At 39.9% G+C, this 213,017-nt stretch overlaps 7 protein-coding genes and 3 non-coding genes across 17 annotated transcripts; 3 read left to right on the top strand and 7 right to left on the bottom strand.

Moving 5' to 3' along the window:
* Positions 1–1,524: 1,524 nt before the first annotated feature.
* On the top strand, positions 1,525–3,287 carry LOC136775471 (toll-interacting protein A-like). The gene is made up of 6 exons (XM_066730267.1): positions 1,525–1,729; positions 1,948–2,121; positions 2,202–2,335; positions 2,407–2,611; positions 2,700–2,873; positions 3,032–3,287. Exons 1-6 carry the CDS (start codon positions 1,682–1,684, stop codon positions 3,140–3,142), a joined length of 846 nt encoding a protein of 281 aa, XP_066586364.1. The 5' UTR covers positions 1,525–1,681; the 3' UTR covers positions 3,143–3,287.
* A 21-nt stretch (positions 3,288–3,308) lies between these two features.
* Positions 3,309–5,314, bottom strand: Pex16 (peroxin 16). 2 transcript variants are annotated; one of them, XM_066730266.1, is made up of 6 exons: positions 5,162–5,314; positions 4,735–5,012; positions 4,412–4,658; positions 4,051–4,330; positions 3,874–3,977; positions 3,309–3,809 (listed from the first exon to the last, which is right to left on the bottom strand). In XM_066730266.1, exons 2-6 carry the CDS (start codon positions 4,862–4,864, stop codon positions 3,554–3,556), a joined length of 1,017 nt encoding a protein of 338 aa, XP_066586363.1. In that variant the 5' UTR covers positions 4,865–5,012; positions 5,162–5,314; the 3' UTR covers positions 3,309–3,553. The 2 variants fall into 2 exon arrangements, with proteins under 2 accessions (XP_066586363.1, XP_066586362.1); XM_066730265.1 differs by having other exon boundaries at positions 4,735–5,310.
* Positions 5,315–5,432: 118 nt separating this feature from the next.
* LOC136775472 (sugar transporter SWEET1) lies at positions 5,433–7,539 on the top strand. 4 transcript variants are annotated; one of them, XM_066730272.1, is made up of 7 exons: positions 5,433–5,453; positions 6,182–6,248; positions 6,458–6,554; positions 6,631–6,754; positions 6,845–7,000; positions 7,084–7,203; positions 7,259–7,539. In XM_066730272.1, exons 1-7 carry the CDS (start codon positions 5,448–5,450, stop codon positions 7,364–7,366), a joined length of 678 nt encoding a protein of 225 aa, XP_066586369.1. In that variant the 5' UTR covers positions 5,433–5,447; the 3' UTR covers positions 7,367–7,539. The 4 variants fall into 4 exon arrangements, with proteins under 4 accessions (XP_066586369.1, XP_066586368.1, XP_066586366.1 ...); XM_066730271.1 differs by having other exon boundaries at positions 5,433–5,462; XM_066730269.1 differs by having other exon boundaries at positions 5,433–5,474.
* Positions 7,540–9,308: 1,769 nt separating this feature from the next.
* LOC136775469 (uncharacterized) lies at positions 9,309–12,246 on the bottom strand. Its single transcript, XM_066730264.1, has 2 exons — positions 10,975–12,246; positions 9,309–10,451 (listed from the first exon to the last, which is right to left on the bottom strand). Exons 1-2 carry the CDS (start codon positions 11,132–11,134, stop codon positions 9,589–9,591), a joined length of 1,023 nt encoding a protein of 340 aa, XP_066586361.1. The 5' UTR covers positions 11,135–12,246; the 3' UTR covers positions 9,309–9,588.
* Positions 12,247–12,396: 150 nt separating this feature from the next.
* LOC136775438 (xaa-Pro aminopeptidase 1) lies at positions 12,397–44,688 on the bottom strand. 2 transcript variants are annotated; one of them, XM_066730202.1, is made up of 12 exons: positions 35,680–35,813; positions 35,369–35,466; positions 19,187–19,413; positions 18,521–18,700; positions 16,898–17,021; positions 16,046–16,424; positions 15,838–15,958; positions 14,221–14,584; positions 13,851–14,084; positions 13,562–13,728; positions 13,356–13,451; positions 12,397–13,168 (listed from the first exon to the last, which is right to left on the bottom strand). In XM_066730202.1, exons 1-12 carry the CDS (start codon positions 35,754–35,756, stop codon positions 12,929–12,931), a joined length of 2,307 nt encoding a protein of 768 aa, XP_066586299.1. In that variant the 5' UTR covers positions 35,757–35,813; the 3' UTR covers positions 12,397–12,928. The 2 variants fall into 2 exon arrangements, with proteins under 2 accessions (XP_066586299.1, XP_066586300.1); XM_066730203.1 differs by lacking the exons at positions 35,369–35,466; positions 35,680–35,813 and adding an exon at positions 44,268–44,688 and having other exon boundaries at positions 12,399–13,168.
* Positions 17,704–17,918, bottom strand: LOC136776026 (small nucleolar RNA U3). The gene has a single exon (XR_010823016.1). It is a non-coding gene; the product is annotated as a small nucleolar RNA U3 (small nucleolar RNA).
* Positions 19,526–19,598, bottom strand: TRNAA-AGC (transfer RNA alanine (anticodon AGC)). Its single transcript has one exon. It is a non-coding gene; the product is annotated as a tRNA-Ala (tRNA).
* Positions 22,506–25,483, top strand: LOC136775511 (juvenile hormone esterase-like). Its single transcript, XM_066730353.1, has 9 exons — positions 22,506–22,755; positions 22,885–23,173; positions 23,341–23,526; positions 23,602–23,801; positions 23,912–24,080; positions 24,198–24,364; positions 24,461–24,605; positions 24,803–24,935; positions 25,214–25,483. The coding sequence occupies exons 1-9, from the start codon at positions 22,561–22,563 to the stop codon at positions 25,386–25,388; spliced, it is 1,659 nt and encodes a 552-aa protein (XP_066586450.1). The 5' UTR covers positions 22,506–22,560; the 3' UTR covers positions 25,389–25,483.
* On the bottom strand, positions 37,310–37,382 carry TRNAA-AGC (transfer RNA alanine (anticodon AGC)). Its single transcript has one exon. It is a non-coding gene; the product is annotated as a tRNA-Ala (tRNA).
* A 1,932-nt stretch (positions 44,689–46,620) lies between the features above and the next one.
* On the bottom strand, positions 46,621–126,726 carry LOC136775486 (mannosyl-oligosaccharide 1,2-alpha-mannosidase IA-like). Of its 3 annotated transcripts, XM_066730302.1 has the most exons (11): positions 125,534–126,725; positions 123,973–124,557; positions 90,699–90,954; positions 88,925–89,368; positions 80,120–80,335; positions 57,070–57,249; positions 53,677–53,890; positions 51,759–51,983; positions 51,443–51,648; positions 51,131–51,325; positions 46,621–50,177 (listed from the first exon to the last, which is right to left on the bottom strand). In XM_066730302.1, exons 4-11 carry the CDS (start codon positions 89,294–89,296, stop codon positions 50,055–50,057), a joined length of 1,731 nt encoding a protein of 576 aa, XP_066586399.1. In that variant the 5' UTR covers positions 89,297–89,368; positions 90,699–90,954; positions 123,973–124,557; positions 125,534–126,725; the 3' UTR covers positions 46,621–50,054. The 3 variants fall into 3 exon arrangements, with proteins under 3 accessions (XP_066586399.1, XP_066586400.1, XP_066586398.1); XM_066730303.1 differs by having other exon boundaries at positions 88,925–89,356; positions 123,973–126,726; XM_066730301.1 differs by having other exon boundaries at positions 123,973–126,725.
* Between the last annotated feature and the right edge of the window lie 86,291 nt (positions 126,727–213,017).

The raw sequence follows: 213,017 nt of genomic DNA, 5'->3' as shown, positions 1-213,017 counted from the left end.
ATGTAGTGTTTTATTTTCATCAAATACGTGCTATTTTATTATTATGTTAATAAAATTTTACCGCTCTTTAATAAATCTATGTAAATTTAATTAAAATAAATTATTTTGTTACAGTTTAATTAATTTTAAGTAAATTTTCATTCATTATTATTGATTTTATATAATACAATAATTTAATGGAATACTGTATGTGATGAAAATAAAAGCTTTCATTTGTAAAAGAAGTGTAATAATTAGAAAACTCGTAAAAATTGTCAGTGTGCAGCACACGCGTGTGCGTGTTTAGTGCTTGCACGATTAAAAGTAGAAGACTCAAGGACTCTCTTAACCCATAATTCTCATCATTTTATTTTGAAGTTAAATGAACTATAAAATGAACTCACTACAGTTTAATAAAATAATATTTGTTATACATTAGACGATCTTATTCTAAAATGAATGCGCGTTTAAAAATTCCACGCCGTGTAGTGACATTTAAAAAATTCGTGTCGCGTAGTGCCGTTTAAAAATAATTCTTTTGTAAGTGAATATCGTCATTATATATGCTGTTTTGCAATTAATTTACAATAAAAAATGTAGTTAATAAATATTTTAAAACATCTGCATGTTATAATAAATGATGTTCTGTTAAACAAATGTCTGCATTTATACTATTTATAGTTCCCGCTTACATCTGACGTGTATAACGAAATTTACCGAGCTCAGACGAAGTTTTTTATAAGTTTTTTTAATAGTGTATAGACACTGTGAAAAATTGATCGCCGTCTTTGAAATTCGTAGAGAAAGTACGAAGTGAAGTTAACTGAAAGTTCGCCGAATCAATTTCCCATGGTGTATGTAGTGCACAGTGGGAAATCAGTGGAAAATTGAATCGTGTGTAGTTCAGCTAGCTTCACTCTGTAATTTAACATGGAAAATGATTACTATACACTATAGCTGAAAGCACACACGATTCAATCTATAGTGTAGTATATACATACGAACGAAGCAAGCGAGTGAGTTAGGTGCGCGAAGTAAAAGCGCTGGTCTTTTTAATGCGATTCCTAAAAGCATCGAAAAATTATGGGAAAGCCATACCTGGCGATTACTGTACAATGACCAGTATAATGGCGTCCCCTGATGCATTTGGGAACCACGTTATAAAGTCCCTCACCATCGGCAACTCAAGACGGAAAGCGCGAGTTTGCATACAATTTAGATTAAAAAATCTTTGAACAATAAAATTTAAAGTTTTTTTAATCTAAAATGTATGCTAGCTCGAGCTTTACGTTTTGAGTTATCGATGGTGAGGGGCTTCATAACGCGGTTCCTAAATGCATCAAGGGACGTCATATAGCCTGTCAGTTGTCACGAGTCACGACGCTTACTACAATACCATAGGTCACTTTTCAGCAGAAAGGTAACAAGTTTGTTAATTATGACCGCCGCCATTTGCGGCTCTTCTATTATCCTGAATAGCTGATTGGTCGTACGTAAGTTAAGTGCTGCGTCAATCAAACGCGATTGCTTGTGAGATCGCTCGCTAATAGAGCAGATGATGTGCTTCTAGAATAGTCCGCGGGTAATGTGACAGGATCAACAAGCAAGACGGGTACAGCTTCGAAGGTTAAAAAAGAGATTGTTTATAAATTTAGAAGATCATATTACAATTATTTTGTCTGTACCATTTCATACATTTGTAATGGAAACCGAAAAGCATTTAGAGCTTCACGAAGATTGGAAAAAACGAGTAAGTTAAATCGTCAATTATAAAAATAATATCAAAATGAAGTATTTTCTCTTGTTCATGCAACCTGCAGTAGTTTGTAAAAATCTTTGTCTTGTGCGAGATCATTTTTAATTTTACATGACAAGAGCGCAGTCCTTTCTTCCTTTACTAATGATTATTAATTTGTTTTAATTAAAAATCAGTTTACATAAGGGTCTCAATTGATTTTATTTGAATAGGCATTCCTAGGCCCGCTTCCTGGTGGATTTTTAAGAATAGAAAATCAAAGTACACAGGAACAGCAGGAAGCAGCTGATCGACAGGCTGCACTTTCCCTTCATCAAATGCAAATGTTGAATATGCAGTCTGCTCATGAAACATTTATGGGTAGACTTAGCATTACCATATCTCAGGTTACAGAATGTTAATATTGTATATTCCCAAGAAACTTCTTTTAATCGAATGCATTTCAAAAACGATAAATGTTCTTTAGGCAAAACTTGTTCGTAATTATGGTTTGGCAAAGATGGATCCTTATGTTAGATTACGCGTTGGCCATGTAGTTTATGAGACTCATACAGCCTCGAATGGTGCGAAAAACCCACATTGGAATAAAGTTATTCAATGGTAGGCCTTCTTTACTTTTATCATCCGATGAAATGTTGCAATTTTTACTAAATACTATATCTTCTTCTCAGTCTTTTACCACCAGGAGTTACCAAGATTTACATAGAAATTTATGATGAACGTTCTTTTACAACAGATGAGCTTATTGCATGGGGTCATGTAGAAATTCCTCCTCAAGTTATACAAAGAGGAGAGACTCACGAAGATTGGTATACGCTTAGTGGAAAGCAAGGTGAAAATCTGGAAGGAATGATTAATTTAGTGTTTAGCTATACGGTATGCATTAAATATAGCTTCAAATTTTTGTTTTTTACTTAATCTAAAATAAACAGATTCATTCGAGTTCTTCAATTTGTTATTTTAGAATAAGTGTCATCCGTATATGGCTACAGCACCAATAGCAATGGTACCTTCTGCAACAATGTTCAATATGGTTCCATATGCCCCTGTTAATGTTTACACAGCACCTCCTACGCAATTTTCGGCTCCTCCTGCAAACCAGAATCCAAATGTCAATCCAGAAGTTGAATTAACACAGGTATTTAATCTTGGCTTGCAGTTCTCTGTAACTTACATTCAACTTGAAAATTAATGTTCAAAATTTGTCAGTGTTACAAGCATATCCAAACTTTATTTAGTTACAATAGTATTGATTATTCGTATAAATAAATTAATATATTTTCGAAATATTTCTAGATCAGTGAAATGTTCCCCAATGTGGACAAGGAGGTGATAAAATCCGTATATGAAGCAAATAATGGAAGAAAAGATGTCACGATTAACGCGCTGCTTCAAATGTGCGAATAAGAAGTTTTGACATACATTCTGTACAATAAGATATTTTATCGTACTTCCAAAGCCATACTTGTATTTTATGTTAATGTGTATTTCATGTAAAATGTAATATATTTGTAAATTCCATATTAAGGATTATAAAAGTTATATATATATAAAAAGTAATAACATTTGAATGTTTTATAGAAAACTTTGTTTATTTGTAGTTTCATATACTTTATAAAGTATAAAAGTGTATAAAGTGTTAAAGTTTTCAATCTTATATTACACCTTCAATATATTTTATTTCTAAAAACAAAAATCTTTAATAACTAAAACCAATGCATTTGAGTAATATATTTTTCAGACCTTGGAATGCTATTGCTACTTGAGTACGAATAATAACAAATTTTATCATCTAGATATAATTGAAATAAGAATAGATTAACAAGACCACATGTAAAAATAGATACTTTGCCAATGTGGCAAATATTTTGCCATTGGCTCAGCAAGGAACCTAGCAAGAGGTACATTTGCAGAGAAATATTCCAACAACTTGTTAATTCTAATACGGCTGTATCTATCATAAAATGGAGACCTTACTAAATATAACAACAATGATACTTTTCTATGAAAAATTTCTGCTTTTTCCTCTTTGCTGTACTGCGTATATTTTGCCTCTTTAGTAAATAGTTCCAAACTAGAAATATTGACATTATTATATTAAGAAATAATATTTTTATTATCTAGCTCAATATCTATACCTTATTATGTCTAAAGCGAAAGCTACTAGCCATGGCTGCCAATGTTTTTGACCTTTTGTCGATATGCAAGCGAGATGAACCAGAGGTTTTATTATGTATAATGTCTGAAAAAAATTTACAAAATGCTTGGTTAATGTATGCAGCTATCTAGAAAAGCTGAATTATGTGCACAATTACCTCAGCAAATATTAATTTTCGTTTTGATACTTTATTGATATTATTATTTGACTCATTGTTTTTATTTAATAAGGGAGCCCATGTCCGCACTTGTATTGAATCGGTAGCTTTTATACTTCTTATCATAGAACCTGAACGTTTAAGAACATATCCATCTATTGTATTCACAATGTTGTTGCAATTTTCAGAATTTAATTTTTCTCTATTTAGTGGTGTAATAGGAGGAGTTTTAGTTAAACGCTCTTCATAAACATGAACTAGAAACAATCTTAAAATAGTTCTGTGAAATAATGCATATATATATATATTAAAACATTATTACTCTAATTGTGTTATTTAAATATTATTAAAATGAGCAAACTTCATTATTTGTAGAATACATATTATGATCCATTTTCCATTGTCTCCCCACAGTTTTTTAGCTGATATTTCATATAAAGCTTCTGTATATTCCAGTACTGTCAGCCAAATTTTAATTTTGGACTCAAATTGAGGTAGCTTCAAATGAGCATACTTGCTACTATATAGCATGAGATCATTCAACAAGACCAATAAATTTGGCATTGAATAAATGAACTCGGAATAGAAGCTAGAGCTACTGAAACGACCTGAAACAAAAATAATTAATGAATAAATCTATCATAGAAATAATAATAATTAGTCCAATGAAAAATATTTTCCAACCAGCTGTCAAGTATGATAAACACCTCACGGTACTTTCAATATCAACCACCAATTGTGGATTAGTTGTTATCCACTTTTTGTATGAGTCGACAAATGTAGAAATAGTATTATTTACAGCATTCAATGCCATTTTAATAGTTAATCAGAGGTTATGTCAATAAGAAACAACTTGCGAGTAATTCGTATCACTTGTTAGAAACAATAAGTTGATAAAAAAACATTCTGCTATACACTGGTTTTATAAGTTTTATTAAAAAAATAGGATGTAGATTTATAACCTGTACAGTAATAATGCATCATTCAATGGATATCTTTAAAATTTTTCCATCAAATCTACTACGTAAATTGTAAAGACAAATAAAACTACAGTAATATGTAAATATAATATGAATTATTCCTCAAGAATTAAACAACTGGATAAAATTACAATTTTACGATTACAACGCATGAGTCTGATCTGATCCCTGTCACTTCTCAGATGATGATGATTCTCAGATCAGGTATATCTGGTCCAGGTCTGGTGATGCCTGATGATGTAGGTACTGTAGGTAGGCCGTAGTCAGCCGTAGTAGTCGTTGGACTCCAATGACAATGTCAGTCGGCTCCAGTTCAGTTACAGCAATGAGCCAGGCGCAGGCCCCAGCCACAGGCGCCACAGCGCCCAGTGGCCACAGCCAGTAGAGTACATACAGCGCCAGGGCCGCTAGGTGTCCATGCAGGTGTGTCAGGTCAGGTTACAGGTACTTTCCTTCATTCGTAGTTCGTGTTCATACTTCCGGTACTTCCATTTATGAAATTATGAGTAATGACTCATGAGTCATGACTGAGCTCAGTGAGCTCAGCTGAGCTGAAGCTCTCGGCCTCTCGGCTCAGCTCAGGCCCTCAGGCGGTCAAGAAAATACATCAGTGGGACAGAGAAAAGAAAAGATGAGATATATAAAAAGGGGAGAGTGGAGAATCGTGCAAATTGCAAATTGGTGCAATGAATAATGCAAAACGCAAAAGAGATAAGGACGAGTAGTTCTGCGCAATTAATGGGGGAAAATGCCAGTCGAGTTGGTTAATGACAGTTAACAAGACGAGGCGGACGAGGCGAGGTATGCGGTTACGATTATGAACCAAATGATTAGAATGATAGGAGAAGGGGTACATACGGCCGTGAGGTTTAATGCTACGCCATAATATATTATACTAACTAAACGAATGGCATATAATCTGACACTACTTTGCCACAGAAGTTGTCTCTTTAGTCAGTATACAGAGGTTAAATTCTTCGCGGTTGCTCGCTATCTGCTAAAAAATAATAGTCTGTTAACCCTGAGTTACGCAAGTTAATAGCAAGATATTGTTTATACTCAGCGAAGGAATGTTTATGAAGGAACTGCAATAATTAAGATATTTTATCAAAAATTTATAGAAACTTAACATTTCTATAAAATGACTTTAGACGATTACAAAGACGTGGTTGGGTCATGTGCGGGAATTTCGACCATGGTTCATATGTTGTCCGGAACGTAAGTTTAATGTTATATATGTGTTTATTATTTATAGATTTTTCATAATAATAGCTGAGTTACGCTTACATGTTTAAAGTTATCAATATATATTCCATTCTTTAATTCACATATTTGATTTAATTCTATTTGGCCTTTCGCTTAACCAAACAAAACTTAATTCATTTGAATGTAAACACTTGGAGCAGTTTTCTTTATAATTTAAATAGTATTCTGTCTATTTTATAGATTGTTGTGTAAAAATATTTATCAAAGAAAAACATCAGAGGGGACTGATCCTATGCCATTTGTCGGTGGTATAGGAATGTAAGTAGGATATCCTGTACTTAAAAAAAAAAAAATATTTATCTTTTAGTACTGTTGCTGAAATCTTATTTTAAAGGGGTATACTAATGCTGCGTTATGCATGGATTCTTCAGGATCAAGCCATGATCTCTGTAAATGTTTTTGGAATGTTAGTTAACATCTTATACTTGACAATTTATTATATATATTCCCCTAAAGAGGTATACATATCAGTTTTTTTTATATAACAATTATCACTATACAGGGTTTTTTTTTAATATTAATCATTTCTGTTATAATGAAAAATGTAGCATAAAACAAATGCTTTAGTAGGCAAAATGGCATCTGTTGTAGCAGCCATTCTTGCATATGTTGAAATTGAAAATCCTGACAATATTGAATACAGGTATGGAATGATAGTAACAGCTATATTCTTTCTTCTGATTGCATCTCCTTTAATACATCTGGTAAGTTTTTATATTCATACATAACAAAAGAATGATATAAAAAGTTTAATCCAAATTTTCTTCGGTATTGCTTGAATTTTTAGAGTGAAATAATTAAAACAAAAAATACAGACATTCTACCATTTCCACTAATTTTTATGGGAACCTTTGTATCCAGTCAATGGCTGTTATACGGGTTTATTATCCAGAATAATTTTATAATTGTAAGTAATTTCATTATATCAATCTATAATTGGTTTTCATAAAATTTTTAAACAGTTCCAGAATGCAGTTGGCTTAATGCTTTTACTTGGACAATTGAGTCTCTTCGTCATTTTTCCATCTAATAAAGCAGACAAGTTTGTTAAGGATTCTAAACATGAATAATGATAATTTTTCACCAATTAGATTTATATGCTTGAAAACATACCTATTCACGCAGTAATATAATTTTTAGAATATACTTGTCAAAGTTACTACAATTTTTGAAAAATACATATTTTTATCAATCAAATCAATTAATTCTCACATAACAGTAGATAATAAAAGGCTGACCTTCATTCGCAAAAATGCTAATCATTCACTTATTTTACCTAAAATTTATTTATTAATATCTTCTTTAAAGTAAAGATAAAGTGTAGACTGTATGAATTTTTTCAGCATCTATCTGCAATGATACGTTTAAATTCTAGAAGATCACTGACTTAAGGGGCTATTTACAGTACCATAGCTGAAAAAATAAGTTATATTTAATAATTGTTTATTTAAAAAGTATTGAATGTATAGGTACAACATTTTTTATATGAAAGATGCACATTAAAAGAAAAAAAAAAAAATTATTTTCTGGTCATTCCACATGTAAAAGAGTATTTACTTAATAATAATTCAAAAGTTAAGGCTATGGAAAGAAATTTGTTGTTGGCTTAGATGCACTGCATATAAATTTTAAGCGGAAAGAGGTATAGAGAAAAGAAATGTCTGAAAGGTAAGGTTACTGAAAGATAAAGTTAAAAGATAATGAGGGAAAGGTGATAAAAACATTGAGCGATAGTTGAAATAAATATTCGGTAGAGCCAATTAAAGTGTTGAATGTACTAAATATTATTTATTATGTGATTTTAATTGGTCGGATAATTTATTTCAGTTATATTTACATAAAAATCGTAAATGAATAATTACAGCAATAGTTGATCAAAAAGAGGTAGGCAGCTACATAATAATATACACATTTGGGTATTGCAATTGAAGAAGTAGCCTAAAAACCTCAAAATACTATTGGTATATATTCTAATCGATGCCACAATTATGATAAAGTGCAAATAATTAATTGAATTTTTCGTTTCAGATTTAATTTAGTTGCAGCATGTAAGATTTAATAAATGGAATGCAGAAGAACCTGTAAAGAATGATAACTCCTGATTTTACGCATTAAACTCTGCTGAAAGAACAGACACAAGGCTAAATAAATAATAAATTATTAGGGCAACCTTAAAGAGATTTTATAAAACTTAAAGATACCATCCTTTAACTAAAAATATTTAAATTCTTATTATGGTAATTGATTTTAAGGTTTGGCATTTTTGCTTAAAAGTATCTACCCACTTAATTAATTTTAATAAAATTTATTCTATCAACTCTTTTCAACAAGATGACTCTGTTATTTAAAAAAATATACATAAAGTGAAATTATAGGCAAAGGCCACATATTTTATATTTACAACTTTCCTTAATAATCATTCTTCTCTAATCGATTCACAAATTGCTGATATACTATTCAATTCATGTAGAAGACTTTATATAATACTTCTGCACAATTTATCAGATTAAATTAAAATCACAGGCATCTCCCATTAACGGATTCGGTTTGATTAACACTTTCGTTACTACGGGTGACTACAGTCACCCGCCATAAAACGCCGTATGGACACGACGGGTGACTATAGTCACCCACCAGAAAACGTCGCATCTTTTACAGAAATGGAATTAAAATCAAGGCAGATACTATCAACTCTAGTTGTTCAATTCGCAAACAATTGTAAGCGCTAGTAATGTTACAAAGTTGTTTTTGAGACAAGTCTTGGCTTCGAATGTTCAAGACTCAGTACGGTGCTGCGTTCCAAGCAAGGCACTCCGCGTCGAGGACCGCCGTAGCGAAAGGGTTAATTTAGTAAAGGGGATAAATTGAAGAATAAGTGGATATATGGTACCATGGCGAGTGCCAAACAAGAATTTAAAAAATCACATCCTACTAACATTTTACCAATATTTATTTTCCACATTCATAGTATCGATAAATAATATGTGAAATTGACATTAAGAACATTGTTAATCTTTTTTTAGCAGATGATTTTAATATGCCAATGATTTTACATATTTTATAGTACTATAAGTATAAATAATTTTATCCAGTCTTCTCATCTGATTCTATACTACTTGGTCTTAACTCATTTAAGATTAATAATTAAATCTACTTTAAGATTAGAAAATTTAACAAATTTTATATTACATGCAAAGAAATCTCACAAAATCTGACTGTAATTTATAAAAATTTTCTTGTAGCTTGCACAATGAACTTTGTGCATTGATAGTATGCCTATTAAAAAATTTAATTATTGTTCCTTTTCTATTTTCTCATTAATTTTGTAGCAGGCAAACTCTATAATTTTGTTCCTCCTTGTGATTTTGCGAAGCTGTAATTTACACTTGTACCTTAGCATTAGATTTTCCTTTTCCAAGTTTTCTACTTTTTTTTTTAATAAAATATTTTCATTTTGTAATCTTATATTTTCTAAAAGAGACGAATTGATTTTCGTACTCTCTGTTTTATCTGTTTCCAAACTCCGCTTCCTTTGGCTCGAAGAAAAGTTATATTTTACCATTTTTTCTTCACACATCGATTGTTCATTTGTATTATTATTATGAGTAAATGCACCATAGGTCACTGGCTTTCCTTTCTTCAACACAGTTAATTCGTACATCTCGTCATCCGAACCAATTTCCATAGGTTTTATAGACATGTGCTTTGCACACATCCATGAATCTTGTTTACTTGGATCGCGTAATCCTTGCTTCATTAGATTCTGATTGCGGGCCCTTGAATAAGTTTTAATAGGTATTGGCCTAGGTGATTCTGAGATTATCTCATGCTTAATGTTGAAGGGACTTGATAAGGCTGCCTCTGTCATACTGGTTCCTCTTAATGTTGTAATAGAATCTTTTATAGAAACGTTCGCAGACATTGTATTGTCAAAGTTTACGCTATTTGTCTTAAAGTTTTTTTTACAACAGCTTGGATAAGTCCTAATATGATTCGTTGAATTTGAGCTCTCTTCCTCGTAGGATATTGGTATTGCAGTCCTTTTTAACTTTGATTGACACGGCGTAGTAAATTCTGTACTTTTAAAATGCTTGGAGCATATGCCTGCCTGACGAATTGATGAAGTCTTATATTTATTCAATAAATCCATACAACCTATCAATAAAGAAAAAAAAAAATGATATATGCAAGCTTTCCATAGTTCAAATTATAAATCAATAGTCGATATTCATTTTTCCTACATTATTACAATGATGATTTAAGATAAAAAAACTCTAGGTATGAACTAAGTTAGAAAATTAAACGATATATTACAAGCTATTGGTATAGACAGGATTGGTTTTTTTGGCTGCACCGTTGCACTGGTGCGCTTGGTTGATATAAGATAACATATTTGAAGCATGTCTTCTCTCATTCTAATTTATTGAACTAGTGTACACTAATGCAGCCGTGCAATGAAAAAAAAAAGCATAGACCTACTGTTAGACTATGCCTGTTTATTAAGTGTGCGAGCTACTGGCAATAATAAACAAAAAAAAACACTGTCAGATGACACCCAAGAGCTTTACAATTACAAAATTATTGTATTTTACGAAACCATATATACGGAAGTTTTCAAAATTGCAGCTATAGCACCCAATCGTACCACACAATATGAAAATACACGCATAGAACTTACCACAATTTTTTAACCAAATAAGGAATCTTGGATCTTTTTCACCAGGAAAGCGAAACCAATAAGGCTCATCTCCGTCAACTTCGTCGCGTATATTCTCGCAATTGCGATACATACATTTCTTTTTAATGGATACTTTTCCCTTCGTTTGTACTAAAGCCATAAATTATATTCACAGTAAAGATACGTTCAGAGAGATCTTAGAGGAGCTTAGACAAGAAAAAAGTTTTCTCTATTGAGACTTTCTGTATACGGTCGCGTGTGGCGACACTTGCGCTACGCCAGCGCCACGCCGCCAGCTTCTTAGCCTATACACACATACAGTGACATACACTACCAAATGCTAACTTATATCAGGAGTACCAATCATTAGCGCGCGCGGCGCCACTATAGATCGGAGAGCAGTAGAGAAGAAAAGGATAGTTATAGACATAAAAAGGGAGTCACGTCAGGCTGGACCGGCTGGACTATGGATAGAGCCGATTCCCGTTCATTTTGGATTCAGTTTTCAACTTTAAAATATTCAGCGAAGGACAAACAGCGGCGATACAAATCATTTTAGTCGTTTAACGAACTCTGGGACATTGAATAAAGAGAATAGGAGCTCTTCCGTCCAATACGACTTGTTCATTTTCTGTCGATCTCTACATTGTGGAACGCTGCACGCACACGCAGCACGTGTGACAGTCCTAACAGACAGTGTATAGGCCTTTCGCCCTACGGCGCCCTACGCTACTGTCTGTTTATTTTCGACGCGTCTTCTGTTGACCATGGACTCAATAGTCTCATTTCTAGCCACACTACTCGTTAACTAACCACTACATAGCGCCACCGTAAGAGGAAGCGAGCAAGTTATTATAAAAAGGAGGAATTGAATGTAATAATATAATACTTGAAAAAGGTTTCTATGATTTAAGGATCCTGAGCCATATTCCCCGAAATAGAAGAACCAATACTGAAATAAGAAAAGCGCCTTATGCAATTTTTTTAATATATATTCACACAATATTTTTCGCGAGTGATGTAACAATTATTATTTTTAAGACCAAAAATTTTATGCATGTATAAATTTGTATGCGGCTTCGAAAATATTAATAATTTAAAAGAAGAGTTTTCCTTCCGGGCAGAATTAACCCTTCTGTTCAGGACTTTTTGCTTGACCCTCTGTTGAATCGGATTTTCTACTTTCGTCAGTGAATGCATTGATAACAATTATATCGTCACTTTAATATACTCTTTTCATATTGATTATATTTAAGTAAGCCCATGTTGTGCTGATATATGGTTTGTAATAAATGATTTGCTTGAGAGATTTTTACTGCTTATTTCCCTTTTTACACAACTCAATCAATTAGGTAATTTGGGCACAGTATGAATTAAAATTTAGATTACTATTAAACGCATTAAATAATATACTATAATTATGAAATATCATTTCTTACCCAAGATTTAAATGAATGTTAAAGAGCTTTGGCAAATTAAGGAGTTTATTTTTATGGAATAATTATTTACAGTAAATTTACCCTTTGTATATATATTTGGATACTAGTGAACAGCCGCATTTTCGCTCCGCGTGGATGGCAATACACAGTGACATTCAGTAGAGATTGTGTGTAGTAACGTATAATCATGCTCTCAGCGAGCATATCTATTGCCAACTTCGGTCATCATTTCGAGTGGACTGTTTTCGCATACGTAAAACGTATAAAGAATTTTACACGTTTTCACTTGATTATGTTTGTACTGGAATGCGCGGAACAAATAATATTATTTTATAATAAAAATACAATACTTGCACAGCAATAACAATAATACTTATCCGCTCTGATATATGTATAAAAAGAAAAGAAAAAAAAGGGAAAAAAATGCTTTATGAAAGCACATCTTTTTGATAAAATGACTTAAATAATTAACTTTTTTTTATCGATCTTGAAGTCTTTGGTCAATTATTATTATTCTATGTAATAAAAATTAAATGAAAAATAAGAGAAAGTATAGTTAGTAGAGGAAAATGTATAAAACCGGATGGCGCCGAATGAGAATGTCCAAGGAAAATATCTTCTTTTACAGAACCCCATTCCGGAATACTTCGAGTCTTTTCCATCATCCATATGAAGCCTTTCATCCGTAATTGTTTCTTTAGTTCCGCTCCAACTTCTTCCCTGACTCTTTGATTATAATTGTTCAACCAACGACGCTGCAATTCCAATAAATATTTCTAATAAAATTATTCATTAGCGCATTAACACTGAAACAGGCTAAACTGAACCTTATCTCTATCTCTCTCTCTATCTATCTCTCTCTCATCGTTAATTAGTTGGAACAAAAGAATAAGCCTTATGCATTAAAAATAAAAGGAAGAAAATGGAATGGAATATACATACGTGTAAGGGACTGAGCATATCAACGTCGATAAGCTTAGGTTCATACGGAACAAGCGTGACATCCCGGAATTTCAAAAACTTTTCATCGTCTCGGGACTGAAAGAAGATTCGCGCGTGCGCGTGTTATAAGAATATGAGAAACGATTTTTTCATGCCACATATGCTCATTCACGCGCAAGAATATATATTTCTACATATGCACATACAATTTTATCCGCTCGCACAACTTCCAGTACGTTTTCCAAACGTACGCCAAAATCATCTTCCTTGTAAAAACCAGGCTCATTGGAAAGGAAATAAGCAGGTTTCAGCTTAATCGAGTTACAGCCCAAATGGCCCAAGGTATCTTGAGTTAGCGACACGCTAATCGGTGCTAAAACACAAGAGAGAAATTAATTCAAAAAAATCTAGTTGATTTGATAAAATCTATATATATATATATATATATATATATGTAACAATTTAACGTGTACGAAAAACTATAAAAAGTCTTACATTCGTGGACCGAGGCAAAATGTCCAATTCCATGACCGGTTCCATGCGAATAATCCTGACCAACGGACCATAGAGTTTGCCGAGCCAAAACGTCTAGTTGATCCGTCCGTAAATCTTCCGGGAAAGTCAACGAAGACAATTGAATGGAACCAATGAGGACCCTCGTGTAAGCTTGTTTCTGTTCGCGCGTTGGTTCACCAAAATGAAGTGTCCTTGTTACATCCGTGGTACCATCTACGAGAAACGAGGATAATTCTCATCTGGAATGGCTACAATTGCACGATTAAACTGCATTTCCTTATATGTGTATTATTCGTATATATATATGTTTTAGATTAGAGAAGAAGAAGAAGAAGAAGGAGAAAGAAACCTAAATATTGTCCGCCGGAATCAATGAGAAGAGTGGACTCTTTTCCGATCGGTGCATTGGTGAGATTCGTAGGCTCGTAATGCGGCAAAGCAGCATGTTTTCCGTATCCAGCGATAGTTGGAAAGGAAGTGCCTCTGTTGAAGTGTTGTTCTAGGCGAAATTCGTTGGCTAAGCGGGCCACCTGTAACTCGTCCCAGCCATCGGATTTTAATCCTATCTGCTCCTCCATATACGCGAGAAACTCGCACATTGCTACGCCATCTCTCACATGCGCTTTTCGCATACCGTCCGCTTCTACCTCGTTCTTCTCCGCCCGTAAATTAATGACCGGTGATGGCTTTGCCAGTCTCTTCTCAGATGGTATCTGTATATAGGATACAAAATCTATCCCAATGAAATAATAATAGCATATCGATTTCTCGAATATTAATAATACACATGCTTTCTATCGAATCGCTCCTATCGTTGAAACGAAAGATTCTTCGGGGCAAAGCTCTAACCAATAATATCTCTCCGATATGTTCCTGCGCGACTGTGTGTATAGTAATAATGTCAATGCGTTATCGTTTTTATTTGAATTTGTCAATGGCTTCGCGGGGACGAACAGCGAGTCATCGCGAGAAGAATACTCTTTTGATATTTATCGAGGAGAAAGAGTTTCTGCCACAGCTGCACGCAGGTATATAGATGGAACGCGATGAGTAGTAAATCTTGAAATTTAGTCGATGCCGCGGGCGCCAAGGCGTCCCGTGTGCACGAGAATCATGAGAGCGAAGAGGTAAGCATTATTGAGGGCAGCCGTGCAGAAGGCTACTGCTGCGACTGAGGTCTGAAAGGCTACCTACCTATACCTACCCACCCAGCTAGACACCCAGAGCCAGAGGCTACACACACACACACACACACACCAGCTGGTGCTGGTGCAGCAGCAGCAGCAAGCGTGACCAGTGAGCAAAGTCCTGGCAGACTATGCGCATGCCCATCTACATATACATATACTCTCTCGCGTCTCGAACGTCTCGTCGCAGCAGCTGAATTCTCCGATTATTATTATTATTATTAACAAAAGAGCAGGGCGGCGTGGCGCGGGGGCGGGAGGCCGGAATCGGAATAATTCGTAGATAAAGCCAGCCTATATTCACGCTTAGTCCACGTCTATGCGATTGTGGCAGCTCGTGTCACGTGGAGATCAAGCTAAGCTCAACAAGCTCTTTTGGCACAGGGTAACATGCGCTCGAAGATCTGGCCTAAACTAGGATTATCCTGCCCAAATCTTTTGCCCACCTGGTACAACGCGATATCCATTCCTCTTTTCGTTCCTCTACTTTCTCCTTTCCACCATTATTGTTTATCAAATAATTATTACAGCACTGTACGAATAATGTGTAGAATAGAAAAGAGAAAAGAAGAATATAAAATGTAATTAGAGTAAAATATGTCACTCCCCTTTTTTTCACAACTGTAAACTATTCGTGAGCATATAAGAAGCTGGATCGTTCTAGAATTTCTTTTTTAGAGCGTTAATTTTTACACGTGACTAATATTATTTTTGCCTATGTCTGTGAGACGGATGAAAAACGAGGAAACGCGATTCAAAGAGTAATAGTGCCTACTTACGGAGGAATATATCTTTTTTGATGCACCTTGCGTATATCCACAGGGAGCGGGAAGCCAAATGGTGTTCCAGGCTTGCGACATGGTCATTAATTCCGCCCAAATGGATGTATAATTGTGCCATCTGTAAAGATTGATATTCATTTGTGAAACTATACAATATTTTAATTCGGTCTTGCGACAATATATATATGTATATATATATTCTAACTTGACGCAATCTGCGTGATAGCAAGCGTCCATTTTAAGGTGAGTATCCACGGATCGTAGAAGCTTTTGCTTTGGTGCATACAAGTGAATGGCGCCGTGCTCGATTACAGCATAAGCCCTGAGAACGGGCGTGTTGGGCAAGTCGTATCCTCGGATATTGAAGATCCAAGCTATTTCGTCTAATGCGGTTACGACCAATGCATCGGCTTCGGAAACCCTCATTTCTATTCGGATCTGCTGAATTTTATCCAACCATGGGCGACCAGCGAATTCATTCTCCAACGGATATGCATGATATGTATTATAATTTGGTCGATCCACTTGCCAGATCAAGTCCACTAGATTATTACTAACCGCTATCAATTTTATAGATGAATTCACTGCAGACAAAATCAGATTACATACATTATTAGTATATATATACACACACTTTTTATTATTTTAAGCTATCTCTATACGACACATTTATTTATGTCATTTTTATTTGACCGATTGAATTAACCGGTCGCGGTCACAGCATCTCGAGTTAGAAGTAGCATTATAATTTTCATTATAAATTTAGCAATTTCTATTAAAAATATCACGCTTTACAAGGACACAATAGATTAGAGTAAAGGGTAAATACGTAAAAGTCTCATTTCTTTCGTTATCAATTGTGTTTTAATTTAAACCGTAAATACCAAAATGAACGCATTCACTTTGAAATTCTGATTGAGAATCCACGAGTTTGGCTTAACGCTCGAACGCACGCACGCACGCACACGCGTTTTCATTGAGTATTCAGGAAAATGTTGCTTTTAAGGTAAAACTGCAGTTTCGCATAATAACCAGGAGGATCTTTTTTTTTTAATACCTAACTCATATGCCCACTTGTACCAGGTGAATGCAGGTACGAGTGATGGATCCGCACCTATTCGAACTTCCCCTTGATTACGAAACTCGTTCTTCAACCAATCTGTTATAGTTGGTACTGGCACCTAAACAAGTACATATGCATGACAAGTTATTCCATAAATCAGTACGCGAATGACAACATTTTTCTCTTCCATCGTTAAATCTTACAGTTGTATCTCTCGCAAATCTTTCTTCTGTGCACTATCCATTGCTACAGTTTTACTATACAGACAAATCTATTATCTTCGAGCGTTATTCTTCCACGAGCTTATCACATACAATAATTACTACATATTTTCGAAAATTTGCATATTAAAGCAAATTCTCTGCAAACATTACGTACACGCTTATCAATGCATCTTATTGGACTTACTTATCGAAAGGATATTGTGGCCTGCATTTTACGTTTAAAAGTAACCTAGTAATATCAAGTACTATAACTTGTGTGTGACTTTCGAGAGTTTTTAAAGAAAAACCACCTTCTCTTCCTCTCTTCCATCGGACTTAAAGAAAACATTAAATTTACCATTGGAGTCTTGTACTTTTATATGTAGATTTTCAATGGATCTTACCTACGTTTAAGATCGACTTAAGGCATAAGAGAGCTATCTCTTTTCCCATCGTCAATATCACTGGTAGAAGAAAAAAGGACAATCCAGACTCAAGAGCCAGACTTAAATTTAAGTAACATGGCTATGAATAATAGAAGGCTCGAAAAAAGCTTCTCTACATAAAAAGTATAATTATGTTTTTCTTATAACAGTGACCACTCAGAAAGCTCTGCATCCCATGTCACCTGCACAAAGTACCGGTGGTGAACGATCATAGATGACACAACAAATGAACAAGTCCAAATGCTGAGTCGTTCTCACGCTCAAGGAAGAGAGCTATCTCTCGTCATCGTGGCTAAAATCACTCCATTGTAGAATGGAAAGATTGTGAAGATATACTACAGAAATGATCCTGTGAAGTATGATCTTGCCTATACCTCGTTACACTGGGACGGATATACATATCCAATCGATATTTTGCTAGCGAGAATTACTTTGGTCTCTGTGGCCATCCAGCGGCGAGCTCGCGAAGCTTTGGTAAAGCGCCACGTGCCGCGTGCCGCGTGTCCTACCACCGCTCGGCGCTCGCTCGCGTGAAGCAACAACAGCCGATAACGTCATAGCGATCTATAAGTGGATTTTACAACTCTGAACGCATGCGTAGACGATCAATGTAAGAAAATAGATCTAGGCGACTGAGTAGGCATTTATTCTTCAAGTATACTCTTTGATATATCAGATACGGTGTAGCAGAGAAATGTTTGATTAGCAAGAGATCTTTTTTGCAGAGTTTCGTTCTAGAGTGTAGTTTCTGATAAAAATATATTACCGACATATATTATCTACTATAATTAATTATAATTTCTTTAAATTGTACATTATGTGTTGAAATATTATCATTGTTATTATGAAAGAGCAATTACTATTGAATTGTATTATGTCCAATGTAGAAGCTTGTTAACGTTGGCTATCATTAGTCCAACCATATTTTCAGTTTCCAACGATCTAATAGGAAATTACTGTTAACTTACACCATCTCTGCCCTCTTTCATTAGTAGCCAATTACAGTCAAGCTGTTGATCAGCTTGTAAATGATATCTTCCATCAGTCCAGAGAGCAGCTTTATCTAACGTAACAACAGCTGTACCGGCACTTCCATGAAATCCAGTTAAAAATTCACGTCGCATATCTCTTGGATCAACACTCTCGCTCTAAATTTTAAAGGCCACACATATTATGGATAATAATCTTACTTAAATTTAATGTCTAACTAAATGAAAATTTTTAAAAAAGGTAAAAACTCGACTAGTGCATGAATTGTTATTTAATAAAAATTATAAGCATATCAATGAGTATAGGTTAATTATAGATTGGAGGAAAAATTTTAAGTCATAAAAATCAAGATAATTTAGCAAATTATATAAAAGAAGCCAATGTGATTTATCATCGCCTTGTGTGTGTGTGTGTGTGTGTGTGCGTGAATATTGACAAAAGAGTGATAGCTCTAAAGGCCCTTCTCTCGGCCTTCTTTTACGAGGCTCGCACACAGTCTGCAGAAATATTTAAATATAAGCCTATGGGATAAACATGCTTTTTAATGATAGGGCCTGAGTAATAATATATTTCACACGAAGCATGTACATTGTACAATTTTTAATCGAAATGTTAAATGGCAATTTTAAGAAATGATTCTTTACCTGATGTTCATCGTCAGACGTAACAATGTAACCATCGAGAGAAGTGCCACCGACAGAGGTGACTCGGACCATTTCGTTCCTCAATTGTCTTAGCCTCAGTGACGAATCTTTCCTATCGACAGGTTGATTGCCATAATGCACGTTTAAAGGACAAAGGAACCTCTTCGAACCATCGTAATTCTTAGCCAATTTCGCTAGAGCATGTCCATCGCGCGCTCTCGTTATTCCTTAAAGAATAATTTTATAAATATACTTAAACTCTCTTAAAAATTAATTATGGAAAAGTGTTGTTGAAAATAATGAAATACAATGGAAAATGGAAAAATGGAAAAAAAGGCTTGGAGGCGCCGGGCATCGATCCCGGTACCTCTCGCATGCTAAGCGAGCGCTCTACCATCTGAGCTACGCCCCCCACCGAGATAACCTTCGCAATTATACATACTTTCCATTATATCTTTACAAGTAATATCTGAGTGTACAACATTTTTTCTATTGTTTACCATACATATCCTAACAATACATCAGCTCGTTGGGTTCATGTATAAATATTACTTTTAAAGAATTTATAATATTAATTTTTATCTATGACTCTCATTTTAGGAGATTAGTATATAGTATACAGTGAAACCTCTTGGATATTGAGCATTCAAATGTATGAGGCAGTTGAGTAAGAGATTCGAGCTCCTTATTATAAATGCAGCAAATTGAAACCATGCAGTAAATTGGTGAAACTACAATGCTTAAAATGTGTGGAATAATATTATAGAAATAACTTTTTCTTTCTTTCTTTTTTTTCCCCCTTAGGGTCATCGATATATTTTTGGTATACATAAATGGAAAATCCTATGTTTTATTATTCATGTGTTCTTGCCGCTTGGCTTAAGAGTTTTCCGTGCGCACGACTTCTCTCTGCACACATATCAAGGCGAATTCCCTCTCGTCTATATATACTTAGCATTTCAGCCCCAGTTAGCCTGCAAATGCCTTGTATATAAGTGGCATATTAATACAGGGTTTTGGATGGATTTTCAGACTAGTTGCAAGTACATGCGATAGAAAGTATAGGGTGTTGCGATTTCAAAAATATCAATATCTTGGAAAGCTTTATAAAAGGGTGTTCTTTGGAAAAAGATGAAGATGAAGAAGAAGAAGAAAGAATTCTATTTGTCATAGGTTTCTACATTTTAAAAGCACTATAATTATACATATATCCATCAATCTCCTTTAGCGTTGGAAATAAGCATTAAGATATTGCAAATGGTCTAAGCTAGTTCGATCAGGACAAAATCCTGTGATAGATATATGTAATTCGTGTCGCGCGTGTCACATTAACTGCACGATGCGCGGCGTTGTCACTCTTCCAAACATAAATAGACTTTGTGTTTCACCCCCGTATTGATTTGTCTTGGGAAAATTGACAACTTCTTACACGTTCATTACAATATTGCGTAACGCGAACTGTTTATGTCAATAACGTTGTTGATAATTGCATGGGTATTTTTCAATTTTCCGTTGTGAATAGAAATTTCTCTAATCCTTCCACACTGTGTATACCAAATTGCTATTTTATTATAAATTCAATATTCTTTATGATAGAATCGTGTTAGCACTTTTTTCTGTAACCTTTGCTTCATTGTTTTTTCAACGTGAATCTAAACGTCGTGCATGCACATGCAGTACGCGAATGACCCGCGTATACAGTTGAAAAAATATACAAACGAATCGAAAACAGATTAGGACACACGTTTTATTTCCTCAAGCCTCTTTTACTTTAATCGAATAAAACTGAATTGTTTCATTAACTCCCTCCGCAGCCTCCTACCGCGCTTGCTTAATGTATGGTTGTGCGTGATCCACGTTACCTTAACGATTTATTCAAATTTGTGTTATTTAACCTCTATTTGACGCATTCAGGTCGATTTTTTTGCGTGTTATCATGTTACTATATAATTATAAGAAAACATTGAGAAAAACAGATGGAAAGAGACAAATCTTAATGGTGTGTAAGAAATCTTGAGAAAGCAGGATTTTATAAAAAGAAAAAGAAAGAAAAATCTAAGGTTTTAAAGAGCGGGTTGAGAACATTTAAGAATTATAAATATTATTGTGTATGATTATACATATATATCATCTAGATAAGATAAAATAAAGATATATAGCGCGGACATACTTATTTCCATGCACGTTCTGTATTCTATACAAAATTGCTATTACTTTGTACCGATTGTGTCTTTTCATTAATAATAAATACTTGTATTATATCAAGTTTTATTACTATATGTATAGAGATGTGGGCAAGAGTAGTCCTGCGCTTAAAAGTATAATAGAAATTATAATTAAATATATACAAAAGGGGACTATCTTCATGCATGTATATAAAAATACATTTCTGTGTTAATCCCTTGAAATTGTAATTGTGTTCCATGATAAAATTGTTCTAAACGAATACATTAAAAGGATATTTTTCAAAAGAAAAGAAGGCGGCAGTTAAAAGACGGCAAGTAGCAATTTTGCGAAAGGTCAGTTTCGTTGAATTGTGCAACGAAAGCATTACGTAGCAATGGCATGCCATATATAATTACGTTTAGTCATTGCTGAGTAACAATTTCCCCTCCATTCTTCATCCGGTATCAACAATCTAAATCAAATTTTCCGCGTATATATTGTTCCATGAATACAATAAACATGAGCGCAAACTCATTGTTTGCTTCGAATTGATTGCGGTTCGACAGATTTATTTGAATAATCTTCTTGAACGAGAAAAAAAGAGAGAGGGGGGGGGGGGAGAGAGAGAGAGAGAGAGACGAAACAATCCCGTGTCGTCGTTGATCCTATTTATATGTCAATGCAATTTTGTGTGTGGTACAATTTAAAAATAATACATGCAAGATAACTCGAATCGCGCAGGTGAATGCTTTTTTTTTGGGTGTATTAAATCATAGATTGCGTATATATATATATATTAATTAAGATCGTTTGTGGAAAAATGAGAGCGTATACGATATAGAATTTTTCGGAAGGTTGAAATTGTGGAAATTTCTTTGAAAGGAACCGTGCGCGCGCGCGCGAACACTGGGTTCTGGCGAGAGATTAATACGGCGAGGAGAAGGAGGGGGAGGGGGAGGAGGGAAGAAAAGAGATGTTAGAAGTGGAAGAAAAATTGAACATATATATATATATATATATATACGTATATAGATGGATGTAACTGAGCAATAGAGTGAGTTGCGGTTGGGATAAATCTGCAGCGAATATAAGGCTGCAGGAGGATTGCGCAATACATCCTGCTCTGTAACGTTGAAATTGTCCCCGCAGACACGATAATAAAGGTATAAAGAGCATAACTTTGGGAGGTATGCTTAGACGAGTTTGAAATGCTGTGGTGTAAACTGCTATTAGTTGTCTCGGTTGGTGTCGCCTATACCAAGGCGGACGACATCGTGCAATTGTCCATCCCTCAAGGCGTGCTCGAGGGAAAGATCGCTGAGAGTGTTCTTTCGAAGAAGCAGTACTACAGCTTCAAAGGCATTCCTTATGCCAAGGCAAATGTTGGCGTAAATAAGTTTAACGTAAGTTTCGAAGGATCGCGCGAGATCGAAATTCTATATATATATATATATATATATATTAAGAATTTGCGGGATGGGGGATATGACATTTTATTCAGCTCTTATCGTTTGTTCGAACGAAATTAAAAGGCAGCCGAAGCAGCGGAAGCATGGAGCGGTGTCTTGGACGCTACCCAGCACCGTTCCCCCTGCCCATTCTTCTGCGTTATAAGAAAAGGCATGCAAGGCAACGAGGATTGCCTCTTCCTAAACGTTTACTCACCGGACATAAATAAGGATGCGCAAAAGGCTGTCATGGTTTGGTTTCACGGGGGTGCCTTCAACATGGGCAACGGGGACGACGATGTATACGGCCCTGACTTTCTCCTCGAAGAGGACGTCATTGTTGTAACGGTCAACTCTAGGCTGGGAGCTATCGGTTCGTCGATTAAGCGTCGCTGCACAAAGATGCATGCGATTATTATTAGCGCGTCCGAGTATATATACATATATGTATATATATATATATATATATATGTGTGTGTGTATGCGTGAATGTACATGCCAGGTAACGAAGAATACATGTGATATATATCGTCGTTACAGGGTTCTTGAGTACGGCCGATGAGAACGCACCTGGAAATGCTGGCTTGAAGGACCAAGTGATGGCCCTGAAATGGATCAAGGATAACATACAATTTTTCGGTGGCTCGCCGGAAAAAGTGACGCTCTTTGGTCAAAGTTCGGGAGCAGCCAGCGTTCACTATCATCTGCTCTCCCCTATGTCAGAGGGTATAGTACATTTATATATACATTGCTGCATATATATAAGAAAAGCGTCCCTCACGAAAGATGCTCCCATTTCAGGACTATTCAGTGCCGCTATCATGCAGAGTGGTTTAGCGGTAAATTCATTTGCCATTACTTACAATCCTAGAGAGATGGCTTTCAAGCTAGGGGAGTTGCTTGATATAAGTACAAGCGATTCTGCCGAATTGGTCAAGCAGCTAAGTATGCTCGATGCTAAATCTATAATTACTGCAACTCTAGAGATGGCTAAACAAGAAGTGAGTGCAAATATATAACGCAATGACGCGCGGCGCGACTAAAATCATATGTTTCGCACGATCGCACCATATCCTTTGGATTTGCGCACAATCATTTTCCACATTTATAGAATATTACCAATGGACATATCCAGCCATTTGTACCCTCGATAGAGCCTGACGTGGGGAAGGAAATCTTTCTGCCGGCTGACCCTTGGGACATTTTAACATCGGGAAAAGTTGCCAATGTGCCAATCATTTCTGGTTTAACCGCCGAAGAATCTGTTCTCTTTCTGCCATGTAAGAGCTAGAATCAATATACTCTGCCACTATATACATATTCTCAATTATGCATAGCGCAATTTAATTTCTCCCATTCGCAAATTTCCTCCTTCTCATCTCGATCTCCCTTTTCAGTTTTGTTGCCTCATTTGGAACAACTTGTTAATCATTTGGAGTCATTCGTACCGTATGACTTGAATGTTACTGACCCTGCTAAGCAGCACGAGATGGCTGCAGCAATTAAGAGCTTTTACTTCAACAATAAGGTGCTCTCTAAAGAGTCCATGCACGAGTTTGAAATGGTAATAAATCAGTCTTGCGCGTTCTTATTCATTGAAAAATCACTCTTTAAGCACTTGTCGTGTGAGTATCTCCTAATCGTATATTTTCAATTGCAGCTTTTGACCGATGTGATGTTTACAACAGGAATAGCGTTAGGCAACAAGGTTATGAGTACAAGAAATTTTTCACCAGTTTATGAGTATTTGTTTACCTACGAATCTCCATTCGGTCTCATGAAGAATGTGTTTAACGTGGAAAAAGGTATATATATATATATATAGTATATGTAAAATAGGAAATGTGTGTGGGAGGATAACATATTACATTTATCCATTTCTTTTCTTTTCCTTTTGCATCCATCCCAATTGCCCTTGTGTACACTGTTCGATCTAGAGATACAGTTTGAGAAATGGAAAGATGAGAATAAACTAAAACCTGTGAAATATTATAATTTTTAGGAGTTTCGCACGGTGATGAGCTGGGTTACATGTTCTATAGTAACATATTCATGAACTTGCCGGCTCCTGGATCACCAGCGGAATATTTGACTCGTATGTTTGTCAAAATGTGGGCCAATTTTGCTAAGACTGGGTACGTTTGATTATACGTATTATTCTCAGATATTTGTTCTTTATCCAGCACAATAAATTACCCGGAATGTATTTATTGAATAAGTTATAGATATATCACTATTCGGTATATAAAATAAATTATTATAGTGTCATATGGAGCTACTTATACTTTGCCTCTCATGCCGTAAGATGAGAAAATTGTTCCTTTATAAGTCGGAGGGTAGCTCTCGTGGATCAAAGTAATCGTATGTATGCATGTATCGCAGGTATAATAAAAATGTTACTTTCAATTTGCAGAAATCCAACGCCAACTCTTGATGACAAGTACGTGAAGGTAAATTGGGAGCCAAGGGGAAAAGAGGGCAATTACTTGGACATAAATATTAATTCAAAAATGGAAAAGAACTTATTGAAGGAAAGAGTAGATTTTTGGACTGGAATGTATAAAGACGTACTCGGTCATTATGCATAAAATAATCAAGCGTAACGTTCATTGCGTTTACAATGTAAAATAAAATATGTATATGTGTATATTAGATAATAATTAATGTACAGAGACAGCTAGGATCCTGCCAAAGATACCTTTTTCATCCCACACAATTTGAAAAGAAAACAAAAAGATTATACGTTAAGCGTAATAAAGACGAGTGAGTTTTCATCGTGTTCGAGCGTCTCGGCAAACATATGCCAACCATAAGGAGATATGTACCTATATAGATATATCACGGGACTGTGTTTATCTACGCAGAGAAAGGATCGACTGTATAATGGAAAATTGAGAAAATGCAGCTTTCTCATGTACCGTATCGACAGCGCGGTACATTAAATAGGATAGACATATAGTATATAGGATCTTTATGGCCCGGGGAGAGCCGGCCGAGAGCGAGAGACTATCATACAAGCTCTAAAGCGGCTGACGCGTCAGCCTGCATGATGGTTGCATGAGGCGGGGGACGGGGCGCCTGACCACAGCTCTGCCTGTACATGTACATGTATGCATACAGGCAGACTTGTATATATAGAGTATACGCGCGCGTATGTTTGTACATATACGCATACGTCGCACGAATAAGGAGAAATGCGAGGAAAGAATATGCGGCGATATGCTGATATGATGGCTGTCGGCTGTGCATGGTTGCATGGTTCTCTCTCTCTCTCTCTCTCTCTCTCTCTCTCTCGCGTTTGTTAGTTTCTGGTTGCCGCGTTGCGCCACTATCGACTTTCCATTTGTTCACCACTCAGTTTTCTGTTTCGATGGAATCCGGCGAACACGCGAATCGGGAGGTTTATTCCTACTCTCTGGCGTCTACCCCTTGTTTGCCTTCCCCCTCCTATCCCCACTTTACTTTCCACCAAACTGCTACACACTATATACGCTTTTCTCTGCGGCTATATATACTCCAATGAAATTCCAATGAATATACAGAGTATACTACGTATTATACATATTATATAGTTTATGGAAACATATCCGTTTCACACCTTCCTCGAACGTATAAAGTTCGTTCTATCCGTTATTAGAACGTTTTTATAAGACAGACGAAAATAGACAGTATATAGTACAACTAATTATTGGTGCATGTAAACAAACATAGAGCATTAATGTTAGTGCATCGTAACATTTTATTTTTTCACACATATGTATATGTATATAGAAATAATTGATTTCATGTACATTGCCATGCACGATGAGAACATTGCTCTTGGATTTTACTCAAGGAAGAAATTTTATTAACGAGTCCTATACGTATATAGAGAGAAATAAATTAGATGTGGCGAGTATTGTCAATTTGAAGGATGGCAGGCTACACGACTGGGTTACAAGTTGGCTCGATGTAGAAGGTTTTGTTTCTTTCAATAAAGTAACAATGTACATGTTCATACTAGAGCGGGCGCGGGTAAACGTCATTTCGAGGAATCGAAGTCTGTCTAGTAATAGTCGAGTGAGAGATGATCGAGATGCTGCGAGAGCGGACCGACTCGAGATGATCTTCAGCATCTGTGTAACAGGGTAACAGGACTGAGAGAGGGCGCCTCATAATTTCATCCCAAGTGGCTCTCTACCAGCCCTGCAGTTTGGCCGCTTGCTCCAATTCAATTACCATGCATGCATGCAGTTACCTGCACCTCTGCACCTGTATGCACCCGATGCTACAGTGTGTTGCTCCACACTTGTGCCCCTCCTTTCTACTCTTCCTTCCATTTGCTCATACGTATTCAAATTACTCTCGTCACACACACACACACACAATCCCACAAGTGTGTGGCTGGAAGGTACATATACTTACTCGCGCTCCCTCATTCACGAGAAGAATGATTTAGCTGTATCTATATCATATAGGAAATTCAACGACTATACTGGCGCTGCAGTTTTCCATGGCATTAGCATCATTCTCGGAAGCCAAAAAGAGTCGAGTAAGGAAGCTTAAGAATTAAAAATATAGGATAAATATATAGCCGAACGATTTATAAAAGCTGCTTGCGCCATTTTATTATTTTTCTTCCGTGTTTTCAATATTTCCAATGCATAAAATGGAACATTTTAAAGGAAAGAGCCTTTGCTCTCGATTAATCATAGAAATTAGGACGAAAGATTAAAAAGTTTTAGGTTTAATATTTATAGACGAATAATAAAGATTGATACGATTGTTCGTAAACTCTTGTAAATGCGAATGTGTATGAATAATTAATTAGTTGGAAATAGGGAAGGGGTAAAAGTGCGTATATATATATATACACACATTGGAGCGGGCGTGACGTTTATGTATACCGAGGCTGGCGAGGCTCTCGGGTTCGGTGAGAATCGGGCGACCCTGACGACCCTGGTCTGGGTGGTATTATCACTGCCAGATCGATTGTTTCCCATTGGTGGTGGACGCGTTGTTGGCGCGCGTGACGCGATGAAACAACCTCTGGAAGAAAAGGACAGTGGACGAGTAGAAGGAAGGAAGGGAAGAAAGGTGTATGCATATGGATAGATAGGGTTAAAGTGGGCGAGAGTGGCGAGAGGAGAAGCATGAAGTATGAAGCTCGAAACATAAAGCTCGAAGCATGAAGCATGTGCAGGCAAGGGAGAATGATGAATGGGAGGGGGAGGCGCCCGGACGCTGCTAGCCGGGGGCCGGGTGGTAGGTAAATGGTAAAGGCGCGATAACAGCGCAACCGCCTCGATCGCCATACGGCCCTGGCCGTAGTGAGATGATTGGCTGCTTAAGTGGGATCGCGCGGGCCTCCCGCCCGCGTCTAGGCCATTCTAGCTACGATTTGTTAAAAGTCCAGTCCGCGGAAAAAGATGTACTCGAGGTTTTTCCGGCTCCTTTCGAGGGTCGAAGCGTCGCGGGTGCCCGCCACCAAGCCAGGCCAACATAACTCGCAAGAGGTTATGTCGGGTCGGGTCGGGTCGGGCCAATATACCACGTTGCGTTGCGTTGCGTTGCGTCGCGTCGCGTAGCGTCGCGTCGCGTAGCGTCGCGTCGCGCATCCCACGAGATAACCGACCTCCCCCTTCCATACTTCAACCCACCTGCAGGGTTTTTCCCTGCACAACCATAAACATGCCACTTGCCAACACAGCTCCGATTCATACCCCTATACCGAGGCGAATATAGCTCGTATATACGTGTATATATATAGCTATACATTTATTTTCATTCGAATCGCACAACCTTGGCGCGAGCGACCCCTCTCTTCACTTTCCCCCACTCGAACAAATACACTCCCATCTCTTACCAACCCCTATCGACTTATTCTTTTCTTTTCTCTCCACATTACCTTTACTTTTGTGCATCATTTTAACGATGCTACGCAAATTACTCAAGATCGTGTATTGCGCAACTTACTGCTATCAGAGGTGCCGCGTTGCTTCGATCTGTATGCCAATAATATGCATGCGCAGTATATACTTGATTATAATTCCTGCTTGAATTAATTTCTAATGAACATAGCTATTTGTAAAATCTATGCTTTTACATTTTACAACATTTTTTCATAAAACTTGTTGTTAATGAGTTCTGCCCTCAACCATACATGTATAATTTGTCGGCAGCATTTTTTAAACTAATGTTAAATTTAAATGAATATTTTAAATAATTATTACAACTATAGATTTCTTATTCGATTCTAGTTTAATCTTTGGAACAATCAGTTATGAAATTTATCGTTGAGTAATAATTTAATAGATGGCAAAATGTGCCAAGTGCATGGATACATAGTCGCTTGAACGGAGCGAAGAAACATTGACCGAACATAAGTAAAATGTGGTATTAATTTGTCTTATAATAATAAGGATAAAACGGGTTGTGTAAAGTGTGCCACCCTAGTCGGATATCAGTCGATGATGTTTGATGAATGGACTCGCTGGGAATGGGGAGACACACATAAAAAAAGGCTTGTGTTTATAAAGAATTAAGGCCAGACTACGCAGGGTGAAATGTTATTAGAAAATAGTCTGACAAGGAGGTCTACCATTGGCTTACCTCTTGATTAGGGAAACAGAAGTACATTGAGATATCGCAGCTCTTGAAAGTAATTGATGACCGAATAAACTAGGCTAATCTCAATGAATGTGTCTTAATTAATTTACAATGTGTGTGTGTGTATGTGCTAACTTTTCATCGCTGCATGCATAGAGAATATGTGCTCCTCGCGCGGTAATTGCAAACCGCATGCAGACTTACAGAGGCGTTTGCACTGCAAACTTTCTCTCAATTCTTGAATTAAAGTTTATCGTTAAAAACCTTTTATTAATGCGGGCGTACGCGTATAGAAGTATGAAAACTTGAATTTCTCGCAGTAATAAATTATCGATCAATTTTTTTACAACGCTATAAAATATCAGCTTGTTCGATATAATTAGAAAGTCACTCCGATTTGAAACTATATCGTTATTCGACGCGATGATCGATATTATTATAAAGCTCTTGTTAGAAAATATTGATTGATCCGATATAGGATATATGTTAGGAATTGAGTGAATAAGAAGAAGAGAGCGAATTATATGAGGGTGGTACTAGGCACGCGCGCGCGGACGCGAGTCAAGTATATACATGCATATACACGAATGGAGGTTGCCCGAGATGGTCGATCATTAGGCACACACGTATCAGCAACTATATTATGTACCATACATGCAGCAACTAGTTTTCTTGGACGTGGAATATGGGATCGAGGATGTCGCGCTATATAGTATAGTCGCTTGCATCGGAATTGGAAGGTTTATCACGCATTTGCAGGTATATACCTATGTACCTATATATGTATATATAAGTATATATAGGTATCCGAGGTTCGGAGAGTCGACGAAGGAGGAGGAGGGAGATGGAGGGTGCGAGCTATCCGATAATCGGGAATAGGAATTCCCGATTGGTTTGCGGAATGGGATGGTATAGAAGGCTAGAGGTTAGTCGCAGGGCGTTACGCCGCGACGCCCGATAGACATACGTACCTATATATACGCCGCAGCCCGCATGGCCCGCATGCAGGTCCAATTGGAAGGCTGAGAAAATAAGCGGGAAGAGGATGACGTACGCTACGTGGGCGAAAATCGATAAATCGAACTTGGTCCGTGGCCTGTTGGAAACTCGACCGGAAATGGAGCAGGCGTCCATCTGGAGTAGTAGGTGCGGAGAGCGCGTGAAATTATATAATGGATGAGAGCTAGTGGCAAGGGCCAGGACGGGTGCTTAAACCCGTGCTACACGGGCTATACCTCGTGAAAAATTCTCCCTAATTCTCCCTATATCTCGGGGCTCGGCGGACGGCGCCCGCGCGAGCACCCTGTACCTACCAGTATCTCTATATACGTATAGTAGGTACTATACTGCATGTGCAATGTACCAGTACCCCGTCCGGCCGGCCAGCCTCCAAATGTTCTCATTCGACTTTCTCGAATCTCCGGTATGATTCCAGTTGGAGCATATAAAGCTTTTTGGGAAAAGGGACACTCACACTCTCTGCTGCTTCTTTTTTTTCCAAAGTCTTCCAACTGCGGGGTAAATGTTGATATGCAACGCTCTACGCTTTGTATTTATTGGAAAACAAGGGTCGTTCGGTATCAGGCTAACATGAGGGAATAGAGGGTGTTTTTCAACCCCCGCGTGCGCGAAGGGTAGCACGAACCCTCCTTTTGAATGAAACGCGTATACGCTATATAAACGCGTATTATAGTCATCGATCCGCTCTTTCCTCAGTCCTGAAACGTACATATCATGGCGCGTACGTCGATCGGCATGCAGAGATACCATCTGTTGCTTGCCACGTGTTTATATACATATAAATATATGGCCAGAATTTATGTAAACACGCGCCGCGCAGTAATGCATTTCCTTTTCAATCTCTCGAAAATTTTCACAATCCTAATCTGTACTCTATATACTATACATAATGACTGTGCGGTACGCTAGCTTCTTCTCTCAACTATTTTCGCACGTACATTTCTTTTATTATTATTCCAAGTGAAACATGCGCATGAGTATCTTTTGTGTCTCCTTCAAACATTAATATTTTTTCAGCTATGGACTTATTGTTATATTGGCTCGATGCGCGCAACGCCAAGAAAATTGTAGAGCTAATAATGTATTAAAAATTATATTATAGTATCGCACACACTAGGCGTGTAATTTCTTAGATATACTAGAAACTTGTGTGCATGAACGTATAGTGGGGCAGAATATTGTTTAGAGCCTACGAGAGAGAGAGAGAGAGAGAGAGAGAGAGAGAGAGACGAGTTGCTGCATGTATACTTATAATAGGCTCGTGCGCACAGACATGAAAATCTTTTTCTTTTTTACGACTGAGAGAAGATTAATCCAAGGGATGTTTAATGATTAAAAGGAGGTGATTTGCTCCGGTTGCTACGATATTAGAGAAGTATCAACATTATAGGAGTTGTATTCGATTCGGTCGAGTAGTTCTCTCGGTCAATGGCGCTGAAGATCACATACGACGTGTAATTGCATGGCTGGCGTAAGTTCTTTCGAGCTAGCAAAGGTCGGTCGGGTATAGGGAGGAAGCAATATGATGAGACAAGTAGTGGATCAGGATATAGCTTTGAAACTTTTTCGTATTATGAAGGTAGACATTTTTCGAGTTTCTCTCTCTCTCTCTCTCTCTCTCTCTCTCCCTCTCATTGTTGCAAGTAATAAATACTAGTTCCCTATAGCAGTTTGGTTATTGATATGATTGCTAGAAACTTTTCCTATCAATTTCCTCCAAAGAACTACAGTAAATGGATTATTATCGCGCATAATACTCTCTTCAATTAATATTCGTTATACTTGCATTCTTTGTTCTTAATTCCCAAATTTTTATCGATAAACATTTCTTCATAATTAGTCTAGGAAGGAAATATATATATATGTTACTGAAACTAAGATAAATATGACATATATATATATATATATATTGGGGCGAGTTGAAATTTTCAAGTGGATCTTTGAGCGTCATTCCAATGTAGCAGCTTTATGAGCAGTAAAAATCTGATTGAGCCATTTGGATGTTTTACGAGGTTTAAATGGTAGGGGAGGAAAAGTTTAGAGGCCCTAAACTGAAGCGGATAAATATCTCATTCATCTTACTGGAGAGTGTAGTGTAGCGACCGGTTTTTGTTTACAGATATTGGACAAGTGACAGCGGCTGGTATCAGGACCGTATGAAATCCAAGGGGAAAGTTGGAAAAGAACGAAGGGGCAATATGGCAACGTCAGAGTTGTGGCATTAATTAGGATGGAACAATAGAGAACGAGAATTTTTACCAGGGACGCATCCCGTACAAGAGGTTGAGGCGTGGGAGTAGTATTTCTCTGTCGAAGCTGGCATAATCGAATGAACGCTCGACAGTCTCTCCTTCTCCCCTTCTCTTTGCATTTCCTCTCCCCCCCCCCTTCCCTCTCCCTCTCAATATCTTCATTTCATTCTCTACTTCCTTATTTTAAGCTCCTAACGTTAAAAAAATTAAATTTTTTCATCTGTTCTTCAATATTATATATTCCGCAGAATATTCACTTTTGTTATTTACAGTTTCCATTGGAAAACTTGCGCACCGTTTAAGAAATTATGTTTAAGATCTTCAATGTAAGTGAGGCTCAATGAGAGAGAAGAGAGAGAAAGGAAACCATGAAAAGTTGTATTTATAAAAATGTATACCTACTAGATAAAAGCTAGCAGAGGACGTACGCGGGAAATGTAATTTGTTGCAATTTGTGCGTTGGATCCGTAAAAAAGTTTGATTAATCATATGGATAATGATGGTATAGGGAGACCGGGAAAGAGTGTTTTTAGTACATATTGGTAAATAAAAGGCCTTTAGAGGAATGCGTGGTGTTACCAAGGTATCAGCCCTCATAGGCAGTGTCTGAGGTGCTTGAGGATTTTCTGCGCATAGAGAGTGCAGAAGCGCACTCGTGCAGCATTCGACGCATTATACGCCACGCATGCTATGCTATATACATATACATATACATATGTGTATGCAACTTATGCGAGCAAGACGGTAAACGCGCTCTAACCCTTTTGTCGCTGCGGGGCCTATACGAACGACGTTGCACGGATTAATGTCGCGCAAACCAAAGAATATATATATATATATAAATATGTATACACGTACATGTGTAAAACAATATTAAAATTCTATAGATTATAGGTTAATAAATACAGACATATCAATAAACAAAATCCGACCCTTTATTCGGTTTACGCACCTATATTCATTTTTGTTTTCAGCGAAAGAGTTTTAACAATAAAATACGCACAAGTCTGAGTTCAGCTATAATCGCGTATACATTGTATATGTTTATATATTCCTCCGAGGTTGGAGAATAGTCGAAAGAAAGAGAGTTTGGCGCAATATTTATGTAAACCTTTTCTCGAGTAGTTTAAAGGAATTATTGCTTATTAAAAATAATTAATGAAAAATTATATGTATATGGAAATTATGTTGCGTTCGCGTAGAGTTGCAGATAAATTAAAAGATGTGTGCGTGTGTAAAAAGTTGATTGCGCCTGATGAATTGCACTCGTGGTGAAAATTGTGAGCACATGTATAAATATAAAATTGGATAGATTGAAAAGTTTGTGAGTGCAGTATTGGTTGTACAGAGGGTGCTGCATGTGTGTGTGTGTGTGTGTATGTATATCCTGCATCGCTATATGGTTGCATGTCCATCCGGGGGATTGGTTAGCTCACGCACTGCTGTGCTAACGCTTGATATCGGGGGAACATGATCCTACCCTGCTCCTTTGGCTCCTCCTTTGCTCCTTTTTAGGTAGAGGACGAAGCCTGACGATGGTCCAAGTGTGCACGGGACGCATAAACAACGAGCATCCTTGATTCGTCTCGCCAATTGGTCGCTGTGTTATGTGCAATATGCTGTATATTACAATAATTAATCAGGATATCTCTCGCGCGCGTTGGACACACACACACACACATATCTATATATATATATTAGGTATTCTCTAGATGACACGTACATTTGAAAGTATCGAAAGACCCGCTATCTATCTCCCCTGTAAATATAACATATTATTTACAAAGTCACATTTTATACGATAAATAAAGATTATCCAATTATTATATCTTGCGTGCGTATACTATATTTACTATACATATACCACATAAATTACAGTAACTATATAAGACGATAAATTAAATTAATTTTCTTCTTCTATATTTATTTAATCATTCAATATTCATCTAGCGTATATATAGAAAAATTAAGATGGTGTAATTGGATGTGTATAGAATGCGCTTGGAGTTTAATTACAGCGATACAATCAAGGGTAACATTAAATGATATACATATACGTATGGTATATAGCTTTTTCAGATAACGGAAAGAAGGTATACATATATACACACACATTGTTAATTATTTGATTATTTCCAAGTTTTACTCTTCTAATCAAACCGTCGTGATTACGGGTTGTTCCAGAATGTATCGTTGACGCGAATATGGTTCGCAGTCACGCATGCTACGCATATTACGTCACCTTGTCCACATACGTATTATTAGGGTTGCATGACGTACCACTACTTTTCCTCCATCGCACGCTCACGATACACGTACACGTCGGTACATACGAGATTCTAGTCGCGGAGAGGAACTTGTAGAGAGCCACACACACACATGCGAGACGCTTTCGAGCAGTTGTGTACGCGACACATATGCATTTGTGTCTCCTCCGTGCATGAAAAATAAACATATACATGAATGTGCAGTGTACAAATCGCGCGCGCGCACACACTCTGCTTTACCTATGAAGGAAATACATAGTCGAAAATCACTCTGTATGTGTATACATAGATATAGGTATAGGAGTATAGTGTGAAAATTGGCTCTCGAGCGTCCTTAATGGGTGCAGAGGTAAATTTTGAAAGAGTGAACAAAGAAAAAACATAGGAATAAGCAGGAGAACAGGCGAACGAGGGGGTTGCGCGTTTGTAATATCAACCTACGCGGGTCAAGGTTAACTTTTCTAGGGTTGTTGGTCGCAACGTGAGAAACTCCATTGACTCCTTTGACCTTCGCAGGTGCATGGTAATGCATCGTCGAGCTGAAATAATTTTCACGGTTTTTCGCGATTGAGATATAACAATAATTTGCAAAAACAACAAAGTTTAGGAAAGATTACAAACTATAATTTCAATGATTAAATACTTAAAAATATTCAACATTCCATAATGCATAATAGCGTATAGACATTTTCAAGATTGTTACGCTCCTTGAAAGTTGGTTCTGACGGAGCTCGTGAATCGGTAGGCCGCACCTAGACAATGGCGTTGAGAACACAGAGCAGGGTAGAAACCAGGGCTTCAGAAATTCAATGGGGTATGCTCGAAGCATTTCCAAGTCACAGATTGATTTAGCAAATTTCTCCTTGGTACAAAAATACTCCTCTTCGATCAACTTGTATCAATTTTCCTCACCAGGCAAAACTCCATCTATTAATAATATTTTTGCAGCACAATCAAGCAAAATGAGTAATTTCATTTGAAAAGTATCTTAAAACAATTAATTGTTTTAACAATGCGATAAAGGAATATAGTTTGTGTGCGTGTGTGTAGACCAGCAAAATCTAATTGAAAGTATATAATAACTTTTGTTTAAAACGTAATTATACGATTAAAGATATTCGCGCGCTCTCTGTATAAAACGACACGAACACAATATAGTAAGAATACTTGACTGCATATAGGTATAGGAACAAAATTGACTAAATATGACAAAGGTTATATACCAATAGATCATTTTGATACAATGTATTTAAAGATTTCAAAAAAGGAAATATTTGTCAGATCTTAAATTGGAATAATTAGGCAAAGGGGGGTTAACTAACTGAAAGAGGGATATAGATGAAAGAAGAGGCTTCTCTTCTCTCTCTCTCTCTCTCTCTATCTATCGAGAATAGCGTAAAGTTGTTATATATATATATATATATATAGAAACAGGCATGCAAGGAGATGAAGAATGACCGAGGAGAGTATGGGTCTAGAGAGAGAGAGGGAGATCCAGTTTATATTGCGAATCTGAGAGTGGATTTAGGCGGATTAGGACATGGATTAGAAAGGGTAGGCGAGCAAGCCCAGAGCCAACAGCAGCATCAGTTTATCCAGCAGTTGTTGGTAAATCGCAGTTTAGAATTGCCCGGGCAACAAGATCTATGAGGAGGTAGCTGAAAGAGCTAAGCGAGGTTAGGACAGCGCTTTGCAGAATGTCTAAATGTTATAGGTTACATCTATAGCTTTTCCTGTGTGCAGTGTGCACAATGACTGATTATTTCTTAGTGTAAGTTTCTTTAAACGTAACACACAGATCGACTATCTTCTTTGCCTAAATTTTTCTGAAAAAAAAAAAATCAATTATCATTCTACGCAAAATCATTATTTAAATAAATCCTCAATCGGTCAATTAAAACTGCATGGATGTTTCTCTTCGGAAAAAAACAAAACTAAAAAGGAAAATTTGTATGAATATTTTTAAAAATTTAAAATATGTAGGTACTTGAGATACGCGAGCAATAGTATCTATAATATTTAGGCGAAATGAGCATAATACTTATTTATTTCAGTTTAAATCTACATATAGAGCATGAAATATATAGATAATATGTCGAATTTAACGCGTATGAATATATAGATAAGCTATGTAAAGTTTTGTGACGCACGCGAGGAAGGTATATCTGTAAAAATCGCCTTTTTTCAGATTAGACGCGGCCTGCTGCATCTATCTGCCAAAGATTTAGCAGCAGCCGCGTATTGGCCTTGAAAGTATAAAAGTTAAATAATATTTATATATAAAGTGTTGTGTATATGAGTGAAATCGGATGAAAAGTGTGTGTTGGGGTTTTCTTGGAAAATTCTGACATTGTTGAATATACATATAGGAAGGAAAAAAGTTGGAGGCGCCGGGTATCGATCCCGGTACCTCTCGCATGCTAAGCGAGCGCTCTACCATCTGAGCTACGCCCCCTTTCCAACGTCATTCCTCTTTAAACACAAGAGACCACGAACGAAAACATACATGTTAATAATGAATCGCGAGAGCCTGTGTTTATACCGACTTTTACTACATAATTATTAAAATATTGAATAAAGGTATTTATATAAAAAATTTTTGATACTGTTTTTCAGAGTACTTTTATCGAATTTAAAAGATTTTGGGGTGGAGAAGATTTGCTCTAAAAGGTTAGGCAGTGTATCGACAGTTGTGTGTGGCGAACTGAGGTGGTTATTAAGGAAATAAGGTACTTATAGAAGGTATTTATAAAGCAGGTGCTCATTTCTTTCGTATGGTTTCTCACTTGATCACACGGCGCCACTTGGATGCCCGGCTCGCAGAAACGAAGAGGAAGTGGAACTGTTATGTATGTGATTGTGGCTGTGTGGAAGAGTTGGCTCGGGGGCTTGGCTCGGCTCGACTCGGTCTAGACTCTAGATTAACTATAGAGCACAGCCACAGACAGAGCACAGGTCGCATCATCGCGCGAGACGAGTGACGCGACGCCTGCGCGGTCTGCTGGCTGAGCTGATATGCGCGCTCGCCAAGTCAAGCCATGTGCGCGCGGCCAAGCAGGCGAGCAGCGACAAGGCGAGCGCGAGCGCCCTCCTTGCGCCCTGCGCCTCTCTGGCTTGGGGGATGCCTGTTGCTTGCCCCAATTGCGTTTCCTTCCTCCGATCCCCTCCCCCGGCTAAGCTGCTCTATACTTACAAATTGTGCCATGTTCCCCAAGAGTATATACATATACTATACCTGCGTGTATCCATACTTTATAATCATTGGCTCACGCAGGAATACTCGGAGATCCTATAATACATATAAATATAACGCGCTCGAAAATATTATACAGAATTGGATTATTTAAGTATGGACCGTTAAATGCTTCACTATATTGTACGTGTCATTTCATGCTCGATTAATATTGCAATTTAATTGCTTTAAAATTTCTCCTTCAGTTGCAATTTGATATAAAATTGAAACTATCGAATTGGAAAATAATCGCCGGATTATCCCAGTTGAAAGAATGGAGGGCGAGTATAGCGCGCGAGAATCATGCATATAAGCACGCGTAACGTACCGCCGTTGATAGTTTTACCGGAATGAATGAATTTTTATGTCGACGCGCGGCTTTGTAAGATTCTGGTATTTGGCTCTTATAATCAATAAAACATTCTTAACGGCGCAAATAATTTGAAGAAAAGCGCCAAGACCTTGCGGCGATGGCACACACGCCACGATGTTAAAGTGACTTGATCGGCATATATCATTCGGTGCAGAACCTTTCATCAATGTTCTGGGCATGCGGTATTTGTGCAATTGGGGGACACTGACAACTTTTACGTAAGATTCAAGTCCCAAGTATTCCATTCTGCAATTGTCTATAAAACTGCATGCTCATATCATTGGAGAAATCTATCAAAACTTTCATTGTATGTGCGATATGTATAAATAGTGACAATTTGCATATAGAGTATTGAAAGGAGAGCATTTTGGACCATCTCTCTCTCTCTCTCTCTCTCTATCGTAGATATACTATTTTAATGGAAAGTGTTGAACCAATCGAAGCTTGATGAGTCTCCCCGGAAGGGCGAGGCACTAGAATGAAAGTTACGAGAGGGTATTGAGCAGCTGTACGAGAAAAAGAATAAAAAGAGATAACAGATAGAGCGCGATGATAAGCGCAATGGTCGAATAAGTTGCGATGGCGTTAACTCCGTAAGAAAAGCTCTCGATGAAGGAAGAGTCGAGTAGCCGAAGAGGCCAAATCGATGACAGTGCTTCCAACGAAAAATTCAGTCGCTTTATCTTTTTGCAGGCGAGTTGAAGCATATGAGACGGGACGGGCCGGGCCGGGTCAGACGATTGTGCGATACGCGCGTACACGCGAGAAAAGTAAAAGGGCCAGGCGGTAGGGAGATCGGGGGCCCGGGCCGGGGTGGAGTGGTGAAAGGACTTCAGTCGTACATCAAAGCGAAAAACTATATACGTGAGATGGGATGGGGGGTGGGATGGGGTTAGAGAGAGAGAGAGAGAGAGAGAGGAGTCTGTGCTAACCTCCGTTGCTATATAGAAACCTGTTACGGCGGACCGCCTCTTTTCCGATAATTTGCTACTCATTAACATAAAACCCGCTCTTTCGCAGCCCGTTCTCTCTTCGGAGATTCGAAACGTTTTGGAATGGAATTCACGCGCTCTTTCCTCTATCCAATTCTTTTCGCGTACGTCCCATCTGCTCTGCTATACATATACATATACGAAAGGTCGATGGAAGGAAAGAAAAATAAGGTTAGGTTGGGTTAGGTTAGGGAGCTTTCGTATTTCTGTACTGGCGCGAGTGTGAATCGGAGTGGTGGAGGCTATCGGGTGCCGTGCCGGCACGCAGCGAGTAGCCACGATTGCGCGAATATTCCGATGAAAGGAAGTGTAGCATTGAGAGCAGCATCGCAGGGGCAGTATAGCGAGGAAACTATAAACTCTCTTCGAGAGAGATGTGCCGCTTGCGGGCGGGCTCTGGCTGGCTGGTAGGCAGGCAGGCAGAATCGTGGCAGAAGCTGCTGCACACGTTCCCGTGGCACATGTTTTATTTATAGATGGCGCGCGACACCCACGGCTCGACGAGACTGTGTGTGTGTGTGTGTGTGCGTTATTCCCTCTCCCGACTCCCGCGCGAGTACGTTAACCGGTCACCGCGCGTTTCTCGATCAACGTGTCAGATTCGGATTTCTTCTCTCCCTTGTAGACCAAATGGGGGGGGGGGGGAGGCGCTATTGCGTTATTTCGTGGAATTTATTTTTGACGATGTGAAATCATCGCGAACATCGGAACACCACTTTCCTCTCTCGCGCGCGCGGCTATTTTCAATCTTGCGTTCGCGCGTCATATAGGATAGTTGCGCCAACTCTCACTCGAGATACACTATATAGGTACGCAGGCGCGCGCACTGCGCCCAGCAATTCTACCATATAGACGTTGTAAATGCGAGCGAGCGAGCTCGACCGATTTGAATTGGCCAACATTCAGCTACTTTATTGGCCCTATCGTAACGTCTCTTCGCACCGTCACAAGTGCATGGGATTTGTGTTATAATAGAGCGAGAGAGCGCGAAATCTCGTTTTCGCAGGGATACACCAGGTATCCCTCTGCACGATTCATCAAATTCTTTCGATTCATAAACTTGCCAACTCTACCTCAACCACCTCGATCAATATCAAACTGATACACTTCTCATTTCATCCGCACTATTCAATATTTACAGTTGTCATTTTCCTTTTTTTCTTTTTATGCTATACTGCACATTTAGAAGGTCCAAAAATGCTTATTATTTTCTCCTTTTTTTCTATTCACAGAAAATAAACTATTATCTAGGCGCGCGCGAGGATTAGCCTTTATTTTCAATTGACGAATTTTCTGTTGTTTATTTGTAAAAATGTCTAATTTTTTGGTTGTGGAAATAATTTCATTTTACACATGCAAGAGCGGGAGAGAGAGAGAGAGAGAGAGAGAGAGAGAGAGAGAGAGAGAGTCAACTCCACAATACTACTTTTACACTACGCTATATTTAAAACCGAGGGCAAGTTTGTAACCACAAATGTTGACCGTATGCTACTTTTTACGATTGGTACTATTGATTTGCGAGTATGTTTACATTAGAGGTGGCAGCTACATAGATAATATGACGCGATAAAAGCGCTTGCAAAGACCGATTTTTTCAATCAAGATTTTAACGACGCGCTAACGACGCACTGGCAATCCCCTCTGGTTCTCTGTCAAGCACAATAAAAAAAAGAGAAAAAGAAAAATGTTTTGACAAAAGAAAATGGATATCCGTTGCAACTGTCTAACAATATCCAATGCTTACGTTACCAAAGCTCTTCCACTTCAATCCATCTTTTTCTTCTCCTATATAACTCCTTAAGCCTATAACAATATGGAATAGGACATTTTTACTACGCATAGTACATGCTAGTCAAAATGATATACAACTTTTTCTGTAAAAATGATTAAAGTCATCATTTAAGAAGATAATATATATTATATATGAGTTTACTTTATAGATAATTTGAGATAGATGTGTATATAATACGATTTGCAATATTTGCCACCCTACATACTTTCTCTCTCCCTCCCAGTTCTCTAGAATAATTTTTTTTTCAAGTCTTTTTTACCTATACGCCCGTTCCTTGTAATATTGCACACAATTGAGACATCATTTATAGAATTTTCCTTCCGGATAGTGTGCGCGTGTGTGTGTTTCTGGTTTCATTCAACATTCTCTTGGATTAGGAATTACGCAATTTTTCAGCAGCCATGAGCAAGTAAAAGAAAATAATACATTGAAAAGATGACGAGTCCATCCTGAAGCAGTGACGAGTTTGACAAATCTATGTCAAAATCATCTTTTATCGGGAATAGTAAAAATAACCTTGTGTGTAATAGAATACTTGGAAAAGCTAAATTGTAACTTCCAGAGTGAGAGAGAGAGAGAGAGAGAGAGAGAGAGCTGAAGGCTTGGAATAGAAAATATAAAAATACTAAAATGTAAGCCGAGCTAACCGAACAACATTGATGCATGGGAAGACATAAAATTTGCAAATTTTGCTGCAAGTATATACCAAAAATAATTGACATATACTGTTTTAGCGGCGCATTACGAAATGAATGTCAGGTAATAATATAAAATTTTTGGCATAGCTTGTAGCAATAAGAAGCATCTTACATGATGAAGCGGGTCAGTCACTCGCGCGTTACATTCTTGTAGATGCCTATTCAAGTTGAAGATGGCCACTTTCATCTCCCATTGAAATAAATTAAATTGAAGCGTGTGCTTCATCCCTCGACGGCTCAAGATGCACTTTTTGCTTGTCAAAAAGCTATGATACTTCCTTCATCGGAGGTACTCGCTCGTCATAAAGAATTTATCACGATGAAAGAACATTATTATTATAATATTCGATGCACAGTATAGTTTTATATAATTAATCAATCTTTCTACTCTCTTTGGTTTATAACACGGTAATAGCTGTTGTAAAATAGAGTACGCAGTGTCTCTCAATATACATATATAGTTCTTTGTCTAATACGTCTATGCTTAATTATTATCCGATAGCATAGTGTTGTTCGACAACTGCACAATTGAAGAAAATAAAATGCGCAGGTATAAAATTTAGGCTCGCGCGTATTATAGGTAATTGGTCTTATCTATATATATATATATATACATGCACACACACGTCGGGTCTCGTAGAGATGGAAATGCAGTAAAATCTAGAACGATTGCATATAATTTATTAGCTGTAACTACTTGCTAGAAGATATAAAAATAGATAGGACGGTGGGCATGAAGGAACTTTAATGCGAAAGATATCTATATAATATATGTATATAATATGATTTATGAGATAGTTTGTGTGTGCATGGGGTTATTTCGTCGAGGGGTCCAGGTGAATTTAAAGCTTGCGGGTTATGTGAGGTAATCCGAGTCCCTACTCCCTAGTCCACTCCAAAGGTTGTTAACGGTATATAGTGCGCGCGTGTGCGCGTGGGCGCTTATTATTAATGCAATTCTAACCAATCGCCACGAGGCTGATGCGGCCGGTGCGGCGGCAGCGGCCATTGACAAAAAAAAAAGGAAGCACCGCGAGCCACTGCGCGATTAAAATGGATGTGCTTTGCGCAAGAGATGTACCATTGAACTTAACTCGTTAATAATGTGCGAGGTTGGTCATTTCGGTGATAATAAACCCTACCCGCGCGCGCGAGATATCCTTCCTTTTTGCACGTTATTGCGGTCGCGCTGCAGGCCACACGCTCATACGCTTTCAACTTAATCTTAGCCCATTCAATTTAACCGTTTAATAATTACTCGGTGAAAGAGCTCCGCTCGTCCAATCTGGGGATAACTTGTGTTATAGATAGTACATTTTAGAGCGGTTCCTTATCTAGTGAATCATATATATATATATATTCAGTTGGTATATTTATAAAAGCTCCATTTCCACAAAACCATTCTCTTGAAAAAAATACTTTGGAATCGCGTCATTTGCAACAATGTATTATAGGTATATACCAGTGGTAATTTTTTCAAAGTTGTAGCCTGATTTTAAAAATAGAGTCAAAACTATATATCTATATCTATAATTGTTTAACGCAAAACACTAATTTGGAAGACAAGGTCGAAAGATTGACTGCGCGCGACGTAAAAATATTTCATCCTCTGTAGTTGTCCAACAATTTTTGTAGTAAGAAACATTTGTTCAACTTTCAAGTATGTCTATATCGCTATATAACGACAATGTATCCCTGATAGTAGTAATGCATGACAATCGATCAGCATAAAAGAAAAAAAAGATCCATTAAATACTGAACCAATTCCATGCCTGATAAAAATGAAACAATCAAAAGCTTGCGACTCGTGATAATTTATAGATTTCATTAAACTAAATATATATGATACCGCCATGCACGTACGCCGATTTAAACGACGCTGCTCTGTATTCATTGTAGATTTTGTCTAAATAAAACTGTAGGAATTGATTAAAATTTATCTGACAACACTCCCAGGCAATATCTAGCAACGAAGAAGCCACAATTATAAACTTTTTTCGATTAACTCGGAATTTCTGCAATGAAAAGAGGATAAAAGATGGAAGATAATTTTGACAAGTATATCGATAATCCCTCGATCGGTGCGTAGCATAAAAATGACTGCTTGACAATTATAACAAGATTATATTAAAGATGACTTATTATCAATTGATTATTTGCTAAGGAAGCGCGAGATGCATCGGCGCGTTTGTGTGTTTCTCTCGTTTTATCTTCAAAGAAAAGTATAAATGCATGCAGAGAGATAAAACTCACCAAGTAGGAAGATCAATGTCATGGAAAGCGTTCTTCTTCGCATCGTTGATGTCTGACTCTGCGACGTGCAAATTACGAATAGCTATTGCGTTACGTTGCTGCGTGGGCGCGCGTTTAAAGCACAGAGGGCCACGTGTATAGGGTGTACGGTGTACGCGGCGGCGGCGGCGGCGGTGGACCTCCGCACTTGGGATATATCGCAGCGCACACGCACACGCACAGGAACTATAACCAACCGAAGAGAATGACTGTCACTGTTTAAGCAGAGATTGGGACCGCGCGCGAAAAGGGGCAAAAAATTGAGGCAGTCGGGAAGGAAGCCGTACGCGCGGCTGGCTTATATACGGGCCACCTCCTCTCTCGCGGGGTCAAAAGTAAGAAATGCTGTGCGTTTATTGAATGTACAGTGATTAAACGCGAGCGCGCGCCCTTTCGCACAGGTATATAGTAACCGTGTCCCTGTGTACGTGTGTCACAACGAAAACTGGCTTTATTATGCAAATTAGCTTTCGACGACGACGAGGACGACGATGGGAATAACGGCGGGGTACCCTCTTCGATGGAACATAGCTATGTAATCGTCTCCGCAAGCATCGACCGCTTATATCTCAAGCAAATGAAACAGTGTTGCGCGGTGAACAGGCGGCAAAACAGCAAGATTTTTGCCTCGGGGTAGCTCTGCCCGACTCCATCCTTAATTACACTTTGAGAGTCTACTCGATATTTGCATGGCCATGAGTGCCGTACCCTGCGGTACAGCCTGCTGCGCACACATTCTCAGATCCTTTCTGCGCGCGCTGTCCAATTCCTCCAGTTTGATAAGCGTGTAATTGTGTGCGCGAGAGTCAGGCCAAAACGATTTTTCCTGGAGTATTGGGAAGAAATGGTGTGGAGAGGGGGGCGTGGGAACGATTGAATATAATAAATAGTCGGATATACATATATGTATATCGGTATTTGTTACTCCTGACGCGTGAGACAGCGTGCTGACGAGGAGGATGGAGACCGTAGCCCTGAGATGCGTCTACGGCGCGCGAGTGCGAGTTGCGACTAGAGACGGTACGACGGGTGTAGACGCGAGGCAAGACATATCTGGAAAAGCGCTCGTGACGGTGTCGGCGGTACCGGTGTTCGGTCGACGAAAAGTGTCTGGCACATATTCTCGAAACGGGGGTGGAGCGAACGTGTGTAAAGAGGACAACGGGATCCCCCCCCCCTCCTCCCTCTTTAACCGTTAGCTCCCCTTCGGGCAATCGTATTTCCCCTAGCTCGCATCGTCGAGTCCGCGGCGAATCTCCCCCCTCTCTCTCTCTCTCTCTCTCTCTCTCTCTCTCCTCGTTCACCCCATCTCGTTCCTCTGCTGCTTCTTCCTCCACCACCGAACAGCGGCGACGAAGCGACGCTCCGCGAGAGACGACATACTACGTCAACGTTGGGAATCCATTCCATGCTTGCTCGATGGTATTTTCGTCGTATGGAGCGTGATCCGAACTATACCTCCTGCATTCCGCAAGCATCGTTTCGTTTTTCAACATTCCTGCAATTACGAGTCTTCTTTTACTCTGTGCTGTGCTCCGTTACTGTGCATCCATAAATCTGCACAATGAGTTATACATAATATGGAAAAGATGTATACTACTATATAACTATATAAAATCTACCAATTGGCTTATCTGAATCTATTGTACAAGAGTACACTCAATGATAAAGAATTGAACGATTACCTGAGCATATTCGTTTATATCGCGCGATGACTTTCAATGAGGTTCGATTAGACAACAGTTGCATGCCTTTAATCGGACGGAGTTGGAATGCGATTGCAGTTGAAACGGAAATTGTGTGCAATATACTTTTTATGATGACTTTAACCATAGGCATACACTATACATTTATGAAGATTTGGTAGACGGATCTCGAAGGAATGACATCGAGTCGCAGACGTGTCCAACGTACATGCATACATGTACATGGCTACATACCACGCCTTGATTCGCGATGCCATAAAGTGGCAACTGTCTAATGGATTTGATGGCGTGGCGCGACGCGGCGCCCCACCTTTGTTAATAAGCGTAAACCACCATTATTAATAAGCGATTCGATCACGCGAATACCATATAGATATAAAAATAGTTGGTTGCAATGCTTGTAATAGTTAGGGCCGAATGATCGATAGAGCAAGGAAAGGCAAGATGAATTGGAAGAAGATTATAATTAATCTCTTTTATAGTGGATTTGAGTCAAGTTTGCATTACTGAAATCACGTCTTTCTCTTTCTTCGTACAAGTTCAAAGGTGTCTGCTCCGAAGGATTAACCAGCTGTTGGATCAGGTTGCAATGCACTAGACGCAAAACGTATAGTATCAATATTTATTTATTTCAATGATCATGACAAATAAATCACATAAAGCTGTCGAAAGAAAACCCCTTTTCTTATCACTAAACAGCATACAGTATTTACAATTATCCACTTTTTCACTTGACGAGAGTTCGCATTTAGCGGCTTGGCTTATTCTGATAAAGATTAGCGCGCGCACATACGCAAATACCGAAAGTGGTTTATCCGTCTATGTAGCTTACTGCGGGAGATACGCCAAGTAACCAAGTAACAGTAGCTTAATTTCTTTTTAAAAATAGTATGTGTAAGCTTTTATCGGGTATAGATAGTATTTTCACCATGGTATATATATATATATATAGTGATCGTGAGACGAGCGACCTTCTTAAGCACTTTCTACTATTATCACGAAGGATTATTTATTTACCTTTGTGTGTGTGTGTGTGTGCGCGCGCGCGTGCGAGGGTAGACGTATGTACTACGAGCAGCTTTGACTTTTGCTCGCAAATTAGAAAGAGCTCGATCGAATTGAAGCTGAGAATGCGTTTGCTCGGCAAAGCGCATGCTAAGCGCATAAATCGAATCTCGATGTGAAAAAGTATTACCATACCCAAAACCCCATTTAACAGAATTTTTTAAACAAAATACTCTAGGTTATAACAATAAATTATTAAATATCTATTCACAAATGTATATGTGTATGTATGTTTATACATATATATAAACATACACACACATGTACATATATATAATAGGCTATATATAGTTATTTCTATTATGATCATTATCTCTCACCGTTGATCATATCGATCATAGTGATTGTTAATTATATCGTAAACGATTTTCTTCCTTCATTTTCGTCGCATAGACACGGTCTACATTTAATGTTGCATCGTGCAGTGGTGTTGTCAGACGATTGTTCAACAATGTTGCACCAAAGAAAAGACAAATTCACGAACGAACGCAGCATTTACACGTTATAGAAATGAAAGGAATATGCTTGAAAATCCCAAAAATATGGTCCTCAATGAAATTTGTAGTATCTTGTTGCTTCCATGATTTATTCATTTTACGTATACTGTAATGACATAATCAAGCTCTTATATTACTCAATGATCAATTGAAAAAATATTTGTGTCTCAATTATGCCATATGGTATTTGTCTACGAAGAGGTGAAAAATCAGATTTATTGTTCTCATGTAGAAAACCGTAGCTTTGATAGAAAGAATAACGAATTACACACGTGTATTTAGCGTGCATAGGTATATTAAGTAACTTCCTGGCCATCCTGATTGCCACCCATCTCGGCGATACTTTATGCCTGTTAGTAGGTATTCTACAGATATTACAAACAATGGGTTTGATATTTGAAATTTACTGGTCATGCTTCTCTCGCTTTAAATGCATCGATATATCAATTGGTACTTGGTAAAATAGTCCCACAGTGCAACCAATTCCGAGAAAGTTTACACATCCTGGTACAGATACTACAACATAGTCTCCTAAGATTTTTCTAATTCGCTTAATGTATCTTATCGATTCTCGCGCGCGACTCTCTCATCCCCCACGCATTTGAAATAATTCATTTTATTAGTAGCGCGCACTACGAGATAATACTCGAAACTTGCAATATACCAAGCTGGTGCGATATCTCTCTTGGAAAAGAAAAGTAAGCCAATTTAAGATTACGCGTAGCGTTACATTAATTTCTCTTTAATCTCGATTGTGATATTTAATATAGATATATGTGTATGTATATATATATATATATATATATATAATAAATCATTGTGTGAAATAAGAGGCGCACTCAGCTTAAATGTCCTATTATATGCTTTGAGTATCAATTCCAGATATTGGGCTAAATATCCCCTTCTCTAATTTGGCACCACTGGTCGATCGCTCGTTGCGCGCGAATATCAATTAACTTATTGACGCAGTCCAGATTATATGTATATGCATATGTATACTTTTACCGGGCATCTCGGCCGTTAATAAATTAATGAAAAAATCAATAGGCTTAACATTCGTTGCAAGCACTATACAATTATATCATTTGAATAATCTCGCTAACTCCTCCTACGTACGTACCTCATAATAGAATATGACTTTCTTTAATTTTTATATACACTTATAACTTTAGTTACAGACTTTATCATTTAAATCGGTTGTTGCGTAGTTACAGCTATGACGCAATTGGCTTGTGGCGTTTTCGCGCCCTCTATCGCACACACGTCGTATCTCCTTAAGGGAGTAAGGTTTCTTGGATTGTACATTGGATTTACATTATATAGATCGTAGATTAGCTAGACAGTCATTTTTCTCCCGCAAGTGTGTGCAGCAATACATGCGCACATGGCACGTGGGAAGAGCAGTGGCTGAAGATTGTAGCAGCGACAGTCGCAAATATCGTAGAAAAAGCTAATTTAATGAATCGAAAGCATTAGAAAAATGTTCGAGAGGATCTCGCGGCGAGAGTACCTTACTTCCTTAAATGATTGATAATTATTCATTTGTATCTATTTATCATTATTATTATACTATTATTATTATTACTATTATATATATATCTTTGTTTATTTTTTTCACAAGGACATGTCTGCATAGAAAAATTAGCACACTCGCGCTGCAGTCGCATGATTTTGTTAGGATCCACGTATAGTTGCGGCTGTACACCGAGAACAATTTGGATAGGGGGGGGGGGATGTTTTCCTTCTTCTCATGCGGGCAATTTCAAGTCAGTCGTCTACTGGAACTCTTGCATCGCAGACGTGAAATAACTTGTTGACATAGTCTCTACTGCCACATATTTCAAGCTGATATTGTAATTGCGTTGTCGCGCCTCCTGTCGACGTTGACCACCCTTCTGCTCTCTCGCTGCGTACACACATGCAGAGTTTATCGTCGGTAGAAAATTTTTTCATAGTGTATCTTAATCGGGCAAGAATTTCGATGAGAGCGCGTCGACGATGTATCGACGGTATAAGTGTCGATAGAGAGTTTCGCTCAATAGCAGTAATAGGGTATTCGAATATTCGACCTACCGCGCAACGTTGGAAAAATGAGAATGGAAATGTGAGAGAGCAAAGCGCACGCACTCTTGCGAGAACATTAGTCTAAAAATGTCATTCGCTCATCTGTTTCTTGCACGCTAACTGGCGCGGGACCCGCGCCGTCTACACGAGCCTGGCTTCATCCGCGTCGCCCCTCTAACCCCCTCTTTTTCTTTCTCCTCTCTCTCTCTCTTAGCTAAAATAATCATTTAATCTCAGCAGTGTTAATAACCAGTTGCTATTTTGCGCGAGCCTCTCGAAGCGCGACGACGTTTGTTGAGGGCGCGTGATCGGCCGTGAGCTTGGCTACGACGACCCCGGCCTAGTTGAGGCCACTCGTGAAATATTCGCCGACGTCGATTTCGCGCGGCTGGCTTAGGCCCGCGCGATCGTCGGGCTTATAAGGTGGGGGCAGGCCGGTAAAGGGGGTTGCCCCTGATGGGAAGCACATGTGCCTCGGAATTGAACACCCATTCGTCCAAGCTGATCAAGTCGTCGTCGCTGAACAGCAGATAGAGGTACTGCAAAAGAAACAAACCAACGATTAAAACCATCATTAATCCCCACATGTATATATACCTGCTCTCATCTTATCTTCTCCCCTCAACTTTTTTTATGTGCCTAGGTATACGTACACTGGTCTCGAGCCTCTCGATCTCCATCTTGTATATAATTTCAAAAATAGCCTTTTCGGAAATCCTCTCGAATGGCCGTGGCGCGGCGGCGATAAGTTATAGGCGAATGGAGCGCGACCGGACATTATTTCATTGGTGATTAAATAAAGAGAAAACATTTCCCCTTATAAAGCAAATGTGCTTTTAATGTAATTCTAATGGCATCCGAAACAATTCAACACCGACCGAAGCCATTCGCGTACAGTGTTTCCGGGGCTACCCCCCTCGCCGCCGCGATAGTTTCTCGAGATAATAATGAAAATCGCCCAAGAGGAGAGAGAGAGAGGCACGGATATAACTAATGCTTTCAATCAAGGACATTTCGCGTAAAATCATGGGCAATCGATGACTATCCGGGGTCTTTCCAACCAATAGCTCTTACGACTGCATCCAATCGATATTTTTATTCCTTTACAATTAATTAATTTAATCAAATCTAGTGTTTATAGATTTGACGAAAGAAGCAGAGCGATCTATTAAATTAACGAGTGAAAAAGTTTCATTTTCCCGAGCGTAAGCGTAAAGAGCTCCGAGGTGTTATTCCCCTCGTAGCAAGCGACTTGGAAAGTAGGTATAAAAAAAGTAAAGAAAAAGAAACATGCGCAGAGCCATTTTAGTACTTTTACGTTTATCGCTTGTTTTTCTTTCTTTATTCGTTAAAAGTAAGATAGCGAGATTTTCTAATTTAAATTGAGAGACGTTCAATATGTGTACGTATATGAGAGATGACGCGCAAAATCACTGAGATATTATTGATCATAGGATTTGTTGAAAAAAAAAAAATTGGCTTTTTTACACACCTTTAGGGTCTCGGCGAAGAAGTAGCTTTGCTGAACGTCGTCCTTGGGCGAGTTTGATAGATAAACATTATGAAGTCCTGTAAATCCTCCGGGGACTCTGCAATGTTTCTCGAGCGCTTGGACGGCTTCCCAGCCCCACTCACGATATTTTGGATCCTTTGTTAGTCGCCACATGACAAAGTACGACTCAAACGTCTGGGAAAACATTTTAAGCCAGTTATTTTCTCTCGGACGAATGAATTTTCTCACTATACAGTATCGATAAGAGCCACCTTCCATTCAAACCTACTTTGAGAGTTGACAAAAGTTTACCTCGGGACGAAGAATGTAGTATTTCTCGCCATTCTTCAAGCTTCTCGCCTCGTTACCCTCGATAAAATGGAAAGCCTCCGGCCCAAGTTTGGTCGCGCTTCGATCGTACGACTCGTGGCATGTATTCGTTAATCCTTCTGCTATTTTCATATATTTTTCCGAATCTTCGTTCTCCAGAGTATGTGCTCCAAGAGCAAACATACCACCTTGAGAAGAGAGATGTTACATGCACGATGAAATATATGTCGGGGTGGGATAAAGTTATACATTAACCCGAGATAATATATCGAATTAATTGCAACGTTAAGAAACTCACCTGCGAAGCACGCAAGGTGGCCCATTTTGTGCTCGGGCTTATCGTACTTGAGATCCGACACGTAAATTAGATTTCCGGGTGATGTTTTAACCATGTGCTTGACAATGGCAGCAATGGCCTCATCGTACATTTCGCGCGCTTCGGTATCCTCTTTGCCCGATTGGATCCAGGCTTTCAACAGGTATTCGTAGAAGCTGTCACCGAGGGCTCCCAACGACATGTGATCTGAAAACAAGTATTCCATTCAATTCTAAAAATCCTACTTGTCGTCGTCCAAATGTTTCTGTGCAGAAACAGAGTGCAATAGTATAATATACATGTAGGTATATATATATATATATATACATATAGAAGTAACTGAATATAACGAAGGTACACACAGTTTTATTTTCTTTCTTTCTTTTCTTTTTACACGCAACGATTAGATCGATCGGATTATTGTAGCTTCTGCCGAATGTCTCGCGGCGAACAATGCTCGCTCGGCACTTTCTTTCTGCAGGAAAATCGTTCGAGTCGGGTGTACGAGCGAGGGGCCTCTCTTCTTAGCCGTAATACGCCTTCTAATTATCCAAAGGGTGATTATCTTAGTGGTATGCAGATGAGAGCCGGTGGGTTGGACGAGGGGGTAATGGAGGTCGGGCAAGTCAGGCCAAAGCAAGGAATATACCTTTGGGGCAGGGGCGTCAAGTCGGTCGCGGTAAAGTCGTGCAGGAAGTTTGCAGTCTGCGAGAGGTTCTCCCTCTTGGCGCGTATTTGCTGCGGTTGTTTCCCGCGTCGCGAGCTTTGCTCACTCCACTCTTTGCCTATGATCCAAATTTGCATTTATAGCAGGAGCGATAACATTAGGCTTTATAAGCCCTGCCAAGACTGAATGGCCACTCCTTTATATACATAGATACCTATAAGCTACTTGCGCAGCTTCACACTTTTCAATTCTCCCTCAGCCTTCTCACACCAGCATATTGCATGGATACGCTATTATCACCCTCTCCCCCCTCAAGACTACGCGGAATATGCTGCATTTATTTTTCTTATCAGCCGGCAAAATTGAATATTCTAACTCGTACCTTAATTGCTTTCCCGGCCCTTCGGCTTAATTAAAAGTCCAGATTTTATCTTTGAATCGGAATAACATAGTGTCCCTCTTATCTATTCCCCTTTGATCAATATGATTAATATTCGCACAAAGAAATTTTCTTATTATTCTATTCCTACTGCTCGTTCAACTCTTCCTTGGCTTTCGAGTGCAAAACTCGATGGGAAATAATGATTGTGAGAATAGCCTTGTTATTACGCGAGAAGGTATAAACAAAGGAGGAATGAAAGGGTGTAACGGGGGAGAGAGAGGGGTGGGGAGATGCGCTGCTTTAAAATGTGCAAAGTAAAGGGGCGGGGGGGGGGGGGGGGAGGTGCAGAGAGGGTATATTTATATACGCATATAGGAAGTCGTAAAAGAGCAGAATCTCAAAAGTATGTGTGTGACGGATGTCTCACCACCAAACCTTTCCTCCTTCGAAACTTGCTCCAACGACAGTATGGTATATCGGATTAAAATTCACCGAGAAGGTTTATCAAACATAAAATAATAGAGTTAGGATCGAGTGGCGCTTCTTTCTCCGTTCTACCAAATCGATCTTTTCACTGTACGCGTATAACTATGTACATATATATTATCTTCATTGAAAGTTTTCTCAATTTGTAATACCACAAGTGGTCTTTTCCTAGACCAAATCCATTTCTATATCCATCCAAGAAAAACCATTTGATTAATTGCCTTAAACTGACGTATACTCGCAGATTTAATTTGCAAATAATGCAATTTAAAGCACACAGCTGCTATTAAAAGATTTTCGATCCAGTTAAGTTTTGTTTTCACCGAAATAAAGTCCCGATGAATTGGATTTACTTATACACTTACGCTGTCCCCATTTCCCTGTCCGTGGATTAATGTAATTCGGATAGAGTCCATTGGGTTTTTCCAGTTTTTTCAAAACTTTACGGACATTCTCCACTTTATTCCTGAATTCAGGATTTCCAGTGATATCGCTCAAGTACGTGAACTCCATGTGCATTGTTCCAATTTCCGAAAGAATACTGCATCCGCTGCTGGCCCATCCGTAATTCTTACTAACCTGTAAAACAATTAACGATACAGATGGGATTCTTATCAACGAGATCGTGTCCTGCAATATATAGAATTAAAGAGAAACAATGGTCTATATATACATTAAAGCAATTTAAATAAAAATAGAATATCCTACTGCAGTAATTATACATGTTATTATTTATAAGAAAAAGTTGTATCTTACAACTTTCGTGTGTGTGTGTGTGTGTTTTCTTTTTGAAATGTCGCAACCACTTTGGCAATAAGTTTTATTAAATCAGTTTCGGTCGAACCGAGGATAATGCTTTGTAATTGTCGAAAATGAAAGGGGAGTGTGGCAAATTTAATAGAAGCTGCTGGGGTGTTGGAAAGGGTGGGGGAATGTTGGCTTTAATTACCAGGCTGTAGGCGGCAGGCGACATCTGTGCCTGATTCCTCCCACCCGTTTGATGACTACGTAATAATTCGTATTAACGCGATCTTATCGAGCAAAGCGCGCTTAATTGCCGAACATTATAACGTACTTATCTCTGCAAACTCTCATAATTTTCTATTAACGTTTGATACTTGGACAGCTCGAGCTTATACAGTGTTTCCTCGTCTGTATGTCAACACACTGCCTCGATATACTGGCGAATCTTTATTTTAAAACATTTTTTAATACGTTGCTCCGATTGCACGTGATGGAGAGAGAGAGAGAGAGAGAGAGAGAGAGAGGTAATAAAGAATGAAAAGAAATTACTGGATTACCCAAAAGAACGCATATATAATAATTGAAGATGTACGCCAAGAACCATCCCCCTTTGATTTCATCGCGTATTCTTCCATGTACAGCCGTTTTCGCAAATTTGTCAAAAGTTACCAACGACGTGGTATTAGAATAGGTAATATGTATGAATTAAGCCGATGAACGTTGGTGACGCGTCGCCGCGTGTTTATATATGGATATACCGAAACCCAATGTGCGCATGCATCGAGTTGAAAGAGAATGTAGCCGGGCGAATTAATTAAAGCGCGCTGCTCGATTATACCACTGTTGAGCTGTCGCTATAGAGCTGTTGCTATATTTTCGCGTATAAAAGATTGCATTGGACGATTAAAAAGCAATCGGTCAAGCTGCAAATCTTGAGAGTATTTGTAACCGTTATTGGTATCTCTGGCGCCGTAGGAGCGCGTCGAAATAACTGCAGGTCATTAGGGCAACAAAAGGCTGGCGGGCTGAGAACCGAGTGTCCGTGCACGCGCGCGCTCGCCGAAGAAAAATGGGAATTTCGGTTGAATAAAATTGCGATTCGGGCGACGCGGATAAATTTTTCATCCGTCTCTAAACGCATAGCGAACGCCTTTCCGATTTAATTTCCTTTTATCTGTTGAATATTGAGCGATTTCGAGGGTGGTCGGATAAATCGCGGGGAACTACGCCATTTCCATATTAGGCGATTCGTCTGTGCAGGTATAGGTTCGGCAAGATTACCACCTACCGAGACGACGGCTTAATTGATCGAATTAAATTATAAAACGATCCTGCTTATCCCTGTCCCACCTACACACACACACACACACACACGCAACGCCTTTCCTTAATTCCGGCTGGCAAATCGCACAGCCTTTCCTCCTTTTGGCCCGGATCGCGCAATTTTAACGGCTGCGGAGTACGCGCGAGGACATGTAACGCGTGTCCACTGTGCCATACCCTTATACTTTTTTCATTCCATATAACGCGACTGTCCTATATATATATATAATCGTAACGATTGGGCCAAGGCGCGCGCCCGTGTTATATACCCAAAAATTAACCCAGCGAGATACAAATTAAGGAGCTCTATTCGCCAGCGAATTTATATCCAAGGATATTTAGGTACTTGCGCTCATGGACGAAAATGTGTTGCAATGCGAGAGCGGTGAGATGGACGCTTTGCTCGTGTTAATTCGTGAAACTGCGCTTCTTTCGCACCTTTTCACGATTATTCAAAGTGTCGGTGAAAGTATTTTGTCCCCCCCTGTGATAACGTGTAGCGGCTCGGCTCGGCTCGGCTCGACTCGACTTCCATCGTACTCTCATTATCCTTCCAATTAAGAATTTGCATGTTAATCGGTCGCTCCTGCAGTATGTAGCGAGCGACTGCTGCTACTGTAGAGCTGCTTTGACAGGCGTGTAACCTGACAGAATTGTTTCAATTAAATATAACCTCCATGATGTTATTGTCGCGTGTTTCAATCGTCATGCACCGACTCCATCCCCCCGTATTGTCCTCTCACACATTTAGACGTGCTGTATAGGTACGGCACAGCTTCGCTCTTTTTAACCCCCTTATATATATATATATATATATATATATATATATGTGTGTAGATCCTTAGCCCAAACGCGCATATCGAATCATGTGAAAACTTTACAAATCCCCCTATCGATCGCTCATACGCACCTTCTTCGATGATTACTGAAAAATATTGCTATATATATATACACATATATACGATTGGTTAGTTGCAAATTGTATGATAACATATTTCACAACTTTGGTCATTAAAACTTTGCAATTATTTAGTCGATAGTTAAAAGCTCCGACAAACTCTAATGATTAATTACTGTTAACGATAATTACTGCTTTGTCAGGATATTCTTTTAGTCTAAAAATTGCCTTCCGAATTGAGAATTATTTTTGATTGACTGTGAAAAATGGTCTTTCGGATATCGGGGAGTAGAAATGAAATACAAGACATATTCTATATATGTATATGTACTCTGGTGACTTTTTTAATTGTTATTATATAAGTATTTAAAGGCGAATGAAGAAAAAAGGATGATAATTTAATTGAAACAAGCAGCATGCAGCTACAGATGATAATTTATACACTCGCAATCGGTAGGTAACACTACAGGTATATATACATGTAAGCTTGTTAAAACAGAATAGTTTTTAATTAATAAGCTTGGAAAATGGAAGGCATAATTACTCTAGAGTGAATGCGCGGCGTGCATGGATTAACGAATAAACGAGGTATAAAATGTTTTGTCAGTGTATTTTGAGGTGTGAGTAAAACGGATGATGCGAGAGATTATAAAACTTGGAAAAAGAGAAATATTTATACATATATAGTGGCACAAGTTAGCTCCTCCTCGCGCACGCCTAACCGTGTATGTATAAGGCTGCGAGAAGATTATAAGGATTGAAGCAAGTGTGTGCGGTGTGTGCGTGTACTTACCCCAGTGTGTAGATTGATGAGAGAATGAGGTATTCCAGTTTCTGTTTGGAAGGCGGGTAACATCCTTTCACCAAGTTGAGCCGCCTTGTCCCGGAACATCACATCCCCCGTAAGGGCGTAACAAGTCAAAAGGCTTCCCATAAAACGAATATTCGTCTCGAACAGCGATATTTCAGAATTCTGCAAAACAAGTACATTTATTCTCATTAATAAAATGTTTGCCCAGTAATTTTTTAACACACCTCTTTAACTTTGCTTATACATATATCGTATCAATAATCATCGAGACAAATTTAAATATATATACATATACATATAGTCTCACGCGCGCGATTTTCCTCTTTCATTTTATGTATATTTTTTAGTCTTTATATAATCAAATCAAGCTAATGGTAAAAAATATCAAGGAATTAAATAGGGAACACCGTTAATTAGTCTTTGGTTAACAAAATGACAAAAGTGCATGATTAACAGCTTAAAATGCTCAATCGCGTTATGGAGATGAGCTATACATATATGCGCCTACGTATAGTCCGCACGCACGCGCGCGCGCGGTCTCTGCCGGTGCCAAGATCAAGATTTTGGAATAACCATATAGCTATCGATAAAATACAAAATTGGTTGTTTCGCTCTACGTTGCCTCGTCAAATAGAAATTACTCCATGTTTACCAAATTAACCATTCATTAATTAAAATCAGACAAGAATCTCTTGCGCGCGAGATTCTCCGCCAAATTCTCTCGGTATACGAGCAACTATGCATAAACAAAGCACCACTCTCAAAGTTTTCCACGCAACCAATGCTAATCCCGCAAAAGCCACGCGCGTAAATAAATAATAGTGATTATTAACAACTCTCGGTATAAAAATGAAATATGGTAAAGAGAAGAAAAAAATACAAAGCAAAAAAACAAAAAAAGAACGGAGGAATTGCATAACAGAACTAAAATGGTCAACAATATTTTAAATCGAATTTCATTGGGTTTATATAGCTGGCAGAAATGGTAGTTGAGGCAAGTATAGGTATTGCATGCGGAGATTGCGCAGCATTTTTATCCGAATGTCTATTTTAATAAGATTACTATTGCATCGACGAAAATACGTATAGTATTATAGGTCTTAACGAGGTGCGGGGGGGGGGGGGGGCGTGCAGCGAGAGTGTAAGCACTCTTGTTCAAAAGAACCAACGCTTTTATTCGTGGCTGCGCAAGAAATTCCGGCATTAATATAGAGCATAGGAATCACGTGTGTTCCAATTGTGGAATTAGATTAAATTTTTGATAAAGTGGTTCTTTGCTGAAATTTATCTCGCGCCACGGGGTTTTTCCCCCTTCTCGATCCCTTATACCCTCCCTATTTCCCCATTCACTTTCCACTTTCGTCCTTCTCTTCCTCGCTATTGGCAGATGCAAATTATCGCCTAATAGAATAATGCAGTAGCGTTAAACTAATCAACATCAATTTTACATGTAAGATATATGTATATGTGCGTATACACACCGAAGCTCGAAGGAATTAGGGGCCATTGATCTATAACGCATTGACGTACTCGGAAAGAGGTACTCCTATATATTAGTCAAATTTCGGGCCAGTATTTACAACCCATCTGATAGAAATTTCAACATCCAAGTGAATTGCAATATCTTTTTTAACTCTTTCACTGGCCATTTACGAGACATAGCTAGGCGAACGCTGTCCGCGAGCTCCAATTTCGATTTTTACGTATAATAAGAGTACACATACGGCAGCTCGCCACTATGATTGGGTTATAAAAGCCGATATGTGGAATAAAGTTTTATGGTACAATCCAAATGGTGAAATATCTTCAATTTTTACGTGTTGCAATTAATTAATATTGAATTAATTTCATATTGGGAGCACTGAAAGGGGCTTGATGAATCTTTCAATCCTAATTACACATTTTTCCTTAAAGAGGAGAAAGACAACATTTAATTTTCGAATAAACAACTCGCAATAAACTCTCAGTTGCGTTGAACGGCGCGAGCATGTTAATGAAAAGCGCATCCTGAATAGTACTATATAGTAGAAGAGTTGATGAAATTTTAACAATTGTTTTTTTAAGAGGGAGAGGGAGAGAGAGAGATGAAGCATAAAATAATATATCATGTAACGCGCAAATACCTTAAAGGATTAATGTGTATTGTGTACGAATGTGTATTCCACATTTATGTTGTCTACGAAAAAGGAACGTTTGTTTCTGTTGACATTTTAGAGGTGAGGAACCCGGGGCCAGCAGCTAGCGCGGCAGCGCGCGAAGAATGAATGGCAGCAGCAGAGAGAAGCTGAGAGACTGTATATGTGTGCACCGTGCGGACTGCTTGCACAGTGCACTTTTTCCCTACTTTATTCTCACGTTACATTAACTGCATGCGCTTATAATGCGTTCCTATATATATATATATATACCTACCTACTCGGCCGGCGCGCGGCGGTGCATGGAAATGCTAGCGAAACGGACGCTAGCTCTCCTCGGAAATACGTACGTGAAGCCCTGTTTGCGGTAATGGAAATTACAAGCAGCGGAAATAATTGTAAAATAGCGAGGATTCTCCAACAAAAGTTTATTTATTTACAAGGCCGCGCGCGAGTCTTGTCTATCGAAAAGCTCCACTCTCTTCCAACTCTTTTTTTCTTCTCCCTGGCACATCCACTCGTTTTTTCCTCTCATCGCTGTCTCAGCTGTTAGACGTTTTTTCTTTTTCCTTTTTTTTTATCCTTTTATATCTCGCTAAGAGAAAGCAGCTTTAGGAACCGCTCGAGTCGACACGATTTCTTCTCTACCCCCTGAGCAATTATTTTATCTATATAGCCGTTTCTTATACACCACGGTCGGATACGTATATACTATGCTGTACATACGTCGCCCTTGAAATAGGAAATTATGCGCGCCCATTGCAATAGCAGTGACCTGCGTACATACGTGCAGGTTAAACTTAACGGGCCGTCTCTCTTATTTACTTTAAACTTTCTCTTCCATTCGCACGTATGTAAGCTCGCAAATACATATTTATTCCTTCTTATAATTTCTTCCTTTATTGTGTGTTATTGCCAATTGGAGAGTTTTTCATTCAACCGGTAGGATTTAAAAGTATACGAAAAGTCTCTCTTTAAAATTATCTGTCAGCCCAGTTACAGCTGAGCTTTCGTTAAATTCAATTTTGGTTTAGTCATCCGTTTTATACAATTCTTTTTATAAACTGTAAGAAAGAACGGGATTGATAGTGAGAGATATCAATTATTAGCAGTTTCATGTAAATACTTGCTGAAAGAATAACGTTAGTCGCAATACACATATTTCTCCCTTTAAATGACCAAATTGGCAGCTTGGGTTCTCGGACACCCTGTACATTTACGATTTACGTTGTTTATGAACAAGAAGAAAAATGTTGGTCTAGTAACGAGAAACGAGAAGAAAATATGGATAAATTTTCGAATGTATAGGATGCGCGAGCGCGAGCGCGAGCCCGTCCCCTCCCCCATCCCTTCCCATCTCATCCCTTTCAAGTCCAATGAAAATATCAAATTTGACGCGAATCTTCCAATTAAAACTTTTGCGGTGAATTTTCGATTTTCGATATATGTTTATATATACCTCGCTATAGTATGTATATAGCGTGCTTCTAGGAAATGGTCGGGGTAAAAATGCTCTACGATAAATTTTCATCGAGTTAATTGCTACAAAAAAAAAAAGACTCGCCTCTCAACTCTATGATTAAAAAGCTCCTCTATCATCTCTCCACATTTATAGCTACATACGTATTTCACTTAATATTATGAAGAAGAAAAAAAAAAGAAAGACAGTTGGACTACATAAACATATTATTATATAGGAGAATCGTTTAAAGAACAATGATACAAGAACGCGGGCGCGTGTAAGACTTTAAACTTAGGTACCAATATTGCTTTTATCTATTTTCTTCAAACAAAATAATTTTAACAATTATGAATTAAAGAAATGAAATCGAGAGAAGCGTTTTTAAGATGGAAATAAGGTTGTGTGGCGATTTGGGAGTGGGTGGGTAAAGGCAGATTTTCGCTATATATATACTTGGCACCTATATAAATTTCCTTAGTGGACGTTTCTGGGGATGGCCCATAGAATTTTCGCTTTGACCGTCCAATTTCTTGCCGAGATCTCGTTAATGGTTCCCTCCCACCCTCCGTTCTTCATGCATGTACCTTTCGAAATACGCCCGAATTTCCTCTGCCAAGACTGCCATGAATTACCGCCATTCGCGAGTCAAAAGAATCACAAGGGGTAAAGCTTGTACGTATGTATATACAAGCATATACCTACGGAGGAACATTAACACTTTTTCAATCTTACAGTTGTATATATGTATTTAGTCATGCAGTGACGCTCGCGGTTATATCTCAACGGAAATAAATTATAACTTTCAAAGTAACCGTAATTTTTCGACTCGTACTTTATTAATTACGTGAATAAAGTAGCTCGAGCATCCCGGGGAGAGGGGGGAAGTGAGGGGGAGGTAGCAAACGGAAAACAACAAATCTCCCTGCTTCCGGACTGACTATCTGGACGCCTGTTATTGGTCAGTTTTTAAAACTGTGCTTAAAAGATTAAAGCACATCCGCATTTGTATTATTCACCTTCCCACTGTTTTATTGTTGTTTGGCCTGTTGGGAGAAGATAACGAAGGATCAAAATGCCGCTTGGCAAAAATTGAAATTTTAAACATGGGAAATTGTTACAATTGATTTTACTCGTGATTATAACGTTTATAAACGAATAAAACTATAATATTTTTGGTAATTCCGTTAAAAAAAGAAAAACAAGAATGAAAAAGAGCTTACTTGCCCAGGAGTATTTATGAATGTTTAACCGTTCTTCTTTTTGTTAAAAAGTAATAGAATATATATAATACGCGTTATACATCGGGACTAAACGGGCGAGTGATGAGCAAATAATATAGCTACGGCTGGCTAGGAGACTTTCACACTGACAAGACGATATAGATTGAAGAATTTTAGGGATCCTTTTCTCCCGCGGCGAGCGCGACCTATATGTATATAAGAACGAACCTGACGCCGCGCGCCCTCCGCATCACCGTCAGTTTGCCAAGATAACCATTTCTCGCCGAGGAATCGGTACGCACGTTCTTTTTTAATATTCCTTTCTCGTATATAACAATCCATCCTGACGCATATACCTATATTATATGGATAATTTAAAAAAATGACTAATTCTTGTTTTTAGGACATTTTTCTCTTGTCCGCATTCTTCACCAACCTGCAGACGTCGCGTCGCACTTTAATTTTTATCAGTAACGTATGAGATTTGTTTCAGCTGATATATGCTGGTCTCTCATTATACTCATCGGTGCAATGATCCATCCAATAATATATAAACACACACACACATACATGCGTACATAGGTATATGATGTATCTATACCTATATACTCTTTGGTATTTTCTGAATTTCAGAATTTTTCGAAAAATTTGAAACACTTGTCAATATATATATGCGTTATTAAATATTTTTACCATAGAAATCACTCTGAGATGTTATTTTAGTCGTTGCAATTCGTTTGACGAGATTACGGAAATTGCTACGGCTTATTATATATTTGATGGCGTACATAATTAAGGCAGGTATCGCTAACTGGATTTTCTTCTAAGATTTGGTAATTCGCGTAGCAAAGTGGATAAATTTAACGTTCGTTGATTGGTTACAATGGAAAGGGAACTAACAAACTGCTTTTGCTAATCAGTGTAGGGAGTCTGCGGAAAAGCAATGATTTCAATCACGGAATTACTAATTAGAGAATATTTCCAGTGATATCGCTATCCGAGCTCGCGAGCGAAATAATGAGCTTTGCAGCGAAGAAATTGCTTTGCGTTGATTTTTCAAGCTTTACCACGTCGAGCGAGTTTCAGCAATATATAATGCATAATCGAAGCATATATATCTAATTGTACAGGATTAACTTAAAGGTGATTAGGGAAAAGGAGTTTTGAAATCAAGTAAATTTATTTTAACAAGTATTAAAACAATTTGTTAATAACAGGATAACAGAATTACATGCACATATGTACAGTTGAGGTGTGTTTATTTGTATAATGAATTTTTTGAACTGTAGAGAGATCTCTCTAAGTCCAGTTATTCAAATTTGGCGTGGTGAAGCTAAAACCAAGATAGCGCTGACGGCCGTGATATGGCGCAAATGGCCGTGAGTGTAATATGGCGGTTATGGCCGAAAGACTGATATGGCTAATGAAGCCGAGAAGCAATATGGCTACCGAAGCCGAAATGCAAGATGGCGCTTGTGGCCGTTTCAACCCCTGAAAAGCACTCTGCTTCGACCCAACCCTTAATTGTCAAAATGGCCAAGGTCCCCAAGATAAGGAGTACAGCATTGGAGACCCCCCTAGTTACCGTACGGAAGAGGTAGCAAATAAATTTGAGGTTTCCTCAAATTTTTGGGATAGGTGGGCCGAGAGAGATACCTCGCCTCGAGGAAGGATAGTAAGATATAGGATATACTTACCGAATTGACGAGCTTACAGTATAACTGTAGAGCTGACGCCAAGGAATTATAGTGATACACTATGTTCAAAAATTTCTGGACTGTGTTGAGAGTTGAACACTCAACTCTTTATAAGCATATGCAGTAGGTATTTCGGTTGCGAGAGGGCGCTCGAACCGGGTGGTCGCCAAGCGGCAAACTTGGAACTAACGTTCGCTAGTAGTAATGATCAATGTACTAGGCAGTCGAAATCTAGTAGTTATAGGGTCTTATTAATCAGCCCTTATTAATAAGTTTTAACAGTGCAATGCCGTAGCTTGTTAAAACAGTTTTTACTGCGTTAATCTCAAACACTAATATAGATATGTATATAAAACAACGCCAGCTTTGAAGAAATATCCCTTAGAATTCGAACATTAATTTATACCGACCCGCCGCAATCAACTTGACAGTTTTCATTAGGAAACAAAGAAAAAAAAACAGCAATCGTGTGATAAGGTTGAAAAATACAAGAATCAATTGTATGTGACGCCAATAATATTTTATCTATGGTTTTTGTCAGCACCCGCTAGTTTTCACTATATCGGACGTTTTTTCCGTAACTCGATGGGTTCTTTGCACATTTGCCATCCATACATGGATCAACTGTTTTGCCCTATTGTACGCAGACGAATCGTCGTCGCGTCACAGTTCAAGCATATAGGTATGTGTGCATACCTTTATACGGTTAAAATATTTATATTTACATGCAGTATACGTCGAATGATCGATCCAACTCGTACTTGTATCGATTTCCCAAAAACGCGCGGTGGGGCTAATCTGGAGATCCGATAGTGCAATAACATGTTAAAATTTAAGAGACTCGGATAATCATATATGATAGATCTCGACTAATGATTCTTATCTTACAATTTGCATGCCATCTCGCGCGCGCGCGCGCGCGCGACCTTGTTTAATTCTTATTAATTAACAGCTGCAGCTAGTCTAATAGTGATAGTAAAAGAGGGGCACGTCGATCGAGCTGTCAATCTTTCCTTAATATTATTATTAAATTATAGTTCCATCTCTGTGTCATCTTTTTGCTTTCCAGTTAGGTATATAAGCAACGATAAGAGCACTTTTTATAGTTTTCTCAGCAAATATATATTGATTGAATGGTCGTTATTTATACCATCCTCTAGGCTCTCTTTCAAAGTAATCTCCTTGTGATATTATAGATTTGTGCATGTGCCATCGTTGCTATTCCTGCGGCATGAGGAACACTGGTGCAGGGATGCTGCCAGCTTTGGTTGGGTATCACTTAGAGCCTGCTCTTTCTCTCTCTCTCTCTCTCTCTCTGCTATTTTACTTTTATTTCATCGATTGTTCTTTATCATTTTCCTTTGAATGTACATGTTCATCCGAGTTTAAGAAAGAGAATTAAGAGAGACTCGAGCTCCAAGTTTAGATATTAAAGCGGGATTGCAGGAGCAAACGATACTGCGTCTTTCGTCAAGAAACATTAAATAGGGAGTATAAAAGTTGCGTAAACAGTGTAAATAATTGAACGATAGATCACCTAGTGAAATTAATGAAGGAATACATAATTGCTTTAATTATTCGCATGCAAAACAATATACGAGTAAAATGTCCAAAAGACCTAACTGAAAATTGACACGTATATAATTATAGGTATACCTATATACTAATATAAGCACACGCCGCGTATATATAATTTCGCACGCTAAATTTATATAAGAGAAAAGCATAGTAAGGTAAACATTATGAGACACAGCTATAATATTGGTAGATTTAAAAAGATGTTTCTTGGTCATGCACTTGCGTGAACTTTATAAGAAAACGTATCTCGAGTACTAAAAGGATGTACCCCTTACGGTCGGCCGGTCGCTTAATTCAAGCCTATGCCTCAGTTATTCCGCAGAATGCTTGCGAATGGTAAAGATTTTTTTAGAGATTGATCTTTGAGGAATTTAGCGTGGTAATGATAATTTATGGCACTAGATGTGTGTGCCAATGAGAATGTTGTACGAAGGAGGAGGAGGAAGTGGAGGGTAAATAGTGTAGGAGCGCGCGCGTTGACGCGATTCGAGCGACGAGCATTCGATACTGAGTAATTTCTCGAGTTTCTCCTTCCGAAGAAGTATATAGCTATACCAGCCGCAATTTTCCACATCTTCGAGCCGATCCTCATCAATAACTGGCTACCGGGCCTCCCCTTTCTCTCCCCCGACAGCTCGGCCTATATACACCGGCCACTGGGGCGAAAGTGGCGGAAGCGGCGGAACTCCACCCTGGTCAGTCAGCCATTCAGCCAGCCAGTCTCGCTCCTCCACAGTCCACATGCACAACAACAGGCCACGGAGCTTAAAATACAGCCGAGAACGGATAAAGTGCATCGCTATATACGTATATAAGAGAGCCTGTGGCCCCGTGGCGTGTGCGCGTCACGCCATTTTCCACTAGCTCAGTCGCACGTCTGACAAGCCTCCTTCTATTCTCCTAATCTGACTTTTCTACCTCATCGCCCTCCTCTCGCCTCTCGCCTCTCTCACCTCGACCCCCGGACACGTTTTCGGCCAATGCGAGAGATCTCTTATCGTGCTTCCCGCATGTGAACGGTTACACGCGCGATATAGTTACTCTGCACTCCCCCGACAAAAATCTACTATTCATATACAGGTATACATTATCCATACCGCGGGCGTTCGTTAATGTAGCTAATATATAGACCTAAGTAGCTATTCTTTAAATAATATCCATCATAAAAATAAAGACAACTCGATCGTTACTATCTCGCTTCACCTCCAGCGCTTTTTCACCGATATGTGTCGTCGTCGTCGTCGTATATATATAAGCGAGTTATATTTTTTATAGTAAGAAATTTAAATCAATCTCTGCAAAAGGTAACGCATTATATATGTATTATGTTTATTCCAGATAAAATGACGATTTTTTTATGCTCGTTTTATTATTCAAAAAAGTCATGAAACCATTAAAAATGATTTCACATTTCTCGAACGCGTGCGGCATGGCTCTATACGGAGCAGATATAGAGTCACTTATTTTCGAGATAAATGTACTATTCGTTCATATCGATTGCTGTGTTTGTCTGCAGCACAATTACTCCCACGTATCATTGGAATAAACCATCGGGGGAGGGGGTAATCTGTTAAAATTGCACTCGATCACTTTTTCACTGCAAAGAGAGAGAGAGAGAGAGAGAGAGAGAGAGAGAGAGAGGCGTACACGCTACATGGTATTAGATTTATAATTTTTTTTTTCAGCCGGAAATGCAATAATATGATTATATCTGCGACGAGAAGAAAGTTTTATAAAATTTGTGCAATGTGTATATGTTTGGGTATTTTCGTGCAAAAGTTACGAGGACTTTGAAATGATTTGATAAAGAGAGAGATGAGGGAGGGAGGGAGGGAGGGAGGGAGGGGGCGGGTGGGCACTTGGATCGTGTTTGAATATAATGTGTCGGGTGATCACACCGGATGCGAGCATTAATTTATTAATATCTCTGCCCACGGAAGAGTTTCCCGTTTGGATCTCTCTGCGCGCTTTCCATGGATCCTATTCATTGCAGTCTTATTCGCCCTGGAGCTAGCTCTCCGACTTTTAACGCGGCTCTCGCAGTATCGTCTCTGGGATAATAAAAAGGAGTTATGATTATTATTATTATGTCCCCGTTTCGTTGCGTAGAATGGGTCGTGAGGTGAGGGGGTGAGGAGGGGGTGGAGGTGGTGGTTAAAAAGGGACCTGTGGAAGTAGGAGGTGGAAATGATGCTGCGCTATAGTGAGTCATAGACCCCGAGCAATAAAATCATGCAAGTTGGGTCGTTCGCTTTGCTTTTAAAAATGCTCGAGATTATACAGACGGGCTAAAAGATTGGATAAAAATTAGAGACCGACTGGCACAAGGCTGCTGATAATTTCAAGGTAGAGTTAACGATTGACCATGAGAGAATGAAACTGCAGCAAACCTCATCATCCCTGGCTAGGATATTTATTATGGTGATCTTGGTGAAAATGGGGCAGCAAACGGGACAGGAATGAATTTGAGGATTTAGTTTGAGAATTGAAGTAATGAGAAAATGATCGATCGCGATCGTGCGAGAGAGGATTGAAATTTGTTGTAGGAGGGGACGTTTTGAGGTGAAGGAGAGAAGGGGGATCAGAGGGACCTGTGGGTGCTGCAGGTGATGGGACAAGAGAGGTAGAGATCGGGTGAAATTACACGAGAGGAGGCAATAACGAGGGTGCAATAATAGTGCAGTACTGCAAAGGGAAAAAGGGTCCAAGCATTTCCGGCCAAGAGGTCGTGGAGATACGTTAAAGGGTAATAACCTGGAATTCGTTGGTTGCTATTGCTACTGTCGCCTTTTCCCAACTCGGTTGCTCAGGCCCCTAGCTAGCCAACGGAGCGGCGCACCCCTCCCCCGTATCCTTCTCACTCTCACACCAGTCTCCTAACCTTTCGGAGATGCTATCCACCTATATATGTATACGCTATCCTTAATATAGTTGTAGCAGTATCACTGCCAAGCTTCCAGATAGCCCGGCCAGCACGAAAATCTTATTTCTGCCTGCTAAAAGTCTAAGCTCACTCACGTAGTAACGGACGCGGTACAACTTCCAATGCCAGCTTCGCTCATGTATTTCCCAAATCGAATTTCCGCTAAACTCGAAATTATGGTCTGCCGGACGTACATATATATATATATATATATCCGAGATTAACCGATCGTCAAATTAGCAATTTTCTTCTCAATCATTTACAAAAATCACAATATATCTATAGATGTGTATAGCATTGGTCCTCCAGTGGAGAAATTTTTCCAAAAATCCAATAGAAAAAATTCTTTCGCTGTCAAACCGACTCTAAAGTCAATTTAATAGTTTGTTGGCGGGGCACGCATGTACAAGAATGAATTTATATCATCTCTAATATCATATATATATATTATCTAGCGACGCAAAGATAAAAGACTTTTGCGCGTTTCATTCTTCGATAGCAATTAATTTACTTGGGATGTAAAACGATTAGAGACATTGGGAGTTGAAAAATTCAAGGAGAATAGGATATTTATCGAGGCGAAGGCCGAAGGGTTCTTCTGGTTCAAGATGAGGATCCAGAGTGGGGGTTGGAATCGCGCGAGGGTTAACGCAAGTCGTTATACGGTTTACCAGTTGCAACGGTTGCAAGTCTAGCAAACCGGGCAGGCTATTCCTCACTCAAGCAGCGTGCAGGGGCATGCAGCACTGCAGCCTGCAGCTTCGCCGATCCGGAGACCGGAGCCGGAGAATGAAGTACGACGCAGGCAACGCCGCACATTCGTTACAACCTAGATAGAAGAGGGTATATAGTCGTAGTATAGGAACGAGAGAGAGAGAGAGAGAGAGAGAGAGAGAGAGCGCCTGCGTATTTCACACATAAGCATGTCCTATATATGTATATGTACCTAAGTTGCACGGTGCTCTCGGGAACGGTCAGCGGAAAAGAGAGAGGATCAGCAATCGGGAAAAGAATCTAGCCCCTGCGGTTACGGTGAAACGAATGAAGAAAAGAAAAGCGAGGAAAGGGATGGGATGGGGAATAATAGGCAAACTGTTTGGCCCTTGTCTTTTCTTAGTCTCGATGGGGCAGAAGAAAAATCAAGACGGTAGAAACTTATTGTCATGATGGATGGGCATTCTCTAGTTTGCAGACACGTGTGCTGTCTGCCATCCGAAAAGATCTCCCGAAGCTTACCGCTATTAGCCACCAGTTGGCTCGTAAAGGCTCTTACCCTAATCTTCTGCAACCGCCGCCGCACACAGCCACCCCTTTTCCATACTTTTCTAATATAACTGTCCCACTCCCCCTCGCTCCCTCGCTCAACACACACACTGTATCAAGAAAGAAGAAGAAAGAAAACTCTTGAATCGTTTCGTCAAAACGAATCCTTCTCATGTATAGATATGATCCTTTTAACATTCTTCAGAATCTAGATATAATATATATCGTAGTAAGAACTTGTATATCTTTCGGTTGGGGGGACTCCTAACGAGTACTAATTTCTGCTGCTAATCATGGTCTTATCAGCTAGTATTACGTGCAATGCAAAAAGTTCTCAAGTGTAAAGCCTCCTAGTAATTTTTTCAACAATTATATCTCGAAAAAACGACACTTTTGGCCTTTGAAAATGAGCTTCTGGCAGAAGCCAAGAGATTTTCACAACAGCATGTTTCCACATAAGTTTGATAATTGTAATGATCGAAGCCAGTCAAGTTTGTGCAGATTCGGTTGTAACGATGAAAGAGAAGAAAAATATTGTAGGAAATGGACTTGAATCATCATTCTCTTTATCCCCGATGCATATAGTCTCACATAGTATCATATATATATATATATAATAGATGGGTGGGAATTTAAGGCTTATATTGGCTATGGTCTATGCTCTTGCATGCAAAAGTGGATATCTATCTTGGTTGACGCGTTGACAGAACGATGGCATATACTATATGTGTGCAGTCTCAGCAATGGTGTTCTCCGGTTTAATTTGACCGAGCGTACGGATTACGCGCGCAGAGCGCGTGTTTAAGGGACAGAGTGATAGAGAGAGAGAGAGAGAGAGAGAGAAAAGTTTATAGCGCTGGGTATATGTACATATGCGTGTATAGCCAGTTGGCTGGTTTCGTATTATCGTTGCTGCGATGACTGCGGGATAAGGAGGATGTAAGCGCGAGCTGGGGGAGGAAGAGCGTTCCAGCACACATATATGTATATAGGTATATATTACAGAGAGCCGCGCTCTTTAGATAAGAGCCATTCGCGATAGCTGGCTGTGACGAAACGAGTGCTAGACAGCGAGGAACGAGCCGCAGAATATGAACGCGAGTGTTCGAGTTGACATTGGATAAGATTCAACCGTGTGTCAAGAGCGGGCTGTCCTCGCATGGCATCGATATAGGTACATCAGCATAGTCAGATATTATAATAGATTATGCTTCCGTTCAACTAATTATCGCTAGGATCGCATCTGCATGGTCCAGAGGGCCATGTTGCGAGAAACCGGTTCTCCCACCAGTCCCACCATGCAGCTCGATCTCACTTTATATTGTAATTCGATCGCTACAATAATACCTCGATCCTACCTTTCGTCTGCGTAATATCGACTCTTAAATACCTTTCAATGCTGCTGACGATGACGAATCCAGTGTGCACAGGATACGTGCAGTCACACCGTAATCGTTTCAGTTAATATATATATATATATATGCTGATTATTAAACAAAGCAGAATAGGATCGAAGGACTGCTCGTGCAATGGTCCAATGGTCCTCCTATTATAGAGCAGCTGCATGTATGGATCAGGCTTGATCAGGGCCACTCTCCGATGATGAGTGAGAGTATCTATATGCATGTATATAAGTATACTTATAGGGAGAGCGCGGTGAAAGGATCGAGTGGAACTAAAGCTTTTTGGACAAGGGCAAACCATGGAGTAGCTACAAGCTTTGTATGGGGTCTTTAGCTGCAAAACATGTTGTATATCATGAGACGTATGCAGAGGTGCATATGCATGGGCATATACGGAAAGAAAACTTGGGGATCTAGTTGCAGCTCCATAGGTGTGGTGCAATAATATAATTGGAGGAACGTGCTGCTATTTTCTAGTGGATCTCTGAATAAACAAGCGGAGCGAAGGTAGGCGTTAATTTGCACACGTCTGTATTGGCGAGAAGAGGCAGTATACATGTATAGCAGACAGAGCAGCAGCGCACAGACGGGGGTATAAGCGGGCGGGTAGGCAGGCCCGGAGCGATAATGGGGCTGCGGATCTAGGATATAGCTATAGCATCTATAAAGACATTAGAGTTTCACTTAAGATAAGACGGCCGCGCCGCGCCAGTGCGGTAGCTAGACCAGACGAAAGAGCTGTAGATATCTCTTGTCGACCTGGGATCGCGATTTACGACCACTAGAAACGTACGTGCCTTTAAACTACAGCCGATCGATCTTCGAGAGATCGATTATTGCACACGAAGCAAAGGTCACAACAGCCGCGAGATTCACCCGACTATTCTGCAATAATTCCATTCTAACCAAACGCTATATGTTATTAAATTATTACACGAAATTCCAAATAATATTCTCAAGAATCGAAAATTAAGTGTTCGTTCTTTCAATGTTTCAATAACATTGAAGTCTGCGACGAAAGAATAATGAAAAAATGACTCGCGGCCCGTCCAGATACATAGAGTGTAGCACGCTTTGTGTAAAAATATTTTTAGAAAGAATCGCGTATATACATTAAATCGAATTGAACTTTCGTGATGGCGCGCATATCGATATACTAATTCCATCTCTAAAACATATCGCATCCCAGCCACATTGGGACAAACTTTCAACGAGTAAAAGAACAAGCTCATCTTTATTGATCGACTGGATTAGAGGAAAGTAGAGCGATATATGCGTTTTTATAACGTTCAAGTATATTATAAATTTAAAGGTTAAGAAAAAAAATATATATATATATACCTACGTGATAAATATTCATCTATGTTTCTTTATATAATAATCGTAGTAATGAGAAATTATGTATCGCCTTCTGAAAAAATGTCTCAGTGTAAAATTTTTCTTGGACTTTATTCGTATAGGTAGATTGTATATAGGTATTAGGAGTCGGAGAATGTAATTTTATTGCGTTGCAGGGTGTCGATGAAGAAGGAGCGAATAATAGCCGTCCTCGTAATCAGAATCGCAAATGCTAATGTAAAATATATAGCGATTTGACGATTAAACTTGGAAGGTCTTTAACGCGTTAATTGGCGAATTTTCGACGTAGAGAGACCTAGCTGGGCTAAGCGTTAATCCCCCGGCTGGTCGTGCCGTGGACCAGGATCATGCACCCTCGCGCCACGGAATAGATTCAATTTTAGCCGTGTGTTCGCGACACGGCTACATTTTACATAAGTTTATATAGAGTTTCGGTAAGCCCTTGGTGTACAGTGTAGATGCTTTGACAGAAAATAACCACGAGCCAAATCCCTCCAGTAATTAAAGCTTAAAATGAATGTATATCTCATTAACAGACATTAGTTATTTGCGATTAATCAAATATTAATGTTACCAATAATCACTAGCTTCGTACAGGGTATCCGATTAAAATTCCTTTAACGTTTAACCATGCATACACACATCTCACACACAACAATGTATAATTCCTACCTGCGCAAGAAGCACTGGTCGTTGTGTATGATTTCAACTTTGATGCTTAATTTTGTAGATTATGAATGGTATGACTGAGAATAATATTAGGAAACTTGTCTCATACATATTTATGAAGAGTCTGGATGGATCGTTGTGAGTAGATTCGACAACAAATGTTTTGTCGTGTTTAATTCATAAGTTACGTGTGCCTACACACACACACACACACACATATATATATATAGAGAGAGAGAGAGAGATGGAAGAAAATTTTAAGCTTTTGGGACCAGTAACGCGCGTTTCAATTTGGCTTGCGGTTCTGCAGGCTGGTGTATTCAGTTCGTATGCTTTTTTCAGCAAAACATTCAGCAGGAGATTGCGAGATATTCGAGAATTGCGAATTAGTCGATAAAACAGTCGTGCGAGTGAGTCGGGGTATGATTGCACGAAAAGGGTAACAATAGGGTCCGATAGATTCATAGATGCCAATGTTGATGGTTATTTTTATAGGGAGCATGGATGTACGTAGTCTGCGCGTGTGTCGGTGCTAGATGCCCTATATATATATCTTGAACGAAATGGTTTTTCCGCGAAGGTGTTTCTCCTCCCGTGAAGAGAGGCATGAATTTATATACACGCGTCTTTCTCCTTTCTCCTTTCTCCTTTGTCGTTTGTCGTCTTAAAGTCCGTTCGCCAATATTCCGTCAAGATACATACCGGCCAATACACATCGTTCGCTATTGCTCCAATCGACCAAGCGTGATCATTAATTCCGCTAGAGACTATATATATATATATATAAATGACTAAACTCTTTAGCTGAAAATCGCTCTAGCATTATTAACCACTTCCCTATCATTTTGCCTGTGTATCAACATCAAGTATTTCGCCATTACGCAGCGTTAACTATAAATAGAACGATGAATATCGAAATAAGCTAACCGGAGTATATATCATATATACATAAAGGTACATATGCGTATGTATATCTATGTATACCTATAGTTTCGCACAGCGGAGAAGCCATAATAAAGCATTGTTTGAAAATAGTTCTCTTATATGAAATATATGGGAGCGAGTTATTTAAATAAAAAAATGGATAAACAAGAGGAGCACCATTGTGCTTTCTTTCTTTTATTTCATCTGAAAATAATATTTCTCTATGTGCAATGTGATCGATTTCGCAATAATAACGATCAATTTTCATTAGCCGGTCAATGGAATACTCGCATGTAGATACAGATACGCGCCCGCGATGTGAAAATATAGCTATACGACTTCTCAATGCGGAAACCATAATAATTATATTGTTTAAAAATATTGATATAAGCAGACGCGCGCGCGTACCTACACAAGGAGCACAAGCGCGTAATCAAAATACTTCTCGACATTTCCTAAAGATTTATAATGGATCATTTTTTTTTGTCCATTTTTTGGTAGAGACCGATTCTTCACACATGATGAAAGCACGATGGAGGTAGTAGAAAGGGGCCGCGCGCGCGACCATGCAATTCAAGTAGGGATGATCGACGAAAGGGGGAGGGAATAAATCGGTATTAGCCGTCCAATCAAATGATTCTTCGTCGCGGTGAAAATATAGGTATGCGCGTGTACGGTCCTCTTAAACGGCGCGGGCGGCGTTTATGGACCACGCGCGTTCGCCAACGGCTGCTGCCCGCTCGATCGAACCTGTTTACGTATAATAAGAGCGAAGTAGTGCAGGAGTAGGGGGCGGGGGCATTCTGGCCTCTACTCTCTAGCCTCTTCAAGTTGATTACCGTCGAGTGCATTTCGGTCAATTACTTTTTCAACCAACTGAACCGCGGTGGCCGCGCTTCTGGCGTACAATATCGATCCGATAATTTGAAAACATAAGGGATAGTAGTTCAAATGCTCACGGATATACACATATATATATACTTTTTTCCATAGAATATACGAGAGAATCACGCAATGATGAGCCGCCTATACAACTCGAACGATTAAAAATATGTCAGTCGATCGAATTACGGATTAGCTGCGAGATCGTCAACACACATACGCCGCACAATCCTAGTTTCCAGAGTGTTCCTAATATACTTTCGATTCGATTCCTCCATTCGTCCTTCTGCACATATACAAAAAATGAAAATGAAAATAAAACATTGTCGTCCTTTCGGTACTTATTCCCTCGAGTTCGATATATATCGAGGAATATAACGATTTTAATATTTTTCCAAGTTGGATTCAGTCTCAAAGGATTCGAAAGATATCGAGTTACAGTGATGAAAGATGAAGAGTGTAGGGGCAATGTTTACATTTATTTTTATTGCTCCGGATAGAAAAATTTGAAATTCCAAGATAAAAAGGGAATAATAATTTACGAGTGGGTTTACAAGCGTATAGCATATTCAGCAGCTGAGCGTTTAGAAAGGGTTTCTCGCTTCTCCCCATGCTTCTTTCCAGTCGTAAAGTATAAAATCGAAGGCAATATTTTCTAAAGAATAGAGGTTGAAATAGGAGGGACGGGGAGAGGCGGGCGCGTTCGGCGTTCGGTGCTCCACGACGCAGAGGCTGTATGCTTGGCCTCGCTGCGATTTCTGGTCCAATCTGGCAGGAAGGACTATTATAGCTGGCCTGGCTATAGCACAAGAGGACCAGCCGCGCTCTGCGTCCGCTGTCCTGCAGTAGACGTAACGGTATAACAATTGCGACGACAGTGATGTGTAGCCGAAAGAGAGAGAGAGAGAGAGAGAGAGAGAGAGGCGAAAAAAACTATAAGAGGACGTTGAGTAGAAGTAAGAATGTGCGCGATGGGTGTCTGCGCGGCGTTTTCTATTCGTATCCTGTCGTATCGCTCCGGCCGCTGACAAAGGATCCGAGAAGCAGTAGCAGCGAAACGCCAGCTGTAAGAAGGGCTAGGGTCCAAGATTAAAAATCCAGCCGCCATGCGCCGTGCCAGTCGAGTCGACTGACTGCCTTCGCCGGCCGCACGACAACACTCTCCAACAATACCAAACGTGCAACTATGCACAGCTTACCTTCCACCCAAATGAATACATTTCACAAACGGTTAGCCAATCTCCCCTACCCCACTCTCTCTCTCTCTCTCTCTCTCTCTCTCTCTCTCTCTCTCTCTATATATATATATATATATATATATATATATATATATATACATGTATAGATGGAGCCCGGCCTTTCCATTCCTTTTGCATAAAAGCGTAGAAATTTTACTGCCATTTTTTATTACGTAAAACCGCCGCATCCGTCGCGTTGCTCGAGAATCAACTTGCAAAAGAAAAGAAAGGAAAAAGCTTAAACGAAAGGGGGGCTAAAGTTGAAAGTGGTCAAATTCATTGAGAATTGTTTGGAGGAGCAGGAGCAAGCAGAGGGCGAGCACTCGCGGACCAAGGCCGAGCGATCGATCAGTTCTATAAGATTCCATGTATGTATGGTTTGATTTATGGAAGATGGACGTACTCCGCGGCAATGACGAAAATTTCATATATACAAGCTAGCGGGAATGTTTTGTCCGTTATTGGATAAAATGATTTCGCAGCGGCTCTTATCGGAATTTCGTTGAAGCCAGCATAGATATCGGAATGGAAAATCTCTCGGATTTCAATATGGAGGTCGCGAGAAAGGCGCAAGTTGATACAGTGTCGTCCCTTCACTCCCCATTCTTCCAAGCCGCGTCATTGGTGGAAAGAGTATAAGAAAATAAAATTGGATCCATAACTGGAAATACGAGACTTTCGGTTTTCAAACCACTCTAGCCATCCCGTCTCTTCCGGGGACCAATCTTCCTCCAAGTAAAAAAGCGCTTCTCTAACCACGTGCCTTCCTTGGTGAAAAGTTTATGTTACGAGATGCGTCCGCGCCCCGCCCGCCACAACCCCTCTTGCGCGCGCGTCCTTTTATTCGCCTCTCCTATTTCCGGTTAAGCTATCGCTTTCTGCTCGTAAAACTTTCAGCCTGCACGCACGAAAACACAAGGTTATATCGGTCTGCCGATTCTTCGGAGCATTGGAAGAAAAAAGTGGAAAGCACATTTCTTCATCCTTTATTGCCTCAAAGGTTGTAACTCGGTTTGATTTCTTTGCCGCAATTATGGCTCGCTTGGTAATCGGTGGAAGGTTGCACGGTGACCACGGGGGCTAATAGGAAGGTATGGATTATTCGGCCAATATGACTGGCATGGATATGGTCCATGCGCAACGGTGCGAGAGCCATGGTGCCCCATACGAGTTAACGGCTATAGCGGAGAGGACTAATAGAGCTGGAGCCCGTGGAAAAGGGAGAAGCAGACGTACGGGAAGTGTACAGCCGCGCCACTGCTCCTATTATAGCCCGGCCACACACAACTTTGGATAAACCCGCCGTGCTACCGCGGCGACGTCGACCAAGTTTCCCTTCTGCCGGTGCCGGTGCCGGTGACACGGTACCGAGTAGGTATATATGCGCGGACGGAACAGCCACTTGTGCACCTCGAAAATGCACGACTCAAGTTTCTTCGCGCGCGTCGCCGAAATGCGCGAAACGTTGATTTACATAACGATTAAGATAATTAGCTCGCTCCGCAGCTGGGTCTAAATAGCCCGGCTATATTTCCACAAGCGCGCGATAGCGCCCTCGCCTTTCGATTAACTCGCACCAGTCGCACGTACCTGCATGTCTCGTTCCCTCGCGCGCTTCGCCAACCCAAAATCTCTGTCTCCATTTCTTTCCAAACAATATATATATATATACACATAGATCCACACATTGGAAATTCCTACGATATGGAAAACCTGCGATAGGGATTTTAGAGCGCTGAAAATATTATATATTACCACCGTTACTAATATGCATGCATGGGGTCTCTCTCCGGACAGTAAGATTCACTTGTATCTACATACATATATATTGATAGATATATATTTTCATAAGAATTGCGTTGATATAGCATCTTTTTAATTTAACTCTTATAGGAGGATAAAAACGATGCTTGCTTTATGGATTTTTTTCCTTTCCAAATTAGTAAACCTATTAAAGGTTTATTAATTTAATTGGTATATAAACATTTTAAAAGTTTCCAAGCATTTTCATCAACACAATTTTATGACAGAGACTTTGATAATTTTTAGCTTGCAGCTTTGCATTTACACAAGTAGAAAGAGTGGAATATTGAAGCACGTTAAACGATGATGCAAGTGCGAGAGAAAACTTTGTTTTAAAAGTTTGCTTAAATAGCGCTTTAATCCGTTGTGTTGTTGCCACTCGTTTCATGAATTTCATCTCTTTTCACGAAGGTAAGATATTCATTTTTCTCCAAGGTCAGGATGTATTTTTCGGAAACTATCTTCGCGACTGGTCTCGATTCCCGAAGGATTACTCGGAATCCCCGTGGGAGGTCGTCCCCACTGCTCTGGCAAATCCTAGTTCCTTCGAGCTAGCAAAATTTTTCGAGAAGACTCGGCGCCGCACATGCTGCTTCTTCATTCAAGGATTTACAGCCTCTGCGAGTCGCGAGACCGGCTCGTACATCCGTTGAATCGAGGGGCGACGCGACGCGACCTTTTCCCACTCGCACACATTCCCCTGTATATAGTATAAATATATGGCTAGCTGATGCATGCGCGTCTATACACATGCGCGACTTTCTTCTTTCACGAAAACGTCCATTAACTTCGTTACAGCAGCAAAGACAATTATATAAGCCTTTCTAAATCTCGCTACATATATGTGTATATAGATATTTAGCCATACGTCTCATGCGTCACTCGATTCAACGCGAATCCCCAATGCGGGTAAAGCTGTGAAAGTAAATCTTTCTCTTCGCCGCGCGCGACTATCCAACAAAATATTCTACAATACTACTGTTTTCTCCATTTAATTATTAATTAAATGTTCCAAAGAATATTTTAGATCTGCTCACAAATCCTGATGAATAATTCCGGCCAAGTTTGCTATACATATACAGGAGTAAAAAATTTTCTCTTTTCTCCGCAGATAGGACGCGTAACATTTTTTATGAAAACTCGCGTGTCTTGCGCGAGATGTACGTGTCGCAGAAAAACCTCTACCAGACAACGTTGCGTATATGGTTCTGATTTCGCAGACATCTTTAGCCAGAGCAAACATATTTTCGCGAGCATCGGAGCTTTAGAATGATTTTCGAGGGTTCGGAGGGAAAAAAGAGAGAAGGAATAAGCAGAGGAAACCTGTATACACATGGCCTATCGAAAGTCTGCGACCCTTTAGGATTTGCAAAAGCAAACACGTCGTATCACCCCCCCCCTCCCCTCTCTCTCTCTCTCTCTCTCTCTCTCATACACTTTGCCCCTCTCCTTTCTTGCCCTCTCTCTTTCAGTAGGTTATGGGGCTTGATCCGAAATTGCTTTCGACGTGTGCCAACGTATTTTTACCGTTTTATTCGACGCTTGAATATCCCTACTTATCCGAGAAAGATTCGCGAGAAAATATCGATATTTGACACAGCTATGCTACAAACTCTGAAATCTTCCATCCATAGCTACATTTTTATATCTTTATATATATAGGTATACGTTTTAGATGAAATAGTTAGCTCATCGGATTCATCCGCGCGTGGATTATTATGGATATAGCTGCTTTATACCAAGATTAAAACTTTATTATCTCAAATTATATCTATACAGGAGCGCACGTCCGTGTGCATGCAATCGCACGTTTGGAAAATCTACATTTGGTCAAGGGAATAATTGTTGAAAATTCCAAGAAAAATTACTTTATTTTTCACGATCGATCCTAAGGATTAATTATAACATGTACCTATAATTGTCATTGATAAAATATCAAGTAATACGAGGTGGGAATAAGGGAATGATTGAAAGATATATAGCGACTTTGGTGCATTAGAGCTTTACGTATAGGGAGAGGAGAGGAGAGAGAGAGAGAGAGAGAGAGAGAGATCGAGCAAGTTAAATACGACAAGTTGAATGAATGGAATGTGGTGCGCGCGAAGGATGTTGTACATTTTTGACATTAAATCCGCAGTTGTAGTCGGTTGATATAGACATTAGCGCATCTTTTGACATGCCAATGCGTTGATTACTTTAGGCGTTGATATTTCATATCAGCATGTGGGTATTGTTACTTTGAGAAACAATGATTCGATAACGAAACGCGTATAGGTGATTGATATTCCTCGATACGCAAAAGATTGCCTTAAGGCTCTTGTATCGCGTTATCGAGATATGAAAGAGGAATCGGCGAAACGAATAAAGTTTCATTGAAAAAAAGATGGTTGAATCGAAGTTTAAGTTGGAATTGCAAGTAGAGAAGTGGCTCTCGAGTTATGGCTGTGGAGCTTTGTACAGGGAAATTGGTACTCACGATATCGAAGTCCAGGTTCTCCTCGATCCAATCACGGCCCTGCTTGAACTCTTGATGGAGACCCATGATGTAGAGAGTGTCGAGGCCATCCACTATCGTCGCTCCCATCGTAGAACTGCCGAAAATACTGGCGCTGTGACCTTTCTTCGAAATGGGCTTCAACTCGTTCTTCCCCCAGGCGTACCTCACGTAATTCTCCCATCCATGTTTCATCATCTGTTTGCAAATTTCATTAATTTCAATTAGTTCATATACCTATATTCATAATCGGAGCTAGGTTCGATCATTCGATCGTTAACACCAATTAAACCTTGGACCATGCAAACTGCCAATTGGACGGACCAACTGCAAGTACCGCAAACTATGGCAAGCTTTCTCACAAACTTCCCACTCCACCACCGATCCATTTCTCATTCTAGGTAGTATATCTACAAATATTGTAACTTTGGACTTGTTGTTCAACAAGTTTAGCCCCCTCCCCTACCCAGCATATTTATATATCATTTAATATATACGTATATGTATACATATATATATATATATATATATGTATATATTAGATACACCGTCTTTGCTCCAATAGGTGAAATATCAAAAGATTTTACATATACGATTATGGTATATACACACACGATGTACATACAAGCGATTGTCGCCCACCTAAACATTTATCGGTGAATAATTTTTAAATACACTATATACTATGGACAGTCGGCGCACGCAGCTTCTCGTCGCTTTCAAAGTTGAAAAAGCTACGATTGTTCGCTTCGTTTGTCATTTAATAAATAATCACGTGCAATAATATTGCTTTTCAATTGAATTATCATCGTTTGGTATGATAGCTACAGGCTACAGCGGGGTATTCTGCATTGTCCTTAAACTTGTATTATTAGATGAAAGAGAAACTCGAGAGAATTATATCCATAATTCTGATGGAAGGAGACGCCGCGCGCGCGACTTTAATTTTAGTTTACTTAATAATTTGTCGAGTCTCGAGGAAGAAAGGAGGTCTCGAGGCACGGAATAGTTTCGCATGACGGGGAGGTAATTGTTGAGCGCGAGTGAGCGAGGGAAGGACGGAACGGAACGACGCTGCGCTGCGGGACGGGGAGGGGGGGGGGGAGGGGTGGATAGGTATATATATAGCGCGTAGTACATATACGTAGCGACTGGAGGGAGGCTGGCTGGAGGTGTTTAGCAAGACGAAGTGATTCAGCTACACAAGAGCGTGCTAACCGCTGACTGAGTGCTTCTTGCTATTCTATTCGCTTCACTCTCTACCAGCTTCGGAAGATGAAACGGAGTTGCATTTTCCTCGCTGTGTTTATCTGCTGTTAAACCGCGAGTCCTTTCTCAGAGACGAATCGCTATTATTCGCGCGCGTATGAACCTTTCTTCCCCGCCCGCCCCTTCTTATTCTTCCCATCGCGCGTCAAGCTAATTTCCTCATTTTGCAGAACCAAGCGATTCTCGGTTAACGATCCAGCTGAGGCTCCTTCCTTAACCATGTGCAATTTATACACTTTTCAAGCGAATGCATATGTACATACGCATTTCAATAGAGGGTTGAAATTTTATCAATCCCTCCCGTATATATGTATGTACATACTGCACGTATAGGATATCTTTGTGAAAGGGCAAGAAATCATAATGACATTGAATTGTGTTCGACTGTGCAAAATCGGTGCAGTTTAAAGCTTCTTTAGGCGAGAAAGCTTTGAAAGGCCATACATATATATATACGTATACATACGTAATATTGCCGTGTGCGCGTGTCATTCGCGACGGCACGGAATCACTATTGAATTTCGCTCATTTCGGATGCCTTTGATTATATCCGAGCCATTTGCTCTGACCAGCGGCACTCACTGGCACTCGGCAGTCGCGCCACTCGCCTCGTCACGTTTTTACGACGGCATAATTCAGCTAGGCGATATAATATATACCGGTACGGGAGGCATCTCCCTCCCCCGCGTCAAGACCGAACGACGCACCACTGCCAGCCAACCTAAGCGGCGGCTGGAACCCCTCTCCCGTTCCTCCCATACAGCAGTGACGATGAAAATAAACCAAAAACTGTGCCCAACACTGCATGAGCAAAAAGGACAAACGAGTGCCTGACATTTAACGAGGATATTTAAACTGCTGATAGGCGCGTCGTGTAAATGTGTGGATCCTGCATAAACTACTCCTCTAGTATTATTCTAATTGATTGCGAGAAAAGGTTAGAAATGCGATAATGATTCTGTTCTCTTGTTATTATTCTTATTTATATGTACGTTATCGCGTTTCTAAGGTAAACGCGACACTGAAAAAAAAACCCACGTGGAAAGTATATGGGTGAATCTATAGATTGAACTTGTTATAATGATTGCTATTATATCGGAGGTCCAATCTACTGCCCAACGGCGACTACCTAAAGGATTAAAGTTTTCATCGCATCAAGCGGTGCTTTTTATTATACCATTTCCAGAAGGTCAGCAGAACAAAATCTGCCTTATTCGCCGTTTCATTGGGAGCAAATAAGATGGCTTTGATGCGACTTTTGGTGTGTTTACACCCCCCCCCCTCCCTCCCTCTCCATCCACCCCCAAATTGCTATTTAAGCTTCTCTCTATTATAAATACAAGCGATCGCAGTGGCTAATTTGTTGGTAGAAACCACAGAGAATGGCTATAGCATGGCAGACGTGAATGGGCCTGGACAGTAATCTGGTTAGAGCATCCGTGTTAGAATTAAACCATTACCTCTGCGGAGTTGACCGCAGCATCGAACGGGAAAGAAGGGATCGCAATAGGGGGATATGGTGGCGCGGGCTGTGGGAGGAGGAAACTGGAGAATTGGACTTTGAGGAGAAAGAGGAGAAGGATATATATATATAGAGAGAGAGAGGGTTTTCCCGCGTGAAACGCACGGCTACGTTCAATTATTCGCCTTTTGTTACGTCGCTTCTGTGCCCTCTGCCCCCTGCTCCCTTCCACCAAAGTTTCCCACCCCCGCAACATTTTTCTATTCTTCGCTTCAACCTTCCTGAAATTAGGAGCCGAAAACTCTTCATTGTCAACGCAATTTTCTTCTCTCTTTCTCTGGCCCCACCAACATTTTTGCCATTCCATAACGCGATGCCAGTGAATGACAGCGGCTTTATTAATCACTGTAATGGATTTTGCGCCAAGTTCAATCTCGGATTTAATTCCATTATAGAATTTCGTTACGCTTTAATAAAATCTACTTATTATGCTATATTGATTTCCGTTTCCGTGGTTATCTTAATTGCATAGATTCGAAAGTTCGCATGGCCAATTGGGTATAGTTATTAAAGAGTGAGAAATAGTCGAGGACGAGTAAGTCTTTCAAGCTACTGTTTCGTCAATCTTGATAGTCAAAAGAATGTTTAATATACCTGTTTTAGGGACCTATACAAACTTGTTGTTTTTTAACGCAACTTCGCTTTCTTCCTTTGAAATTGTTCTCTCTCGATGCAAGTACGAACAGGGACTGAAATAAAAAAACTCGCGCGTTCCCTCTTTACTTCGACTAAATGTTTGTATATGATACACGCGAAATTAATTTTAAATATTAAGTCATTTAAAACACTCCATTTTGCAATTAATTTACGTGTTTGATCTTCGAAAATATATCTTGCGAACGTGTCAACAACTTTTTGTCCCCAAGCGAAATTTCTTTCAAGCAAAAATTTTAATATTTATCAAAAAATGTCATGATAATTATAAAAATACCTTATGAGATAAAGCCATTCGAATAGTAAGGAGAAGCGGTTTAAAAACTTGTGAAAAAGAACAAGTATGATTGTTTACTGCAAATGTTGATAAATATAGGTAAATGTACAAAGGATTTTATTCAGAATCTCTGGAAATTCGCAAGGCAAATGTCCTGCATAAAATATTTATTTTGTAATTTCATTAAACAAACTTCTCTTAGATTTAAAAAAGTTTACTGTTTTCTTTTTTTTAATTGCTTTATTGTACCTTCGCAAGAAATCATTATATTAATATTTGTTTCTCTGCATTATTTATACATTTTCATTTAAAATAAAGAGGTGCACGAATAATTTTATCCCTCACTGTATATTCGCATTTAAATTGTTGATTTAAAAGCAAAGAGGCCATGGATTAAATAAAAAGCATTGGCCGTTTTGCCTCTATCTCGGAAATATGAGTGGGTTTATATACGAATAATACGTATGTTCAAATAACACATAATGAATAAACGACTGTACTAGATGAATTTACGATTGAATTGACTATTTGAGCTCACTTTTTTTCCTTTTAAATTGAACAAAAATGTTAATGAATTTTTTTCTTAAATTATTAATAGAGTAAAAAGGAAAGATAATAAGATAGAGAAAGTGATAGGAAAAGTGCAAGCTCTAACTTTGTACGTCTTAGTCTCTTTCTTGCACAACACTCGCTCACCCATGCCAAAGTTTTATCTCTCTCTCTCTCCTCACTCTTGCGCTCTTTTTTGCTTTTCGACGTTCGCTCCTTTAATCATGCATTTAAAGTTCCAAGGGACGCGAATACACACAAACATTATTACATATTCGCATATTACACGTTTATCGTTTATATTGCTCCGAACAGAATTAAATTACTGAATAAATAGCATAAAACTCGAAGGACGTTTGATCAGAGAATCGAAGCAAGTAAGTTTAAGCGTGTGCAAAGCCATTTTCACTTTATATTTACTGCAGTTTACTATCCAGAGTGTTTCCCCCTCCTCCCCCTTACAGCTCCCATAACGATCTTGCAAAAGCTCGCCTCGGGTACGTCCACCAAGATTTTTTGTCCTTTCTCTTCCATTTTCGTTGGTTGTATCGCACTGGCAGAGGAGCAAAGTCGAAGCGTCGAAAGTTACGATATAATGCAGTCTCAACGCTTTTTCCACTTAACTCTTCGGCCTCATCGGATCAACGAACAAATTTCTCCTCTCTATATATGAATAAACTCTATTGGCACGACGATATCGCGCCTTCGATAGCACAATGGCAATAAAGTGATCGGGCAGCGTCCGATTAATCTTCGCCCCATTATTATATAACGACAAGTGTGTAATATGCTTCAGCTGTATGTCATATGTATGTACATACTGTTTTCATTATAAGATCGTGTGTCAATTGTTGTAATAATGGTAAGCTCGTTAATCGGCCATTTGGAAAAGTTACGAGTGGAAATTAGTGAAATAAAAATGTTACTATAAGAAGAAAAAAGCAGACTAAACGCAATTTCAATCGTTCTCACTTGTACCGGGTTGAAACTGGGCCACTGTTATTATACCATTGCTCTTATCATTGTTTGACTAAAATCTGTGGATATTCCATCTTCTCGAGATAATAAATAATAAGTCAAATCAATCCGAGCTAATTGTAAGTGGAACCAGTTGACATTGACAGTAAGAGGACGCTAGGTGCGACACCTAGCTATTTGAATTTCTATATATCGAAAGTCCCAGTATATGTGTGTATATATTAAGAACAAGTTGATTCCTGCTGCTGATCGCAGGCTCCTTGGCCAATGCACATGCACCTTATTCTATCAACGCTGTTCGTCCGTCCGTCCCTCTAGCTGTATATGCTTAAACGACTGCACGTGCCACTGGCTAGTTTCACGTTTGACGGCCAAACACTATATTAGATATTTCATCTTCTGCCAGCCTGATTCCTTACGGCTTGGAACCAATGCTTGTGCAGCTATTTTCACATCAGGTCCTCACCGAGTAATGATTTTAAGTCGAAAAAATAGGCCATACAGTTAAGAAGCATAAGACTTGTTGTTTAGGAGGGATAAGTTATTGGCGCTTACGAAGGGATCGAAATTTTACAAGATCGATGCAAAAGATTGGACTCTGGTATAACAGTTTTTTTTTTCATCTTTTACCGGTCGGGCCATTTTTTCGTCGGGATCGTCGCGCGTCGGTTCCTTTTCAACTTGACGTAAAGATATCGGAGAAGAAAGCTAGGATCTGGCGTAAAGATGAGGAGGATGGCAATAATGATGTAATAAGAAGAGGAAAGAAGAATCTATAAGCGCAATAATATAGGAAGAGAAAATAAAGGAGGACGAGAGGGGGGGGGGGGGCGACACTTTGGCCGCTGGCACCCGCGCCGCACCGTCCAGGATATATACGTATAGTCTGCAGAAATCCCCCTTCTTGGTGGGCGCGTTTCTGCGGACTGGGCCGTTCATTCGTCGCGTCTCTTAACTAGCGTCTCATTAAAAGGAACCGTTTCCATTGTGTGTCGCTCGTGGCAGGAGCGATATATAGACAATACGACTTTGTCAGCTAGGACGTGCTCGACTGACTACCGAGTACCGACCGACGAGTCTCTCGCGTCGAGAAGTAGAGGAGGAGGAGGAGGAGGAGGAGGAGGAAGGAAAGCTGCACAAATGGTAATCCAAGTGGAAGAGGATACCCCAGAGGCATTATCGCATTCGACCAAACTCTGCACGTGCGTCTCGTCTCGTCTCCTCTCGTCTACACCGGCCGCTCCCTCGATGTGAATCTGCATCTCACTTTGGTCCACTTCGCATGTTCATGTCCGAATGATAATTACTACTGCGCGCTATATGTATATACCTATATATATGGATGAACTGCCAAGGCAAATTCTAATTGGACTTTAATAATTGAACCGTACACAAATTTCATTACTCACTCTCCGATCGTCCTACATCTTCTCTCCCAAATAGAAATATACTATGCCAATTTAAGATTTTTTTCCTTAATTCTTCCTTATGTACCTATTATTGCGAGATTAAGCAATTTTTTATCATTGATTTGCGGTGTACACCTATATAGGTATACGTGTTGGATGAATTTAACATAATTTAACAGCGAGAGTGCATGGCTGCTCCCTGATATTCGCGTCACGCCGTTTTATCGGGATCTTACGAAAGTTAAAAAGATAGCGCGCGCTCGAGAGCTTCGAGCTTCAACTCGAGCAACACCGAAACTTTATCGAACAAATGACCAATGTCATTAAGATAACCATTGGCTGCATTGAAGCTGCGTTCAATTTAGCAGATAGATAGCTGAAAGGACCTAAAACGTTCGTGTGTGCAACAGAGTTCGGCTTCTTGGTTTAGGAATATAGGTAACGCGGATCGCTCATTCAATGTTATCTCCACAAAGTCAGCAAGTCCGCCGCAAGCCTGCGGTCACCGAATACAATAGATTCTCACCAGCGGCTCATACTAGCTCGCGCTCCTCTTGTCCCGGCCATTTTGCTTTTAAACAACGTCCCCCTCTCCCCCACCGTCCATCCTACCTCCTCCCTCTTCTCTTTTCTCTACCTACACACAAACAGTTATTAAAACAAATCCAACTATACATATAGGCATCTTCCTAAATCCTATGTAATTTTATACCATTCTTTCTCATCAGTCGTTTCTCTTACGTATCATTTCCCCATTTCAACCTGATAAAGAATATATAAAACTTTAATCGTATTCTGAAATTCTCAGGCTGCACATCATACTCATATATGTAATTGGATACGAAATGAACTTATAGTTCTGTATAATATCAAAATTTGCTAACGCGCCGCGAGGGAGGCTCGAAAACATTAATATCGATGAGAGAGATTGAGCGAGCAGCGCTATAAGAGTGCCGACACGTTTCATTTTGACAAACAATTTGTTTTTCTTTGTTAAACGCGACGCAATGCCTCGTCGATTTCTAAAAACTCGAAAAAATTTCCCTTGATTAATTTGCTCCTACCTTTCTTTTTCGAGCCATTCTCTCCTTCTCCCTCCCACTCCGCAATACTGAAGGAACGAGCGCAAGTATTGATGGAACAAAAGGAGACAAAGGAGAGCCATCGATTTTTATTTTGGTTTTTTTTTTTTTTTTTTTTCACAGAACTCTCCGTAATGCTCGTTTCCTGTTGTGCAACGTTGCGATACGAATAGCAATATACGAAAAACCAACACAAAGGAATAACACGTGCAATTCGCGTCGAAAAAAAGGAAGAAAAAAAGCAAGAAAAAAGAGGAAAAAGCGATTAACGGATTACCGGACGTTGATAGCTCCGCCGAATGACAATTGACCGTTCCAGAATTGTATGTCTATAAACATAATGATATAGCGTCATCTTAGTAGAGTCAACAAACTTGTCAATCTTTGCAACCACAATGGTATATAATCAATAAATTATTTTATTAGATTAATAAAAGAATTTCGCGCGTACATATAGCGATACCTTTTTTATTGCACACGCACATATATTATATAATAATATATGACAAAGATCCTGCCCGTATATCGATAAATCTCTTTGATATTTCAATGAGAAAACTTTGGAGTTTGCGGTGCAGTAATTTATTAGTGGTCTCTCACAACACAATATATAGGTAATATTAAAGATAAATTAAAAGATGTGTACTAACCTGTAGCGTAATTGCAAAGGTCTCGCGGAAACTTTCTTCTTGCAGCGTTCTATTTGATATTTGTATATAGAAAACAGCGAATTCAGGAGTATGCGTGGAGGCTTTGCATCGTTAATATTAATGTATAGGTAAATCATTGATCGATCGTCAATGGAAAGGAGTGAAATTATATAGAAATGCTCAATGATACCAACTGAATTCACCGCACGTATTGCTATACAGTGTACGGGGCAGGTCAACAAGTTTTCGATCATTTGATGAAAGAAAGGTTGAATGCATGGATGCATGGGTAAAAGTAAGGAGTATTGGACGAGAGGAAAGATATTAGATTATAAACCTCCAGAAAATGCGGGCTTGTTTCGTGCGATGAAAGATAGAGCTGACATGGAAGACTTACTTCTTTGACTTTCTCACGACGTTGATGAGTGACGTCGTCGAGAGGCGGTTGAGGAGGCTTGATGACATAGAATCCCGGAACGGAGGCGACGCGGGCTGGAGGTGGGTCAGCAGCAGGCGAGTTCTCGATTTGATGTCGATTCCTAGGATCGATTACTCGAACTTTTCCTTCGGGTTTTGCCTCCTCCTGGCCTGAGGGCACAGCATTGTCCTGAACCCACGCAGGATTCAGCTGATCGGATCGTTCTTCGGGTGCTACGCCCCGCTCGACTACGCTGCCAAGGTCACGTCGGGTCACGAAGGTTCCCGTGAGAAGGACGATCAGCACCACTGACAGCAATCCACTGATCGCCAATCTTTGCATCAGCCTCATATTGTGAAATTTCAACAGCTACTCTTGCGTCACCAGAAATCGCTCTCAGCCGTTACACTCCTATCGACGGAACTGCAGTTCACAAATCCCCTTACCCGTCAGACACATATGTCTCTCATATATGCATGCATGTATATCTATTTTAATACTCTTTCTTTCTTTAAATAGCTGTATTATTCTCTATTCTATTATTCACTCAACTAAGGCTCTAGCACGCTTGCTTCTTTGCGTGCCTGTGTGTATGTGCACGGTGTTAAAAGAGAGTAAAATAAACAACCCTGTTACAACTAGAGTTTTTTATTTTCAAACTAGTCTCAAATAGATACTGATACTGAATTAACAACCATTAATTATTACCTCTTTCCGATTTCGTAATTTTACACTCTCATATTAAATTTCTGATAAAAAATTTCACCAAAGATACTAAATAACAAATTTGACATTTTCTTCGTTACCATATGGCTGTATCACGATGAAATAAAAGTGGAAAATCATCTTTACAATCTCTTCTTTTGCTCAATATTAAAAGTAGCGATAATGAAAAATGGAAAATTACGCCGAGATAAATTTTATAAAAATTCTTATATAAATAATAATAATAATAAATATACATATCTATAGTTATCGAAGCGTATAATTTAAAAATTTATTGAAGGTAACGGGAAGATGCGAGGCATGTATAAATATATACCATATACGCAAAATATCTCAAATCTAGCACGCACCATCACGCGCGACGCGTAGTCGAGTGACAGTCGAGTTATTGTTTTGCTTTTTTTTAGCAAAAGTCTTTAACCACGCCAACGTCGAGCTTATGTTTTCTTAGAGAATATGCTTTTTCATACACAGTTGTTACTTGTAATATTATTGGTAGGTATACAAGTGAAAAATAATATTTATATTTAAGAGCCTGCAGTACTTGGCTTCATATTTACTCCTTATCGCGCGCAGCTACTCAACTATTTTGAATTTACAAGTACCGTAAGCGACTCGCCGTCAATGACAAATGAGAAACGATTATTATTTCTTTAGTCCATTGTTTAAATTATCGCCACAAATACACGTTGATTTTTATATCGAGATATAGCCATACAATGCAAAAATATTATTTTCAATTGGGCTGATTATTTGACGAAAGTGTTGCTAATTGGCTAATTTACCTTCCTTCGTGGAGTATTATTCGCCATACTCAATTGTAAAAATTGCCTCAAGATGATCGAGAATAAGAATCAACTCGTTAGATAGGTACTTTCTGCCCGTCGATTGTTTTGAAATATTGAAAAGAAATGAAATGGAAGAGACGCGAGTGGTGAGACGAGGATGAATGAGTGTTTTGTTTTGAAAGTAATATTTGTATAAAACGAATGTCGATATAATTGAGAAGGAATAGAGGAGCACTCACCTGGAAGCAAGCAAGCCACCTGTTGTACGTACAATCGAAGCAGCTAGAGACCGGTGCTCCGGTATACAGTCAGAGACGCGTACGTCGCGTCGCTTAGCGTAGCGTCGCGCGCTTCGGAGTAGATTTAATAATGGTGGCGCGGCGCGGCCAGCTTCTTTTCAACTTGTAGCTCGACACGGGACTTTGCATGCATTCTCGTGCTTGCGCTCTCCTTGCTCTCGCTGGATTTTCTCCTCGAGCAGATACCTTATAATAGCTAGAGAAGGGAAGAGTATTTCCGTAAAGTAAGGTAAACTTTTTTTTGCAGTGGGGGGGGGGGGGGGGGGGGGTAGGGGGGAGACTCTCACTAGCAAAGCAACACTTTGAGTTCAACGTTGCGTCGTGCGTTGTACCGTCTACAGCAGCTGTAGTAGCGCGTATCGATACGTACAATATCTTTATACGTATATCGATACGGATCGCGTGTACGATTAAAATGGGTATCATTCGTTTGGATTGCGTGAATAAATTTGACGAGAGACCAACGGATGCTCGCTACTCGAGTGAAGAGGGTGATCAGTCTCAGAAGAAATTATTAGTTCTGTGTGTACGAATAGCACGAATAATTATCTTCTACGATGAATTCTTAACAGCTTGTGAGATTGTGTCGTCAAAGTTTCGCAATGAAAATCCTATTTTTTCAAGGGTTTGTTGTTCTCTTTTATTGCGGGTGTAGGAGGGGGGAGGGAGCACGCTGGGGCCACGCTGCAGTCAGCCTCAATCAAGCTGCAAGAAGGACGAACTCGAACGAAACAGCAATCGCTCTCTCGCTCGGATAGTTAGAGCATTACAACACTTTACCTGGCCTTTGTAAATTAGAGTAAGCAAGATATTTCGCAGAGGCAGCGATTCTTTCGACCAGATGTTCAATTTACATACGAAAGTATAATAATTGTAAAGTGTCGTCGTCTCCCCAACGATATGATATAGTAATGATATTAATCAATTACGGAATAAATAATGTATATACGAGTATAGGCAGCAGCCCCTGTACCAATTAAACAAATAATTGCCAATTGTCTCAGCTCGAAAAAATAATTAATAAAAATGTTATTAGGACACAGTGTACATTAAATGACATATTTAAATGAGGGGCTGAGTGTTCTGCTTTCTGAATATGAATTTTATATTTTTCCCTCGACTCTCTCTCTCTGTACCCCGTGCATATACGTGTTTTTATTTCGAGTCCTCGCTCTTTTTGCTTGATTTTGTTCAGAAGGCCAGTTTACTTATAACGGCGCAATCTTTGCGTGATTTAATTGTAGCATATATAGGGCCCATAGGGGTAATCGGTATTCCCGCTATGCAATTTTATCACGGTGTATCTATATAGGGAGGGATCGGCTGTTCCGGGGCACGCGCGTTTCCAGAGTTAAATTACAGGAACGATGCGATAGGGATTCGAGATTCCCGAGTCTTTGCCGAAACACCGGATCAGTAGATTTTTTATCGAGTCCCGTGCCTTGGGCATATATATATATATGTAAAAACTAGAGAGAGAGAGAGAGAGAGAACGGTTCACCTCCTCGAGTCACGGATCGAACAGGGCCTCGCGCGCCACAACATTTTATCAGGCTTCGGCCAGCTGCGGGCGTTACACCTGCAAAGACCGATTTCTTTCCCTTTAGGATGTAAGTAGCGTTACTATATATATCAGACGAACGCACTCCCCCTAAATCTATTTTCATAATCGTACTTGTGCATCGCCAATGCATATAGCTTCGCGATCGAAAACATACTTTCAATACAGCGCGTTCTACCATACATCTATATGTATAGCTACATAAAATTTGTTATTGTATAAATATTTTAGAAAAGACTCGTCGAAACTCTAATCCTGTTGAATGCAGGACTCCATTCCATGATTCATCAACAACTTGTCTCATAATTGAAAGAAACGATTCGTCGCTATGAAGTCACTCGAGGAGAGAAGTAAATGCGTAAATGTCGATCGCGGAGCTCTGAAATTCGGAATAGCGATAAGTTGCTTCTCTGACAAGGACGCAGTTATTAAGAGTGCGAGTCCAAGAAACGGCTGCGATTGCCCCGCCCCCGCGTACATACACTTTGGATCGATAATGACAAATAAAAGTAATTGCAATAATAGAGAAAGAGAAGAGAGGATGAATTATAAACATATAAAAGCTGATGCTGCATGGTGATCGAGTAAAAGAATCGAAGGAAAATCGAGTCGATTACATGTACCTAACGAGATTATTACAAAATCGGCGGTGTTTATAGTGCAATGTACGGAAGCGGCATGCGGCATGCGGCAGATTTGATAAATGGCAACTGTATGGCTCGGGCCGAGTGAGCCCATCGGGTTGTAATTCGAGTCGTCGGAGGAGCCATGTCGAAGAGAGGCTGCCGGCACGGAGTAAGATAAATTGTCGCTTTTACAATCGCTGGCTAATAAATCCTCATTGCGCGCGCGGCCTCGAGCTTTGAGCTTTCAAAGATTGCTACGTGTCAAATTCTCGTAGAAAATTCAACTGGATAAAAAAAGCCTTTTAAGAAAGCAAATTTACGCATTATACGGGTGGTCAAGCTTCCAGAAAGCTCGGAGGACCACCCGGCCGACACTTTCACCCTTTTTCCGATTCAATTCAATATATATCTCTCACTCCACCCCCCCCCCCCCCCCGCCCGCCCGTCCCTCTTTCAAATGACACAAGGAAAACCCTTGAAATGCGAGATAAAATAATAAATCCGCAGCTTAAAAATCATAATCATTTCTGCGATCGATCTTTGCGAGACTGTATATACTGGTATTCGTGTGGTATATACTTGAAAGGGGAAGAGTTTCGAAGAGGGTAAGGAGATTTCTTCTTCTTTTTTTTCTCGACGGCCTAATCGAAAAGATTGTTTGATAAGTGAATGAGGGTAAGAAAAGCGGGGAGAGTAAAAACGTAAAAACGGATTAAAGCATGAAAGGCATAGAAATGAGAAATAAGTAGCATTAGCCAGAAGGGAAATATCGTTCCATTTCCAGCTAGGGGAGTAGAGTGGATAAAAAAGGTTATATAGGTCTGGTGGTCAATCGAGTTTGGCACGATGTTTTTCATTGGTCGAACGCCCCGTGTGGGACACTTTGCATTGTAAAGGACAATGAGAATCTTGGGTAAGGGAAGAATGGAAGAGAGGGTGAAAAAGGAAAGAAACAGGGATAGGAGTTGGGGGTGGAAGTGGAGGTGAAGGAGGTGGAAGAAGAATAAAGTCAAAATGAGAACGAAGAGCAGCAAGGTTGGTGCTACGAGGGTTGCTGGAGAGATTCGAGATATAGAGATGAAGAGCGAGCGGGAAAAAAGAAGACGGCAGTGAATAAAAAGATGAGAATGAAAAAGGGGTGGAGTGGAGTAGCGAGCCATTGGGGCTTCGCGAAGCTGCGGCTACGGCTGCTTTGCTCCGCATGGAGAAGGGAGGACGAAAGGAGGAGGAGAGGAAGAAGAAGAGGAAGAAGAAGAAGAAGGAGAGACGGAGGGAGGTGGTAGGAAGACTGCGGAGAAAGTTTACGAGAGGACTGATGCATGAACACGTCAAGATTTTGCCTCGGGCACAACTCGATGGTTACCGTCCAGGACAGCAGTAGCAGGCAGGCAGGGAGGACCTACGGAACACCCTTGGCGCTCGCGATCGCCTTTCCTATATGTGCGAGGAGGTATCAACCAACGTCGTACAGCGCGCACTCACTATATATACTTCATATTTAATGGCCACCATTAAAGGAAACTCTCATGTTTTTTCCTCCATTCCGATCATCATCGAGGTTAGACCCACCCCCGACGAAAAGTCCGAGCCATTCCCCGTGCATTGCCCCTTCGCTATAATATACGCGCGTGTACATATACGTAATAGCTATAGTATACCTTCGTCGTCGAGTCGTTTCTCCTTTCGATAAAGCAAGCTCGCAGCGACTGCTCGATAAGAGCTCGAGCTTCAACTTCAACTTTAATAATATCTGCCCATTTAAGCATTTTATCCGTCACTCCTAGTTGAATCGTTCCCTTAATTACTCCTGCTTCTTTTTCCTCTCCGATCTTCGGATAGATTGAAAAAGTAGCTTGAATAATTGAAGCCAAAGTTAAATAGCTCCAACTTAAACATCCTATCCATTAGGTTGAATTATGGAACATGATAAGTTTGAGAAATTCATTAGCACTTTTAAAAGCGAATGAAACGAAAGTTTGTACATGTCTTTTGCAGTGGAACACGTTGGGACGAAATATATTCTAAAATATGGCGCGTTACCAATTAGGAGGTTATTATTCAATGAATAAGACTCGCGAGAGTGATCGATCCATTAGTCCCTTATATAGTAGATTTATTCCTATAGCAATTTAAATGGAAAGATTTTATGGCTTCATGCGCGCAAGCCCATTGAAATTACTCGAGTGAAACAGTCGGAGAACTTGATGCGATGTAGGTGATATTCGATAATAGAGTTGGTTTGCGTATTTCTCTAGCGCATATCGCATGGCGAGATAGGTATATATATATATATATACTGGTGACCATTCGAGACTGCTGCACTATATCGCGAGAGTACAGCTTTCAACGTGAATTGCATTTGCCGCCGATCGCACAGCAAACCTCTGTCGTGCCTTTCTACGTGGGTATAATATGATCTGTAAAGGTTTCAGGGAAAGGAGAGAAAAGGGTACACTATAGTTTACCAACTCTTATTAACATCCCCCCCCCCTTAACCCAAACACAATCCGATCACACCCAATTCTGCAACTCGAAGCATTTATTTTACATGAATTTAAGTTACGGCGCGGTGGAATATCAAACGCACTACGAAATTATTGTAACGAGATGTAAAAAAAATCTTGCAGTTTGCTGAATTAAGTTGAATATGTACCTTACTTGTATAATAATAAATTAATGGAGCAAGAGATCCTCGCGCAAGCTGCCTGCGCACAATTGCCAATACGCTATATACTTAAAAGAACTTGTTACTTTGGACGAATTAGAGATTGAAATAACAATGCGAGAGGGACAAAAGTATCGGCATCGCATCACGCAGCAATCATACGACGTACAGGGGAAGCGCAGGATGCTTCTCGCTCGGAGAGAGATGGCTTTTACAATTAATTATATATATAGCAATGCGTGTGTAAGAGCTGTAGCTATACCGGTGCATGTGTGGGGAGACCGTGTCGAAGCTGCAAGATTTTTTTTTGGAAACGAAATTAGGCGACGACGGCGACATTAGGCTCGATCCTTTCACCTTGGGCCGCTTCGACGACGATCGTTCCAGCAACTATTTGGACGGCTTGTACGTGCCTTGTGTACGTACGGTTTTCGTATATAGGATGTGGATTGGTGGTGTGTCGACCAAGATGCCGCTCGTTCCGGCAGGCAATAACGGCCGCCTGTTGACGCAGAGACTAAGCCCCCAAAGCGTCTTCCTTGTAACCACGGATATACTCGACAAACCCAAGTTGTCTCGCTCAAAGTCTTATAACCGCAGCACCCTGGCTTCCACTTGTATTTGCGATTGTGTGGTTCAGCCGCGTTTTACAATCTCGTTCTGTCCATTAATAGTGCCTACCTCTGATTTACAAATTTTTTACACATATTTTACCAAAAAATTGCATCGTTTGAAATTTCTCTCCACAATGATCCATGTAGGTATGGAGCGCGATTGCTTGCCAGGTATATATGTATACGTATAGTACCTCAGAGAAATTAGCTTTATTTAAATTTACAAAGGATCGAGCTGCATCGAGGTATGGAAAAGCTAGGGTGGGATGGTGGAGCAATTTTAAAGGCAAAATAAGAGAATGAAAGAAGAAATCAGTAAACTCGAGTGGTTCGCTATTGTGAGAGACATTCCTATATAAGAAATGCTCAAGTGGAGAATCGTTTTTATTTAATCGCTCGAGGGAGTTTGAATGGCGAAAAATTAATGAGGCTCGCTTGGTGAAATTTATACGTAGCTATTGGATCAAATATTGAGGTTTGCGAGAAACTGCATGACGGGGGGAGGGAAGTTAATAGGAAGACAGAGAGGATGGGAGGAGATGAGAGAGAAGGAGCCGCGCGCAGTCTAGTTATATACATGTACAACCCATTTATCGCAGTTTTGTTGTCGGAGGGCAGAGCGCCGAGAGAAAAAGTCCATGTTTAAGATTCGCTCTCAGCGAAAGTGGCTGCGCGCGGCAGAAAAAGCCAGTTAAGGAGGAGGAAGACAAGCACTCGTCCCGCAATTATTCGCGGTTATAAGCTTGAAAAATTAAATGCTATACTGGATCGAATGGAAAACAGCTAACGTATCTCTCGCGGAACATTGGCAAAAGGAATCGATTCTCCGCAATCCCCAGGAAAATCTCTCGTCTGCTCTATTACTTTAAACTGTTGCCTCGCACAAACTGTTGGCTAATTATTCGACGTAAGTCGTGCTCTGGATCGACGAACAAAAGCCCAAACTGTACACTTATTTGCTCCTCCTCGCGAGCTCTCGCGTTTAAATTTCTTCAAGATCGGTTCAACGTTAAATCGTCATCTCGGAGATCGAGTGACTCGAGCTTTCCACCATTGCACTGATTCAAGCATCGTATGTACAAGAGGCGATTCTCGCTACATACAAATATCTATATATAGTCTAGCAATCTGCAGCTGCTACATAAATCCTTCATCCATACATTAAAGAGAGTATAGGTACAGGAGAGCCTAAAGAAAGAGAGGTATAGTCCGCGGGATAAACATTTGTCCAAGAAGCAACAATTTTGATATGTGGAAAATTTCATTGTTATCCCCAATGGATTTAATCGGATTTAATTGATTTTGGAGGACTAATTTGGTTTGGATTAAATGACGCGTAGGGTCCATGTGGGATATATGTATATACATATAGGTATAGAAGAGCGAGAATTTAGACGTGAGAATTAAAAGAAGGATTTGATCGAGCGAAATAAGCGCTGACTCTGATTTTTGCTTCTTAATTGCCGTCCAACGCGAGCGAAGAAATTGCAGGTGCGGGCCGTGAGTCGAGCTACATGCAACTATAGGGAATACCGGGGTGCACGATAAGAATCACCGTGGTGCAAGGCAAGCGAATTTTCTAGGAGGATTCTTGTCACGTCGAGTTTACTGGGACCTATCTCAACGAGGGTCGAGTTTGTCGAGGGCCTGTTGTTGGGCCAATCAGTCGCTTGCCTGGCAGCTGCATCGTTTCCCCATGCAGGTATATATATGTATATATAGCAATGCTAACGGCCGCAGTCAAAGGAAAGCTATATGCATAGCTGCTACCTCCGTCCGTCGCCTCGTCAGTTTTATACGTGCGCGCAAGAAAGCGTATATGCGTGAGTGGGCGACAAATACATGCGATGAATTCAGATTCTCTGCTGAATTTTCCTATCCAGTAAAGGGACCGCAGACACAACCTGTTGAATCTTGCCTTTATTTTTACCTTCTTCTATTTATTCCACTGTTTAACTTGGAAAGACCTATAGGTAGGTATATATGTCTATATACTCTAAGGATACTCTTCATAATTAGTTTGAGCCTCCGAGTCATGGCCGTTATTTTCAAGCCGTTAACGCGATGCTGCGCCTTCGATGATCCTTCAACGAAAGCTTTTTATAAGAGCTAGAGCTATAGGCAGAGGCAGAATAGCTCGCGTAGGAAAGAAGAAGAGGAAGAGGAAGAAGAAGAATCAGAGGGTGAAAGCCAGCCGCGCGTCGAGAGATTTTACGGAGACAAGAAAGGATAATAATAATAAGATGGCGAGATAAATCCCGATGGTCTTATCGGAACACGGAGCTGTTTCTAACGAAGGAAAAGTTTATTCCGGTGATTAAGAGCAAGAGCGAGCTCGCTGCTCCACCACTCGTTCTTCGTTAGTCACATTGCAGTCAGAGAAGAATAAGTTGCTTCGCTCCCGGCCGTGTTTAGTCAATTATCCAAGTCACCTCTTCGTTTTCCTAGAAATCAATATAAATAGCAATTCTATCGGAGATTGGACGATCGCCAGGAATGTTAGATGGGCCATCAGCGTGGCCAGGCCACTATGGCTCGCTCATTCGCGCGCACGCGCCTTTCCGAACAATGAGTATCGGAGAGAGGGAGAGAGAGAAAAGTCGAGCACTTGGTCGTCGCGAGGCCAACCGTGAAAGGAGACTGCACAGTAAAGCTTAATCCCATTTAACTGAATCAACAGTTTTCGCGAGCCTCATCCCTTCCACAGCCCAATCCAATACAACACAAACTACGAGACTTTCGACACACAGCTTTCCCCCCCACGGTAGTTAACCAAAGCTTTGACGATAATATACCTACATTTCGCCCCGTTCCCCTTTTCCCAGATTACCAACCTCCCAGCTACAAATTATACGTATAACAGGCTTATTCTCTCTCTCTCTCTCTCTCTCTCTCTCATGCTATAAGGTGCGCTCCGTCCGCTACTGGTGCAAAACACGAGGTGTGTCGGTCGGGGTGGAGCAGCCATGCTTCAGCGATAACTTCACTCATAACTCGAGTAGAAAACTAAAGACCTCGGGTTTCCTTCAGTTTTAGCAAATATTCCTAGCAAAACCATATTTCAAAAAGCAAATCTTATCCTACACGCGTTGCATAGATAGAAACATGACATCAACTATTTTATCCATTTTAAAATATATTATTGTTCCTAATTGATAGTTTTGAATCGATGAAAAAGTATAGATTTTGTATGCAGTATAGGAAAATGTATTTTTTTTTTACAATTTTCATTCCACTCATAATATTGCTTTTTTGAGAGAAAAATTGGGTTTGGTCCTATACGCAATGTTTCATAATCGACTTCCAAAGGTTCTAATTTTTTCAAGTGGAGCGCAAACTGCGTGCTTATATCGCCGCGCTACGTACGCTCGTTCGGCAGCACAGAATTTAATAGGAAACTTGGCTAACGTACGTAGGGGCGGTGGAGAGTTGGAAAAAGTGTTTAACTTGTCTTTTTCTTTTTCTCTGAAAGCGGATAGGCGGGCGGACCGTGAGTATAGTGGAGGAAAGATGAAGTTTGGCCAGTGCAAGACAATTTGGCTCGGTAAAATTTCAAGGGTTGCTATAACCGAAGGCAATTATTGGATCGGTTGGTTTCGCGAGTAGCTCGTGGCGTCTGTGCTTGGATGCAAAAAAGATTCACGTTCGGACGAAACGGTCGACTCATCTCCGGATTTACGTTCCGGGGGACCAAGGGAGGGAGAGGGCGCCTTTCCACATGGGTGGCCCATTGCGTCGTTATTAAAAAGCGAGTCCTCATACCTACATTCACCCTGCTCCCATTCTCCATCAACGCCAGCTTTGGCTTTCTCCCCTCGCTCTCTCTCTCTCTCTCTCTCTCTGCCGCAAGCATCACAAGAGTCCCGGCGGCGCACTTAATTACACCCGTACTACCACCACCGTAACACCGCGTTGGAAACAGTGTGCAAAGCGCAAAGCACATGACGTTCTTCCCGCGGTGTACCGCGCGCGGCGCCTCTTCTTCCTCGCTCCAGACACACACACACAGTCGATCGCTACCTCTCCGGGCGTACGCGCACCCCCCTCGTCTCACGACTACTCACGAGCTGTCTCATTTTGCCAAATTGTTATACCAATAACGCTTAATCCATCGCTTACCGCATTTAAGGCAATTTTAACAATATGCTTCGCGCGCGGCAGTCCATCCAACCATCAAGACTCAATTTGCACAAGTTTCTCCATTTCGGAGTAAAATAAGCCCTGAAGTTTGGACGCGAATCATCCGAATTTCAATGGAGAATTAAACAAAGCCATAATTCGAAATCGTTTGCAACTTGCACGTCAGCTCATTCAATGGCATTTTGTGCATGTAATAATAACGAATGCGAGCGGCAACGGTTTTTCTAAAAATATAAGCATATCAATTACACCCTGCCTTAAATAAGGGTCTTGCGCGTCTATTTCAATCTCAATATACCTATATATAAGTACATATATCGTTTATACGGTACATACGGACGGTAGGCGAGGCATATATAGCACTGAGAAGCAATTCTTGCATGCTGCCACATTTTCTTGAATCTTCTATTCCACGAGGCTTCCAACTCAGCTCATACACGCAACAACTATTGGAAATAGGCTTATCATTTCGAATTTGTCTCGACGGTAAATAGTTTTTATGGAATCTGATAGCAGTAGAGTATAAATGCATCAGTCTAGGACGCGTAAGGGCGGTACGAAAATACAATCCGAGGATTTCCATTAGAGCTTAAGTTGATTAAAAGCAAACCTGGATTACACGTATGGAAAATCTAAAATTGTTCAGTGCCTCAGTGGAATAAATACATGACGTTTATGTGTGAATAATATCTTTTGAGTAGATGTATACTTTGGGAAAATAAAAGTTACTTCTTATATCCCTTTAAGCGATGCTATTTAGGATTTATTTTGGCAAAGTGGGGCAGGCCGGCAGGCCGATCGGCCTCCATTGACATATGTGACACGAGAGCGATGCAGAAGCCGATCGACGTCGACGTCAACGGCGACGGCGACGGAAATGGGTCAACGTTCACGCTCGACAACAGTCCAAGGACGCGAGAGTATATACCAACTCGTCTCATCTCGTAAACTTTCGGATAGTCGCATCTTTGCTGTCCTCGTTTTGCCGAATTTTCCAATTTCCCTAAACCTTTCGTTAGCCTGCATGCGCACCATGCACCACGTATGTATACGCTAGGTACTAGAATATTCGTCCTTTCGAACCAAAGGGCGCGTGCGCGCGCGCGCTTTATGCAAATCCCCATGCAGCATCGGAAAATACACCCTTTCTCAATTTCCCCCGCTTCTTCCCTTCCTTCCTTCCTTCCTCATTCGAATCTTACTTTTCCGTCAAGCGTAAATGCCGAAATTCAACGGAAATCACTGCGGCAATTTTTGTCCATTTGCATAGAAAGGCAGGACTTGCACAGAGCGAGATCAAGAGCTCCGGAGGGATATTCAAAAATCACAATCAGCGAGGCAGTTAGTGGTGGAGTCATGGAAAGCGAGCGAGAGAGAGGGAGGGAGCGTCAAATCCGAACCATTCGCGTTAGAGGGTTGTTTGCAGTATTATGCTTTTCCGTGTGTTCGCGGCTTCAGCGAAATTCAATAGCCAGAGCAAAAGGTCAAACAAACAACGACATATAGTATATATATATATATATATCTTTGTTTAGTTTCTGAAAAATATCATGTTATTTGAATAATGAGTATACATAAACGCGGAAATTTTGTAAGCAAAGTTACAGGATCGAAATCTTGTAAGAAGATGAAAGCTATGAAGCCAATGTAGGGTTGCGTTGAAAACCCGCGCTTATTGTCAGCTTCCAGCCGTCAAGTTCTCAGAGCTGTGCAATACTGGCGGAGAAAACTAACTAAAAGCGCGAGTGCGACGGAAAAAGAGAATTGAAAAAGAAAAGGAAAAAGAAAAAGAGATTGAGAGAGTAAAAAAGAAATGAGGAAGCAAGCGAATGAAAAGTCAGCGGGAGCCGGGAGACCGGCAGAGAGTCCTGTGCAGCGAGACAGGAGAAACTTTGCAGGCGCGGTCAAACTATTTTCCTTAATTAAACAAATTTCCTCAATCCAAGGCAATTGAAAGTTCTCGTCTAACATCCGACTAGGCTTCGTTAGTAAATATCTCTTTAGGGAAAATGAGATTTGTGTAACGGACCGAGACTCGGTATGCGCAGGCAGGCCCGCTCCGCACGGCTCTTTTAATCAGTGATACTTTTATCTCTATAGTATATTTCTATACATCAGTTTCGAAATCATATTACTCGCCCGAGTGGAATTTCCTGGCAGCGTAATATTTTATCTCGCTATACTATACATATATGTGTGTGTATATGTCGAGTAACGTTTCTCACTGCAGGAATGAATATATTAAATTATTAGTTGAATATCTCGCGTATGAGATTGAAGGCGTTGAAGGCGTTGAACGGAAGATTGTTTGGTAAGTAAGGGCTCTCTGCGCCGAAAGGATCATGCCAAGGAGGTTGGTTACGTGCCCTGTGGTAAAGCGGATTCGATCCGCATGCAAGTGTGTGTGTGTGTGTGTACGGGCCGACGAGGAGATGGAGATTCACCGAAGATTACAAAAATTCCTCGGCTAAACTGTCGGAAGCGAGCAGGAGCCAGCGAATATATATACCGGATTGGAAGACGATTCGACCAGTTGTGCAACGCTCTACACTATGTCATGCATCCAAGTGCTGATGTAAGGTGTGGGAGGAAAGATGCCCACGAGCTAAACTCACTCATTCGACGTGCTATCATCGTCACTCTCTCTCTCTCTCTCTCTCTCTCTCTCTCTCTCTCTTGTAGCCCTATATATCCATATAACCATATCGACCATAGAGCAACAACCCCGAAAATACTACATATACGTACTCTATATGCTCTATGACGATCCAACTGCCGCCTTGCAGCCACCTCTTCCATTAATTCTTATTTTTCTCAATGAAATTAAGAAGAATCCATCAATTATATAGACATATAACTATATGAATATATAGAGGCCGAGAGTCGATCATTATTCGCCCGAACTTCCATCTCATATTCGGAGAGGAAAAGATTTCATATATAAATAATAAAACACGAGTGGTTCTCGCTAGCTCGCACGCTCTCGCGACTACCACCACAACGCGATAAAAATCTCATATCATCCATGACCCGGATATGACAAAAAATGATGGAGCAAGTGGCTTTTTTTTGTCAGAATTTCACGATTAACTGCGTTTGTTTTGATCATTCGACGATGCGCAAAAATTTCGACGTAGATCGGCGCGCTCGCGATTTTGTTTTTGCTTTTTTTTCTCGATAAATTGCTCATTCGATTTGCTAACGTATAGGTATCTACTTCCGATAAAGCTCTGGGACCAGGAGCGTCGCGACCGCATCTAGCTGGTAGTACAACCGTAGAAAATCAAAGAAAAAACACAGGCCCATGCATTATACTGCATGCAAGAGACTTTAATTGATCGCCGCCGCGGGCGTTATTCTTACTTAAATATTTCTATTTATTCAACTTTTTTAAAGCCCTCTGTAACAAGGATATTTTTAATGAGAATAATACAGCCAGGCTGTGTATTATACGATCTCGCGTTCCATTACATCGGGGAATTAAATAATATTTCATTTGACAAGATTCGATAAGTTCAAGAAGCCGACTGATTTGTGGTAGAAATAATTTTTATAAAGATGAAAGACAATATCAACGTTACATTTATAATAGGTTATTTACGTTTTGCAAATATTACGCGAGAAACGCAATAATATCTTAACGCTCTTCCCGGAATTGCATCTCATACGAGAGCTTTGAATGGTATAACGTTCAAACATTAAATCGTGTATCTCCCTAGCAAACACAATTTCAAAATTCTACCATTCTCGATTTAATAGTTTTAGAATTACCTATTGCTAATTTAAAATTAAAATTTTCATATTCGTTAGGAACTCATTGAGCTTTATTATCCAGCTCTCTACGCTCGATTCTAAATGCTACGTGTGATATATATATATATACACATACATATATGACCAGTAGAATGATAGATGAATCGTACGACAGTAGAAAAAACATAACACTTGGTATGTGCATTGTGTACGCTTGGTTAAATATATATAATCACTTTGAAACGATTTGACGTGCGACATATAGTTGAAGGGTAAAAATCTCCTATTGCTCGTCTCGTCTTGAAAAAGCTAATAAGAATATACTGCACGTGTAATGATAATAAGGCACCAACTGTTTATTGTCAATTAAGGACTTTCTTCAGGGTGATTCGAGTTGGAGTGGCAGAACGTTCTGGTGGAACGCACTGCTGGTTCTAGCAACTAATAAATGTTTTATGGTGCGGGTACACCCGGGACAGGACATCCTACGCTGCCGCTCTGCTGCGACTTGCGGCTCGCTGGCTGGATTTTGTCGGCCTCTGCCAAACTCTGCTGCTCTTCTGTGCTCCTGTGCATGCCTGTTGCCCACCGCAAAAGCGGATTGTCCGATCAAATTAGCTCCCCTGCTCCTCTGGATCCTCCACTAGCTTACACTATCGCGTGTGCGTTTAACCCACGCCATGCAGTATAGCCCAATCCTATGCTTCGCTACTGCACTTTCAATTATAAATACTATATGCAAGTCGAAAATACATATAGAGCGATAATCCAGAGAAATATATATCCATTTAGTTGTGAGAACGCATGAGAGATTACTCGAAGGTTACTGTGTGTGTGTGTGTGTGTGTGTACGCGATGACCTCGCTGCGGATGGTTTAAATGCATGGAAAGAAAGATATGCTTTTGCTTTCCAAATGGAAAATAATATCGAACCAGGGATGATTTATGCTTTCTACTAAAAAAATAATGTAGGAAATTAAAGTGGCAATGTGTTGCAATGTTTGCACGTGTCATCGAGAAATTCGAGTGGGGGATGCATGAAGAGAGGAGGGAACAAGGGACACTGATACAATGTTACGTCGTTACACTTGTCATGGAGTCCACGGGGACATATAATCACGCGATAGGATGTATGCATCCCCTGTCAAGCTGTGACACGTGGATTAAATTAATTCAACGGTGGTACCCCCTGTGCGCGCCAGTGGTATTTATGCCGGTAAGCACGTCGCTCACATGCACCAAAGATTTTCTCGCCTGAGAGTTCCACTCGAAGCTACTCAAACGACAATGTTTATCCCTTTATCATTCGTTCGCGTCGCAACTTTTGTTCGAGGGAATGGATAGTGGCAATAAGTCTTCACTGCGATGACCAACAAAATTATAAGCTCGGCTAAAAATTGGCAGTGAAAAAATTTGCTCGCCCCATATGCCAATACTACATTCTTTTGGCTCTAGCTGCTATAGTTCTCTCTCTCTCTCTCTCTCTCTCTCTCTCTCTCTCTCTCTCTCTCTCTCTCTCTCTCTCTCTCTCTCTCTCTCTCAGTTTAATCCATATCTTCCTGATTATGGGTAAACGCGTTGATCGTTTGTTTTTTATCGAATCAATCTCCAATACTCTCTTCGATGCGCTTTAACCGTATAGTATAGTCCTGGCGGTAATTTTTAAAGGGGAATTCATTAATTAATAGGGAAATAATTTGGAGCGATCTGGCAGAGCTGTGAAACAGGTAGATTAGAAAAGTGCAAAACGAACTCTGCCGTGTGAAAATATAAAGTCGCTACGTCGCGCCGCGGAAAATATTCACTGGATCTCTATATTGCGGAATAAATATAAGTTTGGGCCAGATGGAAAAGTCGGTAATATATAGGTGCATGGATGGGTATCGGACAATTTTTTCTCCATACATCCGCGGAGATGATGAAAAGTCACATTAGGAGAGCTGAACCGACGCGTTACGGCCGGGTTGCAGGTTATGGGGATAAAAAGATTGGCGCGTGAAAGGGCTGGTGAGCCGAGGAGGAGGGAGGGTCGAGCCAATAGCCATTGCGCAAAAGTAACCGAATTGATAAGTGCTGGGTTGTGAGGCGCGAAAATGGATAGGGAGAGATGGTCTAGCTCTTTTTAGGAAATCTTGTGTGCGTCCAGCGCGCAGCGGAGCGGCATTGCTCCCATGCTGCAGGTACGTCGGAGTGTATAGCCGTCCGTCTTTCGGTTCCCGCGCGCGAGCGCCGCAAATTATTGTGGGAGCAGGATATCAATCATCAAAATTTGACACTTATATGCACCGAAATCTCGATATAGCAGCCGCAACTCTCCGTCCGAGAATGATCGATTGCTCGGCTCGCCGTGATTGATCCAAGGCTACCGTACTGCGCAATGTCTATACGGCCCCTATAGCCGATATGCTTCTCTCTTAGGGCCGCAGGCCATTCGACCGACCGAATGCCAGCCTCCCCACCTTGCCCTAGCTGTGTGTGTCCCTATATATCCTCTATCGCGCACCACAACCCTGCATGCGCTTATTCCTGCGTCTCTATAGGGCACACACACTTACGCACACTTATCGCCTAGGGCGCTCGCTCGCGCCGAGAGCCGGGTCTCGCGCTTCCGTACATATATATATATATATATATATATATATATGTATGTTTGTATACCCATACAAGAGCCCTACGTCCCCTTGAAGGATAGAGATCCACCTGATACGTACAGAATGACGAATCAATTTCTCAGCCAATCTCAATCACCGAGTAAGTCGACTTGTATCAAAAACTAGCTATAGCTCCTTAAAAAGCTTAATGTCGTAAAAGTGATATATATCAGCTATCGCAGAAATCAGTTTCAGTATCGATAAATCCTATCGAGTCTGATTGTTTGCGATAAAAAAATCAAAGTCTCATAAATTCTCAGGGCTGATGGGCATTAAAAGATCTTTCGTTCAAAGCAAAAAGAATTTCTAAAGTGCACGCAGGTGAACCATATAATAAAGCATCTTATTTATTATTATATAATGCATATATGATATGGACGTTTGTATACTACAGTAAAGTGTAACACGATATGGAGCTAGCCTGTATGACACCAAGAATGGATGTTTTAACATATAATTATTCCGACGTATCCTTGCATTATCTTTTGAAAATGTGCTAATAATCTTCACGCGACAGAGATACGCGGCGCATAAATAACTGTTTTCTCTCTATTATTGAAATGCCATCGTACGAACGCGACCTTTATTTCCTCCTCTAAAGTTTTTTTCCTCTTGAATTTTATTCATTGCTCAAAGTTCGTACACGGATCACTCTCGAGTATTAAAATTGTTCCACAAGAATTATGTGGATATAGCTTGAGAATTATTACCTCTTACCCGAAGCGATTTGAGCAATTGCTCGAATTCTTATTACAGGAACTGTTCTAGAAATGAAATAAATTCTGCGCGCATCGGTGTGCATGTTTCCCCTGAAGGTAATATCTGTTCTCTTACCCCTGAGGGAGTGTCGCAAAATGTGAGAATTCTCGCTAAATTTTCTCAAAAGTTTACTTATCCGAATTGCTGCCAATCAAGCTTCCTGCTTACCAGCTCGTTTACCGTGATTCGCTGATGAAAAATACAATAACTATGACTTTCAACGGAAGAGTTCTCTCCGTCTGTAGTTATATATATATATATATATATATATGTAATTCTTGTGTATGTAATATCGTTACGGAGGTGGAACGATTCTTGATGAGAGAGAGAGAGAGAGAGAGAGAGAGAGAGAGGAGACAGCTTGTACAAACGAGTAATTGGATTTTCGTTGGGATGAGCTCTGTCTGACCTCGTGGTACTGTGGTACTCTCATAAATAGGGAGAGAGCGAGACCCTACGGACCAAAGAAGATTTGGCTGGGCAAGAGCGCAGGCAACGAATGTGCGGACCTTTTCGAAATGGCCCTGGCCCTTATTGGCGAGAGACTTGGATATTTCCATTTGCCTTTTACTCCGGCAAATAAAGCAGAGTCCTCTTGGAGCTGTTCAAACGAGATCTCCAATACTCCGTGGAAATTGGGTAGACATTGGAAATGAATCGAAAGAGCAAATAAAGCGGTGGCGGTGGCGGTGGCGGTGGCGGCAACGAAAAAGGGCCGGAGGTAGAGGGACCTTTGTGTGTACCAGAAAGCGGCGCAGGCTAGCTAGGGTCTTTGCATGGGGTAGGGAAAGGGATCAGGATTTTCGAAGCAACACCGGTTCGAGCATACTTGCAGCACTACATACAGGTTGGCTCAAATGCGATTTTATGGTACTCGCAGGGATACTTGCGCGCTGCTTCGATAATCCCCTCGAAGCATTCACTCGATCCAGCTGATCGAGCTACTACTCGACGCAATCTATTTGCCTGCTGCTCTTTCGCCCGTGGATGCAGCAGAGCCTTTACGGGCTAGCGCCGGCAGTTGCATGCCACTGATACATACCACCAACGCGCGCACCACACACACACACACAGACACACATATATATATATACCTATACGTTAAATGATATTTCCCATCCATTGAGTAATCCACCCCTTCTTACTACCTTTACGAGACCACCCCGTAGAGAGAGAGAGAGAGAGAGAGAGAGAATGGGCTGATAGCACCGAGTCCTTAGACGTGACACACCACTCGACTCCCCTCCCACCGAGCGAGCTGCGAGATGTCCCTGGCCACTAGAATTATCGCCCATATTCAAATCACCGGATTGAACGAGCGTGACACAGAGTAATTTATCGATTCATCCTTCGAGAATATAAACTTGGAAGCAGTGTTAGAGAGGAACCACTTGGGATCTCCAACTTTGTTGGCTCGAGGAGCCATATATATAGAGAGAACCCATTATATCCCACATTATGACAGAGAGCTATTGAAATTAGAATGTCCTTTACTTTAAGGTAATCCCTTTTATAGATGTAATCGTCTTGCGCGCATATTGAGAACAATTTAAGAGAGATGGATTTTTCTAAAAAGTTGGTTATGCTTCGATAGGCGCATATGTATTAGCTTTTATCTTTATTGTGAGATTTTCTTCAGAGTGCAAAGTTTAATTTTGCTCGCGTGTAAATTATGAAGCGATGCCTTCATCATTTTGAAAAGCAAGCTTAACATTTTCCGTAAGAACTGCTTGGTACGCGAGTGAGTTGAAGCTAAATGCAAAAGACGTCGGAGACTTTCGAGCTCGGCAGAGTAAGGATTAATCATGTAGCTTTAAAGGTTTAGCTTCGTACAGCACAGGCTGTGGCCCCCTCGCGTATATGACTGCGAGCGTGACGCACGGCGTGGCGTGGCAGCCAGGTGAGAGAGAGACTTGCTGCTTGCCGCAACATTTCCGAGTTACCGTATAGTCGCCTGCAGGCTGCAGCCCCAGCAGCCGCGCGCTACTATCTTGACAAATACGCATTAACGCCTTCGGTTTAGCCTCCTAATTATTTAAACACTAGGAAGGACGAGCACAAGTATTTCCCTGTCGGCTTTAATCTCTTTAACGGCATGTCAAAAATTCATTCCGCGCGAACCAATTCCTTTTCAAGATATAACGTTTCGTAAAACGTGCGAGATTATTGTTCCTTCCATCTGAACGCGAGTGATATTTCTACAATTTTCAACTTTCAAGCTCCAACCAAGACAAATTTTCTGCCACACACACACACACACACACTAATGATTATTTAATAAAGTGTAACCAATTAATGCGAAATGCAATGCTTATCCTGCAATGAAAATACTCGCTAATTGGAAGCGTAAAATTAACGAGATTCGCTTGCGTGATTACCCATGAGATTTATAAAACTTATTAAGCTCTATCCACGTTAAAGTTGATTCTTTAAATACTATATTATAGCAACAATTGTCTTTCCATAACGAAACGCTTTCAAAAGTTTTATCCAAATTTCAGTATTCTATTTTGTTATCTTTTTTTCCAATCGGATCGGTTTGGGTATTAGCAAAAATTGCGATTTATCCGCTACGGCTTATCGGCGGGTTCAATAGAAGCGGCCCATGAAATTAGAATTGAGTTTCAGCCGCGCGGCGCGCGCGGATCTAAAATCTCCATGTGTGCTACGTTAATCTAGCAATTTCGCGAGTAAATGTGTGTGGCCTCTGTGGCCAGTAAAACTACTCTGTAGTACGCTATATGGCACACAGCCCTGGCTTAATTATTTATCATTCACATTTTTCACTCTCCATGCACAATCATATTCTAGTGTGTGTGTGATTGAACTGTAACTAGCGTTTATTACATTGACTAACATTTTTCTCCATTATGTAGATTAATTCTCTTATTCCAGTACCATTTGTGCGGAACGCGTATATACCTCTACCGAATGGAAGTAATTAACGCGTTGTGTGCCAAGGCCCCCCACAAATTAGACTCGTGTTCTCATGTCAGAAGCCTTTTTCGCGCCCGATACTTCTATCCGACTTACAAAGAAAAACGCGTCGAAACAGCGAAAAAAAAAAACGAAATGAAAAGAAATGAAAGGAATATACGTCTTTGTCGATATACAAGCAGTACTCGATCCTCTTATAACACAATAATACATCCATTATTATATTTGTTTCTCTTAATAAAGGGACAAGTACGCCAATTAGTACGATTTATATCTCGCCTTGAAATCCATCAGACGTACCTGTATAGTATATTTACGTACATACAAGAAAGAACAAATGTTTCGTTTATATCGGCGCTATACCTACGGTGCATTTGGCACGAAACTATGCGGATAATTGAAAGGGTTCTATTCGACTATAGAATTAGTTTGATATAAATACCTTTAAAAGGCATTAGCCTCTCGACGCTTTTGGAACACAAGCCCACGCGTTTAACAATGTTTCTCGGTTTACCAATGCTACTTAGTTTAATGCGTTTTAATAGTAATTTAAACGAGGGAATGACGCATTAATTAATGAGTGCACGTTAGATGGGAGTAAAAGCGGCTTCGCCGATGTCCGTGTATGATAATTACTAGAGCAGTAACATGATTGCGTAACGTCATTACCCATACTATGTTTAATGCTGAATGGAGCCTCTTTTGCGCAGTGAGAAAAATGAATGGTGAGACGAAAGAAAAATAGAATTATTATTGCAACATCCCCCGAATTTACCTACTGTGGTAGAGAGCGCGGCGATATCATTCTGAAAATCAGCCCTATCGATTTGGACGATTCAGTAAAGAAGCCTGCAATGGTGCGCAATGTGCACTTGGCAAATATATTCATCTCGGCCAAAAGTCATGCATTTCGCTTGAAAACGTATGATCAATTTGGAGCAATTGAGAATGGAATAATAGAAATTGTAATAAGAAATGGACAAGTTGAGAAAGTGGAAGGTGGTTGTGCATGCAGGGGAAGAGGATATCTTATATCATGAATAATGGAGTATCATCGATTAGTTAATTGCATGCGATGAGGGCGGTTAGACGTGTACGCGGTGCAGGCTGCATATGAGACGAAGGATGTATCCTGGGGTGCAGACGGGGGCTAGCGGGGGTTGGAGGAGGCTAGCGACCGGGGCTGAAGGCACATTCGCATGGTCGAAATGCCAAGAATGCCATGGATCGTCGAAATAGGAGAGAGTCGACCTCAGCGAGGCAGCCACCAACCAGCTCGGTAGAGTTAGACGTACGTCGAAGGTTCCCGACCGTTTAGCGCCTTTTACCCAAATTTCCCAAATTCCATCTAAGCTCACGTATCTTATATTTTCTATATATATACCAGCAGAAATAACGTACGATTGCCGCTGCCGCTCTTAAAACTGCACGATCACTCAACTTTGTGCTCCATCGCTTCTTAACTGCAGTAATTGATAGTATTAGGATACATGTGTGTGTGTGTGTAGAGGATTCTCTGCGATCCATCTGCGCAGCTCGCGGTGGCTTTGGATCGCCGCCACCGCATTGATCGACAAGTATCAAAATGGGAAACTTATATATGTGCTTTACCAAGTGCGATAGTGGCTTGAATTAGTAGTTCCAACGTATAAGCGCACATTTAAGGTTTAATTTGTCCGTGACAAATGTCGGGTGCATGGCAGATAAGCAAGGGGTGGAATAGCCAAAGAGGGTCCACGCGGTTAATGGATGCAAAAGCGAAGAAACGAAAGAAGCGCTATGAATATACATGGTACGATGGGCCAAGGGCTCGGAAATTTCAGCAAGCTCTATTCGTATAGGTATGGCTATACGTGCGTCTATAGGTGTGCCTTGATTCGTACAAAGCCTAGTAAGGCGATTACCATCTTATCGGTCGACTCTTCTGTCCTATTCAACAACCTTTCTAAAAGAACCTCCTGCCCATAAAAACCGTAGCTTTAAATATACGTGCTTTTAAAGCAGTTGTGTAAGGATCAATTTTCCTCTCGCAGCTCCTTCGAAAGTTATTACAATCTTTGCAAATAAGCAAAAGACTTTGAAATTCAGGCCGAACAAATAAATGGAACAAGAGTGCCTCTTATACATACATACAAACCTCACGTTTAAACTGCATTTTTCACATAACTTTCATGCTTCTTTAGAACATTTTTCGTTAAACGTGTAGTTTCGAAAAAAATGCAAGTCAACTTTTCTCCGGAGAATGAAATTACATATATAAAAAAGGTGGCACGATTTTTTTTCATCCAAAATATATGTATTTGTGTAACGAGACGCTTGCTCCGCCGCTACTCCATATACGATACCGCGTGGCTTGCACTGTACAACGTGCGGAGTATAGCTGGCTCGAAGTATAGCTCCCTAACTTACTCATCTGGCCGCTCGGAGCGCCACCGTCGCCGTCTCCGGGCCTCGGACGGGTATATATGGCCGGGATTACGCGGAGAACTCCTGCGTGGTCGGGATAGGACTTGTATCCGGAGAGCTCCTGGATATGGGACGGACTCTTCTGCTCGGCTCGGGCTCGGCCTTATATATCCGTCCGAGGCCCGGAGACGGCGACGGTGGTGCTCCGAGCGGCCAGTCTGGAAAGTTGGGGAGGTATACTCCGAGCCCGCTATACTCCGCACGCTGTACAGTGCAGGCCGCGGTATCGGCACTTGCACTGTAGACTCCCCCCACTACTACGCGGTATCGTAGTTATCGTACATGGAGTAGCGGCGGAGTAAACGTCTCGTTACAATATTTCTTAGTATAATAAATTGTTTTATATCCGAACTTTAAGCTTGTCAATATTGTTTTGATCCCTCTCAGTCAAAAAGAATCGGACTGTTCGTAGCGACTAAACCTCGCTAGAAAAACACGTCGCAATTGTTTTTCGTGAAATATGATTTAAATAAGTTTGGTTGTGTTGCATGTATATATGTATAGGACAGTGAATCAAAGTCTTCGAGTTTCATTGAAATTATTAAAGTGGTTAGAAAAAAGCATTGACTTTTTACAATAATTTCTTATTGCTCTTCTCTCTCTCGACTCTAATGTCATCTCAACGAATGAATAAACGGTTGTTGACTATCACCAAGTGCTACTCGTAGGAAATAATTATCGAACAATGATTCATTAGTTAGAGCATATTTGGTAGATATAATTTATATACATATACTGTTAGGAGAGAGATTAAATAAAACAAAATTAAATTCAATTTTTAGCTACAGTTAGAAAATTAGATAATTAAAATAACTACCGCCGCGTAATATCAAATATAGAGTTATTTTATTTGATGTGGATTATTATATATTATTTTAATATCTCACTATGTTAGCTTTTCTTTTTTAATAATAAAAAAAAGGGGGGGATACCGAAAGATTTCGTGAGATTATTCAATATGAATTCTATGACTAGAATATATGAGTCAGCAAGAATGAAATTGCTTTGAAACGATACAAGGAGTACCTATATATTTTTACATAATCTTTGTATTACGTACAACTGTCTGTTTCTCATAAAACTCTGAGGTATTCCAGAAAGAAACTGTTTACATTAAAGTTAGCCAATAAAAAGTTTACACGTTCAAATCTTGTTTCGCAGCGATGCAGAAATGTTTTAGGCTTTACGATCAATTATCTTTGTTCTTATTCCAACTGAGATTGTTTCATTATAGACGCGTCGTACATGCCGTATTCTTTTTTCTACCTTATTCCTCAAAGGAAGTAGAGTAGAGTAGTCGACACTATACCTTATATAGGCACGCATCTATATACAACTATCGAGTGACCGTAAACATTTTAATATTATAATCTACATACTGTAAATGTAGAAATTCGTTGTAAATTGTTCTTTGTAGTTTATACAAGTAGGTATATCTAAACGTATAAAAGCTTCGAGTTGCCGTTACGGAGTCTTTGCAATGTGCGGCGGCTGCATCATAGGTATATCTACATATACATATATACCTATAAACGCAATAGGGCTTGTCAACACTTGGCGTTTTCTTGCTTACCGATACGTAGCAGCTGTATAATGTAATTTTGTAGGAAGAGTGGAGAGAGAGAGAGAGAGAGGCAGTAAGAAGCCTCCCCCCCCCCCTTCCCGGCCGCAGCGCAATCTAACCTTGCCATCGTTGACCCGATGTTTGACCCATTCGCGCGACCTGTGACAACCTACCTGGCTAGTACCTGTGTGTGCGCCACTTTGGGAGCTATAGCTGCTCGATCTCGAGTCGACCGTGGGCCACTTGCATGCGCGCTTAGTGTAGACACCGCCGATCGGTAGAACGCTTTGAGTCGCGTACATGGCTACGGCCTCTCCTCTTATCTAGGTAATCGTGAAACGTGTACAATAATCGGATAAGAGAAATATCATATATTTTTTTGTGAGGGTCTGCGCGGATAATCAGTGACCTGCACCGATCACCGACTATCTCCACCTTATTCGTCCGCTTTTATACTAGTAAACGACCAAATCATCCCCATTCGAGTGAATTCATTCTTTCTTTTCATCCCCTCCAATTTTATGAAAACCTACGAACATATTTTCATCCATACCTTTGGATGCACGACTAGCACATCGCGGCTTGGAGCCACCCATCCATTATCACCATGAAAAGTTTCATTCGCAATTCTAAATAAAATAACGCATCGCGCGTGCTATCCGATCTAATGGGAATCCTGATATATTTCGTTTGATTATAATGTGCTTCGCATTCATGCAGCAACCGCGTATGAAATGTACCAGAAAAATCGGAGGATATTTATAATGTACTTTGACAATGTTCCACATCTCCTAACGAGCTCGATAATTTCGATCTTTAATCGCAGATATGGTGTTGATCATATTATAAAAGATTGAAAGCAATTCAACCTATTTTATATTTTGTGCCTTTTGTCATGTTTATCAAGGCTAGGTGATTTTAGCGCATAGTGATAATAAATAGTGGGCATTATCTTGCTTCGCAATACGTATATCAATGTATCGGGAAAGAAAAGATAGAAAGAGCAGATAACAATGGTATAGAGGAAAGATGAAAAATATTAGCGCGCGACACATGCACTTATGCTGTAGTTATCCACGAGCGTAATTGATTATCATTCTATTGATAAGTTTTATCTATATATTTTAACATGGAAACTTTGAAAGTCGAAGAGTGAACGTGGTGGTTTTCTTGGAATAATAAAGTCGTCTTATCTTTAAAGTTTCTTTCGTGCGACTGATTTACACAAGGCCCAGTAAATCGATCCACCATCCATATTCTCCGTGCTTTTCTTCAGTCATATTTATTCCGCAAAATATCTGCGAGTAAATTGATTTCATTGCGAAGCGAGAACAAACGAACGAACGAACGATTAAGAAAAATTTGATCAAGAATCATCGATTAATGGGATGATAGGCTCGGAAGTATGACATTCCAATGATAGATATATAGGGATATATTTACGTTAGAGGAGAGTTCTGGATGCATGACTGAAATTTATAGAGTTGACGAGCGCGCGCGGCCCCCGATTGATATGATACTGCACCAGCTCATGGGCTTTAATCTTTTTTCTAATAAAGAATGGAAATTTGGTCGCGATATAGGAATATATATATAGTTATCAGGGCGAAGGTCTATTCCCGAGCTTGACCATGCGTAAGACGGAGTGCTTGTCATCGCGTGGTTAAATGGCGTTAAATTGCCTCTCGAGAGGAGAACTCCAGAATCCAGAAACGATAGCGCGCAGCGATCGATTGACCCGTATGCTCAGCTGCCAATAAGCCGATAAATCATCTTGACGAATCGAACGTAAAGTTTTAAACAAAATTCTCGATACAAGCAGCGTTGAAGCTTGCCCAAGTGCGACACATAATGTATATGTGTGAGGTATAATCCACACTAGTTTTTCTCCTCCCAATAACCATTTTTCGAAAAGCTTTTAAAGATTGGATTTTTCAAAATTACATACACACACACACACACACACACACACACACATATATATATATATATATGATAATAAAATCTAAACTGATTTATTAGCTCTTTCAAGTGATTGCATTAGGTAGACAACTTTCGTTGCAGCATTCGACAATGATCCAACTTGCCTTTTGACAGAAACGCAAAAGAAAACTTATTCCACCATGAAGAATAAATTCATCCCTATATTAATTTAGTCGAAATATATAAGAATCTATTATAAAATGCACGCGGTAATCTCGCAAATAATGGAAACACTTTGCATATTTTAAACGGTCACCATTGACAGAGGAAGTGAAACAAGTTTTTCCAAGCTTTAAAACTCTTTTAAAGCCAGCGGATCTGTATATATCCAAAAGTTCGATTAATCATTGTGATAAGTTATATTTAAATATTTCAAACTAGCTGATAAGTTTGACTGAAATTCGCAGTGGAGAAATAATGAATACATTAGCATAAATAACGCATTAGTATTATTAAGTAATAGCGAAACTGTCCAATTTAGAATAATAATAAGGCTTTTATGGGTAGATATATAAGCGATTAGTGCGCGGAAGCTGGGTATTTTTTATGAGAGCTAATCTTGTAGTATAACGGAGGATGAAAAATTACGGGGAGAAAATGGACCTAACATTTCGATGGTGTTAGGGTGTTAAATGGTATAAAGAATGAGGTAAAATCCATTCTATCGCTGCAACGGTTGAAAAGTGCAACTTGATTTTTCGGCATGTAAAAAGTTATAATATTGGTCGAGTCGTCGTCGTGTGCCAAACTGTTTCTTAAACAAACGGTGCGTATATATCGATCGTTCTAGATGCTTATAGACTGCAGCAGCAACAGCAGCAGATAACTTGATAGATCGTTACAAAGCGCGCGCGAATCGCTAAAAATTATTTGATTCGTCCACTCTAAACGTGCGATTAAAAACTGTTCAACGATTTTTCAATCGTTTGCAGAAAATTCAATTTAAAGGGTTTTACTTTCTTCAAGCTGCTTAACATTGGTGTTTCTTGGATCTTCCTCTTCTTTTTCTGGATCATTGGTGTTAAGAGAAGAAAAGAAAATACATTGTGCTCGAAAGTTGCTAATCAATGGTGAGAACGGATCAGCTGAATTTGGCTTTTCTATCGAACAACTACTAGTGGTAAGAAACGTAAAAACGTTGCAGGTTGCAGCTTCTTCGCAGCAGTTGGAAGAAAGTTGCAATGGGGGAGTTCCTTCGGCTGAACTTTCATTACATTCGACCAGTCAGCCAGCCCCAGCCTCAAGTTCACCAAGGTATGATTGGAAAAGTTTTCAAGCGGCTGTGTATTTGCCGATGTCGATTTTCAACGATATCGCTAGTGCATACGTTTAAGCCAGTTTCTAAAAGCCAAAAGCAACAAAGACAAATAAAGATAAATGATAGATAAAACTACGGGAATTTCTTTCAATTTGGATTGCGATACTTTGTACTAAATATGTCATGAAATAAGCGATATGATTTGTAATTTTTATTCAGATATTCGAGCCTAAAGAGAGGAAAAAATGATAGAAGAAAACTAGTTATTGCACAGTGATGATAGACAAAAGCAATCATTTATTTAAACGTGAAGAGTCGCTGCAATTGAAAATTAAAGCTCCTCTCTCTCTCTTATTCTTCTAGTCTCTATTCTGACTTTAAGACACGTACGCTATGCGAAATAAAAACAGACAGAGTTTAGGTTGGATAAAGTAAACTTTCCAAAACTAACATAGTTTTTAATTGTATTTTATATTTGACTTTTGGTAATTCGCTATTATATTTGCCGCCAAACTCATATTATACCGACACTATCAAGATTCTCTAAATTTACCTGTGGCATGATTGGAAAAGTTCTCACGCGTTCCACCAGCTTCCTTCCACATTTATATGAAGCGACGTGTAACTAATTTCACGGCGTACCTTGCTCAAAGAAGAGGACGAAGAAACAAGAGATATCGCACAGATATTTATATATATTAAAATTGAACGAATAAAAGAAAACAATGAAAGAGTTTTGTTAGTAGCGAGCGTCAAACATTTTTCCCACTGTAAAACGATATCTGTCTGCTGGTTCTCGAGAGGCAAGGGAAACGCGACAATAGCTATTAGCCAGATACCTTATCAAATATGAAACAGTCAGCGACCAGATACTATTTAGTTTTCCGAGATAATTTTATAACTTTGAATGGTATAAAGAGTTACATAATGTAGTTATAACATTATATCTATATAATTGTATTACAAGTACCTAAGAAAAAACAATATAAGAAGCAAAAGTTCAACTAGGGTGTATCAAGCAGATTCGCAATGTACAAAAAGCTATATATATATATATATATATATATATATATATATATATATAAGCGCGATTGCTGCCAAATTTCCAAAAGCTCAAGCTGTCTCCAACTAAGATTTCTTACCATTAAAGTAAAAAAATAGCTCGCAAATATGTTTGAGTTGGTCTAACTCACAATAAAATAGAATTTATATTTATTGAAAAGAAAGGGAGAAAGAAAGAAAAGTCAAATAGGTCTACATTGCCGTTGGAATGAGAGGGAGAGAGACGATAGGCGTGAAATCTCATCGGAGGAGCCCCCCTAGCGCATAAATCTGTCGTCTTACTTTGATCGGGCCGTTTTTATAACTTAAATCGGAGGCCGGGATCATTTATTTGAAACATCAGTTGTTTGTAAGTGTACAGAGAAATATTTTCTACTAAAAAGTTGAACGTGGAGGAGCCACCTTCTCATCAAAAGCAAGAAAGAATTCAAAAAATCAATTTGCTGGATTTTTCTTTTTTTTCAAAAATAAATAATTAATGGCAGATGAGTCGTTGTCGCGATGACAGTGAGAACAATAACTTGGCAGTTGTTGAAGCTTTACAAGCATTAGATAAATTAGCATATATCGAGACATGTATGCAAAGTGATCGCGACTCGAGAGGCGAGGTGTAGCACTCTCGCGGCAGCACTCGGCAGCCCTCGGAAACACTCGGGAGCAGAAGCAGCAGCATTATACTTTCGAAAGCTTGGAAAGTTTTTCTTCGGGAAAGTATACATATAGGATCGTTTAGCGTGAGTTTTTTCTTCGCCCGGTGAATCCAAGTTTGTTAGATGCTTATAATTTAGGTAGCAACAGCAGCAGCAATACCCTCTCGTTAAGGTTACACACACTTTTCCGAGAGGCGTGTGTACATACATATACCATTTAGCCATTTTAGCGTTTAAGGGCGTTCGCGCGGCTCTTGGCTCCTCGATAGCACAGCTATCGGGCTTGAGACCTCTGCATAATGCATTTAGCTAGATATTATAAAAGGGACGCTCTAGCGTACATACATGTGCGCAAGGTCGCACCGAACGAACGGATGAATTGGATGGTTTGGCTGGTAGCCCATATATACAGATAATGCACGTCTCCTCGTAGAGCGAGAAGCATATAAATAAGTTGCGTACATACGAGAGAGACGTTAGTACATACATGTACCACGCTGGGCAATTTAAATTTTCGGCTCCACATGGGGCAACTTTTTCAATGTATACGCAGTTTGAAGAAGAAGAAAAAAAAGGCCCTTGCGTTGCATAATATAGAGATCGAGCCGCCCGTCCTCCTGCTCCCCCTCCCACTTTGGTTAGCGCAAAGCGGATAGTATGCCGAGACTATATCTTGTACGTGGATTTGTACGTGCACCGAATATACTTGAAAGCTGAAACTCCGCGAGAGTCACGCATTTAGCGGCGGCGGGAGAGATTTTTTAGTAGCGTTCGCGCGCGCAGCTCGCTTTAACTCCTTCCCTCGGAATTTACGATGGTTGATTTTATTTTTACAGTGAGCGCAGGATCTTGGAAAAGGGCTAGCCCTCCAGCTACCTCTGTCCACGCGGGACAGACATCTGCATTTTCAAATACCTCGTTCTCTCTCTCTCCCTCTAATTCTATTGTATATATATATATATATTGTATATTTGGGATTCTCCCCTTGCGCGTCCAAAGTGCATAACAATATCCGCGACTATATCCGCGCGACTTTCCACGAAACTTTCATGGAAATGTAGCCACAAATGTGCGGGGTGTTGCGCTACGTACGTGTATATAACATACGCACACACACACACATATATATATATATATATATATACGCTCTGTTGTGATGAAGCAGCCAGAATATTTGGCGGATAATGCTATCGTGACTTATTGCAGGCTAGCCGCATCACACCCAAAAAGTTTTACGTGTAATGTTTCCTATTACACATCATGAACGCTGGATATTTACCGAGAGGAAATCTTTTACAGGTATTTACACCTTGTGCATGCTTAAGTGATGCAAAGTATAAAATAGTCCTATAGTGAATATTATCAAATAGAATACATTGCCTCGATAAGCCAGAAAGCAGTTTCTCTCTTTAACTTTTAGCTATATTAATTTGCAACATTAATTTACAATAATTTGCTTCTCCGAATTTGCAGATAATCATTAGCCTTGGCACGCCCCAATTAAAAAAATTTCATGCTTTTTATTTGTAGCTTTTCTAGTTTTTCATATACGGTTGTATAATTGCTACTAAATACTTGATTACGACGCACGCACATTTATAAATATAGAATAAGTTTCTAATACTTTTCAAAGCGTATGTGAGATGGCACGCACTGTTTATATATCTATATCTACATATATATCAATATCGAGTACAACTAATGCATACTTTTCACACGTACATTCCTTTTTCCTAATTAAAATCTAGGATAGCTCATGCTCATCGCTGAAACGTCACATCTGCACGCTTAATCCTTGTTGTTTATGGGTTCGCTATGGAATTCTTTATGTTTCTAAAGTAACCGCTTTACGACTCATTTAACTGCATTGTTGGATAATTTTATTCATAAGCGTGTCAATTGCGCATATTTTTGCGTGTAAAGTAACACACTAATTACTAATAACACATTTGTGTGTAAAATTATGCATTTTACTACGTTTTTATAGCACACTGAGTGGCTGCAGTACGTGTGTTTATAGTTTATCCGAATATCAGTAATTTTAAACTTATATATATATTACGGAAATTCAATCTGTTATCTGTTTTTGTAATGTTACAAATAGTCAAAGTAATAGGCGAGGGTAGCTAAATTTGGATCACTTACGCGCTATTTATGGAATTAAGGATATTTTAACCAAAAGAACAAAGTGTGAATGTGATGAAAACATTCTACCAAAAAATAAACAATTTATTTATCGGTGGTAACAAAAACATGGGATATACAAAATGTTTATGTAGACAATTAGGGGATTCGATCTCGGTTCGCGATCCAATTAAAGAAACCGATCTCCTTGTTTGAATCGATAGTATCTTAGATTGGACGATCTACAATAATTATAAGAAGAAATTCAATCTGTATGCAATAATATAGTTTTTTTTTTTAGAAGGTCATGCGCGCGTTCGGCTGAGAGTCATAATCCATGCTACATTTGAGCGTCGGATAATCTTTCGCTTCGTTTCTTCATGTGTCAGCAAGCTCGATAATAGTTTCGCGTTAAGTAGTAAAATAATAAGCTATGTCCTATATGTATACTGGTGCACGAACAAGGCACCGAATACGCGTATATACGTTTCTCGACACACTAGAATTTTAGGTTCGTTTTAAACAAGCTCGGAATGTCTGTAATATGAGTAATATTATTTTTAAATATAGCTTAACCAAATTCAAATCACACAAATCTTGATTTTATTTCATTATTCTTCTCTTACTCTTTCTAATTCTGATGATTTTTATAAAGAGAGAAGCTGTGTAAGTGCTGTAACTATGGCAGCTTTTTCAGCTATTATTTGTTTATTTCGACGAGAATCCGACAAAACAGGACTTTGAACTGTTTAAAAAAATTTTTAAATAAGAAAATAAACACTTTTAAAATTTTTGCTAATAAATGTATCTCGCGGCTAATATTTCTAATTTTAACGGATCTGCTCTCTCTCTCTCCCTCTCTCTCTCTCTGAAGTTGCAGAAATATAAATGTTGTTAATTTTTTCAAAACGATATAATAGGGCTTCTTAAGTACTCTTCATGTAAAATTTGTTCTGTTTATTCGCGTAGTAACTAAACAGCGCTCGACGAAAAAATGATTAACAGTTGAATAGTATATCTTTACAGGGGACGAAGCTGGCTTTTCAACTGTTTGAAACTAGAAATGTCTGATTCGCTTGGTGCAGTCGAACACAATGACATTGAGGCAAGAATAGTGTACACGTATGCTCTCTCTCTTTCTCTGCTAGTGCTATCTATTTTCACCTTTCTACATTTTGGTTGGAGGTTTTTCCTATACTTATACAAAGTAACACACATAATGCGTTTGACTGTACGCGAAGGGCGAGTACCGGTGAAGGTATATCGGTGTCATCGGTGGACCAATTAAAACAATGATCCAAAAATCAGGCTACTCCATTACCTATATGTATATAGTCATGCAGTGATGCATTCGTTAAAAATTTCTACGAAGATAGAATTAAAAGATATATTATTTTCGGCACTAGTGTTATTATTGGTACTTTAAGAAAATTCCACAAGAATGATCTGAACTGAACACGGGGGCTTAGGAGATGAACCTCTCTGATTTTACATATATTAATTAAATAATTATATACCTAATGCTTCTTCTCTTTTTTTTTCTACTTTTGCAAGGAAAATGATTGCACACGGTATGAATATATATATAGGGACTCGTAGGCAGCTAAAAACGTGTATTTTTTTGCCATAATTGCACATATGAGAAACGGGGATGGTATGTTTATATGTGTAAGTCTTTCCTTCCTGCAGCACGTATACGCTTTCATTGGGAATCTATATGAACAAGATTCTCAACGAATGTCTACCTCGTTACGGTTGCGCTATAAATAGATGGTGACGGCCTTGGGCAACCTTCTTCAGGTTCATCGACCCCAGTTGGTGCCCCCACATGTGCGACCAACCACTAAAAATATTTTCTTCTAAAAGATGCAAACAGTTGCCGCCTTACGAATTCACGCTGCTACACCACCATATATGTATATTCTGCCGAACATATTACTTGGCTGAACCTTTAACCTTTTCATCTGAGTTTTATTGGAAGGAAGGAAAGGATGATAATCTAATTATTCCGTGTTTTATGTATCTCCTATCTCTCTCTCTCTCTCTCGATGCTCTAGCTTCCTTGCTTTTATCAATGAAATGATCAGGGAAACAACCGCCGCTCTGCGACGTTTCACTTATCGACAAGTGCTTTATCCCATAGATGAAATAATTGTTCCACAAAGTAAATGACGATATAGTGAGAAAAATGTCACTGCTCAAAAAGATAATTAAAATCACTATAGACATCGCAAGGTCGATGGTCAATTTGGATTCGAGCCAAGATCGATGTTATTCGATGACGAATAAAGTGGCAAAAGTATAGGATTACGGAGAGAAACGCGCGCAACGTGAACTCGTTAGTGTTGCCTTGAAAACCAGACACGTGTAAAATATCCTGAAACGTTGCAATTAGACTTACCTATGTGTTGATGCACGAATGAAAAACGAGCCGAACGACGGACAGCTCGAAATTGATTTGTAAAACGCGCAATATCACAGATTTTATCACAGCACGTTGAGCTCTTTTTCAAAGTAGTATTGTTTACTCTGTTTTTGGAAAGACGAATAGGGAAGAACAATATATATTGCACGCTTGTACGAGAGGAAATAAGTAATCGGTGTTTTCTCCGTTCTTTCGGGCTCGTGCGTAAAGAGGACGAGACGAGAGAGGGGGAGCTCGATGAAATTCTCAGCCGTATGTATGTAACTGTTAAATTGCACACTGAACGTTCACTGAGAAATATATCTAGCGATAACGCACAAACACTCGTTGTATGATATCACGCTTGAGATTATACGTCTATATGCGTATATTTCACTGTACTGGCCGTTGTACGTGGTATGTACCTTTGGCTGTGGAAAACTGAAGGTTTAAATGCCGAACGATTGACCAAGTCTATTCCACTGCTTATTCCCTGGTGTCCAGAGGAGAGTGTTCCCTCAGCCTTCCGACATTCCACGTTGACAAAAAATTTTAGTCTTGTTATTCCGTCCACTACACTTCCTGTTTAGAGTAATTTAGAGATTTATTAAAACTGCAGCTCCTCTCACTTATCTCCATTGGCAATCGAGCTTCGTCAGCCGTTCGCTCGCATACGATACGCATCCCAAAACTCGTCGATATGTTAAAATTGCATTATTCCATTTGGATCGCACGCTTATTAAGATACAATGCTAAAAGCTGCGCTTTCTTTTAGAAAGAAACGAACATTCGTTTATTCGTCCTTTTCAAATATTCTTATAGAAATAACTATCTCTGTGCACGCGTAAGATATATAATATTTCTGGCAGCAATTGATACGACAAATTATTCTGGAGGATGTATTCAAATATGAGAATTGAAACTTTTTAAATTGTCAAAAGTTTTTTCTTCTCTATTTCATTATAGGAAATGAATCGTCAGTCTTCTAGGTGTATCGAATGCTTCATTCGACGATATTTTGAAAGTGATATGAAATTGCAGATTCGCGTAGCGTCATTTTTACTGGGTAGTGCGGATCATATTAGCGAACGGATCACGTTTCGCTGAACGAGAGAGAGAGAGAGAGAGAGAGATGTTTCGTTTTTGGAAATGTAGAGCGATAGAAGGTGTATGTGTGTGGCGAGATATCCGTGAATGTCCGACGGGCAAGAAGAGCGGAAGCGTCCGATTTGGATGGCGTAGGTCGTGGCAGAGGCAGCACTCGGCAACAGCTATATTCGCTGGACGTGTCACCGTGTGGCCTGCGGCGGTTGTGCTTTGCACCAGTAGAAGGGCGATGGGCCGATGGAGCAACACTGGTATGGATGGAGGAAAGGCTGGGGCGCCGCGCCGCGCCGCCACCGGCGCGGATATTTTTCGAATATCCTTTTCTAACGGCAGCTTCCGCACGGGAACCAGTGTACCACCCACCACGCACCACGTGCTCCCTCTCTCTCCCTGTTCCACTTTTAAGCGAAATCGCTCCTCATGTTGCGCTAATTTTTACAAACTTTCGTACAACATCGATCGAATCGTCATCGTCGTCGAACGAGGGAATTTCAACGGGAGTGGCTATGGCTGCGGCTCTGGCTGCGGCTGCGGCTGGTTGGAACGCGCCGCGTGAAAGAGCGCGCTGCGACGGCTACTCCTCTAATTGTCCGCGCGCGAGTGCATTCACTGTTCTACGTGGGACCGTTGCGAGTACCAGCTTCGTGTGCCAACTCGAAGCATATAGGTACTACTTTCTTCCCATCGACCTTTAAACCATGCACGATACAATCCACTAGCACGCGCGCCTCTCCTCTTTTCTCTCCCCTCTTCGAGTGAGGAAAAATCTGCTCTGGCAAGTCCCACCGTTGGATCGTCGATCCTCCGCTCTATTCTCGCTCCACTTTCACTCCGGATATGCCACGCTGCAATGAGATTCCCACAATCTTTCTTGCCAGTGGAACGATGCTGGACTTTTCTTATATATATATTCACTCTCGGAGCAAAGGTTTCGTAAAGCGTTTCGCACAAAGCTAAGACACGTACGTTGGTTGCACCGACTCGTAGCTGATGAAGAGTTTGGCAAAAAGCTGCACACGTGCCACAGAGTTGAATGGCAGCGAACCAGGCGAGGAAGAAAAATAATGAGAATAAAGTACGAGGGGAAGAATGTTTAATGTGTAATTTGTGGTAGCAAAGTGTGAGAAGAACTAGGAGGAGGAGGAGAAGGAGGAGGAGGAGGAGGAGAAAAGTGAGCGCAGAACGGGGTTTCGCACGCGCTCGCGTCCGGTGGAGCTGGAGCACTGGCTTCGCTGCCGACAGTCTCTGGCTGAATGACCGAACTCTGTCGGTCGGTCGAGTACTGACTCCGTGGCCTGTGGGTGGGTGGACTCTGCCTTTCCTCCGTGCCTCGGTGGACTCGACGAGTGACTGGTCTGCGCAGCGCCGCGCCACGCCGCTCCTCGACGAGGAGCTGTTGGGGACGACCGACGCGAGGGAGGGGGGGAGCGACGAGGGCGCTGAGCTGGCTGCGCTGGCTGGTAGTGTAGTAACGGGTACGGAACGAACGAGTCGACCGACCCAACTCTAGTAGTATGTACATATAGTATATATACATACCACGGTGCCTTGGCTTCCGAAACGAGCCGAGCATCAACGAACTCGACCGAGGGAATGGCTGGCTGACACACCACACCACCACGTCCATCCACGATGCCATGCCGATGCCACCGCAGCGCAGCACGGCACAGGCAGGCCACGGGGGCCACGGACAGACAGCCACGCGCGTCACTTTCCGTCCGCCGCCGCCGTCGCGTCGCACGCACCGTGGAGCTTCCTTTTCCATCAGCCGTACCAGTTCTCTTTATTCGCTTCGCACGACTGACTGCACTACAATTTCTTACACCAATATTTATAAATACATACATGTACCTTCCAGCTAGAACCTACGCCAAAGTATTTTGCGGCCATAATATAACCCACGACATCGCGTCCAACCTCCAAAGCTGCAACATGCCGATCGACGACCCTTTCCAATCGATCCAACCAATTATACCCTGCAAATCCCATGTTTTTATGCTAATCCCCTAAAACTTTGCTACATGTCCCTGGAAATAACACTCGTAATTGTTATTACGACTATTACTTGCCAAATTGGCGACTACCGTGCTACGTAGGAAATTACTGATATGTGAAAATCTCCTACTTGGCACATTCGTTTTATACAAAATTGTCGACGCGCGATCCCGCAGGTGTAATGAAATTTCGCAATAATTCCTTTAAACTCAATCGTACCCATATATGTATATATACTACATACGTAGGCTAAAAGCGAAATTTAAATCCCAGGCGAACGTAACGTGTATGATTTAGTGCGCTGCTGGTAGGAAAATTTGCGATTACGCGCGTGGCTCAGCAGTTACGGTAATCTTGCCTCGATAGGATCGCGCTGTGATAGGTACTTGTTTAATGGCATAGCTGAACATTAAAAATAATTGAGACCTTGAATCATGCCATGTACATATACATTTATACGTAGGATAATCAGAATTTCGAATTGTGAATTTACCTAGCGAAATTCGTCAGGGAAAAAACATGGAGTTGAATGGCCAAAAGACTCGGTAGCTATATTACTTTAATTTTCTTAGATTATAATTAAAGATTAGTAGGTTTTATGGGTGCTTCTATATCATATAAAAGTTTGATAAACTTGTGGTATATATATATAAAATATACCTATACACAGGTACATGGATGAGGTGACGGTGGTAGTCGGAAAGGCAACCATGCAGGCACACAGGTTGCTGTGGGAAAAAGAAACTCATTCTTGATCAGGTTGGCGAAGCATCAAAGGGAAGGACGCACCAAGGTCTTCCAGTTTTGTCAGCTGGTGGATAGTCTGCATTCTGCGCGAGTTCGGCACACACGCACACGTATCCTCATAATCAGGATGCCGGCGTAGTCTTCGCAAAGCACACGCTTTGGGCTATTTAAAATATAATTTCATGTATCCGAAAGTGGGAAGCTCGAACCAAACATTCTACAGTTACGCAATCGCCTTATTATATATACATATGGTTAAATGAGTTTTTTATTCAAATGTACGCTAGACATATACGAAGACTTTTTCAATTAGGTCTATACAGGTGTATCATTATAGACATATACTTGGAATCGCGTTTAACGATCGATCTACACAAACGATATATATATTCGTTGACAAATGTTGATATGGCGCCATTGAGAAATTCGTCAGAGGAACGTGTACGGGGGGCTTAGGTTTAGTGTAATGTTTCCTTTTAAAGAAATAAGATAGACGAGTCCATATAGAGATAGACTTGTACAGGTATAGAGGAATGGCGAAAAGTTTGACGCGACGTGCAAATCGAACCGCGAGAGGCGCGGGCTAGAAGCCTATAGAAGCCTGAATCTAGTTAACTCTTCGCCGGGCCTGCCAAACTTGCTTCTAATAACCTCAGGCACGCGAGCGCGAACCTTTCTAATAACTATCGCGATTACATCTTAATCAAGCATCATTAGTCTATCTAACATTTTTCGCACCTTCCATGTTTCCTCGTCATGCAACTTTGAAACAATGTTCCATTGATCGACCGATGACTGTAGTCGAGCAGCTGCAATAATCCTATAAAATCTATCTATAGCAAATTACAAAAGTCTAAAATTGATTGGTCAAAAATTTCTTCTGCAATTTTCAAATTTCCACCTTACTATTATTCGTGCATCATCGATATGCCGAATGTATATCCAGGATCATTCCTCCTATCGTTATACCAATGCAATTTTATTAACAGCAATTTATTGATCAATCTGATAAAACACTAGCTCTTATAAAGACACTTCTCTTTCTTTTATTCTCCATTCGGAATTGCTTTTCCACTGCACCATGCAATCGAGTTTTATAATTGAATATAGAACACTCGCTGTGCAAACTGACGAAAGTTTGACCAACTGTCTCTCACCGGGGCTATTGCTACCCGAGAGCAGCGCCGAAGGATTCTAAAATTCGAGTCGAAGACTGCTCTATCTTAGCTATTCTTGCCTCGACTACAACGTACCTCATATTAAGCATCGATTTCTAATGGGAGCATGTCGATACGCATCTCGAAGGATCGTAGTATCATCCCTGTTTTGTTTGCTGGCCTACCGGCACACATTCGCATTAAAACTCTCTCGAATACAGTGAAACGTCAGCAGCGATAAACTTGAACAATAACCCCAACTCGAAATTGTTTGAATGATCGAAAGTTTGACTCCGAAGTCGTTGTAGTTTGTCAACTCTTACATATGTAATAGGTATTGAGGAGAAAATTGCTTCTGTGAAGGGATTTATTTTTCAACTGGTCTATACCGCATTTTTAATGACCCCTAAAAATCTCTAAAAGTTTATGCAAGAAAACGTCAAGGACTGTACGTGCCTCGCGCCTTTCATAATAGTTATAGATTTTAAGTTTACGCAGCTATACATATAGGTATAGGAGAAGAAAAAACATGTTGAAAGATAGCGTCGCGCGCTCCAACTTGCGGGTTAACTCAGGTACCGAGCATCTAATTGGCAGTGTTGATTTTTGATAAGGCAGTCGCGATACAAGTTTAAAAGGATTAGCATTCCTCGGTAGCAGGCAGCAAGCAGCAGGGAGGCAGACTGCTGGTATCCAATCCTCCCCCTCGTTCAGGGTGAAACCATCTCAAATGCAATAAATCGACGAAGACTATCAAGCTTGGTTTAGTAGAGGACTCGTTGTTCAAACATTCAAAGGCCGGAAACTTCACGAGGTAGCACGAGATTTGCATTTTCATTACAGATTCCCATTTCCTCTGAACGACGCGGCCAGGCGCGCGCTCTTACTCTCTCTCTCTCTCTCTCTCTCTCTCTCTCTCTCACAGATACACAGGGGCACACGCACAGCTATATACCTACCATATATATATATGTATATATGTGCACAGCGTGGAAACTGGCAAAGAAGCTTTTTGCACGTGGTAATAAAATACTGAAAACTCTTGCGGATCTGGTAGACGCATTCATCTGATCGTTTCCGCTCGGTCAACATGTATTTCTCCCTTGATCCATTCCCTTCCCCCTTTCCTCTCTCCCCTCGTCCCTCCCTCGTCATTTTTAGCCCCACCTGGCAAGTGTTCCACCCTGCGACTTCCGGCTTCGGGCGCGCACGCCAGCCAAAGGTCTCGTAAAAAATACAATATTTTCCTTTCATTTGATCCGCTATCCGGACCAGCCTCTGGCGGTTTTCAAGGGCCTTTGTGCACCCGACGGATCTGTAAGTTTAATTCGATGCTGCGCTCTCTCTCCCTCTCTCTCTATCTCTCTCGAAGGTCCACGCGATCCGGGCAAAACCAGACGAGACGAGACGAGACGAGACGACCAGACGAAGCCTGACTTGATTGCTTTGTCCTTCGAGACTTTAATATGAATTACAAACCTCATAGTCCAACTTCTCCGTTCCTAATTCAACTTGGCTTCTCCTCCCTTTTTCACCCTTTTATATCCTTCCCTCTTATTCGACCAACCTTTCAACAATCTAATCTCATTCGAGCTTCTTTTCCTTTCTTTCTTCCTTCCCGGCCCATACCTATTATTACACTTATTTCCCTTTGCACGCTATATCAATGATAAGGTTGAATTTTTGGATATGCTTCATCCGGCAGTTATATTGCTCTAGCTATAAATTCCATTAAAAAATGATGCCAGGCGAGCTTCTAATTATTCAAATTCTCGGGGTTGAAAATGAAACTGCGCGTTCACTCGACCGTAAAATCATTGCGCAGTTACCAACGTTAATTAATTATTACTAAGAGTATTTTGATGTAAAAGTTTGATACTGGAGGCTAACAGGAATGGTGGAACAAAGATAACATTAGCTTAAAATCTTATCAGATGCGGTTGAAAACCAGGCTTCTTTCCTTCATGAAACTAAATTCCAACAAAACCGAATAGTTTAATGAAAAATCTTATTAACGTTGAGACTTTGCGTAATTTTTAATACATATATGCGGGAGGATTACATTTGCTTTTATCTATAGTAAAACGAGAATGATACAGACATACATCCAACTACGATATTGATAAGGGATGGATAGATAACGATTAAGGTTAAAGGATCAAAGTGTAATTGCGCCGAGCCTTGCTGCTAAGATGGGGTGGCAGTTTTTCCCAAAACTCTGGTCAATGTAAAAATTATACCGATGCACCGCGCGGACACATGTCCCGCTTTTATACGCTACGCAATGTCATAGAAAAATCTGTTTTCACACAGATATGCTGGCGTCATAACCTTAAAGCATGAGGCACGACGCCACTTATTGATGCCGCGCTATACAATAATAACGGTAAGTAATAATTCTTTTATGGGAAGGCTGAATTTTGGCAACACGGCCTCAATGTTCGAAAATGCCAGTTAAACTCTCCAGACTATTTCCACTCAGTTTGAAAAGAGAAAAGAGAGAAATAAAAAAGTTAAAGCGAAAAGCTTTTCGCGCAGCACTTTAGCCTTTGCACTTTCAAAATACCGAATGTAAAAATGGTTTTACTCGAATCTTTTCTCGTTGAAGCAGCGCGCGCCTGCTATGCTTTTTATGATATTAAAAATAGTTGGTTCGAGTCTCGATTTGAAAGTGGGATAATTGGATTAATGTGCGAGAATGGTTAAAATTTGAAAATGTTTGCTCGCGTCGAGAGCGATTGGTGGACGAGGAGAGAAAAGAAGTTTATTCAGTTTTGGAGGGCTTCGCGATGAAGGTATAAGTGGATGTGAAGAGATTCAATGGAAATTGTTGATGACCATTGGTCGAAACAGATGTGAACCGCAGTAATAATGATTGGGCCACCGCAGGACTGCATCTGGAATTTCCAAGAGGCGTGCAAGCACAGCTTAGAGCCGTCGTTACGAGGCTTATAGGGGTATACTATCGGCAGAGTGCGCATGCTGATTCGGTAAATCACCGACTAATCGTGCGCAAGCCGCATGCGAAACGTTGGAAATCCCGATCCAAAGCACGAATAAACCTGGCTAATGAAGAGAGACCGCAGTACTATCTTGCATCCTTCAAAATCTCTCCATTGATCGTTTTACAAAAATCCTCTCTCCAGATATTATCTCCCTGAGAAAACAACCAAAAAATATCACTGAACATTTTCATTGCTATGACATCAGGAGGATAATTTATACTTATTATTTACGTAATTTCAACCTATTTATTTAACCAAGCAATAATATACAATCTGCCAATGTTAAAACTCTGCGTATACCTATGCTCGTCCTTTTAGAATGTCGGATATCATGATCGACCCGTGATTGATCGATACTTGATTTTTGTCATTACATTCCACAGACTGATCTATGATAAGGCCAATAATTAGAGTCCTGCACACACACACACACGCGCACACATCCTACAGTTGGCAAATGATGGACGGTGTCTCTTTATTTGGTAAATAAGGGCGAAATTATTGACAATATAATTTGCATAATTTTTATCCGAACAAAAAATACAATTCGGCCTGTCGATACTTCTTCCAGATGAATTTTGATTCAGTGTCATGATGAAACAAACCGTGATTGATGGATAATTAATTTTTTGGTTAAATTTCAGTTTGATTCGTGATAAGAGACGAGGAGAATTTATCGCGTGAGGCAAATAATCGAGGAGGGTGTCTCTCTGTTTGGTAAACAGGGGGGAAATTGTGGAGTAAAATTGGTTGCTTTGGTCGCGTGCAGAATGAACGGACGAGACTGAAAGCTCATCTTGATCGTTTGCAAATTGGAGCAGAGGAAGGTGCAAGAGTTTGAAGCATTGCATTTCATAGAGCATTAGTCCAACTCCAGTTGAATCGAACGATGCCAAGTAGAGACTCGTGACAGTATAGGGACGCACGGTACACTGCATTGGACAGGATTCGAGTCACAGCATGCCGCTGGTGGACACGATTCGAATCACGTTTGCCAGTCTGACGGATAAATGGTTTACCTAAACGTTACGAACGCGGGCGCGCGCGCGCGCGTCGGGCTTTCTGCCTGATAAAAAACTCAGCTACACGTGTTGTTGTCGTACAACAAAGCCCAGCAGCCCCGCAGCCCAGCCACGCCGGGATGCTCCGCCCGGAACAAATCGACGATGAAAACGAAAAAGCCAGGAAAATACGGTACACGCAAATATAAACGCGCAATCAACATATTTCACTATCAACTTTACCATTTTCCTCCTCCACGACCCTTTTTCTAAGTGGATTTTTACGCAGGACTTCTATAAGCCAAATACAGGATATAAACAGTGTATAGTATACTCGCGCTTCTATATTTATGTATCTATATACATCACACATTTATCTTACTCGTTACTTTGACTTTAATCTGACTGAATATTCTTCTCATATATAAATTTTCCGATAGAGAATAAGAGTATTTTTTATACTCATTGAGAAGGTAGAGTGGAATCTGCGATATCGAAGAGGCCGATGAGAGACGATTTGATTTTCCTCGACTCTTTCACAGTTTGACAGTTTTTTCTTATATAATCGAGACGGCGAGTTGTTGGCGTGCGTGCGTTCGTGCGAGTCCGTCCATTCCAACGTTGAACCATCTTACGCACTGGCTCAATTGACGACTAACCTAGGTCCCAAGCGAATGATTATAGTCGTGAGAGAGCAATGGATGCCCGGCACACTTAAGGGAAGAGGAGGATCGATGATCGTTTCGACAGTGTGCGAGGCTTGCGGACGCCTGAACGCCTGCATGGACGTAACTTGCACCAACTCGACTTAATTTCATAACTTATTAAAATAGCGAATAAGTACGGCGATACTTATAAAAAGGTATTAAAATCCCCGAGGAACAATTTATTTTCGTCGCTCACTCCTCTTCCAATGACGCTGAAACCACCATTTGGGCTTGGGTATAACAAAAGTTGTTTCCTTGCGAAAAACTTGGTGATTTTGATTTATATACGAGTACTTTGGCTATCTTCAGCCACATTTCAAAAGTCCATAATTGAAATTTACCTCCCTAGGCGAGGGAAATACTTGAAATATTTTGGTAAGATTTTATTCGTAAGGGTAAAAGGGTAACAGCGTAAAAGGGGTTGGAGATATTCAGGAAATATTCGTGTAATAAAATGGCTGGCTAACTTGGTTGTTGGTTGGTAAAGAGTGGATTTCTTTGGATGAAGAGTTTAATTAATAAGGACGTTACTGCGCGAAGGGTCGATACTCGATTCGGTGGTGTAGCAGTATTTTCGCGAGCAGGGAGTATATAAATACAAGGTGTTTAGTCGCTCGGTGTTGTTCCATGCTTGCGTAATGCGGGAGAGCTTTCATCGATGTTGCAAAGTTGATTTTTAGAGTCTCGATGCTTGGCTTGGTTACTCGTTGGGGTGCAAAAAGCGTAGGTATTGTTTGAGGAAGGAAGAAATTTAGCGAGGCTTTGCCACGGTTGGGATCTTGTTGAAAATGTTCTCACAAGATGGTTTATTATTTGTAGGATATAGCTATGCCCGCGCGCGCGGGCGCTTGAGAGGGAAAGAGAGGGCTCCCCCCCCCCTTCCCCTCCCCCCGTCTGTATTAAACTTTCATTTTCTGTGTATATATAGGTATCGGGCAACAACAGAATGTGTCGGTGAAGCAAGACTCTCTTTGTGAGATCGGCCTTTCACAAAAGAAGGTAGGAAAGGGAGAGGGAAGGGTGCAACGGAGCACAATGGATATCTCACTCTCGGTAAAGGTGTATTGGCGAGACGTGCTATGCTGAACTACGAGAGGGAGAGAGCTCCATCGAATGTTTTACCGACTCCATTGCGAAAAGAAATTCTATCGAGCCCCCAAACCTTTAAAAAACACCCCTGCACACTGCACCCTGCGCCCCATTTCACTCTATCCCGCCTGAATTCTCCAGATATTTCTGACAGTTGGGTCCGAGTGCTCTCGCGGAATATCGTTATTTTCCTACAGAACGAACAGCGATTTCTAATTTAACTGGAAAACTGTGAAAAGCAATTTATCCCAAACTTTTCTTTTCCTACAGTAAAACGCCTTTATGATCCGGGAAAAGTTTTCCAGTAACACCGCTAGTTTGAACAAAACAGCAGAATAAACAACAGAGGTGCGCCATTTGGAAAGTACAAGTAAAGTGACAAAAGGTGGAAAAGGACGAAGAAGATGCCGGGCTAAATATTAAGTGATCAAGGTGACAAATGAGGGAGGGAGCTGTGAGCCGAACGATCCTTCTTATCTATTCGTAATGAAGCTTGGGCAATAAATTTCAGAAATCTTGAAACAATATCTCTCGAGTCGGACTAATGAATTCCACGGGGAAGTTACATGAATCTGCTGATAAGTTGGGTAAAAAATGACTAATGAGTGTGGTACGTATATATATACATATATAGCGAAGGAAGGAGGAACCTTATCCTGCAGCAGCATCGCATTCTCTCGGACAAATGACTGTGTGGCACAATCGTTTCCATTATAAAGAGCAAAGCACTACTTCCTGATCCGGTTAATCGATTAATAATCCTCATCGCCAACCACCACACACACAGCAGCCATTCTCCCGTAACTATATACTCCCTACGTTCCTCCATCGACTGCAGGGAAATTACCTCCAGCGTGACTTATGCTTTTATTCCAAGATAATCGTTATAAATTATTCCATTCCCATCCACTTAATCCGCGCCAAAGTAAACCGATCTCTATATAGCTGATCCATTCCGCACTCTATTCTCCCTCATCCTATATACCACCATCATTATATCAATCATGGTCCATTTCATAAATCGATTTACAATACTTTGCGAAATATTTATCATTGATTAATTGCCGACTATTTAAATATTTCGTTTAGCCGAACTTCCACGCAAGTCGAGATCAATGGGACAAAATCCATTTGATCGGATGCTTGCGTGCAGCCTGTGTATGTACATAGGAGGGATTCTCCAACAATAATTCTCAGCTGCTTTTACTCACGGAGCAATAAAATCGTTAAATTATGACTTTATAGGCCCTTGACTCGTATTAATGAACCTCGTGGAGGGAGCGAAAGAAATGTTTGTAATACTGCATATATATACTATATACATAAAGCTGATCGTGCGTCCATTTAAGGTGGTTCGTTGGTCGACGCAGCAACAGGGTGTCATCTTTCCTATCGTTGTGCGTATGTTTTCGGCCAATCGACCACTGAAGTGCCAACTGTGAAAATCTATTAATTGTTCGAATGATCGCGATGTGTAAACTTTGGGGGCAGAAATCATTGGGACATTGGGACATTGCGACACAGGGATGTAAAGGTCCGTGTGCTGAGTCATGAAGGCGCCAAACGGCGGATGAGTCTTAGCAAATCCCCGGTAGAACTGGCTCAGCACTCTCCGAGCACTCGGCAGCAGAGTGGCAGGAGTGGCTGTTTGTCCTTTTTCCTCTACCATCCCTTTCCATCGTCGGCCGTGGCGTGGCGTGTGGCGTGGCACCATCCTTCTCTCACTCCCTACTCAGCCGCGTACGCCGTACACCCCAGCGACACAAAATAGATATTCTACGTGTGGCGGCGGCCCACCGCTGAGAGTGCTTTCTCATGCCGATCCTTGCGTCGTACCACAATAAAAGACATCGTATCTTTTTCACAACCCAGCGACTTTGCCGAAATTCCAATATTCCAAAAACCGTAAAACCATGCTTAAATTTATACCAGTAGTTTGAGCAATTTAGTTTTGTTTGCTCTTTTTCTTTCGGTTTAATGCTAAATTTTATGCGCTGTGTTCACAGCGATCGAGAAGTACTTTAGGAGTACAGAAGAATAACGGTAGAGTTTTTTTTTCTTTCTTTCTTTTTCCCCCACGAGTGTACAAGAGCCTCGTTATTCTCCAAGAGTCTTTCGATCATTTCTGCCCGAGAGCCTAGCTTCCAAGTTTTCATCCAAGACAACTCCTTCTTATAAACATTCGAGGTATTCGACAAATTTTTATTATTATTTTTAATAGTTGGCTTGGCATCATTCGATCCGACAAGATGATACAAAGAGCCAAGTGAAAGACGATAGATTCTTGGAACGGTGCAACTCTTTATTGTAATTTTCTTGCGTGTACAGCCTTGAAACATTACGTGTCTCTAAAGGCAACTTCCTATATATTAGATATAGGATTTTCTTAGACTTTGTAAGGTGGCGGGCGGGGGATGCGCGATTCTCCGATAATCAAGCTAATTACGCATAAATTATCCCGCTTGTATAGCCGTCTGATTGGCCAAAGTTACATGGTTGCGCGCGCTAGCTTCTATACGCTCGACATGCATTATCTATCTGATTTTCGTCAACTCGTGATAGTTGGATTGATCTTTGCTATCGCGAGTAAAAAGTTTCTTGAATTGAAATATAGTAGCGAGAAAAGAGTTTATCTCGGGCCGTCTGAATAAAAAGCGACGATAGAGCGAAACGAAGGCTTTTCTCTAAAAGCTCGACTCAACATTTTCGGCACAAAAGCGCCGACAAGGCAGTAGTGGCTTCGGCCAGTGGTTAATTTTCTGCGACCCTTCTCCCCTCCCACTCCACATGCACAGGAAGGACAATTTAGGGACGGAAATAGTCGATTATCGTGCGAGAATCAGTGGTTTCGCGTACCAGGACTCCACCTACTCCCCTCCCCACCTCCTGCCACATCTCGGCGTCTTCCTGTAATGTGCCTGGCTGCCGGGTACCTATACATATACAGCTGACTGCTCTCTCCAGAAATCCGACGGATCAATCCAGAATTCACACAGGTCGTAATTTATTTTTACCCCGGCGTCAAAGGCGCACGCGTGCCAGACACTCCACCAATCGTAGAAATTTTAACGCATGTCTTTTCTTACGTGTATACATATAGCTATAAGCTGGTAAACCATTGGTCAAATTGCGACGTAGTATACTCGCGAGTAATATCGAAATGTAAGAAATTACGTACGGACTAGGTTCGTTCGTTCCAGTAACGCGTCGTATCCATGTATACGTAACATATACGGCAAGGCCTGATACTTTACGTGAGAATTCTAATGCAAATAGTATATCGTCTAATCACCTGACTGACGCCCATACACACAATTTTCATATTCGCCTAATCCATTCATTTGACCCAATTGCTGGATTTGATGAATATAATCTCAATTGAATTATATTTAGATTGGCGTGTGTATGTGTGACAAACGATATTTGCATATTTACACGAGGAAATAACAGAATCGGTTTATATTTAGCACGCGAAAGGTAGCTTCCCCAAAAAGCTTTTGCATTAGTCTATCGGATTTGATCCCTATGCAGTATGCTGCGCGAGCTTCTATCGAAGCCGATAATAGCCGTAGCATGTACATTCATCATTCAGGCACACATGACATTTCGACGTACATTTGTATTACCCCTCGTGCCCTCTTTCACTCTCTAGACTGCAGTTTGCTGTCTATACCATTATAGTACAGAGTACACAGTAGACTTATTCTCAGTAGGTCATTAGCCTTTTCAAAGATATCATATACATGTACAAGTAATGGAAATAGACAAACATTTTTTTATAAGACAATATAAAGTACCTACCAATTTTGCATCTAAATCATACTTTAATTGAGAAGAAAAATAAATTTCGTGCTTTTCTCTTTCAGACCATTGTTCCCCCCGTGACATCCTATAACTCTATTTATTCCTATGCAATTTCAAATGGCTCAGTTAAAGTCTGAGATATCGTTTACTGACACTTTATAAAGTTTTCTTTTTTTTTCCTTTTCTTTTAAGCAGAGCTTCGTACTTCCAATGGGATTAATAAAAGATTTTATTAGCTGAAAATAAGCGGGTGAAAAACGTTGATGAAACTGCCAGTGGAAAGCCAAGTCTCGTTTGAACGAGACACGTTTTTGAGACGTGCTCTCTCGTACAAACAGATTTTTATTCGTGTCAAATAAACCTCCTACGGGATGTGGAGTTATTTCGGAGACGTTGGACTGTGCTCGCCGTTAATGAAACGCCTCGGGCCAATCGGAAATGAAGCTACAGTAAACACTAATAAACATTTACGTACGTGTGCAGTTGTGTGGACGTGCGCGCGTGAGACCTGCGAGTAAGTCGGGTATTCCAGAAACCAATTTCAATTAGGATAAATATATGTTTGTACGTATAAATATATATTCATATATATATACATATATATTTAGAGAGAGAGAGAGAGAGAGAAAGTAGAAATAGAGGTATATGTGTGTGCAGATCCCCGAGTCGTTAACACGTAAGCACCGAAAGGATTGAACATTTCGTATACATATTAATAAGGTCACTTCTCTCAGCAATCTATTTCTTAATTATCGTAACCTAAAAAATGTTACTACCCCCATTCTCTTAAATGTATATGACTATAATTAAATGATTTATAATTACCTTCGTTTGCTAATTTCAAACTTTAAAAGTCTTTCCAGTTTTTCCTTTCAAAAGACATGACGTACAAAATAATAATTATCATACTAGCACATTACAGAGATATAGTTCTACATAGAAATTATATAAACTATAGTGAGAACTGAAAAATTACAATATACAAAAGTTAATATACAGATATATTAGTTTATTTATCTATAGTAATATCGTTAAACCCCTGTTGATGCCTGAACAATTATATAATTTTATAGTTAAATTTTTTACTGAAATTGGTACCCGATGGTAGTTATTGGTGTGCATAGAAAGTACAAACCTATTTAAACTCCGTTTTATAACTAATAGTGGATAAATTAAGTTGGTAAAGTTTGATAGTTTTGAAGGATTGCAATGAAAGCCATAGTAAATGAATTATGAACGTGTTTAAAGTTTGAAAGACTGATTTATAAATAACTTTCTTTTATAATTAACGATTTTCTCTAAAGCGGATTTGTCATTGTCAAGCTTACGTCAATACTGCAATGACAAATGCATATACTTTAAGAATGATATATATATATATATAGTTTAATGATAAAAGAATATGAACGTAAAAATGATATTTTTCAAGACAGAGAGAATTTAAGCTTATTAATGTAAAGGACATCCACTTTAATAAAGCATGTTTATTTCGAACATCCAACCAATCCACCACCACCACTCCTCCTCTTGCAATACAGTCAATATTTTTACTTGTTTTTCTCTTCATCCCTCTAAATATATTACAGTTTATACTTATGCAGTGTCAAGTATTTTTTTGTTCTTTTCTTATAAAAATGAGAAAATTGGTCGTGGTGGGAAGTAAAATATTTGGAGGTCGAGTAAATCGTGAAACACACGAGTGTTTTACAGTTCTTATAATCGGTACGAGTAACGTGCACGGATTTACGATGGCCATAAATATTTAAGTATGCGCAGGGAGATTGCTCGGATCATTTTTAAAGCAAGAACTAATCGCGTAATGTGTGTGTGTGGGAGCGCGCGCGCGTGCATGCGTGGACTCGCTTTGGTTTTAAGAAGATTAATGGTAGCAATATAGTGTTCGGCAAAATTGCACGATTATGTAAGGCCGCACTTGAATTTGGCGATACAAACGTACGTGGATCGAGATTCGCCGCGGAGAGCTCCTCGTTTCTCATTCGTTATTATTGCACTCTGCACACCTGGCTGCGGCTCTACGTCTGCCCCATTAGATAGCTTTATATTATATAAAATTATTACAACATACGTAATATCGGTTTAATGTTTATCAATTATTAATTTATGCTTGTGCTTTCCGCATAACAAGCTCCTTCTACAAAATAAACGTCCAATCAAAGTAACATTCGATCCATTTTCGTGACTATTAAAAAGTATAGGACAATATACGGCTGCCTGCATAAGAGCATTATATAGCAAAAAATAAAATTTTATATAGAATCTACTAATATTATTTATAACCATCCATTAATGGTTCTTTTAATAATATTGCATGGCTATAGTTAATATTCTGTATTCTATTGATTCTTCTGGAGATATTTTATAACTATAATTATATAAAACCGTTAATTTGGTACTACACTCAACTAATTTGACAAATTCCTTTAATTTCGATAGAAGCATGAGTGTGCACGAGTGACAGAGTGGGGTGCATGGATGAGAATGAGAGAAGAACTTGTTTGCAGTTTCGAATAATCAACTAAGAGATCAATGCAGCGAAAAATTGGATTAAATGTGGACAGGAAGGATAATATTCTGTTAAAGCATTGGTATAGCTATAGAGTTTCCAAGTAATGGCGCAGTCTGCGTTGAAAATGATCAATGATACGGGTATATTTATATATACGCATTTTGAATGTGTGTTTACCACGCAATCAATCGAACAAAAAACTTGGTGCATATTCTTATTGAACTGTCGACTGACTGTTACCCTTTTATCTCTACAGTTATACATGCACCGCTCAATTGTAATTATTTTTGGCAATAATATCTGTGAAAAATCGATGGATAATCGATTAAAATAACCAAGGCAAAAATATGCATGCAGTGACAGACAATTTGACCAAAGAAAAGATTTCGTAAGATATTTCAAATAATAAAGAAGAGAGTACCGCGCGAGAGAGTTGGAACGATAGATATACGCGTGATGTTATTCTGCAATTCTAGCTTCATGAGACTGCAGGTTATGCGATGAAAAAGAGACATATATATATGGAAAAACTCACATATGATATAAAAGGAAGAGCGGGCTAGCTATTATTAAATGAAGCCGCGTTGAAATGGAAAACGAAAAGAAAATTTTTCTATGCCTTAGGAATGAATAAAAGCACATGGAAAATGTGAATGAGGGAATGAGCGAAAACCTAATGAATGAAAGTAGGTTGGGGGAGTGGGGGGTATATGTGAGTAGTGGAGGTAGGTGCATGGTCTTTTCCCCATATGTGTAGTTGGGAGCAAGTGAAGAAGTTTGAGTTTGGTGAGCGGTGAGTTGGATACTGGATAGACTATAGGGGCGAATACATATATCTACATAGACATATATCTATACGTATATACATCATATGGCTATGGAAAATACGCGGTTATTTTAACCAATTCGAAGCTAGTCGATTTAACTGCTTGCTGTGAGCGTTGCACATACATCCGTTATTATATTCTCGATGCATCCACTCGATCGACCGAAATATTTATAGAAGAACAGCCCTTGATGCAAATCAGTTGATTTTCCAAAGAGCGTTAGCTAGCTTCCCCTTTTTCGTAAATACTTAACGGTATGGAGAGCTCTATAACATCATAGCCTAATTTTCATAATTAAAAAAGGCCACCAATTTTTTAGAAGAAATCACAAGCCTGAAAGGAGGATAAATTAAAAATTGAACCATCGGTCAGAGTGGAAATTGCTCTTTTTATATTTTTTCCGCAATGATATTATCGATAGCTTACTTTCAATGTTTCATGTAGCATAAATAAGTGTACTATGGTTGGAGCTGGCTTCGTATATGTATATTGAGGGGCATCTGTTCAAACACACTCACAAACACACGTGTAATGTATACAGATAGTAGTGCCCATGAGGGTTTTCTCAGAGTTATGTTTAGTTGTTTGAACAGCCGGAAAACAGGACGATCCGGGCGAACACGAGACAGCATTGACGAATCTTTCATCAGGCCAAATGCCTTCTAAGATCTAAGGAAAATAAGTAGGTATGTATCTCTTTGCTATTCGATCGACACTGTTAATTCGTTTGTACAGATCGCTGTTAGATTTTCTACGTTTGTGTCGTTAAATCACGGCAAACCAACAACAAATTCATATATAAGTGTAAGGTGATGGATGAGCTTTCGATACTATTTTTCTTTTTGCCCCTTAATTAAACAATTATAAAGAGATAAGTATTACTTATAGCGGCGCGCGAATCTCCTTATTATTTATACCCACGGTAAAAAATCTTTCATCATTTCAGCGGGAACTTTGAGATATTTATTTAGACACTTGTATAGACGGAGTCATTGTCTATATAGTACGATATAATGGACAAGCAAGTAGGGAGTTGTCGAGATGTGCACGGGGATAAAATATTTTGAAAACAAGCAATACTTGCACATACGCTGCACAGATGGACAAAAAGCTTGGCAAATACTTGAAAAAATTCCCCTTTCTTTACATCCTTTCACTCCTCCTGACTGACTCCGACCTTTTCGAGAAGACTCTGCGACGTGTTTTTCTAGCGAGGTTTAGTCGCTACGAACAGTCCGGTTCTTTTTGACTGAGAGGGATCAAAACAATATTGACAAGCTTAATGTTTGGATATAAAACAATTTATTATGCTAAGAAATATATACACGGTATATTACCAAGATTATACAACTACTCAACCTATTTGTGTTTGTGTTGTGTGTGTCGGTCTGCCGCTGCAGGTGTATACGGAGTGTGCTTACTTATTATGGTCCGGGTCTTATAGAATCGCCCGCAGGTTGCGCGTCGGTCGGTAGCCTCACGACGGGGCTAAGGAAATACGGCGGTAGGCGGCGCGACGGTTTGTGGCTTCACGAAAGGGCCCTCGGTAGACGGCAAGATGGCGGCTTATGCCATAACCTGTAAAGAAAATGCCGGCGATCCGGAGAACACCTGGACACGGCGTTAGTACGGACGGGACGGTGGTCGGACGGTGCGGAGAACTCCTGCACCAGGATTACTCGGAGAACTACTGAGCGGGAATAGAAATACGCGGAGGACTCCTACGTAGCCGGGGATAGGACTTGTATCCGGAGAGCTCCTGGTTGACGCACACGACGGACTCATCTGCTCGGCTCGGGTTCGGCCTTATATACCCGTCCGAGGCGCTGGAGATGGCGACGGTGGCGCTTCGAGTGGCCAGATAGGTCTGTAAGGTAGGGAGGTATACTCTGAGCCAGCTATACTCCACACGCTGTATAGTGCGGGCCGCAGTATCGGCATTTGCACTGTAGACTTCCCCCACTGCGCGGTATCGTACATGGAGTAGCGGCGGAGCAAGCGTCTCGTTACAACTCTTTCTTCCAACTATTTATGAGACTCGCGCGGTACGTAAATTTGCTTTACTACTTTGTAAGGTATAGTAAGAGAATAGCATACCATGCAAACACACAGAGCGTGCGGGGCGGTAAGATAGTTGGACTGTGCTGACAAACAACACCTAGAACAATGAGATTGACGAGTGTTGAGTGGTCGAATATGACAACACGGTAAAGTATGTACACTCCGATATAATTAGCCATAACAAATGTCAAAAGAGAATCCGCTTATTTCACACGGTCTATTAATTTTATTCCGAAAAAGTTTAAGCGCTCTCTTTCATCTGCCAGTTATTTAAATATATAGTAACGCGACGCGAGCGACGGTATACAATAATTCAAAGAGATTAAAAGTACGAAATTGCACTAATTTTATTATGTACCCCTCTCGCGAGAGAATTACAGATTAAGTATGAGAGAGAGAGAGGGAGAGTTTGCACACGCATGCTCTTCTTTCATTGTGATAATAACTGTTGTAATAACATGACGCGCATATACACTAGCTTTTTCATTGTATTATTTATTACTTAAAATTCATCATAGATTTTTAGTGTTATCGCGATATTATATAATTATATCTCGACAGAATAGCATACATTTGAGAAATTGTCTCGCTCTCGTATCGATGCGTCGAAGCTTCCTTTCTAAAGCGATAAACAGAGATTGGTTTAATTATATAAGAATAATGTGTGAATCAGTTACGGTAATCTGTGATTGCATTTGCAAATACCCTGATTTAATTGTTGATACATCGCGCTTGATTGTACTCGGTTTCCTCCATGTAATTGATTCCTCGATAAGAATCGTTAATAATGTATTAGTGTCGCAATAACACGCGATACCCGACACACTGGCTACGACGTGACGCCCAGGGACCTTTCCATATACGTGTCGATGTTAATTATTAGCGTGAAAATTATTTCTACGATCCGCTTTACATGCACCTACACTTATCACCCTCCAATCAAATTTTCTGCCTAGCTAAAAAATTCACGAATTTATTAAAATGACCATTTATGATCGGATTTAACGGGGCTATAGATATAGGTATATATAGAGTAAGCTATAATCTCTCTCTCGCGTGGAGAGTTTGATAAACAGTATAGCTTACGCCATTCTAACGATTAATATGAATGATACATGAATAAGTTGCAAAAAACTTTTAAATGACTAGCTAAATTTCTTCTAAAAAAATTTTCATTCTAATAGGTGTGGTTTTCTTCCTTCAGCGTGTGTAAATATATAAATGTTTAAGTTGCTTAGGATTGAAAAAAAAAATATCGCAATAGAGTCTTTGGAGGCCAGTAGAGGTCAAGTAGATTGAACAGCGTTGCCACCAGTATCGTGCAGCGTCGATTCAATACACGGTGCAATTTTCACAAAGTTTATACATAGATATAGGCTGAAAATATTTAATTGAAATAAAATAATTTGAGAAAAGTTAGTGTAGATTTGCCCATGTAGGCACAAAGAAGAACCCCTCCTCTTACAATAGGTACTGCACGATGGTGCATAAGTCTCACGGAGTATATGTATATATACATACAGTTCAGAATCATATAAAGATTATTTTTAATAAATGCTCGGTATAGTAATATTATACGATAGAGGTTGATCAAGAGACACGGTAGTGTCTCGACGGTAAGTACATATAAAAATAGATAATGACATGTCTATACCGTTGAGCACTACCGTGTAACTTATACAGCAAGTTTGGCCGTTTCAATTTTCAAACTGATTCATCGCCATGAATGATCAATTGTCATGATTAAAGTAAAGCTTTTCTTCAAATGGTTTTGATTATAATATTGGCCATGAAAAAATATAGAGGAATTGATCGCAAGCGCAGATGGAGACGGCCGATATATAATTATCGTTTTGTCTCGCCCGTACCTATACACGTAGAGCCACCACAGCACAGCCCGATCAAAATGTCAACCTTTTCATTAGCTCTACGCAATATCGCATAGTCAATTCTACTCGGTTGATTCGCTTAAATTGTACCGATCGATCAGAAGCCTAAATGTATGCCTCGATGTTGCCTGCGACAGATCGTTAACGTCTTAATTCCTCCCCAAGCTATCTATATATAAGCAAGTAAGAGTCCTCAAAGACTGCACTAATCTTGCGGAGAAGCGCGCGTCAGCCGGCATAAGGTAAACGTATCCTATATAGAGTATATATGGAGAAACAACTAGAGCTAGAGAATTATATCCAAAGCTGAAGCTTTGCTATAGGTAAAATCACGTAATAAAATAGAATTTAATTTTGTAGCCCTTTATCATTGGACGCGCGATTGGTATCAGGTACAGATGTGCGAGAATGAATATCGGGGGGTTAGCAGGGGTTAGTTAATGGTATTGTGTGGTCCAGGGGATAATGGAGTTGTGCTTTTTAGCAAGCGGGTTAAGCCCGTTATACCGTAATTATAGGATAAATACATTTTTCGGCTTTTACGCGTGGTCGGTTTGATCGTTAAAGCCAATATTCCGTTAAATTGCTCATGGCTTCGGTTATTACGACAAATTGAATATACAAAGGCATGCACCTGCTGTCGGCTTGCTTCGCTAACCCTACGAGAGAGAACATTGGTGTTCTAGCTCTCTGAATAAAAGCTCATACATGATATTGGAATGCGCGCGCGCGAGCGCCTTCTTCGCAATCTTGTACTTTGAAAAGTGCATGTGCATGCCCTTGGCAATCTCTATACTTCTGTAGAAAACTGCAGTTGAATTTATGAATACAATTCGATTCAAATTCATTCTTACAAGTTGCCTCTACACGCAACCACTAAGCTACTGCAGTCTGTGCCAAGCCATGTCAGCGTATATAAAATTTAACCTGCCTATTATAAGGTGCTCTCCCCTAGATATATACATGTATATACATATATATATATGTAGTAAAAAAATGTCAAACGCGAACGTTAAAAATGCTATTTCTTAAGGGACGGAAGAAATATGGTGGCATAAGCCTTATGGAATAATTTGCCATTATAATTCGCTCTTGCGGTAACCCACGTCAAAATTCCTTTTAACGGCTGCTATATACCTACAAACTTGCGGTTAATTAAATTCACGCTTTTCACCTACGAATCAGACGTCATGGGCCGCAAAATTATTCGTGTAACCGACCGTTGCGCGTGTGCAAGGATCATTAATGAGTTTAATTACTTTACCCATCCTGTACGCTGTGTGTGCGCGAGCGCGCGCTACATTAATTCGCGCTACTATAACCCACAACCCGTTGCGTCACAGGAAAGGGGATTTTCAGGAGAACACATTCCTTAATTCAAAATATATCTTATTAATCACAGAGTAGATTAATTGTCCTTAATGGAAATAAAAGTCGCGTGAGTGATTTATATGTATTTACAGAGAATAGGAATAGTCGGGGGATCGATGTATACAATTTTTAATTTTTAATAACTTTTTAATCATAAATTAAACTTAAAACATTGACAATATAGAAGAGATCGATATTTTTCAATTATATGCGGATAGTTGCAAGTGACGAACGTCCAGAACTCTCGAATCCTGGCTATATTAGAGCTTTCCGAATAGTCCACGGTTGAACAACACACACACACACGTACAGCTGTCACATTGTTAGAAATAGTTACTGCAATTATTCTTCAAGATTTTTTAATTCTGCAGTTTATCAGAGTTTGAAATAATGGATTGTAAAAGTGCACGTATATATGTATACCTATACGATATTTATGAATAATCGATAGCCAGTCAGCCGCAGCGCGCGCGCCGCGTTGGTCGAACTATCAAATCGGGATATATTGTAATAAAAGGAAGAAAATTTCTCTATCCGGAATGAGAGTGCGTTTTGAAGCTGTTACATTTGCTACTTCCGAATCTGTCGCCCGTTCTTCCCTCGCTTAGCGAGTAGAAACAGCAGAAACTATATATTGTATATATACACCGATCGAGCGATCGAGTGACCACTTGTTGCTGTCCGTCCTTCAATTCTCTTGGCAACTTGGTTCATCCCTTATTGAGAACCATCTTAGTCATCTGCTTTTAATTACTTACTTACGGTATGAATGAAACGAATGCGTTATGACTGATGATGAGTTGGAAGAAACTCTTCTCGAAAAATCACCTGAAAGGGCAAGTAAATGTCCACCTATTTAGTGCGCATCAATGAAGGCAATTATAGATAAGAAAGAAACAGTTGTTTTAGTGTTTTTTCATAAATAATTAACTATGCACCTTTTTCTTAATACAAAAAATCTATAAAATATTAAAATGAAGCATAGTTGGAATGCCAATCTGTGTTAATTTAATTTTTTCATCGATGAGACGTACACCTAGCGATCGCAAAACTAACATGTATACAGTCACCGACGGAATTATTCCTTTTAGTGCTAACTTCTCAAAATGAAATTGGAAAAATTGAGAAATTTATGGCACCTGAACCTGACACGTCCCTCGCACTCAAGCAGTATTGGCCGAGCGTAGGAAAGTGAATTACAGTGCTTCTTAAATTGATTACGTCGGGGTGAATATATTTTACGATATTCAATTGAACAATTTATATGTCGGGACGACTGTATGTCTGTTGAGTAATAAAATGTTCAAAATATATGGATCGCGCGAAATATCATGCAATTTAAAAGGGAGCTAGGGTATGTGTTAACGCATACACATATATTGAACAAAAGACGATAATTAAGAAATAATTTCACAAAACGATTCATTAAATTGGAATAACAGAAAAATTATTCGATTAACTTTCTTGAGTGTATTCAATACTCCTCTATAAATATAATCTTGCAATTTATGAAGATTTCTCGAAAGAAGAAAGGCTTGGAAGAAGCTTGGGCAACCGTGCGTAAAAAGGGAATAAAAGTTTTAACCCTATTGTGTGTCTGGCTGCGCTTAAAGCTTTGAAAAACTTGGATCCTGTGGTAAAAGTCATTAAAATTGCATCGTACATTACTCTATCGGAGCTTTCAATTTTACAAATAATCATTTAGTTGTAAATAATGATAATTGCTTCATTCAAAAAATAAGTTGCTCTCATTGACAGTAGTATCTCATATAATCTGCACTATACATCCGGCCACTACGTATATGTACTATATGCTTCGTCAAGCACGAACACAAGAATTTATTAATGAAGAGAGAGAGAGAGAGTAAGTAAGTTTGGTCTATTATAAATATTGTTCTGATTTCTATTTTACTAAAACTTGTAGTATTTCTATTCGTTGCTCATTTTAACATTCGTTTAAAATTCTCGCTTCGCTAATCTTCAAATTTTATATTCGTACTTTGTCCAAGTCCTCGGGGATCACTGCAGGTATTACGGACGCAGCCACTAGTCTTTGTACGTTGAAAATGATCTATACGTCGTATGGCTTGCGTGGTTCTCGTGGTATGAAGCCATCATTCTCAATGATTACAGAAACGAAAGAAAAAGTAAATTGAGCAGAAGAAGGCTGAAAGTAAAGTGAGTAGGTAAATCAATCTGGTTAAATAAGGGTAGAGGATCTGTGTGTTGCAGGGGATAAGTTTGGTGCTGAAGGTTACTAGTTTTTAATGTAAATGATTTTGAAGATATAGCTCGTAAAATACGCGGATGATATGCAGAGATGAGATTTAACCAAGCTTATACCGAGACACGTTTGATGATGGAAGGGGGATTGCGGCCTGTAAATGTGGAAGCTTTAGCGTGAACCCGGAAAGGCGGACGAAGAAGAAATCTAGAGGGAGAGTAGGGTCGGGTTGTGTTCCCGACCTTCCCGATCTTCTCGACCTTCCCGACACCTGAACGCAAGGTAAAATATACAGGGGAGGACGTAGGCCGCGCGCACGATTTATGAACGGACCTTGGCATTTAACAAATTAATTTGCATACTGACCGTGCTGTTCCATGATACGTTACGCGAGTGTATGTACGCGACGTACCACTTATGGGATTCATGACCAAGGACTGAAATTAAGTCGTTAAGAGCTGGTAAATTATTAATTACGATTCTCGGTAGTAGAATCTGTGTGTGTGTGTGTGTGCGAGCGCGCGCGAGGAGGAGCTCTTCGCGGAACTGGTCTCCATGCAAATAAGTTACTCGGCTACGTAAGGTGGTAATTACGATCATTACACACTTTATGGCTCTTGTACCTCTCTCACTATCATTTTTTTACCTTTACCCAATTCACTTTCTTGAGAAAACTACGTTAAATGCCAAAGCATTTGCCCCACCTACATACAGAAATTAATGTGTGTGTGTGTGTGCAGGTGTTTTCTCTTTGAGAATTTTCGCTCTCGCAGGTCCATCTTTCGTTCAAGGCCAGGTGTTTCATCTAAAGATTCAAACCGGAAAAGTCTATATATAAGGAAGGATATATATTTCCTTAAAATATACCTTACACTCTTACACCTGGCACAATCAGTATTAATAGGTAAGTCGGAGCTTTCATCCCCACCTCTATAATGTACCAGTTTGTAAGTATATCTCCGTACAGTTTTATACTTTGGCTTATGAACTGTATAGCTTTTAATAAAAGGCATTGATTCTGGCATACATATAAATATAAATATATATATATATATATATATATATATATAGGTATCGGAATTTAATCGACTCGCTAACACTTAAGGCTTATGAGAGGTCTAGCAGTTTCCGAATTTTCTCGTTACACGAAACACGCGTGAAAGCACTTTAGATGAATTTTGCATAATTGTTTTGTAGTTATATCTAGGAAATAAAGAAGAGATGGGAGAATGTGAAAAACTAGAGAATTATAGTGAAGCGTAGAGGCATGGTCGTGCATATTTTCTAGAATTTTCACGATATAAACAGACATTTGTTCTCCACGTGATCAAATTGGAGTTTCTCTATAGGAAATTTTGCAGCGAAACAAAGTTACACTGGCAATCGAGCCTGCTGTTTCAGGATAATGTACTGGATGCAGTATAAAACTGCGCTGGTCCGAAAATTGACGAAATTGACGAAATTGACTGATGGCATATAGGGTCCCGCTGGCCATGCAAATTGCATTAATGCGTCGCGTAAACGCTCGCCAAATTGCTTTACCATCGATTTCGGTCGTTGCCGCTTAGACGACGACTCCCAGTGCATAACGTGGCATGTTGTCTGCCTGCATGTCCATCGCGCCGCCGCTACCATGCGCCTCTGTTTAACCCATTCGTTTATCTCAATAAATGTGCCTATACAAAGCTTATCTATATCAAATGAGAATCATTCATCGCCAGAGAGTATTTGTCCTAATGAGCCCTCTGTGTAATCAACATTAATCATTTTTCTAATAAACACTTTATTACCTCAATCTTATCGCGCGTGCATATATGCCTCCATTATCTCTACCCTTATATTTCTTTATTTTAATAATTATATATAAAAAGATTTTTCTTAAAATTTATAGCAAATTTTCATTGAAATCATTTTCTTTTTTAAGATAAGACACTAATAGCTACGATTTATTTGAAAAACGGAGAATATATGCTCTACTTTTGATTTAATAAAGTAATCCTATTATAATATTCATTAAAATAGCTGCGTGAGTGCATTTTCCCCTATAGAAGATTCAAAATGAATCGTATATATACATGCATCGGTTACTCTTTGGTCACACATATACACATACGCATCCAGTCAGATACACTACTATTCCCCTCATATGTTACGTATTTACTTGGGAGCAAAACTGCCGAATTGCTGATTGTAAGTAAAAAGAGACAATATTTGTCTTTAAGGAAATATCCAAAGAGGCTAAACACCATTATTTGAGCTAGGGTTTTAATAGACATTCAGCAAATAATTGATAAATAGCAACCTCTTAAATGTAAACGAGAAAATGGATAGAAAGTAAGTAGTATAACACACACACACACACACACACAGCTGAAGATGAAATAATAGCAAGGTGAGCGAAGCTATATGGAAAAGTTTTCGAGTTAAGATGAATATTGTTTATCTCGAGCACAGCTAGTGTCTTGCTTAATTATCCAATGATTTCGCCTACCGAAGCAAGCAAATTTTAATAGCAGAAACACTAGGGGATAAGCTTCATTAGGAGGAGTAGCAGCAGCACAGTATCGAGTTTACGAGTTTTCAACAATTATTAATAAAAAGTTTACTATATAAACAGGCGGATTGGACTTTTTAAATAATTATTAGTAGGTATTGCACATTTCTCTCTGCATTTGATTTTATTCAATTCGCCGTTGCTTTTTAACGAGACTCTTCGTTTCTTCAAATTGGTCGACCAGTCGAGCAATCCGCTTTTAATTGATTCTAACTGAATAACATCAGAACAGCATTTTTTCTCAGCTGTTTTTTTTTTATTTAATTATACACAAAACTTGACTTACGCGCGAAAGAATAAAAGTAAGAGAAAAAGCTTTAGTATAAATTTTACAAATTGCAACAAAATGTGGAAATACATATGTAAAATCGACCATATACTAGTGTTACGTTGGGTCGCGTTATGCAAAATACCGATTTTCAAACTATTTTAGCTTAATTATCAAAATGCACTACTTACAAAATCAATTTGAAGATTAAAGCTGAAAAGTAAGCTGTATATTAGGTATATAAAAGCAGCATCATGTTACAGGAAATTTCAACAATTAGCGGAAAAGCATACACACACGCACGTACACATTACTTTATTAATTATTTTACGTAATTAAATAAATCTTCAATGATATAATAGAGCAGCGCGGCGCGGGGGTGCAACGCCTGAGGTCGGTGAAAAGCGTATTTTTAAGTTTCTCACGTATATATGTATATTACAGAGATTTGCCCAATAGTTACACAACATTAAATACACAAATCCAGAGATTTAGTTTAATTAAATTAATATTCAATTTCACTCATACACATGCACATTTCAATGAGAACATATAGCTGTGATAATGATAAAGCAAACGAATTTTATTTGCAGTTAATTTGAGAACCGCGTATATAAATAGGTACTTCTATATAATTATACCAAGTTTTGAATTATAAACTAGAAATTGCGAAGAAGCAATATCATCGCGCGTGCGTATATATCATTATATTTTATTTAAAAATGTAGCTTTCGACTAGAGATTGTATACATACATAGTACACAGTTTGACTCTCGCTTCTATGTACATTTAAATCTTGGCTGTTCCTTTCAACTTTTTTCTGTATCTGCTTCTTCTTTGCTTTTTCAAGCAGTCGAGTAGCCAACTTTTAAATGATTTTGTTAAATTGTTGCTAAAGTCTTGTTAAACAAGTTTGACAAGTACTCCCGTAGCTCTGGCAGGTCTACGAGTTTATATGTATATAGGTAATAAGTAGGTATATGTATAAGTACCAATCGCGCATTAATAACGAGCTCAAACTCGTAGTTGCTTCTTTAATATCTTAGTCCCTTCGAACAGTAAAGTATACATATATCTATATAGATACACAATAAGTATATATCGCGTAGTTAATCTAGCTTGCAAATAGTTACCGTTATACATATAGCTTGAGATGAGAATCTTCGCGAGCGTGACACCTTATAACGATGAAAGTGCATGGGGCTTCTTCTTTCGATTGCTTTAGCATGGTTTTAAAAGGTGCAGATTAAACGCGTCGACAAAAGTGAAAGATTGAAAATCCCCCACGGGTCATCGGGCCATTTTCGATGAAGGCATCCCTCTATTGGCGCCTCGACGCCGTAATTGGACGTCTCAGAGTCGTAAAAAAGAGCAGTTTCGCTTTACGGGCAACTAGAATTGTACGGCATCGAGTCTTGAAACGCTCGGCAGGCATAAGATACAGAGAGGGGGGGGGGGGGGGGGGGCGGTGCTCGGGCGATACGAATGGTGCCACCGCCCTACCCCGCAATTTGAAACATTTGGCCAAAATGTATTTCAGCAGAGAGGTGTGAACCGAGAGAAATAAAAATACAACAGCGAGAGAAAGGACGAGATCCTTGGTATATGATCGATACAATAAGAAAATGACTCTTTGATCCATTCGCGTATTCCCTCCAATCGACTAAAATCGAACCTTCTAATTGCAACTTCCTTTGGAATCACATAAGCAATACTAATCTCAAGCCTACTGGCCGCGAGCTTCTTTAAAAGTTCATTCATAGAGTGTAGTATGCTGTAAGAAAACGATTTGTAAAGTCATAAAGAACCTTCAAAGAGCTTACTTCCAATGAACTTTAACCTTAAAATTTTAGTCTTTGCAGAATGCCAGGTCAGAATTTTACCTTTTAAGCAGACTAGCGTAAATTCAACTTTGCTGCAGGACTTGTTAAACTAAAGTTCCTTTTACAATCTAACTTAAAAATTCACCTAGCATTTTGCTGCATGTACTCCAAGTTTTTCTTACTTCTTTTTAGGCAAAAACAATATCATTTTTTTTTCTTCCTTCTTTTTCACCGTTATTATTTTCTGCTCACTATTTTTGTTGCATGTCTAGAGTAGAACGGGGCTAAAAGTCCTGCGGATAAAAGGAGGAGACGTCAAAATATTCAATATATATTACAACTATCGCTTTGAGAAACTATCAAACTGTATCGACGAGTAGCAGCTCTGGAGGGATAAAAGAGTTAATATTTTCCAAGTTGTGTTACTAGACAGAATCATGTTGTATAATACTATAATTTTTATCTTTCAGTTGGCTGATTAAAAGTCGAGTAATATCCTATACACTCGTGCGCAACCTCATCAATTAACTCTTTCACTATACACGTATATATATATATATATATATATATATATATGTATACCACATAGATAGCTTCATTATAAAAATTTCAAACGGTTGCTTCTCGACTAAACCTTTTTACTCCATAGTATAAAGGCACTCGCAAATACTGAATATACTTATATACGCAAAGACCGGTTGAAATAACTTTGAAAAACAGCACAGACTCGCAAAAGCCTCTCTTCGAAAAAAGAAAAGATAATAAAAAATGTAGAGGAGATAAATCGTGAGGGTGTTCGAGTCGTAAAGTTTTTTTCCACTTCTATTTGTATCGTCAACAGCGCGACGACAATGATGAACAATAGCGGTGAATAGTATTTAACAATTGCTCTTTTAAAGAAGAAACGACATAGAAATTCAAAGGCACAAAGAATATTTCATATTGAATTTTTAACTTGATTTTTCCACATTTCTACGTGTTTTATTATAAACTTACTGCCGTATCTTAGGCCACAAGAACATTAGACGCGACTTTTGATGGAATAATCAGTTCTTGAGAAAAGTTATTTTATCACACGTGTATCGTGCCAACTTTCAGGGCTGTGTGAAGCTGGCGGCCCATTTAGTAAAGAATTGAATTTGCGGCAGAGTTCTGAGTTTATTTACAATAGTTCTAGAGTTCTCTAAAAAAAATTAAAATATTTCTACGCAAATACACAGAAAAAAAGGACCGCCAACTTCACGCGGATGATAGCGACCCATTTTTAATTTTTCAACTAAATGAAAGTTTAAAAAAGGTTTTGAATAGGTCTCGAAGAGTTCTAGAGTTCTCTGTTTCCAATTTTGCGATGAACTCAATTTTTACGCAGTTTAAGTCAATAAAGAATTATTAAAACGTATACATATACATATACATATAAGTGACACAAGAAGGACAGATTTCTAGGCCTTATAAAAATTAACAGTGCATCATATTTATGCCCAAGATGATAGAACTGCTGAGTTTCAACCTATCTCTCCACCCCTATGGCCGGAAAAAATTAAAAGTACCCCCGAATCAGAGTTTTTGGCCAAAAACAACCAGCTCCCCAGAAACGACAGAGTTCTGGCATTTAAAAAAATTTTAGGCACCTCTCATCTACCCCCAAGATGGTAGAACTACAGAGTTCCTACCTATTCTCCAACTCCTATGGCCGGGAAACATTAAAAACAACCCCGAATCAAAGTTTTTGGCCAAAAACTCTGATTCGGGGGTGCTTTTAATTTTTTCCGGCTATAGGAATGGAAAGATAGGTTGAAACTCAGCAATTCTATCATCTTGAACATAAATATAATGCACTGCTAATTTTTATAAGGCCTAGAACTCTGTCCTTCTTGTGTCACTTATATGTATATGTATATGTATACGTTTTAATCATTCTTTATTGACTTAAACTGCGTAAAAATTGAGTTTATCGCAAAAATGGAAACAGAGAACTCTAGAACTCTTCAAGACCTATTCAAAATCTTTTTCAAACTTCCATTTAGTTGAAAATTTAAAAATGGGTCGCTATCTTCCGCGTGAAGTTGGCGGTCCTTTTTTTCTGCGTATTTTTGCGTAGAAATATTTAAATTTTTTTTAGAGAACTCTAGAACTATTGTAAATAAACCCAGAACTCTGCCGCAAATTCAATTCTTTACGAAATGGGCCGTCAGCTTCACACAGTCAACTTTCAGATATCGGCAGATAACAATTTCAAAAGTTCACCATTGACAGAGACATTTGGAAGGAATATTTAAAAATGTCATTATAGTAGAGTATTGTAAGTAGCTTAAATGTCTAGGGATATTATAATAGATAGAGTAAATAACGATGATAATTATATATACAAGTATTTGGCAGGTGCCTTGGAGAATTAATGGTGGATACTGGATGTACGTTAAACGTATATGGCTGTACCCTTATCTAACAATTAGAATGCATTGTTCGTGTGGATAAAGCTGTTATTCGCAATCTGTAGTGATGCAGGCTTCGGTTTAGAGTTTAAACTAGCCTGTAGTGCTTATACGGTAATTTTGAGGGTCCGTCGAATAGTTTACGCGCAAAACAACCGTCAGCCTGCAAGGTCGACTGCGTGCCATTCTCGCGTCTACTGTCCCTATGTATATACATATACCTATACTTATATTTTACTATGTGTATATAGGGGTATTTATTTCTAAGCCAAATCGATCGGTGTGGTAAAAGTGTGCAAGTGTACACGTACAAGGGCAAAATTAAATGAAAACGATGCACGTTCATCTGGATGAAATTTTCTAGCGAGCGCGATAGGCACTGTACAGTTTCTGTTATTGCTAGAGAGGTTCCTACTACAGACTATTAACATTACTATATCGTACGGGCGCTAGGCCTCCATTATACATGTGCACGTTAGTGAGAGAAAGAGGATCCCACCCAGTACGCATACACCGATTTCAATTTAAATCCACGACCAATCCGTGTTATGTTGCTATTGATGCTAGTTATTGTTCTCCATAGTATATTGATTCTACAATCTAACAGTTTCCTATCAATTCCTCTTTCAGCATTTTTCTATACCTTTAGTTTCTTTATACTCGATAATCATTTTATTCAATAATTTAATTGAACCAAGATTAATTGTAAATATTTTCAACTTTATATGTTTTTGCTCTATCTCTCTCCCTCATTATATATGTTATAGCGGATAATATATTCCGACCTTTCGGCAGTCAATATTATCGTATAAAAATGCATAATTACGATTTTCAAGGCTTTCCTATCCCGGTTACGGGGAGGTAAGTTCTAACTTATTAATTTTGATTGTCGGGCGCCAGGCCAGTTCTTGTGGCCGAACCTTATAAAATAATTTCATACATATATCTGCGCGGCTAGTCAGCCCCCGAATGTAAAGGAGAGCGGCAGGATCAATAAAATCCTCATGGATCGACTATGCTATGTTTTACTAAAATTTCCCTAGGTTTTCATAGGTGCTGCTGTGAACGAAAATGTTTAACTCATATGTTCTTGGGGACAAAATAACCGAAGCTTTAATACATCCAGAATAAAGAATCTTACATTTATAATAATACATAAGCTCGGTATCTTTCCCCTTTTATCATTTTAACCAATATATCGCGACACACTCATACCATACAAATTAGCACAATCACACAAACATACTATATACGACCCGAGAAGGGGGGAGAATAGGAGTTCCTGGACGGTCTCAGCCAGGTATCTCCTCAGCTGACGAGTATGGTCCGATGTCGGGAAAACGGTAAATCCCTACATATTTCGCCAAGTCCCGAAGGAGGCTACACGCGAACCACGAGATCTCGGTCCAATGGGGAGGTACGCCATGGGCACACACTTTCGGGCTACGTCCTCCAGAAATGTTCCGCCGGAGTGACGCTTGGATGGGGCCCATTTCAGGGCAATGGGCACCCTGAATACTTCCGGTTCAGCATCGCAAGTCCCGATCCCGTCCCACATCCAATCAGACGCCTAGCACCGGACTCGAGAGCGGGGAACCTGAGGAGGAACCACTTCGCTTTTATAGGGACCGGCGTCTCGGGGTCGTGGATGAATCTACGACCAACCGACGGTCCACGCAACATCCAAATTCAATCAAAATAAAAGGGGAATTAGCCATCCGAACCAAAAATCACCCAAGCTATTCAGTGATGAGATGCCTAGGGAGCGATATCCCGGCAAGGAGCCGAGCCCACCACCGATCCACCAGTTTCACCCGGCAAGGTCACGGGAGAGAATGTCCCTCACCGCGATGCCTGCCGAAGAAAAACCGGGAAAATCGGCGGGAAAACCCCAAACCCACAGTGATACCTCTCCCCTCCTGGGCCAATCTACACCACCAACTCGTCAATTGAGAGAGATAATTCGGAGGAACTCTAACCTTCTTTTCCCATTGGTCAGCACCGGATTTGGTCAGCCTCGCCGCAGGTCCATTCGTAGGCACCTCGTCCTCGCTTTCCTGCCTCCAGCTGCTACTCCTGGGTATTCCTCTGCTCCATCTCTCTCCTCCGGGTTACACACGTATAAACGGCAATCCTTTCTGCTACTTCCACTGTTTTAGGAGGTCCAGTCGGAAGAGAGCAAGTCCTCTCGGGCACTCATCAGCTTCCGTACGATCTTCATATCCGACACATCCTTTCCTGTCGAGAGTTCAGTAGAAAGACCGCGGGTCCTATCACAGGCACTCCTCAACTTTCTGTTCTTGGGCCTCTCCCCTCATCCTTCATTATCGTATATTATCAATTAAATCGGCAGTATTGGCCGATTAATATCACGTGTCGTAGTCGGGACAACGTGATTGGTGGAGCTACCGACTCTGTCGTGTTAGCTATACTCTTTCCACTTGAGCGAGGCTTGGCTTTCTCGCACATACTATAGATGATATGGTCCAGATGAGTCGCCCGGTATATGATCTTCTTCTCACTCCTTCTCCTTAAATTCGCTGCCAGACGGTTTCCTTGAACAGCCTAATTTCTTCTTTACCAACGAATCCGGAACTGCCTTATCCATGCCCTACTCCAAAATGGGCAAATCTCCCCCTCTCCCTACTCCTTGTCCGTCAACATTCTCTCTTTATTTAACTCTAACACACACAGACATTCACACTATACGAACTTACAGACTATATCACAAATTAGTTACAGCGCAACAAAGGCGCAGACTCAATACAATCCTATTTTGGGTAATTCAAAACGTAATATAGGAAGTCAAAGGCTATTGTAGGTGTGGGGAAGGAACAAACGATAGTTCTTCAGCCTATCACTAATTTAGTAAGGCCTCCTAGGCCAGTATCACCCGATTATAACGGAGATCCTAACATTCACGTTATAATGTATGTATATGTATAATTATTTAATAAATTGGGCAGAGCAGTTAATATCTACACAAGTTTATAGACGTAACATGTGTAATCGCGCGGGGCCGGTTTTATAATATTCAAGTAAATTTTACGAAACAGTGTGTGCAGAGATATTCGTAATGAAAAGCTGTTTTATCTAAGCTACGGGGATCACGCAAGAATCATTTAATTTTACTCGTTACATGGTACCAATTAAGTATGTAAACACGTGCAATTAGTTTAACCCATGCGATCGCATTAATTAACATTTAATTGTAGATCTCGATTGTAATTTACGCAAAATTACAGGCGATCGAAGGCCAATTTTATGAAAACAGTATAGGTATATGTATTTATTCTCGAGAGGAAAAACGGATGGTTTGTTACTTTTTCGTCCATATTATTTAGTTGGATTGCTTGTAACGAGCTGTTAGCTGGGACATTGATAGTCAGCTATTATCCAAATGGTCCAGTATTCTCGTATATCCCTGAATAGATACATCGACAATATAGACTAGCTGCTGTCGTGAAATGCGTGAATAATGTTCGAGATTCGCCAAATTAATGGTAACAACTTACAACAATAGTGTCACGCTACGGAAATTTATCTGAAACTGCATGGTACAAAGCTCAATTATTATCTCATAGAATATAGCCACTTGCGTACACAACATTTCACTTTTCTTGGAAAACTTGAGAAATTTGTCCGAGTACAAAATTAATAATAACACAGAATACTACAATTAGATATTTTAATTCAATCAGCCCATTTCTTTTATGAAAAGTTGATTTCAGTGCTTCGCGCACAAGTATAAGGGATTATTTGCTTCTGTGTGTAAATTGTTAAAGAAAAATAGAAATAAGCCATCCCATCTTAATAATAATGCTTTTGAATTATAATTCACAGTTTTGTAAACAGGTAAAACAATTCGTTCCCTCGAAAGTAATTATCTAAAAAGTTGTTTAATGTTTAGCAAATTTACTTATATTTTACTGGCTACAGATTTTATTTGAACTTGTTTCAATTTACCCCAGTTAATCCAGTTAAATTTAATTGCAACAGTGGTATGTGCGAATAGCCGTGAAAATCTATATAGTGGTCTATTGACGCGAACATTCTGTGGTAAATGGTTGACAGTGGCAATTTTGTTACTCGCTACGAGAGTGATATAAGAATTAACAGAGAGAAAGAGAGAGAGTTGGGACACAATCCATACATCTAATTAATGTTTACTTCAAGTGTACATCTGCGATATTATACATATATAAAGTATTTATTAGCTTTCCCTTTCAGTTATAATTAATTAAATGCACACTTGCTTAGCTCACGTAGAGATAACTTAGTGGATATAAATCTATCTAGAGTTTTTTCAGCAGTTAAAACTTAATCGAGCCAATAATGAGTCTTTTTCCAGGATATAAATATAATCTGTCTTTGACAGTCGCTCTCTGATGTGACGAATAACACGGAATGAATATTATAGTGAGCAATTAAGTGATAAACACAGATATTTATTTTATCCTATGTTACAGTGTCATAGCGTTATGTCGTTTCAACTCTGTAAATTTTAAAGGGTAAACAGTAAAAATAAGTCACACACTAAAAACGTGCCGAAGTATCTATACTATACATAAAGTTAATCGTTACGAAAAACTGTAGGAAATTTTATTACGGCGCCTAAGTGAAAAAAACTCGAGCAAGGTTCAATGAGTTTCTAAAAGGCACACACACAGAGCTACGGACCTGCAAATAAAGCTTAATTAATGACATAGTACTAAAAACGTTACCCTGGACAACACATTTGACGTAATTCCTAGTATTGTTATTTTCATCCAAATATTATTTTTTTAGAATGAAAAATTACCGTAGAGCAACCAAATAAAATTTATGATTAACTTTATCGACGTATATATTACTCAGCACTATTCTTCCCGTAGGATCTCCTAGAAAAAAAATTGAAGAGCGACAATTAAGTATTAATTCGTATATATGTATAACTCTCACTATACATAAATTATATATTTATTTTTTTCTTTGCTAATCAATTACATTACAAATCACTGCATGAAGTTTTAAATGCCACTGAACATAAGCCATTAATATTTGAACGTTTGAGTAATACTGTTTCATTTATTTCAAAAAATACCTGAATACGTTAGAGAAATACTGACAAAAATAAGTAATATCGTGATGGTCATTCCTGCAAAGTAAATCTCCCAAAAAAGCAGGCTTTGTCCCTAAAACTAAAGGACAACAAGTACATAGAAATCCTAGCGGAACAATTATCCTATAGCTAAAAGTAATATTAATATATCTTTAAAAAAAATGTATAAAATAATTACTCGACTCGTCCATCCGTAAAATTATTTATAAAATAAATCTTGGTAAAAAAAAAAGGCTTAGATTATGAAAAATAATAGGTTAAATTGAAAAGAAGCAAGTGGAGAATATATCTTTCATCCAAAAGATGTTCACCAGTTGGAAGTAACTACGATCGTTAATCGAAATAATTTTACGAATAACCTATAAAAGATGAGATTTAAAAGAATTGAATTGGCATTTTTGGCTAGAAGACTATTTGGAATATCGTTGTCCACATAGGAATACAATTCTCTAGCGCCAAAAGGGGACTTGCCGAACAGTTGCGTTTTATACATAACATCACTACAACCGTACTATGTAAATATTGTTTGTCGGGCATTAAAAATTGGAATATTTTATGCATTTAGCCCGGATGAAGCTGAGGCTGGCAAGTGACCTTTTGATCGAGAATGTCATCGTTCAACCGGATATCCCTACAAATATTCTTCTATTAAATGTCGCGATAACTATAATCAGCTATAAAGTAAACAGAGTAAAATTACGAGTGAAACAAGTCAAAATGTGTTTGGAGGTTTAAAATCACGGGGTATGGTAGAGAGGGAGGAAAAGGATATAGAGTTGATTTGTGCTCTTGTAGAAATAGCGTTAGTACTGATAAAAGAGCTTACCTGGACCGTATAAGGTATGCTGGCCATGCGTGGGATTGGAAAATGTTTGCAGGACAAATTTTCCAAGGCAGAAAGAGAAATTCGTTCGGTTTGTTGGAAGCATTCTGAATTTATTGAGAAAAATTTGCTGATATGGGTGGTGAGAGAGCGCAAGTGAGAAGAGAACAAGTGGCGGGGGCAGGCATATTCGGTAGACGACGTACTCGTGTTATTAATTTGAGATTGCGCAAATTTTCGACAGGATGTTATCGGCTGAACCCAATTTGCACACATGTTGACGATGGAATTTGCATTAAACTAGGTTTTTTTTTTATTTATTGGGGAACAGCTGTGACGGCCGCCCTGGGCGACTCAACACACCGCGAGGACGAGGGCGAGGCAGCGAAACACAGAGTTCGGTTTACGAGCACGTCTCGCGGCAAGAAATTATATCGCGCATCGGCGTCGCGTCGCGAGCCAACATTGTGCGTCTCTCGTAAATTTTTTTTTATTCTCTTCCACCCCCTTCCGCGCAGTGCGGATCCGCCGCCGACTCCCCCCCCCCCTCACTTCCTCTTCTCTCTCTCTCTCTCACCCACCATCAAATATTTACTTACCGCCGCCTCTATCCGCGCGTATCCTGCACCCACTCTCTCGTTTACTCGCACCAGCACTCCTTTGTCATTGACTTACCTGAAAAGGAAAAAAAGAAAGAAATAGATATTTTCAATATTATTATCTCTGCACTCAATCTCCCTCTCCCTCTCTCATCTCTTTATTTCAGTAAAAACTTTAAGGCTTGTATAATTGTAAGTAAGATGTAGTACATCTGCTGCTGCCCATGCACAAATAAGCTGCGACATCTCGGAGCTTGTTCGCCAGTGAGAAGTAAATGAAGGAAAACTAGCGTATATACGAGTTATTTTCCATGAGGTAGCTCATTAGAATGGAATAAGTCGAAAAATAAGCTGTTTACTATATATTCTCTTTAGCGGTACTTGCATGGAGGAGGAAATACTGGCGTTGTGTGGTATACTTTTGGCGTGCGGCGGAGTCAGGTTGGCGCGATCGCGGGACAGACTTTTTTGTATAAAGCTCATATTGTAATTGATTTGCCGCGCGAACCTTTAGTGATTTTGATGGATCGGCCGAAATGACATGTAAAATTTGTTGCTAAACCAATTTGTTGGAGAAAAACATTGGATAATGGTGTAAATCCAAAGAGCGGAATAATTGAGAGTAGAAATAGGTTATATATGGCTGTGATAAACGCATTAGAATTGATCGCTCGGCGTGGCCCGATGAGAAAAAAAGAGCTTGTCTCCGATCCATGGATTCCGATTGGATGATAATTGCGCCGACATTACTAACGATTCACCGAACTTCCTCAGCTATCGATTACTCGCTTCGATGCTTGCTAATAAATCAAAGACTGCACCGGTTCGCAAAAATTTTTTCCTCCATTACCATTATACATAACCTGATAATATCTCTCCAATTACCGCCTACAACTTTTATTTCAATATTCCTCCCCGCGTACACCTACACCAATCCTTCTCAATCATGAGCACAATTTTCATATTACTTTTAATGCTACATGCAGGGAGATACGGCCGTTGGCTTATCAAACATCAAACGCATTCTATGCTTTAACAATTAACACACTATAGGTTCGATCTTGATTCTTAGGTAAATAAAAAGTAAAGCAAAAATTAGAAATAAACTTGCGAAAACTTATAAAGAGTTCGCGATAGATATCGTATATCTACCTCAGGGTTTTAATAATTTAAATGTAGTTTGAAACCGTATCTTCGTATTAATTTCAGCTGAATAGTATCAATAGAGTAGTACCAATTAAGATTAATTTTTAAACTCTTTACCCTCGTCCTATATTGTACACGACAAGAAACATTCTTAGATAATTTAAGGAAGCGTCTTAAATCTTCTCCGTCGCAAAAAACAACACACTCTCCCACATATGTGTGTATATATATATATACCTGCTTATACATATCGTATGTATAAATAAGTATTACGATGATTCACTTTCTTTTTTAACGAGGCAGAAATTGGGCAAATCGCCTTGGTAGGTCCAGATCGGAGCTATAGCAACTATATTACTGGTGAAACCGCAGCTAGAATGGAAATGAAGGATTCAGAGCCTCTGTTGTCGGTAATACGACGGGAGCGTTAGTAGAGAGCAGTAGCAACATGTTAGAATGATGGTTGGGGGGTGCCAAGGGTATATTATATCTTACTGCTAGAATATCATTGGGATTCTTATGTTCATCGATCTCTTCCGTATCACCTCAGAAATCTGTAAAATTTACAATGAACAAAAGTTATAATATCGTAAGAACTGATATAATCCATTTTGTTTGATCTCGGGTGAAAAATCGTATTACGGATAAGATATCAATTGGTCTGTAATTAAGGTTGGAAAAGAAGGATTTTTTTGCAGCCTGACAGTTTTCGCTGATTCCCTTTATTTCATTTGTCTTCTTTTACTCCCCCCTCTCCCCCCCCTCCCCCTCTCTTGGCCTCTCCGCTTGTATCGGTGGCGCGTCTATTCCTCCAAGTGCACAAGAACCCTCCAACCACACCACTTTAGCATTGGCGAGGAGCGAGGGACGAGGGGCGAAAGACTGATTCACAATGAGACTTGGCTGGCTACAGCTAACAAGGCCAAAGATATCGATATTTCCACAGTCGCTTGTGCTTTACCAATCGACTTCCATTTCTAACGTGTTTTATACTTACAGTTGACTCGTATCCAAGATATACCACTATACTTTACTCCCACACATTGCTATTCTACTCTATGATATGCTTTGCTTCCTTATTACAGCTTTTATACTTTGTTCAAACCAGCTGCATTCTCTACTACTTATTGTGTACACTCTGCACCATATATTCTCTCAGCCTTTATTTCTCTTTCTCCGGCTAGTTTTCTAAGAAAAGGATTTTCTGATAGCTTATTTTTTTTTTGTTTTGTTTCTCGTATGAAGAAATGATTTAATTTTCATGCAGTATTTTCAAGTTTTTGCTTAATCATTTTGCTCTTTACGGGGGCTTTCTACTCCCTTTTTAAGCCACTCAACGCAAATTTGATGGCTATCGGATTCACTTGACTAAGCGTTCTCTCGCTTGATAATAAATGTTCCAAATGGGAATTGATATTTTGCGAGGAGAGAGATTTTTGAAGGAACGAGTCGTCCGACATAGGTTACCGCGCGCGCCTGCATGCGTCTTTTAAACACATAGGTATACCTATACTCTAACACAGGAGTTGATTGGTTAAGAGAATGAGAAATGCCACAAGAGAGTTTCGGTGAATCGTTCAGCTCTACACGCTAAGCCAGGTGTAACCGCTGTAACTGCGGGAGCCAATGTGTTATCTCCTTATCCGACTCCATATTTTTGCTTGCTCCTTCCTTATCTAGATAGCCGCACGAAGACTACCTACCTACGCCGCGACAGAGTTCAAGCCTATCCTGTAGTATTAGCTTGGAATAAGTGGGTTTAGGCGAAATCGATTTGTCAAAGTACTTCGTCCTGGGACCTTATATATAAAAGTCTCGATCCGATGATATCAGTTAAAACCATAATGAACTACTCATATGCATATATGTATGCATAGAAGAGAGAACAAAATTTAGTAAGCAAAATTCATATCGTAAGGAACATGTGTAATTTCACCGAGAGGAAACTCAGCCTTATTTCTATCGAATCCCCATTCTATGAAATTTTCTCATCATGAATATATAGATAATATGTTTTCCCAAAGGCATCGCTGCAAAACTATTTCTCATTCCAAGAATATTACAGCGGTACTTTCTCGTGTATATGTGGAAGTAAAGAAACGCTGAATTACGTAAAAGTGACGTACGCTGGCGCATTGAGGAAAAAATATATATATATATATATAATATTTATACTCGCGCATGTAAACACTAAGCTATCACAGAAACTTATAGCTTATTCGCATCTCTCAATGATGTTTATAATGTTATTAGCAGTTATTGTGGTTTTTAGCAAGGCAGTAATGGTTACACCGCACACACCGATATGTTATTGATATCGGCGTGACATTCGCGGTATGGCTTTTAATTACACTTATTTTGCGCATCACGCTAAAACCAGAAAAATCCTACCCACGGAAGGTCATTGGGGAGCTAGTACACTGAAATATCACGTTTGATATATTGACAGCTGTATCAATTTTCATTTTGATGATGTAAAAGGCAAATTAAGAGGAAACAAGAGAATGATTTCATTATCGATACACATGCACAAGTATTATAAATTATATACGTATGCATTATATCTGCGGCTATATTATGCTAAATTAATTCCTCTCGCCATATCCTCTTTCAGCGACATTTTATATCCATTATATGCTTAGAAAAATGATAGGAGAAACGCCGCCGCGCCGCGACGTATAATTGATTAATTTTTTCGTTTCAACAAAAGATTAATATTATTTGCATTGTTTGCTTAGTCGTCGCGAGAACAAGTTTTTCCAGCACTATATAAATGTAGGTTTATTAGGAGGAGGTGTTAATAAAGGAAGAAGAAGCTTTTTCGGAAGGAATATTTTAGAGAAGTGTGCAATGAGCAAGGCCGGAGGCGAAACCAAGTTGACGCTTTAAATTATGCTTTGAGTGGTGCATTTTGGTCGCTTTGCTTCCACAGCAGCGAAGCGTGCGTGAGGGAGGTGTCAAAGTGACGCTAGTAATCAGCATCGGTAGAAGAATTTGAAATAGGGGTATGGCTCAGCGACTGGGGCAGCAATGTACATACATACGTGCATGGTAACGGGCAACGCGCAGAACGCGCGCGGCTCAAGAGGAGCAGAGCAGCAAAGGGCAAATCGCAGCTATAGGAGAGAGAGAGAGAGAGAGAGAGAGAGAGAGAGGAGACCGAGGAGACTTTTACCGCAAAAGCCAGATCCATCCATTCGAAAGAAGCTAAGTATTAAAGAAGGCTGCGGCATGCAGTGTCGTCGTGTTGCACGCTTTTCATTATGTTAAGAAGCTTCGAGCATTGCATTGGTTTACGCATAACAATATTCTTCTTTTTTTTCTTCCAAATAATCCAACATTGTACCGTACGCACGAATAACATGCCAAAAGTTGAAATGGAAAAGAATCATGAAAATTTCATGGGATCGTTTCTACAAGTTTGTTCACTTTTGCTTGCGCACGTAATGCGCAGCATGATAGTAGCGATGAGAGAGATAATAATAGAAGCTTGTAATAATACTACGACTTGATCGCGGCATAGTCGACCTTACTAAACTTTATCCTTCCCTCCTTGGCTCTCATTGCCCGAATCTCCTTATAGCTTACTGCGCTGCGTATATGCATGTATAAGGTATAGGATAGCGAGACTATCTTCCAGCTCCCTCCTTCGATGGCCTCCACTCTACCGAGTCTCTCGACAGCTGAGCTAGTAAGGACAGTAACACCATTCATCCATTAATGGCCACCATCTTTGATTACTTATTTAGATTCTGTCGCTCGAGTGTACAGAAACAGCTCCTATGATCTATAAGCGCCGATGAATATTTAACAAATATTCACTAAGATTGACATGGAGCAAAGTAAATGAATTAAGCGCGACAGACCTTTAATATATATAATAATATTAGAAAATATTTATATATAAACAAGTATAGGGGAATAACTTTTAGAGAGACGGTTAGCTGCAGTATAGCGTGTATGAAAGAAAGGCGTCCTCGCGCGCTTCTCTTTTGAGAAAGAGGCGGGGAGGGAGATGAAAGAATGTGCAGGAATTAAAGAAGAATTTCGCTAATAAATAGGTGGATGGAGTAAATCCTGAAAGAAGGCGGGTTAAGCTGGTGAAAATGCTGGGACGAGTGAAACGGGGTCGCGTCCTACGGGTCGGACAGGGAGATAAAATGCCGAAAGAGGATATGGTAAGAATGGAGGGTCGGGATCGCGTGCGCGCGCTAAGCTTTGGATCGGAAGGGGTCGCGAACGATGTTAAAAAGCGTGGCAAGAAGGTCGGCGTGGACGCCCGCGTGCGCGCCCGCGAACGTGCAACTGTAACGTTTTCCAACGTACGCTTTTACGAAACAACCTCCCTCGTAACTCATAAGATAAGAACATTGTCCCGGGAATACATTTGCACGCTTACTTGCTCGCGGGCCGTGGGCCATGCCTCGACACCAACGACGCGAGATATCCTCTCAAGGGCTTTTCTTACGCTTCTTCTTTTTCTTTCTTCTTTTTTTTTTACAGCGTTTCATTGCTGCCGTGAAACCGGTAATAGCTACATTCTCACAAGCCACCAAACGCACAACGCCGAGGTAAATAAATGACAACTACTTCTATCCGAGCGCGCGGTAAACGCCAACTTTCCTGACAAATTTACCCTGTCGCCCATATCACCTTCAGCTTTCATATTGATTTATTCAACGTTGCATCGGATCTACTTGACGTGCCATTAGTAATTGCAATGGTATATATATATATATATATATATTTAGCAAAGGATTATTTGACGACAAGTTTGCACGAGCAAGCACATGGAGAATTAAACGACGAATAATTCAATCGTACCATCTATATACCCCTTCTCATTGCACTTTAATGTTATAATACCTACCTTAGAAATAGCAGTGTAATGTGTGCAGTTTAGTCTGAGAAACACAATGTAAAATAAATATATAGTAGCTTTAAGGAATAAAAGTAAAAGTGTATCGCACCCAATTTGGATGACACATGCATGTAAGACGTACGGTGTTTTTCTAACAAGAATAATTAGTTAATTGTTAGTGAAACACTTGGAGGCGATTACGTTTGGCCAATAACAATTCATCGCTGAGGATTGCGACGATTAGGGGATTCTTGAGTGTAATAGCGTCTGTAAGGTAATCGGAAGGAAGGCGCCCATTTCCTTCTCCGTTGGTTCGTTGGTTTCAAACTTTTGTCGGATACTCCCTCTCGGAACGAGAAACTCGCTGAAAGCACAGCGGGAGGGAGGAACGTTTCAAGAGTTTACAGGTTCATTGAAAAGCACAACGTAAATGTTTCAACGTGTTAGTTTTTATACACTCGACACAAAAGCGCCATTTCAACGGAGAAATGAGAACTCTGCTTACAGTTTTATTTTAAAAGCCTTTTAGTGTTATTTGATTTAATAATAATGCAAATCCTGCAATGTTACTTGCAGAATAAATATTGTCAGTATTACTGAAATTGCAGTTGAAACTTGAGAAATTTTCTCTTTCAATTATTACAGCTTATTAATTCAAAGTTTGCTGTTAAACTTTATTCGCTTATTTTATCATTTAAAGCGAATTAGTAAAATATTTTCCGTAGGTGCGAGTCAGTATAGTAATGATACGTGGAGTTTTTTCGGCGCTTTTGATATATCAGTAGAAAAAGATAGAAGTTGTGTCGCGTCGTCGCCGTCGCCCCGGGTATATGGAGGAATATGGGATACAGACAGGGGGGGGGGGGGGGGGGACTGATATTGATATACATGCAGATATATAGAAAATATAACTGGACACTGCAGGTTTGGCAGGTAACATTCGAAACTCGCAGCTCGCAGGACTCGACGAATTCAAACGCGTTTGCCTTTCCGTCCTTCCTGTCCCGTATGCCATTTCACAAATAACCTCTATATAGAAACCAAGTGGTTCTTTCGTATGTACATACGAGCACCATGGAACTTACCTCTTATTCCCTCTGCTTCGCTTACGGAGACGCACGCACGCACGCACGTACGCGTCACCCAACATACATGCATGTCTAGGTACGGATGCTAATTTATTTTATTCAAAATCGATTCGACCATCTTTCCCATTCCCATACGTTCACCCCTCTTTTTCTCAAATTCCTCTTTTTCGCCGCATTGTGTGTGTGTCTTGCATATATAACCAAACAATTAAAGACGCTCAAACAAAATGAATGATGAAGAATTTAACAAATTTAATATTTAACATTTACAAATTGTGTGATGCAAGACAAAAATTTTTTATTGAAAATAACAGTGATAGTTTGTAAAATACAGATGGTCCAAGATATCGTTAAATGGCAGCTGTTGAAGCGATTTGACACAGTATATAATATCCGGTATATGGACAAATTTTTCTTAAGACCATTATCAATGAGAGCTCCATTTTATACAATAGCAACTTTTAATTCTATTTCGTCGAAATTTTGCATTTTGTCCGCAGAATAATATACGAGTTTATTAAAGTAGATGACCCGGCCGTGACTGGCATTCAAGTGACTGAAATGCTGCAATGTAAGAAACCACATTGATTTAGAAGGTTTTGGTTTAACGAGACTATGTTGGAAGATAAGAGGACTCCGCGCCGGTGCGCGCGTGTGTGCGTGGTCAACTGTGGCAACTGGCAAGGCCTTTGCAGTTGCAGGCAACCAGCTGCAGCATCGAGAAGTAGTGGATAGGTAAGCAAGGGGGGAGAGTGGTGGAAGGGAGGGACGGTAACGAAAGAAATTGAAACAAGTGGAAGAAGAGAGGTTGTGGTGGATCCTCACCGCATCCGGCGCCCGGCACCCGGCACCAGGCACTCGGCAACCGGCAGCCGGCACCGTCCTCTGCAGTTTTATTCTCTCGTGAGTATAGCTAGATGGACATGAGTGACGTGACACGTGCACTTTTTGTACGTAAATCGCTGCAGCTACGTCCGTCCACCATATGCCAGACAGAAGCAACGCACAGGAGCATCGCGTTCTTCTCCAATGGATCCGAAGAAAAACTTCCGACAATAGTACCTTCGATTTACTCTGCATTCTTCAAATTTATTAATCTCCGACGTGTACGGGATAGCTCCTAGCGTTTCTCATTATAGACATAAAATGTATTTACACTTTCATTAAATGACCTTAGCTATGTGTTTCGTTGAAATTCTTTGCTATGAAAATTTTTAAAATTATTATGAACAATATTTTAAAAGTATACGCGCTAATTTATCGCCTAGTATGTATGTATATATATAATACATTTAATAAAAAATGGTGGCTGCGCTCCTCAATTTCTTTGCCTTCGGCACTGAAGATTTACAGGTTAAACTTTACAAGTTTCAGTAGTGACAGCTAACAACAGAATACCATCTACATTTTAGAAATGATCAACGGATAGAGAAAGCTATATATGTATATACGGAGGAAGAAGAGCTGGAGTGAAAGGTGTGTTGTTTGAAAGGAAGCAGAATTTCGATTGAAAGGGGCTCGATAGGTGTAAAGCCAGTCGTAGCATTTTAGAATGAAGGATTTATCGATTCGGGCCTTCCTAGAGATTTAATGTATAGTTGGGAGTGAAAGATATTACGATATGATTGCAAATTAACGGGGCGTGCTGCCGCGTAGCGTATAATATGCAAATGTCTCCTATTTGCTTTGGTAGTGGTAGAGGAGAGGAGAGTGGAAAGGGTGGGCTGGGTGAAAAGTGGTTGAAGAGGGACAGCTACCATGCTGCAAACTGTACGGCTGCATTACTGCTAGAAGTAAGGTGGTCGTAACGGCGGTAACGGAGAATCTCCGGGAATCGCGTGCGGCGCGCGCGGCCCGCTTTACGCTACCACTTGGCAGTTGGCACGACTGCCGGAGTGCCGGATATGGCGGATGGCGGAAGGCGCGCCAGCGAGAAATTATCCCATTCTCTCCTCTACGTCTCTACGTGTGTATGCATCTATACGCGTATGGTTCGCAGGCCATTCCCATACAACGCACTGCAGACACGTAGTACTACTATGTACATATATACGCTGCAACCACTTTTTTTGCCTCGGCTATACTTTCGACATCTTCGTCTACTCGTCGCTATATCGTCAACAAATTTCTCTTGCACATACATATACGTATAGTTACGTCTTCCTAACGCGAGCTTGGACTTTGAGCAAACTTTTCGAGCTTCCTCGCTATGGCCGTTAGAGTTCATAACATGAAAAATAAACGAACGCTTTCCAACGAGGGGATCATTTAACACGCCAACACTCGTGTCAAAATGCACAATTTTATTCACACAAATCGTGTACCACCTAATGTAGCTATTCCACCACTGATTCGTGTCATATTGGAGCATATATTTATAATAGAGGATCGGTTAGGTTTTTCCCTTTATGATATTATCATCGAGTTTCGGTAATTCATCGCAGAGTATGCTCTTTAAAGAATAAAATTCAAACTTGTGCGTTCCTATTTCAACGTTTTGGAGAGTTGTTTAAAAAGCATAAATCTTTAATGATCTATGTAGTTTCACAGAAAGTTATATCGTCGAATAAGTCGGGGCAGGACAGCTTCTGACTTTACGGCGCCCTTAAATGCAGACTAATGTTCTATTTCCACTGAAATCATAAACTTGACATAATTAACGTCAGTTTCCCAAATGCCGAGTGCAGTTGGTCCGTCATCTTCCTAACGCGAGGCATAAATAAGTGCCATTTTCAGCTATGCTTCAAAACTCACTAGGCTGATTTGTCTCACTAAACTAGAAATATAATTATTACTTGATTATATATATATATATATATATTATGCCTATGCACAAATAGTAATCTTATTATTAATATTTTGCATGGTACAAAATTTGTTCGGAAATATCCCCCCGCCTGTCCTGTTATTTAAAAATAAAATAGAAAAAGAAAAATAAGAGACCTATATCTCTTGCTTTTTCCAAACTTTATCTTGATGATCATTATTTGACCTTGAAATGTTACGCGACGGTAGTAAAAGGAAACCCCTAGATTTTTATAAGATGCGATCTGCTATTTTTATTGTAAATTCATACATATAGATGTTCTTGAGAGCTTTAGAAAACACTAGATGAATTTATTATTTTGTTCAGGCATTCGCACGATTTTTCCACTTGAAAATGCATATATAGATGTGGACTTGGCTGAAGTAGCGCAGCTACGCAACCTCTATATACTTAAACACGCGCATAGATGCTCATCTACTTATAATTTTAAAACGAAACATTTAGTGAATGATTGGATGAAATTATAAATTCATCAAGTATTATGAGAAGCTCTCAAGATCAGCCACAAGAATAAGAAATAAGAAATAAAAATAGGGGGTCTCCTATTTAATATATATAACCGATTAGAGAGATAGAGAGAGAGAGAGAGAGAGAGAGAGAGAGAGATTGCTATATACATATAAAGTTTCGCTCGAGCGTTCAAAAGGTCAAGTGAATACCACGTACCATAGGAGAAGTTTGGAAAAAGTGGAAGAGTCGCTTTTTTTTCAAAGTACATAGATTTAAATGATAGAGGGAGTGGGAGGCTTTTATCCTATAGACTAGAAGAAAGTAGTTTGTATAATATTGTTTTAAGTATTCTTCAGGTTTGTCGCGTTAGTTTGTTAGGCTCTGAAAGTGCGGTTACAATTAAGAGATTTGATAAGAATGAATTTGATAGGAAGGAGCGAATCATTGACTGCATGATTCAATGGAAAGGGATGGTAGGGCTGGCTCGCGTGAGAATGATCTTGAGAAGCAAGGGCAAACGATTGATTATCCATAGTTAATCTCCGTGAGTGATAAGCTGACGAAGGAAAAGAGTCCTTTTGGACGCATGAATGCAGGTGCAAGGATAAAGTTGGAATTTCAGGGACGGAATTGGCGACTTCCAAAGGGAAACCGGTCTGCGGCTGGCTAAAAGTTTTTGCGTGGAGCGTTCCTCAGGCGCATTGCTCGAAAAGTTCAGCGTGATGCGAGGAATACTGATGATGCTGCTGACCCCACCCGGAAGAGAGCTCTGATCTACCGAGATCTCTCCAGCGATGCAGCGTGCATGCGGTTCGCGCGGACAAATTTTTCTACCACTCCCACTACCACTACTTCTCGTATACAATCATCCATCGTGTCCGTTAAATAAATCTACTTTCATATTTCTCAGCAAAAATCAAATGTAACTCCGTTTTTTTCTTTTACCTTCCATGTGCATGCAATATCGTAAACAAAAGTCAACTTCCAATAGCTTTGTATAAATTGAATCTATATCCAAGAAAAGCCAGGCTTCTCCGAATCAGATGAAAGTGCGAAAAATCGGAAGATTTTCAAAAGGCATCGCTTTATAATAAGATTCGCGCCAATAGCCAACTTACCAACTGTGAAAAAGCTATAAAGCTGATTGAGTGAAGAGAAGAATTTCTGCCAATTGATTCTCTTGGCTACGATGTATATAGGTATGTATGTATCATCCTTAGGTACATTTTAATGACGACGAGAGTGAGAATGACCACTTGGGCACACACCGCCGCGTTGAAATATATACATATATATATACAGTATATATTCCGTTTGTGTTTCTCAGGATCGAGAAAAGATGATTATAAATGATACTTGAGCAGCAGCAGTGTGTGTCATTTGCTATACAAGAGCATGAGCAATGCAAGTTGGAAAGAAGGAAGATGATCGAATTAAAGGAATGGATAGGAGGGAAATTGGACTACAATTCTTGATTGTTGGAGCGAGAGACGCGAGTCGTTATTTGATTTGGTCATGTGACGGAGTAGCTCTAGTGCTGTTCTCCGCTAGCAATCCTCTTTATTGCAAGCTAATTGGCTCGAACGAGCATTTCAAAGTCGCTCGTTTCGGAACGAGTCACTCGAACAATGCCTGCAATTCCATTCCGCCTTTCTCCTCTTCGTGTGTTTTATATATATAGGCACGCATATGAATGCATTTTTTTCGCAGACTATGAGAAAGTCTAGATTGGACAACGCGTCGATGGAGCCGCAGACTAATTCGCGGACTGTGCGCGCGCGAGGCTCGTGTGTCCCGAGAGAGAGAGAGAGAGAGGCTGCGCGCATCGATTTGGGAGAAAAAGATTAATATCCCCGGGGTCCGGCCATACCGCGCTATTTGTTTCCGCTTGTTTGCAAACGCAATACAAATTCCACGACGACAAGGAGGCAAAGCCTCCGGGCCTCTGTATTTGTGTTTATTCGTATGGGCTTTTGAGCCATGGTGCGCGCGCGCCGGATATGCGAGGGGGCAAATGCACCGGAAGTACAAGCAGCGCGCGAACCAAACGCGAAATAACATGTGAGAAATTTGCCACTTTGCCACTTTGCCATCCTCCTCCCCCACCCCCCCCCCTTCCGTCTCCACTACTGCATGCTCTTTTCACTTGTATGCATACAAATATCTCCCTCCTTTTATCCTCCTCCTCCTCCTCCTCCTCACTTTTTCTTCATTTTTCATCCACTTCCATTTATTCCAAATCCACAACGACAAAGCTTGCCGCATCCATTAAGATTTGTCGATTCGCGTTATATTTCTCTCTCCATCGCGACAAAAGTTCGGTTAACGAGTTTTTCTCCCCTAATTAAGACTCGAGCTCCCGTTTATAATTGCTTTGTCATCGCTCTCCATGGAGGATATTCTTATGAATAGATTGGAATTGAATTGAAATGGAAATATTAATTGAAATATATATACGATTTTGAAGACGCAGCATATACTGCATGTATATCGTATAGAGTTTTAGCGTCGTTATTCACACCGAGGCTGCAAGCGCATCTTTGGAATATACATATATAAAAACGCTTTATTGTACAGTCATTTCACGCCTCGCGTGGATTAATTATATATTATTTGTAGTAAGAGCCTTTTACGGTAGCATTTTCAAGAATATCACTTTTACCCAACGTTTCTGTATTTCGCTATGACTCGTATATAACGCGGGGCCGCAATTGCTATCGTGATACTTATCGTTTTGGGAAAAAGCCGGTTTGTTGCGCTTGACAATCGCGTTTCGGGAAAAGAAATTTCCGAGGCGTGTGTGCATCGGCCAAGATAACGCGCGCGTGAACACTAGGCTCCTAATGCAAATTCTATTCCGTGCAATTGCGAGTCGGATTTCATTTCATAAACTCTATAAGAGAATTTTCCGGATTCGTGAGGAAATTTCATTCCATTCGTAGCATGAAAATCTACAAAGACAGAAATGGTATAACTTGGTTTCCCTATTAAAGTAACTACGCATATTTTCTTTGGCCTATTATTATAAACTGCAAAAGTTTACAAACTTTTTATAATAATTCTCACTCGCGAAGGAATGGTCGATATAGTATATAGGTACCCATGCATGCAACGGTATATTTAATTATCCAAAAGTGCTCCTTTCTCTTGCTGAAACAACGAGTTTATAAATATTGTCGATCGAATGATTTAAATTTTAAACTGAGCAAGTTGAGATGACGGTTTTAGGTTACATTGCGGAATAGAGGAACGATCGATTTGTAGAATTTATATATATATATATATAGGGGGGAGAGAGAGAGAGAGCCGAATATAAAAGTTGACGGTAAGAAATTATAATTGAATAGTGTAAATGGAATGTTTTGGCGAATAAAGTAGTGATATCGCGCCCGCGCAAAAGATATATAAAATTTTGGAATGTGGGGTGGGTGGGTGAAAGAGAGAGAGAGAGAGAGATGAAACGCACGAAAGCGAGGCGCGGTGGTGATGAGAGAGTGCGAAAGATCGGAGCTTTGAGCGAGCGCGAGGCACGACTTTGGCCTCTCCCGAAGCTGCGCCGGACGTAAGCGTGATTTATCACGTTTTGCATACCAATTTCGGTTGGCTCCGTCCGTTGGCCGCTGGGACTTCCGCTTTTCGATCCTCGGATAAATTACCCATGCGTTTCGACCGGGCATACATCGATCTCAAATCGACTCTCTTTTTTCACACACTTGGATAGAAATCATTTAAATTCACACTTCCACTTTTCTCTTGCTTTATATTTATGTCTATGTGTATATATAGATAGGTTGTATGAAGCATAGTGCAATTTATTCGCAGCAGCATTATTAATTGAATAGATAACGGTGGACATTTTGCGGTGACACGGGAAAATGGTGTTTTGCGACATATCGATCGAGAGCGTGACTCTGGCTTGGTAAGGGGTCCTAGGTAAATTTAACATCGCGCGCCGCGGGACAAGTTTCGTTCATATTGGCCCTTACGTTGTTAATAAGGAAGCTATAATATTACGCGATGCGAGTAATGGACGGACAAGGCCAGCCTGGGTATACGTATAGGCAGCTGCAGTGTGCTCCGTTACGACGTTACGGTGCAACTCTAGCCCCAGCCCCCGGGTGCTGCTTAGGGGGTAACGATCTACCCCTTCGTCGCATCCCACGTGTCTCATTCGCCGAGGCGCCTCACTCACGCCCGACGCCGTCGCCGCGCGCCTCACGAACCAGAAGAATAAGCCCTGACGAGAACGAACGAACCAGTGCTGCTCTATGACTCGGCTAATTCGCCCCATTTCTCATCTCCTCGCCTGCTTTTTCCCTTTATCTCTTATTGCGCCTCCTCGTGCCAATGACACCTGCAGGGCATATAACCACAGTCACTCGGATGATATCGCCTAGAAAACTCTCCAGCTCGATATGCGCTAGTCTTCGACCCAGCGAAACTCCTTGGACAATTAAAAATTAATTGGCACACTGTCAAGCTTCCATATCTGTTTAATACAACTAACCGAATGACTAAAATATTCCATCGAAATACTGTACATGCGAAAAGTTGTCTCGTTCGATCGGATTATTGTCGCGTTGAGATATACATATATACCTTAGCAATCTAAATGCATGGAATCTTACGAGTTCCTTTGGATTGCTTAGTATCCCGTGTAATAGCCGCGTTCCGCCATACGTGCCATTTCTCGTCACGAAACTTGACGATCTACGACTGCGATGTGATCCTCCCGGCTTATCCTGCCCGCCCGCCCCGCGCGCTCTCGTGGCAACCCTGCACTTTCCAGCTGCTATATGCAGATGTAGCGAGAAATCTGATCCGTGTGACCCGACATTAGCGCCCGAAAGAGGCGCTGATTACACCATGGCACGAGATCCCGTTAAAATCTACCGCGAATCGATAAATTCTTATAACCATAAACATTTCAATAAATCACTAAGAGCGGACAAATTTTCCCTCATCCCATATATGTACATTCTCCTCGCACATACGCTATATCGACAAATCGAATAGAATATTGAACTTTAATCGCAATTTTAGGCTCTCGTGAAATATTAACGAGTAAATTAAACATACATTTGGTAGATTCGAAAGAATCACTGCAACATAAGTCCTGTATTATCGTTTGGTTTGGCATTTTAGTTATACCAATTATTGTTGCATATAGATAGGTATCTATACTTGCATGTATTCTTCATCAACGCAAGTACCTTTGCAGAGGGTCCAATACGTGATAGTTCTTAGGAAAGGGACGGACGAAGGAGCAAAGCGAACGTCGAATCGCGTGCATCGTCGTACATACAATTTGAGAGAAAGAAGAGAATGGTCGAGATGTGCCAACCTCGCAGAGTCGGAAAGGCGAATAAAGAGTAAAATTAGCAAGTAGACAGAATGTGTAAAGATGGGCGATTAAATATATCCAAAGTGTACGTAGGAAAGAGTTTATAGTTATTGGGATATTGTTCCGCGAGAGATGGAAATAGGCGCAGTAAAGTTGAAGGAAATGCAGAAATGGCGTATCGGGGCGGTGCATCGTATATGTACGTGTACCGCGAAGCAATTGGCAGGCCGAGTAAGTACTCGAAAAGTCGATATCGCTTCTTCTTGATGGACAGGTGTTGCCCGCTGGCAGTTAAGCTGTCGTCTTTATTCTCATGTCACTTCAATGTTCGCTCTTGCCTGAATCTCTTCCCATCATCGAGCCTCGAGCATATATCTCGTGCCTGCTCGCGGACTCTCTATACGCCGCGCATATATATATATATATATATATATACGAGTTTCTTCCCGCCTTCCCTCCTTCTCGATTTAAGGGGCAACGCCTTCGTAAACCTGTCGCAAGACTCCAAAGAATTCCAAGATATCGTCGCGCGTAACGAATGATGCGGGAGGTAATGCTTGATCCTATCTGAAATACTCAACGAATGCACAAAGATCGACGATGGTGTGTCTCTTACTACTCTTTACACTCTTGGCCCCTCGCCCTTTGCTTTACTCCTTTCGAAAATCGAGCTGGTATAATTCAGACCTACGGAGAGCCGCACAAGTAATTCGCTATGTCTCGATCGTAAATTGTCCATTCGTTTATGGCAAAGTATCAATTTCAACTATAAACCATAAGCTGCAGGCTTAACGTTGCTTAACATTACCTGCTATACTGTACTATATGTATATACTAGTTTTGTATGTATTTCTATATGAAAAATAAATGGATTGTAAGGAAAGCTATACATGTGGGGCTCCACATATATGTATGTATTTAGTATAGATATGGCAAGAGACATGGGTGTTTGTGCCTGTGTATAGTATAGAGTGCATTGGTGCAGGTATAAGAAAAGGGGTTGGTAAAAAGTTTTCGAGTAGAGTCGAAGATGTTATCGGGCTAGGGTGGACTGTCGTTCGAAACCGATTGAAATCCCCGAACAGTAGCTGGATCGTTGACGGTGACGTTGACGCGTTGATGCTGATACCGAGGACGTTGTAGGAGCTGGTGGTGCATGTGGATGCAGAGGCGACACGGTGCTGGATCTCGATAGTGATTGGGCGTAGAAGGAGCGTAGAAGCAGCGCAGCACCGTAGTCTGGTAAGGAGGCTTTAACTGGAGGCGCGAAGGAAACTCGCTCGCCCCGCCGCGGAGGGGGCGTAGCAACTTTTTATCGGCCGCCCGAAGGCGAAGAGTCTCGGGCTTTTATGGCGCTTCGAGCCACACCGGAGAACGACTCCTTATCCCCCACGCAAACAACCATCTGTATCCATTGAATAAATAGCTCTCCTCCCATCGAATCAACCATTAAACGTGCTCCGCTGTATTTTTCTTGCAACCGCTGCCGAACCACCTCTTCCCTTCCTCACCTTATCTCCTTTAACGTCCACCCCTTTTTCTCCTCTATATCTTTCTTCTCCCCCGCCCATCATCTCTCTCTCTCTCTCTCTCTCTCTCTCTCTCTAACCGAATAAACAATACTGGAGACCGGTACTCGACAAAAAATTGCGTTTTCATCAAAAAGCCTATTATACCCGCAAACATTTTTTTAGCCAAGTCAACCTTTGCTATCATCCAGATACTGGATATATAATAATGACCTAGATACTACTTCAACAAATACACATTCACCGTAAAATACATGACGACACGCTCAACAAGATTTTATCTTGATTCTTTCCATGCTAGAAATAACATTTAATACCATACGTAGCGCTTCTACCCTTAAAAATCAAAGACTCGACTTTTCCCTTTCGCGAGTTTTAAAGTTACATGTATATATATATAAATATATGTAACAAATACTTTGATCGAACATTACGTTAATGTGATATTTTTAAAAGCTCTTGAAAGTTTGCGCAACTACGAGAATATACAAAAAAAAATAACAATTTGACCTTGAATTGATAAATAAAATGACTTTGGAAGAAATAATGACAAGCGCTGGATTATTCTCTAGCTTGGAACTATATTGCATTTCCCTAATTTCTGTACAACTTTTATATAACAAAAACTAGCCTTATATCACCTTAATCAGATTGATGACAGTTTATGGGGTTTGTGCGCAGATATGCAAGGACACTAGCGGTGGAACTATTTCAGGCAAGGCAAACTTTGAGGGATTGCTCAATCGGTGTAAAAATTTGCGGTGACGCAAATGGGAATTTTAAAAAGCAAAGTTGAAAGACTACTACAAGGGGGATTTTCGTAAGATAGTGAGCCGCAAGAACATGTGTGTGTGTGTGCGAGGAAGAAAGGGGATTTAAGGGCAAGACTATTGCGTGATGTAGAGTGGTACATAATGCTGGTGTTGAAGTACCAACATAGATAACGCCAACGCCGCCCTCGCAGCCCTCGTCCGACCACCGCGCCAGTCCATTTCCATTAGGTGCTGTGCTACGTTACGACACGCATGTGAAAAGGGCGTTCCACCCTTGCGAACCTCATAATTGCCTCTGTAACAACTATTTCGGCCTCATTTTCACCTGCTCTTCTATTACTACCGCCACCGTTCCACCAACAATTTCATCCAATCATCCTGACGATAAGATCTTATGAAAATTATCAGTGTAATTAGCTTAAATATATTTTGGCCCTGCTCCGCAACAGAATTCGCTTGGCATATTTCAGCCACGGCTCCCACAGGCTTCTTCTCTCTCTCTCTCTCTCTCTCTCTCTCGTAATTCACGATCCAATTACTTTGTACAATAATGATAATATCTGGGAAAATCAGAATATTCGCCGCCAAGTTTTCAACACGATTGTTTTGGTATAATGGTTTTCGATTAAAAAAGCTCGTTATGGTCAGAGTTTTCTGAGGGACTGTGGGATTTATCGGGAGCACTTTGGAGAATTCCAGAACGTTTAGGATGAAAAGCAGGAAGAGTGGAGTGGAGTGGAGCGGAGTGAAGTGGTACGGTGAGGCGAGGTGAGGTCTCGAAAAGAGAATCAGAGGCGTGGCTGACGGGAGTGTTGAAGCGTGAGCGAGCAGTTCCCTAAGTTGGGAAGTAGCAATGCTCTCTCTCTCTCTCTCCCTCCATCTCACTTTGGCCTACTCGGCACGTAGGCGTTAATATATCTCTGTGCAAGGGGTGCAAGAGGGTTGTGGTGCAGCACGCAGACCGGCACTTCCCGCGATATATCGAACGATACCGCTCTCGAGACAAGCCGCTATCTCGCTCTCTGCATGTCAGCACGCCCCTTACGCTAGTCCTGCTACGCTACCGCAAGTCCGATCAAGAGTGCTGGCAACCCTGCGCCTCCCCCCCCCCCCCAACGCACCCCACTGCACTGCACACTCACCATTCTTCAACGATAACGTAAGATCACTCACTGCGATCATTTCTTTTTTTTACCACTACACGACCATTTTTCATTCTCAATTTCTACTGATAATTGACTTTTGCCTCGCTTATTAATTACCTTCTCGCTCGAAAACTCCATACCGTTCAGCTTGTAAATACAAAGAGAGGAGAAAGGTAAAAGCATATGGATAAACGTTACTCTATAAGATTTACAATTATAATGAGTGTAAAGTTGTTGAATAAATTTCAACGCGCAGAGCTATAAATATAGCCATGCACAATATTGCGGCAAATGTTTCGTTGATCGTATGGTTAATATTATAATTTGTATAGCGATAAAAAATCTTCAGGGCTGTGGGCAATACACCTTGCAAAATCTCTGCGACGCTGGAAGGATCCATCATCTCGATAAGTTGTAAATTTGATGAGAAAAGAAAGCAAGGTAGATGTATGGATAATTGCTGTTTTTTTGAACATTTACAATTTTAATAGGATTCCAACTGAAAATCAATTTGAATTTCGAGTTATCCAATTAGCTTGTATCGAAGGACAGATAGATATTATTATTACGAATGGTTCGGAGGTTGAATGATAGATATATGCATGTATAGTGCGCCGGTTAATAGCGGTTGTATTATTGTTTAACGATGGAATTAAATAATCGATGAAGCGAAACTATGCCAGTATCTTATTTTTTTTTGTTTGTTACGGATGCATGGCTGAATGCAGGGAGATATCTTCGCGGACAGTCCTATAGGCTTACACAACAAGTAGCTCGTAATCGTAGAGTGGGATAGTAGCTTAGTGGCTGAAAAAGATGTTAAGCGTTCGGTGGTCGCATAAATAGTGGTTCAAGGATGCTTGGGTGAAAAGAAAGAGGATTTTACGCAGTAGTACCATCCACTTGGGTAAGTAATGGACGGAACGGAGAACGCTTGCCGTTCGTCTTTCCAGCAGTGGACGTTGAGAATAAATGCGTGAACCACTGGCCGAGGCTTGAGCGTATGTTTTATTCCGTTTCGACGCTTTCTCTCGCGCGCGTTCTACGTACTGTATACGGACCATCCGCACGCCCCTCCCCCCTCTTCCATTTTTAAACCGCAAGCCTCTCCTTTAAGGGTTGCACGCAAACTCGTAAAATGCCGCATACGTGCGCTCCATCTATCGCCGCTCGTCCGCCCGCCCGCCGAGGGTATAGTAGCCGAGGATAATAGCAGCTTTATGCGTCCTTACCACTTCTATAGCTGCCTGATTATTAGTAGTTTCTTTCAAAGCTCCGATAGTCTTTTCGCTTCCAGCCATGCAGCGCCATATGTCCATGGACCCTTTGTTATTTTATATTACGTTATTATATACGTATATATACGATCGATTACTTTTCTCTTCAAAGCATATATAGATATTGCTCGTAAAAAATTAGTGTCGATCGCGAGGATTCCGCAGAAAGAATTCCTAAGGGATCGATATAGGATTTTCCGATGGATCTACTTCGCGAGTGTAGAAAAATAATTTCCCTTCTCCCGCAGCGCTTTTTTCTTCTCAAGAAGAATTCACCCAACTCTTCTCTTCATATATATTTTCCAGCTAATTTCGAGCAATAATTTATTTCTAACCATCGCCTGATGAGAGAATTATTAGCTACGCGGATATTTTGGCTTTTTACGAGAGTTTCCAATAAGTTATGGAAAAGGTTGGTAAGAAGAAGAGGAGGGTAGGGGGCTAGTGGAAAAGCTAGTGCATGGAATGGAAATCGGAAAGCGTCGTTAGAAGCGTGAAAAGGAAACTATAAGTGAGAGGAGGGAGGGGGGAGCCAGGGTGGCTTTACTTATAACTCGCAAGCTACCTTCATATCCTGACCTTTAACTTCTATTCGCTCTTGTAACCTCTTTCCACCTAGCCTCCCCCGTGTTACACCTTTTTTCCCTGCTTTACAACCCGCTGCTGTTGGCCGCACGACCTCTCCACGCCACACCACGCCACACCACCCCAGCTTCCTACCTCCCACCCTCAAACTCCTTTCATGTGCAACTAAAAAGTACGAACGGCGTCTCGTATTTTCCAATGCGCGTTATTACAGTTTCCTTGCTCGAAAGAAAATTCCATTCTGACGTTTCCGGAACGCGAAGCTCACGCAACGACGAGATTGCACCAGCCTTCCGCACCTTTCATTCGGTCGAATAAAATACGTGTGGAATTTTGATTGCAAAATTGCTCTACGCTCTTTCCCTATTAAAGCATTGGCCGAAAGCTTCCTTTCCATTTTTACAACTTTTTTTCCTGGTTTGTTAAAACTTTCTAACAATTTAATATTACACGAACCCCTTTCGGTTTATCTATATATGTATATATATATATATATATATATATATATATATATATCGTGGCGGCTGCTGCCCGCCACCGTTTAATCATTGCCGCTCGAAAATTTCCGATAGGAAGGATTATTTGTAGGAGAAAAAATTCTCCTATCAGTTATTATAATCCCCATTATATATATACTCTGTGTGATCTTGAATTAAAAATTTATTCAAGATTAAAAGTCCTTCATTTCAGGCCCCTATACATAGCTCCCTACTTATTGTTATGTTTTGCTCACGTATATTTTAATAGCCACCCACAATTGTCTGGTTAATTCCTTTGCTACTTATTACGCGAGCCTCTCCCCAATCTTCAATATAGAAAAGAACTTGACACTCTACTGATTCAGGGATGGCGTTAAGAAATTCCTACTTACGAGAGGAAAAGAGCTCTCGATGCATCAGTTTGCGTGCGAGAGAGAGGAGAGAGCACGCCTAGTCAGATGCCCGCTTGCATTTGAAGGAGGAATAAAAGCTGCACCCGCGATGTGGGAATGCATTCCTCACTACCTGCATCGATCAAGCCATGAGAAGCTAACACACACTCCGTCTGGCGGCAGCAGGCTGATTTTCTTGCTGCTTCTATTTCGACTCATTCGTCGCCTACCAAATTGCTATACCGCGATAAAATATTCTTTACCAATAATGCACGTAAAGCGAAAATTACTTTTCCTTATATGGATCAAATTTATTTGTCAAGGTTAAATTGAATTTTATCTAGCTTTCTTGCAAACAGTGTTAAGCTCCGCGGCCAATTTTATCTTTCTAGCCTCAGAAGCAAAGCAATTCTCTTTGTGTGATCGCGTATTATATTTTCCCGAAGGTTGAACACTGTGCATAAAAACTATGAAAAACCTTTAAAAATTTACATATATAAATATTGTCATATTTTTCTTATTTTTATTTATAATATAATTTAGGTATTTTGAAATTCTCGCGCATTATTTTAGTATTGATATATATTCCTGGAGCCATGCACTTATCCCAAATAATCATTATTTCTACGAGTTTAATCCTAGTTTCAGGCGGAATTGGTTGGTTAAGTTTCTACGCGATATCTAGTAGTTTGGTCCCAACCTGTGTTAAGCTTTACCATAAATACAATTATCAAATATTTTGCCTGGTTTATCTCTTTAGGACTTGTCTCATAAGTAGATGTAAGGTTTTTCAGAAACAATAATATTCATATAACAACCGTCTTTGTGTAATATAGTAAAAGATAATATTAAAAAATAGTCGGTTAATCTACGGAATAGATAACAAGCGTAAAGTTAGTACTATAAAATAGTGATTTACTCATTTGGGAAGCTAAACGATAGAATTATTTTATCAGTGAAGAGGGCTTGGATAGAGTCGGTGAATCCTTTCGCATCATCCACGGCAATATATCGTATTGTGGATATCCGCTCTTAAAAAAGCTTGGCTTGCTCTGCATCAGCAAGAAAGTAGGACACGTAGCTAAACAGTATCCCCTGATATATATATATATATATATATATATAGCACAAGATTTTCGCCCATTAGCTGAAAACAATCATACAGCATATATATTTATTATGAAGTATCGATGCATGCACATTATAGTAGTGGAAACCGTTTATCGTATAAAACAATTAAAATCATAATATAAGTGTATGTTACGAATATGTTTATGTTTAATTTTACAGATTATTTAAAAAATGTTTAATTGAAATAAATAATGCAAATATTAAGGCGATATAGCTACTGTAGAGAATTATATAGAATCGAAGAGAAAAAGCAAGGTTAAAGGGCTGGGCAAGAATAATGAGGCTAAAGTCGAATCTCAACGATTCTCTCGACGCATTATTTTCAGTGTAATTCTAAGCGTTAGTTCGTCATTCCAAAAGCAAGTGCACTCATCACTGGCGATCCGTTCGTTGAGTTATCTCAAGCGATCGGGCGTGTTTTCGTATCGCGATGCGGATATTCGTGCTGACCCGGCCGATCGGTTGATATGCCGGCCGAGACATATCGATGGCTCGCGTTATTAGAGAGAGAGAGAGAGAGAGAGGACAAAAGGATACCATTGTGTGTGTGTAACCATTATTTATCTCTTTTTGTTCGGCCGCGCTTATCCTTGAGAAATAACGTCCTGCCGTCCTACCGCCCTGGCTGGCTTTGCTCGCTCTAAGACAAATAATCGTGAGAAATACGCCTTAACCGTGTGCACCGTGCGCACACAACATTCCTTCTCTTTCCTTCCAATATATTATACTTGTATATAGTGCTTAGTCCACTTAATTTCTGATAATTATCCTCCGTTCCTCACATCTATAGCAGATATATGAGAATATATGATCGAAAGTTTCCATATTATATAAATAAATCTATATAGAGATGTCGACTTTGAGTATATTGCCCTTTTTGCAATATAAAAACAGCCGATATATAAGTCAATTATTTGGTTTTTGATATTTACCATTTATTTCCAAATTCAACAAAAATTGCACGTCATGTTTGATTAGAGGGCGTGTAACGTGGGTATAGGGGGATTAAACTATCAATAAATATAAATAAAGAAATCACTCAAATTTATTAAATTGAACGTAAGAATCATTTTGAAAATTGAATTGTAATAATTATACATATAATAAAACAATTGATCTCTGCACACCGTATATAATTTATTGTAGAATATCTTTACAAGTTTTAATTCTTTTGTATATCGTTCTGAACATTTTCATGGTCGGGGGAAAGGATAAGTTTGTTGGGAATTACTGTGCAGAAAGAGAACGGGGATAGAAAATGTTTTACTATACGGGTTCACAAGGGGACGAGAGTAGTGGGGTTCTCTCTCTCTCTCTCTCTCTCTCTCTCTCTCTCTTTATAGGAAGGAAGATTACAATAGTGCGACGATATTACTCGGTCGGGTTTATTGAACAAGTCACGCGTTGTTTGTGTGTGTGTGTGCTGGACGATTTGTCGGACCGGCTGGTGCCCCCTGGCTAGAGAGAGAGAGAGAGAGTAAGGATGGGGGGGGGGAAGCTCGAGATGTCAGTCAGTGGTAAAGGTGAACCTTGTTTTTGTTTCTTTCACGCTCGGTTTAAGCGAGAATCGTCCGCTATCAGTCGAATTGAAGCTTAGTAGGATCCTTCAATAGTAAGCGTAATCTCGTCTTATCTGTCATAGCGACACTCGATTTCCTCGCATCCTTTTACTCTTATACTATTACCTTTTCTCCTTATTCCTTCAAATTTACTCCCATCGATAGTCCCTTGCTTCCCATTTATTTCTCACTATCTCGCTACACAGTGGCAAGATAACTCAATGTTCAAAACCAAGTAAAAAACGAAAGAGAGAGAGAGAAATCAGGTGTTTCCTTCAAATCCAATGGTTTTAAATAGAAATTGCCATTTTTCTATATACCTATACTCATGCGAGCTCTACCAAGCGGAATAATAAAAAACATAGCAAAGTGCCTGCATGGGCATTTGTATGGAGAGACTGGAGAAGAATTATTTTGCCTAATGAAAGACGCTTGTGAAGCGCGAACACTAATATGATTGGCGTGACAAATTGGTTTTATAATTAAATGCCGTTTTAGGAGGATATTGTGCTTTAATTAAATATATCGCATTGCGCGCTGTTATCAAAGGTAGCTCATCTGGCTCACTGAATAAGATTTGTTGAAATTAAATGAAGAGTCGAGTGAACGGAATATCTGATAGATTCTACCTTTAATCGATGAATCTTGGACAGAAAATTCTCAGTCAATAAAAGAGATAAAGCAAAGAGCGAGAGAGGAAGAGAGACGAACATTTCAATCAGGTTTACTCTCAATTATCAGCAATCTGTCGTGGTTACAGAGGAAGGAGTTAGCGCATGAGCACCTTTTTCTTTACTATTCTCGATAGAAAATATTTGCGCTTTTGCAATTTATACTCCTTACGAAAACATTTATAATAGTGAATAATTTGTCAAATTGAGTTACCAAATTTATTTAAAAGAATGGAAAATGGTGAAGAAAATATATATGTAATAGAGAATTTAAATAAAGTCGTGTATAAGGTATAAATTAAGAATGAATGAATGTTTCACTTAGTCGAGTTATGGTTTGCACTAAAAGGCTATCATTTGCGTTGAATTAAGAGATGTACATGTAACATGTGTTATATTGAATAATTATTAGGAATAAGAGTTGGATATTAAATTGCAGCCAGACGGGAGTCGATTGAAATATAAGGGAGATTCGCCTTAAAAGAGAGAGAGAGAGAGAGAGAGAGAGGCAGACGGATATTGGTAGGCTCCGGCTCACTATTAAAACTTACAAATTTTATTGAAATGAAAATTTCAATCAGAGCTCTACAGATTATCGTAGCTAATTACGGGCCGGTGCAAATCTCGAATGACGATCGGCTAATCCGCTTTATCCTCTTTAATAATCTACTTCATACCAGTCGGTGTTCCTCTAACCCCCTCGTCCCCATATCGATTGCTCTGCAGCCCGCTGAAATTCATCCACCTTAATAGTATTCGTTAATGTCGAAAGGATTTTAAGCTTCGGAATTGCGTCCTTGCCTCTCTATCTTTTCTTATACTCGCAAAGATATATTCCACGGATTGAAATTAAGATTGAAATTGCCTTGGCTCAATCCCTCCCGAAATATCATCGAGAAGCGATCGATGATTATTATAGTAGGCGAAATATGAGAAACATTGACTCGATTCATTTTTGTCTTTCCCTCGAATGTTTGTTATAAATGCTACATCTTACATGATAGATATAGGTATATACTGCGTGTATTCCGCGTGTCAATTGAAACTCTGTAAAGATGATTTGGAGGAATCAACCGAAAGGGAAATTTCTACAAATATTTAATTTCGTCCTTGATAAATTAAGCAGCATTTTATAAATTCTTTAACTTACGATTATTTCCGTGTTAGCTAGAAATTGCTAGATTAAAGCACTGTATTGTCTCATTGATAGGGAAATCCGTTGACTAATTAAAGATGTCAAATTAAAGAATGTATTAATAACTATTAAGTTTATATAATTATATGCAAGACATAAAAACTTTATCAGAGTTTTAATTCTCCTTAAAATATACTCTTTTCTAATTATGGTTTGTAGGTTGGCTTGAATTAATTACAGATACATATAGGTACGTATGAAAAGTTGGGTGTGCACGATGAAAAATTAAGTGTAGGGAACGCTCGAGCGAGAGCTCGTGCTACTTGCAGTTGATGATACCTGAAAGCGAAGAGTCCCAATTAAATGGAGGTGGGAGATTTTTCAATTTAGCGAGGAGGAAGTAGCATTGAAAATCGGTTAATCTGATCCGGCAAAGCGTTTAAGGTCCGTGGCTGTTGGACGGAGAAAATATCGTGAAAATCGTTTGATTATCGATAAGCTGATTATCGCCAGGACCTCGTTATCGGATCTTTATTACGTGCTCCGCTGGCGTAATAAACTCAAAGTTTTCAGGTAGTTTAATTGAAATCCAGCAAAAGGAAGATTTTTCGGCACTGCCAAACTTCTCAAAGATTCAGAGGGCATCCTTTAATTAGCCAGCTACCGCATTTTCCGTCGTTTTTCTCATTACCAGATGATTAATACTCCAATCACGAAATCAATCGTCGGTTGCCGCTTTCAATATTAATTTCGCCGCCTTACCTCTACAATGAGTTACCATCGGACAAGTGAAACTCTCGCAGAGAAAAGAACATTCTTTTCATCCCTATCACATGAACATTAATATAGATAAAAATTGAAGCTAAAGTATACAGACAGGCTGTGTCGATAGTGGATCGATCGAGCAGTAGGTATATGCTGTACATTCTTGAGTTGTATTGTACACTGTAAATTATACAATTAGAGCTCCTGCCGATAATGTTTTTCTTATATTCGAAACATCGTTTATGAGGAAACAATGGCGCCGTGTGTGGGAGATGTCGAAGCAAAAAATGCTAATTCTAAATCAGTACGGGTTAAGATGAATTTACCGTTTTCCGAGTTCATCCCACGAGGGTGTTTCTGCTGACAATGTTGTTAGCACAAGGGTGAAAAGTGAAACATTGTGGTTGATCGTGGTCTAGCAAGGAGGAAGGAAGGAAAGGTAATGTTGGTTGCGAAAGGGGGACTCTGGTGGAGGACGCGCCGCGGAGATCGAAGAGTAGGAAAAAGGGAATGGGAGAGGATGACGTTTAGCAAACCATGCAGCAAGAAGGAGAATGGGGCGAAGGATAGGAAGATACTCTCTCTCTCTCTCTCTCTCTCTCTCTCTCTGCAAATCGAGTGACAAAGGATGGAACGGAACGACGTAGCGAGGGAATAAGATAAATGGAGAGAGAGAGGGAGAGCACATAAGAGACTATCTGCACGCGAGCCGAGGCCACAGGCCGTCCCCGGAGATCACGGGATGAGACGTGGGAGTGCCCATCGGCATAAAGTTACGACTCTCACAGCCGGTATTCGTTATGTTTACTGTGGAGCTTCGACTCTCTGGCATAAGTTCACCGTCTGCCGTCTGCCTGCCACCGACCGCGACACAAACTCTTTTCTCTCCCCCCTCTTTCCACCCGACTTTTTGACCCTGCCATAAACGAAGAACACTCCGAACACTCCTCGTGCAGGCAGCATCAACCAACCGGACTGAACCGAGCGAGCCACCTTTAAAATGCTGCTTAGCCCACCGAGAGTTGACACTCCGGACAGCAAGATCGATTCTACCTTCTCGTCATCTACATCTCTCATGTATATCCACCATTTCTCCCATGTATAATATATACGAGTATATATATATATACCGCACGAGTCCCGTGACACGGTGTCTTACTACTCCGAGATCTGCCAAGCGAACAAAATTGGACGGTTGATCGCCGCTGAAAAATGGCCTCGCTGCTCTGGAAACATTTAGCAATATAGCCGCTAAAAAAGAAATGACCAGCTGGCTGCTTGTTATCTGTCTGCCTTCTTGCCTGCTTCACTGCCGGCCTGGCCCGGCCCCGACTCTGGTCCCCTTCCCTTTCCACGTACCCTTTAGCCTTCCTAACTACCCGCTCCGTCGTGTCCGCCTACTTTTCCGTCGATCCGTTCACATCCGTCTCTACTCACTGGTCCGTGTGAAATGTAATTAAAAAATTAATCTCACCGATGATTTATCGAGTCCACTATTAAGCAGTTTAAACGTACGACATCTTGCCGTGAAAAGATCCCACGACGAACTTGAGAAAAGTCTAGATATATACATATATATAATACGTATTGAATTTGGAATTATGGCCGTGCACCGGGTCTGTAATTCAAAGTTTAGGCTTCTCGAGGCTATTCAATTATATAGCTTACCTTCTATTATAGAGCTCTTCGTTTGTCTCGCTGCATAAATACTCTTGTGTATCAACCTTAAACGTAAATTCAGGTCCAATCATACATATATGTATATGTTATATACGAGCAAAGGGAGTAACTTAGGTGTCTGCTGCATGCTCCAATCAAGCTTTAGCATAGGTTATTGGATAGGCGATATAGGAATGTTAAACTATTTTTTATAATTTCCTCACATTTAAGCTCTATAGATTAAGGGGGTATTAATATGCTATTGCCAAGGGGAATTGTGGTAGAATCTACCGTTGATCGCGTTAATTAAGCAGACGTGGGTGTGAAGATGTGTGATAGTCGAGTGGAAAGATTTTTTGCTAGGTAAGCATGGCGTGGGTGAGAAGGGAGGAGCGTTTTAGGCTGCTTTTCTTGTTCCGTCAAGGCGTTCACGTCCAGGACATTTAGCGGCTGAAGAGCGCATTAACACTGGGATGGATAAGCAGAGCTCTCGAGCCTCGAGGTAGCTGCGGCAATACAGTTTCATTCTACTGGACGTATACGTGTCGTATGTACGTGGTACATGTATAGGATTGAATTGCGAGTAGTGCACTGGCGCGGGTGGGTACCACGCGAGCATTTGCTGATGCTCTCGGGCTTTCGACCCGGGATCTCGCAGCCGTCGCAGCCGTCGTAGGGGAGGGCCGAGCGGCGCTAGCTATACAGAGCTACTCTGCTATATACACCCCGTTCACCTTAATCCCCACTTCCAATCCATTATTCTCTCGGCGCGAGCACAGCCAGCACAGGCACGGTGTATCGTTACTTCCGGTGGTGTGCGAACTACCTTGCGGCACAATAAGGATTAATCCCCGTGTGCCGCGAATCAAGATCCCCGTTCAAGTTTAGATGAAAACTTCCTCCCAATGAAAACTACCAGATCAGTCAGTACAGCATCCTTTCTCCTATTTCATCAATATCCTTCGATAAACTCGAGAAAAATCCGTAAATAAAATGAACTGAAAAATTTATTCTAACCTATATTTACTTGTGTATTCTAGCTAGCTACTACTATAGAAAAATCCAACGGAACATGTTGCGGGAAGTAGCTCGTTTCATTTGTCGCTTGTCGAATTTCTCTCACGTAATTGCATGGTCACTTTAAATTCTTTAGTTTACATGGAAACGAAAGAAAGAATTCTTAGTTGCATGTACTTGCTTCCTCGAATATCACCCTTGAGGAAAGTATATACCTTTTTACCCTAACACCCTTTACACCCTTTACACTCGTCTGTTTTCCTTCAATTTTCAACAGTTTTTATTTTCAATGTTTTTCTCTCCTTACGGTTTTTCCTAGCCAAGTCTGAAGCAGTTGGCGTATTCTTAGAATTGGGAGAGCGACGAGTCTTAAGGAGTAACCGTAGAATCATACAGCCTTAGAAGAAAGTAGAGGAAGAAAAAGTAAGAAGAGGAGAGAAAGAGAGAGAGAGAGAGAGAGAGAGAGAGAGAGAGAGAGAGAGAGAGAGAGAGAGAGAGAGAGAGAGAGAGAGAGACAGAGAGAGACAGAGAGAGCAGAGGGTTGATGTTAACTGGCCTTATTCATAGAAAGGTTCGGTCAACTATAGCAATCACTGGTTGGTTGGTAGTACGAGACCTACGAGGAGAGCTATTATCAGACGTGATCCATGATGCGTGAAGCTACTCCGACTGTTTGCCTTAGTCCAATTAAAGTAGTTGCTGCCTTCCCAGCCTTCCAGATCTCTACGATCCTTCCTTCGACCGAGTTATGCCACCGGTGAATCTCCCCCAATCTCCTGCTCTTCAGCAACCAAATATGCTCGACTCCTCTCTTACCGAGAGAGAAAGAGAGAGAGAGTCGTATACTCAGCCGGATGTCCGATTATCCTTTTTCACGAAAAATCTCCATCCTCTCCTCCATTCGTTCGCATACTCGCGTTTCCCTCTTACGTTTCCCTTTGGAAACTTGTACGGTTCTAATGATCAAGTGCAATTCGCTCCTCCTTCTCAAATTTCTTCAATGAAGCCTTTAAGAAAAACCTGTATTTTCATATATCTTTCCCAGCTTTTCAACTATATTACTCGTTAATGTGTGCGGAAAATTCTTCTAATTTTTATACAATCACAATTAATTAGTAATTAAATTAAAGTTTTTAAGTATCCTACGGATAACGTAAAAATATTAGTGTTTTAAAGCGATCGTTGGATGGATATGGGATATTCGATGGGTACATTCAGGATATATATTTTGGAGAGCATTAGAGAGCGGACGTAAGGAAGTCGAGAAAGAAATGCGGGAGTTGTAAGATCCGGCTGATAAGGATACGGGTCAAGAGATTTCCAGATCAGCGCGCGTCTCTCGAGCCAACAACTCGCCTTTCTGAAGGAATCTCACTTCCCACGCGCAAAGTTGCACGCATTGTACTGACAGAAGCGTTCTATCATGATTGGGAGGTGAACCTTCTCGTACGACAATAGCCAGCCAATCTCGTAGGCGATACATTAGTACTACTTATCGCTGCAGCGACTGCGCTGAGAGTGAGAGAGACGAAGCGAGACACGAAGGTGAAACGTTCAAACTGTTCTGCAACCATCTATCTAAATATACGGATGACTACTCCGGCCTCTACTCGTGAAAGATCGCCAAGAAACTGCCAAAGAACTCTGTCATTGGAATCCTCTGGAACGGCAGCTGCAGAACTTGAATGATGAATCGCCCTATATAGATTGCAAGCTGATGGCTCGATAAATTAGTCCATCGGTCGATTGCCTCATTTCATTCTCTCTTAGCTTAATCAACCAATCATTTTTTTTTCTACCCCTTTTACCGATAAATAGCCCGTACACTTTTCAATATTCATTAAATCACCTTGTCCTTTGATAACCAACGGAGAAATCCTCGTATCAGAGTATTTAGCCTCTAACAGTATCATTATCAATTAGCTCCATCAACGGGGGATTGAAAAAGGTGAAAAGAATAATTACTACTACAGTTCTCGTCGTATTTACACTTGGGTATGTGTACATAAAACACGCGCGCTCAATTTGAAGCAAGCATATATATATATATATATATATATATATATATATATATATACGTATGTAAAGCATCCATCAATAATCTTCCCAAATCGCTTATGAATTCGCATCTCGACCACTGTGATACGCCCTATCCTGATATCATGGGTTTCAAATCTGATCGTTGATCTTGTATATTCAGCAAGGCTAAATGGTTCGAAAGCCGGAGGGATGGACATTACAGAGTATAGCAGGTCAAAGGACAGGGTCGGTTGAGCCTGGGAGTTGGCAGATTATAGGGCAACCTGGTAGATAAAATACAGGGTCTGACGAGAGCGAGTGGGAAGGGAGAGAGAGGGGAGGAAATTGAATAGAAACAAGGAATACGAGAGTTGAAGGAAACTAAATAAAGAGAATGGCAAGATTGACGAAGAAAATTTGCCTGGGGGAAGAGGTCAGAACCATTGTTGTATCAAAGTCTGCCTAGTATGAATTTCAATTGGAATAGAGTGAAAAGTGTGTAAATGTGATTATATTGCTGATGATAGCTATGCGAAGCTTAGGGCTTTATCGCGGGAAGGAATAGGGGGGGGGGGGGGGAGAGATGAGAGAAAGAGTGTTATAAAATCTTTCGGGAAGAGAGGTAGAATCCGATTGGAAAAGAGAGATAGGGGGAGGAGTGTGGTATTGGAGGCAATGGAGTTTGACCGCTGGATGGAGGACAGCTTAGGCGAATCTGATCGAAATCCCTTGAGAAAAGAGGGGTTTACGGGGGAGGGGGGGGGGGAGGGGGAGCGTTAGCCGATCGCTACATCAGGAGGATTATGTCGTTGGCATTATGCCAACTAGCAAAGGCTATCCTATAGCTGTCGTGGCCGGTCGGTGGCGTAGCGCTCGCACAGGACACAACTCGGCTCTCAATTGGTTTGCCTGGTTTCTCTATCTGTTTCTGCGAATCAAAGTGGAATTCCTGCTGCCCGTGCCGACTCCAGGAGATTAGCTCGATCGGCTCACAATGCTGCGCTGTGCTGCGACCTATGCCAACATCGAGCTTCGTTATTCATCATCTCTCATTCTCCTATCTCGCTGACAGTCGGCTTGTCCCGTTTGATTCGTTCCCGATAACAATGACACCCTTTTAACGGACTAATATTTCCCTTTGCCTTAGTTGCGAGGTAATAAGTGCACCGCCAGTTGTGTATATACTAATAATTGAGACACACAGAGTGAAAATTCGTGCGAAAACTTTGCAGATGGATGATACAGACACACACTCTCCAGCTATTAAAGTAGAGAAAAGTGTAAGGAAAAAGAATTAAACGGGGTTATATCGTGAGGAGAGTCGAGGGCATGGAAAATGATTACACTTGAGAAAACACATTATTCCGAAGCGCAACGGGCGAGACACAGTCCGCGAACGGTATGAATCTCACTGAGCTTCTCTCCTATATAGGTATCAGATCCTTCTGGTCATCGACTCTCAATATCCTTACAGTCAGTGCATAGCAGTGCTTTGAAAAAATCTTAAGAAAAATGAGGATAGAATTAATGGGGAAAGTAGGAATGATAAAAAATGTATGGACTACGCGCATGTGTAGGTAGGTACATGTAGCGTAAATTAAATATACCTCGCTATGTTAAGATGGAAGATTATTTTAGGGTGTGCGCAAAAATAGGATCGACTTTAGGTTAGTGATAGGACCGGTGGGTGGGAGGACCGAGAGTCGCGATTTATTAGAGAGGATATAGTTTGATCCGGATTAACAATAGGCAATCGAGAACGTACAAGCTGGCGAATTATTAGAGGCTCATCGGTTCAGTTGAAATGTCACTAGGATACACACGAAAGCTAGAATTTAAGCCTTTGGCAGAGGGGTATATAGAGATTTGCAGAGGCACGTCCCGTCGGTCGGATTTCATAGCTAGCTGGCATAGCTGCCATACGTTGCAATCAGTTACCGATGCACAACCGGTTCCGAAAGGCGTTTCGAGGAAACGCAAACACCGAGAATGAAGTCGCCTTGAAAAAGGAGACATTGCTGTATTGGTCGACTCTCACGATCAAACAATCGACACTCGTCTCTCGTGTGTCCGTTCATATAAATCCTCTTTCGGATTCTGCATGACCATCTAGCGTGATGCGCGGCGGACTCCTCCTCACGCAGCTGCAGCCTCCTTGAAAACACTTCTTCAAAGGATCATACTTTGAGTGCTACAATATTTACCTTGGTTCCAACCTCATCGCTCCTGTAAACACCAGGAAAATAAAAATTTAAAACCGGTCTAAACCTAACAATCTCTCTCGAGTCAACCGATCATCCCATCTTGTTAAACTTATAAAGTCTTTGTTCTATATATATAGGAATTTCAAAGAATCGATAAACTTGAGTTACATTAAAAATTGCATGGTTAGAGCCATTTAAATATTTTTCACTTCCCACATCGACTGACTTGGTAAGATTGATAAATTGAATTCTGGGTCGTAAGAGCGATTCTAATTAGAATTTGCTTAGACGTAAATGCGATTGTAGAATCTACGCATAAGACTTTAATGACGCTTGTCGAGTGGAGGATATAGTCAGCCATGTCGCGTGTGGCTCGAGGCACGCGTTAATTAACGCTACCGCGAAACCGCCCATCGCGCAGCTTCGTATTCCCTGTTATTAAGCTCACAGCGAACGTTGCAAGACACAAGATACAAGACGTAATGTGCCAGCGACAGATTAAATTCGGTCCACCTTGCCACGTAGCCCAAGTCGAGTTACGGAATGATCCTGCGATACAAGTTCCCTGTGGCCCAAAGCTATGACTTGCTATGAATTTCAACCGACCTAACTCATTAGAATTGGATTGAACAAAAAAGTATAAAGCATCCTTCGCTTGTATATTCATTTGTTTATCTTTTATTCCAATATATGTATATCATCCAAATAACAAATGACAAAGCTCGCTGAATGAATCAATTGAAATTTTTAATTTATTCCACTATTCCATGCATAGAGCTATTTCTTAATTAATATTACCCGTCAAGCTTTCATTAAATTTTATTTTTATTTACAAAACAATAACTTTGGATATGCTATAATTAAATGTATGTAAGAGGAAAGTGTCATAAACAGTTTAATAGTATTTTAAACTTGAGCAATTATCCTGGTTAGGAGCTTAACGAAGCTTTTAATGTTTAGTAGGTGATTGAAGAATGAGGAAGCGGAGAGCAGCGTTCGGGGGAGAGGTGCGTTCGTTCGTTCAAGAGGATCAGTATGAGAATCGAGTGTTTTCAGGGAGAAGTTGGCAGGGTTATAGAGGTAGCTCGAAGCGCGAGGAAGGTGATCCTGTAGCTGTGGAAGAAAGGATGTACCCTCTTCCACCCATGCCATTAGCGGAAGCCCCATAAAATCCGTTCAAGTGAGAGAGAGAGAGAGAGAGAGAGAGAGAGAGCGCGCGGGAGGACGGCGGAGGTTGAAAAAGGGATGATGATGGGGGTATGAGGAGGAGAAGAGGCGAAGAGGAAGAAGAATTTACAGTGTAAAACTCGTAGTGGCACTCGCAGAATCTTCTCCATCTCGTGAAGCAAGCAGCGTTGCTCTCTCAGAGAGCTGGTTTATTTACCAAGTCCTAACACCACTTTGCCAGCTTACTAGATCGAATGCATCGAGTCCTGTTACTCCCGTTGACTCACAGCTCCCGCAGGACTTGCCGCTAGCACATCCTGTTTCTTGCCTTCCCCGTTTCTGCTTCCCTTCCCTTATAATCGTAAGTACGTTTAATCATTCATATTTCCACCGGATGCTTCTACTACGTAGGGAGAGCCAGCATATCCTGCGGCGACGAATTGCGTCACTCATTAATAAAAGAAAGTCGAGAGACAAAAAATATGGTTCATAAAGTTTCACCAAGACTTGCAAACGAGAGGCTTTTCCGTGTTTACTCGCTATACACTTCTTTCCCCTTCTCCTCTTACACTATGTACGTTCCTCTCCTTTTTATCCGAGTACTTGAGCAGTGACGGCAACTGCGGCGGCGGGCTCTCATGCATCCTTCTTCAAATCCTCGTTAAAAAGTTAAAGTGGATTCTCCCGCGGGATTCACGAGTGGTCACATGGAGGAACACGTCGAGATGCCATTCTCTTTTCGGACGGCGTTGTCGTCGTCGTCGTCTCTACATATAGTCTATACCATGTGGTAACGTCCCCCCCCCCCCTCTCTTCAGCCCCCTTCTCTGTAGGAAACTATACGCGCGATCGAAATACTACCGCGTTAAATAAACAATGCAAACGTCACTCTTTCTTCCCAAACATATTTAAGACACTTCATTTAATTACACATCTTTCTCAAACTCTTAGCTATGAAAAATGCAGGATTTTCCTAAAATTACATTTAACGCTAGTTTTAAAATATCACTTAGGAAATTTTCATACTAATTTATTATTTAAAAAGTTTGATCCGCAATTCGAGGAATGTTTAAAACAGTCGTTTCTATAAAAAGCTAGTGAAACCGTGAACCGTGTGCTTCTGAAAAGAATCTTTTCATTGTGTTTACGAATATTCAAAGATAATTACTCAGCACAAAGCATAACGGGAGATTGTCCAAATTTATGCAGATGCACAGTTTGCGTACAGTCGAGTCAAGCTTGGTGCAAACAGCTGCAGCTAACCGCAGACAGGTAGTGCAATGTGTGAACAGAATGATTGAAACTGTTTGATGTTGCTTGAAGGTACTTGGTGCTTGGTGCGAGACTTGGCAGACTTTACAGTGGCGCTCGTGTGAATCGGGCTTAAGGCCGACCAACTTGCATGCTCGTTCGTCTGCCTCGCGAGTCCTTCCGCTTCCGGCTTCATTAACGTATTTTCTGCTCCAAAATACAGTTAATAACGGTCTCTCATTTTAATTGCCTCTCTCCTTTCTAATCTTCTCAATTTTATCATTTCAAAAATATCCGTCTTAATAACTTGTTTACATTTATTACGACATCCCCCGGTGTTATTTAAGAATTTCTCTATGGGTTAAAAAGAGAAGTTAAAGGGAATATATGCGTACATATATATAAACTGAATTCGTACCTATCGAATCGTAATCGATAAAGCCCTTGAGAATCCCAAACTTATTTTAGCACAATTGTCAGAAATAAACTTCATTCCCTTCGAGGAGCACATTGGGCAAACAGCACGAAGCCATGCAATTATTGCGCTTCTTGAAATCCCTTTCAAGTTTTGCTATTCAAATCATCTATGTGAGCTCGCGTAAAATAACTATAATTGGAAGTGCCCTACCCATAGCCGCGCAGCTTTTTATCGCAACAATGCATGTGCAATTGGAATTAGTGTTTCCGACTGAAAAAAGTTTGGCTCCTTCCCTCTTTTTTGTCCAATAGTCCATGCTACAGGTAATTTGGCAAGTTGAAGCTAGAAGCGTTACGGTGTGTTCCACTAGTCAGCGATACTTAGCTTTGCACAGATCCAATCCAGCCCTTTTTCGCTATCCAGTATTGAGGATTGATCAAAATGGATTTTTTCATACTCTCTCTCTCTCTCTTCTTTTTCTCTGTACGTACACCATCTCTCTCCTTCCCCTTACACACACAAGTCTCTTCCTGTATATTTCCTATTTTAACTTATCCAATGAAATTAACCTTTGATGACTTTATGCAAATATTTTCAATGAGAGATAATTTATGTTAAATTTATTTATATACCTATATATGTATGTGTTCAGCTGTGTCAAAGCTTCAATGATTTTGTCGTGTAAAATCTATAATTTTATACAGAGATTGCTATATAATCTTCAAAAGGAGAGATAAAGTTATCACTTTAAAGTTTCCTATTTACATTAATCCTACCAGAACCAAACAGGCTGAGCCTGAAAGTTGTAAAGCAGCTTACTTGTCCAGTCTTCCTCTTTTTAATGTTGCATTCCATTCCGACTCCCACTACTTACTCGAATAAATCAGGTATTCGTTTCAACACAAACCCAAGGAACATAGATTAATGTATTTATTAATCATGTGTGTGTGTGTGCGTTGGACCTGAAACAATACTTGCTTGTATTCGACAGTGTAACATTAGCGCTTTTAGGCTAAACTGTTAAAATCTTTCTAGAGAAATTCTAAATCCATATTTGTGATACACTAAATCAGACTTAGGATCAAATTAAGATTATAACTTTACAGATGATTGCAAATCGATTTTACTGTTCACAACTGTGTCGCATAATGCTTACAAATTATTAGCGGAAAATTTAATTATTGACTAATTTATTTTCAATATAAGAACATACGTCATCTCAATGATTTATTAATTTAGTAAAGCTCTCTGTAAAATTGATGAAATTTCATATACAGTTGCTTCTGTTCTTTTCGAGAAATATCTATAGCCTTGTTTATAAACAAATGTGTGGCCATTACCCCTTTATTATGGTATCAGTCAGACACATTTTTTATTGTGTAAACTTTGGCAAGTTGTCATGGTAGAGAAGCGTGCACAACACGGAACTCGGAAGAGAAAATAGTAATCGATCGAAGAGATTTCTTTTCAGTCAAAGCTGAAAGAAATTGAAAACAAAAAAAAGCATACACACACACAAACAAGAAAACAGGATGAGAGAAAAAGTGAGAAGGAAGTTGCGAAAGTGTAAGAAAACTATGTCAGAGACTTACGACTTTGTTTTTACATTGACATAAGGAGGAAAGAGGAGTCTGCGAACCGACGATTCAAGTTCCAAGGTAGCTGGATGCTGAAACCCGTCATCCATGTTTCTATCTTGTCTTGTGCTCGCACCTTCTAAACAATTCTATCAACATACTTCCACTTATCGTTTCTCTTCCATTCCCATGATGGCATCTACTTTATACAATCTTATCCAATGAAACTTGAGTTTTGCTTCACCACCATTCCTGCGAATACGGTTAATAGAGAGCTGTCTCACATGCTGAGCAAAATCAGTAGGGCTGTTTAATGTTCCGAATAAATGATGGATGAAGACAAACACAAGTTTAAGGTAAATATAAATAAATTTTATAGATAAATAGTTAAAATGTAGAACATGGTAACAATAAGCAATCAGATTGATTCACTCGAAATTAAAGAGTTTATATAAGATGAAGAAATAATGAGGCTATTAATGCACAAGAAATGTTAATTATTTTATGCTTTTTTACAACTTTCACACTATGAGGCAAAATATTAATTGCAATAAAAATCTATCGGAGCTGTGTCGAAGAAGCATTTGTTACTGGTGCTAGTAGGTTTTCTATAAAGATGAGCCTACAAAGCGATCGAGAGCCTGCAAATAGAAGTGTCATTGCCGAGATTCGGTACTGAGGATGGCTGAGAAAGGTGAGTAACCTGTAGCCAACTGTCCGGCGGGGAATAATCCGTGATATCTCACAATCATTCGCATCATCGCTTTTCTGTCATTGATGGTGCTGCAGAAAATAGGCAAAGCAGGAAGCTGCTTATACATCTACTACTTTTTCTAGTTAAATTCTACCCGTCCGAATAAGTCTATATGGGCCATGTTGATTGCCTCTATTTACATATTCAAAGTTCTTTCACAACCAGTTCCATCATACTTGGCACAAAGCTGAGCTTATACGAGGCTTCTTCGAGTTTGGAAAACAAATATTCATGAAAAGCTCCGAAAATCATCTGAGCGATGCAAATCATTTTTAGACTGCGGAATTTCAGCCTCGCGAGTTCCCTATCCTGAACTCTATATAATATATATGTATAGAACAGTTCTATCATAACAATTCTTAAGATCCTACTTTCTTATCCAGTCGAATCTATATAAGGTATGCTAGCTAGAAACAAACTCAAAGGTATTTGTTTTTTATAAGCAGCGGAAGTAAAAAACAAATAAAAAGTAATCATGCAGGAAGAGACTGCAATTCCAAGCGAACAATCGCTAGGGGCACCGCGCAAATCTGTTTGTAACTTTTTTACACAGGTCATTTGTCAGCATGCGTCACAGTAAATCTGATTTTCAAAATTGCCGGCTCGGTTAACGCTTACAGCAAATTATTCCACGGAATATTATTTAATAATAGATGCAATTTAATCAATCTTCCCCGTTGCAGAATTGTGTGTGCTGGTCATCAATAATTTTCGACTAATTTTCAGTTGCTATAAAATTAAATAAATGCTTCAACAAATATATATATATATATATATATATACAGTATATAGTACATATCATTACTTTTTTATAATTATAGAAAATATTTAAAGCTGCTTTATAAAGCATGTTAACGAAATGTTTGTTGGTTAGTAGTTAGAAAAGATTAATAGATGTGGCGCTCCTTTAAAACTTGATTTTTTGTCTATGGTCTTCTTCCTGTACAATTGTAATGGTCCGGTATTGGAAAACATAACAATTTCAATATCAGGTTGAAATTCATTGGGGGTATGTATTTTAGAGATGGACGGTGTACCGATCGTCAATTAAATTACCAAAATAGCCAAGTGCTCATCCGCAACGAAAACTCTGATCACTAATGACGATTCTATCGGCGTTATGACGCTACATCACGCACGGTATCACGACGTGATTCGATTTTGTACGCGCACAGAATCTCCGCTAGGAATAAATGGCCATGCAACAAAATGAATTCGCATTAAACCTTTTCGATAATGAATAGTTTGGATATTTAAAATTTCATATAAAATTCATATGTAATTGTTATATTAAATAAGAACCGTTGTTGACTTTCGGTGTAATGGCAAATCAAAGGAAGAACTATCAATTAAAATTAATTTTACTCTATACATAGCCAATAATATATTATAGTATATATCATTAGCTAATTACCTGAGACTGGTTTTAATGGAAGTTAAATTTTTCTATTGTGAAATTTTTGTTTGTTTGGCAATAATATACTGTTAAAAATGACTCGTTACGCTTTAAGAGGAAGAAGAAAGAAGGCGCGGACTGAAATATAAATAATTGATAAGATTTGATTGGTGGGGAAGAAGGAAGGTAATAGTGGGGGGGGGGGGGGGAGGAGCAAATCGGATAACTGTAGAAATCTTGACGCTCTTGTGTCCGTGGAAGCTAAAGTGGTTCAGGGCTTAAGGCAAATGGAATTAACTTTTTTCCATGGTGGTTTTGCACGAATGTTCTTTGGGTAATACCGTGGCGCAGCAAGTCCGAAGGAAGTGTGATTTCTGGTTTAGCGATGGGACGGTGGGACGCGTCAGAAAGTTGGGCGAAAAAGGATCGGGGCCCGCAAAGCTGGGAGGTCCAGTCCTGAACGCACAAGAGCTAGTACACATCGAGTTGGGTCCAAACCGGCCTCGGCCTCTCGTCCTCTCGTCCTTGGTCACATGCTCAGCTCTCAAGCTGGATCCTGCTGCTTCCTTTTCTCTTTCCCCCTGCTTCCCTGTCACCCCTTCAGGCCCAACCTTTAAGAATTCCCCAACTGGACTCTCGTACCTTCCATACTGAGCCCAGCAGGCGACAAAATTTCCAGACCAGAGAATTCAGCTAAAACTCCCGAAAGCTACCTTACTAATGAAAAAAGCAATTTTCAACAAAAATATGGAAATCCTTCTGTTTTTAAATGGCATCCTTGCACATTCACTAGAATTAGAAACTCCAAAGTTTATATATAGAATTAGCATGTATATCAGTCCCATATTCTCAACAAATTTATACAATGAAACTCCAAGCGATCGATAAGAGACTTATGTTTCTCGATAGCAAATATAATAAATTTTAATGCTTGTAAGAAGTATACAGTCAAAAAGACGGATAGCTGGGTTCTTCTATGTAGGTGTATATGTTGAAATTGTGCGACAATGTACGCATTTCCCTTATTGAGTCAATTGATTCAACTGATATATGTATATCTCAATTGAATTTAATTGATATGATAAACGGATGAAAAGATGAAAATAATTTATAGACTATAGATGTGTAAAGTTTTTCAAATGGACTTTGGCTCTAAATAATCGCGATTTAGGATGTATAGAAGCGGAGAAGTATCGATGAAAAGAAAAGTGAAAGGAAAAAAGGGACTGTTAAAAAATAGCGGTATAACGTCATTATTTCGATAAAGGATGGCACTTGGCTGCATCGCTGTGGGGGCATATTGACGCTATTAATTTTATTATTGCTCTCTAGGGTTCCATAGGGCAAATGAGTGGACGTTAAATTTATTTCGGATCGCTGGTAGTGGCTGCTGGGTTTGCTTCTTTTTGCTCAATGTTGAACTGTGTGTCTCGTGGTTTGCGGGATTGGAAAGGGGCAAGGGAGCATTGGTAGAGTGTAGGAGAGTAAAGAGTACGAGAGAGAGAGAGAGAGACGGAGGTGGGGGCCGGGCTTCACAAATCACAATGCAGCGCACGTCGAGCTCGTCGTAGCGTCGAGCTGAGCAGGGCCGCGGCCACGGCCGCCACGACCGCCGCGGCCGCCGCAGCTGTACCCGAGAAGATATCGAGCCTTCGGTATCTCGCTGCTTCCCTAACCCTTCGTGGCCGATGCTCGTGATCATCCTTGTATTCGTGATAAAAATACTGCGGCACTCTTGTCCTCCATGAATTCCTCGCACGAAAGTGCAATGGAGCACCGACCAGAGAAGATTTGTCATCCGGAGTACGAAATTATAGCAAATCTCACCCAATAAATGGCATTGTTATAGCGCGCGCGCGCGCTTTCACATTGCTTTAAATATCTCCATGCCTATTTACCTTATCGATTTATCTTTACCCAAATCGAAAATCAAACCTGAAACCGAAAAACTAGTTAGTCTGCAGGTTTCACCGCTCCTTTATGTACGCATATATGTATATATCACAAATAAACACGCACATGAAACGCTCGCTGTCAATAATACATCGCGTTCAAAGTGCATGCACAAAACTGACATCTTTTCACTGAAATTCCAGCCCAGTTTTTCAAACGATTCACGATTCACGATACACACCAATGATGAGAAATTCCCTCGCTTGCTTATACCGACTCCGACTCTCGATCATCTTTTCCACAAGTTTCCCGGTTTCATTTTGCATTTGTTGGAAAATCACATTAATATGCTCGGGTAAACGCGGCGTACACGCTTATTATCTTCTGCTTTACTTTCGAAATTAATGAACTAATTGGAAAGAGCAATTAAGAGATATTGCAAAGAAATATTAAAGAAAATTTAAAAGGGTCGTGGCATTTCATATCCCATGCGTCCCTGCGAGATACAACGGTCTGAGGATCTTCCCTCGGGCTCTACAAATAGCTTGTCAGTCGAATCATAATAATGGCTTGGGATCGCGAGATAATCTTTGCATCGGGTTCGCGAAGAGCACGCTCGCATCATCGTATCAGAGGACTGTGCTGCTATATATGCGTGATATAGTAACTTGCAGATAAATTGCCTTTAAAAATGTTTTCGAACAAAATAAACCATCATTTCTGTTTTCTCCCATTTTTTTTCTAAATTTAATCGAAGAGCAACTATCGTACTTTCGTATTGAAAAATTCTTTTATAACTTGACTTACATTATGAAAGTGATGATATTCAAAGGAGTATATATGTATCTCTGTAGATCGGCTATAAAAGTATCATATTGATAAGACAAGTAAAAATGACTGCTGGATCATTTTGCTAATAACAGCTGGGATATATTATTTAAAAGCAGGCTATGTGGGTTATAAAAATGATCGATACGTATAGGATTTGGGTGAGAATCGATAAATGGTGAGGTGAGTTGAAAATTTTTATAGATGGAAAAAAAGCGTTGGCATCAGTGAATGCGAGTGGAAGGACATAAGGTAGAGCTAGCTCTCGTGGGAGGATCAGACTCTCTTTAGAACGTACATACCCTTTTGCTCGTGCTGCTCCTAGTAACGATCTTGCTCTTCCAGTCGCTGTCCACGATTTATCGACTGGACGAACGTATCCCAAGGAAATTGCAGTAACTTCCGCATTATTGCCCGGGGCTGCCGATGGTCCCGTTGGAAGATGAAAACGGACGCGCTAGCCGACCTCGCAAGTGGACTCCCTAACAATAACAACTATTGATTCTTACCTTATACCACCGAGCCGAAATAATATCATTGAGTTTGCTTGCTTTATTAGCTCTGATTTTGTCAACTCTCGCAAGAGACCCAGCTATACCTTCCCTGCTCTGCCATGCGACTTTTTCAACAATCTTCCGCCCCGTGCACCCACGTAATCGCAACTCTATGAATAGGCAAATTTCTTGCAAGCCTTTGCCATATTCGAGTCTCTTTTATTATTATCCTTTATGTATGTATATACATATAGCTACTATCGATCCATTTTTCTTTCTCTAGCTGTAATCGTTATACAAGGGAGAAAACAATATAATTCATTTATTCAATTATGGAGAATTTTATTAGAGCTCAGAAATCATATTCCTAGTCCTTGAGTCAATTGCTGTGATCATTCGATAATTATACAAGTAATACGTAAATGTTGCATAAATTGTAGACGAGTGATAAACCAGTAGAATCAGTGCAGAGAATCGAGCGAGCAAATTTTTGTCGTTGGACGTCGCGCAAGGGCAATAATACAGAGCAATAGCCTTGTGGAGTGCGTGGCATTGCATGGCTCTCTTCACGTTTCGCTTAGTCGTCGGCCTCACTCGCATCTGCCAATGCATTAGGCTATTTCAGGCTCTTGATTATCGTTTGGTCAAATAACTGACGGATTTACGTGACATATATTACAATGCATTTTGATTCTATAGTTGCAATAAGCCTATCGGGTATCATCCGGTAGTTTGCGATGCATCGCAGCTAGGAAGGGAGGAAAAGTGGAGGGGAAACGATGGTAATGTTGCACACACAGGACGTGACCGCGGTGATTGATAGGACCACGGGACAACGATTAAATAACAATCCTTCGTGCGTTATTATTATTCCAAAGATATCCACCGATGGATTTCCCCACGCCACGCTACGTCACGTCACACGAGCGCCTCTCATCGATTTCCCCATCCCTATACCGCCGCGACTCTTTTAATCGTATAGCAATAACGTCAAAGCAGCGACCCTATCGAAATTTTATGGGAGCCAATGTTTATCGAATAGAAAATACGCGCGTGATTTCTTTCAAGGGGATTTTCCAAACGAATAGACCTCACAACACCGTGGAGTAAATAGCGAATCTCTTTCGTTAAAAGAGGGAGGCCGTGAGAAAAAGGGGCTAAGGAAAATTGTCTCGTTTGCCACAAAATCGGGCTTATACATTCACGAATCACACTTGTCCTCGCTCGATTTTCATTTTTAAACTAAGAAATGGAAATCTCTGCTCCGGACAGTATTGCAGCAACAATGTTTATCAGTTCTCTTATCTTTAATTTAAACAGTTGGAGCGAGGAATCGTCTCCTCTCTTTTCTACAGTAGTCATCAAGGAAAACCTTCCAGCTAAATCCTACATCACGTAATTAAAGTTATTATTAAGCTGTTTCTATGATAGGATCGCGACGTACCATTTAGCATAGGTCGCTCAAATAGCTCAGTATAACTTGTGATTTTAGATTAAAATACCGCATTAGAAAATCACACAGCTCCAAGGATGACTAAAGCTGTGCTATCTTTCATTTCTTCAATCTTACTGTTTTTTTATATTTCCAGGTCATTGAGCATTTTTCAAATGGAACATCCTATATATTTTCAGGTACATATTCTTGAAGCTGATCTTATATGAGTTTTCCAAAGCTCCGTTGTCATTTTTCCATTTCATCCAGTTGCTTACAAGATATTTCGATTTGAAATTGCAAATAAGATTGGGTTTAACCGAAGGAGTGTGTGCGTGACTGTTACGCGTACCTATATGTGTAAACGCATAGTCGCCCATCCGTGTCCACCTTCAAATCGAAATATTTCATAAACGAGTAGAATCAATTAAAACATAACAAGTAGATTTTGGAAAGCTCTTGAGGTCAGCTACAAGAATATATTTAACAATATACCAGGTGTATCATTTTAAAAAATCACGATCAACGTGAAATATAAAAGATGGTGCAGATCTTAAAAAAAATACTGCGTAACGGTAAATGCTCTTTCGAGCTGCCCAAGTTTGTTCCATGATGTTTTAGTCTAAAGTCAAAGGTTACTCGAATATCTGAGTCATCTGTTTTTAAACGCTTCATCCTGTAAATTAGAGAGTGTGTGAAGGAATTTATAAAGCAGCAATATATATAATATATATATATATATATAAATTGAATAAAAATGAATTCGCAAGTAAATTAATGTATAACGCAATGAAAAACGAATCTGCAAGGTTATACGTTTTACGCAAATAATTTGTTTTTCAATATTGTTTCCCGTTTACCTTTCCTTTATCTATTTTTATCGAACGCCCGAGTTTTATAAATAAATACCCACTGTTTGACCTGGCTCGTGCGGTACGAATAATTTAAACATTTAATTAATTAATAATCCAGAGCACACTTTGCGATAATAAGTATACTAATGAAATGTGATTCACACAGTGAGGAAAGTCCAAAGTTATATCCATATATGGATCGATATAGATATCGATATTGTAGTTGATTACAAAACTTGGATTATGTAGCAGTTATATCTTTCGTCCAACTCGAAAATAATTGATATCCTACAAATCTGTTACACATACGTACAAGGCACAGTAAATGTGTTTATTTATTATTTCAAACTTTGCTTTGAGATGCTTGTAATCAATGTCTGTTTGTTCTATATTAATATAATTTTAACTGAAACACTTGTGAATCTATGGTACATCATAATTAAAGAAGATTATTTAAACATGAATGGTACAATTTATAACGAAATTGATGGATCTTTTAAAAATCATTAGCATCATCATTTCTCCATAGATCTTTGTTTACACCGTTTGATTCTTCGCAGTTTTGCCGTACGTATATAGAAATAGATGAGAAGGAAGATTTATACAAATTGTATGTAATAAATTGCTATAAAGTTTTTTAGCATCGGGTCTAATATGAGTCGGCTTGGCTCGGCTCGGTTCGGCTCGGCTCGGCTTGTCTCGGCTCGGCGCGGTGCGGCGGTTGGGGAGAGAATGGTACGTGCGCGAAGAATTTACGTAAGAATCGAGGAAACTCACGTATGCGAATTTAACGAGATCCACAGGCGACTCATCCGTACGACACGGAATGTATAAAAGGGGTTAACGTAAAACAAACAGAGGTATGAGAGAGAGAGAGAGGGGCTTCCTCGGAGTGGTGCACGTTGTATGGTTACAATTCCAGTGCTGTCGGGTAAACGAGGCGAGTGATTTGACTCAGCAATCACAAAGGAAGAGAGAAGACGACGAGCATTTCGATGCTTTTCTCCGTTGGTTCTGCTCCTGCCCCTCATTTCCCCCTCCCTTCAGCCTATTTTAGAGACCGACCCCAAGAACGGCTTCGAAACACGCTCCTTCAAAATTAAATAGAATATCAGTCGCAAAGCTCTCCTGGAAACTTCCCTTCTGTTCGACCGAATCCCGTCTCTGAGGTTCTAAACTCGCAAACTACCTCTGGATGATTAATTAAACGGGGATGTCGTCCGAATGTTGTTTGAAGTACCGCCAAAGCGCGAATTCACCCTCCTCCTCCAACCCCTCTTAGCCAGCATGCTCTTCGTCCATGTCCCATAGCCCCCTTTCGGTTTCTCTTGCTTCTGCTCAGTGCTCTGCTCCTGCTCCTTCACTCATCCAAGCTCCAAGCCAAAACTGAATTTTCCTAATGCCAGACAGTAATAACTGAAAGGATCCTTAGGGACACAGCATTGCGGGCTTAAGGCGCTCATCTTTTATTACCAACCGTTACAAGTGACATCTTTTCCATTTTCCACCTCCTTCTTTATTCTTCTCCTAGGTATTAGTTCCAAATGATTCTCAAATGCTAAACTTTCCGGCTTATATCATATATATTCTTTCAACTATTATTACTGCTTAAAATTTTTCATCATCCGTTAGAGATAGCAGGGAAATCTCCGCATCATCGGTAAAGCTCATATGTATGTATAGCTATACGTAATGAACGAAAGACGGAGAGAGAGAAGCAGGATTATACAATTTTTCCAAGATTCGTGCTAAATCATTAAGTGTAAAAAATTCAATTTTTATTTCAAATTATTCTAGAGTAATGGTTATTTTGTTCTTGAGTAGGTTAAATAGTTTATACACCGCGCGTCACTCCTCTCCACTCTCTTCAATTATTGTTAACCACACGCTACTAGGGTTTTTTAATACTATACCTATATAGGAAAACTCTGTAAAGTCGAATATCCAACGATAAACAGCAGGGTTCGATAAAGTTGGATACATTCTTCCGCTTTCAGAAACACGGTCTCCGTCAAATACTGAAGATGTTAAGGAACAATAAGAATCGAGCAAACAGAAAAGCTACACTATTGGTTGGCTCTTCGCGGGTTTTCCTTCTTAAATCACTTTAGCTTGATTTTCCGGTGGTCACTGGCAACTGCTGACGGTCTCCATTTCTCCGGTAGATACGCCAAGCAATAAAACGACCTTAGTCCACTAAAGAGCCTTAAACTTCAGGATTTTCTTTTCTTTTCTCTTTTTTTTCTGTTACGCGCGATTACACGTTGCACAAACTTTTTAACAATTTGGATGATCAGCTACGAAAATTGGAAATATCAACTATTCACTTATATGATATCAACGTAAGAGTCATTGGCATTCGATAATCGATGATGAAGAGTTTGAAAAGAAAATAAGAAATATGTAAGTCTATATCGTACGTTTGACCCTTTAAGCTTTATTATCCTTTGAACAAGAAGAGAAAGGGAGAGAGAAAAGGTTTTATTTGTTTGATAAAATAAATAAAGAAATATAGGACATTAAATAATTCTTTCAATATTCTATTTCACTCAATTAAATTTTAAAGATGAGAGTTTTAAAACACTCCCTCTCTTTTTATATGTGTGTGTGTGTGTATGTGCGCGCACGCGTTTTCCGCTATAAAATCTAATGCTCTATTTCATCCATTTAATTATTGCTGTCGTACATTTGAACTCGAAGAGATAAGAAAGACAAATTGTAATTCGTCAAGATTCGTTGGGTTGCATGGCCAATGGAGATCGAGACTGGGCTTGGGGAGAGAAGAAAGAAGAAAAGAAAGGCTGCAGGAATAGAACTATAGAGAAGTTAAGGCGAGTGGTAGAGTATATAGAAAAGGTTAAATTCAGCTAGAGCATTTTCTTCCGCAGTTTCTTTTTTCTGGAATTTTATCGAAAGAACGTCGTCTCCCATTTCTATGCACAACGACTATTGTTACTCTCTTCTTCTAGATATCTCCCTTGGTTTCCGGCTCGCTCCTCGAGCCCCTCGATGCGTCCTTCCTATAACGTTCTTCATTATGCGACGCCTGCTGCCATCTTACCAGGATCGTAGAGCCGGGATTGGTGACTCGTCATAATTTTTACTCTAGCAGCGAGCAGAAAATTCGAAAGCTAATAGGCACCTAATACCTATGTATATACGCGTAAGCTAGATCTGGTCCAGTTGTAAACGGCCTGCCTGCTGTCTCCAACGCGCGAACCACTTTTTAATTTAAAATTTACAACCTCCCATTTAATCGACATAGTTATTACCAGAAGCATAAGACAGTTTGCGTTTAAAATTTAAGAACGATCAAACAAATCGCTCCATGTTAAGCAGAATTTTAATCGAATCATTGCTACAAGATGTCGCGGTGCACAACGACTCTTTTTTCCTTGTAAATTGTTTTCATTAAAATATATCGATCGCGTGAAACAGAATTTTACGAGCGACACTTACTTTTTACGATACTGCCCAGATGGCTTGGTGGGAAATTAGGTTGATCATCGAGCGGCGTGAAATTTTTCAAATTAATCTTCTTCCCAATTTTTATGTTTTCCCATTCGTTCACTCTTTTTTATGCTACCCTCACAATTATGTTTCATCACTTTAGGGCTAGGCGCACGTGTGCTGATTTAATTCCCCCCGCGAGCTACTCATTTAACATCCAAGAAAATACAATGCACTTGCGCATATTATGGATTAAAATTAAAGCATACCTACTTTGTCACAATATTGATAAAGCTTGTATCCATTGAGCGGATGCTGTATTTTTCTGACAATAAATTAAAATCCCTATAATAATTTC

The sequence above is a fragment of the Prorops nasuta genome, unplaced genomic scaffold (assembly GCF_024137725.1).
Source record: "Prorops nasuta isolate Cenicafe-Biocafe unplaced genomic scaffold, Cenicafe_Pnas_1.2 PNAS00008, whole genome shotgun sequence".
Lineage (NCBI taxonomy): Eukaryota > Metazoa > Arthropoda > Insecta > Hymenoptera > Bethylidae > Prorops > Prorops nasuta.
This window is presented reverse-complemented; position numbering and strand designations above follow the sequence as displayed.

Bases quoted from the DNA above. Each gene is read 5' to 3' on its own strand.
- LOC136775486 (XM_066730303.1), bottom strand. From the start codon at position 89,296: ATGAGGCTGATGCAAAGATTGGCGATCAGTGGATTGCTGTCAGTGGTG. The intron at 51,326-51,442 runs GTAAACTTTTGT...ATGTTTTCCCAG, and splicing joins ACTACATTCTTCGTCCCGAG to ACGTTTGAGTCGTACTTTGT. The intron at 50,178-51,130 runs GTGTGTAAAAAA...TTTCTTTTGCAG, and splicing joins TCTTCGCCGAGACCCTAAAG to TACCTCTATCTGCTGTTCAG.
- LOC136775471 (XM_066730267.1), top strand. From the start codon at position 1,682: ATGGAAACCGAAAAGCATTTAGAGCTTCACGAAGATTGGAAAAAACGA. The intron at 1,730-1,947 runs GTAAGTTAAATC...TTATTTGAATAG, and splicing joins ACGAAGATTGGAAAAAACGA to GCATTCCTAGGCCCGCTTCC. The intron at 2,874-3,031 runs GTATTTAATCTT...AAATATTTCTAG, and splicing joins CAGAAGTTGAATTAACACAG to ATCAGTGAAATGTTCCCCAA.
- LOC136775469 (XM_066730264.1), bottom strand. From the start codon at position 11,134: ATGGCTTTAGTACAAACGAAGGGAAAAGTATCCATTAAAAAGAAATGT. The intron at 10,452-10,974 runs GTAAGTTCTATG...CTTTATTGATAG, and splicing joins TATTTGGTTAAAAAATTGTG to GTTGTATGGATTTATTGAAT.
- Pex16 (XM_066730266.1), bottom strand. From the start codon at position 4,864: ATGGCATTGAATGCTGTAAATAATACTATTTCTACATTTGTCGACTCA. The intron at 4,331-4,411 runs GTTTGCTCATTT...ATTATTTCACAG, and splicing joins TGTATTCTACAAATAATGAA to AACTATTTTAAGATTGTTTC. The intron at 3,978-4,050 runs GTAATTGTGCAC...AATTTTTTTCAG, and splicing joins GAAAATTAATATTTGCTGAG to ACATTATACATAATAAAACC.
- LOC136775511 (XM_066730353.1), top strand. From the start codon at position 22,561: ATGCTGTGGTGTAAACTGCTATTAGTTGTCTCGGTTGGTGTCGCCTAT. The intron at 23,802-23,911 runs GTGAGTGCAAAT...CCACATTTATAG, and splicing joins TAGAGATGGCTAAACAAGAA to AATATTACCAATGGACATAT. The intron at 24,081-24,197 runs GTAAGAGCTAGA...CTCCCTTTTCAG, and splicing joins ATCTGTTCTCTTTCTGCCAT to TTTTGTTGCCTCATTTGGAA.
- LOC136775472 (XM_066730269.1), top strand. From the start codon at position 5,448: ATGCAGGTGTGTCAGGTCAGGTTACAG. The intron at 5,475-6,181 runs GTACTTTCCTTC...AAATGACTTTAG, and splicing joins TGTGTCAGGTCAGGTTACAG to ACGATTACAAAGACGTGGTT. The intron at 7,204-7,258 runs GTAAGTAATTTC...ATTTTTAAACAG, and splicing joins TCCAGAATAATTTTATAATT to TTCCAGAATGCAGTTGGCTT.
- LOC136775438 (XM_066730202.1), bottom strand. From the start codon at position 35,756: ATGCTTCGAGCATACCCCATTGAATTTCTGAAGCCCTGGTTTCTACCC. The intron at 17,022-18,520 runs GTAAGTTAACAG...GTACTTGTTTAG, and splicing joins TGAAAGAGGGCAGAGATGGT to GTGCCAGTACCAACTATAAC. The intron at 14,585-15,837 runs GTAAGTAGGCAC...TCCTATATACAG, and splicing joins CAAAAAAGATATATTCCTCC to ATACCATCTGAGAAGAGACT.